Source organism: Erpetoichthys calabaricus, chromosome 5, assembly GCF_900747795.2.
Source record: "Erpetoichthys calabaricus chromosome 5, fErpCal1.3, whole genome shotgun sequence".
NCBI lineage: Eukaryota > Metazoa > Chordata > Cladistia > Polypteriformes > Polypteridae > Erpetoichthys > Erpetoichthys calabaricus.
This window is the reverse complement of record NC_041398.2, coordinates 199787203-200075560: the sequence shown is the minus strand read 5'-3', so window position 1 is coordinate 200075560 and position 288358 is coordinate 199787203. Positions and strand designations below refer to the sequence as shown.

At 38.8% G+C, this 288358-nt stretch overlaps 3 protein-coding genes across 4 annotated transcripts; 2 read left to right on the top strand and 1 right to left on the bottom strand.

Moving 5' to 3' along the window:
- Positions 1 to 20081: 20081 nt before the first annotated feature.
- prkaa1 (protein kinase, AMP-activated, alpha 1 catalytic subunit) lies at positions 20082 to 85462 on the top strand. 2 transcript variants are annotated; one of them, XM_028802396.2, is made up of 9 exons: positions 20082 to 20234; positions 52377 to 52518; positions 60610 to 60703; positions 60804 to 60948; positions 65066 to 65153; positions 66564 to 66788; positions 70268 to 70763; positions 73588 to 73714; positions 83000 to 85462. In XM_028802396.2, exons 1-9 carry the CDS (start codon positions 20138 to 20140, stop codon positions 83245 to 83247), a joined length of 1662 nt encoding a protein of 553 aa, XP_028658229.1. In that variant the 5' UTR covers positions 20082 to 20137; the 3' UTR covers positions 83248 to 85462. The 2 variants fall into 2 exon arrangements, with proteins under 2 accessions (XP_028658229.1, XP_051784451.1); XM_051928491.1 differs by lacking the exon at positions 20082 to 20234 and adding an exon at positions 31404 to 31422.
- Positions 85463 to 91441: 5979 nt separating this feature from the next.
- ttc33 (tetratricopeptide repeat domain 33) lies at positions 91442 to 225434 on the top strand. The gene is made up of 5 exons (XM_028802395.2): positions 91442 to 91574; positions 110484 to 110705; positions 165423 to 165504; positions 188699 to 188830; positions 224431 to 225434. Exons 2-5 carry the CDS (start codon positions 110485 to 110487, stop codon positions 224815 to 224817), a joined length of 822 nt encoding a protein of 273 aa, XP_028658228.1. The 5' UTR covers positions 91442 to 91574; position 110484; the 3' UTR covers positions 224818 to 225434.
- Positions 225435 to 262068: 36634 nt separating this feature from the next.
- On the bottom strand, positions 262069 to 270263 carry ptger4a (prostaglandin E receptor 4 (subtype EP4) a). Its single transcript, XM_028802394.2, has 2 exons — positions 268940 to 270263; positions 262069 to 264109 (listed from the first exon to the last, which is right to left on the bottom strand). Exons 1-2 carry the CDS (start codon positions 269729 to 269731, stop codon positions 263513 to 263515), a joined length of 1389 nt encoding a protein of 462 aa, XP_028658227.1. The 5' UTR covers positions 269732 to 270263; the 3' UTR covers positions 262069 to 263512.
- Between the last annotated feature and the right edge of the window lie 18095 nt (positions 270264 to 288358).

Genomic DNA, 288358 nt, shown 5'->3' with positions numbered 1-288358 from the left:
CCCCAGTGTAACCCTATCAGCTAGTTTTTGAGATGTAGAACATATGCCATATACCACTCTTCACTTGGCTCGCCCATAAGAAAATCAGGATATTTTAATGTAGTGTTGAAGTTAATATCTTTTAAGCGTTAAATATTAAGATTTTCATGTAGTATACTTTTCTTTCATTTCATATCAAAAGTATAGATTTATGATACAACCTTTACAGTCATTCGACACGCAAGAAGCTTCTTTTGTAAGACTTCAGAGAGTGGAATATGCCAGAACAATCCCACATAAGATTACAACAATAGTCTGCCATTGTGTGCATCCCATCTTCCTAGGTGTCTGTCTTCCATTGTTTTTATGTCTTGGTAAAATCTTTCACCTTTCTCTTTGCTTAAGTCACCAAGGTTCTCTGGAAAACAATCTAAGTGACTGTGCAGATAATGGACTTTTAACACTCATGTTACAGCCAAGCCTAGTTGAAATTAAAGAGCATACAGTCATGAAAAAATTCTTAATTCTTTGGATTTTTGTTTATCAGTGGCTGAGCGTTCAAAGTAGCAACTTCCTTTTAATATTGACATGCCTTATGGGAACAGTAGTTTTTCAGCAGTGACATTAAGTTTATTGGATTAACAGAAAATATGCATCATAACAAAATTAACGTGAAAAAAGTTTATTTGAGATTTTTGCAAATTTATTAAAAATAAAAAAATTGAGAAAGCACATGTACATAAGTATTCACAGCCTTTGCCATGAAGCTCAAAATTGAGCTCAGGTGCATCCTGTTTCCCCTGATCATCCTTGAGATGTTTCTGCAGCTTAATTGGAGTCCATTCAGTTGATTGGACATGATTTGAAAAGGCACACACCTGTCTATATAAGGTCCTGCAGTTGACAGTTCATGTCAGAGCACAAACCAAGCATGAAGTCAAAGGAAATGTCTGTAGACCTCCGAGACAGAATTGCCTCGAGGCACAAATCTGGGGAAGGTTACAGAAAAATTTCTGCTGCTTTGGAGGTCCCAATGAGCACAGTGGCCTCCATCATCCGTAAGTGGAAGAAGTTCGAAACCACCAGGACTCTTCCTAGAGCTGGCCGGCCAGAGCCCAGACTTGAATCCGATTGAACATCTCTGGAGAGATCTTAAAATGGCTGTGCACCGACGCTCCCCATCCAACCTGACAGAGCTTGAGAGGTGCTGCAAAGAGGAATGGGCGAAACTGGCCAAGGATAGGTGTGCCAAGCTTGTGGCATCATATTCAAAAAGACTTGAGGCTGTAATTGCTGCCAAAGGTGTATCGACAAAGTATTGAGCAAAGGCTGTGAATACTTACGTACATGTGATTTCTCAGTTTTTTTATTTTTAATAAATTTGCAAAAACCTCAAGTAAACTTTTTTCACATTGTCATTATGGGGTGTTGCGTGTAGAATTCTGAGGAAAAAAATGAATTTAATCCATTTTGGAATAAGGCTGTAACATAACAAAATGTGGGAAAAGTGATGCGCTGTGAATACTTTCCGGATGCACTGTATAACAGCCTCTAGACGCCTCCTATAGCCTTTGATGAGTTTCTGTATGGAGGTATTTTTGACCATTCTTCCATACAAAATCTCAAGTTCAGTTAAAATTGATGGCTGCCGAGCATGGACAGCCTGCTTCAAATCATCCCATAGATTTTCAATGATACTCAAGTCAGGGGACTGTGACGGCCATTCCAGAACATTGTACTTCTCCCTCTGCATGAATGCCTTTGTAGATTTCGAACTGTCTTTTGGGTCATTGTCTTGTTGGAATATCCAACCCCTGCGTAACTTCAACTTTGTGACTGATACTTGAACATCATCCTGAAGAATTGGTTGAGAGAACGTGCAAATTGGGGAGAACATGCAAACTCCACGCAGGGAGGACCCGGGAAGCGAACCCGTGTCTCCTAGCTGCGAGGCAGCAGTTCTACCACAGCGCCACCATGCCGCCCTTTTTGTTATTACCAAATAACTCAATTTTTGTCTCATCAGTCCAAAGTAATTTGTTCCACAATGAGTCTGGCTTGTCTAAATGAGCCTCTGCATACAACAAGCGACTCTTTGTGGCATGAGTGCAGAAAGTGCATCTTTCTCATCACCCTGCCATACAGATGTTCTTTGTGCAAATTGCGCTGAACTGTAGAACGATATATAGATACACCATCTGCAGCAAGATGTTCTTGCAGGTCTTTGGAGGTGATCTGTGGGTTGTCTGTAACCATTCTCACAATCTTGTGCATATACCACTCCTGTATTTTTCTTGGCCTACCAGACCTGGGTATAACAGCAACTGTGCCTGTGGCCTTCCAGTTCCTGATTACATTCCTTACAGTTGAAACTGACAGTTATATACCTCTGAGATAGATTTTTGTAGCCTTCCCCTAAACCATGATACTGAACAATCTTTTGAGAGTTGCTTTGAGGATCCCTTGTTGTCACTCTTCAGAGGAGAGTCAAGGGAAGCACAACTTGCAATTGATTAATCCAATGCCCGGCCTCACCAAGTGTCCGCAATACCGCTTTTACTTGCTGTACTGTAGGTGTCTCATCCATGTGATGGAATAGATGACTACGTCATCCAGGTAGGCAGCACTGCATGAGTTATTAGGCCTGAGCACTTTGTCCACCAGACACTGGAAGGGTTGTCGGGGCCCTGTGTAACCCAAATGGAAGGACATGATACTGCCAGTGTCCGCTAGGGGTGCTAAATGCGGTCTTCACCTTTGTGGAGTCCGTTAAAGGAACCTGCCACTACCCCTTTGTCACGTCCAGCGTGGTCAAATATTGAGCTTGTCCAAGCCTCTTGAGGAGGTCGTCCACTTGTGGCATTGGATAAGCATCAAATTGGGAGACTTGATTAAGTCGACGGAAGTCATTGCAAAACCTCCAACTCCCGTCAGGCTTAGCGACCAACACAATGGGACTGGACCAGGGAGAATGACTTCCTTGATTAATCCTAGTTCCAACATGTGCTTGATCTCAAGCTCCACTTCAGCTCTTTTTGCCTCGGGAAGATGGTATGGACGTTCTCGGATTATAGCCCCAGGCTCTGTCACAATGTTGTGCTCAATCAGAGAGGTCCTTCCGGGGTTTTCACTCACTACCTCCGGGACAGACAGGATAACTGTTTCCAGCTCCTGTCACTTTGTGGGACTTAAATCCGCACCGAAGTTAAGGCTAGCCGTGTGAGCAAAGAGCGAGCGGGGCTGACCGGAGGAGGGATCGGGATCCCTGTTCTTCCACAGTTTCAGCAGATTTACATGATTAACCCGCTCCCTCGGCCGACGATTAGGTTGACTCACCAAAAAGTCGAAGAGTCCTTTCCTCTCCTTAACTTCATAGGGACCTTGCCAATGGGCAAATAACTTGGAGTGGAAAGTAGGTACTAGGACCATGATGCAATCTCCTGGGTGTAACTTCTGGAGAGACGTGCCACGGTCGTAATATTGGACCTGTGCTGCTTGTGCCTCTTCCATGTGACTTTTAAGGAGGGGCTGAATTTTTACAAATCTATTGCGTAATTGCACAATATATTTGTAGAGAGAAGAGCCGCTTCTTCCCATCCTTCTTTTAAGATATCTAATATGCCCCAGGGTTGTCACCCATACAATAATTCAAAAGGGGAGAACCCCGTGGAGGCTTGTGGGACTTCCCTATAGGCAAAAAGGACGAGGGGGAGGAGCTGATCCCAGTTTCTTCCATCCTCGTTGACCATCTTATGAAGCATTTGTTTGAGAGTCTGATTGAATCTCTCTACCAAACCGTCGGTTTGAGGATGATATACTGCGGTCTTTATATGCTTTATTTTAAGTAACTTGTTAGTCTCCTTGAACGTCTCCAAGGTAAAAGGCGTTCCTTAGTTCGTCAGGACTTCCTTAGGGAATCCGACATGCACAAAGACCCCTACTAATTATCGTGCGATGGCTTTAGAAGTAGCTGAGCGCAACGGAACAACTTTGCGGTATTTGGTAGTATAATCCATGAGGACTAAAATGTACTTGTGACCTCGGGCTGAGGGTTCTAGGGGTCCGACTAAATCGACCCTAATTCTGTGAAAGGGGACATCAATTAGGAGAATAGGAACGAGAGGAGCAAGGTCCTTCCTAGGAATTTGTCACAATTGACACTCCGGGCAGGAAGTGCGAAAGCGACAAACCTCCTCATTGACTCCTGGCCAATAAAAGAGGAGCTTGATCCGCTCCAGGGTTTTCTCAGTGCCCATATGGCCACCTAGGAGATGGGAGTGTGCTAACTCACAGACCTGCTACCGGAAGGTTTGCGGGATTAGCAGTAGCCTTTTCTCCTGACCGTCACGCTCTGCTACGCGATACAGAAGGTCATTTTCCAACACAAATTGAAGACCCTGTGGCATCGACTGGTGAGTGCGCTGGCCGTTGACCAGGACCACTGCATTTTTGGCAAACTTAAGGGAATCGTCATTCCACTGCTTCCTTTTAAAAGAGGTCGGCGTTTCTCTAATTTGAAACTGCAACAGGGAGAGAGGGTCTGGGCTGACCTCAAGGGGCATGGTTTCCTCCCGTTCCATCTTGGCGCTGGTGGATGATGTATTGGCATGCGATAGTCCGGGAGTTGCCACTTCACTCAGGGTGGCCGCTTCGTCTCTCTCCCCCAGCTGGTTACATGGCGTGGATGCAACTTGAGATGGCTCATACCTGTCTACAACTAGGGCTAAATTAAAACCAGGAATGGTATGTGTCTCGCCGCTTTTAATTTTAGACCAGTCCCGCCCCAGTATCACCAGATGTGGTGGATTTGGGAGGACCACCACAGTTAAGTTCTGTACCGATCCTCCGCAACTAATGACACAGGTGGCGGACCTGTACCAGCAGATTTCTCCGTGGACACAGGTTATACTGGTCTTAATTTTTAACCACTGTTGCGGCAGCACAAAGCGGTGGGCAATAATGGTAATGTTGCTGCCGGAATCGAATAAGGCTGTGGTCTTGTGCCCGTTTACGATCACTACGCCTGTGTGTGGGACCGCCAACGGGTTAATCAGAGGACACCAACCCCACCTCACCCTCCACCTGCATTCCTCCTCGTTCCCAAACTGTTTGCGCGCCCGCAGCTCTGGGGACATTGGCACAAGCTCTGGGTTGTATGGGGGGGTGGCTAGGTCTTGGGACCTACTCTGGCTGAATTTGACCAAGGGACGGTTCTGCTCCCTCAGACTGTGAGGCCGTCCTATGTGTCTCCAGGAGGTCTATGAGCTCTGCCATGTTCTTAAACTGTTTACCCCAGACCAGCTGGGTGAAGCCACAGGGTAGTGCTTTCAGGAGCAGGTAACAGGCCACCTGCTCTATTATTTGGTAGGGCTTGTTCTTATGTGGCCGTAACCACTGCCCTACCGTTGCCCATAAGGACCAGGCTTGTTTGTGGGTCGGCTGCTCTAGGTCGAACCTCCACTTTTTGTACTTTAGACACATGCCAGTCTTCGGCATCCCTAGGTGGAAATCGGGGCTCTGTTTTCACAGGGAGGCAGGCACTCTCCTCTGAGAGGGCATAATAAGCCCCTTTTGCCTCCTGCAACCGGAGCAGCCCAATCCTGTGAGCCCCTTCTGCACACTCCCTGGCCTGCCTAGGTCGCCCAGCTAAGTGTGCCACAGGTCACCCTCCCCGCCTGAAAACTCAGCCACGGTACGTTCCCACATGGGTACATTGCAGGTCCTGTCCCCTTCTCTTCCAGGACCTTTCCATCCTGCCGGCTACGCCAATGTCGCAAAAACCAGACATAAGAGTCATAAAAAGGTTGGGGGCAGCCACCCGTATATTGGTATCCTGGCTGCAAAGTTGCAAAATGTATAACAGCACTGATGTGCACAAAACCAAGTCCAAAACAGAACTGAGGGAATAGGGAAAAGGTGGAGGCTTTTAAAGGGGAAGACAGGAAGTGAGGTCAAAGGGGTCGGGCTCATAAGGGTCTTCAACCATAGGCTTGAGCCCGGACTTGACATCACAGGGGCCAGAGCTGGCAAGGTCTTCTTCCATAGGCTCAGACCCGCACGTGACATCAAGAGAGCCAGGTGGAATCTCCCGTGAATGGTCTGCAGGAAAGGGAGAAAAAGAGTCAATGCACTCTGTCACATCCCGGTTTGATTCGGAATTGCCCATACTCAAGCCCTTTAGCTGCCTCCCATGCGCACATATGTGACAATGAGCAGACTTCCCTAATGTTAGCATTAACTTACCTAACTAATAATATCTGTCCCTCTTCTGTCAATGACTAGTGAGACCTCAAACTTCACAGACCATTGGTATCACAAAACAAAATGAATGAAACTGAAATCTTGGTGACTGATTGGTTTTGATTGACATAACTGTCACACCCTCTAACACTGTCATCCTCTGCCAAAATACACAGCCATAAAGATTTAAATGTTAAGTAAACTGAAAACCACCTGCTGCCTAGGAAGTATGTTGTCTGTGAATTGCCTACATTGAAACAGCAATATATGGAATCAGATGACTTTGATGTGAAATACGACAGTCCACAATGACACAGACAACATCTTGGGGCTGTCCAGTGCAGCGCTAACAACCGTGCAGCTAGGTGCTTTCTGGACCACAAGAGGCTGGGAAATGAATAAAAATAAAGAAATTCTTCATATGTTTTTTTTTCTGCACTAGGACTGTAAGCTTCTTTAAATCAGTACCATCCCACTGCTGGCTTCTTTTGCATGATGTGGAAAGAGCACACATGAGGCTTCTTGGTGGCTTAGTGCTATTAGATGGTCCTTTTCAGTGGTGGGTGAAGATCAAGATACCACCCTACTGTATTCTGAGCAGCGTTATTTCTTTGCTGGAAGAATTCCTGATTTTGATCTGCTTTTTTCACATTATTGTGGCTACCTTTAAAGGAGGAAACAACAAAAAAGGCAGTTGTTACTTATTCTTTTAACACTTAAATTACCAAAACCTACGAAACAACTCGTAAATCCGGCCCACCTTAAGTCCTTTCGCACCTCTTCTAAACGTGCTGATCAAGACAAGCAGCCTACTATTCCATTCCCCCACCGCCGCAAAACGGGCACAAAGTTCTCCCAGTTCCAACCTTGATTAATTATCTGGGAGTGAAGTACAGGAGTTTTAGAAGGTAAATAGATTGTTATTTGGAACACATGCACATACAAGACAAAAGACACTGACAGAGAGGTGCAAAGGAATTTAAGGTTTTTTCGTAGGGTCTGGTAATTCTAGTGTTAATACAAAAGTTCAGGTTGCACATGTGCCCACATACGCAAGGTTAAACCGTGAACACTACAAGGCCAAATAAAGTGAGCACTGTGAGTTGGAAAGAGGCTTGCAGTACCAGGCATAAAACCATTTCATGTACTAGAAATAGTGATACTTTTCTAGATTAAGAAATTACACTAAGCATATGATGAAGCACTAGAAAAGGAAACTTGGTTTAGAAAGACAACGTTTAAGGTGGATCATTTGTAAACACTGCAGTAAAATTAGTGATTGAAGCTTATTACTTATTTTGTACATATGGTGTAGCTGTGCCCCAATGGCTCCTAAAGCAGAAATGCCACTGGTGGTACTAAATCTGATACAGACATATGCAACTTAAATGTGACCTACATTTGAAAACTTGAATTGGAATTGTCTGGAAATTTACAGTCCCCAGCTACTTTTGCATTAATATTTACGTGACCTTCGTCACATCCCTGTGTCAAAAATCAAGATTGATTACAATACCTCCTCAGTGTGCCAATGGAAGGAAAGTGAGGTGGCAGACTTAACAACCATTTGGGGTGACTGTTGCCTGTCAATGCAGCATAATTACTGCTAATGTTAGATGTGGTACATTTATTTTTCCAAGTTAGTTTTGTGGAGGGTGGCATGGTGGCGCAGTGGGCAGCGCTGCTGCCTTGCAGTTAGGAGACCCGGGTTCTCTTCCCGGGTCATCCCTGCGTGGAGTTTGCATGTTCTCCCCGAGTCTGCATGGGTTTCCTCTGGGTACTCCGGTTTTCTCCCACAGTCCAAAGGCATGCAGGTTAGGTGCATTGGCGATCCTAAATTGTCCTGTGTGTGCGTCCTGCGGTGGGCTGGTGCCCTGCCAGGGGTTTGTTTCCTGCCTTGCACCCTGTGTTGGCTGGGATTGGCTCCAGCAGACCCCCGTGACCCTGTAGTTAGGATATAGTGGGTTGGATGGATGGATGGTTTTGTGGACAGACGTTTACATAATGTAAGCAATCAAATTCCTCCCTTGAAATTATGAAGGTGTCAAATCAGTGTTTTCCCTTAAAACCCTCCTCATTTCTTTGGCAGTGAATATTCTTTGAGCTAGACCTCAACAACATCACGTGTAATGAAGGAACTCGCACTGGAGGGGATACCAGTTCATTATGAAGGACACCGACCAATTTTAAAACAGCATTTCAACTATCATGCACATCTTTAGGATGAGAAATACACTTCCTGAAGAGAGCCCCATATGAACATGGGACAAATGTATAGTACCCTCCATAATGTTTGGGACAAAGACACATTTTCCTTGATTTACCCCCCTGCTCCTCAGTTTAAAATTACAAATTGTGTATGTGTCAGAGACTACTTCATGGAGAAGAGTTCATGGACAGAAATACAGAGGCCACACTGCAAGATGCAAACCACAAGTTAGCCACAAAAACTGGATGATCAGATTATATGAGGGGCTTTCAAATATAAACAGGAATTTATGAGCTATGTTTTATTTATTGAATACAATGAAACAACGTACACACTATTTTTCTATATAGTCTCCTGCCACTGTAATTCACTTGTTCCAGTGCTCGGGAAACTTCTTAATCCCAGAAGAGATTAAGTCTTGTGACTGCGTGTTGACCCATTCTTGCACAGAGTCAAAAACCTCCTCATTCAATTTGAATTTCTTCCCTCCTAAAAATTCCTTAAGTGGACCAACAAGATGGTAGTACCTCTCTGAATGACTTGCACCAATCAAACACTCTAGCCTGAGAGAGAGAGGGACACGCTCATCAATAAATCTGAGAGTGAATGAGTCCTTCATTTGTTAAAAGAAATGAAAAGGCGGAGTAGTGGCTCTGAGGCTAGGGATCTGCACTGGCAACTGGAAGGTTGCCGGTTCAAATCCCGTAAATGCCAATAGGGACTCTGCTCTGTTGGGCCCTTGAGCAAGGCCCTTAACCTGCAATTGCCGAGTGCTTTGAGTAGTGAGAAAAGTGCTATATAAATGCAAAGAATTATTATTATTAAAAATTTAATAATAATACGCTGCGCAACACTACTGTGTACTCCTACTCCGACATGTTGATTACAACTGACAGGAAGGGGGAAAAGAGCAGCTAGCACTACTAACGACAAGTTCATATATTCATGTGTTTGTCCAATGAGTCAGGTCTACCTTGCACTATTTATAAGAACAGAGCATGAAAATTCCTGTTTATAATTGAACACCCCTCGTAGTTTGTGAAAAGTATCTACAGAATTCTGGGAAATGTTCTTGTGGACAGACAAAGATAAACCTGTATTAGCGTAATGGTGAGAGCAAAGTGTGGAGAAGAAAACAACAACATTTATTTATACAGCACATTTTCATAGAAATGGTGTAGCTCATATTGTTTTACAAGATGAAGAAAGAAAGGTTTATATGAAAGAATAATAAGATTAGGCAATACTAATTAACAAAGAATAAAAGTAAGGTCAGATGGCCAGGAGGACAGAAAAAACAAAAAAAAAACTCCATATGGACTGGAGAAAAAAACAATTGCCAAGATCCAAAGCATACCACCTGGTGTGGGTACTACGGCTTGGGCTGGTATGGCTGCTACAGGTGCTGGCACACTTATCTTCATTGATGATGGAACTGCTGACGGCAGATGTGCGATGTGTGTGCAGCTCCTTCAACCCTGCTCCGGTAGCCCCCCAATCCCCGGCTACGTCCGAGACTTGGGTTCCTTCCCCAGCGGCCAGGGCGCTCACGCTGGGGCTCAACACGCCCAAAGCCTCCACGACTTTGCTCCTTTAGACGGCCAGTTGTTTCCACTGCCAGTCACTCCAGCTCCTCCCAATTACTCAGCTGGAGGACCGCTTCAATCTGTCCCCTCCGAGAGTTGGCCACACTCCTCCAGGGCTCTCCTACCAGCTGCCTGCCTTTGCTCATGCGAGCCTGCTGTCACTTGCGCGCACCGCCTCCACACTTCTCCAGCCTCCTTCTTCTTCTTCTTCTCTCTCTCTTTCTCTTTCTTTTCTCCTTCCTTTTTTCTCACCGCCTCGCGCTTCTATTTATTACGGGGACGTGGATCCGGTGTGGCAATCAGCAGCTCCCGGCAACAATTATGGATGTGGACAACTCCTCACCTGTGCACTTAAGTGAGGACCATCTGCATCACGCATCACCCCGGGAACCGCTCCCACCACACTACCACGCCCCCTCTCTAAGCAACGTGTGCGGCAGCTATTTATTTAAAAAGTGGACCTGTTGACTTGAGCAACACCACAAGATGTACAAGAATTCTGAGGAGTACAGAAACATTTTATCTGCTCAAGTTCCAGTACGTGCCTTCAAACTCATTGGATGGTTTTCATCCTACTATAAGATAATGATCTCAAACATACTGCTAAGGGAACACAGGAGTTTTTCAAAGCTAAAAAACTGAAAATTCTCGAATGGATAAGTAGGTCACTTGATTTAAATCCAATTGAGCAGGCCTTCCATATGCTGAAGAGAATACTTAAGGGGACAAACCCCTGAAACAAGCAAGACCTGAAGTTGGCTGCATCTGCATTAGAGGCTTTACAGAGCATCACCAGAAAAAAAACTCAGCACCTGTTGATGTCTAAGAACCACAGACTTCATGCAGTCATTGCATCCAAGGCATACACAACAAAGTAGTAAATATTACTGCTTTAATATGCGGACCACTGCTATGTGCCAAGTGTTAAGGTGCCCTGAAAATGGGGGGGGGGAGGGGGGTGTGTGTGTACAAAAAGTGTTGTCATTTCTACATGGTGTAGCCAAAATGTGTGCAAATACCCTTAAATTAAAGTCTGCAATGTGCACTTTAATTATGTCTGAATTCTTTAATTTGTAATTTTAAACTGTTAATGGAGGGCACTATATTAACTTGGCGCAGTGACCAGGCTGAGAACGTACAGTAATCAAAGTCCTTATCATTGGATCAAAGAGACTCCATCATTAACAATTGGGTGACCATATATGTGACTATTACATCACTTATGTTTTTTTTTACTCTTGCAACAGTGAAATATCAAATAAAATCATAACAAAGTAATAACTATAAAAGCAATTCAATTAATCAACCACCATAGTATTCTTATTCATTCATGATATAATATGACCAGCTATAGATGTTCTCTGGGTACAGTAAGGATGGCTCGTCAATATTTTGTGAGTGCCCGAATGTGGCATAACCCCGGTAGTATATTCTCTCTGAGCTACTGGGGGCTAATAGCTCTAAATTACATGATTTGTTACTCCTGTTACACAAGTCAATGTTTCTCCTTAAGTTACAAAGGCAGCCTTTATAGTGCTCTGGGTTTTTTTCTTTAGGCATGAGGTGTACACTTCTTCACATATGCATTCCTGCTGCTTTTCTAAACCATTCATGTTTATTTGTGTGTGTCAATGTGAACAAGTCTACATAGACACAAAAATCTGGAGGTGGGCAGACAGCTCTCTGGATGAGTGTGGGTGTCTGCATTGACATCAAGTGACATTATTTTATTCATGCTGATGAGTGTATTATCTGTGCACATGTTAAAAAATGAATGGGCCCTTTATGTAATTGGTAAATCCATATTATAGTGTTGACAAAATTTTGTTTCTCTTCATATGCCTAATGCAAGTTATGTATTCTTAGAAAAATGAAAAGACAGGAAGCAGCTCAAACTAAAAGGAGGAAACATTGAGCTCAGAATTATGGAGGGCCTAGTTAGCAAATTAACAATGTACAAATCAAGAATCCTGCTTGTAACCTTACTACAGTATTTTGACCTGAGGTTCATCATTTTCTGTTACATATTCCATCCATAAAATGTAAGTGTTATAGAATATTAGATTAGATAAAGTGTATTGATCCCAAGGGGAACTTTAAATACATACAGCAAAGGAAGCATAAAAAAAGATACAGAATCACTGAAATCATACAATCAATCAATCAATCAATCAATCAATCAATCAATCAATCACTGCATAGACTGAATGAATAAATAAATAATACATTATATTGTGCAGAAATTTTAAAATGAGTTCAGAGTATAAGCATTTACTTCAGGACGTTGGGAGGAAGCATCAGATTGCTTTATAGCAGTAGGCAAAAATGATTCCCAAAAGCTCTTCTTAGCACACCATGGCAGAATGAGCCTGTGGCTCAAAGTGTTTTAAGAGAGCACCTTCTAGAAGGGATGGAGGGGATTTCTCATGATGGTATCCAATTTTGCCACCCTCCTCTTTTCCATGACGGTTTGCAGTATGTCCAGGGTAAACCCTTTTTTTTTTTAATTTTATTTATTAATTTTACAAATAGATCAATTTATAACAAAAAAAAAATTGAAGACAAATCAAACCCCACCCCTGAGAAGGAGAGCTTAGCCAAAGGAGAATTGCTTAGGGCTTTTTAATAAGGCAACAATAAACAAAAGAAAGGAAGAAATATATACAGGTAAATAAAAAAATGGAGAAGGGAAATAAATGCGGTAATAGTTATTTCTCTTATTCTAAAATAATATTGATTAGATCCTGCCAGGTTTTAAAAAATTCTGTACAGATCCTCTAACTGAGAATTAGATTTTTTCCAATTTCAAATAATATAAAACATCGGTTTCCCACTGACTTATCAGAGGAGAGTTAGGATTCTTCCAATTTAACAAAATAAGTCTGCGTGCCAGAAGTGTAGTGAATGCAATCACCGTTTGCTTGTCCTTTTCCACTTCAAGTCCATCTGGAAGAACACCAAACACAGCTGTTAATGGGTTAGGAGGGATTGTGACCCCAAGGCTGTCTGAAAGGCACTTAAAAATTTTGGTCCAAAATGATGTTAGTTTGGTGCAGGCCCAAAACATGTGACCCAGTGAGGCAGGAGCTTGGTTGCAGTGTTCGCAGGTTGGATCTTGCCCTGGAAACATTTTGGACAGTTTTAAGCGAGACAGATGAGCTCGATACATAATTTTTAGTTGAATAATTCTATGCTTTGCGCATATGGAGCTCGAGTGAATTCTCTGCTTTGCTACCTTCCACTCCTTTTCTGATATATTGATTAAGAGATCTTCTTCCCAATGTCCTCTTGGGTCTTTGAAAGGTAGGGACTCTAGTAAGATTTTATATAATGTGGAAATGGTGTTTAATTCCTCGAAATTGAGCAGTATTTTTTCCAGCATGGTGGAGGGTACGAGGTGAGGAAAATTGGGCAGTTTCTGTTTAACAAAATTTCTAATTTGAAGATAGTGAAAGAAATGTGTAGCTGGGAGGTTGAATTTGGAACGTAATTATTCAAAAGATGCAAATATGTTGTCTATATAAAGATCTCTGAGCACTTTAATCCCAAAACTTTTCCAGGTATTAAAAACTGGATATGTTTGCGAGGGTTGAAAGAGGTGATTCTCTTGCAGTGGTGCCACAGATAAAAGATTTTCCATCTTAAAATGCTTTCTAAGTTGGTTCCATATTCTGAGTGAGTAAAGCACAACAGGGTTATTAGTATATTTGCGATAACTTGCATTTATTGGAGCGCAGAGCAGGGAGTATAAAGAAGTACTACAGGATTTTACTTCTATTGCGAACCAAGCCTGTGTATGTTCATTTTTTTGTGTCCAGGTTTTTATGGCTTGTATGTTTGCTGCCCAGTAATAAAACTGAAAATTAGTGCAGGCTTTCTTGACAGGTTTGTTCAGGCATTAAGTGTCTTTGAACTCAAGTGGCTTACCCATGATACCATAGGGTATAACAATACACTGGCTACAGCAGACTGGTGGAACATTTCCAGTAGCTTGCTGCATACATTAAAAAATCTGAGTCTCCTCAGGAAGCACAGTCTGCTCTGGCCTTTCTTGTTCAGTGCCACTGTGTTGTCAGATAAGCCCAGTTTGCTGTTTATGTGAACCCCCAGGTACTTACAGCTCTGCCCCTTTTCCACTTCCTGCCCCTGAATAGTGAATGGCTGTTGTGGCACGTTTGAAGTCTGTGTGTTTTATATGTATTAAACGTAAAATTAAATGATGGAATGTAATTTACTTTGATTCTCTACTACCTAATAAATACCATTCATGTATTATTAATGTTGTAAAACTTTTCTTTTTCATTTAGTAGAATTTAGTCAGTTTGTAAATGCTGCCTAGGCATCACCAAAATAATCACAGTAGCCACAGATTTAGTGGCAACACTTTGCAGGATTAATGCTTGTGCCTACTGTGTAGCATTTTTGTATTTTTTAATTTATTTTTATTTTTTTTGCAGTTTTCTTACACTCCAAACATGTACTGCTGGGTTGAATGGAGACTTAAGACAAGTTCAGTCAAACTTTATTTGTCACATAACTTATACATACAGTACAATATCTTAGTGAACTGGCATCCTAACCACGACTTGTTCTAGGTTAGTACTGGCTCCACTGACCCTGACCAGAAAAAAAAGATGTTTAGGAAATTGATGAATAGATACTCATGAAATGTAATGGATTCAAAAAGTATTCAGACCCCGTTCACTTCATTCACATTTTGTTATTTTGCAGACTTGTGCTAAAATCATTTAAATTAATTTTTTCCCCACATCAAACAACACTCAATATCCTAGAACGACAAAGCAAAATAAGGATTTTAGAATTTTTTTGCAAATTTATTCAACATAAAAAGCTGAAATATCACATTGACACCAGTATTCAGATCCTTTTCTGTGACACGTTGGCTCAAGTGCATCCCATTCTACTGATCATTGTTGAGATGTTTCTGCACATTGTTTGGAGTCCACCTATTGTCAGACATGATTAGGAAAGGCACACGTCTGTCTATATGAGGTCCCACAGTTGATGATGTAGATCAGAACAAAAACCAAGCCGTGAGGTTGAAGTAATTGTATTTTTTTTTGTTGCTAATGCTTACAACTTTTCCTTAAAAGAGAAAGTGTATTTATACTTAGACTGAGTAACATCAACTTTGGTGACAAGCTTTTTTGTCTGCATCAACATTCTCACTGCAGCTGACTATAAATGCTTAGCTAGGTTTAGAACCGGAGTTGTGCTGTGTCTCTGGCTGATGACAAGCATGTAGCTTAACCGATTAACTTAAAGGAACATTATTTTTGCCTAAGCAGTCACTAATGCTTATGATGTAACAAGGAGTAGCTTAAGGCTGTGAACAAATTTAGAAGAACATGCTAACTCCATACAAAGGGCATCCAAGTAAGTAACTAAATTTGAATCTAAACACTATGAGGCCACAGAACTATTTATTGAACTAATACAATACCTTAATTTATTTGTATGTATCTAAACTCTTGCATGCATTAACCTGTCATTTTCCTTCAATATGAGGAGGTTTATAATTACTCATCATCTGATCATTTCTGTTATATTTGGTAGGTAAAGTGGTCTTATTATTTTATATCAGGTAGCCTCAAATATAGATATCCTGGCTATATGTTACTTTCAGTTATTTTTTAAATACCTGCTTATGCTCTTAACTGAGCTCATTAACTAAAGGACAAACAACTTCTTTATATCTAAACAGCCTAAAACACCTGACAGCAGGATTAAAATTTTTGGAAATTTGACTTGCAAAATAGTTAATAAGAAGTGATTATTATATTTTTATTACAATTTTAGCAAATTTTAGTGTAAAAAAGTGAATTACCTGTTTCCTTATGAGATTCAAATGTATTTTATCCATAAATATCATAACAAGGGAGATACTTCTTTTTTATCTAATTTATTTTATCTGGAAGCAAAACATTACAACAGAAACAAAACAACATACCAAGTACAATAGTATGCTTTGAAAGCAATCCATGAAACTCAGCATTCAGCCCACACCTAATAAGAGAGCATTACAACTAGGCAGCCCTGTCCTTTGTATAGGATGAAATGCCAAATAACATAAAAAAGATTAACACAGGACCAGAATGTTGACTTAGGATTAATGGGCTTTTGCAAAATGCTAAACAGATCCTCAAAAAGAGAAATAGCTTTTTCCCCAATTTGAGATAATACAGAACACTGATTTCCCACAGAGGGTTCAGCATGTGGCAAGTCAGCATCTTGTCCTAAAACAGAAAACACTCCAAGCAACTTTGTGAAAAGGTGAGGGGATTGAAAAGCACAAGTAAGGGAATGACAGATACAAAAAATAATCAAGTCACAGATGATCTCTTGAAATCAATCATTAATCATTTGTCTAAGGTTTGGCTCGAGTCTGCCGGAGTCACATAGGAGACTCTAAAGTCAGGTGGAAGAAGGCTCTATAGTCTGATTAAATCAAAATGTAACTTTTCAGCCATCAGACTAAATGCTATGTTTTGAGTAACCCAAATACTGCACATTATGAAAAACACACCATCCCAAAGTTAAGTGGGGTAGTGGCAGCATCATGTTGTGGGGATGGATGCAGCAGGTCATGGGAGGCTTGCGATTGTAGAAAATAGGATGAATGCAGCAAAATACAGGTAAATCCTGGAGGAAAACCTGATTAACAATGTTATTGTCCTGGAGTGGCCAAGTGAGAGTCCAGATTTCACTCTGATTAAGAATTTGTGGATGGACTTGAAAAAGGCCATTCACTCATGAGTCCTGTGATAACCTGACAGAGCTTGAACTGTTGTGCCAAAGAAAAATGGAGAAAAAATGTAGTGTCCAAATTGTGCAAAGCTGATAATGATCTGTCCACATAAACTCAAGGATTAAACTGCTGCCAAAGGTACATCTAAAAAATACTGACTTGAAGGGCATGAATACTTACAGTATGTGATCAATTTTCTTGTAATTAACATTTAATAATTCATTTAGACCACTTTACAGGGATCTGTTTTCACTTTGACATTAACAGTCTCTTTCCTTTGAGACAATTTACATTCACAGTGATTCAGTGTGGTAGAATGTTGTCTCAAACACAGGGAGCAAAGTGTAACAGTGAGGGGAACTTTTTCAGAATAAGGTAACGTTACAAGTGGTGTCACTCAGGGATCAGTGCTGGGGATGCTTTTTAATGTACATAATCAATTTGGACAAGAATATTACCAGTAAGCTGATTAAGTTTGCATATGATACCAATCTACTACAGTACAGCACTGTAGAAGGGCAGAATTGACTAAATTGCATACAGGCTTAGGAAGATTAAATTTAATCATGTCAATGTAAGGTATTACATGTAGGAAGTAAAAATATTAGATCTAAATACCAGGGACATGCGGTCAGGGGAGGCATCATGGAAATTAAAAAAACTAATAATGATAACATAAAATAAATATGTCCACTGGTCTGTGCTATAAATTTGTTTCCTGTATGATTCCAATAATTTTGATCATTTTTATAGTCAAAATCGCTGAATTGGCACATTTTCTGTTCAAATACAGGGGAGAAATGCGAGGTGCAGCAGCAACAAGTGGAGCCTCACCTCGGACTGCATTCTCCCTCACACACTGGGTTGATGCATAAAATACGTGCCTGTTGCTATCTCTCTGTATGTTGCCAATATAATGTTTTCAGACACATTTATTATTTACCCTGACTTTACGCAGTCTGGCTAATATATTTAATGAATGTGTGTGACATATTTAGTCTTGCTGATCGGACACAAAACCGCAGTGAAAAGGCACAAGGTGAGGCAGACAGTACCGTGCCACGCCAGAGGGGGCGCATGTGAGCTAAACAGGTGCTTGTTGCTGCTGTTCTTCTATGCAGAGGTGCCAATAACTTAGCGATATCAGACAGTCAAGTGCACTGCAGCGGTCCGTTTATTTTTTGTTCCGTCTGACTGCCAAAATGGAAGATTAAGATTTTTAAAACTAAAGGAAAATAAGGAGGACTTTTAAAAGAAAGTGACAGAGATTTTCGTGGAGAAGGATAGGCACATGGACTTCATTCACAAATAAAGGTAAAACCATAAACGGTTTTCAATTTTATAAAAAAAAAAAATGGGATGAGACTAAGAAAAAAATATTGTATTTATAAATGAAATTTTTACGTTAAATAAAATATTCTTTTGTTTTTCTTGTTATCCTTTTGTTGGACAAACTAAAATTGGTTAAAGCATCAGAATTAAAAGCTTTTAAATACAATTAAATATTTCATTTATGGTCAAAATTGAAATCCGTTTTTCTGGACACCACTCAATACTTTCGGTATTGTGAATTGTGGAATTGCAACGGCAAATTTAGAACACATAGAGGGTGCAGAGCAAATGCGCTCTTGCCGCTATAAACGTAAAGTTCTTTCTTACCCAATATGCTCCTTACCTATGTGTGTGTAAAGAATGCTGAAGAGATATGAAACATAACCAGTAGTCAATGCATACTGCCAACTAGTGAATGAGCTACTCGTTTGGGTTCATATATTTGTAAATCTGACTCTGAAAGGGTCAGTGCCTCACCAGCCTTGAACCTCAACGCACTTCACTGCTAAACACAGAGCGGGAGGTCTGAAACTTGAAAGTATACTCATCACTGTCTACAGCCAGACAGTGTACAGAAGTGGTCAAGAAATCTAATAGGGTTATATATGTTATATATCATGAGGTGTGGAGTATACATCAAGGGAGGTTATGGTTAAATTTTATAACACATTAGTGAGTCCATGCCTGGAGTATTGTGTGCTGATTTAGTCTCCATATTACAAAAAAGACTTGGAAGAACTAGAGAGAGATCAGAGAAGAATAACTAGACTGATTCTGGGACTAAAAGGCATGGGCAACAAGGAGAAATTGAAGAAGTCGAACCTTTTCGGTTTAAGCAAATGGAGATTAACAGGGGACATGACTGAAGCTTTCAAAATTATAAACAAAATCTTTACAGTAGATCTCAGTTGTTACTTTAAAATAAATTCTGCAACAAGAACACGGGACACAACTGGAAATTTGTTAAGGGCAGTTTTCACACAAATGTTAACGTTTTTCTTCACACAAAGACTCATAGACACGTGGAATAAATTACCAAAGTAGTGTGGTTGTTAATAAGACTTTAGGGCCCATCAAACCTCGACTTTATGTTATTTTGGAAAATCTAGACTACTAGGATGGACACATTCAATGGTCATCACAACTTTTCTAATGTTCTAATAATAACGTGAAATTTGTTGGGTGAATACTTTTTGTAGGTACTGTATAGGTGAATTAGGCACATATTGATTCAGTTTTCAACATTCACTTTGATTCTTAAGGGATAGTTTCTTATTTTTTTAGACTCTGGAGCTGTCTGAACCTTCATTTACACTTGCCAGTATCACCTCGGAGATTCAAGGTTGCTTTTAACGATGCTACTAATTTGTATATAAAAGAAAAAGTATGCCGCTGGAAGATTAATTTAGAACGTAACAGTTCAAAAGATGCAAATGCATTACTGTACTATCTGGCGTCTTCTATTCATTGCATCCTGCAGACGTTAAAGAGTGCTGAAACACATAATGTAAGATATTTTGTTACAAATATCTAAGACTTGAATAAACACGACTAACACATAACTCTGCAAATATGTTCGTAAGACAACACACTTGCATATAGCGCCAAACTTAAAAAAGAAGAAACGAGTTCAAAAATAGGCAGGAATTAAGTCTGAAATCTACAGACAACTGTCACGACATTATATTTACATTCCACGTCTTTCCTACCGATGACTGATGCAGGACACAGAAGGCGGCAATCTCTTCTCAGTTTCACACTTTTCCCCTTCTATAAGGCCCTCCTAGCCATTCGCGAGAATAGCGCGACTGTCGATTGGTGAACAAGATTGAGTGACAAAGTGATTCCTACAATGCCACGCCCACCGGCCCAAGGTTTCCAAGGTGTGTGTACTGTGTATGTCTAGTGATAGCTCGGCACATGCCTATAGACTCTGCCGGTGTTTTTCAGCTTCCTGTTTATATAGCGTCATTTCCGTTATTCCGTAGCAGCCGCCGCTGCGGGTAGGGCTGTTGCGGGAAGATGGCGACGGATAAACAGAAACATGAAGGCAGGGTGAAAATTGGACACTACATTCTAGGAGACACGCTTGGAGTTGGCACTTTCGGGAAAGTGAAAGGTAATAATCGCATGAGGATTCTGGCCTCAATCAGTGGGTTAGCGCAACCCAGGCGTGCGTGTTGACCCCATCTGTCATTGTGGTAGCTCAGGGGCTTGATGGACCACTTCCCGGGTATAGCATTTCTTGTATTCCACTAGCTAGTTGTGAAGGAGTATGCTTGCACTATGCGCATTGTATACATAAAGTGTTTAGTTGTGCTTGCTGGGATAACTAATTTCTAGTACCAGACCCTCTTGCTGCATGCTGCGTTTTTAGTGACAGAGCAGTCTAGATAGTTGCAATCTGAAGATTTTATCACCTGAAGGCGAAATATTAGGAATACCAGTAATGTTGAGTGTTCTGAAGTGACCACCGCTTCTGACTTTAGGAATCCATTGTGTCTCCCTCTGCGAGGTAGCGGAAAAAGCGGCTCCGCTAGGCAGGAGCGATCTGAGACTTCGGGCTGGCTTCAAAAGCATTAGCCACCGAGATGTCACCCGGGTGAATAAGTATAACACTTGATATGATTGGGAACGTTTTAGCTCTTTTCCGAACGTGTACGCTTTTTTAACGCCTTGAGGTCTTTGGAAGCACGAGGTAATGCAAGTTGTATTTCCAGTTTCATAGACGGATAATATCTAGTGATTGAGGAAGGAAATGCTAACCTCAGCTGATATGGCTACCTTTTACCTTAGGATGACTGGTCGATCGAGCCATTTTTGGAAAACAGCAAAAGCGTACATTTTTAATAGCTTACATGGATAGGAGTGTTAAAATGTGCTGGCCGCTTGATTACCCACCGTCATTTATAACCCATTAAAGGCTTAAAGCTAACCAGAAGCAGGAAGTACGGCTGACATCAGTCATTATTGGGGAATGGGGCAGAATATCTTGTGAAACTAACAGTCGTAATGACGATTGAAAAGTTAAACTAATGGCAAATTGTAATTAGTAATGTGTCAGTGTACACGTGGTCAGAGCAGAGGAATAACGTGTACTCTTTCCACATGGGGACAAATAAAGTGCTACCTACTGTATCTGTCAATACTAAGCTGGCTAGTGAATATTAGAACTGAACACAGTGGCTGTTAGTAAATAGCAAACTGCCTTTGGGGAGGGCTGACAGAAACCACATAACAAGTTTTATTATTTCTGAGAAGTAATTGGACACCATTGATGGTATCTGGTTACTGATGGATGTGAGGACTGAAGGGAAGTAGTCCATGGACTTTAGGATCTGTGCTAAATGTTAAATAATGTTAACCAAAATGAATATTATAGTAATACGTTTTATGATTATAATAGAATTAGGCATGAGCAATACACCAAATTTGCTGCCTACAGTACAGAGGTTTCTAGACTTATTTGTTACAAATAATTTCGTCCAGAGGCCAGGTCTTATTTGTAACCAACATAATAGGATGTCTTATTCCTGTTTCTCATGTATAGAGATAGAGAGCTCAATGGGTAACCAATTGCCTTTTCTAAGATATTTAGCACTGTTGCTAGATTGCCCTAGATTTGAATTTTGCCCTGGTCACTATTTAAAATGAGCATTTTTTTCCCCTTTGTAATTTTTTTTTTCTCTGGGTACTATGTTTTTCCGCTAATTTTGTGTATTGTCTTGAAGTACATTTTGGGTGAATGGGCATCTTGGCTGGAATGCTTGGAGTACCCTCAGCCAGCCTGGTGGCCACTATAATGGATGAACAGCGAGAAACTTCCTCCCAGAACAATGTTTTCACCCATAATGAGTTGCAGTATCCCTCTGGTGGAGCTCCCATTTGGGTACCCATAGGGCCGCATGGGAGTTGTTGGGCCGGTGGGCAGCTCTTTTTGGGTCTTTGGGTGCTGCTGGATGAGCTGCTGGGAGGAGGCAAACCCAGTCATATGTAGGTTGCACCTGATTCAGAAGTGCTTCCTAAATGCTGACTGTAGTGCTGATTTACTAGCAAGTTTTCCTAGTCAGGTAAGTTAGAGCTGGGGGAAGAGGACAGTGCTGACCTAGAGAAGAGGAAAAGTAAAAATGGAAGGAATAATGTATATTACTGGTTTTGTGTGCATATAATAACATCAGTTGGAGGTGTGGAATATCTTGGACTGTAGTCTGTGTCCTGGTCAGTTGTGTCTGGAGTTTGAGGTGAAAGACTCCCCCTACAATCCAGAGAGATTAAATCGATGGTTTTAAATTGGACCTGTATCAGTGAGTAAAACTGTGTATCGTTTACCTTGGAATTTGGATGTTGGAGCTGGGAATGATGTTACACCCGAGTTGACCATGTTTCAATAAAACATTCGGAAAGCTGATACACCAGAGTTGACCGAGTTCCAATAAAACATTTGGAAAACCAATATGGATATGTCCAGGAAATCCTTTGTTGTGCTTGCTGCATCTGAATAAATAGCAGTTAATAAAAAAAAAACGATTAGGCAGTATTTTGCATATCCAAACACCGTAGCAACGTCCACAGGTAGAGGTTGGACAGTACTGTATGTATGACTGATGTAATGAGACACAAACAGACAGAAGTGCTAATAAACAGTATAATGCTGCAGCTTTCATTAAAGTTCATGGTGTATGTTGCCATTTTGGATTAACATCACGATCTGAAATCCAACTTAAAAGGGTATTTCAGCTGAAAATTCTGACTAGGAACTCGGAAATTCTGAGTTTCCACTTTAAATGGAACTCGGCATTCATGTGAGTGTGCATATCTAGGGTTGTTTCTTGACTTGTGTTTCATTCTAATGTGATAGGCTTTGGCCTACTGCGACACTGAATTCAGTTAAGCTGGTTTGAAAATGGATGGAGCAATATGAGTGCTTTTATCTATCCTACCTTCTTGAACAGGTATAGAAAAGACATCCATCCATTTTCCAACCCGCTGAATCCGAACACAGGGTCACGGGGGTCTGCTGGAGCCAATCCCAGCCAACACAGGGCACAAGGCAGGAACCAATCCCGGGCAGGGTGCCAACCCACCGCAGGACACACACAAACACACCCACACAAGTATCACAGTTTTGTCATGTAATTTATCACAAAGGACTTTTGCTGTCTGTGGTGGCACAGTATTGGTATGGTGGTCTTATGTCACCATCCTTTTCTTCCCACTCTTGTCTATTTGGGGGACTTGGCCTGTTCTTTCTGTTTGTGGGTTTTCTTAAGGTACTTTAGGTACCTCTTACATCAGAAACCTATGCATATTGTTTTAACTGTCTTGTCTAAACTGCCATGATCTATCTATCTATCTATCTATCTATCTATCTATCTATCTATCTATCTATCTATCTATCTATCTATCTATCTATCTATCTATCTATCTATGATCTGATCTGATTGAACATGAATTTGTGAGTGAATGTGCCCAGCAGTGGCTTGGGATCCCATCCATGGTTCATCCCTGGTCTCTTGCTGACACATTAAACTGTTTGCTCTTTTTTGTGAGGGCTGAAATAGACTGTGAGCAGTTTTTATTTATTAGTATAAAAGAGTAACAATTTTTGCCACTAGTGTTAGTGAGCTGAAGAAGTATTAAGTTAACGTGCTGTTTATGTTTAAGTCCAGGGTTTATGATCATTTTGGGTTCAGTGTTATAGGGAAGAAAGATCTTAATGTAAAATATTTATTTTGCAAAACTTTGAAAGAAATTAGGAGCATTTGCACACTACCAAGGAAATTTATCACATTCATATTTGAATTTTTGTGTACACTGAAATGTACATTACAGTATAAATATTAGCAATAAAGAAGAAAGCCTGCAGTTCAATAAGAAAGAAAATGCTTTTCATTTTCCAATTAAAGGCTCATTACAACTTGTGTCTATTCCTCCTTTTAACTAGAGAAGTCTGCACATATAAGACTCCCCACCTCCACTGACAGAAATGCTTGAAGGGTAATTTATATTTTATGCTGAGGTGAATTTTGCATTCTGTGTGTACACAAAGTAATTATAACCAGAACAAAAGCAGAAAAGCACAGATATTGCTGTATGGGTCTTTTTTGTTTTTAGTTACAAAACACAGTTTTACCATTACCTTGATGATTAATGTCCAATTTGGAGATTATGGAATTGACAAGTGTGGGGGAGAGGTGAGATTTCTGTTGATAATTCTACTTCATAATCATGACAGATGTGTCCTTTTTTTGTAAAATAACACCTAGGATTTGTACACCCAACATCATCATAAAAAACTCCACCATTTGTTGTCTTATTCTTTTACTTTTTTAATGTGCAGTGAGAAAGCATGCCTATCAAAAACAATGTGCTATAATCTTTAAACATACTGTTTAAAGGTGCTTGCTGTTTGTTTAGTAAAACTGATAACTAATAAGGCTTGAATCAAAGTCCATAGCAATTGCATGTCAACACAAGTACATGCTGCCTTGCTTGTATGTAACCAACTTAAACTGACAAACTTCAAGACATAGGAATAGCTCTTAATATATTTATTTAGTGGATGAAATTGCAGAAAGTATTCAGACCCCTTCACTTTCCTCACATTTTTGCAGCATTATGCTAAAATTGTTTAAATTAATTTCTTCCCACATCAAGCACCACTTAGTAATTCAGAACGATTTAGTGAAAACAGGATTTTAAAAACGTTTGTGTGTGTGTGTGTGTGTGTGTGTATATTTTAAAAATAAAAAACTGAAATGTCATATTAACAGTTATTCTGACCCTTTACCCAGCGTTTACTTGAGGCTGCGTTGGCAGCAATCACAACCTGGAGTCTTCTTGGGTATGATGTGACAAGCTTCACACACCTGAATTTGGGGATTTTTTGTCATTCATTTCTTCAGCTCCTCCCAAGCCTTGTGAGGTTGGATGGAGCCTGTTGACGGACAATTATTTTAAGGTTTCTCCAGAGAATGCTGGATTGGGTTAAAATCAGGGCATGGTGGGTTACTCAAAGACATTAACAGAGTTGTCCCTAAGCCACTCCTGCGTTGTGTTTTATTTTTTGCTTAGGGTCATTGTCCTGTTGAAAGGTGAACCTTTGGCCCAGTCTCAGGTCCAGGGCACTTAGAGTAGGTTTTCATTTATCACTGTACTTTGCTGTATTAAGCTTTCCTCCAATCCTGACTAGTCTTGCAGTCCTTGTCTCTGATAGACATCCCCACAGCATGATGCTTCCACCCTCATTGTTTGCCATTGGAATGGTATTGTGCAAATGATGAGCCCTGGTTTACTCAAGACATGACACATAAAATTGAGCCAAAATTACCCAATCTTGGCGTAATCAGACTAGAGACTGGTATTGTACAGTCTGTGAGTACTTTAGGTGTTTTTGTGCAGATTACAAGGTAAATTCCATATGTCTTTTACTAAAAATAGGCTTCTGGCCACCGTTCCGTAAAGCCCAGTGATGGTTGTTCTTCTGGAAGTTTCTCCCATGTCCACCATCAGGTTCTTGATTTCCTCTCTTACCAAGGCCCTTCTCGCCTAATTGCTACATTTGTCAAGATAGCTAGCTCTTAGAAGAGTTGTTGTTGTTCCAAATGGAGCCTGCTGTGGTCTTGAGAACCTTCAATGTAGCATAAATGTTTTTATAAAGTCCACATATCTGTATCCGCACAATCCGCTACAGGCAGTTCTTTTGACCTTGTGGCTTTTTCCTTGTGTGCCTTTCCTAATCATGTCCAATCTACGAAATTTACCACAGGAGGATACTCGGAGCATCTCTACAATGATCAGTAGAATGGGATGCACCTGAGCCAAATGTCCTAGCAAAGGATCCAAATACATGTGTCAATGTGATAGTTCAGCTTTTTATTTGTAATAAATTTGCATAAAATTCTAATGTCATATTTTTGCTTTGTCATTCTGGGCTATTGAGAGTTACTTGATAAGGGGCATAGATTCATTTAAACAATTTTAGAATAAGACTGCAACATAACAAATTGTGAAAAAAGTGAAAGGGTCTTTCTGAATGCACTTTATTTGTTCATTGACAAGTCCACTGCAGAAGCTGTGTGAGCGGTAGTGTTTTCTTGAATTATTTGTAAACCTTTGCAAAACAGGTGTGTGTAAAACTAGTTTAGTTTAATTAGTTCTTTTCACAATAAAAACAGAATAACTGAAATTCACTTGTTAGTTCCTAAGGGAGTAATTAATTTCAGTAGTGTTTTTAGCATGATTATTGTGATGGGGCCATACCAGAATCTTCCTGTATGTGTGTATAGTTCTCGAACATTTACTTAAACTTACCTAACTAATAGTACACCTTTCATATCACAAAAAAATCAGTCAAATGATGCGATGCTGTTTCCTGGTCTGTCTTGATGGGCATCAAATCAGGGGTTGGCGAGCGAAGCGAGCAGGGGGCAAAGCCCCCTAGAGCTATTTAAAAAAAAAAAGTTAAGAGTCTCACATCCACCTGCTGCTCAGGACATTATATTTGCTATGACCTGCTTAAATTGAAATGGCAACACCTCAGGTTTAGTATCGAAAGTCATTGAGGTGAAAAAGTACAAGGAGCAAATGTAGGTTTGGAAAATTTGAAATAAAATTGCTTAAGAAGACAAATATAAGGGTTGTTATAGTATATTTTAATAGTTAAATTACAGAGAGAAGTTGATTGCTTATTTTGCACAACATCCGATGGTACTGTGCCCCACTAACCTTTGTCTTAAGTATGCAGGTTTTAGCAGATTATAAAATTAAAAGTTAATTTAGGGAACTTATTTTAAATGAATAAAGTGGAATGTACAGTATTTGAGCAAATGTTAATTCATAATTAAACTTCAGCAATGTGTTACTTGCATGTTCTTTTGGAAATATTTATAGTATATCACTCGCTGAAATGCAGAGAATAAATTATTGCCCCTTTTGCAAGTTTAAACTTCAAGGCTAAGGTCCTCAAGTGCTAGACATTTGTTAGCATAGTTTATCCCTTCCTTAGGCTGATGCAATCTTATGCCCTTAGTTGGCAGTGACTCTGCAAATGAGTGCAGGAATGCCTTACAGAGCAAGGTATTTCATGCCTTTCTTGCAAAGATATTAAAATGTTAAAGGTTTGAGCAGCGTAGGAAATAACTATGTTTAATTGGCAATCTCCACATTAAAAGACCAAAATGCAACACAGAAACTAAAAAATATAATTTTATCTAATCAGAACAATAAAATTGGTTTATTTCTTCTAAATAAATAGTCAAAAAGTTACAAATTAAGCGGTGTGTATTTTCTGATTCCTTTCTTGTTATGCTTTGCTTAAAGATAAGCAATATATTAATCTAATAATAAAAATTAATATGAAATAAATGAACATTTCAATATTAATTCTATACAGAAATAAGGAAAATATTGCAAAGGGAAACTTTATTGCATCATAATTGGGCATCTTTAGGATATTCCACAAAGACAAGCTCATCATCTTCATCATTGTAAAACAATACTAATTTAACATTTTACCTAAGAGCTACTTTGTTAATCTAGCTTAATTTAAACCATTTGTAAGCCATCATCTTCAAAACAATTGACCATCTCTCAATGTAACCAGACGTGATACTTGCCTGATCCATATTACTAAACAAGAATGGTAAACCGGAAGGCACGGACGCAGGTACACGGTGATGGACGCAGGAGACATAGTGCGCAGGCGCCTACAGCGCGCGTCTCATAAACCGCAAGCAAAGTCTGATCCACCGCGAACGAAGGAGTCACGGCTCAAAAACGAAAGAGCTCTTCTAACGAAGGAGTCACGGCTCAAAAACGAAAGAGCTCAACTAACGCCACACAGAAAAGAGGATTCTGCACTGCACCCCAGAGTCAAACGGAAGACACTACGGAGTCCGCAAAGGTCCACAAAGATAGTACGAAAGGCGCAGGCGCCTACAATGCGCTTCTGAACTAAACGTCCACACTACACAGCATGGTCCAGGTAATAAGAACAAACAAATTCTCTGTATTAAACATTCGGCATCCTCACACGTCCAAACCATATAGCATATGTGAATCACATTACAGTGATGCATTATTAACAAATAGATAAAATCAATGAACGCAGGCGCCTACAACGCGCGTCTGAAATGCCGCAAGCAAAGCAGGCACGGCTCCATGACGGACATACAGAAACGAGCCCGCCTGAATACAATTAATGAACGCAGGCGCCTACAAGGCGCCTCTCAAACAGTAGAGGCAATAGATAAACGGCAAAGAAAGGAACGACAAACAGCCACTAAACAATTCCACCAATTAGCTGACAACGCATTCTGTAATGAGTCCACTATTAATGAACATTCATTCATTCATCCATCCATCCATTTTCCAACCCGCTGAATCTGAACACAGGGTCACGGGGGTCTGCTGGAGCCAATCCCAGCCAACACAGGGCACAAGGCAGGAACCAATCCCGGGCAGGGTGCCAACCCACCGTAGTCATTCATTAGGATTAATGAATATCATTTGCTGTCATTGTTATTTACTTAACTTCCCTGAAGAAACAACTGGCAATACAACTAATGAGTTTACACGTTGTTGTCAAAAGGGTCAGGTTAGACTGCCTCCTTTAGATGACTTTCCTGAATATCTACGGAAGCTTCTATCTAACAATGTACCCGAAAGTAAAAACTTTATGGACTGCATTGGATCCTACAATAGTTCATTTGCTTTTGCATCTACCGGGTTGAATATCAGGCCACCAGCTGGCAATGGCCCATACTGCTTTCGCGTATGTGGACAAATATTACATCGGATTTGAACAGTGCACCCTGAACCAAATCATGAACGCAAATATGCACAAATCTACGTGTTAGATCCAGATGTCGCAATCTATCAACGAATGACCCTTCCTGAAAACAAGCAATACACAGAGCTGATAATGAGAAACGTCACTGAAGTCATAAACAGTCACCCATTAGCTTAGTCTACAAAAGTACTTACAGGATCAAATTCTAACAATACTGTTTTGATTCCTAAAGTTGACCTTACAAGTTCTGACCTGGAATTACCTTTTACACTTTAATGACGCCAATTTCCCATTAAACCTGCATTTGCCATGACAATCAAGAAATCCCAAGGACAACCCATGGACAGAGTTGGCATATACCTCTCTGAGCCTGTACTTGGACATGGACAACTTTATGTAGCCTTCTCAAGAGTTCGGCGTTCATCTGACATTAAAGTTAAAGTTGTAGATACTCCATACCAAGGAAAACTCATTCAAGGACAACACCCCATCTTTACTACAAATGTTGTGTATAAAGAAATATTCCAATAAATCTTTCTAATGTGCCATGCTATGGGTTTCTAATGTGCCATGCTATGGGTTCTGTACTTCCTTTGTTCGTCATCTACACCTTTACACTCCAATATATCTCATACATACATCAATGTATTTTGGGTTACCCAACACCAGGGGTTGGCGAGCGAAGCGAGCAGGGGGCGGAGCCCCCTAGTTAGTGCCGGAAAGCAACAAAATCACTGGCAGCAGTGGTAGTTATAACTCTATTTTGTGGTAAATCTTGGCAAGCTTTGTAGTACATCCACGGTGTCTTTATCATCACATTTTTAGTTAAAAGCCAATAAAACCTAGAAGGCTGACTTTTTTAAATAAAAAGGCTTGTTTTCTAAGAATAAGTTCATTTTTTGTATGGTACGTTTTAAATTGGAACTTTTTCTTCTCTAGTATATATCTTTTTGCCTAAAATTCATGACATTTGAAGAAATGGCTTGACAGTGTATGTGTTTGCTACTCACAATCTGGCCAACCAGTCAGCTGCAAAGATTTTCAGCCTGTTCCTTTGGTTACATGTGTAACTTTATCGTTTGATTCAGCAGTTTCCATGACTACACTGTGTCTCTGAAAACTAAAGCTGCTGTTGGACTGAAAAGGTGTGATTCACACAGGATCAGAAACAAAGTTACAAAGTTGGTGAAAGCAAGCTGTGCAAAATTATGGACAAGAACAGAAAGACAGATTAAAATAAACTAAACAGATTAAAATAAACTAAAGTGTTGAATAATCAAATTATCTGTAAGGAAAGCAATTAGGTTTTATAATAGAACTGTCTGATGAACATTATAGTTTGCAGTATATGTAAGGTAAAAACAGAATTTTTTGTTTTTACCGTACATATACTGCAAACTATAATGTTCATCAGACAGTTCTATTATAAATTAATTGTTATTTTAATACGACATGTCTTATTTGTACTTAATCCAAAATAATTAAACAAATTAGCCAAATGCTGAATATTATTTTGTACTTAAGTCTAGAAAGAGTGAAAATGATAAAGAAAGCCAGTTAGCAGACACCAATGTGTGTGTGTATTTTCCTAATCACTTACAGATTTTTAAGGAAAAAATGATTAGATAAGATTTGTTGCCTTACATTTCTTTCTTTTTTTTTTTGTATGTCGGCTTAATTTCTTTTTCACTCCATGAATTGATTGCTATTTGTCCCATTTTAGATGAATTTGACATTTGAAAGTTGAATGACTAGTTTGGTATTTTTGAAGGTGAATATACATTTTCTACCGGAAGTCCAGCTTCCATTCTTTCCAAACCCTTTTATTTTATTAAGTGAAGCAAAATTTAGTTAATTTTTCAAAAAAGGAAAAAGGGTAATCTAGGGTAGTGTGAAACTCAAGCCAGTAGGGCTCCAGACCAAAGTTAACCGTGCTGAATAGCTCACTGCAAATAAACATAGCTCCCAGTTTTACAAAACATGTAGTCTGCATTTGAGGCATTTTTTTTTTTTGACAAGAAATTACATTTTACTTGTGTCGTATAATCCAAGTCTTTTGTCTAATCACTAGCTAAAAATGTGCAAAACAAACAATCTTATTGAGTCAAAGACAGTCAAAAGTATGCTCCTGTGAAACCAGTTACCTAATGCGATATACTCAGTGATTTACTCCAAATGGTTTGTGACTCGCTCTGATAAAATCAAGCAGGTTTGCTTTTTTCTTTATTCCTAGAGGTGGGATCTGTGTGCATGAGAGTGGACCATCAATGAATGCTCATCCAGAAGTACAATGCATAGAAGATAGCGAAGATTAATAAAGAACACAGGGGCTTTGGACCTCACAAACAGAGGCTTGTCTGTCTGATGTCTCCTGTTTTACATACCATGACAGAATAGAAGGAGAAACAAAACAGCAAAAATCATGGATGAACTCACAACAGCTTGTTAACCCTTCATACGGTGCCAGTCATCAGAAAATGGGGCAAGCACGACTGTTCTTGGATGTCAACACATGGTTAGTAAATGTGCCATGGACGTCATTTTACGTTGTGTAAATTGACATGATCTGGCAACAAGATCAGCAACTGTAGTGGGTATAAAATGTCAAAACAAAATAGGAACAAAAATCATGGCCCTGAACTTTCAGGTGACCTCCTCTTCAAAACTTCCAGTACTTTTAAACTATGGCTTATAGTATTCGGACATACTTCCCCCTCAAATGAATAAATTCTGGTAGCACATCGATGAGTTTGTGGGACCTTCTTTTACAAGGATCGCTGTTCACTGCCTAAGTGTAAATAAGATGCTACTGAGTCGCCCTTTTCTGAGGTCTGCTGTTATTCCAGATGTTATCCAAATGAACTAGTGCTAGGAATGGAAATACATCTATATAGTTTGTTTACTGTCTCTGTTGTTTTGCTAGAAAAGTAAATAGAAGCATTTGACTGGCATATAGCCTTTATGCACTGGTATGAAAAATGTGGGTGATTGTCTTCCAAATTGTATGCCAGCTTATATGTGCTTGCTTACTCTAGCGGAGATATATTTTTTGAAAAGTAATGCCTATTTAGATCTTCTGATTCAGCTGAATCGGTCAAAGCAATGTGTAATTATTTTGCTTTATTTTATTTGGACATTTGTGAAAATACAAATTAGTGTAAAAAGTATTTACAGCATTTGAGTTGATAGGAGTACCACAGTGTGAATTGAAATGTCAGACAGAAAAGGACATCTTGTAGAGGTGACGGCTTGTTTACATAAGCCTATTCTCTCCAGTCCAAAAAAAGAGCATTATTTTGAAAATATGATTGTGTTATGTCTCAAAACTATTTGTTGCATACAAGACATTAGCTTCTCTTGTGTGTGCCCTGCCCTTAAATTTAGTTTGAAGGAGTTAGTTTAAGTAATCTTGTAATAACTAGGTAACAAGGCAATATTGTAGTAAATTCTCCTGGTTTGCAGCGCCAGGGGCATGGGTTTTATTCGATTTTGGTCACAGTCTTTATGGATTTTAAACATTATTTTCTTTGTGTGTTGGTTCATATGTATGCATGTTAATAAGTGTACCTTGTGATCTACTGGAACCAAGTGCTTCATACATGTCTAGATTTCAGCTGCAGTAGTGCTTAATCTTATTTCTACATGCTCCTTGATATCAAAAGAGAACATGCTATCAGTTCTGTCAACTTCATGTAAGAAACCCATGTGCAGACTAGCACAACAAACAGTTTTGAATTGGTGGGAATAAGCATTTGTCTAAGTGTTTAGAAAAAAAAATGTCACCAGCAAAAATGCATAGCCTCAGTGCTCAAACCATTATTAAATTACTGTACATTTTCAGCTTAAGTTATTTTTCAGTAACCATGCTCCTGAGGATATATTTACTGTAAGAAACAAGTGAAGCAGAGTGCTGAAATTATTTTTGTGAGACGGCATCACTTTTGAAGGAAGTTATATTTTATTGAAAACAATTTTAGTATGAACTTTCATACATATCTTGTGTGAAACAATATGCAGAAACCTTCTTTACTTTGAAGTGAATATATTTGGCATTTTGTTTTTGTGTTTTGCTTTTGTTACACATTTATTTTTGAGGCATATTGGCTGGAAATCTATAGGCAGCTTAGTGAGGAGCATTTTTTTATATATATTATCACTAATTACAGCTTCACTCAACAAATATTCACACAAGTCATGGTTGTGAAAAAATAAGTTTGGCTTCCAAAATGCCAACTATAGAAGCCAGGCCATTTTATTTTGGTTGTTCCAATAACACAGTTGAAATGTTGCTGGAGCTTGTTAAAGTTTTGACCCTTGTCTTATTCTTTCTGCCAAATGAAAACAATAACTTAGAATTACGTTTTCATGGTTTTATGTTGTAAAACCTCTTTTGACAAAAATCCATCATTCTTCTATATTTTTATTACATTGGCAGAAAAGATATAGTAAGGTTTCTATTTTTTTGCATAAAGTGAATTAATATTTTTAAATTGAATATGCAAATTAAACTAGTTGATAATTTAAAACTGGCATGATCTGAGGGAGTGCACTATTAGTAGTTGTAGTATCACATGTATAGAACTCACTGTTCAATTATTACCATGCAAGCATAATTCACTTTCTGGTAATAATAATAATAATAATAATACTACATTTTGTTAATGTAGTGCATTTCCCATTCTCAAAGCACTTCATAGAAATTCAGAAGGAACGGGGCATATATAATATTGGATACAACTAATATCTGCATAAAACACCAAATAAAGATAAGCACAGGATATATAAAGCATTGAAAAAGAATAGAAGACAATAAACTAGAATAAAATACAAAATAATGCAAGAAAACATTGAACAAATAACATAATTTGTGATACAAACACAAATCATCTGGATAGTGAGGGTAAACTGAAGGAAGAGTCGGAATGTCAAGGAAAGCTAAATGCCTTCCTGAACAAAGAATTAATTGAGTCAAATGATCTAATTAGTTTCGGATGGTCATTCCAAAGTCTGGGCACTATAGAGCTGAGGGCTCTGTCACCCATAGAGTACAGGTTAGTGTGGGGCATGATGAAAGTGCTAGAATCAGTGGTCCTAAATGGATGGGCAGGAGCATTGTGATGGAGGAGGTTACTGATCTAGTCCAAAGCAAGGTCCATTAAAGATTTATAAGTTGTTAATAGAATAAATCCTGTAAAACACAGGGAGACAGTGAAGGCAAAGCAGGATGAGTGTTATGTGCTTGCAGTTGTGGGTCTGTGTATAGACTCTTTCAGCAGAGTTTTGAATTACCTGGAACTGTGATTACAAATTAGAAGGGGTGACTGCCAGTAGGAAGTAGAAGATGCAGGATGTAATACAAGCATAGACAAGTTTCTCAGCATTAGAAAAGGAGAGGAATGAGTGAACACAGGAATGAGTGTTATGGAGGTGAAAGTAATAATGTTTCTTAATGTGGTTTATGTGGGTAGAATAAGTAAGGGAGGAATCAAAAATGATATCAAGGTTCCTAGCAGAAGATGAAGGTCTGGGTGACATCAGCACCATGAGTAACTGAAGTGGAGCTGAGCTTTAGTGCCAATTAGCACATATTTTGTTTTGTTGCAGTTTAATTTCAAACTGTTATATTCCATCCAGGTTTTAATTTCACAGAGTAAAGTTGTGAGCTGAGCAACTCTGGTGAGCTTTCACTTTTAACGCTGAAATAGATCAGAGAATCAACATCATAAAAATATTAATCCAGTCCAAAGCTACAAATAATATGGTCAAGTGATATCATGCAGATACAGAAGAGCAGAGGGCCAAGGACAGAGCCTTGAGGGACTCCTTGAGTGACTGGTGCTGAGTTGGACCTGCTGTTGCCAAGACTAACAAACACTTTCCTATCAGTTAGATAGGACTTAAACTAAAGGAGGGCAATGCCCTGACTGTTTTCAAATCTGAACAGTATAATATTGTGCTTAACACTATCAAATGCTACTGTAAGGTCTAACTGAATTTAAATGCCAATCTGCTCAGTGTCTGCTTCCATAAGCCAATCATTAGTTAATTGAAACAGAGCAGTTTCACAGCTGTGCTTTGCCATGAAATGAGTGGATTCCATTTGGTTATTACAGATTAAGTAACTCATGAGTTAGGAGGCCACAACACGACTGAAAACTTTTGACAGAAAAGAAAAAGTACCGGACTTTTTTAATGCTGGGTTTACAGAAGAGATTTTCAAAGTAACTGTCACAGAGCTGGTTTTAGGAGATGTGTTTGTTGTTGTTGTTAACAGTCAGGACTATGGAATGAAGGCAGGATTTGAGAAATGTTGTGGTGATGGGGTCGAGTGCACAAGTATTGGGCTTTATCATATAGAGCAGGCTATATACAGTAGATGTTTCAGGTAAAAATTTGGGAAAGGAGTTGAATGTTGAGGGAAAACATAAAAGTTATAAATGAAGGATGGATTTGTGTTAGTTGAATTATTTAGGTTTTTAATTTTATCACATAAAAAAGTAAAGGGATATTTCACAGTCTTCAGTGGAAGAGGAAATTAGGCCAGATGCAGGTTGAAGTTGTTTATCAACTACAGAGAATATAACCCTTGGGTTATGAAGTCCACTGTCTTTTATTCTGTCATAATGCACATTGTTGGCTGCAATAAATTTATCTTTGTAAGCTCTTTGAACATTGGAGAAAGTCTTCGGGTGTACAGTGAGGCCAGTCTTATGTGACATTCTCTCTAGGTGCCAGCCAGCTGCTTTCATAGACCTTAATTCTAAATCATACCATGGAGCTGGATGCTCAAAGGAAACCTCCTCGTGTTTTAAAGGGGCTATTTTATCTAGTGCTGAATGAAGCGTTGATCAACAAGACTGTTAATGTGGATTGAATAGGGTAAGATTGAAAAAAGATCAGAGGTGGATCCAGAAAACTTGATGTTTACAGTTAAGAGAAGGAAGAGGCGCAGAGTAAGAGAGGCCCAAATCAGTGCTGTAAGTGTTGACAACAGATAATCCAGATGTGAGGATCAGGTCTAATATGTGATCGACTAGTGTGGATTGCTCCAAGTCAAAACAGTCCAGTATGGATAGAATTCATTTGTCAGCATACATGTAGGAATGTCGATGTGGATATTAAAGTCACCTATAAGAATGATGGTCAAGGAAAGAGATCTTAAATGAGTTACTAATTCAGTCAGTTCAAATAAAAAAGACCCATTGTGTTTTGATAGATAATGGACAACAACAAGTAAGATAGTACTAGATTTTGTTGGACATTTAATTGGTATTTTTGTGATGTTTAGCTTAAATCTAACAATTACTGCGACCCCTTCCCCTTGTCTTGCACCACGAGCTTCTGTAAAGTAAATAAATATATTTGAGACATGAACTCATTTGGTTTTTGCCAAGTTTCAGTTAAGCAAAACATATCAAGGTTGCAGTCTGTAATGAATTCTGACCGTACTAGTGTTTTGCTATTTGTAGACCTTGTGTTAGTGGCTGAGAGATTGTTGAGTGCAGATCCACCTCCAGAGTTTGTTTCAGTATTTCACAGATCTGGTACATTGACACCCCTATACCCAGAACCCTAAGTAGGACAACATATTCCAGTTGCTGCCTGGTGATGGTGGCATCCCGATCCACAGTGTAAATATTTTGGGTGCCACACAATATTAATGTCTTTTAGGAAATTCTAGTCCAACTATTTGCTCTGGACAAACTGTTTAATATGTAGAAGTTTATCGTGAGAGTATTCCAGCATAGTAGAAAGTCAGTACATAACTGAGAAATAGCAAGTTGACTGAAGAGCAGCTCAGCAGAGTGGGAAAGGTAAGTGGGGAGGGAGTGCAAAGGTGAGCAGTGACAACAGAGGAGCCAAGAGTCCAGAAAAACAGCAGATCCAGCCCAATGCCAGTCACACAAGGTGTTCCCCTGGACTCTGTTCTCAGCCCTATGCTCTTCTGTATCTATATGCTTCTCCTTGGCCATATGGTTCATAGCTATGGACTGGGTTATCATTTTTATGCCGATGATACTCCACTCTATTTCAGTGTTAAAAGTGAAACTTCATTAGGCTCACAACTTCCCTCAGTGAAATTAAAACATGGATGAAGCAGAACTCTTGAAAGTTAAATTGCAACAAAACTGAAATGCAAAATGCCACTAAAGTGCAACTTAAGAAAATGAGCTCCTTCTCAGTCACTCTTGATGGTGATATCATCAGACCTTCTTCTAATGCAAGGAATCTTGGTGTCATTTTTTATTCCTCCTTTTCTTATTCTGCCCACATAAACCAAATTAAGAAACTTTCTTGCTTTCACCTCCATAACATATCCCATATTCACTCATTCCTCTCCTTTTCTAATGCTGAGAAACAAGCGAGCACATAATGCCCATCTTGCTTCGCCTCAACTAGTTCCCTGTGTCTAACAGGCTTGAATATAAAATTCTATTACTAACCTACAAAGCTTTGAATGGCCTTGTCCTGGACTACATCAGTGACCTTCTCCATCACTATGCTTCTGTTTGCCCACTAAGGTCTTCTGATTCTGCTCAGCATGATGTGCCCCACACTAACCTGCACTCTAAGGGTGACGGGGCCTTCAGCTGTATAGCCCAGACTCTGGAACCACCTCCCTAAATTAATTAGATCAGCTGACTCCATTCATTCTCTTAAAAAACTAGGGGGCTTTGCGCTTCGCTCGCCAACCCCCCGGCTGGCGCTATGCTCCAGCTACTTCGCATCTCAGCCAGTTGCTTATGTGGATTTCACTTTCACCAAACAACAAATCTTTTAATTCTCATGGAAACGCCTCTTCATTGGGAAGAAACACTACTTTTCCATGATAGCAACGCAAATTAGACAATCTACATTCTCTGACTTAAAAGTTGAAATCTGAACAATATCTACCTACTTCTGTCATATCATCTACGTCCATATATTCAATGTCTTTCAGTTATTTCACAGAGTAATAATTTCCGTTTGTTTGTGCTAATGCGATCTTGTTTTGAGACTTTCAAATTTTAGTACTTTCGTTATCGCTAACCTGCTCTGCATGTGTATTGCGCCAAGGTTTTTGAATTCTTTACAACATTCCCCTTTGTCATCTGCTGTTTGTCTTTTATTTCTGGCCCCGGGCGTGGTTAAATCTCTTGGCACAAAGTCTCGTCTCACGGGACATAAAATTATCTCTCTGAAAAAGTCTCGTCTTGTCTTGTCCCAGGCTGAAAAGTCTCGTCTTATCCCAGGATTTTTTTATATAATAGAGAGAAAACTTAAAAATCTGTTCAGGAAGGCTATAACTTAACTTGACATTTTGCCCCTCTTTCAGTCTTCCTCTCTGCTGAGATACTCAGTATAATTTGTGTGTGTGTTATATCACAAATTATGTTATTTGGGTGATGTTTCCTGTGTCTGTTTTAGTGTTCAGGAAACATTTGTATCCAATGTTACATATTCCTGCTATTTCTTTCTGAGACACTGTGAAGGGCCTTGAGCATGGGAAAGGCACTATATAAATAAAGCGTATTATTATTATTATTAATAATAATAATAATATTATTTTTAGAAGAAACACAAACCTGTGCCGCTGGAGGTTAGATCCATTAACAACACAAGAGTATCATAAGATGCACATGAAGATCACTACCAGCAATTGGAGGTTCCAACACACAGCCCTGGGCAATCACAAGTGCGATCGCCTTAGTGCGAAAACCCTGATGGCAAAGAGGCAACGATCCACACAGATGTCACGAAACACAACATACAGTACACAAAAAGGCAAAAGAGTCAGGCAGACAATGGAATTACTGGAAGTTTCACTGTTGAGCGCGAGTATTGTTTCATTTATCCAGTTGAAGCACGTAGAGACAGGAAAGATGTTTTCTGCCTTAACCCCAGGAACTGAATTACTTGTCTAAATTTAATTAGTTACTTGTAATTTTTCTCATTTTGCTTCCTATGTTTATCCTTTAAATTTTTCTGAGCCGTGAATCTCAAAAATTGCAGTTAAATGGTGAAAGAATAATATTAGTCAATCTTTCATTTGCTTTGCTTCGGTGACGGTTGATATTTACCCTACACACATGTATATGCTACTGGTCAAAAGTATTACACCACCTCACTTTCCGTTTTTTCTTCAAATTGAATCAGTTGAACTGCAATGAATGGCCTAAAATTGGTAAAAGGTAAGCAGTAAACTGCCAGAGGTTTCAGTTTAAAGTTTAGAATAGCAAAAACTGGATATAAGGAAATATCAGAGAATTACAAATGGGCCTTCTTCAGGGAACAACTAATAACTAACAATCTACAGATGTTCTTCAGCATTTAAAGTAAATTAAGCCTTGCAAATTGAAGCAAACAATTTGCACAGGTGTCCCAACTGTTGATTACTTTAATCTCTGTCTTAAAGCAGAGTTGGAAAAGGCCGTGTTCTGAGGGTCACCATCTTGCGTGATAGGCACCTCACACCACAATAGCTTCAGATTGTGTGTTTGTGTGTCTGTGTGTGTGTGTGTGTGTGTGTGTATGTATATATATATATATATATATATATATACAGTGGTGTGAAAAACTATTTGCCCCCTTCCTGATTTCTTATTCTTTTGCATGTTTGTCACACAAAATGTTTCTGATCATCAAACACATTTAACCATTAGTCAAATATAACACAAGTAAACACAAAATGCAGTTTGTAAATGGTGGTTTTTATTATTTAGGGAGAAAAAAAAATCCAAACACCCTGTGTGAAAAAGTAATTGCCCCCTGAACCTAATAACTGGGTGGGCCACCCTTAGCAGCAATAACTGCAATCAAGCGTTTGCGATAACTTGCAATGAGTCTTTTACAGCGCTCTGGAGGAATTTTGGCCCACTCATCTTTGCAAAATTGTTGTAATTCAGCTTTATTTGAGGGTTTTCTAGCATGAACCGCCTTTTTAAGGTCATGCCATAGCATCTCAATTGGATTCAGGTCAGGACTTTGACTAGGCCACTCCAAAGTCTTCATTTTGTTTTTCTTCAGCCATTCAGAGGTGGATTTGCTGGTGTGTTTTGGGTCATTGTCCTGTTGCAGCACCCAAGATCGCTTCAGCTTGAGTTGACGAACAGATGGCCGGACATTCTCCTTCAGGATTTTTTGGTAGACAGTAGAATTCATGGTTCCATCTATCACAGCAAGCCTTCCAGGTCCTGAAGCAGCAAAACAACCCCAGACCATCACACTACCACCACCATATTTTACTGTTGGTATGATGTTCTTTTTCTGAAATGCTGTGTTCCTTTTACGCCAGATGTAACGGGACATTTGCCTTCCAAAAAGTTCAACTTTTGTCTCATCAGTCCACAAGGTATTTTCCCAAAAGTCTTGGCAATCATTGAGATGTTTCTTAGCAAAATTGAGACGAGCCCTAATGTTCTTTTTGCTTAACAGTGGTTTGCGTCTTGGAAATCTGCCATACAGGCCGTTTTTGCCCAGTCTCTTTCTTATGGTGGAGTCGTGAACACTGACCTTAATTGAGGCAAGTGAGGCCTGCAGTTCTTTAGACGTTGTCCTGGGGTCTTTTGTGACCTCTCGGATGAGTCGTCTCTGCGCTCTTGGGGTAATTTTGGTTGGCCGGCCACTCCTGGGAAGGTTCACCACTGTTCCATGTTTTTGCCATTTGTGGATAATGGCTCTCACTGTGGTTCGCTGGAGTCCCAAAGCTTTAGAAATGGCTTTATAACCTTTACCAGACTGATAGATCTCAATTACTTCTGTTCTCATTTGTTCCTGAATTTCTTTGGATCTTGGCATGATGTCTAGCTTTTGAGGTGCTTTTGGTCTACTTCTCTGTGTCAGGCAGCTCCTATTTAAGTGATTTCTTGATTGAAACAGGTGTGGCAGTAATCAGGCCTGGGGGTGGCTACGGAAATTGAACTCGGGTGTGATACACCACAGTTAGGTTATTTTTTAACAAGGGGGCAATTACTTTTTCACACAGGGCCATGTAGGTTTGGATTTTTTTTCTCCCTAAATAATAAAAACCATCATTTAAAAACTGCATTTTGTGTTCACTTGTGTTATATTTGACTAATGGTTAAATGTGATTGATGATCAGAAACATTTTGTGTGACACACATGCAAAAGAATAAGAAATCAGGAAGGGGGCAAATAGTTTTTCACACCACTGTATGTATGTATGTATATATATATATATATATATATATATATATATATAGAGAGATATATATAGAGATATATATATATATATATATATATATAGAGATATATATAGAGATATATATATATATATATAGAGATATAGAGATATCTATCTATATATATATATATATATATATATATATATATATATATATATAGAGATAGATAGACAGACACATACATACATATGTGTATATATATATATATATATATATATATATATATATATATACACACATATGTATGTATGTGTCTGTCTATCTATCTGTCTGTCTGTCTGTCTATTTTTTTTTAATCAGTATTAATGGTTATTTTTGAATATTTTGGCTATTGTTACTACAGTATACGGATATTAATATGCATTTTGATTGGCTAAGTTTTAATCATATAATAAATAGTAACATCCAAAAGGGTAACTTAATTCACTAAAATGTTTTGTATTACCAATTTATTTCTATACAAATGAATGCCGTTTTGCTAACACAACACATTGTGAGCTTCCTCCTCAAAATGTAGTCTTGTTCTGCTGGTAACCTGCATTGCATATTTCATATGGTTTTAATTTTGCATTCTTATTTTGCCTTTCTTTGGTGCTAGCTGCTCTACTTTTGCTGGAACTTGCTACAATTCTGATTCTTTCTTGTCTTCCAGATGGTTTTGCATAATAAATACACATTTTCATGAATTTGATCATTTCTGGATCTTTATAATGATTTTTTTTAGTTGATGCCAATTGCAAAATCAACATGTTTATAATTGGCATTTCTCCTTTATGTTGTTAAACTGGGTGCCTCTGTGTTTAAAGGATAACTTTCTTATTTTTCAAGCCAAGGTTATTTCTGCACAATCAAGGTATATATTAATTTGCTTCTTGAAATTTGTTTTCTAAATTTACACGTTTTTTATAAATGGAGCTATAGGATACCAGGGTCCAGAGGTGAAAGAAAAAACCTTGAAACCTACCAAATACATACATTTTGAAGCAACAGAAGTTGCGATTTAAGAAAACATGTCTTTGTGTTTGAGGCACCCTTGAGGCACACAAGAAAGCTAGAAATAATTATTTTATCACAGATTCTTGGTACTGTTTTCTCAAGGTCAGGATATGTTGCTTACTTGTTTGTATGCAGTGGCTGTAGAGTTATGACTATGCCAACCCATAAACCAGGTGGGCTTGGGTTGCTAAAGCGACTGTATAGTGTGTGTTCATCCTTCAATGGACTGTCACCCTGTCCAGGGATTGTTCCTGCCTTGCATCTGATGCTTTTTGGGATTGCCTCCAGCTGTACTATGACGATGCCCTGGATAAGGAATAGGGAATAAGGGATAGGAAGATGGATGAATGTATAGTATGCCTGATAATGTCTGTTGTTGTCACTTGATTGCATGCCACATGCAGTCCTTGGTGTGGAAACAAATAATTGCTGGTACTTTCTGTTTTTGCAGACTGTGTGGTTTCTTCCTTCATGTGGTAAAGTTCTGTTCTTGGGGTTCGGGGGTTCAGTTCCCCCATGGAGTTTTGAGTGTCCTGTTATGTTATATTGAAAAGCTTCTCAGTGCGAGGTTCACAACCATTTCCAGCTGGTATTCCACCAGTATTGTCTGCTCAATATTCTCTCTCACTGAAGCAGACGTGTGCATTATCAGTCCAGAGTCAGTAGGCAGTATCTTTGCAAAGTAAAGAAAAAAACTTCTTTATAGTAAAAGAATATAAAAGGTCATATGGATGCCATTTTTATTTTTTAATGTCTAGTTGTCTACAGAACTGAGTCAGCAATTCACATCTGGGCATCAGCATTTAATGTTAATAATGGCTGTTGGCTCCTGGCCTTGAAGGAGTCTGCAGAGGAAGGCAAAATTGGTAATCAGAGGTACATAACCGGTCTTCTTTTAAAATGGCTGAATTTCACAACAATGGTTGGCTTCTTGCTTTTTTCCCTTCTTAAAATGACATAGTTGTGCTGTTTTGCAGTATGTATATAATCACAGGATGGGATCAATACTTTACAATATTTTGGTCTTTAAAAAAATTGATGTATTCTTTACCTTTTAAGTATTCTCATCACTTTGGGATCCCGGTACCTATAAGCTCCAATATAAAACAAAAGAGCAGGCCAGTTAGCTTTTAAAATGTATAAAATTGCTTTGGTTTTGAATGCAGTTTCATGTGGGAAAACGAATATACTGTTTACCATGATTTGAGAAAAAATAACTTGATCAATACCAAACTTACCCTTTAAGGTTATTCTTTTCTATAATTGAAAGTTTCTCTTGTGGAATTGGAGTGAATCTGCTGCTTCAAGATCTGTGATTTGTCCTGTTTCATGTATTGGTTTGTAGATAATAAAAATTATATTAAGATTTTGTTGGCATTTATCCTTTCAAGTGTTTATTTTATTACTAGGTCTATATTCATCCTCTTAGCAAATAATGAAAGCATAAGGTGTGGTGAAAGTAGTAATTTTGACAAATTATGAGAACTGTGACTAAGGGTCAAGTTATTAAGAACTGTAGATGATGACCATGCATAAGCGGTTTTTATTACCTTACCTTTAACTACAATAAGAGTCAGACTGTTAGTTCCTAACTTCTTTCCAATTTCCTGACAAATTATCAGGGTACAGCAGAGTATAGAATCATACAAACTTTTAAATCATTTTTTTACAGTGGTCTTTAAATTTTAGCTAATATAATATTTATCATGAGAAGAAGGAAACATCTTTTTCATATACACATAGGCTACAAGCAGATCTCCCAGTACTCGAATATTCTTTAACTCTGGATTTTTTTCTAGAATTTGAAATGCGGTGTTTAATGGTTATTTAGGGCATTTCTTGGTTTTAGTTTCTGAACAGTTCTTCAGTCTTCATTTTGTTTAAAGCCCAATGATTCTGAAAGGCAGAAACACAAAGGAAAAGCAAAGGCCAAATCCAGTTCTACACATTTACAGCTTTTTCATATGTACACAGTCATAGTGGTAAAAAGTACTAATAAGAAAGTACTCACAGCCAGTTTCCCCAATTCTTAGGTTTACGTAAGGGGACCGAATGGGGTGTCAGAACACAGATAACTGAACTGTACAGCAGTACTCACATATAAAATATGGTATTCTCAATTTTGAAGTGCTTCTGTATATGATTTACGATACCTATTCCTTTTGAGAATAAACATGCATTAGTCGGGTCCTGGCATTTTCCACTATATGTTTGTCACAACTTATTTTTAGTTTAGTGCAGTGAATTAAGTGAGTGTGCAGGTGCTATAGAAATAAATGTTGTTGTTTTCCATTCAGGGTATGACGGCTTTAAGAGGTGACCTAAAAATTGCAGAATTATGAAATAATGCACATAAAATGAAGAAGTAGTGTGAAAGTGTAAGTAGTGCTAGTATTAACTGAGGTTGCGTTCAGAATTCGAAGGATGACTACGTGAAGGAATGTGGACCTAATAATTCTGGGGTGACATCAGATAATGTGTATGAAAAGAGTGGGTATCAGTGTAAGTGCCACACGTGTTCGATGGGCACCCCGAACAGGAGAGGGGATGGTTCTTTATCTGGACAGGAGACTGCAGCAGGCAGACAAGCATCCTGCTCAAGGGATAGAAAGGTGCCAGACCAAAAAGAAACTGCCAAAGTGGATGGACGGACAACCCAACGGAAGGAGAAGGTTCCTTACCTGGACGGGAAGCCCCAGGAAGATGGACAGCCATCCCAGCCAGATATATTTGGAATGCCTTTCCTGACCAGGATAAAAGAGAAGGACAGCGAAGGATTGTCTCTGAGGGGTGTTTATTTCCCTCAGGTGCTAGGTAGCAGCAGCCCTCCATATTGGCACCCATTTGGGAACCAGCTGGGAGTTGTAGTCCAGCAGCACAGCCCTGCTGGAGTCCATGGGTGCCACAAGAGGGCGCTGCAGGGAGATATACTCCATTCTGTGTGGGACTTCTGTATGGCCCGTAAATGCTTCCAATGGGCTGCGGCCATGACACTAGAAGTACTCACAGGTCTTCAATGAAAGGGATTGCACTCCCTTGTCCAAGCAAGTCAGAGCTGGGAGGACGGAGAACAATACTCAGCTGGAGTTGGGCAGTGTGGTGGTGAAAGGAGTGGTATTGAGGAGAGGAAACTTGTGCTTTTGTGCTTATACTGAGGTATTTTTAGTAATAAAACACTCATTTATTTGAACCCAGGATTGTATTTTTTTTTTAATTTTATTGATTTTATTGTAATCATTCCATACAAATACAGTACACCCCCAAAATTCGCAGGGGTTACGTTCCTAGAGCACCCGCGAATTGTGAAAAACCGCGACTTTTGGATATGGTTAAAAAATGCCTTTTAAATGCCTATTTTTATAGTTTAAACCCTAAATACAGTATGCCCCCAAAGCACTTTAATTTCGTTGCAACCTCAGCTTAATACATTAATACATTACCTAAAAAATAACCTTAATACATTACCTAAAAACAGAAAGTCAAGGTAAACCCGTCTACTGTACAGTACTGTACTGCTATGTCTCCTACGGTGCTACAGTACAATGTAAAATACCGATGTTACCGCTATACATATTGTAATTCATGCAAGCACGTTTTCTTTGGTATGTGCTGTTGTTTTCTTTGTTATAAGTAGAGAAAATACATAATCATTTCATTTAATTAAAATGTACAGGTACTCACCAATGATGAATAATATTGATGATGATGAAGTAGCTGTGCAGTACGATGCAGAGGACTTAAAACTCCTCAGGTGGCACCTCTTCTTCAGGCACTTCAGAAGGAGTCGTATCTTTGGACGGGTCTTCATCTGGTGGAGTTTCGTGCTGGCTTTTCTTTATTGGTTTCATGAACATTGTGATGGGAAGTTGCTACATTGTCTCCTGTAGTGAACTGCTGCTACAATTTCCGTGCTTTGATGTTAACGTCCAAGGGGATGTTCTTCTTCCTGCAGTCGGTGATCTACAATGCCAAGGCAGATTTCATCCTGACGATATTTTTATTCCTTACGATCGTTACCTTTTTGCCACTATCACATAAACTTACAGATACGGTACTCCAGATCGCAGCTTCGTTCTTCTTTATGTAGCGTGCGGTGCTTTCATTAATGCCATAGTGGCACGCTACTGCAGTACAACTTTTTAGTTCCCGGAGCAAATCCAGTAGTTCAACCTTCTCCTGGAGTGTTTTAAACTTCTTCTGGCACTTAGGCTCAGTGCCAGAAGCCTTAGAAGGTGCAGGGCATTTCGGCAACATCTTGTGCGTTTAAGAATAACAAAATGAATACAATAGCAAAATGGAAAACACAAGGACACTCAGCTGGAGACGCGTCACAGGGCAGCAGTCAATCAGCAGCAAGGAGAAATGAATAACGCTCTCGGATTGGCTACTTTCACCATCCCAAATCGCGTTTCCCTCAGCAGTGGTAAACCCACTCAGCTGGAGAAGTGTCACAGGGCAGTAGTCAGTCAGCAGCAAGGAGATATGAATAACACTCTCGTATTGGCTACTTTCACCATCCCAAACCGCATTTCCCTCAGTGGTTGCTTCCTGTTCTCTCTGCAACACAGTATTGCCATGAAAAAAGCCGTAAAAAATTGCGGAGGATATTTGCGCTTTCCGCTAACAATTAATAGTTAGGTTCTAAGGAAAAATCCGCGAACAACTGAGTCTGCGAACCCTGAACCGCAACTTCAAAAATAGGATTGAAAACAAATCATCCACCACCCCTGAGAAAGAGAGCATGGCCAACTGACTAGAAAAGGACTGTATTTTTGTCTTTGTGTTTCGGGCTCACTAGCACCCCTGACGATCACAACAGTTATATGTAAAAAGTTTGATTCTACTTGTAGTGTATGAGAAGGGTAATTTTAGATTTGTTGTATTCTTTTCTTAATATCATACTCTTTGAATAATTGTTTTTTTACATGTTTCAGTGTTAAGTGCATTAACTGGTTTTTGTGACTAATTGATTTGATTTTTAACATAGGCAGTGCGTTGACATGAGGCTTTCTTAAGCTTATATTCCATATGTCTAATGCTGCTGAAGTATTTAAAGAAATAATAAACCTCTGAATATTGAGTGCAGATACACCAGAAGAGGCTCTTGCTCCCTCGGGCAGTGTGCATAACAACACTTCATAAGAAGGGCATTGATCTTTTTATCCATTCAAACTCCTTTTTTAAGATTCAGGACAGTCAAAAGTGGATACCGTAATGGAAACAATATGCCAATTCAGCTTGAAAATTTTCACACTGTGGAGAACAATGGAGTAATCAAGACATCTTTCCACCAGTAATCACTGTTTGTTTTGCATTTATGTCAATTCTTTTGATACCCATTGATTTAATGGTGCCTCTTGTTTTTTGTATGTTACCTGTTATTCCTGCAACCTCTGTCTATTTTGAGTTTGGGAACTGTTGGTTTCAAAATATACAGTATATGTTAAGAATTTTGTAGACAGGTTACCATATTTTAGGTGTATATGCATCTAGTGCAAAAAGCATCTTCTGCAAGCACCATGTCAGTCTGTCTTTTTACATTAAACAACTTGATTGCCAGTGGACTGATCTTGTTGAAATTCAGCATGTTTATTCATCACGAAAGTTTAGTTTTTGTTGAGATATCTAAAACACAGCATGCTCTGTACAAATATTAAAAAATCATTGGTGTATTTCTGAACTTGTCTGTCGTAAAATGGGGAAATATTCTGTGTGACTCCAATTACAGATTAGTTTACTCTTTCAAATTTACCTTGAATGGTCACTTCAGCTTGTATAGTTTTCTTCATTTATGCATCCAACAGCCACTTCTGACAGCAGAACAAATCCCTATTACAAGTTAGTCAAATGCTGCAGAGAAGTCCATATGTGTGAATCACTTGTACACCAGCTTACCACTGACAACCTTACCAAATATCACTAATCTAGAAATGAATGTAAGAGGAAAGGAATTAGGTTAGCTTTGCATAGTGAGCACAGAGTGATCAAAAATATACACAGTACATTACACTAAAAACAACTTCACAGTTTCATTATCTGCACATTATTATGGTTGAGGCATTTCTCTGATTCTATAGTTTAGTTTATCAGCAAAACTCCAGGTCTGCTCTACATCATGGTCCAAAGCAGCCAACAGTTTTGCCTTGAGACTTAAACACAATTTATCTCTTCGAGGATGTGAAGATCCTCCACAACTATCAATGGGGTTTCAGTTGATGCCATTTTTACATCACTTGAATTCTAATCTGCTGTCTATGAAAGCTATTGAGCCACCACAAGCCTATTTGGGTTTTGTTTTTTAACTACACCATATTGTAAACTTACTGACTAAAAATCATGTATTTAATGTAGATTAGTAATAAATGCAGATGTATTCTGTTATCACTGTTTTTTGGAACATGACTCACTGAATGCATTTACATGTGCTTTAATAATCCTGTTATTCACAGAAACCTGGTTTCTAAAATTCCATTTAAACCCTTATTCCGTTTAGAGAAACCAGGTTAATAGACATAGTTTTAACTGTGAGTAACCTGTTTACTTAGGCATGTAAACCCATAACGGGGTCACAGTTAAGGTTTTTGTTGTCTGTGTATGTTTGCCTACTTCACACACACACACACACACACCCACACACACACACACACACACACACATACACTTTCAACAGCTACAGGTAGAAGTGTCCACATAGATATATTTCTTGAGGCAAATAATCAGTCAGTCGCATTATTCCTTCTGGTTTAAATGTTCTGCCTCAGTAGTTCAGAAATCAATAAATTTATCTTGATGAGCATGAATGTACAGTGCCCAATCTTGTGAGCACTGCTGGGGGTAAGGGTAACATGTATAATGTAGTCTGATTTACTTTTTTAAAGTAATGAGTAACCTAATGCAATACTTATTTTATTGAAGTAAAAATACCTGTGTTATTATTATCTTAGTAGTACTGGGTGTAAGGCAAGAAACACACGTTCCAATACGATGCTCCTTAGCAGGGTTTAATTGCACAGCCAAGCAGAAAAGAGTGTGCTGCATTCAATCTGATAACAGAAACATATAAATAAAGTGCTGGTTTATTTTTAATCCAGTTATTTGATATGGAGATGTTGAAACAGTGTGATTGGGTAATGCAGTGGCCAGTGTTCATAATGCAAATAATTGGTGGCTCATGTTGAGAATGTAAAAAGGAGATGAATGTTATTTACTTCACTGCACATGATGGACTAACAAAAAAAATATCTCCAGCTTTTATGTTTGTTTTCATATTCACAGAGGTCAGTGGTGATGGCTTTTTTTTTTTTTTAAATAACATCTGAGTGTAATTCCAGAAGCGTGTTTATGGATGTACACAAAAGTTTTTAAGAAAACAGGTTTCTGCCTTAGCCAGGTTACTCACCTTATCCTGGTTTTGTGCGTGCATGTAAACTCACTTACTGTTACAGAAATATTTTACAAAAATGTGATACTTGACTCTTTGAAGTGACAAAAAATGTAAAATGCTCCAAATTTCAAATCAGTTAACTAGGTCTCCATATGCACCTAAATGTTACACCACTTATACTTTTTCCAAGTACAGGATTCATGGGTCAATTTCAAATGCTTTCCTACAATTGTTTTTTGTTCTCTGCGTTGAAAAGTGTGGTCACCCATGGGGATTAATACTGCTACTGCACAGATGCAATGTCCTATGGTTCTGCTCCCAGATGCTGTCTATGTAAAGTTTTTTCTCTGGGTAATTCAGATGCAAGTCAGAGTATATGCAGAAGTTGTGATGAACTGGCGCCTTGTGCTGAGTTAGTTCCTACATTGCACATGATGCTGCTGAGATAAACTTCAAACCTCTGCCCCCACGAGATTAGATTGGTTAAGTATATTGTTAATTTGATCTTTCGTAACACTGAATTAAAAGTATGTCACTGTTTTGAACTTTTTTTAAAATGAACATTTTTTATAATGATTCATTGAATTGGCATTAAATTAAATTTTCTGATGTTTTTCAGTCATTTCTATCTGAAGTTCCTCACTGAGACTTGCTTTAGGCTATAAAGTTAAAATCCCTTTTTCTTTAATAGAGAGAAGTACTTGTGTGTACTGAGTTGAAAAAAGGTACCAAAAGTTTATGCAAAACAGACATTAAACTACATTATCCTTTAGGCAACTAATTTAAGGAGTGGCTGTTCCTTAAGCATGTGCTTTTGTTCTGTAAGACTCAATTTCAAGGTCATTTAATCTTCAAGTAAAATTGTATTTCTTAAGAAGTGGGAAATTGAACATTTCTGAAGTAATGAACGATTAATTTTATTTTATTTTATGTAATGAATTACTAATTCCGTTTCTTTTATCTCATCTTTCATAGCATGAGTTTAATAATTAAATCTCTCTCTACTGACCGTTTAGAACTGAAGAATCATTCAGTTCATTTTTACATAGGCTAAGAAAACCAGTATGGCAACAACAAAATAAATAACTGCAGCATTTATATTCTTCATTATATTCTCAAATGTATTTTTTGCACTCATTTGTTAACAAGTTTATAAAGTCCAAAAGTTGGTACATTCAAGTAGCCTGTTCATGACACCCTTTTATTTTGTAATGGTTTTATTTTTCTTTGACTTCAGATGTGTATTAAGCATAGTCAAGCTTTTCAGTTGTATTCTTCAAATTTATGGATTAATTTGTTTCATGTGTGATGTTCATTTTAATAGATTTATAGTAGTTGGTAAAATATATTTGCTGCCATTTATGCCTGCATAACATTGGTTTCTAATCAGATGTATTTCAGCAATCTCCCCAACTTCACATTATTTGATGCTTGCTTTCATTTAAACCTTAACTAGAACAGCCATGCAATGTATATTTGCAGGTGATTGTATGGATTGCCATTGGGGCCCTGGATTGCCATTGGGGCCCTTCACAATATAGCTGATTTTGCAGTACATGGACTATATTTTCACACTTGATGTTTTATGATCCTCAGTTTCAGCAAAGAAATTGAAATGTGCTTTGATCAATGGACCATTGAACAGAATGGATTGTCGTATCTGCAGTCTCCTGATCTGTAACTGTGAAAACACAAACGCTGTAATCCTTACCTTTGATGAAACAGTATTTGCAACTAAAATGAGCATAACTTATTTTCTGGGCTATATTATTATGTGTATATGTTTTTGTTCGTCCATAATATAAGGGCTTTCTTCAGTACAGGACTTCAGGAATCATGACTTTTATTCTAAAATTCTTCATGGTGTAATTTAAAAAGTTTGGAAGACCCACTGATCTTACAGTATAAAAGCCCATTGTTTACTTAGTAGTAGTGCTTTGTTGTGGCAGATGTGGCTAAAACACCTGAACCCAGTAGTACGGAGGGGTGTCCACATTGTTTTTGTATATATAGTGTTTAAAAGAGCCAAAGAGAATGAATAGGAGGATAAAATTACTTCCCTTTTTAAATTTGTTAATCTACACTGTTCTACTTTAGAAATGCAAACTGCATTTGTTCAGTAAATGTTTATTTAGTCTTTTATCAGTGTTTTAATGCGTCTTACATGTGGCAGTACAATTTTTGATTATTCATGGATTTTGTTTTCATTTGGTTTATTATGCCAGTGTTATTTCGATGATGAGATGAATGTGTGGAGCTAGAAAGGAGGACAGAATAAGAAATAAGACGGAGGTACAGTGAAAGCAGGTGTGATGTGTTTAAAAAAAAAAAAGTACAGGAAAATAGGTTGAAGTGGTATTGACATGTGAAGAAGAGACACAAAGATAATGCGGGTAACAGAGTAATGGAAATGCAAGTACACAGAAAGAGAAACTGGGGAGGCCAAATCAGATCTTCTTTTACTTTATCGTCCTCCGAAGGAAAAAGGTCTGACTGGGGAGGAGGTACAGGACTGGCTGTGTGGAGAGGGTTGATCAGGCACATTGACCCAGTATAGAAGTGGCAAGAAATGAAAAGGAAGTAGAAAAGAGTTTCTATCTTTTCCTGTCACTGATTATAAGATGTTTACTCTTCTCTGCACTTAATGCATCCTCATATTCATCCAACTAAGGGGCTGTAGTTTAAGGTAAAATGAAATTGCTGAAAGATAATCTTACTCGGTTGTGAATTATAATGTCTCAAAAAGATTTGTTCTAATTACTTTTGAATTTGTGCTTCGCTGGGGATCATTATTTGGAGGGTTATCATTCTATTGCTGAGTAATAACTATTCCTTTAGTGTTGCTTTTGGATGTACAGTATATTCCCAAAGGCAGTTTCTAACTCCTTAATTTCTCTTTTTCAGTTGGAAGGCATGAGCTGACAAAGCATCAGGTTGCTGTCAAGATACTTAACCGCCAGAAAATCCGCAGCCTTGATGTAGTTGGGAAAATCCGCAGGGAGATCCAGAACCTAAAGCTTTTCAGGCATCCTCATATTATTAAGCTGTGAGTGCTGCTTCAATCTCAGTTTTGCTTCGTATTTGGTATTCTAATAATTTTAATGTGGTTTATTATTTGATAAAGTAACACTTAATATTCTGGAAATCTTAAATCTGTCCTGTATTAAAACCAAATGAGTTGTATGGTTAGCTCTTTATTTATTATATAGGGGTTATTTTATATGAGTTGTTAACACATTAGGTCTGTACATGTAATGTCCTTGCATCCCTGGCAACTGCATGGTTGCTTCTTCTCTAGCGTTATATGACAGATTATATGCTTTCTCTCTGGCCACCTCTTTCCCATGCTTATGCTAATGACTGCCTTTTGTCCTTCTGTGGTACGTAGCACACGGCATACCACCCTCTAGCCATACGCACTGGTTGAACTCAATTTTTGGTAATTTAGCATGTCTTTTAGGTACAGAAAAATTGGCTGATGGGAGTGGGTAGGGGTATTTTTCATTTGAGTAATATTTTTTAGTAATCTGTATGACAAAATCCAAGTACATAAGAGCTGTCTTTTGATTCAGCATAATTTACTTTGAGCAGTTATAAAATGGGCTGTTAGTGGATAAGAGTTTTTAATATTTGGAAGATACACAATAACCTTGAACATATTTTTGGTGGAACTATGCACCATGTGACTATAGCACAGTTCAGTTTAAGAGATTACATTTGGTAATTTCTTGGCAGCTAGCTCTTGAGTAAAATTGATTGATACTGACCATTTCTGTATTAATTTTCTTCTTGAAAAGATGAAAGCAATAAAAGAAAATTGATAAAGGTCACAATGGGTAAATGTAGCTTTATTTTTTTGTTTTTACTGCCATTTTGGCTTTCACAATTGAATTAAAGAAGTTAAGCTTCAACAGCATATCTATATTAATTGTACGTAAGCATAATCATATTTCTAATTGTATATTTTAATACAAATAATTTTGAATCTTCTATGCAGTATAATTCAGCGCTTTCATAATTTTTTTCCCCATCTTGAATATTACATTAATCGCTGAATTAGCTGAAATTGTCATTCATAAAAGTATATTTTGTTCCTCTGTTCACCCAGCATGCTCAAATTCAATTTAAAAATATTTTATTTGTAACAAAAAATTTGAAAATCAAATATCTGCATTTTTTTGTTTAAATATTTGACTCCATACCTGATTCCAGTAGTGAATCTTTTTGAATGTGTTTATACATGATTTGCACATTAGAATTTGGCAGTTTATGGCCATTTGTCCTTAAGGATTTGCTTGAGCGCAGTCAAACTGGACTGAGTGTACCAGACCAAGCTTTGGCTGTATCATTCACTGACATTCGCCTTTTCCTGACTCCAGTGTTGCTTTTGCTATATGCTTGAGGTAGTTGGATTTCTACAATACAAATCTTTCTCTCAATCTCTAACCATTTGTAAATACTGTACATGCAGGTTCTGCAAAGTATTTGTCTCTTTGGCTCCATTTGTTGTCCTCTTTATCTACTTCCATCTTTTTTGTGGTAAGATAATGCTAGACTATTAAGTTTTGTTCAGTTTGTGTGAAACAACATTCGGCATTTACCTCAAGCAGTTTAGATTTTACTTAATTTAAATCAGACTAATTGTAGTCTTTTGCTATATGGTCTCATAGGAGCAGGCATATATGTTATACATCTGTCGAAAGTGAAAAGATTTAGCTTAAATCTAGGTGGAAACAATTACACAGTTCACAGAGAGTGATATTTATAAACCAACCCAAGCCATCATGAAACAGGGCAGTGATTTTAACAGTAAAGAGTAATGGCACTCTCTTCAATGTCATCCTGCTGATAGCAAGGGTGTGGTAACAATGATTAAACTGTTTATTGCTGAAAGCCTTTGATGAAACACCCATGTTAAATATATAAATTTGTTTTGTGTGCAGTGGAGAAGAGATAACAGATGTGAATGACAAACATTCTGTAAAACCAGATTATACTTTGGGATTTAAAGACATTGCTGGGCTAGTGATAAAAATGAACAATTCCTTGCTGCTGACTGTATGTGGTCTCTTTTGCTCAGTGTTACTACAATACATTTGGAGCAAATGTGAGGTTCAGTACATTGGCAGGTGAATATGCTGAACAATGTGCTGTCACATCTTGTTAAAAGGAGATGGAATTAACTCTTGTTCTTTTGCTGTTTATGACGAAAAACTACAGGAGATAAGATTACTTTAGTCAATACACCCAAAACGGTAAATGTGCCTAACCACAGGAGAGGCTGCATAGCATCCAAGTTACAAACTGTATACCTACAGTAAAGTACTTACCTAAAGTAAGTCAGAACTACTGTCCAATTGTAAATGCCAAACATGCCATACCATTTTATATATAATATAAGGAAGGAAGTTGGAGGATGGTTTTTAGAACAAACCCCACTATCACTGCTAAGATTTTTGCGAGTCCCCAGATGTGTATTCTCGTTCTGAGAATCATGTCTAGCCCCGCGAGGCTAGTTGTTGTATGTCAGAGTGTTCTCCATGCCTTTTTCCAGCTCCATAGTTACCATCATGTTATTGTTATGTGTCCATTTTTGAGGAGTGTTTGTCATTTTTCTCTCTCCCTTGCAGATGACATTTGTTATGTACAGCAGACATGTTTGCATTTTACATAGTTTCTTTAATGTCTACCATGAAACTTGTCAAGGTGATCAGTGGGTCTTTATCACTTTTTTGAATAGTGTCCATCTTGCATGGCTATCAAGCCTGGGAAGATGGCTCGAGCGAAGTAGAATTTGGGTAGTACATTTTCTTTTCCAGTTCTCAATGATGGACTTAACTGTGTTTCTGGGCACTTTCAATAACATGATATTTTATTATAAATCTCCCCCAGGTCTTACTTGACAGTTCCAATATGTAGTTTTAGGGATTGTTTCTTTTACCAAGCTATGGGCTGTCTTGTTCCAGTAATGTACCTGTATATGTTTTCATCACGCATGGGTTTAAGGTCTTGTTCCTGTCCCTAGTGTTTGTGCTTATTTGCATTTCAGGTTTTATTTTAATTTTAATCACACAATTTTCTAAGTTTAATATTTACATTATAATTTATATGTTTAACTGATTAGGCAACAGTAAGTTAACACTAAAAGCAAATCCCAGAAATTCTGTAGATACTTTTTCCTACCAGTTTTTGGATGTTCTCAAAAAAGTAATGTGAAATTTCAGTTTAGTGAGTGGTGCAAGATTCCTGTGGTTTGAGAAGAGAGTTTACACAAAGTACATATCCAGGTTTGAAAACAAGCTGTGGTTTGTTTTTCACATAATGCATTTGTGCTTCACCATTGTTTTGAGCTGATAGACCATTTAAGTATTATATCGCATACATAATGAATAAAAGATTTCATTTGGAGTTACTGTGTTGCAAAAGTATTCAGTAAATGTTGATGTTGTTCCCATATTTTAAAGTAAAACTGTACAGTAGCATAGTGATAAATGCTACTGCCTAACTGATTTAGGAGCATAGACTTGATTCCCACAGATTTCTTGCTTTCTATTTGTGTGTGAGTATATGTGTGTGTGTGCGCCGGTCTTCTTTGGTTACACTAGTTGTTTATTCTCCCTTTAAGAGGATATAATAGTGATTTACCCTTCTAGGGGTGCAGAAGTGTACAAATTTCACCATCCAACACATGCTTTAGTTTTATGCGCACAATTTAAATTTCTTGATGTTGTTATCAAGTAAACCATAGTGTCCTCAAACATGATGATTGGGTGGTGGTAGCTCACCATAAATCTTTCCATTTGTGAATTCTGATGATTTTTTTATCAACTGCAGCTATCTACCGTAGCCATCCAGAAGTCCTGTGGTTCATTTAAGTTTTCAGACTTTTGATTGTGATTGCAAATCTTGCAACAGGCCCGGTTTACTTGAGCACTGTAAAAGCTTTTTTATACCTTAATGTATTTGCATTGCATCCTAGGAAAAGATGAAAGTTTGTGCAGACAGAGATGGAAATATCAGCGAGATTGATATTTAAAGTCAAAGATAAAACTTTCGGGGGGAAAAGCTGGGGGTTTCTGCAGTGTCACACAGTAAACACTTGACTTATAAACAGACCAGGGTAGGCATCCAGTGTGTGGGAGAACATCTGCTGCTACCTGTTCCCGAGTATAAACAGGAGTGATCAATAATTTCTTTCACATATGTGTTTTTCTATTAAGCATTTGAAATTACACGTTGATTTGCTGCCACTGCATATAGTTTACGTGTTGTCATTTCTTACATTTGGCTGCCACTAATATGTATTAACTAGCCAACCTGCGGCGTAGCATACGCCGCATAATTATATATTGATGGGTGAACACTTCCTGAACGACACAGTTGTCCAAATGGGGTGGGTTTGTGGATACCACTGTGAGTGAATGAAAAGATGGACCTCTGGAGAGAGCAACATACAATTGTCCGTGACTGAAAGCGGGATTGTCTGTGACGATGGAGGCCACGCTGGTGAAAGTTACTTCGTCGGTGGGGATAAGTTTCAGCACTTGTTCATTAAGGTGTAGCGAGTCTTCGTTGTTGACGCTTAATATAGCTTGCGTACTGAGTTGTTCCGGAGTCACAGTTGAGAAACACTTTTTTAATGTCTTTTAAGCACAGGGGAAAAAAATTAACATGTGAAACATCCGTAATGTAATAAGCCACCAAGAAAAGTAACATTGCAATAATGCACGCTATGATCTGATCGCTGTAAACAGAAGTGAAAACAAAATCGAGCCTGGTGCATTCTTTAACTGCCTTGTATCGCAGTGGTAGTGTTGCTGCTTTGCAGTAAGGAGACTGTGGAAGATTTTGGGTTCGCTTCCCGGTTTCTCCCTGTGTGGATAGCGCTTTGAATACTGAAAACACCGGTATATCAATGTAATGAAGTATTCTTATTCTTATGCGTCCAGCGCTCGCTCTCTCGCGCGCGCCTGTATGCATGTGTGTGTGTGTCATTCGCTCTCGCTCGCTGCACATGTTCCTGCAGGCATACCAGTAAGTGAATGAAAAGATGGAACTCTGGAGAGAGCAACATACAACTGTCCATGACTGAAAACTGGTTTTGGCAGATACATTCACATCTTTTTGAAAGTTTGGCCCTGTGCCTTATTAATTGTCATCGCAAAGGCAAATCTAACAGGAAATTGTCTTCGTGTTAAAGTAAAAGGCAAATTATCTGCGACAAACTGTTTTACACGCTGCATACCAACCCGCGGCATAGTATACGCCACATAATCACGCCGCTTTTTAAATGTTTTTTAAGCAGAGGGAAAAAAATGAACATTTGCAAAATCCGTAACGCTGCTTTCAGTAAGTACAATGCACACGCGTTTAATTTGTCGGTCACTTTTTGCCAGCCGTCTTTTCTGGTTTGGGCTGCTTTTGCAGTGTTACCGCTTGTGCATATTAAATCTTGAAATCCTTCGAGTAACTAATTAACTAACACCCACTCACCCAGCTTGTGAGAAAAAAATGCGCCCGTTCTTTCATCATTTTGTTGCAGCCTATCAAAGACTTGCTGATCATATTTTCTAGACTCAATATACATTGGCTTTTCACTCAGCGCGGGGGCGTGCATTCATCTCAGATTATTACATCCTGCTAGACTAATCTGGTACACGGCTGCGTTTGAAAAACCGACTTGTCCCTGATGAGTTTCACCGGCATTAATGATTCGGAATCTGGTTGGAACAAAACCCTGCATCCACAGGGGTTCACCAGGACCGAGTTTGGGAAACACTGCTGAACACAGACAAAACCGACTCAGGTGAGGAGTTGGGGCGGGCAAAGTGGTTGCAGCTATTGATTATTCAGTGTTGTTTGCCTGGGTGTCTGATCTGCTTGACGGGATCATAAATAAAAGGAAAACAATGTGAAGGCAATGTCACAGGTGATCCTGTGGTATAGCGGGTCCACAGCTCCCCTTCAAAAGGACATTTTTAAATAAATAATCATCGCACTCACAGCGTAGCGAGGGGCGTGGAAGTGTGGCTGAAACAGTTTCCGGGTAGAGTCGTGCTGCGGGTGGTTCTCCCCTGTGCAGTGTGCGAGCGAGTGAGGAGAGAGAGAAAGCCGGTATGTTAGAGTGAGCGAGAGCAGGCTCGAAGGCAATGTGTTCCTGTGGTATAGCGGGTCCATAGCTCCCTTTCAAAAGGCCATTTTTAATCAGGCAACTGACAGTAGTGGAGTCAGGCACAGAGATGGTCAGCTGCTGAGAGAGCGTCTCGACTGTTGCAGGGCCTGCATCGGTGAAGCAGGTGAGACGCTAATGAAAAAGAGGCACAGGGCTTATTGGTTTTTAAAGACTGCTTCCTTCATTGTGTTTTAACCTCAGTTTTAAAGGATTGTGCGGCTGTCTCTCTCGCGCTGCCTGTGTGTGTGCGTCTGTCTCTCTGTGGCGCTGCCTGTGTGTGTACGCGGCTCTCTCTTTCCAGCTGCCTGTGTGTGCCTCTGTCAATCTCTGGTGCTGCCTGTGTGTGTGCGCGGCTCTCGCTCTGGCGCTGCCTGTGCGTTTGCGCCTCTGTCTCCCTCTGGCGCTGCCTGTGTGTGTGCGTCTGTCTCTCTCTGGCGCTGCCTGTGTGTGCGTCTGTCTCTCTCTGGCGCTGCCTGTGTGTGCGTCTGTCTCTCTCTCGTGCTGCCTGTGTGTGCGCGCGGCTCTCTCTCGTGCTGCCTGTGTGTGCGCGCGGCTCTCTCTCTCGGGCTGCCTGTGTGTGCGCACGGCTCTCTCTCTCGGGCTGTCTCTGTGTGAACCAAGGTTCCACTGAGGTTGACTAATGAAAATTCAACGTGGCTCAGAGCTGCATGTGGACTGCATGTTTTCCGAGGCATCGTGTCCGAGTTGATGGGTGTGGCTGTGCGAGTTTTCGTCGTATCCAATGGTCTTAGAGTTGGTGGGCGTGGCTCCTTCCTGCGTGCTTTCATAGGTGTCTTGCCCGCTCTGGCAGCAGCTTAGAGAATCTATATATGGCTCCTTCCTGCGTGCTTTCATGGGTGACGTGCTGCTGTGGCGGCGGCTTAGAGAATTATATATATAGATACATGGCTTAACCAAACTTTCATAAAAATGTGACTTTTTCCCCACACCTAAATTCAAGAATGAATTGGGCCTGTTGATTTTTGTTGTGAAGATGATGATGTTTTCCATTACTGTTGAGGTAGAATACATTATCTTGCAGTGCTGTAACTGAAAAATCTTGTTTAGTTTAAAGATTAATTAAACTTATGGATCTCAGGAAGTAAAGTTGATGAGTAGAGGAATTAGCATTTGCAGATAAGACAACTTTATAGAGCTCCTATTATCCTGCTTGGAGAGATGGTTCAATAATGTTCAGATATTTTGTGTAAAACACTTCCACTTTAAAAAATGTTTAATGTGTTTTGCTTGTAATTATACACTTTGATTAAAGATGCATAATCTATGAGAATTATCTTATTCAAGGTAAAAACAACAATAAGCATACAGTGACTAGTCAGCAGACAAAAGTTTGTAATGTTTTATATACCCAGAGCTGTTTAGACTAATCTTTCTTGGCATCTAGCACTTGCCATGTTGCCTGTTACTCAGGCCACTGAACTTTCCGTTCTGGTTCATAGAAAGGTGCATTGTATTCATGTATTAGTGGAAAAGACATGGACAAATATTTAAAGTCAGTTGTATACTTTAAGTTGTGAGAATGATACTCAAAATTGTAGAGACCTAGATGGAAGACTTGCTAATATGAAAAACGGAGGGCATATATAGTGTAAGCTTTAAAATTATTTGCTTCCATTATAATGAACTTCAGTGATGCATTATTGCAAAAGGCAGCCAGAGAAGGAAAATGTCTGGAATAGTCTGAAAGTATCCCTAATAAAGAGGAAAAGGGAGGTAACAGTAGTGGGGGAGTTAAGATATTAGTAATGTAGATATTTTGGTCTGTAGATTAGGATTTTATGTTGTTTATAGTTTTTTGTCTAAATTACATATTTAAGAAAGAAAATAGTTTCACTGCATCTGCCAAATACCATTTGAAAAAGCGTATAAAGAAATAATACAGCTTTTAATTATAGGGTTGTATAATAGAGATGCTTTAATTATGTTTTTCTTTCTTTCTTTCAGGTACCAAGTGATCAGCACCCCAACAGATATTTTTATGGTAATGGAATATGTTTCAGGTGGAGAACTGTTTGATTATATATGCAAAAATGGAAAGGTAAAAGGAAAGGAAACTTGGATAATCTTTTGGCAAACTTTTTATATAAGCAGAACAGGCAATTAACAGCATTAACCACTGCATTTATGTGTCTTGACAGCTTGATGAAAAAGAGAGCCGTAGGCTTTTCCAGCAGATAATTTCAGCTGTGGACTACTGTCATCGACACATGGTTGTGCACAGAGATCTGAAACCTGAAAATGTACTCCTAGATGCACACATGAATGCAAAAATTGCAGATTTTGGTAAAGAATGTTGCATTTCTCTTTTAAGTGCAATTAGAATATTAAGTGCTCCATTAGAACTAGTAGATACTGTGTGTAATTGTGTTACTATAATTTTAGGGCTTTGTCCTTTTTCAATTTTGAATACGATTTGCAGTTTCCTGTTTACTTTCTGTTTCAAGTTAGTGTTATCAATGTCAAATATCACATATACAGTGTATCCGGAAAGTATTCACAGCGCATCACTCTTTCCACATTTTGTTATGTTACAGCCTTATTCCAAAATGGATTAAATTCATTTTTTTCCTTAGAATTCTACGCACAGCACCCCATAATGACAATGTGAAAAAAGTTTACTTAAGGTTTTTGCAAATTTATTAAAAATAAAAAAACTGAGAAATCGCATGTACATAAGTATTCACAGCCTTTGCTCAATACTTTATCGATGCACCTGCAGCAATTACAGCCTCAAGTCTTTTTGAATATGATGCCACAAGCTTGGCACACCTATCCTTGGCCAGTTTCGCCCATTCCTCTTTGCAGCACCTCTCAGGCTCCATCAGGTTGGATGGGAAGCGTCGGTGCACAGCCATTTTAAGATCTCTCCAGAGATGTTCAATCAGATTCAAGTCTGGGCTCTGGCTGGGCCACTCAAGGACATTCACAGAGTTGTCCTGAAGCCACTCATTTGATATCTTGGCTGTGTGCTTAGGGTCATTGTTCTGCTGAAAGATGAACTGTCACCCCAGTCTGAGGTCAAGAGCGCTCTGGAGCAGGTTTTCATCTAGGATGTCTCTGTACATTGCTTCAGTCATCTTTCCCTTTATCCTGACTAATCTCCCAGTCCCTGCCGCTGAAAAACATCCCCACAGCATGATGCTGCCACCACCATACTTCACTGTAGGGATGGTATTGGCCTGGTGATGAGCGGTGCCTGGTTTCCTCCAAACATGACGCCTGGCACTCACACCAAAGAGATCAATCTTTGTCTCATCAGACCAGAGAATTTTCTTTCTCATGGTCTGAGAGTCCTTCAGGTGCCTTTTGGCAAACTCCAGGCGGGCTGCCATGTGCCTTTTACTAAGGAGTGGCTTCCATCTGACCACTCTACCATACAGGCCTGATTGGTGGATTGCTGCAGAGATGGATGTCCTTCTGGAAGGACATCCATAGGACTTCTGGAGCTCTGACAGAGTGACCATCAAAGTGACCATCAAATTCTTGGTCACCTCCCTGACTAAGGCCCTTCTCCCCCAGTCGCTCAGTTTAGATGGCCGGCCAGCTCTAGGAAGAGTCCTGGTGGTTTCGAACTTCTTCCACTTACGGATGATGGAGGCCACTGTGCTCATTGGGACCTTCAAAGGAGCAGAAATTTTCCTGTAACCTTCCCCAGATTTGTGCCTCGAGACAATCCTGTCTCGGAGGTCTACAGACAATTCCTTTGACTTCATGCTTGGTTTGTGCTCTGACATGAACTGTCAACTGTGGGACCTTATATAAACAGCATTATGCCTTTCCAGATCATGTCCAATCAACTGAATTTACCACAGGTGGACTCCAATTAAGCTGCAGAAACATCTCAAGGATGATCAGGGGAAACAGGATGCACCTGAGCTCAATTTTGAGCTTCATGGCAAAGGCTGTGAATACTTATGTACATGTGCTTTCTCAATTTTTTTATTTTTAATAAATTTGCAAAAACCTCAAGTAAACTTTTTTCACGTTGTCATTATGGGTGTTGTGTGTAAATTCTGAGGAAAAAATAAATTTAATCCATTTTGGAATAAGGCTGTAACATAACAAAATGTGGAAAAAGTGATGCGCTGTGAATACTTTCCGGATGCACTATATAAGGTTTTCACGGAGTAAATGAGAGAACTTAATTGAGAATGCTCCTGCAGCACGATAAAGATATCTTTATAATATAAGCAGTTCTATGAGTAAAACTGTACAGGTTCTATTTTTTAGTGCAAGGTGGTGTAGGTGATTGTGCAGTTTATAACTTGGTAGGATCCATTTAGGAATAATTACAACACATACTGTTTTGCTTTTTGATTCTGTTGATGCTGTCCCAGATGAGTAAATTAATTCTATTTTGTGAATACTAAGAATTTTCCCTTAACATGGTGTCAAAACTTTAGAAATGGCGTTTGTAAATGCAATTGTTGAACAGTTTTTTTTTTTTTTATTCAATTTTTTAGGTTTATCCTAAAATGAAACAAAGATTAACGCTTTAAATAAAGTCCAGTTTATTTAAACATAAATGTTTTTGGCACCTGTATTACAATATTTTTGTATAGAATTAATGTCTGAATTTAAGGAGGTTGAAAGAAGAACATAGTCTCTGCTTTCCAAAGGAATATCTCACTTCATTCTAGTTTGCTATAGTTTTGCTGCTAAATATGTGAGATTCCCTTTTCTCTCCTACTCCCATGCTCCATGATTCTATAGTCCTTTAAATCAGCATCACCTAATTTTAAATTGAAGGTCACAAGCCAAAATATATTTAGAATTCTAACAAATACAAAAGTCTTGTTAGAATTTATCTAAGAAAATAACACACAAACACATACATTCTGAAATCTGCTAAACTCAGTTTGGGACACACATTGGAGAGCACCACTCCATAATAAGGAAACAAACATGCGTGTCTGCACTACTCACACTGGGTACCTTCACATCAATGGGGATATAGATAGGAAAAGGAGAGCGCACAAAGAACAACCCATCTGAAATTCATAGACAAGACAGTCAGTGATTGGGAGTGGGATTTGCACCTAGAATATAGGGTCCTAAAAGTACTGCACTAATCAAATATTATTTTTATTAAAGGAGAAAAGTGTTTGATAGTTAATCTGCAGTGGAGAATATTCTCTCATATAGGAAATAAAGAGGCTGGTGTGCAGACAATACAGCTTTTGTTAGGTGCAGTAATTCAGATGACAATACAGAGGAATCTGAATCAGTGAGATGTTCATGTCTTGTGTGTGTGTACTGTATGGCCACACTTAACTCATTAGCAGGCTTTGTGTACGAAGTTCTTAAGAAAACTAGTTGTTAATGTGCTATCAGAGCAAGGATGTTTTTCTAGAGGCCTGTTTCAGTGTCCTAGCTCCTCATCCTCCCAACAGGATGTGCATGCATTACTCCATCAACACACATTTTACATCATCTGATATGAACTTCATGTTTTGGTGCCTTGAGGCTAAAACTAAGACTTATGAATATTTGCTTAAACATGACATACCCTGAATTCTCTCTTGTGTAGTAATACAGAGTCGGTTAGTGTTAAATCATATTCTACAGTTACTGGTTTAAGATGAGAGGTTGTGATTCTATCTTGCCATTTCTTAAATGTATAATGTGATGGTTGACTATACAAATAATAATAATAATCAGAAATATTTGCCCATTTTATGTCAGTAAACCATTGCTCAATGATTTTGATGTCAGATTACAATTAGGCTACTTTATTTTACATTTGCCTGATTCATTTATACGTATTCAGTAGATAATTAATATGGTTATGAAAAGATAGAGATTTTTGGATTATATCATGGTGCTCTAATAAACAATCTAGAACGGAGTTTTTCTACTTTGTTTTTATAAACTTAATTAAAAGATTATTTATCAATCTATGTAGAGTGGAGCTGTAGACAAGAACAGACTTTTTTACTTTGTTTCTATAAACTGAAGCAAAATATTCCGTCATTAACCATACCTTGCAGATGGAAAAAAACAGAGAATATCAAGAATAATATACAGTATGTATGTAGATTATGTCCTTTGTTCTGCTCTATTCTGTGACACTGAAATATGAATGCCTAACATTGAAATATAAACATATAAAAGACATACTAAAATCTAATATTGTAAGAGTTACCCAATCTTATTACAGGTCATAGTTTTCCTAGTTAACCCAGCAGGGTTGCTGTATCCTATTCACTCTATTAAACAGTATATATTAACCTAAATTTATAAACAGATGAATAATTACACATTTCTAGTGTATTTGGTTTCTTTAAACCAGCAAAACATTTTAGTAAGTATTATAATTAGCTTTATTGATGTTGCCTGAAACACAGTACATTTGAAAATGTATGGGTATGGCATCCTTTCTTCCTCTACTCTTACTTAGGATTGTCAAACATGATGTCTGATGGGGAATTCTTAAGAACAAGTTGTGGTTCTCCTAACTACGCAGCTCCAGAAGTAATTTCAGGAAGGTAAGTTCTGATCATTTTTATGTATTTGGAGCATTGACAAACTCTTCAGTAGCTGTTTTCATTTTTTAGTAGATAATAGTCTTGTAAGCTGATCATCTTCTATTTTACAAATCACTTCTAAGGTCTTTTTTTTTTTTTTTTTAAACACATACTACATTTTAAAACAATTTTTGAAGTTAACAGGCAGGCCTCCCAGAAGTCCATAAGTTCTCCACCCAGGGGAAAAGGCATTGTGTCATTCATTTGTAAAGCAAATTAAATTAATTTATTAAGTCATTGTGAATTTTTTGAAGGGGGCATACTGCAGATGTGTTGTCTATGATGTTTGTTTGTTTTGCAAAATGTTCTTATTCATATTCCAGTATTCTTTATGTCGCATGGCTGCTAAATCCACATTCGCCTTGTACTACGTGAGTGACATAATTCACGTTTTATCGTAGTGAAAAATTTGAATCAATCTTATAATTTGCAATACACTGCGATTCAGTGGAAATTTGAGTGGCACGATTTTGCAACTGCAGTTCTTAAATGTGAAGTGCCTTTTGTTTAAAATCCATTGTGAGTTGTTTTGAGATGTAAATCTGACATTACCTGTAGGCAATAACGTGATTTACTTTGTGCTCCCAGTGCAAAAATGTTGCTTCAGTCTTACCCTCTTTCACTGATTTAATTTGTAGTCCAAAGCAAATAACAGTGTTTGGTTGTGTTAATTTTTATGAAAAAAATTAGAGAATATAATTCAGTTAAAAATGTGTTTTATTGTGAATATGCATTTTGTGAATGTGATTTAATTAAAAAAAATGTATGCCTTCTTTGTGAGGATACTTTTATTATAATTCAATATCAATTTTTTATTTTCTTGTTGTAAAAAAATGTTTTAGCATTAATTATTTATTATTACTAGAAATATTTAATTATTTATTGATGCTATATTTTAAATAGGGGACTCCCCCCTAAAAGGTCAGCAATAAATGTCACCCACTAATAAAACTTTTCTAGGAGAAATACCAACATCATACACCATGAAACATTTTTATAAACAACTCACTACAGACCAAGTTAGTTCCCAGCAATTTTTTTCTACCAAGTACTGTATGATAAAATGCAAGATCAAATGTAGATAATCTGTATGACTCTTAAAAGCTGTAGCTAGAATCTATTTTGATTGAGGCACAGTGTGGGAATGATAAAAGCAATTCAGATCAATCTAAGATTTTTCACTAAAGAAGTGACATTAAACACTATCTTGTAGTTTGATTTATTAGATTTTCAGAAAAGAAAATGGAAACCTATGTAGAATAAGCTAATATGTTTTCACAATTTTTAAATGCTAAATGTGTTGCTGAGTCTACTATTTAGTAGATTTTCATCAGGATTAAATAAAACAATATCTTTGTTAAACACTTTCAGATTATATGCTGGTCCGGAGGTGGATATTTGGAGCAGTGGTGTAATCCTATATGCTTTGCTCTGTGGGACTTTACCTTTTGATGATGATCATGTGCCAACATTATTCAAAAAGATCTGTGATGGTATTTTTTATACACCTCAGTATCTCAATCCCTCTGTTATTGCACTTCTAAAACACATGCTGCAAGTTGATCCCATGAAAAGGGCTACCATAAAGGATATCAGGTAAGTTTTTAAGTTCTGGAAAGTAATGTTGCTTATTTCAGAGATTCTAATTGAATAACTAATGCTTTTTGAAAATCTTTTTTTTTTTTAAAGTATATTTACTGTTTCCGGGCTTGTCTAATTTGCTGTATGTGTTATACTTGTACTGCAAAGAAGAATATAATCATGAATACTAATAAATAGAACTCTTCATGCTTGTTTTAGCTTATTATACCAAGATAATACAAGTTTGAGCCCAATTAAGTAAATTAAACTGTGCAAAGAGAGAAAAGTCATCTATGCATATTTAACCTCTCTACAGTATGCATAAAATGTTTAACAGTAAAAGCTCCATGGATGATGCCTATAGACATTTAGTTTTTAAATCTAATTATTTCATCATTCATTGTGTCATGCTCCTGTCCTTTCTTGATTTTTTCCAAAATACAACACATGCCCATATTGTTAAAACTCTGTTGTATCCAGAAAACTTGAGTATTTTTTTTTTCTTTTTTATATGAAAGGCATTTTGGTAGTGTCACAAGCAATGCCATTGAACACAGGTGTGAATGGCTGTCTCTCTCCCCTGACTCACATGTGACTGCATTTACATATCTTTTTTTTTCCATGACATTATTGAATGTGGTTCCTTAAATGTAAATTGCTGTCTGTCTACTGTAGACAGCAAGAAAAAAAATCACCAAAAACCTGTCACACTTATTATAACTACTGACATTGTTTCACTTTGAGTTTTAAGAAAACAAAAATCTGAAAATCTGTCTGTGCCCCCATTACTACACTTAGTTTAAAAACAAATAACTATAAGTTTATACAGCCAGCATCAATATAATTAGGGAAAGAAGAACTTGCAAAATGTCATTTTGTGGATGTGGATGACTGCAACTGAAAAGAACAGTGCAGCATGGCAGCTCACTCACCATATTTACACAGACATGGCAGACCTAACAATGTATGAAAGAATAAGCCATTGGCTTTCTTTAGTTGTACTACATGAAGATGCTGATACACATCCAAGATTTTATGTGACTGAAGCTGGAATGATGCGTAGCGTATGGGACACGACTATGAATGAGCAAAAAAAAAAAAAAAAAAGAATATTCATACAACCTGAGTATAGCTATAATGATATTCCGCTGCAAGCACTGAGTCACATGCACATATGGGAGAATGTGCTGTAAGACATGAAGAAAACTCTTTAAAGTTCCACCATTGTGGGCGCTGCTCACAAAAGATGTTAAGAATCTGTGCTGGCTGCTAATGCGGACTGTTTTGCAATAAGCCTACGTCCTGCTTGCTGTTTACAAATGTTTACATATCCACAGAAATATGATGGTAAATTTGAAATTATTTCCAGAATAAAATCATTTCTATTTGTTATTTTATGTTCCCAGCTGGATGAAATGTGTTATTTGCTTTTTACTAATAAATAATGAAGATGAAAATGTATGTTAAAATTGTAACTAAAAGTATGTGAAAACACTATACTTGGCACTATTTGCCAAGAAATTTATTTATTTTTCCTCTCAAGTTCTTTTAAATATCTGTGGTTTTTGGGGGTTATGGTAGTAGGCATGTGCCATTAGGATGCACAGCTGATGTGTTTTTAGAGAGAATAAAAGGGTTGAGATACCAGTTAGTGTAGCTTTGACACTTTGAGTATTGAAAAAAAGCATAAATGTGGCACTTAAATTTAGGTAAATGTGTGTTTATACCTACATTGGTACTGTTTTTTTACTTTTTAATTAGAACTTAATTGACGTTTAAGATTCCATTTTCTTTGTGAGTGCTACCACTAATTTACTAATTAAGAAGCAGTATTTGCTAGAGCCCATCTCCTCAACTTGGATAGGTGAAAATGACCGTTTTCATTTCAAGACATATTTCAATGTTATGTGCAGTGCTACTGAAATAAACAAATGAAGAAATACTGTAGTTAAATAAATATATAGTGAAATAAGCAACAAAAACATTTTGAGGATACATTTATTTATGTTCCCATATCATTGTGTTTTTACTTATATACCAGTGAAACATGCAAACTGATTGTATTAAAATAAAATGCAAATAAAAAGTAAATTAAAAGGAAGGAGTTGCTGATACTTAGGTTTTCTAAATACAGTAGAGTCTCGCTTATCCGACATAAACGGGTCGGCAGAACGTCGGATAAGTGAAAATGTCGGATAATGGGAGGTGTTAAGAAAAAGCCTATTAAACGTCTGTTATAATTTTACACATTACGAGCCAAATACAGTGGAACCTCAGTTCACGAACATCTCTGAACACGTACAAATCGGGTTATGACCAAAAAGTTCGCCAAACTTTTGCCTCTGTGCACGACCACACACTCGGTATAGGAACAAGCCAGTTTCCCTTTCGGTTTGTGCGCGCCGATGATTTCAGCACATGTTCAGTCTCTCCCTGTGCATTCCCTGTGCAGCGAGAGAGAGACACAGACAGACACATGCACGCGCAAGAGAGAGAGAGACACATGTACACACACACACACGCAAGAGAGACGCACGCGCACGAGAGAGACGCACACACACACACAGACAGTTCCTGCTATATTCAAATGTTAATGCCTTTAAGTGTAAACTTGTGGTTCACTTGGACAGGTCTCACCCTCTTACTGCCACTTACAGCCCTTTTATTGATAGTAGCAACAGCTGTTCATTATCCAAGCCACACACACGTACATTTTTTATTTTTATATATATATATATATATATATATATATATATATATATATATATATATATATATATATATATATATATATATAAAAAATCCAACATCTGTATGTCTGTCCGCATTTTACGAGACAACTACTTAACGGATTTAGAATGTTTTTTTTCTATAATTTGCTTGAACATTCCGGTTGATTTTGTGACTTCTCACATTGCGCTAAGAATCATGGTTTGCTTGCAGGAGCGATATTTTCAAACAAATCCAAGACAGGCTGTGGGCTGAGGGGACAGGGAAGCGTGACGTCAGGAGTGGGAGCCGGGCAGGGCCCTCTCACTGTCCTTTTTCACTAATACTCAGACAAGAGTCTCATGGCAGGGCTAGTGTATACCCCATGGTCATGCTCTGTATTCTCCAACCTTATAAAAGGTTACAAGAGAAGACTCTGTGCTGTTATATTGGCAAAGGGAGGTTGTACAAAGTATTACATGAAGGGCTGCCAACAATTGTGGCACATATTTTTTTGTTAAAAATATTTATTTGTTGATGGGGGGCTTTGTTTTTCTTTGAATGAACTCTTTTAAATTAAAAATCAGATGATTCTCATTTTTTCAGTGCAAGAAGACTGTTCTTGAGCAAACAGTGATTTTTTTTTTCTAACCCTTCTGACTAATTTTTACAAGGGGTGCCAATAATATAATAATGCATTTTTTAACATTTGAGTGCTTTTCTACATTTGTGAACATGTGTGATTTTTTACTACATTTAAAAAAATGTTTGTTTTTTTCTTTCAGAGATGATGAATGGTTCAAACATGACCTTCCTAAATACTTGTTTCCAGAGGATCCCTCATATAGCAACACCATGATTGATGATGAAGCTCTTAAGGAAGTTTGTGAAAAATTTGAATGCACAGAAGATGAGGTACTGAGCTGTTTGTATAACAGAAACCATCAAGATCCCCTAGCTGTAGCTTACCATCTCATTATTGACAATCGAAGAATAATGAATGAAGCCAAGGACTTTTATTTAGCAAGCAGCCCCCCTGACTCTTTCCTGGATGATCATCAGCTTGCAGCATCTAAACCACATCCTGAGCGAGTGCCGTTCCTTGTAGCAGAGGCCACTCCAAGGTCAAGGCATACCTTGGATGAGTTAAATCCACAAAAGTCAAAGCACCAGGGAGTACGTAGAGCTAAATGGCACCTGGGAATCAGGAGTCAAAGTCGCCCTAATGACATCATGGCTGAAGTGTGTAGAGCAATGAAGCAGTTGGACTATGAATGGAAGGTGAGTAATTCTGTTAGTAGATTTCTGTATTTATAATCTTTACGCAGAGACCAGCACAGCACAATCATGTATATTAAAGTGGAGCACTGTGTATTTGCTTGCTAAAGGGTATGTGTGAAAACATGTCATGGTGCCTATTAATTCCTTTATGTTCCAGACACCCCAACTGCTTATATTGTAAATTTAGACATCTTCTAATAACAGCATTGGCTAATTTCATGGTCATGTATGGTGATAATCTAAGGTCTTGGCTTGTTTTAGCTTAATAATAACATGATACTTTTACAGTACCTTGTTGCATACAAGATGACATGACAGGATGGCCTTTTTCCTTGGACTCTTAGGCCAAGGATAACAATGTAGAACCCTACAGTACACCCTGGATAATCCGATTCTTTCAACCTGAATTTGAGCTTAGAATTAAAGTTAATATGCAATCTATCTTTTTTTAAGGGACTATAGCTTCACTGCAATAAACCACCATATTTGAAAATATTACTTAGCCTGGCACAATGCCAAGTGAATGGGTCAGTTACAATGACACAGGTTGAAAATGTTGTATTTAGATACACACTTTTTGCATAACTGCGTTGGGCTGGCGCCCTGCCCGGGGATGTGTTCCTGCCTTGTGCCCTGTGTTGGCTGGGTGGCTCCAGCAGACCCCCATGACCCTGTAGTTAGGATATAGCGGGTTGGATAATGACTGACTGACTTTTTACATAATAATAATAAACGAAAACGTGAATGGTGTGGTGGCTCAGTGGTTAGAACTTTACAACTGTGTGACAATAGAACTGGGTTTAAATCCCAACCTGGGGATCTGTGGAGTGCTTATTGTTCTGTGAAAGGGTGCTCCCGGACACAGACAGGCAGACACATTACTAGCCTTCACCACACGTTTATTATACATTATTCACACTATTTACAAAGTCACTCAGTGCACCACCAACAACCCCCACCGACTCCCAAAGTCCTGGCTCTCACTAGCCGTCTCTTCTCTCTTCCAAACACAACACTCAGGGCCTCTCCTGCCACCTCCTCTGACCTTGTCCACCTCCTCACCCGACTCCAGCCTTGATTGCAGGGAGGCGGCTCCTTAAATAGGCAGGTGGCTGCGGACCACACCCGGCCACCTGCCACAATACTCCCCTCCACGCTGAAACCCGGCGGGGGCCAGCGGACAGTCCCGTGAGGGCGGATGTTCCCCTGTAGCAGGTCCATCGGAGTTAGCCCGGGGCCCAATCCCCTACAAAAAAAGGAAAAACAAGGGGCAGAAACGTTGCCCTGACGCAGTGCCTCTGCGTCTTTTCTCTGCTTGGGCCAACGCTCTCCGCTCCGTCCGGTGCCCTGAAACTTTTACTCTCAGGCTCCCGGCCTGAGAGTTCCGTGACCCCCGCCACTGGACCGTCAACTGGGGCACTTGTTTGTCTCGCCTCCCAGCCTGCGGGGTTTTCCTCTGCCTCGGCAGAGGATGGCCCCCTGAGGAACGCGCGCACCCAGCAGTGCGTCCTCCCCTGTCGGAGGAACTGGCTTCCCCAAGCCGCTTCCTCCTCTTATTTTGGGACGCCATGACGGTTCGAGTCTGCCCACGGTAAAAGGGCAGATCCAGCCCCGCTGGCGTCCGGAGCTTCACGGGGTCGGTTCCACGTACCATCCCCGCTGTGCCTCTCTGGCCAGAAGCTCCTGCAGCGCGTCGATCCTCCTGCCTCTGCGGCTCTCGCTCCACGCCACTGCCATCCCTCCTGAGTCCTGCGTCTCCGCCCGGAGGGCACATCGCTCGGCCGGCAGCGATAGTACGAGCTGGATCTCGTGCTGCAGCTCCTGCAGTATCGCTGCCAAAGAGGGAGAGACAGTCGGCAGTGTGCTTACATTCCGGGCGGCGCCATTCGCCGACTGCTCTCCGTGGGCTCTTCCCTGCAGCCCACTCGGGTTTCTTCTCGGCACGAGATGGACATTCCCTGCTCCCACCTCTGACCAATCGTTGGCGGGAGGACAGGACACGCTACCCAATCCCGTGCCTGTTACGAGGAGGGACCGTTGGTCTGGGCAGCTCCGCGGCTGCTGCGGTTGTTGTGTGTGCAGCATCTCCTTCCCGGCAGCTCTCCTAGCTGCCGCCGCGCTCCCGAGCTGCCCCTGAAACAACAAAAAGTCCAACAGCAGACCTCCCGTGGTCCGCGACACTCCCGGTACGTGCGGGGTTGGGTGCACGCCACCCCTGCGGCACGTGGGTGAGTTTGCCTGCTGTGCCAGGCCTTTCACAAAACTTTCCAACAATACAGGTCCCCACCTCGACCCAGGTGGAGCATCCTGCCAACTACGCCACTGTGAAAGGGTGCTCCCGGACACAGACAGGCAGATACATTACTAGCCTTCACCACACGTTTATTATACATTATTCACACTATTTACAAAGTCACTCAGTGCACCACCAAAAACCCCCACTGTCTCCCAAAGTCCTGGCTCTCACTAGCCGTCCCTTCTCTCTTCCAAACACAACACTCAGGGCCTCTCCTGCCGCCTCCTCTGACCTTGTCCACCTCCTCACCCGACTCCAGCCTTGACTGCAGGGAGGCGGCTCCTTAAATAGGCAGGCGGCTGCGGACCACACCCATCCACCTGCCACAGTTCATTTTTCTTTTTCTCGGGTATTCAGGTTTTCAACCATATCATATAAACATGCAGGTTAGGCTGATTGGTAATTTTAATTGTCCCAGTGAGAGAGTGATCATTTCTATACAATGATGACAAATGTGTTTTGCATTAAACTGATGTTTTGTGACATACTAATTAAGATTTTCTTAACTGTGCTTTAATTTCTGTTCAGGTTGTAAACCCATACTATTTACGTGTTCGGAGGAAGAATCCTGTGACTAGCATGTATACAAAAATGAGTCTACAGCTATACCAGGTGGATAGTAGGACATACCTCCTAGACTTCAGGAGCATTGATGGTTTGTATTTCACTAGTTAAAAAACATATATTTAAAAGTCAAGCATATAGTTTAATGCAAAGCAACTTCCAAATTCTCAGTGTGTGAATACATATGTAATGTGTTAAAGTTCCTCTGTTTTTTAACCATCAGAGTGTATTTAGGAGTTCAAATGTCAGAGGAGAAAGTACTTTGCTTAAGCATGCTGGAAGAAATAATGCCATTTTTGCTAAAATCCACATAGCCACATACACACAGTTTAAAACAGTTCAATCAAATTGAAGGTTAAAAGTGTACCATTGCATTTTCTTTCTGTATGGCATATTAAGTCTGCAGTAGGCAATCAAATTTAGCTGACGACTTATTCACATATTGTAGGCATCTGTTGATTTTTAAGAGCAGTAACTGACAATTAGAGAAGAGATTGGTGTTTGTTTTTGGACTGCTTTCAGATTTTAGTTATGTTTACTTTGTGATTCCTAATTTTAAGAAAGTATTACCCACTTGCAACGCTTCATGCACTTGAACAGTACTTTTTTATTTTGTTAATAAAGGTAAAAAAAGGTATTTCATTAATATTCAATTGCTACTGAACTAGATTTCCTTTGGATATCAGGAAATCTGTTTACAGCAGTGAGAACAATATGTCCTGGCTAACAAGACATGGCCTGTCCTGCTTTTCAAACAACTTTGTGTAGATGATATTGGAGCTTTAATTCAGTGCACAAATTGTTTTAGATTTTATGGCTTTGAATCCATAAACCATATTATTAAAAATAGGTGATTCAGTATAGCATAGTAAATAATTAAATAAATGCTCAACCACAACATTGAAGGTTCGGTTCTCCTTGCTTAGTCCCTAAGTAAGTTAACATACCTGTACTCTAACTAGATAACAATATTTGTAAACTGTTGTACCATGTGGTAATACTTGTTAAGTGCATTTGGAAGGTGTTTCCTATAGAGAAATGAATATAAAATGAATGTTGACTGCTTAGTTAGCATTGCAGGAAACTGGGTTCAAATCCCAGCACAATCAATATGTGTGGGTAATTGGCATATCATCACAATGTCTGTGTTGGTTTTTCTCTAGGCTTTCAAGTTTTCATCTCAAAGATGTGCTTGTGTTTTAAGTTAATTGTCAATGCTAAATTGTCAAGATCAGAATGAGTAGAGTGTGCGAGTGTACCATCTAATGATGTAGTACCCGGGCCAGGGTCATTTCCTGCATTATATCTGATGCTTCCAAAATAGGCTCTGCTCCTACCCCCCCCCCCCCCCCCCCCCCAACTCTGCAACTGGAATATGCAGTTACAGTAAATAGGTGGATGGACTATAAAAACTAAAAGGAAGAACAATAACTGGAATTCTCACACTTTTATGAAAATGAATAGTTGAAAGCTGAAAGGTTGAATGGCTTGAATGTGCAATGTGTGGCTGCATGGGACTTGTTGCATCTGGTGAAAACTAAACACTGCACTAAACAGTCATGGGAGTGAAACTAACTTGGTTAAGGGGCATTTCTTAGTTTGTAGTTAACCCATACAGTGAGTGAGAACTGTCCGACTTTTAATGCTGCCTGAAACACAATGGCACCCAGAAAAAAATCAATGTTTTGAATTCGTTATATGAAGGCCTGTTAATTCCACAGACGTATTATGTCAGAATCAGAAATTAGTAATCTATTCCAGAAAAAAAGAAACACAGATTTAGCCAAATGAGCTTCAAGCAGCTGACTCTAGAGGATTGAGGCAATCTGAGAAACATATCAGTAGTTTAGGAATATTTGGATGCATTTGATTACAGTTAAAAATGGGACAACCATCCATTGTACTGCTGCGAGTGTGACTACTTTTCTCTGAAGTATCTACTGTTTCACAGTCTGTTGGTTTAGGTAAGGATAATGCATTTTTTATCTAAAAGAATATATACAGACACAGGTGCATCTCAATAAATTAGAATATCATTGAAAAGTTAATTTATTTCAGTAATTCAATTCAAAAAGTGAAACTCATATATTATATAGATTCATTACACACAGAGTGAAATATTTCAAGCGTTTATTTCTTTTCATTTGCTGATTATGGCCTACAGGTAATGAAAACTCAAAATTCAGTATCTCAGAAAATTAGAATATTATATAAGACCAATAAAAAAAATGATTTTTAATACAGAAATGTTGGCCTACTGAAAAGTATGTCCATGTACACACACAATACTTAGTCAGGGCTCCTTTTGCATGAATTACTGCATCAGTGGGGCGCGGCATGGAGGAGGTCAGCCTGTGGCACTGCTGAGGTGTTATGGAAGCCCAGGATGCTTTGGTAGCGGCCTTCAGCTCATCTGCATTATTGGTTCTGGTGTCTCTCATCTTCCTCGTGACAAACCCCATAAGTCAGGCGAGTTTGCTAGCCAATCAAACACAGTGATGCCATGATCATTAAACAAGGTATTGGTACTTTTGGCAGTGTGGGCAGGTTCCAAGTGCTGCTGGAAAATGAAATCAGATTCTCCATAAAGCTTGTCAGCAGAGGGAAGCATAAAGTGCTCTACAATTTCCTGGTAGATGGCTGCGCTGACTTTGGACTTGATTAAAAAAAAACAGTGGACCAACACCAGCAGATGACATGGCTCCCCAAATCATCACTGACTGTGGAAAGTTCACACTGGACCTCAAGCAACTTGGATTCTGTGTCTCTCCACTCTTCCTCCAGACTCTGGGACCTTGATTTCCAAAGTAAATGCAAAATTTACTTTCATCTGAAAAGTGGACTTTGGACTACTGAGCAACAGTCCTGTCCATTTTCTCCTTAGCCCGGATAAGAGACTTCTGATGTTGTCTCTGGTTCAGGAGTGGCTTGATACAAGGAATGCGACAGTTGTAGCCCATGTCCTAAATACGTCTGTGTGTGGTGGCCCTTGAAGCACAAGGCTGCGGTTATCCCTGTTGCATGTGCACCTTTTTCTGCCACATTTTTTCCTTCCACTCAACTTTCCATTAATATGCTTGGATACAGTACTCTATGAACAGCCAGCTTGTTTAGCAATGACCTTTTGTGGTTTACTCTCCTTGTGGAGGGTGTCAATGACTGTCTTCTGGACAACAACTGTCAAGTCAGCAGTCTTCCCCATGATTGTGTGGCCTACTGAACCAGACTGAGAGACCATTTAAAGACTCAGGACACCTTTGCAGTTGTTTTGGGTTAATTAGCTGAGTGGAGTATGATACCATGAGTCTACAATATTGAACTGTTTCACAATATTCTAATTTTCTGAGATACTGAATTTTGGGTTTACAATAGCTATAAGCCTTAATCAGCAAAATGAAAGGAAATCTTCTTGTTCTTTTGGCTGCTCCCATTAGGGTTTGCCACAAGCAAAATGAAAAGAAATAAACGCTTAAAAATATATCACTCTGTGTGTAATGAATCTATATAATATATGAGTTGAATTACTGAAATAAATGAACTATTCTATGATATTCTAATTTATTGAGATGCACCTGTATATAGGCATCTGTTGATATACATATAAAATGTAAAGTTTAGTTACTCACTCCTAGAAATTTGATTCTGTTCATCTGGACAAAGTTTTTAAGTGGGAGAAATATTTCGAGACTTATCCAAGTCTCTTCCTCAGTCTCAATTGACTGCAGGTTTCCCCCAACCTTATAAACAGTACCTTTGCTTAATCACAGAGACTAGCACCATTGACAAAGGGCCAGTTGATCAGTGATATGCAAATTGTCCACTGATTAGTAGACGTGTGAACCATTCATAGAGGGTTGAGGAATGGCTGCAATCACAGCATTGTAAGATGGCGACAGATGTACCCTTAGGCCCCCTCCTCTGTTCAGAGATGGTCGTTCCTTTTTCACGTAAATGGCCTCCTTGATTCCTCTCTCAAACCAGCGCTCCTCCCTGTCCAGGATGTGCACCTCTTCATCTTTAAAGGAGTGACCACTATCCTGTAGATGTAAATAGACTGCGGAGTCCTGGCCTGACGAGGAAGCTCTTCTGTGTTGTGACATGCGCTTAGCCAGTGGCTGCTTGGTTTCCCCGATGTACAATTCACGGCACTCCTCCTGGCACTTAACTGCGTAAACTATGTTACTCTGTTTGTGCCGTGGGACCCGATCCTTGGGATGGACCAATCTTTGGCGTAGCGTGTTTTGGGGTTTGAAAGCCACTGAGACCTGGTGTTTCGAGAAAATGCGCCTCAGCTGTTCCGATACTCCTGACACATACGGGATCACTAAGGGTTTTCGCTTAGGCAGTGGATGTCCTTCCTCTCTCATGAATCACTTGGAGCGTTCTTTAGGTGTCCTCCCTGCTTTGACAAAGGACCAGCTGGGATATCCACATTTACTCAGGGCCTTTTTGACGTGGTGTTCTTCTGCTTCCCTGGCCTCTGAGTCTGTGGGAATGGTGTTAGCTCTGTGTTGTAGAGTCCTAATGACACCTAGTTTGTGCTCTAGTGGATGGTGAGAGTCAAACCTTAGATACTGGTCCGTATGTGTGGGTTTACGGTACACATCCACTTTCAAATGTCCCCCGTTGACGATGGAAATTTCACAGTCTAAGAAGGCTAGCTTGTTATTTTTCATATCCTCTCTGGTGAACTTGATGTGTTTGTCCACCCCGTTGATGTGGTCTGTGAACTGTGGTACCTCCTGAGATCTGATTTTCACCCAGGTGTCATCCACATATCTGAACCAATGGCTCGGTGGTGTTCCAGGATAGGATGATAGAGCCCTCTTTTCCACTTCTTCCATATATAGATTGGCTACTATAGGTGAAACAGGGGAACCCATGGCACACCCGTGCTTCTGCCTGTAGTACTGGCTTTTGTATATGAAATATGTTGATTGAAGACACAGTTCCAAAAGCAGGCACACTTGGTCTGCATTGAGAGAGGTTCTTTTACTGAGCGTGGGGGTCATTCTGTAATCTCTTACGTACTACCTCCACTGCTTCAGTCACTGGGACACAAGTGAATAGAGATGTAACATCAAATGAGACCAAGGTTTCTTCTGCCTCCATAATGACCTCTCTCACTTTCTCCACGAAATCCAATGTGTTCTGAATGTGGTGTTTTGAGCTGCCTACCACCGGGTTAAGAACAGCGGCCAGGAACTTGGAGATGTTATACGTGACTGAATTGATCATGCAGACAATGGGTCTTAAATGAGCACCCTGTTTGTGTATTTTTGGTAGACCATACAGACTTGGTGTAGATTCCCCTGGGTATAATCTGTGGTATGTGGTCCGGTCAATAGCATTGTCCTGAACTAGCTGCTTAAGACAATCTATCACCTTTTTCTTGTAACCACTACCTGGATCTCGCTTTAAGGGCTCATAAGTATTTTTGTCACTGAGCAGAGATAAATTTTCTCATGGTAGTCTGTCTGGTTTAGCACAACTGTGCATCTCCCCTTGTCCGCTGGAAGGATGATGATGTTGTTGTCCTTGCTGAGTGCCGTGAGGGCCTTCCTCTCCTCAAAGCTGATATTGGATGCAGGGGTTTTGCATTGCTGAGACATGCCAAAACTTTTATCCGCAGTTGTTCTGCTTCCAATTCAGCAATGTTGTTGTTTCTGATAGCAGATTCTGTGGCTGTAATCAGTTCCACTAGCGGGATTTGTTTCGGTGTGACCGCAAAATTTAACCCTTTAGAAAGGACATTTTTCTCTGCTTGGGTGAGTTGTTTGTCAGACAAGTTCTTCACCCATTTGTCCACATCTTTAGTTTCTGTCTGGCATCCTTCTCTATGCTGGTTGTGGAGGACACTCCCCATAGTGTGCTGGTGTTTGTGGCACACAGCAAGTAGATCAAACTTCCTCTTTTGCCTGGTTTTAGACTTTTCATGCTGTGCTAGACAAGCCTTCTCGGTGAACTCAAGTACCTGCTGAAGTGTGTTCTCATCTAAAAGTGAAGAAAGTCTTTGGTGGATCTGCTCCTCTTTCGATTTTAAGACATCAATAGTGAAGTTAGTTTGTCTCACCCATTCATTTAGCAGCTGACTCTGTGCCTTCTGGAGGATTTTGTTAGCTCGCAGGCCTTTTACTGACGATTTCATCTGTAGACTTTTAGGAGTGATCCCGCTCTGTCTACATCTGAGGCTGAATCTCAGATGGTTCCTGTAGTCTGCCATCTTGCGTGCTGTTTGCTCATACTCACGTACAAGCTTTAGGCCGTCCTTGCCAAAGTGGCTCTCGATGTCTCGATGCATGCTCAATAATCCAGGTAAGGAAATCCTAGAAATTTGATTCTGTTCATCTAAGATGAACATCTAGATGAACAGAATCAAATTTCTAGGATTTCCTTACCTGGATTATTGAGCATGCATCGAGACATTTAGTTACTCACTCACTCTGCAAAAACACCCATTTTCCATTTAGTTAAAAAGCTGAAATTTGGCAGGATGGTACACCTAGGCCTGTAGGTATCAGCTAAAAAAGGAGATATATATATATATTAGTTATATTAATATTTAAGGGTTAACCCCCAACCCCACACACAATAGAATAACTGAATACCCCCAAAATCTCAAAAAGTCTCTGATGGATTTGATTGAAATTTAGTGATATTATTGGAAAAAAATAGCCAACACATTTTTTATTTGTTGCTAAATTTTTTATTTTTCAGTATTTATTAATATGCTACATACATGCACTTTGCTGCGCTGATAATGGGATTTATGCAAATGAAGCACAAGGTAGAACCGATTGATGGGCATGTGAAAAACACTGATAGCCAGAAGTGTGGATGGATGACTGAAGATGGAGGGGGTGAGCCAGAGAAGAAAAAAAGATACACAATCATTTCTTGAAATGGAAAGAAAATTTTTTGAGAAGCCCCAAAGAAGATGCAAAGCTCAATGGTTTGCAGGCGCTGTTTTTTTGCTGTTGACCAGCAGTTCTCATCTTAGTTATCTGTTCTGCTCTTAGAACCTCCAGCCCCACCTCCACTCTTCGATTGCACTTCTGCACACTCCAAGGGAAAAATGTTGATCTTAGATAGAATTTCTAATGGGGGAATGCACCGTGGTCCTTGCTCTTCACGTTAAAAACACATAGGAGTAACAGAACTTATGTATATCCACTTCAGGCACTACTTTGCAAATGCTGTACATTCACATCTGTAAACTTTGATGGGGAACTACAGTACATACAACTGATGAAAAACACGAAAATTAATACTAGAGTGAATGGCAATTAAAATGAAAATTGTAAAGATCTATTAATGATAACAGGTGAACCTACACTACTGAATATTACGACATTATTATAAGACGCCGGTCAGCTGTGTGGGATTAGGGGTGGTGTTGAGAGGGTTGGCTGGTGGGCATGACATATGCAAATATTGACATCCAGAAACTTTAAGGGTTGGAAACCATTAGGGGAGATTGCACAGACAGACTTCAAAAGGGGGTGAGCGATGCAGAGCAGGTTATCAGCAAGGAAAAAAAGGAGCAGTGGAGAATGGACTGGAAGATGAGGATCATTATGGAATGAGATTCTCAGGTGGAACATTCTCCGAGACATAGGCTTGCTCCAAGGCCAGAAAATCAGGGCTTGGGGAATTAATGTTATTGTGATCATGGGTTTGAACCACAGAATTGGATGCAGTGACATTAGTGGCATACTCTGGAGCCAGGGCAATGGAATGGGTTGCGGAGAAGCCTGTGGTGTGCTCCGGGATCAAAAGAGCACAATGGGGTGCAGAGGTATTTCAGGCATGCTCCTAGCCCAGAACACTGGAGTGGGTTACAGAAACATTTATGGCATGCTCCGAGGCCGAAACATCAAACATTCTGTGTGATAACCTTCCTCCCACTAATGGAAGGTTATGACTTGGTGTACTGTAAATTGTTCTTGGCCCATTACTTTTTCCCACTGTTTTGATTTATAATGCACAGGACATTGGCTCAGACACCAATAAATCTTTATAGCATGTTTATTTCCTTTAACCCACTATGCTGGTTCATTACAATATATACTGAAATTTCAAATAACTCCTACTGATGACCTGTTTTGAATCAAAAGAATACACATTCCTTTAAAGTTGAGTCTTGCAATATTCATCAACAAAAGCCAAATAACCACAAAAATCATAAAATGCAGGAACTGATTGAATGCAGGATTGTTTTCGTTATGTGCAATTGTGTATAACATGTTCAAGAATAAGCAGCCTCAGTGACTAACATCTTTACCCACGGTGACTTAAAACATTTGAGATATAATTGCTTACATTTTTTTCCCCAATTGGAATACAGGCAGGTGAATGGACTTTCTCATGGCTCACATTGTCACTAACTTGATTATTTATATAGTATAAGAAAAGAACTTTGTTGATACAGCTGTTTAACTGATGCCTGTTGTCTTACAAAATTTCCTGGAAGAAACCAGGTAACACAGCTTGTGTCTGATAATATTGTAACACAGCTTGTGTCTGAAAATATTTAATCTCAAATGTATCGTACATCCACAGGGTCAGAGAAGAGTGCCATGTTTCCTAGGAATCTAAACAAAATGAAGATTGTAGGCAAATGCAATCATTCAATAAAAATGTGTGGTTTATGAGAAGTTGGGCATCTGTATGTTTCAATTTTGACTCACTGTTGTATTGGAAGCTGAGGCTCCTCAGTAGGATTTTGCACAATTTACTCTTCCTGAAACTTAGAAGTTTCATGTAACAAATTGTTTTTCCGGTAATTTAAAAGAATGAAATAAGTAAATATTGATTTTATACAGTTTTATAATGTATTAGCTATGTCTCTTTGAAAATATCTGAAGATAATGTTTTAGTGATTTTGTCCTTTTAAAATTAAATTTGCGGTCTACTCCACTTTGTCAGTGGTACAAGTATCATCTTATGAAGTAATTTAAAAAAATGATTAATTGCACCGAATCATTCTGATAAATGTGGTAGTAACTGTTTACATTTATTTGAATACAGTGGTTCATTTAAGTATATGTTATTTATCAATATCATTCATCTTAATGTAGCTGTTTTTGTGTACTGATTGCTATTAAAGCATTGTCATCATTGACACAATTTTGCTCGTAAGTAAGTAAGTAAGTAAGTAAGTAAGTAAGTAATTTTGCTCTTAAGTCTGAGTTAAGTCGGAATTTTTTGTACGAAAATAATACCATACCATATTTAACTGAAGATAATATGTTGTAATAATTAAGTTAGTGAGTATATTACCAGCTTTCTAACCCATTGGCACATATATCTATAAGAAATTGATAACAGAAATGCAAATAAAATACATTGCACTTTGTGTCTTTTCTCTTATTAGATGAAGTATCAGAAGCAAAGTCTGGAACAGCAACCCCTCATCGATCAGGTTCTATAGGAAATTATCGAACTGCATCAAAGAATGAAACAGAAGGAGACACGACGGCCAAAGGTTCAGATGGGTCTTTGGCATCATCATTGACATCATCAGTCGACTCATCCAGTGGTGACAATCCACCGAGACCTGGCAGCCACACAATTGAGTTTTTTGAAATTTGTGCTAATCTTATTAAAATTCTTGCACGGTAAATACAGCATAGCCTACAGAATCTTTATAGCAATAAGCATGCAACAGATTCTTGGCATAATGTTTTAGACATGGGCAGAAATTGTTTTGTGGCACTAAAATAGCTAGAGCCAGTATAGTTGACTGGATTGGGGCAAGGAGGTTATGAAAAGTAATAGCTAAGCCAGTTTATAGTGCTATAGTAATTTTAGATTCATTTTCTTTGACTACTTGCAGAGCTGCAAAACGTCTTAACAAGACATTTTGCCTTTTTCAAACGGGTCATTGACCTATGTATAGAACTTTTTTTTTTTTCTTTCTGGTTTTTTCATTTTTCTTTCCTCCATTGCCCCTGTTAAAATGAATATTATTTTGCCTGCTAATAACAATTGCAGGGAGACTGTTTTGCACAGTGACCTATGTGCTGCTCTGTTGTATCCTAATTAGGGCTTGATGATAATCTGCGAAATGCACAGACAATTGGTAAGTAAGTTTTTGTTTGAAAGGTCTACTGAAGAGTTGGTTAAATGGTTTTAGACTTGCATTTTCCCTTTATGTACAAAACATGACAAAACATTTTTTTTTCTTTTAAATTGGACTGAAGTGTTGGGATCCCAGTTATTTTGAGAAAAAAATTCTGAATACATTTATCTGTGCTTTAATTGGGAATATATGACTTACTGTATATGGACTTTTGGACTGTGACTTTTTTAATTTTTCATTTTGTAATTATATAGCTAGTGAATGCCATTTTAATCATTGTATGAAATATATTTAAAGATATTTCAGTCACAATTGAAAGGATGTTTTTTTAAACCATATATACATGCCTATTTTTGATAAAAAATAAAAAAAAAAGTTTCATCTGTAAGGAAATTTGTAAAGAGAACAACTCATCTTTTAAAAGTAAATACAGAAAGGCTTCAGTATACACAGGTACAATAGAAAGTTCTTCCATTGTTTAAATAATGCTGTCATCCCACTAATTTCTTTTCAAGGATCAGTTGTCACTTATAGTTGTCTCTTTTTTAGTTTTAGTACATTGGAAATATCTGCTAAGTACCTAAAAGCAGTGACATATTTGGTGCCTAAAATGTTACAGATGTTGACATATGCCTTGCTGTTAAGTTTTACAGTGTTTATTTTACATTTGGTGTTTTCTTACAAAAAATAAATACACTTCCTTTTTTCTGTTTATAAGGTTTTAATGTAGATGGTTGGTTTAACGTTAAAATGTCTTTTTTTGAATGCCCTTAGTGTGTCAAAATTGTTTTATAACTACCAAAGTTCTTCAGTTATATTAATAAATTAGTAGATTAATGAGGTTTATCTGCATTCCATTTGAGACCTACTGTATATTTCTTTTAATCTCTGGTTTGTGTTTGAATTTAGGATGTTTCGAAACAGTGTGCCAGTTATAGGATGTAAATGAGCTACATTTAGAATTCTATCTTTTGCATTTTTTCATTTTTGCATTTATATATACAGTATAAAATTGCTTATTCATTATATTGATATCACACCACTTAAATTACACACATATATACATATATGTCAATTAAAAACTGCACAAAATGAGTTTTTAAGCTACACAATTACAGACTTAATATGTTTTATGACAAGTTTTTAATTTCAAAAAACAAAAGTTATAAAACAAATGTAACTTGGTGGAATGTACTTTAGATGGGAACAGTTTACTTGGTCTCTTTAAATTGGAGAAAACAAAATCTATGGCTTGCTTTTTAACCCTGATATTGTCCATTTTAAATGACTTAGGCCTAAGAGAATGTTGTGCTGAGAAAGCCAGTGCAGTCTCTTTTGGAGACTTTTTCCATTTAAAATAAATTGAATTCCTGATAGAATTTCAATGACTGAATACATAGCACCATAAACTATATTTTATGAAAAGGATATTTTTTTGTTTTCATAACAGCGCACATTGTGTTACTGTCTGTTTCATTTGGAAGTACAGTATTCTATTTCAGATTTATTTACATTTGTCTGTGGTTATGAATTCCCTATTTAGTTTATGAGGATGACAGTATTATACAACAAAATAAAAGAAAAAAGAAGACCTACAAATTGGGACCACTAACAAGTGCTTTATTTTGACATTGTGAATGGTTTGAGTAAATGTCAATTGAGTCTTAAATGCTGAATGATTGACAAATGTAAATTTTATTTTAGTGTTTGAAATCATATGTGCATATAAAGCATAAATAAATAAATCTGCACCGAAACTTGGCCTGTTGTTTTTTTTCATTCTTCACTGCGAATTGTTTGCAAAAGTTTTAATGAAAAAGATGCATTATTGTTTTGTCTGATAAGAGAATGGGAAATCTTTCTGACAAAGATACATCAAAAGGTTTGTTATTTTGGGGGCACCCTCATGAAGTAGGACTGAATATTCGAAGATACAGTTCCTCGTCTTTTTTATGTTTTTCATATTTTAGCACTTTAAAGTCTTTCTTGGATAAACTAGCAGCAAGAAGCTTGTTTTAAAAGGTGTAATATATGAGGGTAAATCAAAAAGCAAAGGCAATTTAAACATTGCACAGTAACTACAATGCCAGCGCAATATAACAACACGTTTGCAGTGGTTTCTGGGTAATTTGAACAAGCATAGTGCAGCGCTCCCGTTAGTCTAGTGCAGTGGTCGGCAAACCGCGGCTCGCGAGCCGTATGCGGCTCTTTAGCCACTTGAGTGCAGCTCTGCCATGAATTGATTTCGACTACGTGCGGGCGAGCGGGGTGTCAGTCGGGTTGACGTAACGCAAGCGGGCGCGGGGTATGCGGCGCGGAGGAGGCACACGCGACAAACGCACGAGTTGAGCGAGAGTGAGCCAGTCACAGCTTGCCAGTAAGTGTGTACAGTGGTCAGTGCCTGGCGTACCGAAAAGTCTCACGCGAGCGACAAGAGTACCTTAAGTGCATTAAGCTACTTGTATCTTTCAACCAGCTGCAGATCTCACAGGTATTTTTGGCATCAATTTAATAAGTTGTTCTAACTTTGTGTTGCTGCTTTTATTGTTATAAAACAAAACATGTTTTTAGGTGTCACCCATTTGACATGGCTACAAAGAAGAAGCAAAGAAAAAACGGAAGATGAAAACCGTGAATTTAAAGTTGAATGGACGGAATTGTTCGCGTTTATACAAAACTCAAATGGCCTTCCGACCTGCCTTATTTGTCAAGAAAAATTGGCGCATAACAAGAAATCAAATTTGGAGAGACACTTTACAACTAAACACGCATCATTTGGCAGTAAATATCCCGCCGGAGATGCGAGGAAGAAAGCTGTTGAGGAACTTTCAGACGAGTCAACAAAAATCAAGTTCTGTATTTAATTATTGGGTGCAATCTTCCAACAATGTTAATATTGCAAGCTTTATTGTTAGTCAAGAGATTGCTAAGAGAGGCAAACCATACACAGACGGGTGAGTACATTAAAAGTTGTTTTATAAATGCATCCGAAGAGCTATTCCGGGATTTTAAGAACAAGGCAGAAATTCTTAACAAAATTAAAGAGTTACCACTGTCTGCTAAAACAGTAAAAGATAGGACAGTCAAAATGTCTTCGAATATAACCAATCAGCAAATCGAAGATCTTAAATTGGTTTCAGCTTTATCAATAGCTGTTGACGAGTCTTGTGACATAAATGGACACAGCACAAGTTTCACTTTTTGTTCGATTTATTTCGTCTACGGGTCCTAAAGAAGAACTTTTAGGACTATTGCCACTGAAAGGTCAAACACGTGGCGAGGATATTGCAAATGCTGTCATTGAATGCATGGAGAAACATCATATTCCACTCGATAAAATTGTTTCAATTTCAACAGATGGGGCAAAAAGTATGACCGGAGTGAGAAAAAGGTTTTGTTCTATTTTGAACGGAAAAAATTAATCACGAGATACTTGTTTACCATTGCATCGTTCATCAAGAAGCGCTTTGTGCTCAGACATTTCCAGAAGAAATTTGCAATGTTATGGAATTGGTGATCAAGATTGTCAACACAATTGTAGCTAAAGGCTCTTTATCATCGCCAATTTAAAGAATTTTTAGTTGAAATGGAGAGTGAATACGCAGATCTTCTGCTGCATAATAAGGTGCGTTGGCTTTCAAGAGGAAACGTTTTAAAACGTTTCACTTCCTTATTATTAGAAATTAAGGCATTTCTCCTTGAGAAGGGTGTTGACTATCCTGAACTAACGGACGATCAATGGATCCAAAAAATTTTATTTCATGGTAGACGTTACGTCTCATCTAAATAATCTTAATCGTAAACTACAGGAGAAAGGAAACACAATTTTTTCGATGTTGGAAGAAGTCATTTCATTCAAAAACAAATTATCCCTTTTTGCTCAAGATTTTGAAAGAGAAACATTAATTCATTTTCCAAGCCTGCTGAAACATCGCCAAGAAAATAACTCGGTAATTGACATTTACTATTTCAAAACAGCAATTTTAAATATGAGGGAAGCTTTTCTACGGAGGTTTCAGGAATTCAGAAATAGCATGGCTACATTAGCCTTTGTTAAAAAACCTCTCAGTGCTGATGTAACAGAATTGAATTTTTCTCTTTTTAATATTGACATTGGCGCTTTTGAAATGCAATTACTGGAGTTAAAAAACAAAGAATTATGGAGCTCGAAATTTGAACGCCTTAATGCTGATCTGGAAAAATTGGAGAAAAATAAATGTGATTTTAGTTCACAGCACAAGTGGTCTGCTTTGAAAGACCTGGAGAAGGAAGACATGATAATTTTCAACACCTGGAATAGTATTCCTGACTCATATGATCAGTTAAAAAAGCTAGCATTTGCTGTTCTTTCACTCTTTGGCTCTACATATTCATGCGAACAATCTTTTTCAAGCATGAACCTTATCAAAAGTACATTGAGAAATCGTCTTATTGATGAGAACCTGGAATCCTGCTTGAAATTAAAAACAACGACATACAAGCCTGACTTATCCAAACTTTCCAAGGAAATGCAAGGTCATTGTTCACATTAAATGCGTGTTTTTGTCATATTTTTATTTTAATGTAAAAAATATTTTTTTGTCAATAAATAAGATTATTATTATTATGATATCTGGTTTTATTTAATGTTAGTAGCTAGTTTAAACCGACTCCTAAAAACATGGTTCTTGAAAAGAAATTTGGCTCTCAAAAGAAATCGTAATCGTTGTACTGCTGATCTTTGGCTCTTTTGACTAATGAGTTTGCCGACCACTGGTCTAGTGGATGCCAGGGTCAGATGAACATGAACACTCCACTGTGGGATTCCACTGTTGTTAAACAGCATGCCATAGTGAGAATTTTTTAGGCAGTTTCACCTTTTCTTTTGATATAATCTGACCTAATGGAACCATGTAGATTGAAAAGAGTAGTGGGCCCTATATAGATTCTTGTGCTACACTGTATACAATATAAAGTACTTCCACACACTACAACTATAAAAGAATTTTCTGCCTGTTAAATAAGACCGAATCCAGCATAAGACATTACCAGAGATGCCCACCCATTGTCTAAGGCGATTTATAACAATACTGTGGTCTGTGGTGTCAAATGCTGCACTCAGGTCTAGGAGAACAAAAACGGATATGTGGCCTTTGTCTGCATTAACTAGCAATTCATTCACTATTTTAAGCAGTGCAGTTTCTATACTAGGATTTGTTTTAATACCTGACTAAAACTTACCAGGGATAAGATTTTTGTTCAAGTAATCATTTAATTGCTGAAAAATGCTTTTTCTAGGATTTTACTTAAGAAAGGCAGGTTAGAAATGGGTCTAAAGTTGTCAAAGACAGGGGAGTCTAAATTATTTTTTGTTGAGCAGGAGTTTTAACAGCTACAGTCTTCAGACCAGGGGTTCCCAACCTAAGGTGCCCACAACCCCAATGGTGTGGGATGGCTTTTCAGAGGCGAAACAAAAATGAAGACTGTTGCAATTTGCCAAACCTGAGTAAGGTCTGTTGTCTGAATTCATCGTGGTGCAATCAGTGTCTTGCAGAGTGCTGTCATTTGTAGGTTGCTTATTAGTTAGTGCTCCGGTTCTTCGCTATGAAAATAATTGAGCATTACGTGCAAAATTGTTACCTGTGAATGAGTCACAGAAATGCATGTACTTAAGGGTTCTTTGCTGTGGGGGCAACATTCATAAAGGTGAATTACTTCCATCATCCAACCCACTATAGCCTAACTACAGGGTCACGGGGGTCTGCTGGAGCCAATCCCAGCCAACACCAGGCACAAGGCAAGAAACAAACCCCGGGCAGGGCGCCAGCCCACCACATGGCGCGCACACACACACACACCAAGCACACACTACGGACAATTTACAATCGCCAATGCACCTAACCTGCATGTCTTTGGACTGTGGGAGGAAACCCACGCAGACACGGGAAGAACATGCAAACTCCACACAGGGAGGACTCAGGAAGTGAACCTGGGTCTCCTAAATGCAAAGCAGCAGCGCTACCCCACTGCACCATCGTGCCGCCCAGTGAATAACTTTTTTTAAGAAAATGGAATTTGGGTCTTGCAATGATCTGTGGAGAAGGGTGAGCTCTAGTACTGATTTCTGTACAAGCCCTGTTTGTGAAATGTCACTAATTTTGAGGTTTAGTTTACATTTTTGCAAGGGGGACCGAATTGGGTACCACACTGGTAGTCGACATCATGAAACAGTATTTGCAAACCAAAGAACTACATATTTTCCTTAGGCTTCATAGAACATTTTCTTCCCATTTCACAACATGATAATGTGTCTTTTTTCCTGTCCAGCCCACTGCCCTGTCTTCAGGCCAGAGGTGCTATTTGCATGGCCCATCAATTGCTTCTGCTGTGTGCTTCATTTGCATTACAGTGCAGCACGTAGCGTATTAATAATATAAAATTAATAAGTTGGCATTTAAAAAGCGGCAGCTAATTTTTTTTTCTTTTTTTCCTTTTCCTCTGTACCTTCACCAGATTCCAGTCAAATCTGACAAAGATTTTTTTAAATTTTAGGATTTTCTTTTTTTTTATTGTAGAATGGGTTGTTTTACTGCTTTTGATTATGATGCCTGTCACTTATATAGATTTGTTTCCCAGTTCGGGTCTTGACCGGCCCCTTGTCCCTACTAACTCATGTAGCAATGTTATTGGTAATCAAAGAATACTCATCTGAGTCTGAATTCAGCCACCCCACTCTGTTAATTTCTCATCAGCCACTGCCCTTAGTATTTAGAGATATGCAATAACATACTGAAAGCTTATAAATAAACCATTTTTATTTAGATTTGTTTCTAGAGTGGAATGGATTATTAAGTCACTTTGTATGTTAAAAAAAATAAAAATAAAATTGTTGGCCATTTAGTTGTTTTGCACTATTAAAAGGAAAGAAGAATGACAATAAAAGATTCTGAAAAACAAAATGTTCATTGGAAAGTCCACAAGCCCAGCACACAATTTTGGCAGAGACCTGTCACTCCATGCTGTAATTGGGCTAACATTTGTGAGCCTTAGATTGGAAAAAAAAAAAAAATCAAACGCTATCAGCCATCATAAATAACTGAATTCTTGGATCTCTGCGCAGTCGTGACATGTTCCATGAAGATACAAACCAAGTTTAAGGAATTTTAGAGAAGGGAGATTCTCGAAACTGCTGTGCTTATTATCAGTGTTTTTGGTGTTTTAGAAGCAATTTATTGCAATTATATTTATTATACACTATTGTCCATTTTAGATACTTCTTTTACATTCCATTCGAACTAATGTGGAGCTGAGGTGTCACCCGTTGCACGGCTGCGCTCGGGTCTTAATTTGGGATCCTGAGGTGGTTCGTGGGTGCGGCACCGCGCTGCTGTTTCAGTGCTGCTCCTAACCTCTCCTCTCTACTCCTCCTTTCTTCGTTGAAGACAGTAAAAAAAAACAATATCCGAATAAGATTGCTTCTAAAGTCATGATAAAATGGGGGTAAGCGTAGGATCTATCCATCTATCCATTTATTCTTGATCCTAACCTAATATAATTCTAGGTTTTTGGAGCCACAGTCTAATCCGGCAGTATCGGGGGTGGAATAGGAACGCACTGTCTCCCAAACTAGGTTTATTTAGATTTCCGGATTGAACTAAAATGCATGTCTTTGGAATTCGGTAGGAAATATAATTTCACCGAGCCTAAAAGGTTAAATTTATAATTTAAAACATAAAGGTAGACCCTAAATAGTATTAACATGCAAATTCGACGCCGATTCTTAGAACTACAACTCCCATACTGCATCTTTAAGGGTTTCTCATGAAGAGGCGGGGCGAAGTGAGGTGAGAGTGCAAAGGTGAACGTTCAATTTTGTAACAACAGCACAGTAAGTATTAGAAACCCTACTAGTTTACGTTTGCCTGTAATCTTTATTGTAACGGTTATAAAATAAGTGATAGGTGACGCTGATCAGTACTTACTTGCATATCTGATGTATAAAATGACACTTGCCTTGCGTATATAGAGGAATGCCGAGAGGCCTTGAGATATGACATGGTTTGGTCAACATACGTTGTTGTTGTTGTTTCCTTTAGAGCAAAGTAATAATCATAATAATGGTAATAATAATAGGTGAATGCAGCTTTCTTTTATCCGGTGCAAAGCAGTGGGCAGTTGGGGGTGATGTTCCGTTGCTTGTTGGTGGAGGGTACTTTTCGAACTCTGTTTCGATGTGGATCATTTTAAATGAAAACACTTTTGTCTGATAAGTGTCCTCTTCGTGCACTCGCACCAATTTTTATTTCATACCCAAAACGGAGATTATAATTAGCATACAGTCCGAGCAGTAAACCCCTCCTTCGTCACTTGGCACAAAAACGGGTGTTTAGAATTTGAAGACATTAACACTTTCGGAGTTGTAGTATTAGAGCCCCGTTGACATAGTCGTTGTGAAGTGATGTTATACCATAACTGCTGCCTGTTCTCTGATTTTGTGTTATACACATGCGTGATTACTTTTAGGAGACTTCTTTAGGAGTGGCCTGTTCAGGATTATTTCCTTTTCACCTAGTGCTGCAACCATGTAATGAAAGAATATCATGGATTAGAACACTGTTGACGAGAACAGGTCATTCAGCTCAGCAAAGCTCGGCAGACATACTTTGTCCAAAATAACATCAAGTCGAGTTTTGAAGGCCTCCAAAGACATACTCTCAAACATACCTCTTATTCAACTTGTAGTTCCCATCTTGAAGAAAAATTTTCTGAAGGTTTTGTTAAATTTTTACTTAGGTTTCTGCCTGTGTTCCCAAATGTTTTTGTCCAGACCTCTTCCACCCACTACAGATATACTGTACTGATATACATGAAACAATTTGCTATGACATCTGAAAGATGCCTTTTTTGTTTTGTACCATACAGCAAACAGGCTACCTCAAACTCAATACAAACCAGTAAATCTTCAGTTTATATGCTATCTGTTTCATTATATAGATAATCTCTAATTTGCTGAATATTTAAACAGGTAAGAGTGCTTAGCTTTTCCAGAGTCTCTTGGTTATAGAAAGAACGTTTCCTACAGATTCTTTGTATTACACTAGCAAAGTAATAAAAAGAATTATGGTCCTAAAATAAAGGTAGTTCATATAGATCAAGCTGACCTTTTCCATTTTAGCAACAAATACTTTTGTTTTCACCATGAAAAAATTCCATTTCGCAGTGATCACATTGGTGAAGTAACTTTTCCAAGTACAGTAGTGCTGGTTTGTCGGTATATATTTCTCATTCTTGCATCCTGTATTTCAGATTTTGCCTTGCCTGCCTATGAGCTTGTGTCTGCTTGCTGCTCAGCTTCTGTATCTTAAGTGTTTTCTGTGATGTCCTTGACGCTCAGCAGATGGTGCTGGTCTTTATTTTCTTCATCACATTCGATGATCGACAAGCACAACACTTAGACTTGATTATGAATTTTGAACATGCATGTACCATGTCCTGTGGGATTATCAATTGATGGACTTTAGGGACCATGCTTTTTCACAATATACTTTTCTGCCCACCAAGAAAGTTACCATGAGGTTGCTGCAACCTACTTTTTTTTAATTTCTAGAATATATCTGGTTGTATTCAGGATTACGTCTTGCTTGTGTGAGTGTGTCAATGTCTTTTTTGCTTATTGAATCATATTGCCCATCTTTGTTGTTCTTGCATTCTGTATCCCACACGTGACACTCAGCAGATGCCGCTGCTCTTATTCCTCTTCCATCATTTTATTGACCTGTGTGATTTGCTTCACACTCAGCAGATGCTTCTGGTGTTCTTTTTCTTTCTGCCATGTCACTTCCATCACTTTGATATAAGAAACCAACAAGCGCAGGCCAGTTTTTTGTGAGTGTCAGGACAACAAAAGGCTAGATATGAGCAACAATAAACTCTTCACCAGTTGTTTACACACATATGAACTCAGTTCCATCTGGATTCTGAATACTTATTTGACCATTGCATGCATTTCTCAGTTGTTGTTGCATTCTGTATCCCACACTTTATTTTAAGCAGATGGCGTTGCTTCTTCGTTTTGTTATGGTGTTCCTTGTCACTTCATTGGTTTCCATGCTCTGCCTGATGCTCAGCAGATGTTGCTTGTGTTTTTTTTTTTTCCTGGGATGTCACTTTATCTGCCATAATAAACCCACAAGCAGAGGTCAATTTCTGAGATTGCCCCTTCCTCACATTTTTTGAATTACCAGTACATTTTGGGTCATAAGCATTCAATCAAGATGAAGGTCAAGGTTGTAGGCCTAGTAAGCTCGCAAGTAATTGTGCAACAGATGGGAAGCCTGTAGTATTTCATATATGTAAAAAGATCATTTAAAGGGTATGTTATAAATGGTTAGCACAGTCTCACAAAGCTTACACTGGTTTACAAATTCAAAACAGAGAAAGAAATATAAAAAACTATGTTGCTTTTGCATTACTTGACCATCGTGTCATAACTACATTAGTTGTGTATAATTTGTTTTGATTAAGCTCATACAAATAAAACATCAATACAAAATGCATCATAACGACAGCTGTTTAATAATCTTTCCCAATTGCCAGTTTTGAGTTACAAGCTAACGTGTCTTAGCCATTTTTGTGATGTAGAGGACATATGTGAATCACTAACTATTGAAAATCTTTAAAAAATATTTTTAAAAGTAAAAGGCTATCTTTCAACTCTTCTGGGTACACCTGTAGTTAGAAATTTAACTAGATAGATAGGTAGATAGACAGGTAAATATTCAGACACTCTTTGGTTTGAACACACACTAGAATAACTATAAAGCAAGAAAATTAAAAAAAAAAAAAAAAAAAATTTGTGACTTACCTGTCACAGTCCCAGTGGGGGGAGATGCAGGCATGTTGCTGTTGGTATAAAGGAGCCCCAGTAGTGTTTCTTGAGTGATTAGTTGGCAGAAAGTACTCGGTGTGTCAGAGAGAGGATGTGCAGAATTGTTCATAATGGCATTCAGTTTTTTTTTCTATTTTATTGAATTTATTAAAAGCAAGTAACATTCCATACAAGCAAGTCAAACTTAACAAAACTAAATTCAAATCAGCCCCCTCTCAGGAGAAAGAGAGGAAGGCCAACAGCCAGAGTAAAACTTTTAAGAGAAGAAACAAGGGGAGAGAATCCTTTTCCCCAATATGAATGGGTTATTCTATAATGTTATTGATTAGATCTGCCAGGTTTTTAAAAAGTTTTGAACAGATCCTCTAAGTGAGAATTTGATATTTTCCAAATTCAAATAGTAAATAACATCAGTTATCCACTGACTAAAAAGAGATGGGTTAGGATTCTTCTAGTTGAGCAAGATAAGTCTACATGCCAATAGTGAAGTAAAGGCAATAACAGTTTGTTTGTCCTTCACTTTAAACCCATCTGGGAGTCCACCAAACAGAGCTGTTAATGGATTAGGAGGGATTGTGACACCAAGGCTGTCTGTTAGGCATTTAAAGGTTTTCGTCCAGAATGATGTTTAACTTAATAATAATAATAATTCATTACATTTATATAGCGCTTTTCTCAGTACTCAAAGCGCTATCCACACAGGGAGGAACCGGGAAGCGAACCCACAATCTTCCACAGTCTCCTTACTGCAAAGCAGCAGCACTACCACTGCACCACCTGAATTTGGTCAGTTAATTTGGTGCACATCCAAAACATGTGGCCCAATGAGGCTGGAGCTCAATTGCAACGTTCACAGGTTGGGTCTTGCCCTGGAAACATTTAGGACAATTTTAAACAAGAGAGATGTGCTCGATAAAATTTGTGTTGATGGGAAGCTAAATTTGGAGTGTAATTGTTCGAATGATGCAAAGACATTTTCTATGTACAAATCTCTAAATGATTTAATCCTGTATGTTTTCCAAACATTAAAAACTCTAAGTTTGAGAGGGTGGTAAAAGGTGGTTGTTGAGCAGAGATTCCACAGATAAAATGTTCTCTTTCTTGAAGTACTACATTGGTTCCATATTCTGAGTAAATGAAAGACAATTGGGTTGTTAGTATATTGACGATAACTTGTATTTACTGTTTTAATTCCCTGCATCACTAACACCAGAGTGCATTCAATAATTGAGCATCCCCTTTTTAAATAACAAGTTGTTTCGGTGGATCTCTGTTGAAGTGATGTTACCAGCCTAGCACAACACAGTGTAGAAAACCACACTGGCCATCACAGAGTTATAGAAGATGTAAAGGATGTCACTTCTTGCATTAAAGGAATGCAGTCTCCTAAGGAAAAAGAGCCTACTTTGACCTTTCTTCTATAGTTCTTCTGTGTTTTGAGACCAGTCCAAACCTGTCATTGATGTGGACCCCAAGCACTTATAGGAGTGCACCAACTCCACTTGGTGTCCACTTGTTGAATAGTGACCGGACATAGAGGCTATTTGGTGTGGTGAAAGTCAATAACCAGTCCTGGGTTTTGCTGATGTTAAAATGCAGAGAATTCGTTTTGCACCAAGAAACAAACTTCTCCACCTGACTCCTATAATCTGTCTCATCCCCTTTATCAATACACCTGAAAGTGTAGAATTATTAGAGAATTTCTGCAAGTGACATGACCTGGTGTTATGTTTGTAGTCAGAGGTGTACAGAGTGAAGAAAAAAGGAGACAGGACTGTTCTTTGTGGTTCTTCAGTTCATATGTATATTCACAGGCCTCTTATACAGTGGAACCTCTGTTCACGAACGTCTGTGAACACATACAGTGGTGTGAAAAACTATTTGCCCCCTTCCTGATTTCTTATTCTTTTGCATGTTTGTCACACAAAAATGTTTCTGATCATCAAACACATTTAACCATTAGTCAAATATAACACAAGTAAACACAAAATGCAGTTTGTAAATGGTGGTTTTTATTATTTAGGGAGAAAAAAAAATCCAAACCTACATGGCCCTGTGTGAAAAAGTAATTGCCCCCTGAACCTAATAACTGCAATCAAGCGTTTGCGATAACTTGCAATGAGTCTTTTATAGCGCTCTGGAGGAATTTTGGCCCACTCATCTTTGCAAAATTGTTGTAATTCAGCTTTATTTGAGGGTTTTCTAGCATGAACCGCCTTTTTAAGGTCATGCCATAGCATCTCAATTGGATTGAGGTCAGGACTTTGACTAGGCCACTCCAAAGTCTTCATTTTGTTTTTCTTCAGCCATTCAGAGGTGGATTTGCTGGTGTGTTTTGGGTCATTGTCCTGTTGCAGCACCCAAGATCGCTTCAGCTTGAGTTGACGAACAGATGGCCGGACATTCTCCTTCAGGATTTTTTGGTAGACAGTAGAATTCATGGTTCCATCTATCACAGCAAGCCTTCCAGGTCCTGAAGCAGCAAAACAACCCCAGACCATCACATTACCACCACCATATTTTACTGTTGGTATGATGTTCTTTTTCTGAAATGCTGTGTTCCTTTTACGCCAGATGTAACGGGACATTTGCCTTCCAAAAATTTCAACTTTTGTCTCATCAGTCCACAAGGTATTTTCCCAAAAGTCTTGGCAATCATTGAGATGTTTCTTAGCAAACCTGAGACGAGCCCTAATGTTCTTTTTTCTTAACAGTGGTTTGCGTCTTGGAAATCTGCCATGCAGGCCGTTTTTGCCCAGTCTCTTTCTTATGGTGGAGTCGTGAACACTGACCTTAATTGAGGCAAGTGAGGCCTGCAGTTCTTTAGATGTTGTCCTGGGGTCTTTTGTGACCTCTCGGATGAGTCATCTCTGCGCTCTTGGGGTTATTTTGGTCGGCCGGCCACTCCTGGGAAGGTTCACCACTGTTCCATGTTTTTGCCATTTGTGGATAATGGCTCTCACTGTGGTTCGCTGGAGTCCCAAAGCTTTAGAAATGGCTTTATAACCTTTACCAGACTGATAGATCTCAATTACTTCTGTTCTCATTTGTTCCTGAATTTCTTTGGATCTTGGCATGATGTCTAGCTTTTGTAGTGCTTTTGGTCTACTTCTCTGTGTCAGGCAGCTCCTATTTAAGTGATTTCTTGATTGAAACAGGTGTGGCAGTAATCAGGCCTGGGGGTGGCTACGGAAATTGAACTCAGGTGTGATACACCACAGTTAGGTTATTTTTTAACAAGGGGGCAATTACTTTTTCACACAGGGCCATGTAGGTTTGGATTTTTTTTCTCCCTAAATAATAAAAACCATCATTTAAAAACTGCATTTTGTGTTTACTTGTGTTATATTTGACTAATGGTTAAATGTGTTTGATGATCAGAAACATTTTGTGTGACAAACACGCAAAAGAATAAGAAATCAGGAAGGGGGCAAATACTTTTTCACACTACTGTATAAATCGGGTTACGACCAAAAAGTTCGCCAAACTTTTGCATCTGTTCACGACCACACACTCGGTATACGAACAAGCCAGTTTCCCTTTCGGTTTGTGCGCGCCGATGATTTCCGCATGTGTTCAGTCTCTCCCTGGGGAGTGAGAGAGAGAGAGAGAGAGAGAGAGGGCTGGCCGCATAAGGCCAAGAAGGCAGTTAAAGAATGCACCGGGCTTGTTTTTAAAGAGACTGATTCGAGCACTGCTTTAACCTCGCTGTATTTGATGAAGACTTTTTTCTATTGGATTTTAACTTCCACTTCACTTCTGTTTACAGGGATTGGTTCGTAGCGTGCATTGTTGCAATGTTACTTTTCTTGGTTGTTTATTAAATTACGGATTTTTCAAATGTTCATGTTTTTCCCTGTGTTTAAAACTCATTAAAAAAAAGTGTTTTTAGCGAGCGGTTCGTAGCGCTATAGTGCGAACTCTTGCAATGTTAGTTTTCTCTGTTGTTCAAGGTTTTCTCAGTGTTATTCAATGTTTTTACATTTAGTTTACTATTACGCAGTGCATTCTATGGTATAATTAACTATATTTGTGCTTAAAAATCTTTAAAAAAATATATTTACATACAGTTAGTACGGTCTGGAACGGATTAATTGTATTTACATACAATCCTATGGGGGAAATTACTTCGGGTCATGACCAAATCGGGTTACAACCAGAGTTTTGGAACGAATTACAGTCGTGAACCAAGGTTCCACTGTACTGGGGTATCAAGCAGAATTTGAAATTCCTTGGGGCCATGGAAAAAGTTTGAAAAGTAGTGACTTACAGTACAGTATATACAGGGCTTTACAGCCTAACATCATCCAACTTTCCATTTTTATAACTCAGTTTACAGAGTCAGAGGGAACAAGATCCTATCCTAACATTTCTTGATGCCAGTCTTTTGCAAATCACTCTCACAGTGAGATTCACAGTCACTTCTACTGAGCCAATTTAGAGTTGCAGGTGAAATGAACTTGTAGCGGGGCTACATAGTTAGTGTTGTCAAATGTTAGTACTGAGTGCGTCTTGTTTCCATTGTCCCGTTTGCTGTCTGTGTGTATCAGTAAATGCCGTCCCCGTAAAGGGGGATGGATGAAGGAAGAAGACCACAGCCTCAAACCTGGAAAACACCTGTTCACAATTAATCAATTACAGCCGTCACAGGACTATTTAAGCCATCAGGAGGGAAGAGAGAAGAGAAGGAGACTTTTTCATTTTCACTTTCACGACCACGAGCCATCTTTACCTGCTGTATTCTACATCGCGCATTTTCATCCAGTTTGGTTTTCAATCCGCCAGACTTACTTCAATACCCTCATCACGAGAGACCCCGGGGTCAGACTTTATCATCCACCACGCACCGAGGATTCACGGTGAGGCTGCTCCATTTTGTTCTGGGAAATTCAAACAATTCATTTATCATTAGTTCAGTCAGCCATATTCAGGACAGTTTTTATAACCGGACTCAAGTTCACGATCATTTCCGTATCTCATTCATTTTTTGTTATTCGTGTTGTTTGTTATTTTACAGGGGCAAGGGAGGGTTTTGTTGTATTTATATATGGTGGTGTCTCGTTGTTGATGTGGTGGAGGGATATTTATATTTATATATATTTCTTTCTATTTTTGCATTTGTCTTGTTTCATTTAATACATTTAATCAGTATAATTTTACATATCTGCTTTTGTGAGTTTATATTTACACCGTCGATTGTGGGGAAAAGTGTACTTTGTTAGAGGTACGGCTTGATAGTTAGATTCATCTCAGTAAATTATCCAGGCCACAGGTCTTGGAGGTGTAGCTGCCGGCTGGGTAAGGGGTCGGCCGTTACAAACTCATCTTTAGGATGTGAAAGAAAACAAGAAAAATCCATCCAGTCACAAAGAGGATGTATCTTCCAGTGTGCCACCATTTTGTCTGTTTCATATCAGTGATTTTTCTTAGATGGTAATCACGATGTAATATTCTTAAATAACCAAACAAAACGTGAACATAGGGGGAGAACATTCTAACTCCATTTAGATTGTTAAAAAAAGGAGGGAATAGAACCAAAGTCTCTATACCTGTGATGCAGCAGTGCAAACTGCAATGCCCTCAGCTGTCAAGTTCAATTGTTATGGAACAGTTTACGAAAAAATATGCAGGCAAAATAAAATTGCAATCCATACTGAATGCACTTTGGTCTATCATGTTTAATATTAGTCATGTTTTATTGAAATGTGGCTTTTTGAATTACTAAATTTCTTAATTCTGAATATGATACATCACATACCAATAATTATACATTTTTCAAACAGTTATTAACAATACTTCTAAATTCAGTTTCAAATTGACTACTTCTTAAAGGGCATTAATACATTTCCAGTGACCTTTATTAATGTTGTCTATCTCTTAAGTTGTTAACTGATAAGTATGTACTGTAACTTTTATAGTTAGTGTGGGCTGATGGTTTAATAAGTATCTTTAATAACAGATGCTATAATATATCATATATTAATTACAGATTAGGTCTAGATTGGCATGGCACATTATCACTAGGGCCAAAGCTAAATAGACTTGGTTTATGTGTTGCCAAACTGTAAACTGGTAAGCAAACAACAAGGTGACTGGATGCCAATAGAAAAAGATGCCATCAATCAAAAGTAAAATAACTTTTTATTTTTTCTTGAGGTTATAGGATTTGTAAGGTGCTCTCACTTGGCTTTGTCATGGGTTGGTGGTATAACTTAATCCAGTTTTACACGCACCTGGTCTTGCAAGCCTGATTTTTGACAGGAGTTTTGAGCTTGTGATGGAAATCATTAACTCATTATACTCTGTCTAATTTGGCATAGTAGAAGTAGCCCTCTTCTAAAACATCACTACTGAATTTTATTCTTTTATTTATTCTACTAGGTTTCAGCCAGATTATACATTTATATGACAGCTAGGAGCGTCTGACAGCCAAATGTCAATGTAAATAGCAGGTACTAGTTTACATTTAATCATTCTAATTGGTGTGCCTATTCATTATAAAATAGTTGTTTTAAAAGAACATACTGTTTTTCTAAATCAAAAATTCCATTATACAAACAAGTAGGGCATTTTTTTATGGGTATAATATATGTTCAGGGACTATATTTGTCAAGCATCTCATAATTACTCCTAGGAATTGCACTAAAAGGGACTGGAATAAGAATTTGTCCAACCTCAGAGCAGGCCACAAGAAGTAGTTATGAAGTGTTCTACTCCCAGTCCCAGTGACGTGTAGAAAGCCATATCTAAAAAAATCAATGATCTTGTGATTTTATGGCATCCCTTTGCCGCAGATTGCCATTCATGATGACATTTTGTAGTTTTCTAAAACTAACACTAAAGTTTCACCACAATGATAAATATAAATAATTATACATAGTGATAAAACATCCAGAGTCCGTGCTAGCGCGTTATTTTGCCAGTCTCCTTCAAGAGGAGTGACCAATGAACAGAGGAAACAAGAAGCACAAAGAAAGTCAGATGTAAGGGTTGGAATGTTTGATGAAGAAGGACAACAAGAACCACAAAGACAAATGGCTGCATGGGCTAGAATATCTGATGAACAAAAGCAACAAGATGCACAAAGAAAGGGTGATGTAAGGGCTAGCCTATCCGGTGGACAGTGGTCCTTAAATGCATGACTCGATCAAAGCAGACAAACTTACCATTGTGCTATTAAGCCATTTTAATTAAACAGGTGTTTCACTGTACTAGCAGTAATAATAAAAAAATAATAATATTCAAAGTATCAGTAGAAGAAGGAAAACATAAGATAAAATACTATGCTAAGCTGCACGTAATTGTTGCCACTTAATTGCAACAACATCAAGAATAATACTGCAGCAAGAACCAAGATGGAAAGACAGAGACACAGAATGAGAGTTAAGCCCAAAAAATGAATGATCCACAGCAGTACTTTTCAGAAGAATCACCTTTCCACTGTTACAGTCATGAGACGTTCCACATAAAATAGCAGTTACTGAATAGCCATGACTGTAAGTCATTTTTGTTCTTTCAGTGTTCCCAATTGTCTTCCAGAGTCATATAACGTGTTCCTGTCTGTGATCCCCCTTTTCTTCTGCAAGGCTGTGTCTATCAAATGCCCTGGGACTCTCCACCTGCCTTTTTGAACCTTGCCATGCTTGTGAAGTACAACACAAATGTTCCTGAGGTTTGTGGAATGCAGAACTCAGTGTACCTGCGTGACATTTTGTGGTCATTTGCCCATTCATCCCCGTCTGTTTTTATGGTAATATGCTGGCTACCACAATACAGTTTGCATTCATGTCCCATCTGTGGGTTCATACTGTGATGTCACTTGCGATTGATATATGTTTGCTCATTTACACTTGGGCAGTTATCTTTATGTGAATGGTGATTAGCATGAATATGGCTTGCTTTAATATCAACTCATTGAGTTGTGTAGAATTGTATGAATCTGCATATTACTTTACACATTGTAAGAACTTTCAAAGTTTGGTACAAAATTCAAGAAATAGTTTGTTGTGACATGCACAAGTCATCACTGTTGAGCGTAGGAAAAATTCAGCTTTGCAAAAAAGCTTTACAAACAATTCATTTTGGCTAATGGCGTCTTCATGTAGGGAGATCAGTTATGTAACATATAAGATTTGTTACAAATATTTTTCTGTCTCTGTCAAATATATATAATTTTACGAGTTCACTGTTGTCAAATGTTTCCAAAACTTTCTGCCTCTTCCAGGATGTGTGTGCCAGTCTCTTCTTGAATGGCATCTTCTGGTAGCTCTTAACAAGCACACAAGCTGTCCTAAATGCAGATGAAATTAGGAGTAGTGTCCTAAATTAGACAAATTGATAATACACCTACTCCTAAAAGCAGGACCAAATTTGCATCATCCTGAGATTTTTGAGCCAGTTAGGACCATTTTCCTCCCTCCATCCATCCATTATCCAACCCGCTATATCGTAACTACAGGGTCACGGGGATCTGCTGGAGCCAATCCCAGCCAACACAGGGCGCAAGGCAGGAAACAAACCCCGGGCAGGTGCACACACCCACACACAGAGCACACACTAGGCACAATTTAGGATCGCCAATGCACCTAGCCTGCATGTATTTGGACTGTGGGAGGAAACCGGAGCACCCGGAGGAGACCCACGCAGACACGGGGAGAACATGCAAACTACACACAGGGAGGACCCGAGGAGCGAACCCAGGTCTCCTTACTGCACGGCAGCAGCGCTACCACTGTGCCACCGTGATGCCCAACCCTTTTCTTATACTTAATAAATAGAGGCATAGGTTTCTAGGCCAATATTGTGTGACTATAATGGTTACACACCAGGAGTCAGATTTTTGAAAGTTGTATGTGTACAAAAAGAGTCCCAAAATACGCATATGTATCAATGAAAACGTCAGGATTTATAAAAGAAAATTTGACACGAGAACTTGCATATATTTATGGCAACTGTGACTCATCCACATGCAACATTTCAGTGAATGTGGGAAATGATGACATGCTTGATAATTGTGAATTTTCCCTTGGGATTAATAAAGTTTATATAATCTAATCTAAAGTAGAAAAATGCAACCAAACCAGCTAAATGACAGTTCATATGCGTAACAATTCATATCACTGAGTTGTTATTATAATGTGTGTTGACAAGACAAATGCATTAAACTTAAAAGTGATGAATATGACATATAATAACAGTTGTTGCCTTTTAAGATGGCCATCGCTACCTGTTGTCACTTCTCAAAATTAGAAACCAAAGTTCACTTAAAACAACTGTGCGATTCACTCCATGTGCACAGAAAGGTAGCCTATAAATGTCATGCCTTATGTATGGCCTGTTCATATCCTAATGGTTTAAAAAAGCAAAGTTTTATTAGGTGCTGCTCAAAGACAATGCAAATGGAATAAGCTTTTAGGGATCACCAGAATACTTTTTTGTCCATGACGATGACTGGCTTATGAACTGATTCAGGCTTCAAAGAGCCTTAATCTTAGAACTATGTGCTGAATTAAGCCTGACAATAGAAACCCAGGACCACATCTTAATAGGGCTATACCTGTTCATATCCAGGTTTTAACAATGGTTGGCTTTTGACAACAGGCACCTACCAGAGGGAACTGGGCAAAAGATCAGGAATATTTCAGCCAAGGTGCACTAGAAGCTATAAACTGACTAATGAGGTGCTATATTCAGCTTCAATATGGTGTGGGTGTACAATCCAGCATAAAAAGTCAATTTCCAACAGTTTTTGGTTTTCCTAATGTAATCATAGCAATTGGCTGCACTCATAGTGCAGAAAGGTCACCTAGCGAGAAAGGTGTGCTTTTGTTAACTGTAAGCAGTTGCTTTTCATTAATGTACAAGTTATATTTAATGCCAAGATGATCCTGAAAAGCATTATGGCTTGGTGGTCGGGATCATCTCGTAATTCGTTTATTCTGGTGGTGCTGTACCTAATGGCTGGATGCGTCAGGTGGGTGGCTGCTCTAACTGCTAATGAAGGTGTGCAGCATACTGTATATACTGTATGAGGATAATGCCTGATGTATGTACTGCAAACTAAACTTTACAATATACAGTGCTTTCAGAAATATTCAGACCCTTTGCAGCCTTATGCTAAAATCATTTATGTTTTTTCACTCATCAAATAACACTCAATAACCCAGAATAACAAAGTAAAAACAAGATTTTAGAAAGTTTTGAGAATTTGTTATAGTTGGTGCAGGTGCATCCTATTCTATTAAACATCATTGAGGTGTTTCTACACCTTGTTTGGAATCCACCTCTGCTCAATTCAAATGATTGGACACAATTAGGAAAGACACACACTGGTCTGTAAAAGGTACCACAGTTGACAATGTGTATCAGAGCAAAAACCAAGCCATGTGGTTGAAGGAATTATCTGCAGAGTTTAGAAACAGGATAGCTTCAAGACACAGATCTAGGGAAGGTTACAAAAATTCCTGCAGCTTTAAAGGTTCCCAAGAGCACAGTGGCCTCCATGATTATTAAATGGAGTAAGTCTGCAACAACCACAACTCCTCCTAAAGTTAGCTGCCTGGGCAAGATCAACAAATGGGGTAGAAGAGACTCGGCAAGAGTGTTGATGTAGGAACCCATAGAACTGTGCGGAAACAGGAGAAGCATTAAGAAGGACAACTGTTATTACAACACTCCACTAATATGGGATTTATGGCAGAGTGGCCAGGCAACACAAGAAAGCCTGCTTAGTGTTAGCAAAAAGGCAACCTAAAGGACTCTTGGCCTGTTTGGAAAAAAGACTCTTTGGTCTGATGAAACCAAGATTAAGAACTGCTTGGTCCTCAAATCAAAGCGTCCTGTCTAGAGGAAACCAGGGACACCTCATCACCTGTGTGGCTAAATACCATTCCAACAACAAAGCATGGTGGTGGCAGCATCATACTATGGGGTTGTTTCTCAGTGCTGGAGGCTGGGAGATAAATCAGAGATGAAAGAAAGTTGAATGGAGCCATGTACATAGATACCCTTAATGAAAATCTACTCCACGGTGCTCTAGACCTCAAACTGGGCTAAAGGTTTACCTTCCAACAGGGTAGTGACTGTACTGTAAGCACAAAGTAAAGACAACACAAGATTGTCTACCCAAGAAGACTTCAAGTAGTGCTGGGCGGTATGACCAAAATTCTATATCACGGTATTTTTCAAAATTATGCCGGTTTCATGGTATTCGATTGCATTTTTTTTCCCCATACACGAGTGGATGTTAACCACATTTTCCACTGCAATTACTGCAGTAGGCTGGCTAAGAATAACCTATTCCACTGACATGAGCATTGTACATTGTACAAAAAAACATTATAATGTGCACACAAGTATTAATACAGGTTTGCATGGCCCCATAAAGTGATACTTTTCAAGGGGGTGGCACTAATGAAGAGAAGGAATCACATTGCATGACAGTTGCAGTCAAAATATAGAACCTTTTTATTGAACAAATTTTGCAAACAAACTAAAATTTTGACAATATATTTTCAACCATCCAAAGAGGCATTTAGACTTAGTAAAATATCCAGAGGTGCTTGTCAAAAGTTGTATTGCATTGAACCCATCTTAGAAAAGGAATAAATAGTCAATATTTTTTGTAAACCAACTACACTTTCTGTTATTGTTAACAATCTCTGTCCACTGACATGTTAAAGTGACTTTTTAAACAACTTTACCATCAATAAACTGCATAATATTTAATAAATAATAACAATAAAATAAATAATAGTGCAACTTCCAGTAATAATACTATTACTTCAAGGGTTCAAGCCCAGGTACATTACACAGTATTTATCAAATAAAATAAAACAAGTGCAACTTGGTGATAACATCTTTACCAACTGATCCATCATATTGCAAATTGCATTAATATGGACCTTGCTTCAAGCTAAGCTATATACATAAATAATAAAACTGCAACTTGCATTTATAATGCTATTTGTGGAATAGCTTGTCCGCGGCTTCAAAAAAAAAAATTTGGCCAGTTTTTAAATCAAGTTGGTAGTGTCGATCTCCCTGGACGCAATTGCACGACTGCAGGGAGTTGAAGAGGTAATTGGGGCGAGTCACACCTGCACATGCGGGTGCGATTGTTCTCAATGGCTTCATTGGCTTCCCAAGGCATGTGATTAAGGTGCTGCGTCCACGGAGATGTATATTTATGGGCCAGTAGGATAGGGGGAAGGAAAAAAAGATAGAACAGAAGGAGGTTAAAGAAGGGAAAAGGGAGACGAACCAGACACCAGGAAGGAGAAGGCAGCACAAGCTGGGACTATGAGAGGGAGCGCAGGCTGGGGCGAGCAAGATCTAAGGCAATAATAATAATAATTTTATTTACAAGGTACTTTACATTAGTAGTAAATGTCAAAGTGCTGCATAAAAATATTTAAGAAAGACGAAACAAGATAAAAATGCATTCTTATTAATATGCTTTCCTAAATAAAAAAAAAAGTCTTTAGCTGTTTTTTTAAAACAGCCCACAATCTGCTGTGTTCTCAAGTTCTCTGGTAGGGCATTCCAGAGCCGTGGAGCAGCAACTGCAAAGGCCTCCCAATGGATCCGAGGAGTGACTGAGTGAGCGCGAAGGAAGACAGGAGGTGTGCCGACCTCAGATGGTCTGGCTGCGCAGTGTGACGTCAGCTAAGCCAGGGGTCAGCAGAAAGCAGTTCGTGCTGCAGCGGCTCTGCCGGCAACACCAGTAATGGGTGAGGAGAGAGACTGCATTTTAACATCTATTTTAAAGGATTTATTTATTATGGATTTTATCCCCACATTTCACTGGTTTTATGGATTTGCTATTTATTTGGGTACTGTATTTTTTTTTAACACTGCACAATGGACACATGGTTTTACTTTTGACTGTTTTTAATAAAAGCACTTGAGCACTTTCCACCATCCTTTGGCTTCAGTGAGATTTATCAGCTCATCTCGGTCATAACTATCTATGGTGCTGGTTCAACAGACTCCCATGTGGGAAGATGGAGTCTGTAGGGGACTGGCATCGTCACAGTATTACACAGTATTCGTGAAAAAAAACAAAAAAAAAAAAAAAGTGCTACTTGGTTTGCAGTATTATCCAGTACTATAGAAACAGCAGTCATACATTTTAAAATAATAATGGTCTACATCCGACCTTTTAAAACCAAAGTATCTCCAGACAACAGACAATGTCATCATGTTCAATATTATCGTCTGATACAGCTTCAGTTTCGGAATGTTCTCTCTCCATTTTCACCGCGCAATACCTCCACTAACGCATGTACTCCGTTGCACGCATGTTTAGCAGTGTAGCAGTGAAAAAGGTCCCCCCTTAAACAGTTTCCCGCTGCGCCACATTCCGAACATTGTTTAGGCTATTTAAACCGGTGTTGCGGTATTAAGAAAAATCCATCTCATAACAAAAATAAAAATACGGTTTTCAGTATGAACCGGTATACCGCCCAGCACTAACTTCAAGGCTGTAATCACTGCCAAAGGTGCTTCAATGTACATAATATTGAGTAAACATATATCCTGATAGCAGGCTCCTATCAATTATGGAGAATCCACTGCATCCACTGAACAGTGTCATCTCCAGACAGAAGAGCAGCTTCAGCGACAGACTGCTGTCACTGTCCTGCTCCACTGACAGACTGAGAAGATCATTCCTCCCCCAAACTATGCGACTCTTCAATTCCACTCGGGGGGGGGGGTTAAACGTTAACATTATACAAAGTTATTGTCTGTTTTTACCTGCATTGTTATCAATCTTTAATATTGTTTTTTGTATCAGTATGCTGCTGCTGGAGTATGTGAATTTCCCATTGGGATTAATAAAGTATCTATCTATCTATCTATCTATCTATCTATCTATCTATCTATCTATCTATCTATCTATCTATCTATCTATCTATCTATCTATCTATCTATCTATCTATAATAATCTATAAAGTAGATTCATCAGTTAATATGGTCATTTTTCGGATGTTGCTGTAAAGCTAATGCACTTGGACAAAAAAAAAATTACATACAGTATACTTAGAGAGAATGTGCAAGCTTTGCAGATGGGGACCATGCTGAGATGCACACCCACTCTCTCGGAGCTCTAAAGCAGCAATACTGTTTGTGTGCTTTCTTGGATTGATCTTAGTAGAGTACATTTTAGTTTTTCCAATTTCACGTAGTATAGCGCATTCCTAAGCATTTGTAAAATGGAAGATAATACAGGAAAATAGATAAACGAAATAAGCTCAAATTAAAGTGTTTTGTTTTGCTATCAGTGATAGTTCAAAGGACATTTAATAGTAAAATAGAATAGATTTTGGGTTGAGGGCAAAACCAGAATGTGTGGCCAAGTAAGTGACTGGCTACAAGTGCTGCAAGTGGGCTGTAGTTCTTTGCAGGTTTTAAGCTTTTTGTTTTGGAAAGTGTGTACAATATTCAATGTTAAATTGTATTAACCAATGTCTAGCACAGACTTTGTATAGTTGCTTTTCAGCATTGTTTTATAAGTTGTCATTTTAGTCAATAATATGATTTTGACCATAATCTTGTATATGTGGAGTTGCTTAATGGAAGGATTTCTGTTTAACACAAAGGCGGCACTGTAATTTACAGTATAAGTAACAGCACATTTCTTTTCTAAGAGAGTTGTTTAAATGACATAACATTATCTGTTTTATATTGGTCTCTGAGGCTGTCTCTGGCATGATTGTACCAGAAAGTAAATGTTGTACAAATGCCCCAAGGTACGAGTTTTTTGAAATACGAGCCGTCACTAGGTCGATTTTTTGCCTTGAGTTACGAGCCAAAATTCGAAATATGAGCCATCAAAGAGCATTCCGAGGAACTGACGACGGAGGAGTTGACGGAACCACAGACACGGCAACATATGGAGGTTCTTCAGGAGATCGGTATGGTGGAGGAAGTTATCTCTTAAAGTGAGATAAAGGAAGTGTTTGCAATGTGGGATAAAGTTTCGAACTTTAAAGAAAAGAAACACCCTGAAAAAGTTACAACTGATCATGCAGCGGCGCTATTTAATGACACTTGTCTAACGCTTGACTTTATTGAAAAGAAACACCAGTTACAACTGATTGTGCAGCGGCGCTATTTAATGACACTTGCCTAACTCATAAAGGGGAGGACTAAACAAAGCTCCTTGGACAGGTTTCTGTTGAAACGCATTGAGAATGAAAGTGACGAAAGCATGGCAATATGAAAATTAAGTTAAGCAAAAGTGAAGTGAAAGAAAAAAACATTACAATACGCTAATCGGCCAACATCTGTTTATTTCTTTAGATGCTCTTTTATGTATTAGGTTTAATTTTGTTTATATACAATATTTCTTCATTATAAATACATTTTTCTTATGTTGAAAACATTTAACAAAAATTTGGGATGGTTTTTTGGTGGCTGGCATGAATTAATCTCATTTCAGTTAATTTCAATAGGGAAAATTGATTTGAGATACAAGCATTTTGACTTACGAGCTTGGTCACAGAACGAATTAAACTCGTATCTCAAGGCATCACTGTATATGTAAGCAGAATCTGCATTTTCACATTGTTTTCAAGTGAGTTTCTTCCCACAGTCCAAAGGCTTGTTTTCAGATTCATCAGCAACTGTAACTTGGCCCACTGTAAGTTTATATCGGTATTGACTTTGTTTTCCTGTCTGACTGTCCTTGACTGTGACCAGAATAGATTAATAACTTATCATAATAATAATAATAATTAAAATCATAAACATCTGTGTTATTCCAAGGTGAAAGCTGTTAGATGGCAGGACATACAGTATATGTGCTTTATTGTTTTGAAAGAAGTATTTACCATACTAGTACAGTATTACTACTACCATTTTATTTTTATGTTTCCAATACTTTTGTTTCTATTTTATTTGTAGTATGGCATCATTTGGATGGAAGAGGAAAGCTGGAGAGAAGGTGTCTAAATTGGCAGTTCAGCAATTTGAGGCCAATGAGACTGATAATGCACAGCTGTCTGATGGTGGAGAGGTAGACTGGCTACATGGCATAAAGCGCCGCAGAGAAGTTTTACTGGAGGACTGTGCTGCAAAGAGCAAAAGGCTAAAGGAGGAAGGTGCATTCTTGGTGCAGAATGGCAGGTAAGGTCCCTAAAGGCATGGAAAGTTTTTGTTTTTTTAATGATAAACTTGTTTAAGGTATTCTAGTTGTTTTCTATAGGACATCCATCAATAAATATTGAGATCATTTCAGGGTTGTGGTGAGACTGAGACTATACTGGCATTGCAGGGTGCCAGAAAGGGGTCAACCCTGGACACGGTAAAATCCACATTAGAAATGGAGCATTTGAATGCTGAGTTAATGGTTTGTTTTTGAAGAATATTATTATACTTGCTATGTTAATTACATTTGATTGATCGACTTGTATTGTATTAATATGTTTGATTGATCAGAAAGTGTTTTATTACTTTACTGCTAAATAGTTTTTTGTGGGAGAAAATGTTTATTCATAAATTGTTTATATTTAATTCAAATATTAACTTTTAGCAGAGTAAGTGTAGGAATATGCAAGCTTACATCCATAGTTTTTGCATTTTGTACAATTAACTCGGTAATGCAAAGGTGAAAAAAGACATTCAAAAATGTCTAAAATCTACATTCTGCTGCTGTTTTTTTTTATTTGAACTTGTATGTATCCTGTGTAACAGATGAAAGTTAAAAATCCTAAATGATAGCAAAAACTTTTTCTGTATTATGACAGGAGTACAAAGATAGTTAATGTTTACACCTATAAAAAACTATTATATTGTATTGCCTATTGAGCAGTATGTACTGTAATTATATTTTGCATCCTTATTTTAAAATGTTTCTCCTTGTTGGCTTTTTTAACTGTAAAAAATTGTATGTACTACTTTCTAGAAAATATATTTGCTTAAATTGGTCTTTCATCATATTAGACAAGTATCATTTAGGTAACACAAATATTCACTCTAACTTAATGTGAAAGCTTAATAAGATGCACAGTTTTTCGCCTATATTGTGTATGTTGCTTTGCATTCTGCTGGATTTTGCAGAGGATATCATGCTGTCTTTGTCTTGCTTCTGCTGTTATTTAAAATTAATAATTTAGAGAATATATCTTTGACCAATATGTTTGAAGAAATATTATTTGATTTAGTGGTTTTTTTTTATGGAATGCCTGAAGAGAGACTGTCTGTGTGGAGAGCTCTAAAGATTCATGAAATGGTAACCTCTGATGGCCACATTATGTAATCTACCCAAACGAGATTTTCTGCAGGTGGTGTCTAGCTCTCCACTAAGTGAAATTGTTTAGAGGACAACAGATTCACAATATTTTTTTAATTCATATTTAATAATATATAATTAATAATGGCAAAATAATTATCAGAGAAATCTGCTTTGTTAAAATGTATATAGTAATAACTGACAAATAAACAAAAAAAACAGCTTCAGCTGTCTTTGGCACAGATTTGCATAGAAAGAGTCTAAAATAGTATTGATAGAATGTGATATCAGTCTTGTCAAATGATTAATGTCTTTTATGCTGTGTTGTTGAGGGTGAGTAATGCTGCCTTGGGAAGCACTTCTGCTTTGTTCAGGATATATAAAATACAGTACTTGCTGCCTTAGAAAAACATTATTATTAAAGACCTCAGCTGTCGCTTTTCTCAATACTTCTTTCTAGCAAATGGTACAGGACCAGTGGCACTTGGACCAGTAGATTAAGGGACAGTTTCTATCTACAGATCAGCCAATTTTACTAAAACATATCGTAACATAAAAAACACACACATATATAAACAAGTACTAAAATATACTGTGTATATATTGTATATACATTTAGTTTGTTGCATGCTATACTTTTTTGTTTGTGTGTGTATATCTTTGTTGATTTTGTATTATGGTCACTGTTTTTAAGAGATATGCAAGTCAGAGTTTCATTTTACTATGTACATTTTGTACAGTGTACACATGACAAAAAACTTTAATTTCCCCTAAGAGTTCAATTTAGTTAAATCAGATCTAACATCTAAAATAGCCTTGGTGTATGGCTTACATTATTGTCATGGTCTTCAATCCATTTAATAACCACTGTTGTGCTGAGCATTTGAGCAGTATTATCCTAGAGGATGCTGCTGCCATCACGGTAGAAATACTTCACTGTAGGACTGATGTTATTTTTCAGAATTTACATTAACCTTGCCCCATGGGGAAACCAATCAATTTAAACCATATCTTGAAAATGTACCCCGCACCATTACAACATTTTCCTCCACTTCTTAGTAGACCATTGTTTCTGTTATATGCAGAAGTTCATTTTTAGGTTTAGCAGTGGGTGTATGTACAGTATATTAAACTGACCATATTATCACTTTCTCTGAACTTCCTGACTTCTTGTTCTGCTTGAAATTTGCTGCTCCTGCCTCAGACTTGTATCTGCTGTGAAATAATACATATCTGGTTGTCTGTTGTTATTTGAATTTTGAATAATTACATGGTTTCAGTCAAAGAGTTTGTGCTTTCATACAGTTGTGCCTTGCTGATGTTGTCCTCTCCATCAACGTCCAAACCAACATCACATTAGTCACTGTTCCTTATAAAGCATTTGGAAGTTGTGCTAAATGCTTGTCAAACATGCTTTAACAATAACTCTTAACTCGCTGTTACTTAGATTTCTATCTTTGAGCGACAGTAGCCAAGATGATGACCAGTTAAGTCTGCCTTGACATTTTTATATTCATGTAATGATTCCTTGACTTATTTTTATTTGCCATTGTTTATTTGTTCTATGCCACCCTTCAGAGGGTGTAGTAACACAGTCTGTTCCAACTCTGCTTTAGGATGCACAGAGGGTTTTTAAGTAAACAGGAGAAGTTGGAACACCTCTGCAAATTATTTGCTTCAACTTGCAAGACTTAATTTATTTCAATTGCTGCAGAACATCTGTAGGCTGTAACTTATTAGTTGTTCCCTGAAGAAGGCCCATTTGTAATATTTGTAATATTTCCTTTTTTTCCAGTTTTTGCTAACCTAAACTTTAAGTTGAAACCTCTGGCAGTTTACTGCTTACCTTTTCACCATTTTAGGTCATTCATTGCATTTCAGCTAATTAAATTTGAAGAAAAACTGGAAAAACTTGGGTGTTCTAAAACATTTGACCGGTAGTGTATGCCCTTAAACCCGATGAGATAATAATTTCTTAATTGTCTGCATGACCACACCTGCATAGAATTTTTTCTTTTAGTATTACTAGCATCTGTTATCTACTGAAATGTTTCCTTCATTTTGGCAAATACTTTATTGCAGCAATGTATGTATTTTCTATGATATCCTCAATTTTGTCTGTTTATCACTATAAATGGCTTCAGTGCTCCCTGATATCCTGAAATTTGTATATGTATAACAGAGGCTTGAGATCACTAAACAAAAGCAGCATTAGGTAAAGGAAACCAGAAAGAATATATAACACTATTTCTACATTGCTGTTTAATATATTTAAGCAATAAAATTATCCAACACTTGTATTGACCTTGTGAAAAGAGATTTTATATATTAATTAGACTTAGCTGACTGAGCACAGCCAGATCTGATTGCAGCCAGCTCTATTGAATCTAAACCTTAGCATATATTTACACTTAAAATGTGTGCAAAGTAGTCACCACAAGTTTTCCAGGAGATCACTATGCATTGATCGAAGGCTCCAGAAGACTTGTTGAAATTAACTAATCGGTAAAGGGTTACAAAGGCATTTCAGTGGCTCTGGAACTCCACCACACCACAGTGAGACCTGCAGTATTAATTCAAACTAGAGAACATCTGGAACAGTGGTGAATCTTCCCAAGAAAGTCCAGCCTGCTAAAATTAATCACAAGGCACAGAGAGAACTTGTTTAAGAAATCCCAGAGAATCCCAGAAAAGCATCCAAAGAACTGTAGGCCTCTCTACCCTCAGTCATTGTTCACAATAAGAAAGAGTAAAAGTGGGATTCATGTGAGAGTAGCAAAATAGAAATCTCTGTTATCCATGATTAACATCAGTGCTCATCTCACATTTACAAAGAAACACCTAGATGATCCCTACAGATTTTGGAATAATGTTTCATGGACAGACAAGTCAAAAGTAGTATTCTTGGGATGACACATGACACTATGTCTAGCATAAAGCTAATACAGCATTAGATGGTAAGAACATCATACCTACAGTAAGACATGGTGGTGATTGTGTGATGTTGTGGTGGTACTTTGCTACCTCAGAGTCTGAAACACTTGCCATTGTTGAAGGAACCATGAATTTTGCATTTTACCAATTTATTATTAAGCAGAATGTCCATTTATCTGTCAGTGATCTAAGATAAAGTATAACTGGGTTATGTAACAGAAGAGCAACCAAAAACAGAAATGCTAGTCTACAACTGAATGGCTCAGAAGAAGCAAAAGTCCTGATTCAATTTTGGCAGGATCATGAAATGAGCAGTTCATGCTTGCAAACCTACCAATGTGTCTGAGTTAAAGTAGCTCTGCAAAGAAGAGTGGGGTAATATTCTTTAACAGAAATGTGAACGACTGATATTAAATTATAGGGCAATAGAGGTGTGAGATTACTTTGCCCATTGAATAAAGAAAGTAACAATTTAAAAACTGCATTGTATGCTAACTTGGGTTCCCTTTCTGTAATATTATATTTTATCTAAAGGGGTGAGGCCATTCATTTGTAACAAATACAAAAAGAAAGGATACTAGGAAGGAGCAGGTGCTTTTACATGCTTTTTGAAATACTAAATATAAATGTATATAATTTATTATGTACATTTTTGATAGTTCTATATGAAGGAGACATAAACTGAAGTTGATTAAACTACCTTTTAATATTAAGGTTGCAATGTACTTTGTTGGATGACATTTTCCCTTAAAACAGGTTGTTTCCAAACTGCTTGTTTTGTTCACTTTTAACTTGAAAAAAATCTTAAAATAATGATCTCCCAGGGAAACTCAAGATACTGTGGAGCTGTTTTGTTTATTGATAACATACCGTATCCTTTCATCCACTTAATCCATTTGAGGGACCTGGAGAATATTATGATTAATACACTTTATATATAAATATATAGTGCTGATTGTGTTCGACACAGGGCAGAAACTACTCACAGATGGTGCACCCAGTTCATTACAGAGCTGGTTAGTATTAGTTTATTATTTTCAGCTTGTATGAATATAAGTATAGCACCTGGCTGAATCAACATTACGCATTTCTTTAAAGTTGTCCTTCTGTCTGCCAAGCAGACTAAACAATACTTGTTAAAAATGAAGGCAGAATGAGACACATCCTTTTAGGGCAGATAAGAGACCTTAGCAAACATCTTAAACATCTGAAGCCCAGGGTTTAATGAGTTCTGCTGACATTTTTATGGGATGAGGCACAAGTATGAAAATCAATGGTCAGCCAGGCACCATTTCATTCCTGTAAAAACATAATCACTGCCTTTAAATGACACAGTAACAGTTTGTATTGTAAGTTTTTGGGATGCAAACTGTGATTTGCCTACAAAATGCAAACATTTTTTATCTATGCTATCAGCTCATGGAGTTCATTCCTATTTCAAAATCTTTTTTTTTTTTTTTTTTGTGCAGATGCTAGTTAAGTATGTTAAAAAAAGTACTAATTTTTACCCTACTTTCACATAAAATATAATAAGATAAAATATACTACTGTTTCTTAATTTGTCTGCTATAATATTTAAATTTGCTCCCAAGTTAATTTCTCTCTCTATAAAGCTCAGTAGTTTATTGATAAAAGGAGTAGAATAATAATGAAGCTCTTTGTTTATTAAACTGTTTTAACATTTGCAGAAAGGGTTATATTTTTAAGCTTTCTTATTAGATTTGCCTTTATTAAATTATATTGTTGTTTGTTTATATGTCTGTCTGTAGTCTCAGTTGTATGACATTTGCTGTAGGAACCACTGCAACAGTGGACAAGTTGCAAAGTAAAATGTAGTTCATGATTTTGATACATGCATCACAAAATGCATCCCAACACGTGCTGCATTCCAAATCTTAGCACTGGTGCAACAATTATACTTATCCTCATTATTCCCAGTCTCATATAATCTGAGAAGTTGAGCAGGGTGGGTTACTTTGCTAGTATTTTTATGGGAAACTAGCTGAGAATACAAGCGCCAGCAGGAGGAGACATTACTCTATTATCCTTACAAAATCAACTTCATAAGCAAGCTGATAATATACTGTACCATAAAGTTCTGCTTCAGAGATCTAAAATTTTACATTGGACATCAATATCTTTATTCAAATGCTCAAATATTATTTTCGGTTTATTTTCAATTTTTTTATTGTGCTAAAGGCAAATCTTTATTTAAAAGAAAGAAACTTGTTTTTTTGGTTATATAACATTTAGATAGCTGTCTTATTTAATTTATTTTATAAACTGTTTACATGCTATACCCTTTTATAACATCAGTATTCATTTTTGGGCATTAATTGTTGGATTTTTTATTTTTCTGTGTTTGTGAATTATATAGCTAGAAACAAAAATGTCTGGATGTGACTGCATAATGTTACTGGCAAATTTTTCAATGGAATTAGCAGCCCACAAATCGTTTCCTTCCTCTGTCAGCTTTCCAACAACCCTGATGACAAACTTGTTGCTGCTTCTTTTTTCAGTACATTTTGGATATGTAGACCAAGTTATTGAAATTAGTATTACTATAGATTTTATTTAGGTTTATATAATGGAGTATGACTTCTAATAGTTCTTTCTCTTGTTTAATAGAAATGAAACACACTTGGTTAAGGGCACTATGAAGGTGCAGTGATCAACAATGTTGCCTCACAGCTCTAGAGTTCCAGAATTGAATTTTGAAATGGGCAATGTTTGAAGTGTGCATGTTCTTCTCGTGTCTGCAGGTTTTTTTTATTATATATATTTTTGCTTCCATTCACAGAAGATGTGTATGGTTGGTCAATTTATACTAAAAGCTGGCCCCTTTATAAGTGAGTGAAACCATGAGTGTAAGTATGCTGTATCCTGGACACTCTCTAGCCTACTGTTGAGTCCACAGCAAGCATGCACACTAAATTTTCATTTGAGCATAATATGCTATTTTATTTTAATCATATGGTGTAACAGTTTTAAGGGTTCAAATGAAGCACATTGCTTACTTTATTGAGGTGGTGTTTTCATTTATTTATTTATTTAGTTGTTTAGTTTCCTTTTTTTTTTAATGAATTTCCAATAATGTCATCCATTGTACAGCACCACTGGAGCAATTACAGGTTAAAGGTTTTGCTCAAGGGCCCAGCAGAGTAGGATCTCTTTTGCCAGTGATGGGGATTCGAACTGGCAACCTTCTAGATACCAGCGCAGATCCTTAGCCAAGTGCCGTTGTAGTATGATTTCTTTCTCATATTTGAGGCTCAAATACCTGAAACTCCGGGCAAGAATCCTGGTATTTTTACTTTACGGCAGCAGCACTACCACTATGCCCTTGTGCTGCCCCTTGTGCATATGCATATGTGTTTATATGCATTCACATTTTAGTTCTGTATTTACTGCTCTTTTCTGATATTTTTGCAACTAATACATATATACCTGCTTTTCTCATCAAGATGTGATGTTTTCATTTTTAATTTTTCCCAAAGAGGGAGCCATATTCCGTGCTAATCTGATAAAGTAACCAGATATGAATAGCTTAATTGTCATATTTTTAGGAGTATTAATTTCAGCTCTTTTGGCTCCTGTAAATATTTTTTTTTTCAAAAAAGCTTTCCTGTTTTTGTAGTACTCAGTCATTTAAACTTAATAGCAAATGGCTGTAACTATTGCTGCTACATTTCTTCATAGTTTAACGAGTTAGAATTGAAGCTTTTCTTCTCAATATATTCCCGGCACATTCAGCATTCTGCCTGACACTACTTTCATTTAAAGTAATGTTGGCTTTACATATGACTGTGAAGCTATTTCAAGATGTTTACCCTCTCTAAAGGCTGTGAAGTTTTCTGACGACATTGCCCGTCTATGCATTATATTGTGTTCATAGTTGATCTTAACTTGACCTGAATCTGACAAGAAATTCAGACTGATTAGAAAGGTTTTTTCGTTCGTTATTTTCTTGAAATGCACATTTTTACAATGTATAGTAATAATTAATAAGTATATTTATCATTGGTATTTGAATTGCAATGTGTAATTAATATAGAATGAAGTAGGTAAATTAAGAATGAGTAAGTATCAGTAAACCTTATTATTATTTTCATACTAAGATCTATTTTAAAAGCTATTTACTAGGCAATTAGTTGTAATATTACAAAGGATAATGTAAAATGTCATTGAATATTCACAAAATGTAAGTAAAGGCAAGTGAAGCAAAAAATCCGAAAGAAAACATTGCAGGGATTTAATAGCCAGCATTTTTGTGTAATGTTTCTAGGTAATTAAAGTGACTATGTGTAAATCCATTTTCTTTTTTAGTTTTTACTTAGTAGTAAGTTTATCGTATACCCCCTGTTTTAAAAACCTTATTCTAAGTAGCTGCTTTTATTTTAAATTTCCATTATGAGAATTTTTAGATGTTTATTTTCTGTGACTAAAATTTATGTCCTTGATGTTTCTGGGTTTAATATGACCAGTTGGAACTCCCATACTGATTTATGGTATAGATATGTTCTTTTATAAGTTTCTGTAAAGCAGTTTTATAAAAGTGCAACATATTTATTTGGGGACAGAGAATGCTTCACACAATACTTATCCCATTATAATACTATTTATATGTATTATTCTTTCTAGCAGCAGACAGCAGTGCCGTCTTCCTGGTTATAAACTATTTTCCCTCCTGTCATTTTAAAATATCCTTGTAATTCTGAGTATTCATTTGATTTCTAGTAGCCCTGCCTGAACGAAAAAATACTGAGAATGTTACAGAATTTTAACCTGAACAAACGGACTCCGAGGCCATTATCTACCTTTATAAAAGGATAAGTGTCTGTCTGTGATGCGCCACCTGTCAGAATGACAGAGACACAGCAACCAAACATTACTTTTAATGCGTTTCATTACAACAAATGGTTATGATGTGCAATCTGTTGGAATGACGCAATTCCAATGAGTAGTGTACCGCAAACATTAACGCAGAGGTCTATGTTGATTACTTAGATTTCAATCAGTCTTAGACGGGAAGTACAGCTAGTGTAGAATAAACCTCTGGGGAACTTTTTCTCTGCTTGTGGTTTGTTTTCAGGGTCAAAGTCATAGCTGCTGAAATTTTCCAGGCCTTAGGTATTTTACTAACCTCTTACTAATTCTTCTTGTTTCACTATCTGGTGAACTGTTAGACACCCTTGTAGTAGGAACTACTGGCTTCTTCCCAGGATGTGAAAATCTCTTACTCACTGTAGTGCTCTCAAAAAAATATCCTTGTGTTGGCCCCTGACTAACCAACTGGAAGATGGACTGCTTTACAGTTTCACTCAGGCCTTTACCCTTTGTTTGTGCCACAATATTCAAAAGATTAAAAGAGCCACACACCATATAGGTAAGGTTCTATCCATCCATCCATCCATTCTCCAACCCGCTGAATCCGAACACTGGGTCACGGGGGTCTGCTGGAGCCAATCCCAGCCAACACAGGGCACAAGGCAGGAACCAATCCCGGGCAGGGTGCCAACCCACTGCAGGACACACACAAACACACCCACACACCAAGCAAACACTAGGGCCAATTTAGGATCGCCAATCCACCTAACCTGCATGTCTTTGGACTGTGGGAGGAAACCGGAGCGCCCAGAGGAAACCCACGCAGACATGGGGAGAACATGCAAACTCCAAGCAGGGAGGACCCGGGAAGCGGACCCAGGTCCCCAGGTCTCCCAACTGCGAGACAGCAGCGCTACCCACTGCACCACCGTGCCTCCCCGGGAAGGTTCTAGCAGAAGCTATTCTGTATATTCTTAATTTGTTACAGACATTTATTAAGTTAAAATAAAGCTTTATATTTGAATTAAGGACCTATTGTTGGACATTTTCCTCTGGGTTTTTGGCATCCTGTAGGGTTCTCTTTGTCTGTCTGTCCGAAATCCATAAGAAATCCCTAATGAGCATTAGCATTGTTAGCTCCTTTACTTGTCTATTGGTATTCCAAATTCTGTAAGTGAAGTCCAATCAATATTTTTTCAAACTAACATCTATTTTTGTGTTACTGTTGTTATTATTAATTTCATCATATAAAATTATGCATAGGAATTCTATGGCAACCTGTTCTTGTGTACTGAATAAGTTGTACAGTGCCAGCAAAGTGCCATTCTGAAAAGTACTACAGATTGTGTTTTTAGGTTTCATGCCAAAGTCTTTTCTCATGGGTGGCTAGAGATATTATGTTATACCTGAATTAACAAATCAGTAAATTGGTTGTAATTTGCATTTGTGAGCTGTCTCAACAACAGAAAATGGAAATGTGTGTAGTAGTTTTCAAAGTCAAAGGCCTTTTAAACTTTACGATACATTTTCATTGATTTATAAAATAAAAAATTATAGAATAAGCATTAATAATATAATCATTTAAACCAGCCAGCCGTGGTGTTAAAAGTCTGTGAGCCTGAATTGGTTGTCCCCCTAACACAAACAATTCAGGCAACATCATGAATTTTAACAAATGTATGAATTAAAAATGTATGGGACATGCCAAACCCATGATGGAGATTTCACGTTAAGTACAAAAGAACGGTTGCACTGGAAAGATAAAATATTCTGTGTGGCATAAGAATCTTTGTCAGTTCTAGAACGATATATTCTCAGGGCTTGTCTTTTTTTTGATTTTCTGGTGTTTCTCTTAATAGATCAGGATTAAAACATTTTGATCACCCCACATATATGTGTGCATTTCTTTTATGTGGACCATTTTGAAAGCTTGCTTGAATTCAGTTATAAAACAAGGATAAAATAAGATAAATTCTATTTTGTAGAATAAAGTTCAGTTATTAGATGTAAAGTTTTTAATTTGTAGTGGCTGTTTTTCCTAACCATGGAAGTGCAATGTAATAGCCTTCTTACTCTATAATAAGGTTTCTTGAAAATGGTGGTGATTTGTAATCAGTTACATACAGCCAGAAAAAAAGGTGGCACTGCCTTGCATATACTCTTGCACCTTTTGTAGTGCTTTACAAATGAATAAAAGTTGTTTAATTTCAAAGCAATCATTCCATTTAGGGTATGAATTTTTCTTTGTTAGTGTTTTTCCAAAGAAGCCTAAAATGGCTACCCAAACCCGACACAGACAGACTCAGAGGCACAAGTGCAAGCACATATTTTTCATTTTCTTTTTCCTCATGGGAAACACCTTCCCCTGTTTCCCATAAGCACAACACAGTCAATAAGCACATCACAAAACAACTCTCTTCTTTCTCTTCTCCTTCCTCCACTCCTCCTGTCAAGCTTCGTCTACACCCACCCGACTCAGGCTCCCGGAGTACTGGCTGCTGGCTCCTTTTATAGGGCACCCAGAAGTGCTCCAGGTTCTTGTTGACCCACTTCCAGCAGCACTTCTGGATATGGTGGAAGAGCTGTCCACAAGGGCCCCCCAGCAGCTGCAGCACATCCTGGCAGCAACCACGGATCCCAGCAGGGCTGTACCAAAATCCAGCTCCCACGGAGCCCTGCAAAAGTCTGAGGCACCGCTGCAACCCAGGGGGGCTGCCACCTAATGCTCCAGGGGAGGTAATACTCTGGAAATGCTCCCTACACCAGTCCGTGCAGCATAGCGGCATCTTGGCCCCGGCCGTTTGCCACATTATATACTAATTATATTTGCAGATAAAATGCCAAGGAGAGATCATAAAGGCAGGAATTCTGCTTTGATAAGAGGACACTTTCAAGAGTTGCATGAGTGGCAAAGGACCAGTTAAAGTTTATTGGCACTGCTAAATGCATTGAAGCCACTTGTCAGCCCTTTCATTTAGGGAAGTAATCAGAAGACCTGGCATTGCACTACAGTATATTTCCTGACTGTTGACCCAGAGGTTTACGTCATCATAAGAACAAGCCAGACAGCTATTATAAATAATAGTATTAATATTATAATATAAATACAGTAATGATTACCTTAAAGGAGGAAGCAATGTGTAGTACATTGCAAACTGCCATTGTTCATTAAGTGGAAAAGAGTAGATTCAAAAGAGTCCATGACGCTGACCATAGAAGCAAATGAGCACTGTCTGTTTTCGGACAGATAACAGGGTCTGCTTGGTAAAGGTAGACCTTTGTGGGGTGATTTTGTAGCTTTATTTATTCACAGCAATGAGACACACTTGGAAACTTAAGAGAACTGAACTGTTTTGTATTTTTGCAATTTGGCCTTATTAAACATGAACTAATATATTGACAATTACACCAACCATTTATTAAACATTGCTGTACACACATTTGTGTGCAATTCTTGTGACTGATCCTTGCAGGTTATTTTTGCAGGATTTTTTTATTTTTAAAAATAACGCCTCAGATAAATTTAAATGTATCCTAAGTATCTTAATCTATGATTTAAACTACTTTGCACTTTTTGAGAAGCTGTTTAGCTTTCTCTTTATAATTTTTGTATTTGAAAATGAAAAAAATACCTTCAAAGTAAAATTATTTGCTATATAGTGTAGCTGTATTTTAACAGTAATTGCTCTAACTAGCTATAAAACTAGCAAAGTGAGATGTCAACTACAACAAAAATATTTGCTGTACTATCCCCTACCTAAGAAGGTCATCTGCTGTTCACATTTAGCTGCGTGCTTGTTGGCTTTTCCTGTGTGGTCAGGCCTTAATGCCTTTACGTCAATTGAGGTCCGTCTAATCTAATGATTGTTGAGTGCTGCTGTTCAAAGTTGTTAGGAAATTCTGTTTATCACTTTGGTCATATAGTCAACATTTGTGTTTTTTTCACTGCTGTCAACAGTAGTTTTCATAGAGCTATTGATTAACCTGATTTCTAATGTCCTTTATATTTGCATTAGGGCAACAATTATTGCTGCCATAATTTTTGTATACAGTAAGTAGTATATCGACCTATTTCCTCAGATTATTTTCTAATGAAAATGCTTTGTATGTGCAGAGTACAAACAGCTGTCACTTGTAGAAGATTTTCCTTATATAACTTTAAACAAATAAATGTATCATGGTATATAGGCTTATCCAACTGTTCCTTTATTTTGAAAATTGTTACCTGCATTCAGGGAGTGTGCACAATGAAGTTTCCATGATTATTGTATATGGAGGAATATTTCGGACAAAATTAAATAAAAAAATGTACAAATAAATAAAAGTACTGTGAAATGTGAGCATAAATGTGTCACAAGATGTAAGCATAAATAAATAAATGTGTCATGAAATGTGAGCATAAATAAATGTATCATGAAAATATTTTTTGTTAGTTAATTAATTGATTGATTGATTTTTGTCCATAATATTCCTATAAACACATCATGAAATATGGCTTGTAATAAAACAGACATTTTCACTAGTCAAAGTTGAGAGGGTCAGTTCTAGAGAGGGCGGGTTCTAGCATATACTGTGTTTTGATTGGTGAGTTGACTTCTGTAGATTGCTCATGGCTAATTTAGTATGTCAGTACAAAAGATAGAGGTTAATGAAATAGTACAAGAATTGATTAGAAAAATGCCTACTTCTGCCAATGAAATGTATTCTGCCAAAGTTATCACATATTTCAGAGAGAAAACTGAAGATTTATCAGAAGAAATTACATTGTTGCCAGCACTTTTAGACTACAATACAGATGAAGCTGTTTTTTTTGAGAACATCGAAGAACTGGTGCAACGGACTAGGCTACGTGCCAATTCAGGTGACAAAGTTACCTGCCGTGGATGCCCATCCTTTAACATTCCAGCTGAGTCAATAGAACACATTCTTTTATGTGATTTAAAAGTACAACAGATTGCAGATCTATATGGTGTATCAGAGAAGACGATGACAAGGCGAATGAGCCAGCATGAGATACGGTGAGTAGCACCGTATATATTAGTGTGGGTTTATGTGTGTGCGTGTGCGTGTGTGTGTGTACATATAGTGTGTGTGTGTATATATATATATATATATATATATATATATATGTGTGTGTGTGTGTATATATACAGTGCATCCAGAAAATATTCACAGCGCATCACTTTTTCCACATTTTGTTATGTTACAGCCTTATTCCAAAATGGATTAAATTCATTTTTTTCCTCAGAATTCTACACACAACACCCCATAATGACAACGTGAAAAAAGTTTACTTGAGGTTTTTGCAAATTTATTAAAAATAAAAAAAATGAGAAAGCACATGTACATAAGTTTTCACAGCCTTTGCCATGAAGCTCAAAATTAAGCTCAGGTGCATCCTGTTTCCCCTGATCATCCTTGAGATGTTTCTGCAGCTTAATTGGAGTCCACCTGTGGTAAATTCAGTTGATTGGACATGATTTGCAAAGACACACACCTGTCTATATAAGGGTCCAGAGTTGACAGTTCATGTCAGAGCACAAACCAAGCATGAAGTCAAAGGAATTGTCTGTAGACCTCCAAGACAGGATTGTCTCGAGGCACAAATCTGGGGAAGGGTTACAGAAAAATTTCTGCTGCTTTGAAGGTCCCAGTGAGCACAGTGGCCTCCATCATTCGTAAGTGGAAGAAGTTCGAAACCACCAGGACTCTTCCTAGAGCTGGCTGGCCATCTAAATTGATCGATCAGGGGAGAATGGCCTTAGTGAGGGAGGTGACCAAGAACCCGATGGTCATTCTGTCAGAGCTCCAGAGGTCCTCTGTGGAGAGAGGACAACCTTCCGGAAGGACAACCATCTCTGCAGCAATCCACCAATCAGGCCTGTATGGTAGAGTGGCCAGACGGAAGCCACTCCTTAGTAAAAGGCACATGGCAGCCCACCTGGAGTTTGCCAAAAGGCACCTGAAGGGCTCTCAGACCATGAGAAAGAAAATTCTCTGGTCTGATGAGACAAAGATTGAACGCTTTGGTGTGAATGCCAGGCGTCCCGTTTGGAGGAAACCAGGCACCGCTCATCACCAGGCCAATACCATCCCTACAGTGAAGTATGGTGGTGGCAGCATCATGCTGTGGGGATGTTTTTCAGCGGCAGGGACTGGGAGACTAGTCTGGACAAAGCAAAAGATGATTGCAGTAATGTACAGAGACATCCTGGATGAAAACCTGCTCCAGAGCGCTCTTGACCTCAGACTGGGGCGACGGTTCATCTTTCAGCAGGACAACAACCCTAAGCACACAGCCAAGATATCAAAGGAGTGGCTTCAGGACAACTCTGTGAATGTCCTTGAGTGGCCCAGCCAGAGCCCAGACTTGAATCCGATTGAACATCTCTGAAGAGATCTTAAAATGGCTGTGCACTGACGCTTCCCATCCAACCTGAGGGAGCTTGAGAGGTGCTGCAAAGAGGAATGGGCGAAACTGGCCAAGGATAGGTGTGCCAAGCTTGTGGCATCATATTCAAAAAGACTTGAGGCAGTAATTGCTGCCAAAGGTGCATCAACAAAGTATTGAGCAAAGGCTGTGAATACTTATGTACATGTGATTTCTCAGTTTTTTTATTTTTAATAAATTTGCAAAAACCTCAAGTAAACTTTTATCACGTTGTCATTATAGGATGTTGTGTGTAGAATTCTGAGGAAAAAAATGAATTTAATCCATTTTGGAATAAGGCTGTAACATAACAAAATGTGGAAAAAGTGATGCGCTGTGAATACTTTCTGGATGCACTGTGTGTGTGTGTATATATATATATATATATATATATATATATATATATATATATAGTACTGGGGTGGAATGAAGAGGCAGAGCAAGGCCAAATGCTTGAGGTGCCAACCAGGCAAAACCCAGTTTAACCTGAACAAAAAGATATGAAAATTAACGAAAAATGTGCACCTCAGTGCGCCTTTTAGAAGATACAGTTTTTCAGTCTGAAATGACTAGGTAACAGGTTTTGGCTTAGGTTGGCACAAAAGCAAGGTCAGCATCTAAATGAGTCACTACTTTCCAGGAGCATTCTTCCTTTATATCGGGCTGACAGAAGGAGATAGAGCTTCCTTTGCTTCAATGCCCTTTGTAAGGTTGTGAGGGAAAAAGGAGACAAGACTTAGTAACAATGATAACTCTCGGCCTGGGGTAGTACTGCTTACTTTAGGCAAATCTGGAGGATGACTCTCTGGCATACATGTGTGACTATATACAGTATATAATGCAAAGCTGACTGACTCACTCACTTGTCAACAAAAACACTCACATTTAGTTAAAGGCTGAAATTTGGCAGGCTGGAACATATAGGGCAATATGTATATTCTAAAAAGGACATTTTGATATATCAATATTTAGGGGTAAGCCTGTTACAATAGAAAAATGAAATACCCCAAAAGCTCAAAATGCTTTGATGGATTGGATTGAAATTTGATGACATTATTGAATGATTACCTGTTTCATTTCAAAAGAATACACTTTCGTGTATTACAGATATTATGTACAGAAAAGCAGTGACCGTATTTCTGATACACCCAATTAACCAAAGGCACTATAACAGAGGCCTACTGTCTTATGATATTTCCCAGGTGATGCTGGGTAAAACAGCTAGTGTAAAGATTTGTATTCCTGTTGCAGGGTGAGATTTGATAAATTTGTTAAGTTTAGGTAATGGAAATCAAAAAGCTGACATGTCACAATTTCAACTTGTCATTCTGTTGGTGAATCAAGACGATTGTTTAGTTGTATGTGGAAAGCAGCTGTTGGCATATATCTTTATTTTAATATCTTACTAATTGCAGACTTTTAAAACAGTGAAGTCCAGTGGTTCAGGAGTGAGGTCATTTTGTTATGTTTTCAGTTTCTTTCAGGTACACTTTAAATCTACAGTGCACCCATCCACCATAGTGTCCTTCATTGTATTGTGTTTTAAACCTACTGTATATTATGGAGACATGCCTGGTTGCCAGCTTTTTTATTTAGTATCTAAATGTACATCTGAATCTGCTGCTGGCAATTTGATCTCATTTACTGAGTGATGGTAGAACTGACTACTGAATACTGTCTTCATTAGTGTATTCAATGCAGTAATTTATTTTTTATTAGTAAAAAAAGTGCATGCACTGTAGTTAGGTTTTACATTTTAACACTATTATGCAGCTGATGACATTTTCTCCTCTGTATGGTCTTCAGATTGCATGATTGCCAGCTATTTTTTTTTTACCATATACTAAATGTCTTCATGTTTAAAATTAACACTTTGACTGTGATAAGATATAGTTATTTTCTACAAATAAAAACAATCTGGTGACATCTACATTTGTTGTAAACTTGTCACAATTAATTTTCCAGTCTTAAGACATTTAATAACAAGAGTGAAGGCTTGCCAATCAGGGATACTACTTTAAGTTTTCTAATGACATCTCCTATCAATGAGCTATTTTTATGCAGGAGCTGGAAATAATAATTGTTCTGCACATTGTCAAGGAAGCAGGTGCCTGAGCTTCATTCTTCATCCTGTGATGAGACAATTAACTTCCTTACAGTTAACATGTTGAAATGAAAATTGCACACAGAAGTAAACAAGTAGGCTTAATGTTATCACTGGTACATTTTATTTTTTCCTACATATTTCACTGTTTCTCTTTAAACAAAGTGACATTAATTTTTGTATAAAATGTAATGCATACAAATACATATATAGGGCAGATTATTTTTATTTAAGATTAAAGATTCACATATGCAGTTTAGAATAAGTGCACATGTTCAGGAACAAAGAAAACTTCTTCAATGTGCAGGCCTCTACTTTATTGATTGTATAATCTTGTAATGTTATATGCCAATCACAATGTTCATGTTACATTTATCGTTTTGTTCATATTTCATTAATTTACAAAAATAGTCTCAATTAATCGTCACCTAAACCAGCTCCAACAAACAAGACTGGAATTTGTATAACTTTATATTTTTAGTATTGTATACTGTGAACAAGTCTCATGTGCTTGCAACACAGCGGTCTGAAAAGTGTCTGAACAACATTGGTTAAGGTGTATGTGTGGTACATGTGACTAGCTGTCGGGTTCTGTCCAGGGATTTTTCCTGTCCTGAGCCCAGGGGTTCCAGCAAAGACATTGTCCTAACCCCTGTAACCCATAAATGGAAAAAGCTGGTGTGAAAATGTATGCATGTACTTTATTTTTTCCAGAAGTTAAATGGAATAAAAAAAGGAACAACAACAAATAAATAAATGAAAAAATACTAAACTTCTGTGGGGCAACTGCAACATGCAAAGATTCTTTGTGCCTAGTGAGAAACAGAAAATGTTTCAAGGACTGGCCTGAAAAATCATTTTAAAATTGAAGGTTTGGATTAGTACATAATTATTTTACTTTTTGCTTCAGAGTGATATATAGGGTACAGTAATCCCTCCTCCATCACGGGGGTTGCATTCCAGAGCCACCCGCGAAATAAGAAAATCCGCGAAGTAGAAACCATATGTTTATATGGTTATTTTTATATTGTCATGCTTGGGTCACAGATTTGCGCAGAAACACAGGAGGTTGTAGAGAGACAGGAACGTTATTCAAACACTGCAAACAAACATTTGTCTCTTTTTCAAAAGTTTAAACTGTGCTCCATGACAAGACAGAGATGACAGTTCTGTCTCACAATTAAAAGAATGCAAACATATCTTCCTCTTCAAAGGAGTGTGCGTCAGGAGCAGAGACTGTCATAAAGACATAGAAAGCAAACAAATCAATAGGGCTGTTTGGCTTCCGCGGCACAAAGCTGTTGAAGGCGGCAGCTCACACCCCCTCCGTCAGGAGCAGGGAGAGAGAGAGATATAGAGAGAGACAGAGAAAAACAAACATGCAAAAATCAATATGTGCCCTTCGAGCTTTTAAGTATGTGAAGCACCGTGCAGCATGTCGCTTCACTAAGCAGCTGCACAGAAGGTAGCAACGTGAAGATAATCTTTCAGCATTTTTAGACGAGCGTCCGTATCGTCTAGGTGTGCGAACAGCCCCCCTGCTCACACCAAACAGCCCCAACACCCTCCACCCCCCAACCCCCGCCTTTTGCGGCTTCACTCTATCGCGGATTTTATATGTAACCATATTTAAATATATATTGCGGATTTTTTGCTGGTTCGCGGATTTCTGAGGACAATGGGTCTTTTAATTTCTGGTACATGCTTCCTCAGTTGGTTTGCCCAGTTGATTTCATACAAGGGACGCTATTGGCAGATGGCTGAGAAGCTACCCAACTTACTTTTCTCTTTCTCTCTCTTGCACTTTCTCTGATCCTGACGTAGGGGGTGTGAGCAGGGGGGCTGTTCGCACACCTAGACGATACGGACGCTCGTCTAAAAATGCTGAAAGATTATCTTCACGTTGCTACCTTCTGTGTGCAGCTGCTTCCTGAAGCGCCATGCTGCACGGTGCTTCGCATACTTAAAAGCTCAAAGGGCACATATTGATTTTTCAGTTTGTTTTTCTCTGTCTCTCTCTCTCTCTTTCTCTCTCTCTCCCTGCTCCTGACGAAGGGGGTCTGAGCTACCGCCTACAACATCTTTGTACCGGCGGTGCTTCGCATATTTAAAAACAAACAGCCCTATTGATTTGTTTGCTTTCCTCTCTGTTTCCTTTGAAGAGGAAGATATGTTTGCATTCTTTTAATTGTGAGACAGAACTGTCATCTCTGTCTTGTCATGGAGCACAGTTTAAACTTTTAAAAAAGAGACAAATGTTTGTTTGCAGTGTTTGAATAATGTTCCTGTCTCTCTACAACCTCCTGTGTTTCTGCGCAAATCTGTGACCCAAGCATGACAATATAAAAGTAACCATATAAACATATGGTTTCTACTTCGTGGATTTTCTTATTTCGCGGGTGGCTCTGGAACGCAACCCCCGCGATGGAGGAGGGATTACTGTATACTTTTTTTTTTTAATTAAAAAAAAAATTTTAATAAGAAAAAAACACCAACTGCAATACTTGTATTGAGAGTGTCACAAAAAGAGACTCCAGACATCGCAAGAAGGTTTGGGGCAGCCACCCGTATATTGTAATCCAGGCTGCAAAAGGGTAGTTTGTCAGAATAGCACAGGGTGTACACTACTGAGTCCAAGACAGAACTGATGACCAGAGGAAAGGGAGCAACATTTATGGAGAGTTGACTAGAATTGATGTCACCCTCAGGGCGGGGACTAGAAGTGATGTCACCCTCGGGCCGGGGACTGGAAGTGTCTTCTTCTGGGCATCGGCACCTGGCGGGATATCCTGGGAGAGGTCTGTAGGGAACTGAGAAAGAGAGTCAGTGCACCCCTTCGCCCCCTGGCCGGATAAGTTGTTACGACTATATAAGCCCTTCAGCTGCCTCCCACTCACATGTGTGTGACAAGGTCCCCCCCCACCCAGACCCATCGGGTTGGGAGGCCTGCACTGAGAGGTCGTGTGGCCGAGAGAGGGCTTCAGCGTTGGCATGAAGAGAACCTTTACAATGAACGTGCAAAAACTTGCATTGTTGTAGGTCAAGAAACCATCTTGTGACCCGCGGATTTGACTCCTTGTGAAGGGCCATCCACTGCAAAGGTGCATGGTCCGTCACCAGAGTGAACTCGTGGCCCAAGAGGTAGTACCTCAACTGCGTAATCGCACATTTGATCGCCAAGGCTTCCCTTTCCACTGCAGCATACCTTGTCTCTCGGTCCAGCAGTTTCCAGCTCAGGTACGTGACGGGGTGTTCAGCACCATTGACGCTTTGGCTCAACACGGCCCACAGGCCAGGGTCCGGAGCGTCTGTTTGGAGAACAAATGGAAGAGAGAAGTCGGGGGACATTAATACTGGTGCTGAAGTAAGGGCCTGTTTTAAGTCGCCAAATGCAGCTCCCGTTTTTTCGGACCATACCACATTGTTGGGACCCATTTTCTTCGTCAAATCAGACAAAGGCGCCGCTCTCTCAGAAAACCGAGGTACGAACCGGCGGTAGTAACTGGCCAACCCAAGAAATGCTTGAACGTGCCGCTTGGTTCGCGGATGGAGCCATTTCAAAATGTCGTCTATTTTGGGCCACAGTGGTCTTACAGCACCCCGACCCACCAGGTAGCCCAAATAGTTAGCTTCCCTCAGTTCAAAGAAACATTTCTTGGGATTGATTCGCAGCCAGGCTTCTCCTAGTGTCCACAATATTGCTTTGACCTGCTGTAAGTGTTCCTTCCATGTGCTGGAATGGATGACAACGTCTTCCAGATAGGCAGCATTATATGCATTATGGGGCCAGAGCACTTTGTCCACCAGACGCTGGAAAGTCACAGGAGCCCTGTGTAACCTGAATGGAAGGACACGATACTGCCAGTGTCCGCTAGGGGTGCTAAATGCGGTCTTGACCTTCGGGGAATCCGTTAAAGGAATCTGCCAGTACCCCTTGGTCATGTCAAGTGTGGTCAGAAACTTTGCTTGGCCCAGCCTCTTGAGGAGGTCGTCCGCACGTGGCATGTGATAAGCATCGAACTGGGAAACCTGGTTAAGCAGACGGAAGTCATTACAAAACCTCCAGCTGCCATCCGGTTTAGAGACCAAGATGATGGGGCTGGACCAGGGACTAACGCTCTCCTTGATCACGCCTAGTTCCAGCATTCGCTATATTTCCAGTTCAGCTTTCTTTGCCTCCGGGAGTCTATAGGGGCGCTCTCTGACTACAGTCCCCAGCTCAGTCAGTATGTCGTGCTCAATCAGAGAGGTTCGACCCGGTTTTATACTCACCACCTTCCGGGACAGACCGGATAGCTGTTTCCAGCTCCTGTCTCTGTCCGACAGTTAATTCCTCGCCGAAATTAAGGGTGTCTGACTGAGCAAAGAATGAGCAGAGCTGACCGGAGGAGGGGTCGGGGTCAGGGTCCTTTCCTTCCACGGTTTCAGCAAGTTTACATGATAGACCCGCTCGCTTGGTGGACGATTAGGTTGTTTCACCAAATAGTCAACCAATCCTTTCCTCTCCTTGATTTCATAAGGTCCTAGCCAATGGGTGAGCAATTTAGAATGAGAGGTGGGGACCAATACCATGACGCAATCCCCTGGATGGAACTCTCGGAGAGTCGTGCCATGGTCATAATAGCGGGCCTTTACTGCTTGCGCTTCCTCCATATGACTTTTTAGAATGGGTCTAATCTTTCCAAATATATTGCGTAACTGTGCGATATACTGTATTACATTTGTCGAGGGAAGGGCCTCTCCTTCCCAGCCTTCCTTTAAAATGTCCAAAATACCCCGGGGTTGTCGTCCGTACAACAATTCAAATGGTGACAACTCCGTAGAGGCTTGTGGTACTTCCCAATAGGCAAAGAGAACGAGGGTGAGGAGTTGGTCCCAATTTCTCCCGTCCCCGCTGACCACCTTGCGGGCCATCTGTTTGAGAGTCTGATTAAACCTCTCCACTAACCTGTTGGTTTGAGGATGGTACATGCGGTCTTTAAATGCTATATTTCAAGTAACTTGGCTTCTTCCTTGAACATTTCCGAAGTGAACGGCGTCCCTTGGTCCGTAAGGACTTCTTTTGGGGTGCCACCCCGTGCAAAGACCCCTACTAGTTCCCATGCGACTGCTTTAGTTGTAGCTGAGTGCAAAGGAACAGTTTCTGGATATCGAGTCGTAAAATCGGAGCTTGATAAGCTCCAAAGTCTTTTCGGAGCCTAAATGGCCTCCAAGGAGGTGGGCATGCGCTAACTCACAAACCTGCCGCCAGTAAGTTCGTTGGATTAACAGCAACTTCCGGACCTCCCCTCCATGTTCCGCGACCCGATATAACAGATCGTTCTTGATAGCGAAGTGGGGTCCCTGTGGCATGGGCGGGTGTGTGCGTTGGCCACTTACAAGAACCACTGCATTCTTAACATGCTTCAGAGCGTCGTCATTCCACTGCTCTCTCTTGAAAGAAGCCTGCGTCATTTTAAATTGAACCTGCATTTCAGAAAGAGGATCTGGTCTGACCTCAAGGGGCGGAGATTCCTCCCAACCCGCCAGGGCGCGGGTGGATGACTTAGCTGCCTGCAACGTGCCGGGAGTTTCTCCGTCCCAATCTTGGCCCTGTGTCTCGCTCTCGACCGACATACTACACGGTGTGGAGGCAGCTTGAGACGAGTCACCCTCCTCTACAATTAGGCCTAATGTTTGACCGGGAGCAGTCAGCAGTCTACCGCTTTTAATTTCAGACCAGTCCCGCCCTAGAACTACAGGAAAAGGTGGGTTGGGGTGGACCGCCATGGGGAGCTTTCTCAGTGATCCATCCAGGAAGATGTAGCATAGGGCGGTTTTATAATTACGGACTTCTCCGTGTATGCATTTAACACTGGTCTTTTGCTTAGTTAGCTGTCGCAGTAAGACATACTGGCGAGCAACGACGGTAACGTTACTGCCAGAGTCAAACAGTGCAATAAGTTTATGTCCGTTTAGAAGCACTACTCCTGTATTCGTAACCGACGGGGTTAGAAAGGGCACACCAACGCTCTCCTCCCGTCCACCTCCATCCCGCCTCATTCTCAGACAGGTTGCACGCCAAGCGGACCAGGGACTTCGGGACAGGCTCCAGTTTATGCAGAAGAGGCTTAGCATGTGGGACGTACTCTCTAGGGAATCCACTAGAGGACCGTTCCGCTCTCTCAGACTTTGAGGCTGGCGTCGGTCTTTTTATGAGCTGTAGAAGTTCGTCCATGGAGTGGAAGTCTCTCCAGTCCGGCTGGGTGAAGTTGTCAGAAGTTGTTGGTAGGTGGTTAGTTCACATGGCCGCAGCCACAACGCCACCTGCATCCAGAGAGCCATAGCCTGCTCCAGGATCTGCCCGTCTGGATTGTATTTCCAGTATTTTATTTTCCTCACCTGCGAGACTGGGGTTAGCCCACTCCTAACTGGGACCTTGGTCCCGGTGGGCGGCTCAGCTGTCTCGTCTGAGAGAACATAGTAAGCCCTTTTTCGCTTCAACCGCAGAGACCAGCCCACGTCCGTGAGCTCCCTCTGCATTCTCCCTTTGGGAAGTACTAAGCCCAGAACTGTACTTTAGGAGCGGAGCCTGCACCGAGTCTTCCCTGACCATCGAACGCACTTCCTGTCCAGAAACTCTGCCCCGGTACTTTCCTACCTGGCTGGTTTTTAGTCCCTGTCCCTGTTTCTTCTGGGACCGTATCCTGCCGACTACGCAACTGTCACAAAAAGAGACTCCAGACATCGCAAGAAGGTTTGGGGCAGCCAACCGTATATTGTAATCCAGGCTGCAAAAGGGTAGTTTGTCAGAATAGCTAAGGATAGTTTACGCTACTGAGTCCAAGAAAGAACTGATGACCAGAGGAAGGGGAACAGCTTTTATGGAGAGTTGACCGGAAGTGATGTCACCCTCGGGGTGGGGACCAGAAGTGATGTCGCCCTCAGGGCGGGGACCAGAAGTGATGTCGCCCTTGGGGCGGGGACAAGAAGTGATGTTGCCCTCGGGGCAGGGACCGGAAGTGTCTTCTTCTGGTCTTCGGCACCTGGCAGGATTTCCCGGGAGCGGTCTGTAAGGAACTGAGAAAGAGAGTCAGTGCACCCCTCCACTCCCTGTTCGGATAACTTGTTAGGATTATATAAGCCCTTCAGCTGCCTCCCACTCACATGTGTGTGACAAGAGTTTGTTTAGGTATAAGAGATTAAATGTTTTTTCAAAAAGGGACACTTTGTGCCAAACAATATGACTTTGTAATGCTATGGAAGATGACATTTAAAGTTGGTTCAATGATAGCTTACATTTTGGGGCATGAAAGAAAATTGATTTCAGGGTTGTACTTCATAAAATGTCTTGGTTATGTATTATATCCATTTTTTTGTAAAGAAATCCCAAACCCACAACATTTTTTGTGTTTTATTTAGTTGATATTGGTGTATACCAAGGTTTTAAAAATTTACTGTGTTGTACTCGCTACTGTGCAGTCATTTGCAGCTCCTTTATTACATAAGCAGAATAATAGCCATTTATTTTTGGGTATGTAATTTAGGTGCAATAATGCCAAAACTTAGTACATAAGTTAATAATGATCATTTGCATCCCTTTCAAGTTATTCCTGTTTAAGCAGATCTACACATTCAGGAAATGATCCCTATAATTGGAAAACAAATGTACTAATGGCTCCATAATCAAGAAGTGAAAGCTGTGTCAGCGTGTCAATTTTAAAACCACTGAGAACTAGTGTATTGATTAGACAGTGGTGGTCCAGTAGTCCTGCCCTAGAAATATGAAATCAGCTAAGAGGAGTAGCAAAAAATCATTCCTAAAAGATAACATTTTTCTATTGCAGAGGAATGAGGCATGTAATCTAGTTGTTTCAGTGCTACGGTATATAGTGTAATATGCGGCATTTTTTTAATCCAGGAGAGTTTGTATTGTAGCTGTTTTAAGTATGGTTCTATCTATAAAGCCCTGTATTTATTTTGGCAAGGAATATGTTGATTATTGCACCATATCATTTCATTTTCCATATGAAGTACACTTAGTGTTTTCAGATCATTCAGACCCCTTTGCCTTACACACCTTGTTATGCTGCAGCCTTATGCGAAAATAATTTAAATTATTTTTTTCCCACATGAAGCAGCACACAGTAACCTAGAGTAACAAAGCGAAAGCAAAATTTTAGATTTTTTTGTAAATTAATCACTTTGACACAAGTATCTAGACCATTTAGTCAGTACTTAATTGAAGCTGCTTTGGCAGCGATTACAGCCTGGAATGATCTTGGGTTTGACTGAACCGATAAGATTCACACCTGGGTTCAGGGATTTTCTGACATTCTTCACTACAAATCCTATCAAGCTATTTGAGGTTGGATGGAAATGTTGGTGGACAGCTGTTTTTAAGTCTCTCCACAGATGATCAATTGGGTTCAAGTACAGACTTTGGCAGGGCAACTTAGGGACATTCCCAGAGTTGTCACTATGCCTTTCCTGTATTGTCTTTGCTTTGTTGTTGCGGTCATTGTTTTGTTGAATGCTCACCCTTATGCCCATTCAGAGCACTCTAGAGCAGGTTTTCAATAAGATAAGCTCTGTGTATTGTACCATTCAACTTTACTTCAAGCCAGATTAGTCTTCCAGTCCCTGCCACTGAAAAAGAACCCCACAGCATGATGCTTCCACCACACTGCTTTACTGTTGGATTGGTATTGAATAGGTGATGAATTGTGCCTAGACATGAAGCTTAGAATTTAGGCAATTCAGTCTTGGTTTCAACAGACCAGAAAATCTTGTTTCTTGTAGTGTGAGAGTCCTTTAGGAGCCTTTTTGCAAACTCTAAGTGGGCTTTTATCTGTTGTTTGGTCACTGTGCCATAAAGCCCAAATTAGTCGTGTTTTGCAGTGGTGGTTATCCTTGTGGAAGTCTATCCTTTCTCCACACTGATTCTCTGAAGCTCAGCCAAAGTGACCTTCAATTTTTTTGGTTACTTCTCATTCTAAAACTCTTCTCCCGTGATTGCTCAGCTTAGCAGAGCAGCCAGTTCTAGGAAGAGTCATGATTATTCCAAAAGTATTCCATTTAAGAATTACGGAGGCCATTGTGCTCCTGGGAGCCTTCAGTGCTGCAGAAATTTTTGTAGCCTTCCCCAGATCTGTGTTTCAACACAATCCTGTCTGTGAGCTCTGCCAGCAATTTCTTCGATCTCGTGGCTTGTTTTTTGCTCTGATACACATTGTCATCTGTGAGGCGTTGTATAGACCTGTCTGTCTTTTCTAATCATGTACAATCAATTGCATATGCTACAAGTGGACTCCAAACAAGATGTAGAAACATCTCAGTAATGATCAATAGAATGTAATGCACCTGAACCATATTTCAAGTGTCATAGCAAAAGTTCTGAATATTTGAATCAATGTGATATTTCAGTTTTTTATTTTTAATAAATTTGCAAAAAATCCTAAAATCCCTGTTTTGTTTTGTCAGACTTGTGCAGAGTAATAGACTAAGCAGCGGCCCTTGTGAGTTTAATTAAGTAAGCTTAATAATGTTTTATAAGTAATATGTTTTGAGTGTTACTTTTAATGTACATTAATGGTGAATATGGTAACCAAGTTTCTTTTTCTTTTTATTTATTTTTCATTTAACTTAAAAATTTCTTTTATAAGTTTATAATTCTCTCCTCACCTCATCTTTACATTCCATCCATGATTTAACTCTTACTTGAGACCTAGAGAGTGCTATGAACTCTGTAAATCTATGAACAGCTGCCTGCTTAAATAGCAAATATGGGTACTTTTCCGGCAGGTTATGCAGGTAAGAGGTAGAAGCATAAGAGAGATGTGCAGAAGCAGATACATTGAAAAGGAAAAAGTAAGATGATATGAACTGATAAAATGCAGAGCAAGTGGCAGAAAAGAATGTAAAAATTCAATAATCAGGCAGTGGTCAGGGCGGCACGGGTGGCGCAGTGGGTAGCGCTGCTGCCTCGCAGTTGGGAGACCTGGGGACCTGGGTTTGCTTCCCGGGTCTTCCCTGCGTGGAGTTTGCATGTTCTCCCTGTGTCTGCGTGGGTTTCCTCCGGGCGCTCCGGTTTCCTCGCACAGTCCAAAGACATGCAGGTTAGGTGGATTGGTGATTCTAAATTGGCCCTAGTGTGTGCTTGGTGTGTGGGTGTGTTTGTGTGTGTCCTGCGGTGGGTTGGCACCCTGCCCAGGATTGTTTCCTGCCTTGTGCCCTGTGTTGGCTGGGATTGGCTCCAGCAGACCCCCGTGACCCTGTGTTCGGATTCAGCGGGTTGGAAAATGGATGGATGGCAGTGGTCAGCTTGCACAATCTGCCTAAATAATAAATAATGGTTAGAGTAACTTAGGTTTAGCAGTAACTAAATGCACATGTAATGGATGTCAGAGATGTACTGTCATCTCAGCTGGGATGAACTTAGTTCCCTTTCCTGGCCAGGATGCTGGCATGGTATGTCAGCACGAATGGATTGGTAGGTATCCTGGCAGGGTTGGACAGAAGACTAATTCCCAGCTATGAGGCCATTGTAGCATATGGACACAGGGAGACAGTCTTCTAAATCTGTATGCTCTCCCGATATGCTATGTAGTAGTATTCCTGTGCCAGTGTACCCATACACACAACCACAGGGTGTACTGGGAACTGGAGTCCTCTGGAGCATCCCTGTTTGGTTCTGTGGGTGCAACCATGGGGAGCTGCAGGAAATGGCTGTCCCTACTTTGTGAGGCTTCCACATGACCCAGAAGTGCTTACTCCTTGCATTGTCCCGACTCTGGACTCCTAAGTCCTGCATAAATGGGACAGCCTCATCTCATTCGGGGAGTTGAGGTCAGGTAGAAGAGGACAGTGCTTGCTTAGAGGACTGAAGAAAGGAGTGAGGATAGGGAAGGAAAGGAACGGAAAGCAAAAGAGAAGAAAAGAATCAGATTTGGTTCTTGTGAGACCTTTAGAAAAGTATTGTGTTAATAAAAAGTATTTGTTGGGACCTGGGAGTGAAATTGGTACTGTTGTATCTGGGGTTTGAGGTTCGGCAATGCCCCCTAGTGACCACATTAATGTTGCAGAAGATGCATCTGGTGCGCAGTTAGTGCGGCTTTAAAAAAACATTATGCAATAAATACAAGATATTATGTATTGATTTCAATTTGCCTGAAGAAGTGGCCTGAGCTCCCTCGAAAGCTTGCATATTGTAATCTGTTCAGATAGCCAATAAAAGGTGTCATTTTTCTGCACTTCTCATTGCATCCATAAAGGCTAACACAGTACATCACCCTAGTATTATTAAATATGTTTGCTTGAAACAAAAAATATGACCAATAATACTTGTTTGAAATGTAACAATTTCAGCAAATGTTGACCAGTAACAGCATATGTACTGGATATTGTACTGCAAACTGAAAAATGGCTATTAGCTCAAAAAAGCAAACCTTTACTATGTATACAGTAAGTTAATCAGATGAATAAAAGAGAGAGCCTACAAAAACACCTTTCTTTAATGCCTTAATGAAAAAAAGATTAACATTTTAACTACGAAATACATTGTTTATGAAGCTATGTATTAATGTGTTGGTATAATTTTTAAATTACATTTTTATTGTCCTCCATTGAATTTGCTGAGTAGCTAAATTAGTTTGGAGTAATGCCCATCTGATTTATTCATATGAGCCTGTTACAATCTACCTAATGTACGTAGCATTTACGTCATATTAAAGTCATTGTAAACATTCCTACCTTGTTATAGAGTTACTAGCTGTGTTACCAAGCTTCATCTGGGAAATTTCATAGGATAATAGACCTCAGTTATAGTTCTATCAATTAATCAGGAGTATCAGAAGTACTATATAGCAAGGTGCTTTTCTGTACACAATATTTGTAGGATTTTTGTTTGCTTTTTAACCAAAGGTTACCCAACGTGTCCTGGCCTGGCTAATATTATCGGCAGGCAGTGTGGTGTAGTGCAGTGTTTCTTAACTTCTAAATGGGTCTGCCACTGGTTGATTGAGAGTTGCCATTGATTATAATAGACACACACCTTTATGGGTTGTGAAAATGTGGGTCGTAACACCAGAAGGTTTGAGAAACACTGATGTAGTGGTTAAGGCTTTGGACTTAGAACTTACCCTGAGGTAGTGGGTTCAAATCCCGCTAATGACACTGTGTGACCTTGAGCAGGACAGTTCAATTGTAATCAATTGTGTCTCAAAGGTTCTATGTCACCTTGGATAAAAGGACCAGTCAAAACATAAGTGCTAATAATATTATTAGGTCATTCGAGCTGGTTACTCTTGAACATGCTATACACAATTTTCCAGAAGTAAAACATTCCTCCATTAGATCAATTCCTAATTTTTCCTGATTTTCCTAGTGATCTAGCTTTTGTTGATGGCCATTGCCAAACACAATTTTGGAAAGTAGATTCTTTAGAATTGTAACAAGCAGGAAAATATGAAATTTGGGTATATATTATTATTGTTATTAAATGTTTGTGATTTTCTTTTGTTTATGTTGTTCACTCAAGTACAGTATTTCTTTTCGTGTTTTTCATCAGTTGTATGTAGTCTTTCATTAAAGTGCACAGATGCAAGTGTATATGCAAAGCAGTGCTTGAAGTGGATATACATACATAAGTCTAAAGCCTAAAGAGAGAGGAGCACAGAGGAGTAGTTTCGAGCATTGAGACATAATTTCTTTGGCTTCCTCATTAGATATTCAGTCACTGCTATCTAATCACACTCGGGATATTGTGCGATTTAAGTGCCATGATTAAAGAGGGGGTTTGGGGGTTGGTCCCCTTGTAGTTTTCAGTGCTGCGACTGGGCGATAATAGAACAGAGTGGATAATCAAAATGATAGCTGAAACGCATCTAAGAGTGCTGGTAGTCAACAAAACAGGGCTTGCTAACCATTGAGGTTTGCATCTTCTTTGAGCTTTTCGAAATGTTTTCTTTCCATTTCACAGCGTGATCGTGTCTCTTTATTCCTATCCATCCACCATCCTTTGTTTTTCATAAAGCGCGGTATTAGTGCAAAACAGAGCATGTAAGTTAGCATAATAATAAGAAATATCAACAAAATAAAAAAAAATATTGACAAATAAAAAAAATTGTCAATGTGTTTTTGAGATATTAGGGTGTTTATTTTTTTCTGTTGAAGGTTTCTTTTTTTTTTTATCCCTAAATCCTGATATATCGAAATGTCATTTCTTAGCGGATTTCTACTGAACTAGATGTTTCATCCTACCAAATTTTAGCTTTTTAACAAAATAGGAAATAGTGTTTTTGTTGTAGGTGAGTGAGTGAGTCAGTCAGTCAGTCAGCTTTGCATTATATACAGGTGCTGGTCATAAAATTAGAATATCATGACAAAGTTGATTTATTTCAGTAATTCCATTCAAAAAGTGAAACTTGTATATTAGATTCATTCATTACACACAGACTGATTTATTTCAAATGTTTATTTCTTTTAATGTTGATGATTATAACTGACAACTAATCAAAGTCCCAAATTCAGTATCTCGGAAAATTAGAATATTGTGAACAGGTTCAATATTGAAAACACCTGGTGCCACACTGTAATCAGCTAATTAACTCAAAACACCTGCAAAAGCCTTTAAATGGTCTCTCAGTCAAGTTCTGTAGGCTACACAATCATGGGGAAGACTGCTGACTTGACAGTTGTCCAAAAGACGACCATTAACACCTTGCATAAGGAGGGCAAGACACAAAAGGTCTCTGTGTCCAAGCACGTTAATAGAGAGGCGAAGGGAAGGACAAGATGTGGTAGAAAAAAGTGTACAAGCAATAGGGATAACCGCACCCTGGAGAGGATTATGAAACAAAACCCATTCAAAAATATGGGGGAGATTCACAAAGAGTGGACTGCAGCTGGAGTCAGTGCTTCAAGAACCACCACACACAGACGTATGCAAGACATGGGTTTCAGCTGTCACATTCCTTGTGTCAAGCCACTTTTGAACAAGAGACAGCGTCAGAAGCGTCTCGCCTTTGGACTGCTGCAGAGTGGTCCAAAGTTATGTTCTCTGATGAAAGTAAATTTTGCATTTCCTTTGGAAATCAAGGTCCCAGAGTCTGGAGGAAGAGAGGAGAGGCACAGAATCCATGTTGCGTGAGGTCCAGTGTAAAGTTTCCACAGTCAGTGATGGTTTGGGGTGCCATGTCATCTGCTGGTGTTGGTCCATTGTGTTTTCTGAGGTCCAAGGTCAACGCAGCCGTCTACCAGGAAGTTTTAGAGCACTTCATGCTTCCTGCTGCTGACGAACTTTATGGAAATGCAGATTTCATTTTCCAACAGGACCTGGCACCTGCACACAGTGCCAAAGCTACCAGTACCTGGTTTAAGGACCATGGTATCCCTGTTCTTGATTGGCCAGCAAACTCGCCTGACCTTAACCCCATAGAAAATCTATGGGGTATTGTGAAGAGGAAGATGCAATACGCCAGACCCAACAATTCAGAAGAGCTGAAGGCCACTATCAGAGCAACATGGGCTCTCATAACACCTGAGCAGTGCCACAGACTGATCAACTCCATACCACGCCGCATTGCTGCAGTAATCCAGGCCAAAGGAGCCCCAACTAAATATTGAATGCTGTACATGCTCATATTTTTCATGTTCATACCTTTCAGTTGGACAACATTTCTAAAAATCCTTTTTTTGCATTTGTCTTAATTGATATTCTAATTTTCCAAGATACTGAATTTGGGACTTTCATTAGTTGTCAGTTATAATCATCAACATTAAAAGAAATAAACATTTGAAATACATCAGTCTGTGTGTAATGAATGAATCTAATATGCAAGTTTCACTTTTTGAATGGAACTACTGAAATAAATCAACTTTGTCATGATATTCTAATTTTATGACCAGCACCTGTACAGTACATACATGCATACGTACCTATATGGCATGCAGAGTGTGGCATCCCTGCTAGGATAGACTCCCTTACCTTACCTGGCCGGAAAGCCCTGTTGGCAAATAGCCAGGAGGATAGCAGAAAATGCCAGTGCAGAAATGGGCACGCTGGCGTCCTGGCAGGGTTGGAATGAAGAACAATACAAGGCAGGGAGTGCCTGAGTTTTAGCCTGTAGTCCTAACAGGGTACCCTGATATGCTGGATGGCATTTCCCTGGGTCAGGATTCCCATATGAACATGCAGAGGGAATGCTGCATCCTGTAATCCCTTGGGGCAGCCCTGTCAGATTCTGTGGAGGCCGCCATGGGAAGCTGCTGGGGCTGATTATCCCTACTTTTTGGGGCTTCTGTTTGTCAAAGTTAAAAGAAGCCACTCTGCCTTATCCAGATGAGTTGGTGTTGGGTATGGAGGATGAATAGTGCTTACCTAGAATGAGTGGAAGGAAAGAATCTGTCATAGCCTTTGTTTATAAGGTATATGGTATAATAAAAGTTGTATTTGAACCCAGGACTTATATCTATGCAGTTGTGTTTGGTAATTGGGATGTTGCAATGTCCCCCTAGTGGTCACATGAAATATGTATGTATATGTGTGTGTATATAGTAAACGAACCACATGCCGTGGCGCAACGTCCGAGGTTCGATTCCCGAGAGGGGGTGCAGTGAGTGTGTACGCCTGATGAGCCCAGAATTAGGGCAAAACACGTGTCATGTACTCTTTGCATTATTTGACAGTAAACTATGCAGCATATATACTATATATATATATATATATATATATATATATATATATATATATATATATATATATATATATACACACATATATATTGTGAAAGCTTGAGGCACGGTCGTCCTCTTGAACCCTCAGATCAGACGTCAGACACCAGACAAAAATCCAATTATTTATTTTATAATAATAATGTGCACCAAGCACCCTTCTCTCCACAATACTCATAAACAAATCAATATCCAATACAATAATCAATCCTCCACTCCCAGACGCGTTGCCACCCTTCCTCCCAGCTCAGCTCGACGTCCGGGATTTCCCGTAGTCCTTTTATAGTCCTTGACCCGTAAGTGTTTCGCCCTCTCTGTCCACGTGAGTAGGAACACTTCTGGGTCATATAAAAACTCTTCTTCACCCCGGAGGCACGTCGTTTCTTCCTGTCATGTGATCATGACGCACCTCCGGGTTATAGGGCACGTAAGAGTCCGACAGCCTCCCTACAGCGACTCCTGGTGGCCCCATGGTATCCAGCAGGGCTGTGCATATAAACTACAAAGTCCATGAGGCCCTGCTGGAATTTGGGGAACGTCCATGCTGTCGGGAGAGCTCCACCTGGCGGCCTGGGGGTGAGGGACGGAATATTTAGCCGGCCATCCACCACAGTTCCCCACCCTTAGCGAAGCCAACTGGGGCGGAGCGTCCAGCCCCGCGAGGGACGTCCTCCTCCAGGAGGACGCGTCAGTCGGGCCTTGGCCGTGTTGTCTAGATCCCCCAGAGAACCTAGGGGGAACGGTGTATCGGCTGTTCCTCCGCTCCCCTGTCCTCTGAGGACAACTTCGCCAAATGTGGCCCAGCCGATGACAGTCGTAACAGATCCGTCGTCCTCCCGGTTGTCTTTCTCCACGAGACCGGAAACACCTCGGGAATTCTGTCAGTTCCATCTCCGCCCCCTTCTCCGCCAAGGAAGGTTTACGGCTGCTCTCTGCCCGTTTCTCCATCTTGTCAGGAGACCCGCGTTTTATTTTGGGGATCTCCTGTTTGCTCTGGGGCTTGTGCACAGCTTGGGTCTCTCTATTGGAAAAAATGAGCCCCTTTGCTGTCTGCACACCCTTTGATTTAATTTGTACCAGCTTCGGTGTCTTCAGGATCAGACCGTTCCCGGAGACAGCACCATCCAGCTGTTCCGGTTCGACCGACCCTTCCATTAAGCCAACGGTCATCGTTTCTGCCTCTCTTGTAGGGCTTGCAGTGGTTTGGCACCCGCTACTTATCAAACGCGGGCCCATTTCACACTGCGTCCCTATTTCATTATATACGGTACTGGCATTTCCTACCTGTACCGCCAAATTATATAACACGGGACGCTCACGACCCAGCCGCCGCAGGTATTCCTCCACCTTCTTTATCGGGGCTTCGGCCGACGCTCCCAAGTCTCCGACAATCCTCTTGATCTCAGTCAGCAACTGAAAAATACTTTGTACGGGCTCGATCAGTTTTTCGAGCTCCCGCACGTCTAGAAAGTTATTTAATTTGGCCGGAGGCAAGGTTATTTCCTCATTCTCCTTACCTGCCAGCCGGGAGCCAATGAGCACGTCCGCTGTCGGCATGTGCTCTGACGGGCTTCGCGGAGGCTTCTGGGAATTGGAGTCTTTAGAGGGATGGGTGGCCGCTCGTGGCCAACTGAGATCTGCCTTTTCTAATTTAATGGCAGACCCTTCAGTCACATCCCGCCCCTCTTTACCTTGTTTTAACTCCGGCGCTGCTTCGTTCACCTCCCCCTTCCCCTCCATGGAGTCTGATTCCATCTGGGAACACACAACCTCACTAACGGACTGCCGTTGACCTTCCTCCCGACATCCTTCGGGTGAAAGCATGAAGCACGTGTCTGCCAATGAGCAGGTGTCTTCCTGGTCAGGTGACTCGTTGTTTTGGTGACGATATACCCAGCCTGCACCAGGATAGTCCACGTGATCGTCGTCGGCAAATAGACTTCTCCCTTTCAGACTCCTAGATAGGCTCGCCATCTCTCTGTCACAGCCATCTTGCCTGAGTAGAAGAGATGTGTCCGTCTTATAGTCTGTTTTGTGTCGCTCGGCCTCTGCAAAATAAGAACGTACAGCTCCCGGTGCATCGGGCGTTGTCCTGGCATGTACCTTGGAACATAGACAATCCAGTCTCAGTTCATTTAGGTAGTCCTCTGGAGTCTCAATCCGACAGCGTTCCGGCTGTTGCCCTGCTCGGGCTTGCTCGGCTTTAATCAGCTCTCGGTCTTCTGCACTCCCAGTCAGGTAGGTCCACACCTTCTCTGCCTCTGTAAGGTTCTGCACCCAGTTGGTATTGCCCTTTTTTCCGGACTTCTTTCCCATCTCGAACCGATGTTGAATGAGGCTTTCTATTAAGCAGCGCAGCCCACAGAGTATGGTGGTTTTTCTTGAGTGTCCTGACGCTGTCTTGTTGGGGTTCTCAGTTCACAGAAATATTTTAAATTTAGGTCCTCTGCCAAACCGACGGCCAGAGAATCCTGCCGAGACTACGCCACTGTGAAAGCTTGAGGCCACTGTGAAAGCTTGAGGCACGGTCGTCCTGTTGAACCCTCAGATCAGACGTCAGACACCAGATAAAAATCCAATTATTATTTATTTTATAATAATAATGTGCACCAAGCACCCTTCTCTCCACAATACTCATAAACAAATCAATAACCAATACAATAATCAATCCTCCACTCCCAGACACGTTGCCACCCTTCCTCCTAGCTCAGCTGGACGTCCGAGATTTCCCATAGTCCTTTTATAGTCCTTGACCCGGAAGTGTTTCGCCCTCTCTGTCCACGTGACTAGGAACACTTCCGGGTCATATAAAAACTCTTCTTCACCCCGGAGGCATGTCGTTTCTTCCTGTCATGTGATCATAACACACCTCCGGGTTATAGGGCACGTAAGAGTCCGACAGCCTCCCTACAGCGACTCCTGGTGGCCCCCATGGTATCCAGCAGGGCTGTGCATATAATCAACAAAGTCCATGAGGCCCTGCTGGAATTCGGGGAACGTCCATGCTGTCGGGAGAGCTCCACCTGGCGGCCTGGGGGTGAGGGACGGAATATTTAGCCGGCCATCCACCACAATATATATATATATATATATATATATATATATATATATATATAATATGTTAAGTTGATTTCAGGTATTGGCTCCCTATGACCCTGAAATGGATAAGTGGGTTAGAAAATGGGTAAAAGGAAATGCATTATTATACCTGTTGTTTATATTCAAGATTTTACAATTTGACCAAAGCATGTGAGTTGTTTGAGCTTTATTTTTTAAGAGAGTAAAATTTCAAATGTACTGTAGTTCAAAAAAGAACAATTACATTAGATAACAATGTACTTTAATTTTATTAAAAAAAGAATGAAAGTCAGCTGTGCAACAAAAAAAAAAACTGGCACATAGACCATGTAAATATTCATTATTGGAACTTGGCAGGCACAGTGTCTTCCCTTTTCACCCTCAGCTCTTCCTTTCTTTTCCTTATAAAAACATATCAATTAATTTTAATTGAATATGATCTAAAACTTGGCTTTTTAAAATCTTTTTTGTATATTTTTTTTCAGTAGCACATTGGTGATAAACTAAGGAAATATGTTAATTAGTTAGACAGACATTGAGACTAGCCAACTTTACTAGAAGTTTTAAACTTTAATGTAGGTTTTCTGCTGCCTGTAATTGATTTCCCAGGCAGTGCTGTAAGAACTGTGAGAAAAACATACTGAAGAAACATTTGCTACAAAAAAATTCTGTAAATTAAATCATATTGCTTCACAGAGTCCTGGTTTGATATCTTTTTTGACTAAAACAAGACCTATTTTTGACTAAAACTTGACATTTTTGGCAGCACAGTGACACAATCATTAGTACTACAGCGTCAAAACTTCAGGTAACTGGTTCACAATCCAGGCTTGATCAGTTTATGCATATAGTTTGCAGGTTATATCTTTTGGCCAGATGTGTATAGATACATATTTGACTGCCCAGGATAGATTTCACACTACAGATTCAGAAAACTGACATTGTTGGATGTTTTGGAAATAATAGTTCTAAACATTGCATTGCGACCATTATAACACTGAACTAACAATTTTTTATATTTTAGGTTGACTCTCAGACTTTAACTTGGTACATAATTATTTAAATTATGGTTGCTTTTGGCTTATTGACTGAGCTAATGAGCCTTGTGGTACATCGAAGAATTCCTGTAAGCAATTTGTAGGATTTGTATTCCCGTAGAATATTCAGGACTGATTTAATGTCATAACACGCTCACCTTCTTTTTCATCTCCAGTGAAAGACTGAAGTAAGGCCTTTAGAACAGACATGAGTTCATCATATATGCTGCTAGCTGCATATTGTTGAAAAATTGAGAGAGTATGTATTTTAGTACAGACAATTTTACATATGCAATATTATAGATTTTTTATTTTATTTGGATTCATTTTAAGTTTTCTTTTTTATTAGAGAAATAATGTTTCTGCCTTGTGTCTTAAAGATGTCATAGTATTACATTAAATGTTGTTCACTGAATGGTTTTAAATGAAAGGGTTAGATATAACAGTAAATATTTCTAAACATAGAGAAATTATACAAAATATTTCATTACATAACACTGTATACTGTTTTAAGAAGCTTTGAGACTTTCAGTTACCAGTGTCAAGTATCTTTCCCAAGTACTGCATAGGTCTGAGGTGCTTAAATACACAGCACACAAAGTTTAAATGTTTTTTTGTCAACTCAAGTATCAACTTTGAAAATGAAAATTAATTATAAATCAAATTAACAACACTAATTTTAATAAATGGCTACCCTTAATGTAAATGTATTATGTATAGTGCCTTTTTCCAGCAGTATACAGTATACACTACAAAAATTTTGGCTCTTTAATTGCACATTACTGGGATTTGTAATTCTTTGTTGATCCATTGCTTGAAAAAGAGCAATTTTATTCTGGGAAGTTGCTTCTTTGGGCTTAGAAAATGTTCCTAATATGTTAACAGTCTTTAATGTCTAGTAGAAGACCTAGCAGGATATGAATAGATCAAGAAAACTTAAAGTTGAACTTGTTCTTGTATGCTGCAGATTTTAAAATGATAAACCTATTTGTGTTGAACAAATCTGTGTTCAGCTGTTTGTAGTTATTTATGGCACCTAATACGGATCTTAATAAAGGTTCTTTCTGGAACCTACATATGGATGTCTCTTTTGGGAATCAATAATTGTTCCTCAATTGCATCATTCTGAAAAACCACTTTGGCACCTTTTTTAAGAGTTTAGATGAGGCACAAGTCTATCCCAATGCACTCACACAAATATGCACACACTCTGATCCTGGGTCATTTTATAGCTCCCAATTAGCGTAATAGGAAGGGAAACTACAGTATTTAGATATACACAATCCCCAGAAGATTGCCCAATAACTGTAAAAGTGTAAAAATGTCAATCATAGTTGCCACTAAAATAACAGGTTGTAACTGAATTACCTTTTTAATACAGTTTGTTTTGTTTTCTTGCCAAATTATTTAGCCACTGCGGTGGGCTGGCGCCCTGCTTTGGGTTTGTCTCCTGCCTTGCGCCCTGTGTTGGCTGGGATTGGCTCCAGCACACTCCCGTGACCCTGTAGTTAGGATATAGCAGGTTGGATAATGGATGGATGGATGGATTATTTAGCCATTCTCAAGAAATCGAGTGCAAAAGTTTCCATCCAGATGAAGAACATGCCCCATAAAATTATCTATAATGAAGCAATGAAGGAGATGATAGCTTTAATAATTGTAAATAAACTGTGCTAGTGGAGTGGTCAGGCACTGCTGCATCACAGCCTCAATATACTGGCTTTAAATCATGGACCTGTCTGTCTCTGTCTAGATTTCATGTCCTCCCAGTGTCTGCATGTTTTTTTTCCTGGCTGTCCGTTTTTCCTTTTGCATCCCCAAGAAATACAATTCAGATTAGAATATTGAAATTGCCTGGTCTGAATGTGTATCTTATGTTAAGGCCAGTGTGACTGTGATAGATTCTCACAGCCAAGACCCTCCAATTGAATGAGAAGAGAGTTGCTTTGATATTTATATGTATATTGTCATATGCCTGTTAGCTGTCTGGAGATTGTGCTTGAAAATTAAGTATGTTTTGGTATGAAGAGATAAGGTTTTAAAGCACAACTAAGTAACCAGAAAATGAAAGGGAAGAAGAAAGGTAGACAGAACATAGCTAGACATTTTTCATCAGTTATTTTGTTATGACATAGTTTTCCATTCCATTTTTAGTTATACAAGATGTAGCGACCCTGGCTGAATGATGGTCAACTCTCAGGCTGATGGTTTATGAATGCTTATTACCGTTTCCGTGACCTTGTTTCATAAACACACCGTAAGAGCTATAAAGGCAAAGTACAAAATAAAAAGCATGTAAATAACTTAACATAAACATTCGTAACTTTTGTTTTACATATAACACAGAGAAATTAATACCTTGTTCACTTTTCAGTGAGGTGCTTGTTTGTTAACCCCATATATCGCCATTTTCCTTTCCTATTCCCGGCAAAACTGTACAATTAATTATGCAAACCAAAGACACCCAATAACATATCAAAATAAAAGTGACGCAAACGCTGTGATTCAAGCCCTGCTGAAGTGTCCTTTACACTAGATTGGAAAACAGTTCTCATTCCATCTCATTCTAGTATTCAAAAAGAAAGATGATTCATCCAAGTTTGGCTCATATAATCAAGCTTTTGGAGCAGATAATGGTGGTTGTTGAGAGAGTTCTAGAGAAAAAAGTTAAGACTGAAATTAAAGTTTGATTCATACTTGGAAAGGGAACAACAGATGTAATCTTTGTTGGTGAGCAAATGCAGAAAAGGCAGTGAAGGGGAAAAAATTTGCATTATGCATTTACGGATTTGACAGAGTGCCATGATAGGTGGTGAGGCTGGTGTTGGTAAAGCTAGGTGAGGATGAATGGGCTAGTGTTTGTGATGATAATGCATGAGGAAACTTAGAGTATGGACCACAGTGTCCTCCTCAATTCTTAAATGGAAGAAGTTAGGAATAAGTACAACTTTTCCTAGAGCTGGCTGCCCAGCCTCACAGATCAATTGGGGGAGAAGGGCATTGGTAAAAGAGGTGAACAAGAACTCAGTGGCAGTTCTAGCAGAGCTCCAGAGAACCTGTATGAAGATGGGAGAAGCTTCCAGAAAGACAACCCTCATTACAACACTCTACTGATCTGGTCTTTATGGCAGAGTAAAAGACACATAAGAGCCCACTTGAAACTTGCAAAAAGGCACCTAAAGGATCATGTAAGAAACAAGATTCTGTGGTCTAATGAAACCAATATTAAACTGTCTGCTCTATCTTATAAATGTCATGTCAGGAGAAAACCTCTCATCACCTGCAAAATACCATTCTAGTAGTTAAATATGGTGGGGTTATTTTTTAGTAGCAGCGACTGGGAGACTAGTTAGGGTCAAGGTAAAGCTAAATGACCTGAAGTACAGAGATATCCTTATTAAAAATTTGCCCCAGAGTGCCCTGGGACAAAGGTGTCACACTGCATCAAAGGTTCACTTTCCGACAGGACAATGACCCTAAGCACAAAGCAAAGACAACACAGGAGTAGCTTAAGGACAACATTGTAAATCGTACTTGAGTGACTCATTGAGTCTGGACTTGAACTCCATCAAATAACTGTCCACCAATGGTCTCCTTCCAGCCTCACAGAGCTTGAGGGTATCTGAAGAGAAGAATGGCAGAAAATCTCTAAATCCAAGTTTACATAGCTTGTTGCATCACTCCAAAGAAGACTTCAGGCTATAATCACTGCCAAATGTGCTTCAACTAATTGCTGAGTAAAGGGTCTGAATACTTAAGCCAATGTGATATTTTAGTTTTCTATTTTAATATATTTGTAAAAATGTCTAAACTCATGTTTTTGCTTTTTTTTGGGTTATTGAGTGTTTCTTGATGTGGGAAGAAAAGGATTTAAATTATTTTAGCGTAAGGCTGCAACATAACAAAATGTGAAAAGTGAAGGGTCTGAATACTTTATGAATACATTGTATATGGGACTAAATTTAACCAGTTATCCTTTTCCCTAATCCCTCTTTGTCCAGTTCAGTGTTGAGAGAAGGCAGAGAAAAAGCTAACTCAGAACAGACTAGTCTTCACTGAGTTCTCAGGGGCACATGTACTAAATGATTTCATTTTAATTTTACTTTTCTTTTCCCCTGCTCGCTTCGCTCACCCACCCACTTTCAATCCCCACCAATACCCCCCCAAGGGGGATGCACAATGCTCCAACCTGTTCGCATTTCTGCCGCTCGCATTGTGAAAGGGAGGGGGTGGCTGAACGGCACGCTACAGAGATGCGGTCTGATCAGCTGCTGTCTTTCTGCTGCTGTTGCCAAGCTGTGTGTTCTGCTTGTCGCACTGCGTGTCGATCATTTAAAAGCCTGTACAGCCGCTGTCCTTTTGTCTCACTGCCTTGTGTTGTATGACGTTAAAGTGTCTCTCGCGGGATGTCAGATTGTCTTCAGAGAAGATCACGTGTCGTATCCTTCCAAGCCTTCCAAGATTTTTTTTTTATAATAGAGAGAAATGTCATATTGTCACTTAGATTTATTTTAAAATATAAATATATTTATTTGCTTCATAATTTTATTGTATTTTGTTGTTTGCTTTATAGTATTAGGCTTACATTGAGCGCAGTGTTTCTGTATTTACTACTTTAAGTAAAACTAAATTTTATAATTATGCTTAAACATAATCTCTTAGATGTTCTCTTTCTGATACATAATATTTTATACACAATAAGTTGTTTCTTAGCTCACAGTTATTTCAACAAATGATTAATCTTATTTCAGCATGATACATTCCAATCATTCAGTAGTCTGTAGTAATGACTTTTTAAAGTCAATTGCATTTTTACAGATTTGGGTAGGCAATTTTTATTCAAGTGATGCCACTTCAAACAATAAGCATGTTTGTCAGGAACTCATGTTAAAGGAATATTTTGTTTAATTGACATTTGTTTGACAGTGAATTAACTGAATAAATCACATCTCTTCTTTTCCACAAATTGCACATCTGCAAATTATGGTATCCATGCTATTAATGTGCTTTGGAGACATAATCAGAATTATTTCAATTTACTACTTGTTATTTTAGTGTATAATATAAAGTTACCTTAGGTCTTCAGTGGGCACAGGCTTGCCAGTGCATTTAAATGACACTGGCACTATTGGATTGCTAGCACTAATCTTTAAATAATGGTTCGCTCTGAGAATATTTTAATTGAAGAAAGGCCAAGAGAAGTAGTGATCAGTCTAGTTCATCCCTAAATTAATGAAATTCATTCCATGATACTTCACTCCTATGCCCGGATTCTGATAGACTTTTGGGCAAGCAGTAATAAATCTGAGAGTTTTCTTTTTAAAGTGGCTGCCATTGAGACCCCATTTCCTCACAGGATTCATTATTGCTGTTTTTGCTTATATTGCTTCTTGCTGCACACTCTTCTTTCTGATTTTCCTCTATCGAAAACATAACTTCATTCTCAAATCTGCTTAATCCAATTCAGTGTCACATTGGGCTAGAACCTGTCACGGCAGCACTGGTACAAGAGAGGAAACAGCCCTGAACAGTGCACTTGCACAAGCACATACACACCACCACACTTGCACAGGGATAAAAGGGAATTATCAAGTAATGTGGGATATGGGAGGAAAACCTGGAGCACTGGGAGGAAGTTACACATAGACATGGTGAGAATGTGCCATCTTTACTAAGTTGATGATCTTGGGTACCTGCAGCCTACTGCTGACTGCGATCTCACTTCTTTTAAGTCTGGTCTAGCAAATATGCTTACAAAAAAGGTGTTGGCCAATGCTAATGAAACCCTTTTATTACCATCTCAGATTTGAAGTCCAAGTTTCTCCTTTACGCATGCTAATACTATGGTGGGACTTGTTTTATGTCCAACCCTCAAAAGGGCTAAAGTCAGAACAGAGAACTAATTGGACTTACAATTCTGCTAACTACACTCCCTTGGCTATAATGAGTTCAGTGAAAAAAAATTACATGGTTGGTACTGTATGCAAATCTGACAACAGTGAAACCTGGGATACTGACCAGAAATAAATGGAAAAATGATGTACAGTGGCACATACAAAGGTGTGTAAGCTGAGAATGAGTCAATTGTAACGGTTGTCACATATTATGTTTTGTGTACTTTTTAGCTGGATCCGCCTCTTGCTTCTTTTTAGAGGGGTCCTAGAGAATAACTTACTGGGGATATCTCTTTAAGGGGAGTTGGGGGCCAAGCTACACCTGTGGGTCCTTGCCAAACGGTACGTTGGTGTGACGTAAAGGTTAACTGACTTTAAAAAGGCAAGGAGGCGCGTGTAAAAAAAAAAATTAAAAAAAAAAAAAACAAGAAAGGAGAAGGAGAGGAAGGTATACAAGAGAGAAGGAGCTGGAAAGGCATATAACAAGGAGCTGCAAGCAGTAAAGCAAGCAAGTAAGACTCTGGAATAAGGACTGCTGGGTGCACAGATAGGGTTTCCTTTCAACCTAAAAGGACCTTCGGAGTTCACGTCTTGTCTTGGCTGTTATGGAGCGGGCGTCGGCCATGGACGAACGCTAGCGTGGAGACCCCCGGGTGAGACGGATTTTCATCCCTCCTCAAAAGAACTGACACTAACCCGGTGAGATCGCTTCTTGTTATCTATAAGTTCAGTAAAAGTATCAGCAGCATCACCTCAGGATTGGTCGCTAGAGTTACTGCAGTTTTCCCTGGCCGAGTGAGGATAAACTTTTTAAACAAAGTTAATATAAAAGGGACTGGGGTACATGGCTGGGATTGTATGTATGCGTCCGCTTGTTATTTATATATATATATATAAATGTAATATAGATCTAAGTAAATGTGAAGATATGTGGGTTGTTTAGAAATAGGATGTTTATTTTTTCATTTCTTTCTTTGTTTCCTTCTGGCTTTCTTTGCTGTTGCGCCAAATGCTGGATAATATATTACAGTGTTCAAGGGGTTTGTATAGGTATAGTGTTTATAGGAATTGTTTAAAGGGGGTTTATTGTTGTTTGAGTTATAATATATATTGTTTTTGTGATTGATGAAAAGATTGATTGGGTGATTATTTCACAAACATAAATTTACAAAAGTTCATTTCATCTGGGGACTCCAAATTGAGGCTTAGGTTCTGAAGGTTGCCGTTCCTAATAGAATTATTTTTTTCCTAAGAGTAGGAGATATTTTGTGTGTGACGGGCTCTTTATCCATCAAAAGGGGAGCTCGCTACACAATATTTAAAAGTAGGTATTTATAGACGGTACCAATGTATATCTGAACTTATTCTTTGCAGTTTTAACAAATGTCTTGGTTGGCTTGGTAATGTATTGTTTTAACATGTGGCTAATGAAAACAAACATATTAGGTAGGATAAATCAATGTGGAATTATTTTAAGATGACTTGGCTGGCTTGATGACTTTCTTATAAAGAGGCAGTTATTTTTAATTTTTTGGTGAGTCGAGTGATATTTGTTTAAAGTTGTTGTCATGGGAATCCAAAGGAAATTTTCCAAGGTGGTGTTTTGTCTTGGTAGAGTAATATATTGCTCTACTTTCCCCTATTGTATTATTAAGATGTAACCTCTGTCAGAACGTCTCAAATCCCACAGACTTACCACTGTTTATATAACTTATCCCCACCTTCCCTTCTATATCTATAGGCAATTAGGTGTAGTAAAAAGACAAGCAGCAGTTAAGTTACACATAAAATAATGTATTATTGATAATATTCATAAATAATAACAATATGCAAAGTACATTTGAATATTGGCAACCATACAACCTAATTAAATGGTGATGTGTAGTTCAGGCGGCACACAGACTTGTAGTTATTTAAAATGTCTCTAGTTAAGGCATCATTGGTGCTCAGCTTTCTTCAGAACAGGCCGCAAGCCTGTTCAATATGGCTGCCGAGCTGTGCTCTCCATTGTGTTGTCTTCTTCAGTTCATGGTGTGATGGTCTTCATCAGTTTGGTAAGAGAGATATGCTTCTTCATCATATGTTGTTTAGTAAGAGAGAGAGAATGTGGTTGAGCAAGCAGATTTATAGATTCTCTGTCCAACCCCTAGAGCCGATAGGATGTCATGGTAGTTAAAAGCTTCTGATTCAAGCCAATTCCAAACGGCCATACTTCAGACCAATGGGGGAATACAACATCTTAAAACCTGCCACCCCCAAGACCATATGTTAAGGTAACCTACCTTCCTTGCGGGGATTGAAAGACTTTAGCAGAGAAATACTCGCCAAACTGGTTTAAGGCACATCCCCCCTCCCCATCTCTGTCGTAAAATTCAAAGAGACCCATTCCTAAAGGGGGGTAAACATGAATACTTCTCACTAATGTAACACTAAATTACATTGCTTTGCCTAAATTACAAATAAAGGCATACAAAATATTTATCAACTTATATGCAAAATCTTACATCACAACAGGTGGCAAATATTTTCTCTGAACTGCAAACTTAGGGGACGTTAATAGAGATAGCTTAACAGTATGAATAGGAAAAATAATTAAACAGTATATGTTGTTAACATAAAGGAGCAATAATAGAAATGAAATCCCAAACTACACTCAATTTCTTTATTATAAAACTAATCATTTAGCCCGTTACAATAACGGGCGCTAGAACAGTAGTGCATAAACATTAGTAGGAACAGTCTATATTAAATGGCAAGGGATCTTGACCTCATTCTTTTTGTTGGTTGTATTTTTTTTTCTTTCAGCCTTCCTTTTGTTGATGTTTAGTTGCTGTGCTGACCGTTCTTCGTGGGCCGCCGCCGTGTATTGTGTGTCTTTAATTTTCTGTGACAGTAATACTGTCTTGTACGTCCGCTGGCTTGTACGTCCGTAATATACCTTTAATTTTCTCTCGCCGTAATCCAGGCATGCGCATCGGTAATATTCCTTTAATCTCCTCTGACAGTAATACTAGCTTATATGTGGCTGTAATATGAGTCACTGTATTGTGTACCTTTAGTTTCCTCTCGCAGTAATACTGGTTTGTATTTCCGTAAAACGCCTATAACTTTCTCTGACAGTAATATCGTGCATCGCACCATGCCCCGCGCATGCGCAGTTCACCAGGAGACACACACACACACACACACACACGGACACCTGGACGCACACAGGGATTTTATTAAAGAGGATGCAGAAGCTCGTACATAGCTTGCTGTTTAAACTCTGGATCAATGCATAGTTTACCTTCCCATCAGTGCTTGCACATTCTCACTTTCACAATTGTAGCCTATTACACTGTTGGATGAACTTTCCTGCTATTTCAACTTAAATTATTTATGATTACAACTGCATGTGTAAAGAGGATTTTTCAGGCACAAATGTTACATTCACTAATTTAACTAAATTGCTAGGATCTTACAGCATTTAAAACTTAACATACCGTATATGCTCACGTATAAGTCGGGTTCATGAAACCCAAAAAATTGATCATAAAATCAGACCCCGACTTATACGGCCGTTCAAAAATGTGACACTTTTTTTTTTTTTTTTTTTTTTACATCTTCTTTCCTCCTCCAATCTCGCATCAGTTTCTCAGATGCATCAAATTTTGTTGTAGCAGCTCAGTTACCAATTTCTTTCACTTCTTCAGCGATGTTTAATTTAAAGCCAGCTTCATATTTTCTTCTTATCGAACGCTCCATCATAGATGAGGGATGCTCTTATGATAAAGGTGTATGAGTGTGTGAGATACAAAAAACACAAATCAGTGCAAACGTTGCTTCGGAATAGTTCGGGTATTAGCATGTGGTCACATAGGCATAATAGAGAGAGAGAGAGAGAGAGAGAGAGAGGTTAGGAGCACACTCTGATACAGCGCATTGCTGCACCCACATAGAAAAAAGGGCAGTGTGCTCCGTGGTTACTCTCTCAGGTGGGAGTTAACATACAGTATCATAATCCCTTGTACCAATAACTTGAGTTTTACGCATTCGTCTTATACAACCAAGATAATAAAATACCTGAAATTATACTGTAAAATCAAGTCCCGACTTATCCATGGGAGAATTTATCTGTAAGCTTACTAATGCCACATTCAGAAATGTTGGTTGCAAAGTTACATTAGCTTTTCTGTTACTGTTATAGCTTAAATAAATTGTTTGAAGAAAAACTTTAACCCCTTTAATGTAGAGTTCTGCTTCAGTAATTGATCATGTTGTCTTAGCTAAATTTAGACAGAGTTAAATGTTTTAGATGTTGTGATAACACTGCTTCAGTGACAACTTCCAGCGGTCTATTGGAAAGTGTGATGAAGTACTGATATGGAGTCATACCATCCCTCATCACCTGTCATTCATAGGTTTATAATCTTATAATCTGACTGGCATCTTTAGGGCCACCCTCAGATTCAGGACCTGACATACTTTTCAACTCACCGTCTTGTATTATGATGCTATACTAATACAGCTAAGTAGTAAAACCCAGCAGTGCCACTGGTTTATGAATGCAAATAGAGGTATATACTGAAACTTGATTTTTCAGGATTGTGCATGAGGCCAATCCACTTCTGATACCCACTGCTGCTGGGAACATTCCAAGTACTTACTTGTATTAATATTGTTCAAGCTATGTATGTTGCTTGTTTGCCTGCCTGTTGAGATAAAACCTTTTTTATATGTAAAGTAAAGCATTTAATTATGGGCTATAGTTATAAAAACAAAACAGAGGTGCCTACTATGCTTAATAGCTCATTTTAGGCACTAGTAATTATATACTCCACCATTATCACGTGGTATTGTGGTGGGAAGCAGAAACCAAAGAGAACATTTTATTTACTCTACAAAATATTTAAAATCAGTAACATACAGTACTTCAGCTTGGAATTTTAACTGTTTTTAACTGCTGCAAAGCATGAATGTGGGAATATACACTGTGGTTATGGCTGTTGCTTAACTTAAAAATCTTGTTCAATAAAGTAACTCAATCCCTAAAAATTTCTCAGTAACACTTTCTTCAGAATTCGTTTAAGAAATTATGGTATCCAGTATGTATTTCCACCTGCAAAGCAAACAATTCAAATTAAGTAAATGCTGAGGTTAAATCAATGTTCAATTCTTACTACAAGTACCCAAGGCAGTTTATTGTACATTTGATTTTAGAAAATATTCATACTGTGCACTGTAGTATGCCATGTCTTGTAGGAAACAGAAATCATCTGCTACATTAAAAAAGCTTTCTTTTTTTTAAATTGAATTATTTCTTCACAATCATGGTACAGTGGAACCTCGGTTCACGAACGTCACGGAACATGTACAAATCGGTTTACGACCAAAAAGTTCGCCAGACTTTTGCATCTGTTCACGACCACACACACAGTATACGAACAAGCCAGTTTCCCTTTCGGTTTGTATGTGTTCAGTCTCTCCCTGTGCATTTCCTGTGCAGATAGCAAGAGAGAGAGAGCGAGAGAACGCCACACACACGAGAGAGAGAGACAGACACACACACACACAGGCGCGCGAGAGAGAGAGAGACAGACACACACACACACAGGTGCGCAAGAGAGAGACACACACACAGGCGCACAAGAGAGAGAGACACACACACACACACATGAGAGAGAGAGAGACACGCACACAGGCGCGAGAGACACACACACACAGGCACGCGAGAGAGAGACACACACACACAGGCGCGCGAGAGAGAGAGACGCACAGGCAGCGCGAGAGAGAGGGCTGGACACATAAGGTAGGAAGGCAGTTAAAGAATGCACTGGGCTTGTTTTTGTTTTCACTTCTGTTTACAGCAATCGGTTCATAGCATGCATTGTTGCAATGTTACTTTTCTTGGTGGTTTATTAAATTACGGATTTTTTCAAATGTTCATTTTTTTCCCTGTGCTTAAAACTCATTAAAAAAAAGTGTTTTTAGCCAGTGGTTGGTAGCGCTATAGCGCAAACTATTGCAGTGTTAGTTTTCTCTGTTGTTCAAGGTTTTTTCAGTGTTATTCAATGTTTTTACATTTAGTTTACTATTACGCTGTGCATTCTATGGTTTAATTAACTATATTTGTGCTTAAAAACTTAAAAAATATATATATTTTCATACAGTTCATATTGTCTGAAACGGATTAATTGTATTTACATACAATCCTATGGGGGAAATTGCTTCGGTTCACGACCAAATCGGATTACGACCAGAGTTTTGGAACGAATTATGGTTGTGAACCGAGGTTCCACTGTATATATTAATTTGCCACATGAAATTGTGTTCTAATGTGAAGCATTATTTTTATAATTTCATAGCCTCCCCTTGCTTTTATATATGTTGGGTACCAATGTTCCAGGGAGGAAAAACAATATTAAAACTTAATGTGCTAATACTCTAGTGATTCAGCATTTTTAAAAGGAAACTGGCCGTGTACTTTACCTCACCGCTTGTCTTGTTCTGCTGTACCCTCCAGGGCCAGGAACATGGCTTCACCTCGAAGAGTCGTCTCCAAGTGCTTTCATTAACATGTAGGACAAAATGGACATTGCCAGTTCTGATACGCTTTGGTGGCATCCAAGGTTTATTAAAACAGCAAGTGTATCAGGGATACAGACATCCATCTTCACCAAATCTCTACTTACATTCCACACTAGGTGGCTAAAACTGTAGATTGCACCAATCTAGGCCCTAAACTCCAATTGATAAAAAGGTGTAAATCACAATTGAACTGACATCCGTATAGAGGGCCCCTTCAGACACGAAGGTGCCATATAGTCACCCAAGTCTGAACAAAGAGCTATAATTCAGTGACTGACAACTATAAAGGATAAAACAATGAACCAGTAAGCAGGCACTGATTTTGGGACTGGAAGTGACTTTAATGCAATCATGAGAGTTTACCTTCCTTAAAAGAACTAGCTGCACTCATCTCTCAGGGGAACTCTCTTGGGCACTCTTCAAAATGACCTCTTGTACCCTCTGAAATTACTGCTATCCAAAAACTAAAAGCTGATGAACCTCCCAGAAATTACTTCAAAGAGGGAACTTTAGCATCTGAATGTGCCAGAAAAAGTAATACTTTTCCTTATGAAGTTGCAGATGACATAGTAAAGGGCCTAACTGAGTAAAGCACAGAACATTATAAACAAAGGAGAACATCGCAAAGAGAAAGAGTGTACTCCAATGCAGGAAGAATCCTTCACTTGAACCCAAAGCAACAACTCTACACAACATCAAACATCATCCTTAATGACTTGGTATTGTAAAACTGTTTATCTGTGTGAAGAAAAATGAGAACACTAAATAGTCTGGCTCTTCTGTGTTACATGCTAGTCTGTCTTGTCTACCTTATATCCTGCCTTATTTGTCATATTGTAGTGTGCTGTCAAGTGACAAGAATTGAACAGACACTGTACACCTACACTTAGTTTTAAAATGGTTGAATTCTAGTAACTTTAGTACAGGTACTTTAGTGTAGGCGGAGTGTATGTGCAGAGTTGTCATTCCTGCCTCACAGCCCTTGAGTCTGCATGTAGTTTGCACTATTCTCCCTGTGTGTTTATGAATTGATTGACATCAGTCCATCATCTGAAGCTTGATAGAAGTTGGGGATGCAACAAAATAACCTGAAACACAATAGTAAATAAACAACTGACTAGCATAAACAGAATAAAATTTCTGTTTGTGAATGGCCAAGCCAAAATTCATTTCTTGACCTAATTGAAATATCTATGAATTGAAACAGTATTATAAGGAGTAATGAGTAATAATAATATTATAAGGAGTGAATAAAATTTCGCCTTAATGCCATGTAAGTCTCATAAGCAGCTAAAGGAATTATTTGGTAGAGATTTTTGCTGCTCAAAATTCTGCCAGATTTATGTCATTTCAAATGATTCCAATGCTTTTTTATTTGTATGAGTGAGAGATGGTGTGTTTGTGAATATGCCCAGTGATTAACTGATGCTGTATTCAGGATTTGCTCCTGTTTAGCACTTAACACTAGAATTACCAGAGCCTACGAAAACACTCGTAGATCCAGCCCATCTTAAATCGCTTCTTAAATCCATTCGCACCTCTCCGCCAACGTCTTTTGTCATCTGAACGTGCTGATAAACATAAGCTGCAAGCAGCCGGCTATTCCATCCCCCCACCGATTTAGAACGTGCACGAACTTCTCCCAGCTCATGCCTTGATTGATTATCTGGGAGTGAAGTGGAGTTTTAGAGTGGAAATAATAGATCGTTATTTGGAACACACGCATTTCATGTGTGTTCTGTTTCTACAGTAATCTGTGTAAACACATTGTTAAAACAGAAACTTTTTCACATTTTAGTAATAAATGTTACAAAATGTAGGCATAAACTATAAAATGTGTGAAGCCTGAAGCCCAAAGATCAAATAAACACTTTCATTAAAGGTTCAAGAATGATATGATAGCTTCCGTGGCGTAACGCTAAGATTTGCTGACTAAGAGGGATAGATATATAGATAGATAGGAAGGAAAGGCACTATAAGATAGGCAGACAGGGAAGCTGCTATTTTATAATAAAATTATTGTTATTACTGTATAGATAGACAGGGAGGTCAGGCAGGCAGAGCGGCGAAGATTAAAAAGAAAAGAAAAAAAAAAACATTTTCTCCCCCAGCGGGGAAACGAACTCGGATCTCTGAGACACGGCAAGCCTGTTGTGGTCTGAGTCAGCAAATCTTAGTGTTACGCCACGTAATGTGTTTACACAGATTACTGTAGAAACAACACACATGAAATGCGTGTGTTCCAAATAACGTTCTATTATTTCCACTCTAAAACTCCACTTCACTCCCAGATAATCAATCAAGGCATGAGCTGGGAGAAGTTTGTGCACACTCTAAGTCGGTGGGGGGATGGAATAGCTGGCTGCTTGCAGCTTATGTTTATCAGCACATTTAGATGACAAAAGACACTGGCGGAGAGGTGCGAATGGATTTAAGAAGCGATTTAAGATGGGCCGGATCTACGAGTGTTTTCGTAGGCTCTGGTAATTGTAGTGTTAAGTGTTAAAGGGATAAGCATCAACCAATGTTGACAATGTATTTGAATAAATTCATTAAAAAAATTGAATTAATAATAAAAGGGTAAATATATTTATTTCACTGCTTCCCCTGAAAAATATTTTCACTTCAACTTTAACTATTATTGTTATTAAAACCTTCTCATTATAAAGATTAATGTGCAAATACTGTAATTGAGCAGTTGTACACAGTAAAATAGAAGGAACTAGTGTTTGCATTTTCATGATCAGATCCCATTGGGTATTGAACCTAGTTAATCCTGTTCAGGTCAGATTTATTTAACCCTTCTTATTGAATTTTAAGAAACCATAGGATAGTTTAGTTTTTGAACAACATTTGCAATTGTAAAGATTATTTGTATAAGAGCAGCATTGTTATTGCATAGTAATTTAATTCAGCTATATATATTTTTTTTTTCTTTTCTTTGCTGTTGACAAAAACAGGTGCCTGTCAAAATTTATTGTTGTGTACAGGTATGCACATGTAGCTCTTCCTTTAAATTATCCACAATTATGGGAGGGGAATTGAACTGCATCCAGTAGTGCTGGGAAATTCTGTGATTAATTTTGCTAGTTTCAGCATGCTGTAGATATTTTTAACTTGAAAAATATGCTTTAAGCAACACACACTTGAGATGTATCAGGCCTTCTTGAAACAGTTACTTAAAGGTGTCTTTTTCCTCATTGCTTAATAATCCAGAATATACTTTACTTGTAACAAAAGGCAGTATGGTTTATTTACAGGTCTGTGTGTGAAATAGAAAAGAATGAACATAACATAATGAAATTGGAAAGGATTTTGAAGTATTTTCTGGTCTGTAGTAAATTTCTAAGTCCATGAGTCACATTTTAACCAAGTTGATGTAATAAAGATACTGTAAGTCTTCTGGGCTTGGAGCAGATATCTGCTCAAAGTCACAAAGTAAACAAGTGAGAAAGGATAAAAGATACAGTTTTCCAATGTAATGGACTGCTTATATATTGACACCATCATAGGTTCAAATAATATTATTTAAAGTGTGTAAGAAGGTACAAATGTATTGTGTCCAGTATTTTGCAGTTCAGATGAAGGTAGTGAGTACCAGATATTCCATAATGATTGTAAAAGAAACAGTAACATGTCTAGAGTTTTCACATACTGTAGTGTCATAGGTATATCAAGAGTGCAATAACACTCAAAAGAAATGTATCCAGTGCTTGTCCTCGGAAATGATTAGTTGATGAAAATTGCTGATGAATACAATAAAGGAACTAAGTTATGAGTGCAGCTGTGATCCTAAATAGAGAGGTGAAACTAAGCATCACTAGCGAAATATAACAAAGTATTATTGCAGTAGGCTAAAAGCACAAAGATGTGGGAAAGCATTGCGTCCTTAACATTAATCCTGCTGATTTATGCTCATGGGAGAACAAGTGTTCCATGTTTAAAAACATCATGAGCAACAATGATGTAATGGTGTAGAGGGTATTTTTGCAGCACTCTTTGGGTTTCTTTATATACATAAAGCAGTGCTGTAATAGATAGATAGATAGTTTATTAATCCCAAGGGGAAATTCACACGATATTATATTATATATATAATATCACAGGATATCTAAATTTTGTTGCCAATCAGATGTATTCCTTCATGCAAATGGGCTTTTTTGCTCAATACCATAGACTTACAAAAAAACCTTGAATGGTTCTATATTATTCCTAATGCTGTGGCTTCTACAGTCACCAAATCTTATTTCAAAAAGAACAATTTTGGTGTGATTGTTACTGCAAATTGTAAAAGAAAGCCTATGTACTTAGCAGACCACTCCATTATAAGTAGCTTAACAGTGATTCCTGCAAAACAAAAATATTACATAATACCTTGTGAGTGTTAATTCAAGACTTGTTTGGAGTGACACTAGGTCTTCAGTCGACAAAACAAACAAAAACAGGATTAACCATATATACATTGAGATGTCTTTTGTTCTTCTTCTTGTTTTTAACCAGTTTCTTGAAGGAATATATCTAACAGATTTCAGATGTACTAGACTGATTTAATGGTTGTACATGTAGGATGTTGAACTTAGTAATAATCTCTGGTAATAATTTCAAAGTTAGATAATTTTAGCACAACTTAAATGCAATACGATCAATATATTGTACATGTTGACTTTTGTAAGACATTTAAACTTTTTGGAATTTTCACAGTATTGGTGCTGTTACCTGCTGTGTGTTGTATTCTAGCTAAGAGATGATGCCAAGTCTTTTAAAACTTTGTAAACTACAATGACAATTCGGGCTATTAAGAAAATCAATATATCTCCATGATTAAATATCCAGTTAATGTTTTGCTTACTAGCAATGAATATAATGTTCTTAAATGGTATTTGAACAATGTTATTTGTATATAATACTACTCTTTAAAAGCAGATCATATTTGGTACTTAGTTAAGGAAATGTTTAGTTTACAGTGTAATAAACTTCACAATGACTTTACGGTAAAACTGAAGGGAATTAACACTTGTATCTAATTTTAGGCACCGGGAAGCAATTGGAAGGTTTGATGAAGCAATCCAGTTAACTCCAGCAGATGCTACTCTGTATGAGATGAAATCACAGGTAAGAAAATCAAAAAAGCTAATTATAGTTGTCATTTGTTTATATGATCTTACTGTGATACAGTTGTGAAATTTATGTTGGATTAGTAATAAGATATTGGATTACAAAATGAATGCCCTTTTCAAATCATCATTCATCCTTTATCTCACTGAAACTCCTTTTGTACCTCTGTTAGGGAAAAAAAAAACATGTCTCTGGAACATTACAGATGCACCAACTCTCATCAGGCTTTGGTATGAGTAGAATGGGGATAGACCAGAGACCAATGACACCAAGGTCTTGCATTCATTTGATTTCAAGTTACACTTCTGATTTTTGTGCCTACACATGGGGGTACGGTTATTCTCTGACAACCACTCCAGGGTCTGCAATTATGTTATGTGCAAACAGGGAGGTATGGCCATGCTTTTAATCCATGACTCCTTTAATGGACAAGATAGCTGCTTCCAGTTCTTGTTGCTTCCAATTATCTCCAAAATGAATTTCCAATTGTGAGAATAATGTAAACGCGGTTGGCCAGGGAGAATTCTGGCTCCTGTTCCTTCCATGGTGTCAACAGATTCATACTAAATACTCTTTCAGAAGGACAATGATTTCGTTGTTTTACCAAATAGTCCACCAAGCCTTTCCTGTCTTTGATCTCTTTGGCTCCCTAGCAATGAGCTAATAATTTGGAATGAGAAGTCAGGATCACAACCATGACGCAGTCTTCAGGATTAAACTCACGGAGAGGTGTGTCATAATTGCATAGGTGGATCTTTTGTGCTTGCACACATTTGAAATGTTCTTTTAACAAAGACCATATTTTATCAAGTCTATTGCATAATTGCACAATATACTTAAGATATTGGTGGAGGAAAAGTGTCTCTTACTCCCATTCTTCCTTTACAATGTCCAGTAACCCACCGGGTTGTCATCCATTTTGTAGCTCAAAAAGTGAGAACCCCTTTGAGGCCTGAGGAACCTCTCACTATTCCAAGAGGACACGGGTGAGCAACTGGTCCTTTTCTCCTATCCTCACTGACTACCTTATGAAGCATTTGTTTGAGCGTCTCATTGAACGGCTCCACTAAACCATCAGTTTAAGGATGGTGTGCTCATGGATGGTTTTTGGATGCTTAATCTACGTACAGTAACTTGACAACATCCCTGAAGTATTTAAAGTAAAAGGCATTCTTTGTCCACTAAGACTTATTTAGGGATGCCATCATGCTTAAAGACCCTGACTGATTCCTGTGCAGTAGTTTTAGTATTTGCTTGCTGCAAAAGGATAGCCTCTGGGTATTAAGTTGCTTAATCCACAAAGACCAGAATTTTTTCATGTCCTTGAACCAAGGCAAATTATATCAACCTCAATCAACTTGAATGTCATCTTTTAAAGGCAAGGAAACGAGAGGAGAATAGTACCTCCTAGGAATCTGTCGAAATTGACATTCAGGACACAAAGTGCTAAAATAGTGGACCTCCTCATTAATTCTCTGCCAATAAAATCCGAGTTTCATCCTCTCTAATGTTTTGTTGGAGATGAGATGGACTTGTAACTGGTGGGAGTGTGCTAGTAGGCTTTTGTTACTAGCAACAGTGTCCACACCTCACCCTCATGCATGCTGTGAAACTCATGGCATAGGTGAACAGTTCTTTGACTGCATTCCAGAATGACTACAATCTTGGCAGACTTTAGGGAATCATTGTTTCACTGTTCTCCTTAAAATAAAGTCAGCAAATGTGTAAATTAAATTATATGTACAAGTCAATGAGGGGATCCGGCATGATGTCTCTGGATGGAATCTCCATAGAGGCATTGTGTAAAGATCTTGTTATGTTGCTCACATCATACTGGGTGGCCACCATTGTACCCAGGGAAGCAAACACAACATGGAGACAAACCTAGGAAAGGGTTTCCCCGTCTATAGCCAGGTCTATGGATTTTACAGGTGGATTATGTGCAGATCAAGGTTATTATAGTTTTGCCTATTTATATTAGTTTTTTTTTCTATATTTTTTCTGACCTTACTTGGAAATTCAGTTTAGTTTTAGTTTTCCTTAATCGTGTATTTTTAGTTTTAGTTTAGTTTTTATCTTACAAAGACATTTCTATTTTATTTATATATATATTAGTTTCAGTTTTAGTTTTAGTAATTATAGTATAGTTAGAGAGCTACAGTACTATGGAGTTTAGTTTTTGCGTCACAATAAGACAGAACTGTACACTTAATGGGTCTGGATATAATATGAGTTTAATGTTAGTGGAAGCTTACTATGCTACATGACACAATTTACTATTTGGTTTTGTTTTTGTCTGATAAAAAGTATAATCAAAACCAGGTACTGAATATAAACAATTTTATAATTTTTAAAATATTTTCTATGTCATTTGTGCTGAACAAATCTGTGCTGACTGTTGGCATTTTTTTTCTTTTCCTTTTATTGCCCAGAATGGGCCAATTTATAATGAACTTTAGGTTAATTTTAAGGTGTGAGTGTTTTTTATTCTAAATGTCTACAGCACACCACATATCCTGATCCATTAACAATGTGCTTATGATGAATGCCTTCAATATTTCATTCAAAAATCTCAAACACTGTGCTTTGTTATTTTCTACCATCCATATTGGTCTCTGATTCCATCTTAGACACACACAATTTATAGACAGAATTTTGCGCCTGCAGGCCTGGAAAGATATAAAAAAATAAGAAAAGAGATTCTATTGTGCTCTGACAGGTGTGACCATGAAAATGACAGGGGCTTAGGAAGAACAGGACTCTTAGGCTTGAATAAGTGTGCAGACCCCACCTAGCTGTATTGAGGGAAACAAAGAAAAACAAGCATGTAGTGTGAAGGTTAGGGGCAGTGAAACTTGAATAGCCCACCATAAGAACAGTAAACCCTTAATGAGCAGAGCAAGAGTAGGTGATAGGTGTATGGAGGGGCACAAAATGACAGAGACAGCATCTGAGATTAAGAACAATATATACATTATCTAAACCTGTTTATCCAAAGAAGGATCACAGGGAACTGGAGCCTACCCAAGCAGGTTTGGATGCAAGGCAGGAAAAATCCCTGGTATGCAATATGTATGGTATGGCTGATGTTAAGAACAAAAAGAATAGGATATTTCAACTATCTGATTTGAGAGAGAGAGAAACATTGAAAAAATGGGGACATATATTTTAAAACATAATTCTGCTACTGGATTATTTTCACAATATCAGGTATTTTGAGCTGTGAATATGAACTAAAAAAGATAAATGAATAAATATAGAATAAATACAAAAACACATTAGTATGTTTAGCTTTTCATCACTTGGCAGACTCTCTTCGCCTACCTACCTGTAGTTCAGTAGAGACTTTGCCAACTCAGGAATTTTACAAGATTTGTATCGCTTTGTTGTTAAACGATGTTTTTAAAGCAAAAGTGATTGGTCAACAACAATATGCTCATCTTGTATGTTGACATTGTCGGTCACTCGATCAGTGCCATTTTATTTTCAAAAATCGGGAGTAGTCTCCCCTAGACTTTCTCATGTACTCCGATATGGGGATGGATATTTGAGGAGTAAACCACAAGACGAGGATTATATTATGTACATTAAAGAACCTCAATAACAAATTAAATTAATAATATATTGAACAATTATTATAAAAGTAACCCTGAAGAAATCGGACTCTGCAGCTGCACAAATAAAAAAAAATCGAGTATGTGTTCAGGTAAGGACCACTTCTGGTTAATGGATTTGGCCCAAAAGTTAATACAGATCTACAATTCTGGTGTAACAACCACATGCTGAATTTCATCCATCTATCTAGTTGCGTTTTTGAGATATCGTGTTTATACACACACACACACACACACACACACACACAAACATAATTCCAAATAATGGTATTTTCGGACTCGAGGAGTTCTAAAACTTCAAGATTCATCAAAATGTCGAGGTCGAATTTTTTTATGATTAGTATACTTTCTCTATACTTTGTATACTTCGAGTGCAAAGTGGCAGGTGAATTACTGTCAACAAAAAGCAGGCACCTGAGAAATAAACTGAAACGTTACTCACTCGTGATTTTTCTATCCATACGATAAAGTTTTTGTTGAGCAGTGCATTCTGATTTCAGGCGTTTGAATTACATCTTGATATGCAACAAGTGCAAAGAAAGGTGGCGTGTAAATCGCTTTCTATTCCACAGGCTTTACATGTGTATTCAGCTCGCTGTGTCACTGCAAATGCTGTGTGAACAATCGGCCTCCTTCACCAGCTGCCGTTCACTGGATGAATACGTGTGGGCAGCTCGTGAGGAATGACTTTCAGTTTTAGAGTTACAAGTTATAAGGGTTAAAAACTAACAGCAAGAAAATTAATTCAAAAATGAAAAGTAAAATTATGTTTAGTAAATTATTATTTTATTTCAGTTACTCTTTCCAGCTACTTTAACAGTTTCGTTTAGTTTTAGTTTTTAATTTCAGTTTTGTAAATTATTTTATTTCAGTTTACGAATATGTTTTTTTAATAATAGTTTCAGTTTTGATTATAGTTTTCATTAACTATAATAACCTTGGTGCAGATCTAGACTTATTGTTAGACCAGTCCCTTCCGAGAATCACTGGATAAGGTGGGTGGCACAGGACAGCCATACTCAAGGCACGGATTTCCCCACTGATAGGTGACCACACTTGCCAAAAGACGTATGCTTACAGCTTTCTCAGTTTATACAGGTAAGACTGGTCTTAACGGTTGTCCACTGTTTTGGAAGTACGTGTCAATGAGCAACAATGGAAATATTGCTGCTGGAGTCTATGAGTGCTATAATTTTATAGCCATTGATATACTACCACACCTGTATATGGCAGAGAGACAGAGAATGTTAGCAACAGTCATTCAGTGCCCATCCATCAGCTAATCTAGGCATGAGCAGTTTCAAACACTGTAGTAATAATGATAATAATTCATTACATTTATATAGCGCTTTTCTCAGTACTCAAAGCGCTATCCACACAGGAAGGAACCGGGAAGCGAACCCACAATCTTCCACAGTCTCCTTACTGCAAAGCAGCAGCACTACCACTGCGCCACCTGTGATGACAAATAGAAGGGGTCCTTTGGACAAGCTCCTGAGCCCATCTCTCTGCAGCCTTGTTCCCCTTGGTTTCATTGTCCTTATTGGGGTTTTCTTGGTGAGCATAACTGTCCTGTGTCGCTTGAGGTTCTCAATCAGGGTATCCATATTCTTCCATGACTGTCGTGGAACCTGGCAGACAAGATTCTCGGACAGGAAGTTAAATGAGATAATTGCATGCTATGATTTCTACAACCATTTTGATGTTGTTCTCGCTGGGTTTCAGACACCGGCCGAACTTGACCCACAGATTAAATGTCTGTGCCCTGCCATCTACCTCAAGCGCCCTGCCTGAGTTGACAGCCAGATAAATTCCTTTCCAATTACCACACAGACAAGAGTTTCCGGTTTGCTGAAGCCAGTTGGAATACGGTAAAACTACAAGCAAATCATAAGCACATAATGATATGAGAAATCCTTTGTAAAAGCCATCCCTGACACAGACTGGTGTAGGACTAGGACACAAGTTCAAACACACATGAGTTTTTATTTTTCTTTTCCCTTGTGGGAAATGCCTTTCCTGTTCTCCACAAGTCTAACACACAGTCCCAGCGCACAATACACTTCTTTCTTTTTCTTTCTCTTTCTTCTTCACTCTCCCCTGGCAAGCATCATCCTCCTCCTCCCGACTGGCTTCCAGAGTAGTGGCTGCTGGCTCCTTTTATAACACACCCGGAAGTGCTCCAGGTGCTTGATGACTTATTTCCGGCCGCATGTCGGGGTGTGGCAGAAGAGCTGCTCTGTAGGGCTCAGCAGCAGCTACAGCACCCCCTGGCGGCACCCATGGATCTCAACAGGGCTGCTCAAACTCAAACTCCCATGAAGCCCTGTGGGAGTCCTAGGCACCGCTGCAACCTGGGGGGCGGGTTTGGTCTTGGCATCTAGCTCACCCAGTCCTCCCAGCGTCCCTGGCCATCCACCACACCTTGTATACAAACTCACAGGAAAAACTTAATTGCTGAATTACTTATTCCTTACAAATATAAATAAATAACATTCAAGTAAATTACAAATTTTCAAATATTCTGGCAAAGCTAGTAAGATAAAGGAATGCTCAGAAGTACACTTTTAAATGCAGTAAAATTACTAAACAATATCTCAAATATACATCAATATGAAGAAATAAACATTTCTAAAACATTTTTGTATACAGACAATGCCTTCAAAAGCCAAACTGACCTAAACATTTAAAGCAAAAGAAGTAAGACAAACATGTGCTCTCTGTTTGTTTCTAATCTCTCTCACTCTGAGACTCAGCTTGATGACATCATTAACCAAAGACAGGCTCTCTTCTAAGTAGAGAAAAGGCTGAACATCAAAACTAGATGGTGCTAATGTTAATCTTTACTTAATTCAAATATTTAATCAGAACAGCACAGTCTGCAAGGGTTTTGTTTGGTAGTCTGTGGTTACCCCATACCGTAATAGTATTTCGGCCTTGAGGCTATCATAGTTTCGGGCAGCTTGTCCATCCAGGCCATAATAGGCCCATTGAGCCTTCCCTGCCAGGAGTAGCATGTTCATGGAGACCCAGGCCTGTCATTTCCAAAAGCGTCATACCAGGGTACCTTTAAATATGAAGAGATAGGCTTCTATGTCTTCTTTCAGACAGAGGGGTACAAGTACCTGTGATGATCCTGCTGCTCTAGCCACATACCAAGCTACCGAATCAGCATGGTGCGTTTCTTGATTGGCGACTGGAATGCACAAAGCTTGCACTTCTTATGTCAGGACTACCACCAATATCGAAAGGACCACTGGTTCAGTGATTTTCCCAGTGAATCCTGCTGACTACGCTACTTTAAATATAAAAAGCAGCAGATAAAGATGAAATTTTGAAGCACCAAAGGTGGACTCCATATAACTGAAAAAAGAAGAATTGAAAATAAACAGCCAACCTAACTGGTAGCGTCTTTTCAGATGTGAGTCAAAAAGTAGACTGTCAAATTCTGGTGGCAACAGCCCTTTTGAGTAGTCCTGGCAGGAAGAGACAGGTCCAATTTCTCTTGAACCGGAAATGAGCTCATGCCATCAATCTTCCGGTTTGCAAAGGAAAGAAGTTGAGGGAGAGCACCAGCTATTGACTCAGGGTGGTACCGTATAATAAGCCCTGAGGTTGTTCTATTCGTGTGTGTGTTTGTGTGTGTGTGTGACAGTATTATTTATTTAAATAGGAATTAAATTTTAGTTGTTTAGATTTTGCTTTGATAAGTTAATATTGTACCAGGTAACTATTTTGTTTGTAACAGTACTTTTTTATACTGGATTTTACTTTTTCATTTGATTATCATCCAATGTCTATACATGTCTATACATACAAGTGCATGTTCTGACTGCAAAATGTCATGTCTTGTGTTTCGGTAGTTTAATATAAATTTGACAAAAAACATTAAGTGTTTTCTTCCTCTTAAAACAACCGTTTGTTATATTGATATATGTTATTCATCCGTTTCTGGCATGTTCATGAGATTAACAATCACATATTTCTTGAGTGTAGACAGTTTATTAACCATCCATACCTTATCCTGAAAAATAAGTAAAGAGAAATATAGTTCTTTTTGGTGCAAACCTTTCAAATAATGGTTTAATTTAAACTTCATTCTACTGTAAACATTTTAATAAGACTTATTTAAAATGTATATAAGATGCAAACTAATATTATTAGTGAGTGGGGCAATTGAAACCTAAAGAACATGTCTTTGTAATTAAGGACCAGCCTAATAAATAAGAAAGGGGTAATTCATTACATCCATTATATATCACTGATGTAAAGTAAAACATTTTGTATATCATTAACGTAATTCTTTTCATATGCATTGTTTTCATTTCACTATATAAAAAGAGTAATACCTTTAACAGAATACACTTATAAGGTACAGAATCTCTATATATAATCTTCATTTGGATCTTGATCTTTGTTTGTCCGTGAATGAATTAGAAGAAGAAGCACTAGATGGCAATAGAGAGACAGCTAAAACATACGCATTGCATTAAGAATCTCCTCCAGGCTTATACTACTGAAGACTGTAGTACTCCAGTCACACCTCAAAACACAGACATTCAAACTAAACAAATTATTGTGCTTTAAATTAACTAATCTCTATATATAATCTTCATTTGGATCAAGAAGAACCTAGTATCCCAACATGGGAAGACTATGATTTTGAAGGTCTTGAAGACGTTGCGGAAGACGCCGCTTATGATTAACCATCCATAAGTCGTGCGAAGAGAACCAGAAATGCTACTCTACCGCCACATAATTACTGTTCAGACAGTGATTCCGAGTAGGCCGTTCCTATCGAATCAATGTCCAAGGGTTTTGTTTTGTAATTTTGTTTCCCTTATAAAAAATCATAATGCTGTGCGATGAAGGGCCCAGTTCATGACTGACAGCCGCGTTTAAACAGGGAGCCCTTCACAGACAACTTTAACACGCGCAACGTAGTTAGGCGCACATGGCTAGTAAAAATATATATTTCCATTTATTTTCAGTCCTGTTTTACCATTTCATGGTCAAGAGAGCAATGCTAGGATCAAAATAGGAACTTTACCTAGATGGGTTGTCAATCTTATTGTAGTATGCACACACATAATTGCTTGTATCATACCAGTTTAGAATCTTCTAAGAATCTAACTTCTACATCTTTGGTATTTGGGAGGAGACCCACATGGAAAATATAGAAAATCTACTCAGAGATTCCAGGATTAAATTGTGGATCCCTAGAACCACGAGACAGTGCCATTGTAAAATATATATGCTACAGATTTTTTTTTTTCAAAGTTGTATTATTTCCTTCAATAACATTTATTGAATAGAGTACAGAGATCCTTTCAATTAAGATTATACTGTTTGGTAGTAGACTAAATGGCATGTCTAGAGGTACTGTTAACTTTGGACATAATTTAAAAAAGGTCTATGATAATATATCTAATGCCATAGAAATTGTTTGATTTTGTCACATCCAAAGATCAATTTACAGCAATTATGGTAGTTGTAGAATAAAAACTCAGTTTATTCTATGCATAATGTTAAATGTTGTATCTTATTGTAATCTTGTATATTTTGTAAAACATATTATGGTATTATTGTTAATGGCTCTGATTAATTGACAACCTCCTAGTCAAGGTTAGGCTTTAAATATAAAAAAAAATTTAACTGGCATGCATTTTTCAATTCCCCTAAATTGAAGAAATGTTTTATCTACTGTTTAATTCCTTGACTTGTATGATAAAACTAAAATAATGCTCATAGTGAGTGCACCATGACATGCACCAGCCTACTTTTAATACTATTTATCCATGAGTACTGTATATTGCAGATAATCTGAAATTCTTCAGCCCTTAACTTAGTACTAGGGTTTTGTACCGTGTTAGCCATTATGAATGTAGAGAAAAGCCAAGCAAAATGACACCTTTTATTGGCTGACTAAAAAGATTACAATATGCAAGCTTTCGAGGGAACTCAGGCCCCTTCTTCATTACATCTTCTTGATTACATCTTGCCTGAAGAAGGGGCCTGAGTTGCCTCGAAAGCTTGCATATTGTAATCTTTTTAGTTAGCCAATAAAAGGTGTCATTTTGCTTGGCTTTTCTCTACGCCCTTAACTTAGAAAATATATTTCTCAGTGTCCCAGATCCTTGCAAGTTTTGAGCATATCATAGACAAAAAATGGTAAGATGTTCTGTTTAAAGGAACCAGAGATGACAATCACACCATATGTCGGTAAATGCTAGAAGCAGGACAGTCCACGTACTTAAAGTATATGCATTTCAAAGAAAACAGCAGTAGGTGCTAATGAATGGTTATATATACAGCATTTCTCCAAAGGCAAATTTTCGATGTATATGAATGAAGTGTGAAAATAACAACAGATGCATTTTTGCTAGGCAGAGGTACACACTCCTCTTGATTCTATAAAAGGAACCTTGAAGTCATAATAAAATAGGTGCAAATAAACTATTTGAAATATATAATATGTAAGTCATTTTAGCAAGTGATCAGATGGGAAAGCCACCACTGTAGCATCATACATCAAGCAAGATTTTTGAGCCATCTTTGGATATCAGGATATCTGGCATGTGCAGTAGTTTGGCATGCCCTTCTGTCACACTCATAGTGGCCAGGCTGTGTCATTCGTGATATATTCTTTTGAAAATATTTGATTTGTAGATATTTCATGATAATAGTCAATAGTCTACCGGTAATTTTATCACAATGAACTAAGCACATGTGCTTTTTGCCATGTGCAAAATATAACAAAAATGGCAAGTTTGAATTGCAAAGCTTGATAGACAATAAGAAAATAATAAATAACCATAGGAGGGGTCTAACTCTTACAGTGAGTGGCCCTATAATTATACTGTAGTCAGCCATGGGCAGTGACTGCATCTCCTATGGGAATGCAAGGGGAGGGATCACAGATAGTTACTTTATAAATTAGATTATTTAGAACTAGGGGGCTCCGCCCCCTGCTCGCTTCGCTTGCCAACCCCTGGTGTTGGGAATGACAAAGAGCGTGATGTATGAATGAGATATAGAATAGTGTGAAGGTGTAGATGATGCAAATAGAAAGCAAACAATAAAGTGTGTGGCACAGTGTAAAGGTTTATTGGAAAATTTCTTTGTACACGCCGTTTAAGTGTAAAAGGTAATTCCAGGTCAGAACTTGTAATGTCAATGAAGATGGTTATTGTTGTGATCAGAGTCAAGTTTGTCAGAGCTTAGAAAGAGTTGTGTCTCTCCAGGAAGTAATGGAATGACTTGGGTATTTATGTTTTCCACATTAATATTTTTTGGACATAATATAGTGCGTTTTGTTAAAAGGGGCATTTGGTCTAATGAGATTGCTGTTCCAAATCTGTCTGTAACTAAGTCGTCGCAGATAAAGGCTTGAGGAATTGTAATAATATGTGGGTGAAGTCCATCTGTATTGGTGAGTTTACCATCTCCCAGTTGTAATAAGCAATTGTTATGATCTGGTTCTGGACATCGTATCTTTTTTACTAACTGTATCTTTTGAAAGCAATGCCAATTGTCTGCGTATTTTAAGGTGCACTGAACAATAGCTGAGCGCATGGCATGTGGAAGAATAGCTAAGCACTGTCTAAAATCTCCTCCTAATAAAAGTACCTTTCCTCCAAAGCGAATATTATTATTCATAAACGTTTGTAGAAGTTTATGAATGGTGTTGATTAAGTGACTGGATGTCATTGTACATTCATCAATAATTAACATTTTTGCAAGACGGATGTCACGTGCAAAGCCACCGTTAATGTTCATAGTGGATACCGATTTGTAGGATCTAATTCAGTTGATAAAGATTTCACTTTCAGGTACATCGTTAGTTAGAAGCTTCTGTAGATATTCAGGATATGAATGTAAAGGAGGCAGTCTAATTTGAACCTTTTGACAACAACGTGTAAATGTATTACTTGTATTGCCAGTTGTTTCTTCAGGGAAGTGAACTGAATGACAATGATTGCAAATGACATTCATGACATTCATTAATCCGAATGAATTTTCCTGGTGTATGTTTTGCTTGTGCTGTTTGAGAGGCGCGTTGTTGCATGTGTAGTATTTGGGACGTGTTGTTTTGGAGCTGTAATTGATTTGCCTGTGCTGTGTGAGAAGCCCGTTGTAGCCTTCCTTGCCGTTAACGTATGTCTGAGACGGGAGGTGTTTCGTTTTGAATCCGTGCCTGTTGCGATGCAGCACTTTAAATGATAGATTGCGTCATGTGGATCTAGGATGTAGATTTGTGCATATTTGCGTTGTTGATTTGTTTCAGGGTGCACTGTTCCAATGCGATGCAGTATTTGTGCACATATGCGAAAGCAGTATGGGCCATTGCCTTTTGGTGGCCTGATATTTACTCCGGTAGATGCAAAAGCAAATGAACTATTGTAGGATCTAATGCAGTTTATAAAGTTTTTACTTTTAGGTACATCGTTAGTTAGAAGCTTTAGTTGAGCTTTGCGTTTTTGGAGCCGAGACATTTTTTCTTCTATAAATATGGATAAGTAATAAGGAGTATTGCACTCACTGTTAATATGGAGCCTTTTCTGCGGTTGAACGGTTAATAGTGCCTTATTGTAATGAGATCCACCTATGCTGCATAGTGTGAATTGTGTTTGGTCCCGTTATCCGAGCGGTATCGTTTTGTACCTGTGATCGTGAATTCATGACTTGTTTGTTCTTGAGCGTGAGAAATATGGATAAGTAATAAGGAGGATCGCACTCACTGTTAATATGGAGCCTTTTCTGCGGTTGAACGGTTAATAGTGCCTCATTGTAATGAGATCTACCTATGCTGCATATTGTGAACGTGTTGAGATGACGTATGTTTAATACGGATGGTTCATTTAGAAATGGGGCTTTGTGTGCCATTTGTTATTTATGTTACTGTGGTCGTGGGTCTGAATCGTCGTTTTTGTGTACGTTCCGTTTGCTATGTCGTTGCATGTGTAGTATTTGGGACGTGTTGTTTTGGAGCTGTAATCGATTTGCCTGTGCTGTGTGAGAAGCCCATTGTAGCCTTTCTTGCCGTTAACGTATGTCTGAGACGGGAGGTGTTTCGTTTTGAATCCGTGCCTGTTGCGATGCAGCATTTTGATTGATAGATTGCGTCATGTGGATCTAGGATGTAGATTTGTGCATATTTGCGTTGTTGATTTGTTTCAGGGTGCACTGTTCCAATGCGATGCAGTATTTGTGCACATATGCGAAAGCAGTATGGGCCATTGCCTTTTGTTGGCCTGATATTTACTCCGGTAGATGCAAAAGCAAATGAACTATTGTAGGATCTAATGCAGTTCATAAAGTTTTTACTTTTAGGTACATCATTAGTTAGAAGCTTTAGTTGAGCTTTGCGTTTTTGGAGCCGAGACATTTTTTCTTCAAGAATTATGGATAAGTAATAAGGAGTATTGCACTCACTGTTAATATGGAGCCTTTTCTGCGGTTGAACGGTTAATAGTGCCTTATTTTAATGAGATCCACCTATGCTGCATAGTGTGAATTGTGTTTGGTCCCGTTATCCGAGCGGTATCGTTTTGTACCTGTGATCGTGAATTCATGACTTGTTTGTTCTTGAGCGTGAGAAATATGGATAAGTAATAAGGAGGATCGCACTCACTGTTAATATGGAGCTTTTTCTGCGGTTGAACGGTTAATAGTGCCTCATTGTAATGAGATCTACCTATGCTGCATATTGTGAACGTGTTGAGATGACGTATGTTTAATACGGACGGTTCATTTAGAAATGGGGCTTTGTGTGTCATTTGTTATTTATGTTACTGTGGTCGTAGGTCTGAATCGTCGTTTTTGTGTACGTTTCGTTTGCTATGTCCGTAGTCTGTCCCGTTTCGTGTCCAATGGGCTTTGTGTGGTGCTCGTGGCTTCTTTTTTTTTGTGTGCTTGTGGCTTGTTGAATCCTCCTCTTTGTGTGCGTCCCGTTTCGTGTGCAATGGGATTAAATCCTCCTCTTTGTGTGTGTCCCATCCGTTGCTTGTGTGTGTGTGTGTTTGGGGGGTTTGCGGGCTCTTTTTTTTGTGTGCCAGGGGCTTGTTGAATCGTCCTCTTTGTGTGTGTCCCGTCCGTTGCTTGTGTGTGTGTGTGTGGGGGGGGGGGATTAGGGGTGTTTTGCTCGTGCGGCGCTGTGTGCGTCGCCTGCGTTTGACTCCTTTTTTCTGTGCTCACTCCTTTTTTCTGTGGTCTTGTCCGCCTCTCGCGGCGCCTCATTTCTTGGTGCGCCTGCGCAGTACGTCTTTTTGCGGCTACGGCCCATGGCCGGATGTCCCTGCGTCCATCCGGTTTAGCATTCTCGGTTAGTAATATGGATCTACAACAGCAACTTGTAAAAATGCTTTTAGTTGTTTTATGTACATAAAAAGAAAGCAGTTAGATGCATGATAAAAAAATAAAATGATTACAGCATTGGTATAATCATATACTCCCCTAAAAATCTTCTCCAGTTGATGGTGGTGTAGTCTTATTTTACTTGTTAATTACCAATATGTGTCTTTTAATTGGGCCATTTAATGTAGTCCTGAATGGATATTTTTATTTATACATTGTTAAATCTCAAATGTAGGTGTACTGTATCTAACATAATGTCAAACAGGGTCTGTTAGCCTAAACTGCTTTAACACCTAATGAGTGATTGCAATCCATGTTCATCTTAACATTAATAAATAACAGATGGCACTGTTACAGTAAATGCTTCGTAACCGATCCACTTAATGCCATTCTTGTTTGTTCCTGGTTCGAGGCAGCTGTGAGAAGTGACTTAATGGCAATTCAAAATATCCATATTACTAACCAAGAATTGTAAACCGGATATGGACGCAGGTACATTGCATGCCCATGGACGCAGGAGACATAGTGCGCAGGCGCCGACAGCGAGCGAAGTCTGATCCACCGAGAACGAAGGAGTCACAGCTCAAAAACGAAGGAGCTCAACTAACGTAAATAAGAAATGAGGCAACGCGCCCATAGGTAACAACACAGCCACACAATAAAGAGGATTCAGCCCACTGCCCCAGAGTGAAACGGGAAATACTACAGAATCCACAAAGTTCCACAACACACAGCATAATCAAACCCGAGATAGTACGGAAAGCGCAGGCGCCTACAACGTGCTTCTGAACCATAGCTAACCACCGCAAGAGAATTCTGATACACCACCAAAACCGAAAGAGCTCAACTAACGGAAATACGAAATAAAGCAACAACCACAGACAATACGGAACCCTAACCGTCCACACTACACAGCATAGTCAAACCCGACATAGTACGGAAGGGGCGGGCGCCTACAACGCGCGTCTAACAAACCGCAGGCAAACCCCCGAGATGGTACAGTAGCCCCAGAGATGCGGACTCCACAGCATATGTGAATCACATTACAGTAATACAATAATATGAGTACTCACAGACAAAACAAACACAAGACGCTTCGGCGTCCCGCACCACAATCAAACCAGAGAGAGTACGGAGGCGCCCAAACGTCCACAAAACACAGCATAGTCAAACCCGAGATAGTACGAAGGGCGCATGCGCCTACAACGACAACCACATAAAACACACACACGGCACCGGAGGTATAATATTAATAAACGAACACTCCGTATTACACGGACAGAATCACCAAACGTCCAGAGTACACAGCATATGTGAAGCACATTACAGTGATCCATTACTAACAGTACAACCACAGAACACACAGACGCGAGACCTGAAGGAGGAATACAGAACCGTACACGTCCACACTACACGGCATAGTCAGACCCGACATAGTACGGAAGGTGCAGGCACCTACAACGCACTTCTAAAACACCGCAAGCAAAAACCCAGGATAGTACAGACGCCCCAAAGATCCGGACTCCACAGCATATGTGAATCACATTACAGTAATACAATATTATAAGTACTCACGGACGTAACACACACAAGAGGCCTTGGCGTCCCGCCCCACAGTCAAACCAGAGAAAGTACGGAAGCCCCAAATGGCCACAAACCACAGCATAGTCAAACCCGACATAATACGGAGGGCGCATGCGCCTACAACGACAACCACAGAGAACACGCACACAACACCACACGTCCACACTACACAGCATAGTCAGACCCGACATAGTACGGAAGATGCAGGCGCCTACAACGCACTTCTAAAACACGGCAAGCAAAAACCCAGGATAGTACAGACGCCCCAAAGATCCAGACTTAACAGCATATGTGAATCACATTACAGTAATACAATATTATAAGTACTCATGGAAGTAACACACACAAGAGGCCTCGGCGTCCCGTCCCACAGTCAAACCAGAGACAGTACGGAAGCCCCAAATGGCCACAAACCACAGCATAATCAAACCCGACATAATACGGAGGGCGCATGCGCCTACAACGACAACCACAGAAAACACACACATGACACCACAGGTATAATATGAATAAACGAACACTCCGTATTATACGGATGGAATCCCCAAACGTCCAAACTACACAGCATATGTTAAGCACATTACAGTGATACATTATTAATGGTTGCTAACAATACTGTTCACTTAAACGACGCCAATCTCCCATTACAGCTGCATTTGCCATGACAATCAGCAAATCCCAAAGACAGACCATGGACAGAGTCAGCCTTTACCTCTCTGAGCCTGTATTTAGACATGGACAACTTTATGTTGTCATCTCAAGAGTTCGGCATTCATGTAACGTTAACGTTAAGATTATAATAACCACTCCAATATATATCATGCATAGATCTGCGCATCTACACCTACATAACATAACAATTACACTGCTATTGTCATTTACATATCTTACATAGACCTACAGATATCGTGGCACTGAACATAATACATATGTAACAATTACCAAGACAGACAATGATCTCTATTGGATGTGTTTCGTGTTACCCAAGACCAGGGGTTGGCGAGCGAAGCGAGCAGGGGGCGGAGCCCCCTAGTATTTAAATAATTAGTAATAAAAAGTCAAGTTTAGTTACATTAAATGGATGGGTACAAAATAATAATGATAATTTTTTTTGATAAACTGTAAACAAGGCCAATATTTTCTGATGTGAAAGAACATGGGTGATCTTTTTTTTACCTCCGTATACTCTACCTGTAATCAGGATTTAGCCTTACTCTATCTCTCATTTCTATTGCCCCAGCATAAAAAGCCTTTCTCACCAAATGTATGTACTTTATTTTATTCAAAACTTCCTAAATGCAGTACAGCATGTTGTGTGTCTGCTCACACAAGTAATATTTTTTTACGTCTAATATATGTTTTTATTTCTTACAAATCTAAAGTGGAAATTTTACACCAGAGTTTCTGTTATCCTGTGAATTTAATTTTTTATAGGTTGGGTATTTTAAAATTACTTCAGTAACTGACTTACTACAGTATATGCAGTTCATTAATGTTATGTCAATTTTTTAGATAGGATAGGTTAGAAGTTAGTAAAGTTACATTCGTTTATTTTGGAACAGAATAAAGTGTTATTGTATATACTTGTAGCTTATTATAGCCTTTGATATGGTGCTCCGTTAGATTTCGGTTATTTTCCATAGATTTTGATTGTTTCCCATTTTTGTTTCTTTTTAAGCTAAGTTTTACATCTCCTGTATTAATTATTACATACATTTATTAAGAATTTTGCCAAATGTTATTAAATGTCTAGTAGCTATGTTTTTGTTGTCAGTCTGTTCTTGCCAAACAATAAATGCATCTTTTAAATAAGTTTAGAATGCTAGTGATTACTATAAAATTATGAAACATTTCCCAAAATGCAGGTTGACAGATTATAGATGCTGCAAGTGAGAAGTCATTTGACACTGTACAGTGCTAAACCTCTAGATATTTCTAGTAAAAACAAATGCCTCTTCAGTTTAATTAAGCTTACCATCACAAATGGTGTTAGAGGAAAACTGCATGTACTTTCATCAGTAGGAATGTTTTACTCATGGGCAATTGTGTATAGCATATTCAAGAGTAAGCAGCTCCAGTGACCTAATAATATTATGATTACTTATTATTTCACTGATGGTTTTGTCCAAGCTGACTTACAACATTTGAGGTACGATTGGTATCGTTTTTTTCATTTTTCCAGTTGGATGCACAGACCTTCCTGTTGTCACACAGTGTCAGTAGCAGGATTTAAAACCACAAACACAGGTTTTGAATCCTAGGTACAAAGCCTTAAACACTATACCACATTGCCTTCCCATAACATTAGATGTTGGGAGCAAGCACCCACCACATGACGAACCACTTCAGGATCCCAAATTAGGACTAGAGTGCAGCCGTGCAACTGGTGAGAACCTCACCACCACACTAGTTCAAATGGAACTGTGTGAGTTTTTTTTTTTTTTTTTAAACAGTGGCTGGAGTGTCAATCCTACAGCCAATCACCAAGTATTTCCCTGCAAGTTAGTATACCTGCTTGCAGGGTAGGATGCAGGTTAACGTCATACTCAGAATAGAGCAATTGCAGATTAAGGGCCTTGCTGAAGGATCCGTACCCTCAGAGCCTTAGCCCTTCTGTAAAAGAAAACGTACAAATATTGTATACTGAAAAGAGCTTTTTTAGTTACAGTACATTGTACTACTGATACACCTGATTATTTGAAGGCACTATAACCAAGGCCCTTTGTCTTAAAACATTTCCCGGGTGAAGCCTGGTAACAAAGCCAGCTTTTTTTTATATTTGGCTGAGGCTGTTACTTAACGCATCTTTACAAAATTAGAAAAATAAAATTGTAAAAGTAATAGACTTTGTAAATTTTTGTAGTCTGCTACCTAGTAATTATTAAGCTGTTATGACAAGATCAGACTAAACAGTGGAAGAGGCTGAGGCTCAACAGATAGCAACTGACAGACATTTATTAAGTAGTTCAGTGTCTATTCAGGTTAGAATCAGAACATCATTGATTTACATTTGGAGAATTTTAATTTCCTTGTATTTACAACTTGGTCTAACAAATCATCAGATTCTAACAGTGAAGTTTACAGCAATTTACAGACACATTTCCTCACCTCACCAGTTCATTCGAATTGGCTTCTTAGCTCAGTTATCAGAGATAATGCATTTAGAACAAGAATTATATTGTTCTTTCAATTAAAAAGCAGGTCAAGTTCCAACCAAAAGTTCTTGGCAGTAGATTTGCTTTCCTGTTGGTCACTGTGTCAACAAAGTATGCCTGATTACAAACAAAAATGACAGTTAGGAACTACGAACAGTGATTAATGTAAATTGTAATTGATTCTCTTTGTATACTGTACTTTAAATCTACTTACAGGTTGAACTGTAAACAGTGAACGTGTACAGTTTCTTCCCTATACGTCTGTTTTCAAGGCCTCCTTAAATGTTAATTTAATATTGTTTTCTTTCTACCACAGTTTGAGTCTTTTACTAGTGTGCAGTCCCAGAGAAAGCAGACTTGGTCTGGGTGCTGCTGTTTCATTTTCATTAGGATACGTAATATTTAGCAGAATTAATAGGTCTTTGCTGTCTGACACCATAGCAGAGTGAAGAAAAATAAGTCATTGTCTCATTGGTGCCATACCTCTAAAATCTGTAGAAGCCTGAAGATATTTAATTAAAGAAAACTAGAAAATGCTTTTATTTTTCCTTGCAAATAATACTTTGTAGCAAGCTCATTTTGTTACTAGTGCTGCAAATGGTTTTCTCATACATATAGTGTATTCTTCATGCGGAAGGAAATTGTCAACTGTTTTTCCATAAGGTTTAACACAAATTAGTTTATATACTTTACAGAGGACTGTATTATAATTAAAGTTGTTTAGTCTTAAAAATTAAAGACTGTGTGAAGACCTAATCCAGGTCCTTAAAATTCTCAAAGTTGTTGTGTTGATGTAGCAGAATTAGTTCATGTAGAGAATTACATATTAAAAATAAAAACAGTAGAATTTAGGGGAAAGCTGTTCAAGACTGAAAAAAAGACTTCTTTATAAAACTGTGGTTAATAATACTTAATGAAAAGTAATATGTAATGGACAAAAATAAATAAATATTCAAACTTTAAACATACCTTTGTGAAATCAACGTTGTCAATTTAAAATATTATTTTTAAGAATTCATTAGCTTTTTTTTCCCCTCACATGAGAGATCATTCTTAGCTATTGCTTATGCCTGTGCACTAATCCAGAATTGGCCACTGAATTGGACTATAAGTGCAGTAATTACACTCTATCACACTTAGTAGAACAGGAGAGACTTTCCTCCTGCTCTAAACCATTACAATCTATCTGAGCCACACACATTTCTATCCAATGTGGAAGTTTTTAAACAGTAACTAAATATGTTTTATTTTGTAATGAACACATGGAGCACCTCATTTTGTCACCAGTGTTGATGGATGTGAATGTATGCCGTCTTGGCACCCCGTCAAAGATTGGATTATGTCTTGCGTCCAATGCAGCCAGGATAGGCACCAACTCCCAGTAACCATGAACTGGATAAGCTGGTTACAGAATTGATGGAGGGTTGGTCAGACAACTATAGCCTTGTTCATAAAATTCTGAGGATAAATGCAAAACCTTTGTTTCTGTATCAGAGCTATCTATGTATGGCACTTCATCCATCCATCCATCCATTTTCCAACCCGCTGAATCCGAACACAGGGTCACGGGGGAGCTAATAGTGTCACAATCATTGCTGCTCACTCAAAGGCGTAACACTACAAAGTAAAATGATTGTACTTGACAGCTGATTAGTTATATCATGCACAGATTGTGCATGTTTATTTCTTAACTAATTATGTAATGGGGTAAAATGAGAGTAATGAAGAGCTTTTTTGCCTTGAGCACCCAGCAGGATTTTCCTGATGTATTAAGGTAAACCATGTGAGATTTGTAAATAATAGACATGATACCCACAATCCCATAACCAAATTCAAGCCTTGCTAAAAAGGCAATTAATTGATAACAAAATTCACTGGCAACTATTTTCATCATTGATTTTTGAGGACATAAGTTAATTTTTGCAGCCCTAGTTAGAAATAAATTTTACACAAATATTTCAAAATATTTGATCTTTGTATGAGATCAAACTGTTAATAAATCAGTGAGTATTTCATGTTGTCCACCTACAGTTTTAAATACAAAATATAAAAAACATAAATGTAGAGTATGGCTTTGTGGTCATTTGTTTTATATGATAAAACATAATCTGCTGCAGTTTATACCGCTGTATTGCGGTTCAGCTATTGCGCCCCCGCTACATCACGGATTTATTATTATAAATTATTATATATTATAATATCGCCCACCCCCGGGTTTGGTTTACTGGATAAACAATTTAAAGAGATTGTTATTTTCATGGGAATTGTTACATATGCATTATTTTCATTTTTACTTTATTTCCTGCCCCAGACATGGTTAAATCTCTTTCTCGCAGGACTTATAACGCTGCTTACGTTGTGAAGGAGGGGTCTGAACACACGCTAAAGAGATACGATCAGTTCAGCCAGTGTCTTGCTGGTGCTGCTGGACACCTGTGTGTTGTGCTTGTTGCGCTTTGTGTCAATCACTTAAAAGCCTGTACAGTAGCTGTCCTTTTGCCACTTCGTGTCCCTGCCGCTAGCGTTCTCACCATCTCACGGGTTTTGCTTCCTAAGGTTGTACTGTCTAGTCTTGCGTGTCATCAAAGTGTTCTTTCCGAGATCTCTCTGAGATGATCTGGTCTCAAACGCTTCGCTCAACCCCCCCGAAGGTGCGCTATGCTCCTGCCACTTTGCGTCTCTCCCGCTCGGGTTGTGAAGGGAGAGAGCTTAATGCAGTCTAAACAGAAGTGGACGGATCAGCTACTGCCTTTGTGCTGCTTCTGCCAAGATGCCTGTTCTGCTTGTTGCTCTGCGTGTTAATCATTTAAAAGCCTCTACAGCAGCTGTCCTTCTGTCTCACTGCCTTGTCTTGCGTGGCGTTAAAATGTCCCTCGCGGGATGTCAGATTTTCTTCTGAGAAGATCACGCCTCGTCTCCTTGTCAAGATTTTTTTTTTTATAATAGATAGAGATGTTACTCATATCCTTAGCCCGACATCCACTTATCGTATGTGTTTACAAAGTGTGTTTTAATAAGTTTACATGTTGTTTAAAGCATGTGGGAGGGGTATTTTAAGGCTTAAACTATAAAAAAAAATGTTTATTTATATGGTCTTTCTATATCGCGGATTTTTACCTATCGCTGATGGGTCTGGAATGTAACTTCAGCGATAGGAGGGAGGAATCACTGTATACTGAAAGGCACTTGGCAGCTGTTTTTCTATTTTTTCACAAAAATCTTTATTTTGTGCAGAGTTTAGAGTTTATAGTTCTTTTCCTTAAATGTGTATCAAAAAAAATTGCTATATAGAACCGAATATGTAATTAATATAACACTTACAATCTCCTGTCCAAATGATTAGATTTTTTCAAGTGAAAAATTGTTTTTTGACATGTCTAAGAACAATACTTTTTCTGAAACAAAAATGTAATGCCTTTAATTTGTATTGCTTGATTACCACATTAATGATTTACTAGAAAGCCAGAAAACTGTTTTTGCTTGTAAATAATTTATATTTTATCACTACATGACAGTTTGTCATTGTTCATTTTTAATATTGATTAGCCATGATAAAGTCCAATGATAAGACTTTTTTTAACTGCTTTAGTATTTCAAGTGCTTTAAATGATTTCTAGTTTATACTGTATCTTAATTATCAGTAAGCTTTGAACTCATCCACCACATAGACAACATAGCCTATGTATTGTATAGGTGTAATAAAAATATGATTACATGCAGTTTTTTTTTTGTTTTGTTTTTTTTATAAAGACCATTCCATGGAATAAATAACTATACATGGTATTTATTTCACTTTTGATAATATATTGCCTGTATTTTGTTTCTTAATACTAACAAGATTGATGGAGAAAATTATAATAGATTCTTTTCCAGCTAAAAACTGCCACTTTGTAAGAGAATTAGTTTACATGGACTTGTTAAAATTGTTAATTATCACCTAGAAGAACATAGTATTAACTAACATGCTACTGGATATTTACATTTTTTTAACCTTTAAACGGAGTACAGTACATACAAGTTAGAGTTCTATTTTTATGCTGCTCTCTCTGTTTCTCTCTCTGTACTGTATATAGATAAAAGTCTAGCAAATATTAAAGCAATGGTTAGATGAAAGACAGAAAAATTCTCCAGATCCTAGAATGTTGACATTACACAAGACAGATGAAACATTTAGGCCAGTAAACTGCAATAAATTTAAGCCTTTTTCATAAATGTTCTCACTTGTAATGGGAAACCATTCCTAACTCCTGTCCTTTACCGTATATTACAGCATTTGAGTACATTTGGGCACAGAAGGTACAAAACTAATAGCACTTGCGTGTCTACTTCAGTAGTTTAATGAGGTGAAAACAAACCAGGTATAAAAAGTAATTACTCATCAGTGGCTTAAAAAAATCACGTATATTAAACACCTAGATTGCATTATTTTCTGTTAATTGGTCATTTTATCGTGCTGCCTTCTGTCTTTGCTTTTGGCTACAGGTTTTAATGATCCTGCACAAAGTGTTTCCTGCAGTCCAGGCTGCAGAGACAGCAGTACGACTTAACCCTCGGTGGTGGGAGGCCTGGCAAACCCTTGGACGTGCTCAGTTGAACTTAGGAGAGATAAACTTGGTATGTATTCATTTTGGGAGCTTTTCCATGCCACTTTTCCATTCCTAATAACAATACCAAACTAAAATGTGATAATTTTATGTTTATGTATGTTTTAGTAATTACAATTTGAATGTTTTTGAAAATAACTAGTCAGAACTGGAAGCAAACAGGGCATACTAATGATAAAACTCGAATGACATAAATTCTAAGCAGTGCATAGTTATTTATTCTTTAATGAACTTTTGAGCCATCCATCCATTTTCCAACCCGCTGAATCCGAACACAGGGTCATGGGGGTCTGCTGGAATCAATCCCAGTCAACACAGGGCGCAAGGCAGGGAACCAATCCCAGGCAGGGCACCAACCCACCGTAGTACTTTTGAGCCAGTCAGTCATTATTAAAAATGAATACTTTTTATACATTGTGGCAAGCGGCTGGGGCTGGTACCCAGCAGGGTCGCCTGGAAGGAATTGAAGAGGGACTACACCTCCTCCAGATCACGAGAGGGCAGCTGCCCTAGTTGGTATGGGGACCACGGGAACAGAGCATGGAAGCTCAAACCTGTAGTGGCCCGTGGTCACCGCCAGGGGGCGCCCGGATGCCTGAAAAGCCTTGGACGTCAGCACTTCTGCCACACCAGGAAGTGCTGCCGGAAGCTCGTCAAGAGGCACCTGGAGCATGTCCAGGTGGATTGAAAAGGGGCCGCCTCCCTCCATTCGTCAGCTGGAGTCGGGTGGAAGAGGACAGAGCTCGGAGGAGAGGAGTGGAGGCGGTCAGCAAGAGAGGCATTATTGGAAGAGGCCTGGACTGAGGGAGATTGGTGCAGGGGCACTGGGTTGTGCGGTGTTGTAAACAATAGTAATGTACAATAAATGTGTGTATGGTTTGAAGCCATCGGTGTCTGCCTGTCTGTCTCCAGGCTATTTACCACAACATCTAATATTTAATATTTTATAGGACAGACAATTAAACACTTATTGTTTTTTAATATATGCAGCATTAATTTCTTTTATGGTAGTCCTTTCCCACGTTGCAATATTTTTCCATTCACAAGTATAGAGTTAAACATCAACTATCATTATCAGCATGGACCGCATTCTAATTAGGGAACTAGTTGGAATAAAAACCTGCAGCCACAGCGGCCCTCCAGGACCGTCATTGAGGACCTCTGTCTTAAAGCAATCTTAATTTCATATCCGACCCAATTTGGAGAGCTATGTGAACAAAGACGCATATTAAATGTATACTTAAACATCAAAAAGGTCAACAGAGGCACAACTTTTTATTTTGTATCAGCATGAGAAAATCTGTGCCACGTTCTGAAAAAGATTTGGAGTATTCCATTTAAAGAAAAATTGATGTTTTTAAGTAAAATAGGACACCCTTTTCCATTTAGTTACAAATGGTAGATTAAAATTCTTCTCAATATGTACTGTAAAACAAAATGATGGCATGAGCACTATATTGTAAGGTATCGCAATTGACCTTTCATGACATAATGTCCTGCTGCTGGTGTAAGAGTATGCATGTTGTCCCAGTGTTTACATGGGTTTTCCTCCCACCTTCTCAAAGATGTGCTGATTAGTTTGATTAATGGTCCCAGATTAGCTTTGAATGAGTGTTATTTTGAGTCTGTGTGTGAACTGGCCCAGTGATGGACTCTGCCCAGGGTTTTTTCTTGTCTATTGTGAAAAGCTACAGCCCCACTGCAACCCTGAATTGGATTAAGTGAGCATAAGAGTGAAATGTTTTATTATGACACAATTCATATCTTCCTCGATATATTGTTAACTAGCAAAATACCCGCGCTTCGCAGCGGAGAAGTAGTGTGTTAAAGAGGTTATGAAAAAGTAAAGGAAACATTTTAAAAATAACGTAACATGATTGTCAATGTAATTGTGTTGTCATTGTTATGAGTGTTGCTGTCATATATATATACATATACACATATACACACACATATACAGATATATTATATATACATATACACATATATTTTTAATATATATATTTTTTATATATATATATATATATATACACATACATACATACATATACACACATAGATGCACTTACAATAACATAGAAATCAATATAAACAACATTAACATCATTATCATATGAGAATATGAAGTAATATATAAGAAGCACATTTCACATAAATATAAATTATTAAACAGTAAAATCTTCTTCTATAATTTGCTACCGTGGCTTTTCGTTGGTCTGTCCAGGATTTTAAATCACCTGTAGCTTGCAAACCGTTTCACGTATTGACTTGAAATCTGGTACACATATAATACGTCACGTCTGCTATCCGCTTTATGGGTGATGATTGTATTACTCTTTTTATGTTTATTTTATTTTAGAATCAACTCCTATCTGCGCACACCAGGGCGGCTGTGGGCAGATGCGTATGGTGTATTCACTCCATGTTATCGTGCATTGCGCTGTCACTGGTATTTTGATAAAAGAATTTGAACAATATATAAGAAGCGTATAAATTATTAAACAGTAAAACATTAACATTTAAGAAGTAAAGTTACATTGAGTACTACTGCAGTGCCTTTGGGTATACCTCATTTTTTCTTTGCCCATTACATGCTTAAATGTATACATTTTTTGGTGTACCTACCCGAGAACACGCGACATATAACCGACCGTGGGAGAAGCATGGATTTTAAACACGCGTTGAGTTCATCTGCTGGTCTCCCTCGTGGAATAACTGGTAATGTTTGACTAAAATCTACAGCGAGTAAAACGACATTACCTCCTTTTTTTTTTTTACGATCTCTGAGATCTTGCTTTTTTCGGTTCAAGGCTTCATAAGCTCTTTTATGTTCCATGGTGTACTTAATAAGTACTAATTATCCCAAACCATCATCTTTGAATGTTGCAAGACTTTCGCCTTGTATGTAGATCGGGGTAATTACATTCATTGCATTCCTAGTCTGAATCACAATCTGATTGTATGGGTGATTACCTGGCACTGTAGGGTTGCCACCCGTCCTTTAAAATACGGAATCGTGCCGCGTTTGACAATGAAATTGCGCGTCCCGTTTTAAATCAATACTGGACGGGATTTATCCCGTATTTTTTTTATCATTTTTTTTTTAAAGCAGCGTGTCATGCAAATCATCCCACACGCATTTTATGAAGATGCCTCCTTTCCTACTTTTGATTGGGTAATACTTGATGTCATCATTAGTTTGATTGGTCTTTTTAACTGTCCAGTGAGGAGGGCGTGTCTTTTAAGTAGAGTCTGCAAAGTGTTGGCACTGAGATGTGGCGTCAGCACCATAGTTGAAGCCCCTAACGTTGCGGTCAGCAAGTCGGCTAACATCCGCCATGTGCCGTCTTTCAGTTGCGAGAAGCAGATCATAGAATGGTTGAAAGTGTTGCCCCTAACGTTGCGCCACGGCGTGTGGTTCGTTTATACCTCGTGTCTTCTCATTAAACTTTTATCTCGCGAATATGTTATTGCAATCCGCAGCGGGAGCGTTTCTATAAACTTAATTTAAACTTACGTTTTACACCGTGCTTTGTTTCCCTTATGAACATGCTTGTATGCTTCACTCGCTCCGTTCTCAATTGTTTAATTAATTTTTTGCTCTTCGCTGTTTGCGGCTGTTCCTCCATTTCCCCCTACTTCGTTCTTTTATCTCGCGAATATGTTATTGCAATCCTTAACGGGAGCGTTTCAATAAACTGATTGAAAATAGTTTTGCATTTTCCTTTTTAGTAAAAGGCGAGCTTTTAAGCCTGAGAAATCACCCCGTAAATGCACACGTTTAATTGCACATGTGTTAATATGTATGGTTACACAGTATTAAAAGACAGTGAACAACGTCAGTTACCTTTGTTCCCACGTTTGATAAAAGGTGAGCTTTTAAGCCTGAGAAATCACCCCGTAAATGCACACGTTTAATTGCACATGTGTTAATATGTATGCTTACACAGTATTAAAAGACAGTCAAAAATTAACGTCATTTACCTTCGTTCCCGCGTGTGACTCGTGCTGTAAATCTCTTCCTTGTTTTTAGTTCACGTGATTACGTAGGAGGCGTGATGACGCGATACGTGACTCCGCCTCCTCCATTACAGTGTATGGACAAAAAATATGTTCCAGTTATGACCATTACGCTTTGAATTTCGAAATGAAACCTGCCTAACTTTTGTAAGTAAGCTGTAAGGAATGAGCCTGCCAAATTTCAGCCTTCCACCTACACGGGAAGTTGGAGAATTAGTGATGAGTCAGTCAGTGAGTGAGTGAGTCAGTCAGTCAGTCAGTAAGGGCTTTGCCTTTTATTATTATAGATAAACTTAGTCAATAAAGACATATGTTTTTGTTGTTGTTTTATTTTTAAATTAATCATTCTGTGCTCTGCACAAATTGATCAAAAGTGTATTTTTTTGACAGTTGAGCTCCATTTATTATCAGGTCCTGTTCCAAACATTATCTTAGATCATCTAGCAATACAGTCTTTGAAATAAGTTGGTAGAGTTCCAAAATGCAGTCAGTATGTTCATCATTATTAGATAGTATATGTGCTCCAGGTGGCTGATGACGACCTTCCAGCAGCACTTCCTGGTGGGGTGGAAGTGCTGCCCTTTGCCCCGGAAGCATTCTGGACGTCCCTGGAAGGCTCTTCCTCCATCTTAAAGAGTGTGGCGAAAGTAAAGGTCTCCCGGGTTCTAGGAGGCTTAAGGCACCCCCTGGCGGTGGCCACGGGTCCCAACGAGTTGGAAAGTCTCTCCTCCTCTCCTGTGGTCCTGTCCTGCTCCAGGGCGGTAGCCTGCTCATGACCCGGAAGGCATAACAGTCATCTTCCGGTCCTTCTATGCGTCCTGGCCGGGTAAGAACCCCAGGCGATCTGCCACACTATGAATATCAATGAAAGATTAAGTGAGTTGGGCAGGTTTCTTTTAACAAAATTAGTATTTTTGTAAAAGTAAAGGGTTGGCTGAAAAGTGTTTGAAATATAGTTGTACAAAGAATACCTTCCTATTGTCAATAGAGAAGTCTTTAAAATCTGAATAAAAGTACTGTATATTCCATAAGCTAAACACTATTAAACAATGTGCACCTTAACTTTAAAGTGTCTGTTACATTATTACTTTTTTTGAGTGAGTGCTGAGCCACCAGACTACTGAGAAACTGGTGGTAATTGGTAATGACAGGAACAAAGAGCAAACATATAAAAAGTGTTTGAGTAGGATTTTCCTTCCTTGGCTAACCAAGCTGTGTCAGTTTCGGTTTTCCCTTATTCCTTCCAGAGCTGCAAAGTTATATTTGCAACCCTATAATAAAACTGAAAATTAGTTAGTATCCTGCTCCCACCACTGCCTTAAGCTTTTGCTAGAATCTGTACTATGAATGGCTTTTTGCCATTCCTACAGAAAGAAGTTACAATGTTATCTGTTTTTATTTTTTCCAGTTTCCTCAGCTTCACAGTATAGCACTATTCCGAGTCTCAGTAGCTAAAATGTGTTTACTTTATGAATTAAAACTCTCGCTCCTTAAGTTTTCAATAAACCAGAGTATGCAACAGTGATCAACATTCAACTAATACCTTTTCCTGAATTCAACAGAAAAGGATAGGAAAACACAGAAACATAAAGAAAGGAATAGATGCAATTGTAATAACTATTATTTAGTATTAAATATTATGTTAAACAGAACATTGATAGCATAGTGCAGAAATGTTGCATTAATAAATGTTAAGTCTAGAATATGGAAACAAAAGTACAAAAAATACTAATAATAAAGTATTAAAGAAAGCTATGGAGAGTAATAGGAAAAGGAGCAAAAATAGAAATGGCAAGCAAAAATAAAACATGAATAGGTTTAAGGCAAATATAAAGATAAACAGATATAATAACATTGGGCAGATTGCAAAATAAAATAATTGTTTTGCTTTTATTTAGCAAAAAATATGCTGATGGGGTAAGCAATATTTATTTAACAAGATTTCTTAAAATAAGCTAAATAATCTTAAATACAAATTTCTCGATAAGTCAATTTATCCTGTAATAAGGAAAAGAAGATTTAATGACTTGATACAAAAACTTTTCACTTGGTTAGATTTCATTTTCAGCAGTAAAGAAATTTAAAGCTTCTAACTCTTTCAACAGCATCACCTCCAATACAGGTATCAGTGTGATCTGGCTTCTGCTTTTTGAAGTCTATGTCCAGCGCCTTGGTTTTGCTGACATTAAGGGCAAGATTGTTGTCCCGACATCACTGATTCAGCAGTAAGACCCTTCCTCTGTCATATCATTGTTTGTTATCAGGTGTATGATGGTGGCACCATCAGAAAATTATAGATTTAATTTAATTGAATTTAATGATTTAATTGTTGGTGATTAGACTTATGGTGGTGTTTTTTAATATATACAGCATTAATTTCTTTTATGGTGGTCCTTTCCCATGTTACAATATTTTTCCATTCACAAGTATAGAGTTAAACAAATTTGTTGGTGGTGTCATCAACAAATTATACAATGATATATTCAATTGTGAAACATACAATAAGCCTTACCTCTGTGGGTTATGTTGCCCTAGTGAAAAATATCATCTGTAGATTAAGGAGAGAACAAAGAGGAGTGTAACTGTTAAAACAAGTAATGGAACATTTATAGTGTTTAGCCATTGTGAGGTAATACTTAGGTAAACTGGTCATGCAATGTCCAATAATGCCACTAAGAACAAGTGCATGTGGTGTGATTATTGGGACTTGCTACCAACATACCCAGTCATGTGACCACTTTTTCCCATGGGGTCACAATTTTGTGTTAATAGTGAGTTTCCCACCAATATTAAGCAAGCAGTTCTCGAGACCTTTTCCAATTTCTGAAAATAAGGAAGGGCCAAATAGACATCTTCAGGTAGAATAAGTTTGATACATGTAATAGCATTTAGCTGTGTCTAGTGTAATGACTAGGCTAACTACTTGTTATAGTGTGGCCTGAAAAACTGAGATTCACTTGCTTCACAAAGCATTATTTTAAACATTCTGCTGCACTGTTACTTACATTATTGGAGTATTGTGAGATGTCCATTCCATGTGCTTCCAGCCAGAACTTCAAATTTTTTTCAAGTTTGTTGAAGGGGTTTATCGGAAATCAGTGTCATTATCATATTGAGAATTACATGAATAAACATTTGTGTGTTCATGTGTTTATATGTATTTTTTATATTGTCTGACATTGTACTTGATGTTTGATGTCATATTCAGGGTCTGTTTGTATAATACTACTGTCACTAGTTTGTGGAAGACATGCCAGTAAGAATCTGTATAGAAATGACAGTAACTGAACTTGAAATTTTGGAATACAGTTTTTTTTAGTTTTTTTCTCACAAAACAAATTTATGCATTTACACAACATTTTTGTGATAACTCTGTTTCATCATAAATGATTAAGGCTTATGTTTTATGCTCTGATTTTTTAAATGTAATTTTTATTTTTGTAACGGCATACCGTGGAATTCTTTTACCTGTTTCCATTGTATCCATCACATGTGTAATTTGTTACACAAAAACTCCCCCCACTCTAGTGGTGAAGAGAAACAACAATTTGTTTCCTTCCTTTGAATAAAAAAGTGACAAAATACTTCAGATGAATTATTTTCATATGTTTTATTTTTTTAAACATGATCTAAACTTCAGAAGTCAAATTTTAGGGAATTGGGATTTATGTTTCAAACTGAAAAAATTCAGTAAGATTTAAGGCCTGATGTTCAGATTAGTGCTCATTTATCCTCAGCTATAAGTCAGTCAGAGAGAGGCTGATTTCATATTATAAATTGCTAAATAAAACTTTTCAAGGCACATTTTCGGGTAGCATGCCTTAAGCAACATGATAAAATTCATTAATGTATACTGTAGTTTGCCATTTTTATAGCACCTTTATTTGTTCAAAACAGCTGAAGGTGTTGCATAAAACCTAAAATGTATACAATATGATCTTTAAAGAGAATGTTTAGTCAGAGACAGTTGAAACTAATTGTATTTGAGAGTGATTTTTTTTTTTTTTTATAAGCTGAAAATGTTTTTAATGAGAAAATAAATGTGCATTTATTTGGGCGCTGAGGTCACTTTTAGTTCAGTTCTTGTTTTTAACAGTTGGTGCTTCTGGAAGAATTTTCACAAAATAATTTAGAAATGCATCTAAATTATTTTTTATCTGTCAGAAGACATTGATCCAAAAGTGACATCAGATGATGACAGCACTTGTATTTTCCCCTTGTTCAGTGACAACTCATTATACTTCTCACTTGAGTCATTCCCTTTTATAATCTGTTAAAAGATATTAGTGTTACTATGTACTGTATATTCTATTAGGTTTTAAACTACTGCTTATTTTGTGCTCTCTGTGAGTTTAAATATCACTTCACCAGGAATTCTGTAAGCAATTTATATAGTTTTTGTTTAGATGTTCAGTCATTTCCAACACTTCATAACCTCATGGACTTTTTGCAGCAGGCCTGTCTGTCATCCACTGCTTTTTTGAGTTTCCTCTAGCTCATGTACATTGATACAGTTATTTCTTCTCATCCTCCGACATTCCATTTTCCTCTTGTCTTTGATCTTTCCTGGCATTAGTTTTCTGTATTGAATGTTGTTTTCTCATTATATTGGTTAATTGAATTTATTAAAAGAAAACAGCATTTTGTACAATCAAGTCAAACTTAACAAACCAGAGTTCAAACTTCACCTGAGAGAAAGAGTGGACAGCCAATAGAATTAGCAAATTTGTCATCTACTGTATGTCCTGGTCTTTATAGTTTGTATATTTGCCACCCAGTCATAAAATTGAAAGTTAGGTAGTGCCATGTCTCCCTCATCTTTAGGTTATTGTAGAGTCACTCTTTGGATGTATGGATGTTTTGAATTCCAAATAAATCATGTTATAATTGAATCTAATTTCTTAAGAAACAATTTGTTTAATGTATATGGGGATGCTCTGAAATAGAAAAAGAAGCTGTTGGAGGATGTTCGTCTTGATACTGTTATTTCTCCCTGCTAATGTGAAGGTAGACCATCTGTTCACATCTTGTTTAATTTTTACCATGCAGATAGCAACATTTTGTTGAAAAAGATCTTTATATTGTGATCATTTTCCCCTAGGTATTTAAACTGATCTGCTGAAATAAAAAGGGAAGGTGTCCAGTCCAATATTGCGTGCTAGAGAGTTCGCTGTAAAAAGCACACTTTCATCGAGTCCACATATCTTTTGAAATTCTACTAGTGTGTTGTGGACTGCTGGTACTGACATTTTTGGGTCTGATATATACAGTACCATATCATGTGCATATAATGATATTTTCTGTTCAAGTCCTTCTCTAGTAATCCCCTTTATCTCTGATACATTTCAAAAGTGAATTGCCAATGGTGACTGCAAAGAGCAATGGTGACAGGGGGCATCCTTGTCAAGTACCACATACTGCTCTGAAGTAGTTTGAAATAATGTTGCTAATATATGTTTGGGCTGAACACAAATTTGTGCAATGTGGTGAATAAGTAGTCCCATTCAACCATGTCCAATGATTTTTCTGCATCCAAAAATAATAAGATCTCTGGTGTGTTAAATTTTATAGGTGAGTATATTACAGTAAACAAACATCAAAGATTAAAAGCTAAGTGTTTGTCTTTAATTATTCCAGTTTGGTCTTGTGATATTACAGAAGGAAGAACTTTCTCAGTCCTTCCAGCTAGAACTTTGGAAAGTATCTTAATATCATTATTCAGAAGTGAAATTGATCTGTATGATGCGTATTGTAATAAGTCCTTATTTTTCTTTGGTAAGATGGTAATTAATGCTTGGCAAAAAGTTTGAGGTAGAATTCCCATGTCTCTAGCCTCTATAAATGTTGCTAATAGCAGTGGAGCCAAGTTGTTTGAAAATTTTTTATATAATTCTACTGGGTAGCCATCACGGTTTGCTGCTTTCCCACATTGGAATGAGTTTATAGCGTCTCTTATGTACTAAGAGCATCTAGCTGTGATATTTGTAATGCATCAAAAAATTAATTAGATTGTGTCTTATCTTCTTTAAACTGAGTAGAATATAAAAACTAAATAAAGGTAGTACTCTCTAAATGTGTGGGCTATATTTTTATGGTCACTAGTAAAGAGTCTGGTGTTATTTCTTTTAGTATAGAATAATTTGATCATCATTTGTTTCCTGCACCACAATTCAAAATCAATTATTTTCTGGCACTCAACCCTCCCTATGGTCTAACTCTCACAACCATACATTACCACTGAAAAGAGTATAGCTTTACAGTACCTATACAGACTTGTGTCAGTAATGTGACATGTTTCCTCTTTAGTATCTTGTACAAATTTGTCATAGTCTTCCTACAAAAAGGCAACCTTCTTTAATTTCACAGCTATAATCATCATCTGTTGAGATTTTTGACCCCAGAAAAATAAAATCTTGGACTACCTCCATTTGTTCCCCAACTATCTACCAGGAACTGGTAAGAATAGTTGCTATGATCTTAGTGTTTTTGATATTTACCAGCAAACCAGCTTTGGTACTCTTGATCTTAGGTTTTCCATTAACTGACACAAATGTGTTCTGATTATTATTATTCTTGTTTAAACAAAGTGTCTTGCAAATTCAAACAATAATAAATACAGTATTAGAGATTATAATGTGAAAACTTAATATAACACGGAACAAACTTCAAAGGTGAGCATAGTGCTAGATGGCAAATTTAGAATTTAAACAATAAAACAAGGTAATTAAAACTAGTTGCTTGATGATTAATTAAGTTGGTATAATTACTGGATTTCCAGAACAAGAGTAGAGAGGGTAACAAAGCCTATGAGGTCATGAGATGCATTGTAAAGAGATGTTTCTTTAAGTGATGCCTGAACATCAGGTGATTCAGATCAGGTAACTTGATAATGGGATGTGCATTTTACAGTATGAATACAAGAATTGAGAACCATCTTCTGGTTGTCGTATAAATATCTGTTGAGAAGCGGGAAAGGCAGCAGACAGAATAAAGACTTTTTTGGGAAATATAGAGAAAAGTTAAAGCATAAAAATGAATACTAAACTAATACCTTATTCAGCTGCTTAGTATATGTAGAGCAAATCAGGCGCCTTACTGAAATGATGCTCACTCCTACAGTGTAAGTTAGAACATTCTGAAAAGAACCTCTGCAGCTAATGACAGTCTTGGCACTTCTGTGCACAAAGCATTATGCAGTCTATTTTACAAGTTTAGGTGGAGGAAGACTAAACTGAAAAATTGTATGAAACATTAATGTATCCATTTTTTTTTTCAACCAGCCTTATTTAGTACATGTCCAAGGAAGTGAAACAACATTTGATGAGAAGTAGGACTGAACTCTGCACAGTTTCCAACATTTCACTCTGCATTTTGTGTTCCTCTTTTACATTGGCTTGGTTTCATGAATTTAATAGACAGATTGATGGGTGGAGTTCTATGTACCTGTACTATATAGGTCTTTATGGTTAGGGGTTAAATGTCATTGTCCAAAAAGATGCAGTTAAATGTTATGTGAAAAATGTATGTACATGGGTATTAGGAAAGAGAATAAGAGATGGAACCTCAACTCTCTATTGGGTGTTGTTTTCAGGTTTGGTACTGCATTATAGAATAATACAGAAATGGAAAGTTGTTATACTGTAAATGCATACTTTCTGAAGGTGGATGCAGAAAAAACAAGATGATGCCTGGAGATAATGAGGCAGGAAGTGGTCTGCGCATGTCTGTGTGCAGGGGCAAGGTAAAGCGATTACAAGGAATTTCCTTCACTTCAGAAGCAATTACAGGTGGATTAATAAAAAGCATTGGTATGAAAAGTATCCACAGTCCTGAACAGTCTTGCATTTATTGCATTGTTGTCATACTGTAAAAAAATAAATAATTTGTTCTTTGAATAGTGCAAAAAGTGGTTTAGAAGTATTCACTTTGAATACGTAAAAGAAACACTGTGAATCTTCTTTGCAATTATACACGTCACATCCATATAAAATTTGTTCAACAATTTTAAAATGTCCCAAAATATGCTAACAAAAGTATTACTGTATGTAGGTTTAGGTTTTCATTTGGTACAGATTCATTAAAAATGCACATTTTTACCTATGCTTCCTTTGCTTACTGCTTTTAAAAAGCGTTATCAACTGTAAAAGTAGGCCACACAAGTATTTATTGTATGTATCCTGTTTTACAGCTTTCAGTTAGTCCTGCCTTGCTCTTATCTGATATTGTATCATTTCATTTGTGGTAGTGCCAACTTTTACTGTATATCTGCCCCCACAGTACAGAGTACACAGTTGTTTTTTTTCTTTACATTACTTTATTTGCCATGCTTGTAAGAGCACAAAGGAATTTAGAGTACTGTATACTGGTGATAATTTCCTGGTTTATTGCTTAACTTTCTACACCATTGTCTCATATTTAAAAGATACTACAAGAAGTACATTAAATAAGGAGTTGCTGACAGTAATACACTTTTAAATTTTTGAATTAGTATGAACTCTCTTTTGTGTGTACTGTCCTGTATATATAAACAAATTGGTATAGACATTTGTATATATGCCATATTTATTGTGTACATAATTATGAAAACGTTCATTATGATTTTCTTGACGACTTTCTAGTGAAAACCTACCAAATATGGCAGACGAATAAATTTATCTCTTGTTCATAGAACCCACTGTCATTGTTACTCAGTAACTGTTTCATCTGTCATCTGTATACATTATACTTTGTTAATATACAGTAGCTTCAGAAAAAAGATAGACCATTTCTTTTTTTTTAAATAACCTTAAATTTGCATTTTCATATGTGTTTTCTGTTATCCTATGATTATCTTCATGTATACGTATGTGCATCTCAGGCTCTTTTCTGAATATGCAGTAATCATCCTGCATATACGTAACATTAAAGGGGTTGTATAGTTGCAACATAATGTATGTTGTACTTTTGAATTTATTTGAACTTTACAGCAAAGCATTATTATTATTTTTCTCACAATTAAACAATAATGTGCCAGGTTTACAAGGTCTGACACAATAACTCACTTTTATTTATATAACAATTCTAATGCTTGTCCCTTTCAATATTCTCCGCAATTATACACCAATGCAGTCTTGGTTTCCACTGGTCGAAGTTGTGGAGCAGATCAGTTTCTGTCAGCTGTCTCAAGATATATGATGTTTTCTTTTTTACTTCTTTACTACATCCATTGACTCGAAATGTGTTCCTTTAAGTACCAATTTCTATTTAGAAAAAACACACACACGAAACATTGTCTTTTTTTTTTTTTGAAAAAAATTTCAAATTGACACGTTGCTCAACTTTTAAATTTAGCATCATTCCAGCGCACAAGGGGAAACACAACTGCATTAAGCGGTGGCTGACAATCAACTAAACGGCAGAGAATGTTGTCATTTGTTGTGCAGGTTTGGACAGGTTTAACCCTGCATAGCAAGTGCTCATAATCAGTTCACACTGCTTTTTTTAAGAGATAGAAACACGGCCTTGTTATTTAATAGACAGAAACATAAAAATGCACTTGTAAGTGCTAATGACTTTGGAGCAAAATGTCTGGTTTTGGATAAGCAGTGGCTTTCTTTGTAAAGTGTAGTACTAGGGTGTTGTACCGTGTTAGGCCATTATGAATGTAGAGAAAAGCCAAGCAAAATGACACCTTTTATTGGCTAACTAAAAAGATTACTATTATGTAAGTGTACTATTATTTGCAAGACTTATAGAGTCCCTGAGCCTAGAAAAATGGAAGGCCCAGAGGTTCAGAAATACAAGGTTTAAAGTAAGAAACAAATCAACAAAAAGGGTGAAAACAATGGGAGCAATTTAAATGTGAAAGAACAAAGTAATCATCAAATTCTGGGGTCTTGTTCACACTGCCTTTCCAACTCTTCAATCAATGTGACACCCACCTATGCATGGCTTTAAACCTTAGAAAAGGCTTACCTTCAGTCAAGCTCCATGTTTATTTCAAGGTGTATAAATGGATCTATGTTTTCAATAGACACACTCGACCAGAACTCTCTGTCAGCCCTTACTGTCCTTGTATTCTTGAGCCTTAATGGCACAGTTTTCCAAGGCAGCTCCCAAGTTTTCTTTATCATTTTAGAAATAATATGGTTGCATATATTACATTCAATTACTTTGTACTCTCTAACAACTAGAATGTGTTGCCACTTCAAAATTTGCTTTACAGCTGATTTAATTCTCATAAAGTGTTTTCTTAATTACAATTTCAATTATTAACTAAATTGTTTTGCTACTGTTTAAAATCTTGGCATTCTAATTTTAAAAAGATTGATGACAATAATAATTATTAAAGTACAACTGAAATAGAATGTTATTATTTCTCAAAGTTGTGGAAACAGTTCAGAAGTTTGCAAAATTCAGACAGTACTGTACTCAATATTTTATGGTAGAAAAAAAAATCCAGAGTAATCTAATGTATACCACAAGATTAAAATCCCTTAGATGATCATACTTTCAGGAAATTAAATTCACTATGGGTCAAAAGAATACACAGTAAATTAGAGGGAAAATTTATTTAAAAGACACATTTAATCACAAAATAAGCCCAAAAACAGATAAACAAAGGGAGAGCAAATTAGTTTAATTAGTTTAAATCAAAAATAACAGCACCAGCTACCACTTAGTTTACCTGGGTTAGTGTCCTGCCTGCATACTCGCCTCTTCTATGTACAATATTTTTTTCCTCTTACACTCTCTTTGCTGTAGTTTACCTTTTGCTCATCATTTAAATATTCACAGCTAATTCACTTCAGGTGTCCTCAGTAGGGCTGGGCGATTTGGCCTAAAATCAAAATCTCGATTAATTGAACATTTTAACTCGATTACGATTAATGAACGATTATTTTATTTATTTATTTTTTTTTGCCCTCATAGTTCACTGACAAGTTTTGTACAGTAAATATGCTCACATATTACAAGTGAGAAGGGTTCATTACTTGATTTTAAAATAATTGAAGGAAACGCACTATCTACTTATCTGTGATTATTTATTGAACATCAGTGTTGAACAACTGAAATTAAAGCACACATTGCCTAAAACGAACAGTCACTTTGTTCTTATAAAAAAAGTAAAAATAAATAACTTGCACTTTTGGAAACAAAATAAATTATTTTCAATGTTTTTCTTATTAAAAGTAGAAAATAATCAGTATCTCTTCTAAATAAAATAACTCTTATATATCCTGTAAATAATATTTTAAACAGTGCATTTCTTGCATATTCTATAAACAAATATTTTAATGTGCAATGTATCGATGTAAACAACAGATTGTTGTAATGAAAATAGAACTCTCTAAACACTGTTGCATGAGGTGATCTTAGCAATCTTGTCATGTCACTATATGAACATGAATTTACTCTTAAGTTCTTACTAAGAAACACGAGCATGTTAACCTTTTCAGGTTTCAGGCAGGACCTGAGGCATGTAACAATGTTTCCGCCCGAACTGAAAACCTGCTCTGATGGGGAGCTAGTAGCTGGTATGCAGAGATACTTTTTTGCCACCTTACTTAGAGTGGGAAAGTGTACATGATGCTTCCTCCACCAGTCCAGTGGATTTGCCTCACTATCTAGCATGGGGGACACCAAATAGCTGCTCATCTCTGCTTCTAGCGATTGCTGAAGTGACAGAGTGGGTGTAGCTGAACTTGCTGAAGGTGTTGCCTCACTCCCTTTAAAAAAGCTTCCTAATGACCTCTTTTGCTTTTTTGCTACTGCTGATGAAGTTGTTGGTTCTGCAGTCTCTGTAATCTGACTTTCTCTGCAGACTTCAGCTTCTGACATCTTCTCCATCTCTGTTTTCACTTTCTCCTGAATGGTGGGGACATTATGAGCAGAAATGTAGGTAGCTTTAAATCTAGGATCAACAAAACTGTCTGTGTCCAGTACTTCTCCTTAAGGTACCTGAGGATGCTGGTTTTGATAGTTTTAGTCAGCTCCACATCATCTTCCTTCTCGGCAAGCACTCGTGAATTGAGGATGTGCAGTACAGGCTTTACAAATGAAATGGTCACATACTCTTCCCCTGATAGGGCGTCTGTGAACTCCATCAAGGGGGAAAGAGCCTTGCTGACAGCCTCTAAGACATCCAGGTCAGCCCACGATGGAACAAGGTGCCTGGATTTTTTGTCTTCAGAAAGGACCTGTGTAATAGCTTTCCTTTGTTCGAGGACTCTTGCAATCATCATTTGCATCGATCCCCATCTGGTAACGCATGCTGTTTTTAGCTTGTGTTGTGGCAGGTTCAGTTCTTGTTGCACCTTCATTAATGCCTTCTTTTTTTTCCAGCTATAGGAAAAAGCACTGACTATGTTTTTGCACACCCTCACTGCACGTGTCACACGTTGATCTTTCAATCCATTTTCTGAAACACACAAAATTAATAATTTTTTTATTATTATTGACAATATTTTATTTATACCTGAAGCTTTAACAGTACCAAAATTAATGAGCCTCTTATATTTCTTAAATAATATCAGATTAACAACACATTTTTACAACACAATGATTTTTACTTTAATGATGTAGTGTTCTGTTACATTGTAATGTGAACTTAACATTGTAACACTGCAATATCAAGCATATTGTAACATTTATAAAGGTCCTTTGTGAACAAATTTAGCGTAGCCAGAATATAGTAAACGCCAGATATGCCCAATTTGATAACATCCCAATGCTATTATATTTAATTAAGCTGACGTGTACTTACCAATTGCAAGGTGTAGTCAGTGTCCAAAACACTGCTGCCGTAACCATCCATTAAGCGCAGCAGCTTTGACAACATTAGCACCATTGTCTGTTGTAATGGCTGAAAGTTTTCTTCCGCGAGGTCCCATTCAGAAAGCATATCTTTCAGACCTTGCGCAATCATATCTGCCGTGTGATCGGCTGGAAAATATGCCATCTCAAGGCATCTCTGGCGCAGCTTCCAATTGTCGTCAATGTAGTGCAAAGTAAGGCTCAAGAATGGGTCCATCGTCCTACTTGACCAGAGATCAGATGTGGCTGCAAAGTGTTGAACATTTTTCAGTTCAGCAGCTACATTTTTACAACATGTCTTGTACATGTCTGGCAGCGCACTTTTAGAAAAATGTGATCGCGATGGCACAGTGTATCTTCTGTCGAGAGTTTTAACGAGGTGTTTAAACCCGCTTCGCTCCACTGTAGCCAAGGGAGTCATATCCTTTGCGATGTAATAATAAATAGCGTCAGTTATTTCTTTCCATCTTCTTGAACTCTTCTCATACTGTGTGGCATTTGTGAACGCTTGTGTTATCGACATCTGCTTTGCGGAGGCACTTGTTGCTGGGCGCTTGTCAGTCTCTTTTTGTTTTTTTTTGAGCCATGCACTGTTCATATTCAGTAACGTGATTGTGCTTCAAGTGTGGTGGTGTTACCTTTGGGCGTTGAAACTGTTTTTCTACAGTGTCTACATCTGACTTCATTTTGTTCGATGTCATCCTTACTGAAGCCAAAATGTGTCCAAATGACGGAGACTGCGTTTTTCTTTGGTACAAGCTGCTCTTGTTGTTCAGTTGTGTCAGTGTTTAAGCTCTCCATGCTCGACATGTCGGCGGAATAACGTAATGTAACGGAGCGGGGTCACGTGACTCCACACGCGGTAGTGTTTTTAAAGGGAAAGTAATTGAAATAATCGACCTGGAAAAATTTGATCGATTATAGGTTCTGAATGTCGATTTCGATTACTTTTCGATTAAACACCCAGCCCTAGTCCTCAGTCAGCTTTGAGGCGATTTGAAAGTCTGTCTTGGGATCCCTTCCAGGATCATCCTTAGTTTTGTAAATACTTGGGGCCAACAAAAACCAGTGCCCTGTGGCTTTTGAACACCTTTCTCTTTCTATACACCTTAAAGGACTTAATCTCTTAGATAGCCTTACTTAAATATGTCAAATTATCCCTCTCCTTCCTCTTGAGTCCTGGAAAGAGTGGAGCAGAAACAAGTACCCTTGTTTAAAATGGCAGGTTGTTACTCTCCCTTCCCCCTTAGTCTCCATGGGCCATCTCTGTCTAACTGAAAAGGTTAGACATCCATTTTGTCTCTCATGATTAGGGCATTGCTGTGTCTTGTTACTGTTCCTTGCCTTGCTTTCCAAGTTGGTTTCCATTATTAGCTGGATCCATCTAAATTAACTGTTGCTCCTTCAGTCTAGTGTTGATTCCCAAATTTGTGCCCAAGATTGGTTATAACACCCAGTGACCCTCAATTGAATAATGCAGATTTATAGCAGAGGTTTGGGAACCAAATCTGTTTTGTTCTAGCCATCATACAGTATATCAGTATATTTTTTAATACTTTCTTAATGTGCTTACCTCTTAACTTCAGTTGTTTTATAGTGTTCTTACAAGCAAATAAACAACCTTTTGCCAAGATACAGTAACTAGCATTAAAAGTAATTTTCTGACATGGCTTAAGAGTTTTGCAGAGAAATTCATAAAACATTATACTGATTCTAATACTTGACATGAATGTTCATCTATCATATAACAGAAGTATTCTGGTTTTTTTTAATTAAGATTTTGATTGACTTTTTTATGGGCATTTTGGATAGGCTTATCTTTATTGTTGTGTTTATTTAATTTTTTCTTAAACTTTCACATACAGTTTCTGGAAATGCTGACGTATTTTTGACGTGTTTTTGACGATAGTTGTAAATTACAGATTTTACAGTATGCTTTTCAAGGTCTATTGTGTCATTTTAGTGCTTTTTACATTTTCATATATTACAGCTTAATGGATATAAATGTAATTTCCCAGGCTTGTAATAAGAAGTATATAGTATTATTTCTAAACATAAGGTATACTGTTTATGGTACACGTTATCCTTTGTTTAATACTGAAGTTAAACAAATATACACTTGAGGACATAGATAAGATAAATATATTTCCAGTGGAAGGACTTTTAGCAAATGTGTCTGGAATTTGTACCACAGAATGTCAATAATTTTTTCAAACATTGACTAAAGGCTTTACTTTTCTTGCTTTGTGCATGCAATATGTACAGACATAAAGTAAAATATACACAGTTATGAAAACAACGAAAAGCCATCTTGTTTCTTGCAGAATTTTAAGTGAGAGTTTCTTACCTTTGCCTTTAATTCACAATAACTTTAATCAAGAGAATGATTTTTTTAAAATTGAGTGTCTGCCAACCAGAATGCAATTATACAGACCAGACAGTAATTTAAACATTCAAGTTATACTGTAGAGCATTACAAATTTTAAGCATAGAACAACAAGAAAAATCCTGCCTTAACATTGTATATTGAATAGATATTTCCATCAAATATTAATATAGTATGCTTTCATTTTGTTTCCTTTCTGTTGATCTCCTTCCCACAAATTACTTCCATTTTTCACTTGTCCATCCATTTATTTATCCATAAATCTATTTTAACCCTCTTCTCTAATGAGAAACCAGTGCCTTTCTGAAGGCAAAAATCAGTCACGGATGTTGTACTAGTAAATTGCTCAGCAAATCTCATACACATCCACACACAACATATTTTTTTTAATAGGTACCTTTTTGCAATCAGTCAGTTAATAGACATACAGTAAATGTCTTTGTTTAACAATAAATTGCTTATTTTATGTTAACATTGTAATCAAGGAGCTTAGAGCTATAGTTAACACTACAAGAAAAGAAGAGTTAGCTGAAAGTTGATTGGGTCAGAGTGGACTGTAGCTGTTCACAGGGGTATAAAGCTAAAATAGTTATGAGGGGCTTTGTAAAGAAGTTCAGGTGTCTCTCACAAGCACAGTTGACAGTTCAGATAGTATTAGCAAGATCAGTCTAAAGCTTTTAAACAAATTCAGAGAACCAACATATATTACTTATGTGGACTATTGAGATGAGGTACAGATAATGGACATTCAAGATAAGCAAGCAAAACATAGTTTTATTATGCTTTGTAGGAAGGTGAGAGAACATTGTTTGAAGAGAAAAATAGTGGAGTGAATGAGAAGAGAAATCTTTTCCCCAGTGGATAATTCTGAAAGATGTTTAAGCAAATTGAGAACAGTTATGTATGTATGCTTTTTTTTTGCTAATTATATTGCTGTTTACTACATATTCTAACTTTCAAACTTTAAATTCGTTATTCTTTTGTGAACTGATTGCTGAGTACACTTTAATTGTATTAAAGTCATGTGGTTGATATGGTAGCTATAAAATGTTTAGAAACGAGAATACAAACTGAAGGTAATACAGTGCATCAAGAAAGTATTCACAGCGCATCACTTTTTCCACATTTTGTTATGTTACAGCCTTATTCCAAAATGGATTAAATTCATTTTTTTCGTCAGAATTCTATACACAACACCCCATAATGACAATGTGAAAAAAGTTTACTTGAGGTTTTTGCAAATTTATTAAAAATAAAAAAACTGAGAAATCACATGTACATAAGTATTCATAGCCTTTGCTCAATACTTTGTCGATGCACCTTTGGCAGCAATTACAGCCTCAAGTCTTTTTGAATATGATGCCACAAGCTTGGCACACCTATCCTTAGCCAGTTTCGCCCATTCCTCTTTGCAGCACCTCTCAAGCTCCATCAGGTTGGATGGGAAGCGTCGGTGCGCAGCCATTTTAAGATCTCTCCAGAGATGTTCAATCGGATTCAAGTCTGGGCTCTGCCTGGGCCACTCAAGGACATTCACAGAGTTGTCCTGAAGCCACTCCTTTGATATCTTGGCTGTGTGCTTAGGGTCGTTGTCCTGCTGAAAGATGAACCGTCGCCCCAGTCTGAGGTGAAGAGCGCTCTGGAGCAGGCTTTCATCCAGGATGTCTCTGTACATTGCTGCAGTCATCTTTCCCTTTACCCTGACTAGTCTCCCAGTCCCTGCCGCTGAAAAACATCCCCACAGCATGATGCTGCCACCACCATGCTTCACTGTAGGGATGGTATTGGCCTGGTGATGAGCGGTGCCTGGTTTCCTCCAAACGTGAGTTCAATCTTTGTCTCATCAGACCAGAGAATTTTCTTTCTCGTGGTCTGAGAGTCCTTCAGGTGCCTTTTGGCAAACTCCAGGCGGGCTGCCATGTGCCTTTTACTAAGGAGTGGCTTCCGTCTGGCCACTCTACCATACAGGCCTGATTGGTGGATTGCTGCAGAGATGGTTGTCCTTCTGGAAGATTCTCCTCTCTCCACAGAGGACCTCTGGAGCTCTGATAGAGTGACCATCGGGTTCTTGGTCACCTCCCTGACTAAGGCCCTTCTCCCCCGATCACTCAGTTTAGATGGCCAGCCAGCTCTAGGAAGAGTCCTGGTGGTTTCGAACTTCTTCCACTTACGGATGATGGAGGTCACTGTGCTCATTGGGACCTTCAAAGCAGCAGAAATTTTTCTGTAACCTTCCCCAGATTTGTGTCTCGAGACAATCCTGTCTCGGAGGTCTACAGACAATTCCTTTGACTTCATGCTTGGTTTGTGCTCTGACATGAACTGTCAACTGTGGGACCTTATATAGACAGGTGTGTGCCTTTCCAAATCATGTCCAGTCAACTGAATTTACCACAGGTGGACTCCAGTTAAGCTGCAGAAATATCTCAAGGATGATCAGGGGAAACAGGATGCACCTGAGCTCGATTTTCAGCTTCATGGCAAAGGCTATGAATACTTATGTACATGTGCTTTCTCAATTTGTTTATTTTTAATAAATTTGCAAAAACCTCAAGTAAACTTTTTTCATGTTGTCATTATGGGGTGTTGTGTGTGGAATTCTGAGGAAAAAAATGAATTTAATCCATTTTGGAATAAGGCTGTAACATAACAAAATGTGGAAAAAGTGATGCGCTGTGAATACTTTCTGGATGCACTATATTTGCAAGTTATAGTTTAACTGTATGTTTGTTGATACTCATGTCTGCTCTTTGTAGTGATGATCCATATTATTAATGTAGGGAAATTTACATTCATTAAACAAAGTTGCGTAGTCCACTTTTTAAATTAAATGTCATATTAGCCAGTTGTTGTATGTTGCCAACTACATGGGGGGAATGGTGGTCCATAATTCTATGCACAGTCATCACATGAGTCTCATTAATTTGGATAGTTGCTCTGAATGGTTGCATAACAGCCAAAGGAGATCCCCATCCCTAGATCTAGAAATTACTGAACCTTTATGGGAAGTTCTGGAGTGCACAGTGCAAATCAGATGTCTACCGCCTTCGTCCCTTAAATAATTGGAGGCTTTTCATCTACAAGAACAATACAATATACAGGTGTGCACTGTTCAGGACTTGAAAGACAGCATTATAAGAATGACTGAAGCTGTTTTCATGGCAAAGGATCAGTCTATTCCTTATTAGGTCCATGAAATTAATGTATTGCTTGTTTTATTTATATTGTCCACACTCTATCACTCTACCCTGTTTTCTGAATACTGTATGCATTTTCCGTTACAGGGTTGAGGGAGTGCTGGGCTGTCACACCTAATGCTTTCTTTTCCTAGGGTTGAGTTCTTAGGCTCCAGGATGCCGCAGCACTACTCAATTTTAATAAGAAATTTATAAAATGGAAGGATAGGTGCATGAAAGGATTGTCATAAGTTGCGGGGTGGGGGGCAACAGCTATCCAGTTAAAAAGAGTCAAAAGGCAGAAACTTATTCTTCCACATAAAACCACAGATAGTGAATAGGCTGGTAGTGAGACTTTAGATCACTGTATCCCTGTCTAACTACTCCACCACAGTGCCAACTACTCATAACCACTCTACCACTGTGCCAACCACTATCAAATGTGTTGTGTAATGGCAAAGGCACTAGACTTAAAACCACAGGTCTGCCCATTCATTTCCCATTGCTGACTCACCATTTGACTCTGTACAACTCACATAAACTGGTTTTGCTGCAACTTTTAGAAATATACTATGTATGATAACAGTTGTACTATATACCTGGGGTGGTGTTTACTATAGAAGAAATGTACTTTTATAAAATAAAATTTGATTCTTTTGCTTTTTTAATGTAAATTAAATAAAGATTAAATCCTTGCATTTTATCAAAATATATAAGATTAACTGTACCATTTGGTAATTAATTGCCTCTTTTTAGGGCAGGTTTTGTTCAGATTTTGAAAAATAACATTGAGACTTTTATGCTGAACTGTATGGAATGAAGAAGGACATAAAGGAAAGCAATATTTTGTTCAGAAAAGTGCAAAATATATTAAGTTAGATGTTTGTTTAATTTGAAATTAGATTTACCATACATTACAGTAGGTAAATTAGCAAAATATTTCATTCTCAACCAATAATGGTTATAGTGTGAGCAAAAACCACTGAGGCCCTTAGGTGGATAAATATGCCTCCGACACTTGGACACAATACATTTAACATAAACATTTTTGCAAATTGGCATGTAAAAAGCAAAGGTATATTAAATTAACATTTTTAGCACCAATGCTTGCTCCAAGATTCCCTTGGAGTGCATAGAAGCATTTATAAAAGGGAATATGACAGTTGTAACCATCAGGATCCTGTAAAAGATTACTTTTAAAGAATAAAATTTGGATTAGAGTTTTCTTTGTTCATTGGAAAAATGATTGTAGTTTACAAATATAAACTTGCACATTTCCTTCTTTTTATGTCTTAAGAAATATTGATAGATTTAGTATGTTTTGGTTATGTGTTTAGAACATTAGAACAATCTAGATGAGAACAGGCCATTCAGCCCAACAAAGCTCGCCAGTCCTATCCACTTATTACTTTTAAAAATACATCAAGTCGAGTTTTGAAAGTCCCTAAAGTCTTATTGTCTACCACACTACTTGGTAGCTTATTCCAAGTGTCTATCATTCTTTGTGTAAAGAAAAACTTCCTAAAGTTTCCAACTGTGTCCCCGTGTTCTTGATGAACTCATTATACTTATTGATGAACTAACAGTCTCAATCTACTTTACTAATTCCCTTCATAATTTTAAACACTTCAGTCATGTCAATTCTTAATCTTCTTTTGTTTAAACTGTATAGGCTCAGCTCTTTTAATCTTTCCTCATAATTCAACCCCTGTAGTCCTGAAATCAGCCTAGTCGCTCTTCTTGGGACCTTTTCTAGAACTGCTATATCCTTTTTGTAGCCTGGAGACCAAAACTGCACACGGTACTCCAGATGAGGCCTCACCAGTGCATTATAAAGCTTAAGCATAACCTCCTTGGACTTGTACTCCACACAAATTATGCTATATAACCTAACATTCTGCCTGCCTTCTTAATGGCTTCTGAACACTGTCATTCTGTGTAGTATTTTATTTCAAAACTTATTTTAGGCCTCACAAATGCAGGAAATAAAAATCACTAAAGAACTTATTGTATAATTATGTAAGTATGTTAAGTTAGCAGCAGATTTGCTTGACCTAAGTTTTCAGTTTTATGCACACATTTAATCCAGATAATGTTTTGTTATGAACCAATGTGAAAATGTAGAATCAACTTTAAACAGTCTGATGATAAATGTTTTAAATATTTTTGATCATTTTAGTATCACAAAGTAAAAAAACCTGAAAGCCAAATACTGACTCACAAACCTTAGATCAAAGTAACTATATTGACTTGTAGGAACTTTAGATATGCTATCAATTTATCCACCAGTTGTCTGTCTAGTTGTAGAGTGGTGAGGAGGCATTGGAACAACCGTGAATATGATGTCAGTCATTTGTGGGACATACTCACGCAGTGATGTGCATCTATGGGATTTGAGACGAAAACTGGAGAACCTGCTGAAAAATCCACAGTTCCACTGTTCTTCAGATGTTAAAATAGTGGTTTACTTTACAGATCGGCACTCAAGGGAACAAACTGTAAAGGTAGTAAATCAAAGCACAGATAACATACCTTGCTAAAACCTTGCTGTCATGTACTGTAAGTGCACAGATGTGTGTCTCTGCCTCACGAGTAGGGTTACTTGTTCAACTGACCACAATACTTTACAATCCAACATCCTGTTCTGTCTCCTTCGATGCAATTTTTTCTACTAGTGAGTCTTTCTTTAACTCACCTCCTGACTGTTAAATTAAAGTGTAATTAGCAAGGAATAATCATTTAAATGCCACCTTGGTATTTGGTGCTGAGGTGTCACTGCTGTACTCTGGTCCCAGTCCAGGTGGTTCATTTTCTGGTGGGTGTGGCAACGCACTGTCAACACATGCTCCCAGCCTCCCTCTCTTGGTATTTCTTCCAGGGCAATATACTTGATCATTGAAGGGGTAATCCTGAAATCAGTACCAAACTTCTGTTCCTCAAAAGTCTGTACTTATGGAACCTTAAAGGACATTCCACCCTAATGGGTTTTTCATGTACCTCATTTTCTATAGTTTGTCAACAGTGGAGAAACTGAAACATTCACAGTCCAACAGCAATGCTTTAGCAAGAAGCAACTAGTAAAGTGATGGTATCGATAATGGAAAACTACAATAATAAACAGAAAAACATTATCAGGATACACTGCCCTTGACAGGATAGCAGAAACGATAATTTACACTGATTGTAATACTGTATATCAACAGAAACATGAGTTTAGTGCGTCAGTCTACACAGAAAGCCAAACACTGGACAAATTAATGCTGAAAAACATTATCCTAGTTCTGTTTGTCTTGGATTAACTTGGTGCATATTGATCCAAATTAAGTGTGATGACAATTGCATATTTTAATACATCTCATATTGCAGTTTGGTGGAAGTGGGCAGACGGTTTAGAAGGTTTGACTGAAAAAATGGATTCTGTCAGTATGAGCAGACAGCATCACATTGTCATTTAAATCTTGTTAATGACTAAGTGTTTTCCTTCACATTCTGGCAATGGCTAGTATCCTACTGGCAGGAAGGTATGGTAAAAAGCAGTCACTATATCTAAACACAAATGAGCTTCTGTAAAATGGGCTATAGTGTGTTGGAGTGGTCGGTATGTGTGCTATATAACCCGAACCTCCTTCTAAGTAGGTGGCCTATTCTAAAACTACATTACACTAGTAAAAGAAGCAATTATGTGTTAAAAGACCCATAAATTCACATTTTTTGCACAGTACTAATCAGAATCATGTTGTTCTGCTGACTCCATTACTAAACTTTATTAGGTAGGTTTTTTTGGTAAATTTGATACTAAAACAATAATAGTATGTGCACCACACATACAGTAAGAATAATATACTGAACAATAACCTTATTAGGCTTACATAATAATACGGAGTTGGTCCCCTGGTTGCCCTCTAAAGAGTCTGAAGTTGGCAAAGTAAGTACCCCTGAACTTATTGAAAGTACAACTGCTGCAAAATAGCTGATGGTGGGCCTGTGTTGCAGATAATGCAGTTCATCCAATCATAGCTGCTTGACTGAACTAAGAGCACTGAATTAAACTTAGTTTACACACATATATTATTAGAACTACCCCAGAACAGAAATCACACCCACATACCATATAACTGCCTGAATTGATAACAATGTTGCTGGATGGATTTCTGGGATTTTCTGTAAATTGTGGTTCTCCAATCAACATGAGTTAGCTGGCACCATAATTCATTTGACTAGGTTCAGTTTTTACATTGTTTCAGTGGCCAGGGTTGCATTCCAAGATAGATAGATACTTTACTTTACTTGACTGACTGACTGACTTACTCAATCCCAAGGGGAAATTCACATACTCCAGCAGCATATTGATAAAAAACAATATTAAATTAAAGAGTGATAAAAATGCAGGTATAACAGACAATAACTTTGTATAATGTTAACGTTTACCAAAGTGGAATTGAAGAGTCATATAGTGTGGGGGAGGAACGATCTCCTCAATCTGTCAGTGGAGCAGGACAGTGACAGCAGTCTATCGCTGAAGCTGCTGCTCTATTTGGAGATGATACTGTTTATTGGATGCAGTGGATTCTCCATAATTGACTTATGGCTCTTTTAGCACTTCTATTAAAATCACCTGTCTGGTTGTAACCCATTTGTACTTTATACAAGTCATGTCAATCTTCATCTTCCAAATTCAAAGAGGATGTATTGTGCTGTTAGGTTTTCACCGGCCAATGGCCCACACTCACAGGACACTGACCTGCTTAAAAAGCCAGTGGCCTGCTTTGCATTACAAGCCTGTAATTTAAGAAACCTACAACTGCAACACGTCATTACCTTTTTATTATAAGAAATGTTTTTAGTTTTGTGTATTATTAATTAGTATTAAGTGTTTGAAAAAAGATAAACAAAAAAAGTTACAAATCTCATTAATGTTTTTAAGAATAAAAAGTGTAAGGGTTCCACAACTGGCACAATAGGCAGTTAGAGCACTGAGTGTACTGTACTATTTTCACAGGACAGTAACCCAGCCTGACAGGCTAATGATCCCCTTTGAAATACAGGCCAGTAGCTTGCTTTCACACACTGCACAGCCAGCTAAGCACAATATTGGCTTGCTTGTAGAACAGAATGTTTGTTAATATAGGCTTAGGAAACTACTATGCTATAGTATATTTGCAGATTATGTAGTACAGCTGATACATTTGTATTGTTTTCCTTAATTCAAGGTGCATTACAACATAAAACGTAATGTTTGCAATCAGGCCACACACAAAGCAGAAGCAAAGAAAAATATTTGGACAAAATATGAAACTGACTTTTTTTCTGATTACATTAAGAAATACTGCCTTCTCAGAACCATTACGCAGAAGCTTATTACTGCAAATAAAAAAATAAAACCTTCAGAGGAGAAATAAATGTCAAAAGTAGAATCAGGGTCCTTGGTAGTGGGACCTGTTTGTCTTTTACCAGTCATATTGAAAGAAATGAAAGACATCATCTGTTAACCATTATTAGGCATATTTGAGCAGTCACCTCAGAAAGGAGAAGTACCTGAGCCCAAATGGATTCTGGTAATTACAGACCAATAAGTCTTACTTCTATCCCATGCAAAATTATGGAAACTATAATAAATAAGGTAGAAGTAAAAATAATATACTAAATAACAGCAATTATGGATTTATGAGAAGAAGGTCCTACCAAACCAATCTTTTTAGATTTTTTTGAAGAAGCACCCAGAATATTCGACAAAAACAAACATACCACTTAATTAATTTAGTCTCTCGAAAAGCATTTGATATAGTCCCATACCAGAAATTAAGTCTGAAACTAGAAGCTGTAGGCATCAGAGGTAACCTTCAAAACTGGATCTCCAGTTGGTTAACCGACAGAATATAGATGAAAGGAAATTGCTTCACATGGAGCAAGGTCATCCAGTTTAGTCCCTCAGGGTTTGTCCTTGGACCGTCACTTTTTCTAATTTATATTAATGACATTGATTCTGGTATAGTCAATAAACTTGTGAAATTCGCACATGACACTAAAATTGTAGGAATGGCAGACATTAAGGAGGCAGCAAAAATAATTCAAAAAGACCCATACAAGCTTCAGAACTGGGCATACGCTTGGAAAATACAGTTTAGTATAGAAAAGGAATGAATGGAACTTCACATCACATGAAGGACTAAGTGTATTTTGATAATTGAGAAGTATTACTGTGACATTTCCAGTGCCAGTAATAAAAAAGATAACCTTCCACAGTTAAACACACTCACTAGTACCAATCAATCCTCAAATACACTGTGAGAATGTGCAAATTTAATGCACACTATCACCAACTAACATTCAAACCTGTGTTATGAGGCAGGAATGCCAGCTGTGCACCATCACTCTGCCAGTGTTAAAATATCTAGAACAACTATTTAAACTGTGGTGGGTGCAGCAATGTGCTATCAGCATATGCTCCCAACTGATTAGAACTATGCGTACATTTGTAATGTCTGTTTGGTTCTTGTGACTTTGTTGTGGCAGAACCACGTGCATGCATAAGGATACTAGCAAGCAAGTAGGCAATATATTTATAAAATAACATAATGAAAATATTTTTTGAGTACTGGGAATGCCCTTTCATACTATCACTTTTTCAACCATACTGAGTGTAAAATATACTTTTAAAAACATTGAATAACACAACTCAATCAAGCAATAATTTCATATTCCTCTGTCTTTGATGTGAGGAGCACTTCCAGTGGAGTTGGGCCCATGAATGATATACACTCTGTGTTTTAACTGCTGACACAAATTCATATCTGATCCATTTGTGACTGCAGGGTCACTTTTGTGTAGATATGTTTTTGTAAATGGCCCATTCTTGACACACTTATGACACTGTTCTGAATTGAAACCTCAAGGTGATTCCACATGCCCTCTGCATTGAAAGGTCACTTAAAAGGCACTGTATAAATGTATTAAATTCAAAAGCCTCTAGTTATCTGTGCATTTCCTTTAAATATGCTGGTGTCACTGATTAAGGAATCGCTTATATGGGAATTGAGGGTGCGCCCTTCCTTATGAACACTGAGACATAATGCCTGTATGAGTGTGTCCTAGAGATCTAAAAGTAGTAATTTAGAAGCTCATACTGTAGACAATCATACTGTTCAAGCATGACCTTATGCATTTTATTAGCAGGATGGTTAAGCAGAAAATCCTTAAACTCAGCTTTACATTTATTTAATTCAAATCTTAACACTAAACACTATTAAACAGAATTTTAAATATTATGACAACTGCTCAACAGAACATAGGTGTATTAGAAATAAAACTTCCATAAAGCATACATTTTTCATTTTTTAATGATTGCATCGGGCTGCCTCACTGCTCCAGATCCCTGTGATTCATTCTAGTATGAGTAAATGTGGCCTGAAATGTACTGACAATCCATCAAGAGGTAGTTTCTACCTTCTGACCAATGTTGAGGGGATGGACACTGATTGCTAAAGAGTCTGACGTTTGATTGGGTAGGTTTATTGAATAGATGGACGTGTTTTGGATTAGTATGTGCATCAAGCTTTTGGGCATGTTGAGTTGTTTGTTGACAGTAAATCTTCCATATAACGGTAAATATGTTGTGGTGGATTGCCGGCTTCTTTCTCCGGCCTTCACCCCCAGGCCGCCAGGAGGAGCTCTCCCAGCAGCGTGGATATGCCCCGAGTTCCAGCAGGACCTCATGGACTATGTAGTTTTTATACACAGCCCTGCTGGATACCTTGGGGGCCACCAGGCGTCGCTGTAGGGGGGCTCGTAAGCTCGCATGTGCCCTATAACCCGGGAGTACATCACGGTCACGTGACAGGAAGAAACGACGTGCTCCCGGGGTGAAGAAAAGGACTGTTTGCCCTGACCCGGAAGGAAAACGGACTTGTGGGTTTTGCCAGGAACCATTTCCGGGTCAGGGGATATAAAAGGATTGTGGGAAGCCCAGAACACTGAGCTGAGCTGGGAGGAAGGGTGGCGAAGTGTCTGGGAGTGTGGAGGATTATTGATTTTTGTGTTTATTGTTGATTAATTATATGAGTATTGTGGAGTGGAGGGTGCTTGGTGCACATTATTATTATATAATAAATAATAATTGGACTTTTATCTGGTGTCTGACGTCTGATCCAAGGGTTCAAGGGGTCACGGAGACCTCAAGCTTTTACAATGTATAATATGGGTAGGTTTCTGTTTGGGGTAGGTTCTTACCTTCTTCCTGTGGATCGTTAAGAAAAAAAACATATGTAACAAAGCTTACATCAATGGAAATTATATGATTTTGCAAATTGATTAATATATTTAGGTAACCAATAGTATAGGCTAATTAAGTTATCAGATAAAGTAATTTTGTTAACATGAGTTTTGAATAATTAATTATTTCCTACTAATTATTTTCCTGGGAAAAATGATACTTATTAAGGTAAGTAGGAAAATATGACATATAATTATATTAATGGAGTGATGCTTCTAGTTGAGTTTAACAAAGATACTTTTCATTTTCTGTAAAACAGCAGGCAAAAGAAAACTGAGTAAGAAATCTTTGCAGAATATTACACTGTCATTCGCATGACTTAAAACTTTGGTGATGTTTTGGGCTTGGAGTACATATATTTTACATCAGGTTTTACCAGATGATTTCTAAATGTAATGTGAGGCTCACAAAACTCTTTGACCATGTATAGTAACAATTTTTTTTATTGAACTTAAGATGTTTGTTCAACTTCCTGTTATTACCTAGACAAATATATGTAAGTATAGAAAAATCTGGGAAGGCAATAATTAAAAAAAACACATACTTGTTAAAGTTCTTTAATTTTATCAGTCCTCTCTGTTGGGGAAACGCTGACACAAGCTGTGGTTTACCATTGTGTTTTTTATATTGCTGTTTAGTGATATGACTTTATAGTTCAGTATCTCCAGACTCATCTGTTTCTCAAGATAGTGTCCAAATATAATGGTAGACAATGTTATACCATCTTAATGGTTCTGTTTATTATAACCACATTAGAACATTAGAACACTCTAGACAAGAACAGGCCATTCAGCCCAACAAAGCACGCCAGTCCTATCTACTTATTTCTTCCAAAAAAACATCAAGTCGAGTTTTGAAAGTCCCCAACATCTTACTGTCTACCACACTACTTGGTCGCATATTCCAAGTGTCTATCATTCCTTGTGTAAAGAAAAATTTCCTAATGTTTGTGCGAAATTTACCCTTAACAAGTTTCCAACTGTGTCCCCATGTTCTTGGTGAACCCATTTTAAAATAACAGTCTCGATCCACTGTACTAATTCCCTTCATAATTTTAAACACTTCAATCATGTCACCTCTTAATCTCCTTTTGCTTAAACTGTATAGGCTCAGCTCTTTGAATCTTTCCTCATAATTCAACCCCTCTAGCCCTGGAATCAGCCTAGTCGCTCTTCTCTGGACCTTTTCTAGTGCTGCTATGTCCTTTTTGTTTCCCCCTTGTAGTCTGTTCTTTTCTTTTTATTGGTGCTTTTGTCACCTACATTGGCTTTTGACATGATTACCTATTGTTATCTTTGCTCTTCCAGTCCTTTTATTTGTTTGTTTCCATTTGCACCCAACACCTGAAGATGTCACCAGTGACAAAATATTTTACAGCTTGCTTTCTTCGTTCTTGCTTTTCCTTAAGATAATACCATTCACTTTTTCATACTACTTTGATACTTTTTGCGTTATTCCCATGAGATTTTATTAACGTGTCAGCTTTATTTGCATAGAGCAATTTACATGCAATTTGTCAGTAAAGGTACTGTACTTGAAGAAAAATTATTCAGACTTATCAGATGGTACAGCTTACACTGGATCACATTATGGCCTGCAGCTTGCAAATTTCTCAAGACGAAATGTTATCAAAAAAAGTTTTATCAGGAGCAATTACACTTTTCCCATCTGGTATTTTCTCTTGCTACACAAGGCCAAAATGCAGACCTGATTTTCTGTTTTAACTGCAATAGTGTTCTACCTATTTTGCCCTTCTAAAGAATAATGGAAGTCATGTTTATATGGACTTTCTTTTTATCCCAAATCTTCACATTAAAGGGTCCAGATTTGCATGTGCTGAAATTGCTCCTGATCTTTTAATTACAGGTTTAACATGCTGTCTCGGCAGATAAAAATTGAAGCCACCATGGTCATATGCAGAATAAATATGCAGCATATATGCAGCATATATAACAGGAAAAAGCTTTTTATTTAGCATCATAAATAAGAGAATTTGATGCTTCCTGAATGAATCCTTCCATTAATGTGCTATTCCATTAATATGCTATTCAGTATATCTTAGCATTCTAGGCAAAAGTAAACTGTATGTAGGAAAGTTTTATTTGCTTCCAAATCTGTGTAATTGGACTTGAGTAAATTTAGATAAGTAGTTTAGAAGGATTCTTTGTTTATCAATACTACCAGGAAAAGACTTAAGCCTTCATGACAGTAAATAAAAATACACGGTGCAAGTATTGGATGCATGTAGTTGGAAACATAAATTTAAATAATGGGTGTGAAGGGATGCCTTGTTATCCATACTACCAGGTAAAACACTCATGATCCTAAATAACAAAGAGGGTACAAATAATGGATGAATGGAGTTGGAAACACAGTGGTATTTAGATCAGATTTGGAAACTTCCAAAATACCCTAAATTCTGCAGTGATGACACAAACTGATGAGACTTCATTTGTCACAGGATTTGATTCAATTAACCAACAAAAATGTATGATAAAAAAAGTTTTAGTAGTAAAGGGGATTTTTTAAATGCTGTTGAATAGTGCCATCTTATTCAGTGGTTTCAAAGTCACTGATAACATCACCTACTTTTTCTTGATGCTTTAGAAATATGGCCTTATTCAGAAAATGCAGCAAAAATTTCTTAAAGGAACTTAGCCAATGTTTATTCATGAAATTTTGAATATTTGTTATTGACCTGTTTAATGGGTGTAAAATAGCACCTAAGTGTCTGTTTGTATTCCACAACTGAACAATATGCAGGAATACTGAAATCTGTCAAAAACAACAACAAAAAAATTAAAACTGCTAAACTGAGGAGGACTTCAATGAGTTTACTTCCTTTCTACAATGAAATGATCAAACAAAATTGCAATTATGTGATAGCTTTATAATGTACAATTAAATCAGTCAGTCAGTCATTTTCCAACCTGCTATATCCTAACACAGGGTCACGGGTGTCTGCTAGAGACAATCCCAGCCAGCAGAGGGCGCAAGGCAGGAACAAATCCCGAGCAGGGTGCCAGCCCACCGCAGGGCACACAAACACCCACACACCAAGCAGACACTAAGGACAATTTAGGATCGCCAATGCACCTAACCTGCATGTCTTTGGACTGTGGGAGGAAACCGGAGCACCCGGAGGAAACACACGCAGACACAGGGAGAACATGCAAACTCCACGCAGGGAGGACCCTGGAAGCGAACCAAGGTCTCCTTACTGCGAGGCAACAGCACTACCACTGCACCACCATGCTGCCGTACAAAATTTAGTTGCTTTTGTCTGCAGAGACAAATAATGAAGTAAAGTAAACTGCCTCCTAGTATTTTTGCTTCACCAACATTATCTTCATCAAGTCTGAGGGCATGGTTCTCTTTCAGAAAGGAGTGGATTGTTCTTTCCAGGTGAGAGGGGAGACAACTGCTCTTGGTGCAATTCAGGTATCTTTGGATCTTGTTCGCAAGTGATGGTAAAAGGGAACGTGAAAATAATAAGTGGATTGGAGTGGCATTGGCTTTTCTGTCTGCATTGTACTGAACCATTGTGGTCAAGTGGAAGCTATGTCTTAAGATAAAATTACCAGTCAATCTATGACCCTGCCCTGACTGAAAGAATCTGATTGTGAATACAACTGGCAGAAATTAGATTTCTTTGCAGAATGGCTGGACTGACACTTTGCAATGGGGTGAGAAGCTCAGTAATTCAGATCAGGTGGTTTGGACATGTCATAAGGATGTTTCATAGATGCTTCATAGAATGCTCCCCCTAGGACATGCTGGAGGGATCGTATCTGTCAACTGGCTTGAGAACACCTGGGAATATCCCAGGAAGAACTGGAATCACCAGCTGGAGACAGGGAATTCTGAGTTGACCTGTTTGTCCTTCTTCCACTATGACTCCCACCAGGAAAAGCAGCTTCAGAAAATGAATTAATGCTTAATTAGCAATTACTGCATAGTGTCAAAGTTAATGTGTCTCTAATATCCATCCGCATTGTGTCCGACATGAGATCGCATTGAAAGGACACTCGTCAACTCGCATTACTTGTGTGTGCAGGTTAAAGGATTTAATCATCAGTCATACTGGGCATTCATTTCTTGCTAACTTCAAGTGTGGTTTGTTCTACCTTGATCACAATCTGATTAAAACTTTTTTTTTTTTTTTAAATGGTCAACTGTTATCTGACTGTGAGGCTGAATCAGGTGCTAGGATTGATCTGATTGACTGGTACTTGAGCAAGCTGTTTTATGTAAATTTTTATGTATGTGTGGATTTATTTTTATGCTGAGATTAACTAATTATCAGCAGAAGTGTATTTATTCCATACTCTGCAATATTTCCTGTAGTTTGGTTGGTCCTGTGTCGCATCATATTCATACCTTACACTCCAGGGTTTGCATGGTACCACACAGACACCACCAATTTCAAAGGGTCTTGGTTCGGTTGTTTTGTTATGCACTAGAGTGTAATTGGCGTTTTCATATCTATGTTAACAAACTGGACTACAGGAGAATTCGCTCTAGAGTTTGAAAAAACAGTTCCGGGAATGCTAGGTGTTGATAACCTCAGCAAAGCTACATACCTGTATCTCTTTTAGTCAGTCTTGATGTAGAAAATTCATGGTCCAGAAGGAGCAAGTAACTTTGTTTTTATCCATCCATTTATAATTTTTTGTCACTATTCTTGCACATCACAACTCCCAATTTTAGTAGAAAGCAAAAGTGTCCACCTGAAGGTAACCAACATATCTGAAAGTGAATTGTGGATCAGGTGCACAAGTGCACATGAATAAAGACACTGAAGTGCAGTGCCCAGATCATCATTTGCATTGCATGGTTAGCTAGATGGACAAACAACATGTGTGTATGCTGGAAAGTAGGAGTATGGAAGAAATGTACAGTAAATTGTGTTAATTCAGTGAAAAAATATAAAATGTTAAGCATTGTCTTCCTGTTTTCTTTAGGCACTAAAGAGTTTTCAGATTGCAATCCACATCTTCCCTGGTGATCGTTCCCTATGGGAAGATGATCTATCTTGGGCTCAACATCTCAAAGAGGAAAAGAGAGCAGTGGAACAACGAGGGAGCCTTAAGGAACAAGACAAAAAAGAGATAACAGTTTCACCTGCACTCATTCCAGACTATGACTTTGAAAGTGATGAGGTGGTTGCTGCCTGCGTTGCTATAGCTGAAAAGCAAAATGAAACTTTGCAAAACAAGTCAACTGCTGTCTTTGTAGCCGTGAATGGCTCTGTAGAAGTGATGAGCAATGAAACTCAAAGCGGCGAGACAGTTGTTGACAGACAGTTTGTCAGTGCAAGGATGCTGCACCATCAACTACCACATTCGTGAGAATGATAGGTTCATTATTTTTTCAGTATATATAAACTGATCATAATATGAGAACTACATTGAAAGGGAAAAATATATGTTTCTTGAAGAGATGCTTCATAAAGTTGACTTTAAAGGCGCTTAGGGCAATCAAAAGATGTTTTTCTTGTTTTACCAAGTGTTAATTTGTGTTTGTTATTGTAAAACAGTGTTTTAAAAAATGAGTGCAACTGAATTTTTTAAAAATACATTTTTAGGTATATATTTCACCTGATCATAGTGAATGCTTATAGTGAGTGACACTTTCACTCCTTTCACCTGGTAGTATTTTTTGGCAAGATTTGGATTTTTGTTGTGTGTTTCTAATACTTTTTTGGCGCAGGAAGAATGCGAAATTGGTGTACTAGAAAACTGTGTTCCATAATATACGCTAATAGTTTCTCCCATTTTACTTCTTGTTTAAGACTTGATCACAAAAAGCAAGTTTGTGTCCTGTAAGTCAGTTGAAATATGTATATTAAAAAATACCAAAGTAGTTGAAATAAGTAGCAACAGTCAATTAAGGTAAGTAAATACATTTTTGACCCAACTGAAGAACAAAATTATTAAAATACAGTGAATTTAATTTACAATTTAAACCTAATCTCTGCTCTTTTATATACTTTTGGCTAACAGTAGCTATACTTCAAAAATGATACACTAGGTTTTTTCTTATACAGTAAGTCATGCTTGGATGCCATTTACCGTGATGTCACCCAGTTTATTGGTCTTTAAACCTGCAGAAGGATGAGCCAACTCTCAGAAGTTGATTTACTCCTTTTCTGTGCCTGAGATTGTATTTGACTGGGACTTGACTGGTCAGTGCTGGGTGTGCCTGAAGCCACTCTCTTATCAGTGTTTGTTATGTGTAAAGCAGAGCATAGATCTGAGATAGCAAACTGATGAGAGGAACCAGAACACAGTTTTTTGAAAAAGGACAAATGGTAGGGTGCAATATTTCTTTGCAAATTATTATGACTGTTTTACTTTTTTAATAAGGTGCCAATAAAATGTGACAACACTTCTTATTGAGGAAGAACTTTTGATAATTTAAAACCATCAGCCATAAATTCTGTCAATATACTGTATTCAGTCAGCATACAAAATGATTGGGTGTAGTCTATTTCGAAATTGCAGTACGTTTTTAGTATTTTGAGCAAGACAAGTGGTACATTTGTTCACATTTGGCTTTTAATTCCAGAGTACGAAATGATTTAAGGGTGTCAGTACTTTGAATGAAAACCAAGAAACAGGCAAGAAATTGGTACATTTTCCACTGAAACTGTTTCATTGATTTTTGGAGAAATCAACAAAATATTTAACTATTTCTTCACCTAAACATATCATGGATGCTGGTGCAGAAATAAAGTGTACTCTAGGATATACTGTATGTAATTTGAGAATCTTGCTTTACATTATCTTTAATGTATTTAAAATAGTGTTATCCATTATTGTCATGCTGTTTTAGAAATTAAGTGCTGAATCAGACAGTGATAAATGCTAATTCTTGTGTTCTCAGTGCAGATATTTTAATCTCTGTATGAATAAGTGTGACAAGCAAACCACCCATTTATTTGATTATTTTGGAACATTAGACAAGTGTTTATGAGGATAGGCTATTCAGCCCAACAAGGCGCACCAATACTATTAAACCAATTTCTCAAAAATTGCATAAAGTTGAGTTTTGAATGTCCCTAAAATCCTGCTCTCTACTGCACTAGTTAGTATTTTATTTAAAGTATCTACTGTTCGCTATGTGTAGAAAAGTTTCCTAACATTTGTGTGATATTTACCAATAGCAAGTTTCTACATGTTGTCACCATGTTAGAACTTGTTAAGGGTTTGACTTTACCTGACAAAGGAATCTAAAACATGGCTGCAGGTAACTAGAGTCTATGCTAACAACAAACCTACGACTGAACACAATACAAAAGGCCAAAGTGAACTTTTTGTAGTTTTATTAACCCAAAATTAGGGAAGAGTAAGTATAAGGTGAACACAAAGAAAAATGAAGATCCTGCTCCTCCAATGGGATGTTAGCATGTTAAATTCAGCAGGGAGTACTCATTTATTAGGAAATTAACTTTTATTTTACATTGCAGCTTCTACTGAACTCTTAAAATTTTCCCCCAACACACACTGATGAAGGAGTATACTACCAGAGAAAGGAACATGCATGTTGGTTATCTATAAAGCTGTCTGTCTTCCATTCCATGATACAAGCAGCTGAAGGAAGCCTGTGCATTAGCATATCATAAAGAGGGAAATTTCAATAGTTTTAGTTTCTGTCAAGAGCCAGAACAGCAGGATTATCATGTCTACTCTTGATAAGCTTTTCAGGATGTGGTTGTGAATTTATAATATTTGCAGTTTTTTTTGCTTATAAACATCCACCCATCCAAATACAATTTCCTAAAAATGATATACTAATTTTAGCAAACATCTTTTCTCCCTCGCCCTCTCTATTTACCTGTTGGTTAAGAGCAGGCAAGTATCCGGCTTGTCTCTTCCTGTTTTCAGCAATTTCTTAATCTAAAATAAATTGTGACCATGCTGAAGTGTTCCATAAGTACAGTGTTTCTGGAAAATCTCCTACAATCGTATGTATCTGGAGCTAATTAAAGTGTGTCTGTACAGAAATATATAAAATGTGCACAGCTGAAGTCAGAGGTATACATATATTTAGAGTGAATTCTTTAAAACTCACTTAACCCCTCCCCCAAACCAAACATATTTTATACTAACAAAGTAGAAATTTGGCATATCGTTTAGGACATCTCCTTTGTGTAGGCAAAAGTAATTTTTTTACAACAATATTCACAGACGGCGTATTTCATTTTTTATTGATTATATCACAATTCCAGTGAGCCACAAGCTTACATAAACTTCGATAATGTTTAGTAGCATTGCCTTTAAATTGTTTAACTTGAGCCAAACATTGATAGGAAGTGATCTGGCATACCCAAAGTCACAACTCAATCAGAAGACAAGTTTCTGAGGGTCACAAGCATGCGTGATAGGCACCTCACAGCACAACAGCTTCAAGCTCGGCTTAACAGTGGTCAAACAAATCAAGTCTCGGCTTCTACTCTGAAGAGGAGACTTTGTCCAGTCCACAGCTTGTATTTCAAGGTCCTACTTTGTCCTTTAAGGAATGGCATTCTTACTGCCATTTGCCCAAAGACTTGCTTTTTTTGACCACTGTTAAGCTGTGCTTGAATCTGTAGTGCTGTGAGGCGCCTATCGCACAAGCGAGTGACCCTCAGAAACTTGTTTTCTGATTGGGTTGTGACTTTTGGTCTGCCAGAGCTCTTCCAGTTTCCAATTTCCTTTGGATTGTGCAGGACACCATACTTATTGACACTTTGATTTTGTTTGCAGTTACTCTAAATGAAAGGCCTACACTTCCAGGGTAATAATGCTCCTTCTCATTTCATTTGTTAATTTCTTTTTTCTTGCCATTATCACTGGAATATTGTCCAAGTGGTACTTCAGAGGGCATAGTAAAACAGTCTGTTACAACTCTGCTTTAAGACAGACAGCAGGTTTTTAAGTAATCAACAGAAGTTGGGACACCTGTGCAAATTGTTTGCTTCAGCTTGCGAGGCTTAATTAACTTTAATTGCTGCAGGACATCTGTAGGCTGTAACCTATTAGTCGTTCTCTAAAGAAGGCCCATTTGTAATACTGAAATTTCCATTTTCTCATTTTTTGCTAATCTGAACTTTAAATTTAAACCTCTGGCAGTTTACTGCTAGAAAACTGAGGTGTTCTAAAACTTGACCAGTAGTGTACATTTTTAGAATGATGCCCCACACACCTTTGACTTTAAGTACCTGACCAAGGCCTTTCAAAAATAAAAGTAGTGCTTTTAATAAAGAGATGGTGTAGGATGCATCTGCAAAAAAAGAGAAATCAGATTCTACACTTGAGCAATGAGATGACAGCATAGAGACAAAACAACTGACGTTTATGGCACTAAGAACATGTGTTTTAAAATAGCAGAAGACTTTAATAACTTGATTGTGTCCTTTATACTGGCAAACGTGTTAATGGCAGTAAAAAGTTAAAGAACATTATGTAAGAGTACTTTAGCTTTCAAATTAGATGTTGGAACAAGCTGCTTATGTCTTGTCTAATAAAATCTCCAAAGTATTTGTGACATTCCAAATGAGCTAAATCTGCATTTTTCCAAGACTTGGAGAGCTATAGTGTATGCTTCTTATAATGAATAATAATACTGCAGGAATTGAAACCAGTCTGGCAAATTTGAATACTTTCTTACATGAGGGCTATTGAAAAAAGCCACATCTACTATTTCAATAGACTTTTACCGTAAACGGAATAATGTAATGCCAGTAATATCGATAACAAGGTGAAAAGAATCTTTATGTTACAAAAGAAACTCATTTGTGCATTTGAAGCCCTTTATTACCATCACAGCTAACTTGCAAAAGCTGCTGTTGTATTGGTTGTTGCTTTTGTTAATGATCTGAAGTCAGTAAAATCTCCTTTTTACTTTTGTGAATTATGGTATATATGGTATATATTATGGAACAGTATCAAAATAAATCTAATGAAATGAAGAAAGTAGCCAATGAATACATTGCAAACCTTTTTCATGTCTGGCATCAGTTACTTAAGAACACTTCTAAGCACCCATTGTACCTTTGGTGCTTATGTCATGTGATAGTGGTGTGGGAGTATAAATCAAGTTCACCATGCACCACTTAGCACCAGCTAGTTTTCATTTGAGCATTGTGGAAGGCATAAAAAGTGACCTTAGTGGCTTTGAGCATGACATGTTAGTTGGTGCTAGGCAAGTTGGTTTTGGCATCTCCAAAATGGCGATCATCGTGGATTTTACAGGTAGTACCTTTTCAAGGGTTTTCTTGGAGTGGTACAAAATGCAAAAAAAAAAAAAACAATCCTATGGTCAAACATAGCTTGTGGATAGGAAGAACTGTACAAGCAACCAGGCAACTCACATCCATATTCAACACTGAATGTTGTCTCAGGATGCACCACTTACTGAACTTTATTGTGAATAGGCTATAACAGCTGATGGCTATGTAGTTGGTGATAAACAAGAAATTTCATCTCCAGTGAAAACAGAAGCATCAAAACTGGACAATTGAGAATAGTAAAATGTTTCTTGTTTGGATGATTTCTTTTTAATTTTGCATCATGCTAGCGGAAGGATCAGGATTTTGCACACGCTTACACAAGTCCATGGAGCCATCTTGTTTGCTGCTGGTTTATAAAGACTGGTGGTGGTAGTGTGATGGTGTTGCACACATTAAGCCCTTATACCCACTGAAGTGTGTCTGAAGGGCTAGACAAATCTGAACATTGTTTGCTGAAGTTAACTTCTTCATGGCCACAGGTCACCCACCCTTAGATGGACATTTCTAGCATTATAACAAGGCGGATATAATCACAGAATGTTTCTGGGAATATGACAGTGAGTTTCCATTGTGTCTACATAGTCCTAGGATCTCAGCTGTGCTGAGCATCTTTGGGATGAAGTGTAAATTGTGGTTAGTTGCAAGACTATGCTGTTGTCCAACTTGGAACAACTGCACAATGCAGTAATCTTTACATGTAAAATTCATGTAGTATCTTGTGAAATCATTCAGGTGTTGGCCTCAAATGGAGTTGTAAAAAAGGACTGTGGTAACATACTCGTAGTTGGTGTAGTCAGTAGTTTAAGAAGAATGGTAAATTAGCAGTAGATCTCCATCCAAATATTGGTTGTCTTTGCACACATGGCCTTGTGAAAGATTTGATTTTATACACAACTCCTAGCTTTTGACTCTGCTCCTTCTCACTCAGATACAATGGTGGCTCACATATACAGTGGTGTGAAAAACTATTTGCCCCCTTCCTGATTTCTTATTCTTTTGCATGTTTGTCACACAAAATGTTTCTGATCACCAAACACATTTAACCATTAGTCAAATATAACACAAGTAAACACAAAATGCAGTTTGTAAATGGTGGTTTTTATTATTTAGGGCGAAAAAAAAATCCAAACCTACATGGCCCTGTGTGAAAAAGTAATTGCCCCCTGAACCTAATAACTGGTTGGGCCACCCTTAGCAGCAATAACTGCAATCAAGCGTTTGCGATAACTTGCAATGAGTCTTTTACAGCGCTCTGGAGGAATTTTGGCCCACTCATCTTTGCAAAATTGTTGTAATTCAGCTTTATTTGAGGGTTTCTAGCATGAACCGCCTTTTTAAGTTCATGCCATAGCATCTCAATTGGATTCAGGTCAGGACTTTGACTAGGCCACTCCAAAGTCTTCATTTTGTTTTTCTTCAGCCATTCAGAGGTGGATTTGCTGGTGTGTTTTGGGTCATTGTCCTGTTGCAGCACCCAAGATCGCTTCAGCTTGAGTTGACGAACAGATGGCCGGACATTCTCCTTCAGGATTTTTTGGTAGACAGTAGAATTCATGGTTCCATCTATCACAGCAAGCCTTCCAGGTCCTGAAGCAGCAAAACAACCCCAGACCATCACACTACCACCACCATATTTTACTGTTGGTATGATGTTCTTTTTCTGAAATGCTGTGTTCCTTTTACGCCAGATGTAACGGGACATTTGCCTTCCAAAAAGTTCAACTTTTGACTGATCAGTCCACAAGGTATTTTCCCAAAAGTCTTGGCAATCATTGAGATTTTTCTTAGCAAAATTGAGACGAGCCCTAATGTTCTTTTTGCTTAACAGTGGTTTGCGTCTTGGACATCTGCCATGCAGGCCGTTTTTGCCCAGTCTCTTTCTTATGGTGGAGTCGTGAACACTGACCTTAATTGAGGCAAGTGAGGCCTGCAGTTCTTTAGACGTTGTCCTGGGGTCTTTTGTGACCTCTCGGATGAGTCGTCTCTGCGCTCTTGGGGTAATTTTGGTCGGCCGGCCACTCCTGGGAAGGTTCACCACTGTTCCATGTTTTTGCCATTTGTGGATAATGGCTCTCACTGTGGTTCGCTGGAGTCCCAAAGCTTTAGAAATGGCTTTATAACCTTTACCAGACTGATAGATCTCAATTACTTCTGTTCTCATTTGTTCCTGAATTTCTTTGGATCTTGGCATGATGTCTAGCTTTTGAGGTGCTTTTGGTCTACTTCTCTGTGTCAGGCAGCTCCTATTTAAGTGATTTCTTGATTGAAACAGGTGTGGCAGTAATCAGGCCTGGGGGTGGCTACGGAAATTGAACTCAGGTGTGATACACCACAGTTAGGTTATTTTTTAACAAGGGGGCAATTACTTTTTCACACAGGGCCATGTAGGTTTGGATTTTTTTTCTCCGTAAATAATAAAAACCATCATTTAAAAACTGCATTTTGTGTTTACTTGTGTTATATTTGACTAATGGTTAAATGTGTTTGATGATCAGAAACATTTTGTGTGACAAACATGCAAAAGAATAAGAAATCAGGAAGGGGGCAAATAGTTTTTCACACCACTGTATTTAAGGATGTAGAGTATTATAGTATTAACTTTGAATCTGTCAATTCTGGTCACCCAATACTGCGTAAAATCTTTAAAACGTCTACTAGGCACTGAGTTGTGTAGTTGAATATCCTAATTTGTAATTAGATTTGTTTAGGTCACTTGTGACTTTTGTATTTGTGCATATCAGCTTTGCTTATCTTTTGACAGTGGTGCACGAGTAATTAGAACATTACAAAATTTTCAACAAGAACGGGACATTCAGCCCAAAACAACTTAGCAATGCTATCCACTACAATTCCCCCAAAATACCATCAAGTCGAATATTAAAAGACCCTAAACTCCTAATCTCAAACCTCACTATTTGATGTCTTAGACCTGAAATGCCTGACGTAAGCCAACGTCATTAGCCACATTACGTGACTTTTAGTAGTTTTCTGATCTTGTTGCCAGACCATTACAGTTTAAACAGCTGAAAATGTCTAAGCATGTGACGATTGTGCTTGTCCCTTTTTGTGGCAGCCAATAACCTGCTGCGCTTCAGAGATGGCACAATACAAAGGGTGAACAGGTATGGTGAGTTTTCGTTTTGTACATTAAAACATAAGACAGCAGACAGACAACCTTCTTTTCTCAATGTAAAGTCTAAAGCTTCGCTTCCCGGGCCCTCCCTTCCTGGAGTTTGCATGTTCCCCCCGTGTCTGCGTGGGTTTCCTCCGGGTGCTCCGGTTTCCTCCCACAGTCCAAAGACATGCAGGTTAGGTGGATTGGCGATTCTAAATTGGCCCTAGTGTGTGCTTGGTGTGTGGGTGTGTTTGTGTGTGTCCTGCGGTGGGTTGGCACCCTGCCCGGGATTGGTTCCTGCCTTGTGCCCTCTGTTGGCTGGGGTTGGCTCCAGCAGACCCCCATGACCCTGTGTTCGGATTCAGCGGGTTGGAAAATGGATGGATGGATGGATGAAGTCTAAAGCAGCTGCACTCCTTGTTCCCCATTGCTGCATTTTACCATTGTATCAATTATATTTCATGTTGAGCATTCATTGGTTGTCCTCTGTCATGCAAACAGGCTCACCCCAATGATTAAAGACAAAATCAAACCTGTTTGATATTAGCGGAGTGAGTTGCTGGGAATATCTCATTACGTGACTGCCTTCACAGAAGCTAAAGATAAAGAAGATAAAGTAAATGAAGGCTACAAATGAAAATCGCTGAAAATTTGTATAATGGCACATAGGCTTTATGTATCTTTTATGTTAAAATATTAAATATGTATGTATTGCAGCAAACAATGGCAGGTGGTCTCCTTTCTCATCAATCACGATAACTCTGATTTTATTCATTTTAATGGCTTTAAAATCATCTCTTTCAGTATTGGTGATATTCATTTTAGCTGCCTCTGTCAACTTGCTGCTTTCTCACTAATCAAAGTATAGTGTTGGCTATGACAACAACGTTTACTGACTCTGAGTTTAAACTGAAAGTTTGGGTTTGGCAACTGCCATTAAGTAAAACAGTGAGATGTCAGTTAAAATGATGATTTAGGTCACCTCCTTGACATTTTTGGAACCACTGGCATGATTTATTTGATTTTTTTGTGTATTCTCCCTATTAACATTATTTCATTTTATTTTTATGAGTGTCTTTTGTTATTGTAGTAATGGAGTGTAGACACATCCATCATGGCTGACGTCGTGTTGCATGTGACGTCATGACTGTCAACAGTATTCAAGACTTATGGCACATGCTCACACATATTTTTGGGATAATTTCAAAACTACTGTTAATTAACTCTGTGATTGATTTTGCTGTTTGATTGATAGTTTGTGTTTTTAGCCTCCTGGCTTTGAACTTTCGACTTTGTTTTCTAGTTTTGGCACTTCTGGTTTTCACCCCAGTTTTGCCTTTAAAAAACACTTCTGTCCTAATCTTTAAATAATTTTGTCCTTTGGACACACCATTCTCTCCACCTGGCACTTACCTTTTAAAAGGCTAAATATATTGAAGTCCCGCTTTTTTATTCTTTTGACTATTTCCTCTCACCTTTCACACCATACTGCAAAGAATTAAGCCCGATCCTGTGTGAATGCAGAGCTCCGCCTCAGATAAGAAAGACAAATTCTGGTAAACCAGTTTGGATCAAATGGTGTCCACTCACTTTACATAAACTTGCCCTGCCAGTTTCTGGTAATTGGTGCACAGAGCTGTCCCCCCATGATAAGTGCATTCATGTTGCCTTCCGTTTGTTGGATGGCTCAGAATATTCAGACAGCACCTGGCATTTAATAAATAGTTCAAGTTTGACAACATTGAGGGTATCCTTCATTTTTCCAGTTTGACGCTTTGCCTTATGGGTTTTCTGTCTGTGATTTGCACAGTCGTCCTGTCATTTCAAATTTGACTCACATGAAAGCCTATAATTTAGCCCCATCTTCTTCAATTACAAGCACTTTTGGACAACTGGCTTTAAGCACTGCTGCAGATTGGCCATTAGAGGAAATTAAAACACATTTGTCTTCTGGTTTAGTGTAGACTTGAATAACACTTAGAAGACAGAAGTCTCAGGATTTTGTGAAGTTGGCTGGCAGTGCTGCTGATATGTGATCCGTCAGTCGCAAGACCGCAGCCTGGGATGAGTGAAAAAAGGTGCTGTCTGAGTGCCATGGAACACAGATGGTGTTGATTGTGATGGCTGTTGTGCCCATTTTAAAAGAATGTTAATGTCAGAGTTATCCCCTAGTCTTCATGCTCGGTTTAGAAGAATGTTGCAAGACAGAATGATTTTTCTTTTAAAAGTACCACCATAATTCACATTAATATTATGCATTCAGCAGTAAATCTAAAGCCCTGTATCTCCTCACACACTAGTCAAGATCTGGATGAAGTTATGTTTAAGAGTATATATATTATTTTTTATGTATGTTATTAAGATTTTAATATGTAATTAATTATACTTATTTTGTTCCTTTTCTTACACATCAGTAACATAAACAGCCTTCCTTTGTCATTTCAGTGAGTGTCCATTGACGTCAGACTCCATGGTGGCCATCTAAACAAAGTGCGACGTATGCAGTAATACTCATCTGCACTTTGTGTACGATAAAGAACAGACCTCCCTGCTGAGAATTAATTTAAAATCAATAAAAATATGAAAAGGTTGCAAGATTTTGACATTGGAAAACTCTTTGTCCCTGTCATTAATCCTAATCTATTTGGTCTCAGAGAATCACTTGCACTTTTTTCTTACGGTGACCTGCCAGACACCTAGAAATAACCGTCTCTGCCACTCTGTAAAATGTTTCCACCTTATTTAGTGGAAAGATCTAAATATTTATGACAGGTTAATATTTATGATCTTCACTAAGCCTTCTTTCACCTTTCGTTTATAAGACGATCAGCTGTGTCTGTGTGACAAGACCTAAGGGCAGCATCAGCAGTCAGAAGAGAGAGGGCAGAAGTAGTGGCACAATAGGCCTTCCGTGTATTTAACATACACACCTGTCAGGCTGGGAGACCGGGGGCATTCTCATGTCTCCGCAGGCAGTGCGTTTCTCGTTATCTAACCTAAAATGAAATGTTAATTAAAAAAAATGCTATGAATTGAAACTAAAATAAAAAAAACAAAACTAGTTTTTGTAATTTTGATGTTCGCCACACTTTCAGCATAACATACATGCAAGAGTGCATAGTTGCCTGTATATTTTGCGATCATAATGTTAGCTTTAGCAAGACAATTGATTCAAACTTGCTTGCAATTTCCTCTCAGTGTAACCTTCAGCCTCTCACCATCAGCTGGCGTAGTCCATGGAATCGGCTCTCAGAGAGTGAAAACCAAAGCCTCGATACTATGCAATGACTTAATCTGTGTATTTCATTTGCCATTACTGACTGTTGTCTTTGACTAAGAGGAATACACAAGTACAAATGAAATTTTGGGGTGCCCAGTGGATCACCCCATTTAAACAGAACAAAAATGGCACCTACTTTTGGCTAAAGGAATAAGGCTTCAGTTTGGAGCTCCAACCGGCAGGTTGCTCGTCCCCAAATAAGTAACCTCCTTCCTGTTCTTATTGTCCTTGAACTGGAAGTGGAGGAGTCAGTTGCACCCATTGGACATCTTCTAGCCCAGTGTTTCCCAACCTCGGTCCTGGGGGCACAGTGTGGCTGCAGGTTTTTGTTCCAACCAGCTTCTGTTTTTAATTGAACTCCTGGGCTAATTAAGTGATGTGTTATTTACCAAGTTCTGTGTTTTGGGAACAATATAGAAATTAGAAAACTAAGTTTATATATATATATATATATTAAAATGTACCAAGCAGTTATATGGGAATAATGATTTATTTTCTTTTTAACAATGTTTTCATCTTGATTTTCATTCTACTTTTCTAGGTGTTCTAATTGTTTAATTATTCCTTTATTTACTAATTAGTCGGTCTGATGCTAAAGTAGTTGCAGCCTTTAATTATTTAGTGTTGTTTACCAGCATGTCTGCTCTGCTCAGCTCATTTTAAATTGTCATTAATAAGATACAACTAAGGGGAAAATCTGCACAGAGAAAGGGCAAAATATAATAAAATCAACAAAAGAGAGTTAAGCATTTAAATCTATAGAAAAAGCAGCAATATTTCTAAATGTCTTATAAATGTAAAAGTCATGCTGTTGTGCTTTTCTGAGTGTAGAATAAGAGAAAAAATAATCCCAGCTAAATAAATAAGATCAGTGCTATCAGGTGTTGTCACTGATTAGGAATCTGGTAGGAACAAAAACCTGCAGCCATAGTGTGGCCCCAGGACCGAGTTTGGGAAACACTGGTCTAGGAGCTGTGGATTGGAAAAGAGACAAGGTGGTCAGCAGTAGCACCCCTCATGTCCTGGGATGGTAGTGCTTACTTCTGACGAGCCTAGAAGATGACCCCCTGATGTGTATGTGTGTCACTGTCAATCACGCTTCAAGGTAAAGGTGCTTAAAAACATGCCACATGTTACTTTGGAAGATCCAGTTATGTAGTTTGAAAACTAGAACTATGGAGGCTTCGAATTCAGTCAGTAAACAAACAGACTGAAAACAAAACAGTGTTGTTATCTGTGTACACAAAAGAAGGTAGGAATTCAGCAACCAGCATCTCCAGTTCATGAAAGCATGTGCATATTGTGGAAGCTGTCCCGGACACAGACAGGCAGACATGTTTAAATCACTCACAACACATTTATTATACATACTATTATTTACAAAGGTGCACACACAATCCCCAAAACTCTCCCAAAGTCCAGGCCTTCACAGTAATGTCTCTCTCTCAAGTCCGCTTCCACTCCTCTCCTCCCGAGCTGTCTCTCGTCCTCCCTACTCCAGCCATCGAATGGAGGGAGTCGGCCCGTTTTATCCACACCCAGATGTGCTCCAGGAGCCTCCCGAATAGCTTCCACCGGCACTCCCCAGTGTGGAGGAAGTACCGGCTGCGCACCCGGAAGCACTCCGGGTGTCCCTTGTCTTCTTCCCCCCCCAGCACTTCCAGGTGTGGCGGAAGTGCTGAGGGCCAGGGCTCTTCAGGCATCGGGGCGCCCCGTGGCGGTGACCATGGGCCCCTATAGGGTTGAGCTTCAAAGCTCTGTTCCCGTGGTCCCCAAAGCCACCAGGGCGGTCGCCCCCACGTGGTCAGGAGGAGGCTTAAGCCCTCCTCCGGTCCTTCTGGGCGTCCTGGCTGGGTACCACCCCCAGCCACTCGCCACAATGTATTTGTTCAGTAGCTTTGCTGTTTACAGAAAAAAATCTGATTTTGATATTCTAAATTTATTATTATTATTATGACTAGCTATTAAATTGGAGTAAAAAGATAGAATAAGAGGACCGCTGAGTCATTTGTGTGTCTTAGTGTGGATCAGAGCATAGTGACTACCAACGGATGCTTATTCCCTGCTGACAAATGAAATCACACAAAAATTAAGGTGTTTTTAAAATTAAATTATCATGTTTTTAAACTTATTGGAGGTTAAAATAACAAATGACAACAGAGTACACAAGCTATTTGATTTTTGCATTTTCTTTATTAAAATGGGAGTCTTGAGTTGTCATCTTATCACGAGAAACTTGAGTTCTGTCACAGATAGTCAAATTGTATGTTTTATGTATTCACGTATTGAGCTGGCAGGTTTGCAGCATGAATGATATACAGTTTGACAATTCTAAAGAAGACTGTTTTTAGTGTCAGTCTGGACATTTCTGTTGAGTAAAACTGATAAAATGTGACAAAAGCTAAAAGTGAATTGCTGAAGAAGTAAAACTAAAAAAAAAAGAGGTAGAACAAAAAAGTAAATAAAAACTAGAAAATGGTGAAAAAATAAATCTAATTTAAAACTAAAAAATAGAATGAAAAGCAAAATTAAATCTAAAACTAAAAAATATCTTAAATCTAGAATAACACCGTCCACAGACTGGCCAGGTAGGTGGGCAGTGATAGACACCAATAGCTTTTCAGTCAGAAGAAAACTCTGCACCTGAATTTGGTTTTTCTTTTTTTTTTTTTTTTTACTTCATTAATGTTACACCGGGCGGCACGGTGGCGCAGTGGGTAGCGCTGCTGCCTCGCAGTTGGGAGACCTGGGGACCTGGGTTCGCTTCCCGGGTCCTCCCTGCGTGGAGTTTGCATGTTTTCCCCGTGTCTGCGTGGGTTTCCTCCGGGCGCTCCGGTTTCCTCCCACAGTCCAAAGACATGCAGGTTAGGTGGATTGGCGATTCTAAATTGGCCCTAGTGTGTGTTTGTGTGTGTGGGTGTGTTTGTGTGTGTGTCCTGCGGTCGGTTGGCACCCTGCCCGGGATTGGTTCCTGCCTTGTGCCCTGTGTTGGCTAGGATTGGCTCCAGCAGTCCCCCGTGACCCTGTGTTCGGATTCAACAGGTTGGAAAATGAATGGATAATGTTACACAAGTGTAGATACCACATGGGCTGGACCAACATTGCAGCCAGAACAGGGGATGGTTTCTAACCTGGACAGGAGACTCCTAGAGGTAGACAGGCATCCCAACAAGGGAAGAGTGAGGGACCAGACCTGGAAGAGATGGACAGACAGCCCACCGGAAGTGGAAGAGGTCGCTGGGGACTTTCTTTTTCCCCCAGGCACTAGATGGCAGCAACCCTTTATATCGGTGACCATTCAGAAACCAGCAGGGAATGGCAGGAGTTGTAGTTTGGCAGCACAGCCTTGCTAGGGTCCGTGGGTGCTGCAGGGAGATGCATTCTTTAATAAGTAGTGGGACTTCTGTATAACCCGGAAGTAATGTCCCCGGCACCGGAAGTACTCCCTGGTCCATAATAAAAGGAACCGCACTCCCTTATCCAGGCAAGTCGGAGCTGGGAGGACATAGAGCAACAATCGACTGGAGGAGGGCAGTCTGGTGAAAAGAAGAGAGAAATTGTGGAAGAAACAGAGACAACTTTATGTTTTTGCCAACTTTTGAGGTACTTAGTATAATAACACCATTATTTGAATCTGGGACATTTGGTGTAATCATGTTTGGGGCTAACTGACCGCTCTGGTTCTATAACTCTAGGCAAACTAGCAAAAAGTATTGAGTGACAGTGACAAAATGTAATCAGAAGCCAAAATAAATGTCTAAACCATGGAGGGCAATTGACAGCATAACGGAAGCCAAAACAAGAGAAAAAAATCATGGCCAAAAAACTATGTGCAAGACAAAGCCAGGAACTACTGATGAAAAGAGTTTTGAAAATGACAAAAATAAATTTGGAAAGGGTCTCATTATGCGCAAATTCAGATGACGAGGTGTTGTAAATGACAATCTTTCAGCCAGGAGATCATGACCTCTCAAGAAATGCTCCTAACAAAGGGACACACAAAATGGTGGTACCTGTAAACCACCAAAACGGTCATGGAGTCAGTCCAAAAAATATTACAACAATTAAAGTATGCTTCGATTTAAAAAAACTGATTTTGGAAACAGATTCCTGGCTTACAAATGTGCTAACAAGAGATGTAGGATTTACTGAAAAAGCAGATTCCTTACAGTTTACGTAATACTGCTGTGATGAAAAAATAAATGTCAATAATGGTGGATTTGTCAAAAGTGCTGGTTAAAAAAATATGCACTCTGATATCCTTGAAGCCTTTTAATCCAAGAATGTAAGGATTTTGCCTTCTTATTAGGCATCACACAAACCTCAACCGCCATGTCCTAAGGGGGTAGGCGGCCAGTTGGCTGAGGTAATATGCAGATTCACACTTTTCCCCACCACTCCACATGACTCAATGTTAAAGCAGATCGACAGAGTTTCTTTGCAGCCTTTGCCAGAAATGATAAAGATCATTTCCTCAAAGCGTGGATGAGCACACATACGTGAACTGCTAGTGATATCACAGTTATCAACACACAGGTGATCATGGGTAGAATGGGCATCATATAGCCAGCATATTACCTTGAAGATACACAGGGCCGGAAGCGTAATTAACAGTGATGTGTCTAGTAGGTACTCTGAGCTCTGCGTTCCTCAAACCCCTAGACCAGGGGTCTCCAACTCAAGTCCTGGAGAGCTACTGTGGCTGCAAGTTTTCATTCTAACTCTTTTCTTAATTAGTGACCAGTTTTTGCTGCTAATTAACTATTTCCCTTTATTTTAATTGACTTTTCTTGAGACTCTGACCGCTGAATTGATTCTTTTTTTCTTAAACGGCACCTAAACATAAATTTGATATGAAGTGAGCCAACAGATGACCAACTAAATTGGGGCCTCAAACTCAAACCTTCATTCAGTTTCTTAATTTGAAGCCAGTTCTCGTTGCTAATTAAACCCGTTATTTAATTCCATGGCGCTCATTCTGCCATGGCAGACATTTCCAAAAATGTTGATTTTCTTTTTTAAGAGCGCTGTCAAAATGTTTTGTGGACCTGAGCAGATCAACATTACTGAGGCCTTCTCCTTTTTTTATTTTCAGTTATTGTGTGATGGACGTAGGTTGTTGTTTATGTGTTGGTACATTTTGTGTCTTAATATTGTTTGGTTGCTAATTAAGGAAAAAAAGAAACAATTAAAGGGCCCGAGTCTTAAGTTGTGCATCAATTAAAATTAAGGCAAAGAGTTAATTAGCAGCAAAATATGGTCACTAATTAAGAAAAGGGTTAGAATGAAAACCAGCAGCCACAGTAGCTCTCCAGGACTGGAACATTAGAATGTTCACGTTACAGTGTTTGATCCCTGGAAGGTTCAAGAAGGTATAGGCGGAGACTCCTGGAGCAGCATTGGATAAATAGAGCATGGCAGAAGATAAGGGGGAATCGTGAGGAGAGGCATGGCACGGCAAAGTGGAAGACAACTGGGAACACAGGAAGACTCAGTGCGACTTCAGAAACAGCGCTGTGGCTACTTTCAGTATAATAGATATCTTACAAGGTGTTTCCCTGTGGCCATAACAGCAACAAGGTGATTTTTCTCAAAGTACGGCTGTGGGAATTCATTATTAAATAAAGATGCCTACAATTGGGCTTTACTGTCGTTTGGTTTGAGTGTCTTTGCCTTTCCATATCAGTGTTCACTACTGTATTACTTTTGACATTGTTGCAAAGCGGCAACAATTATGTGCAGCTTAGCACAACATCCTACCTCATAATGTGTTTCTTCTTCTTCTTCTTCTCTGAATATCATTATTATTTTTATTGTCTTTGTGGTGAAGCCTTAGCATTAGCATCAGAAAACTACAAAGCATCATCACGATTCTCAAGGAAACTACAAAACATCATCATGAGTACCACTTTTGGACCTGAGTGCCTTAAAATTGCGATGTTGTTCATTCTCAAACATGAACTCCTACTCCTAGCTGGGAATAAGAGTAGGGCTCTACATAGATACTTCTCATGACCTACTCTTATCCTACTCAGACTTTCAGTGCGATTCGTAGGAATAATTCTGAGACACTTCATAAATATAGGCACTCGATTCTGACTCGGCTGCTCCAGGGCATTAACATTATTGTTTTTCAGGCATTTCTCTGTGCTGTTTTGATGTTATGCTTGGAGTCGTCATCTTGCTGGAAAACAAATCGTCCAAGGTGTAAGTAAGCTTCTTATAGACTACATCATATTTTCTCCTGGGAGTTCCCCTGTACTTTGCTACATTCATTTTATTTCCTAGCCTGCTGCGGAGAAATACTTACACAATTAACTTATTAAAATTTGTTTGTGCCTGGCGAAGTTTAGACCCCTTGTTCAGTGCTCTGCGGAAGCGCTGGCTGTTCTCTCCTGAGACCTGCTGTCATAGTCCAAGTCATACTGTGTGACTCATGAATGGCTCTGATTTTCCTGTGAGTGTGAGGGTGTCCCCCGGGGCTTTTTCCTGGCTTGTGCTCATTGCTCCAAAGAGGGCTTTCATCTCTAGGACTGTGTGACTCACATCCGATCGGAGAAAAGCAGGTAAAGGAAATGAAAGAGTGAGTGGCTGGCTGTAGTATTACCTTACTTGGTATGGTGTGAAAACTCTTTTGGACCCTGTCAAGTCTCTCCTACCTTTTTGGTGTACTTTTCAATTGACTTTACTAAATGATCCTGTATTTATACAGCACCCCACATACTGTATGTTCAGTTCATTTCAGAAGTGCTTAAAGATGAAGATCATATGGGGGATTTCCCACATCCTTGACAAAGTGAACTGAGATGGTTTACGTATTCTCGTTATGTCTCCAAGAAGCCAATCATGTTATTGTGTTTTAGGTAGCTAGGTTCTGGCCTAAAATGCTTTCAGTGAAGTTGCTACCAGTGGCCATGCCAGACTATTCTTAAATGTCTGTAGTGTTGCTTGAGAAAATGCCATTCTCAACTTGAGTGAGCCTAGTAATCCAATTTCTCCCATGACCCATTCTCTGTGTCACAACCAGCAGGCATACAAAAAAATATTTTCTGGAAGCACAAAATATGCCACAGAATTGCCTGAATTAAAACATTAACAGGGAATCCAAAACAAAAGAATACAGGCTATGGTGCTAGAAAATATAGCTGGTCGTAACTCTACCCTAACCGTTTTTCCATTAGTCACCTTAATGTGCATTTTGAAATTACAAAATTGGTAATGGAAATGTGAAATAAAAAAAAAAAAAAAAACTGAAAATACACAAAATAGTGGGTGGTGGTTTTTCGAGCCATTAGACAAGACAATAATTCACAAAACTGCAATGGAAACACTTTTTCCACATTTAGGTCACATGACATGACATATATTTTCAAATACCTGTGCAAGTGTGATGTGGCGAATACAGCAGTATCATCAGCACATCCAACACAAATATCCCTGATCATTAATCTGTCGTCAACGACCGCCTGCAAAACTATAGATGTCCAGCCTTTCCTGTTAACATAATCCCGATACCCAGCCATCGTTGCACAAATAGGGATATGTGAGCCGTCGATTGCACCATACACCTGAGGCGTTTTGTGTGCCTCGTAATTGTGCTGCGAAAAATGCTGCACCTCTTCCACATCAGGTAAAGTGATGCATTGCCTCATTAGTTTGGAGTATATGGCCTGACAACACACCTGCGAATGGTGGCTTTGCTCACACCAAAAGTCTCGGCAACAACCCTGTACTCCACACAGGTAGCCAGATTGTAAAATGCAATGGCTATGCATTTCTTGGTTGGGACTGGCTCCCTCATGAATGCTAAGGTGGGGGACACAAGAGGGCCTATTGCGCTGCATAATTCCATGAATGTGGAGCTGCTCATCCTAAAATCTTGAACCCACAGCTCCTCAGTAAAATCACTGTGGACAATTTCAAAGAAATCCCTAATGCATGGCCTCTACCACCTATAGGGAGTTTGCCTTCCCTTATTGTTTTCGTTCACTCTCATCGCATCTGATTAAAAACGAACTTGACGGTTGTAAACACATTTGAAATAACAACCAACACCCATCATATTGGCCATCATTTTTAATTTCCGGTAATAAAACATAAAATCACTCAGTGGGGACACAGACAATTTGCATTTGTGTTTTGCCGACTTTACCAGAAGTATCACTTCTATTTTGCGTATATCTGCAATGGAAACGTGGCTACTGAAAAGGAAACTAAACTTCAGCTGAAGGTTTCAGTTACCTGCCACTGTGTACCCCTCCTGGTCACTTACCCACCTGCCATCTTTGGGTTTAGGTGCTGCTGCCAGCCCCTTCTGTCACTGACACTTAATTTCATTTGAAGTGCCAGTTCTCCTCACAAGGCCTCTCTTTGGAATGTGATTTCTGGGTCACATCTTGTAAGACTGGTCAACCTTAAGCTAATGACAGAGATGTCTCACTGTGCCACCGATTGCCACACTTAGCCATAACTCATCCACTGGAAGCCTTGATGGACAAAACTTTATATAGATTAAAATGTTGGGCTTGAATGCATGAAAGACGTCAATGGCAAATTGTCCACACTTTCTGTTATTAACTATTGCAAACACAAGACATGCACTCTCTACCCACTATCTGCTTGGTTTCTTTCCTCTGTTCTGCATGCTCATCCTCTTGACAACATATCTTCCTCTTTCTTTCATCTAAGCATCCAGTCTCCTCTCTCTATACTGTATTGTGCAACTCCACTTATAAACCTCTCTTTTTAATTTCAATTTAGCTCAGAGACTTCTCTCCTCCCTCTACTTCTCCTGCCTGGGTGACCATATTTCAGGCTGTAAAATGTTGCTGCTAATATCCTAATTATCAACAAACCCAATTAAAGTTTGTTCATAGACTTTACGCTACTCTGTGTAAATGCTACTGTATCTGATGGGTCTTGCACCTGGTCTTCTCCGTCACTTTTGTACATTGGGTGTCCCAGGCACTTTTCTCGACATGTTCTGCCCTCCTCTCTTTTTCTTATGGACTTTTGTGTCTTGTTTCTTGTCTTCTTTACTCTTTGATGATGTCCCACTGTTGCTTGAAACACTAATCCGTATAGATCTGTCCTCTCAGCATCTCATCGCTTACCAGAACTTTATCTGTTTTGGCACTCTTCCTGCTAAAGTTCTCTTTGCTTCGTGTTTGAAATCCCCTGAGACTGTTACTAATGAGAATTGGGTATGTATATTGTACATTTTTCTACATATGGAGTTTTCCGCTTCTCAGCTGAGCATCCATGAATACTCTTGAGGGATGGTCTTCCGTTGTTTAGTCCTTTACATCCTGGATGTCTGCCGCTCACTAATGCTACTGTTGGTTCAGTGCTTCTTGACTCATAATGATGGTTGGGGTTTCTTATTAGGATATGGGTTCTACTATAAATGTAGCACACAATACTCTGCCCCCTGCATTGCTGCACCCACTACACGACGAAACAACTCGGGATCCCGGTTTGCAACCCCCCAGGCAGACATACAGTCCAGTCCCTCCCTCTGGAAATCTGCCACAGCCATGTGTTACATGGGCGACCACTTGGCCTGGTCCAGCCACTCGGGTCCCCAACAATGAGGATCTTACAAGCTGGATCACCCTCAGGGAAACGCACCACATGGCCGTAGTGTCGTAACTGACGCTCCCTCACAATGCAGGTAATGTGCCTCATTCGGGACTTCATGAGCAACCGCTCATTCAACACAAAGTCAAACCAACGGTACCCAAGGATTCTCCGAAGAGACACAGTACCAAAGGAGTCCAGTCTTCGTCTCAGGTCACTGGATAGTGTCCATGTCTCACAACCACATAGCAAGACAGGAAGCACCAGGACTCTAAAGACTTGGACCTTTGTCTTTTTGCATAGATAGCAGGAGCGCCACACACCCCCATTCCAGTGACCTCATGACCCCCCCATGCTGTCCCAATCCGTCTACTTACTTCATAGGAAGAATCACCGGAGACATGAATGTCACTGTCCAGGTAAGTAAACCTCTCAACAAGGTTGACACTCTCTCCGCAAACAGACACACTGCTGATGGCTGTGCCCAAGAGGTCATTTAAGGCCTGGATCTTGGTTTTTATCCAGGATACTCGCAAGCCCAGACATTCACACTCTTCACCCAGTCTCTTGAGCGCCCTGCTCAGAGCCTCCATTGACTCCGCGAAGATCACAGCATCATCAGCAAAGTCAAGATCCGTGAATCTTGCTTCACCAACAGATGCCCCACAGCTGCTGGACCCCACGACCTTGCCCAACACCCAGTCCATACAAGTATTGAACAGAGTAGGAGCAAGAACACACCCCTGACGAACCCCAGAATCAACTGGGAAAAACACAAGAGGTTCTGCCTCCACTCTGCACAGCACTCACAGTACCAGTGTACAGGCCAGCCATGATATCCAGCAACCTCGAGAGGATCCTGCGAACCCTTAAGATGTCCAACAGGGCAGCTCGATCAACTGAGCTAAACACTTTGCAAAAATCGACAAAGGCTGCAAAGAAACTTTACCGATAATCGCATTTGCACTCCATGAGAACCCTAGGTGCCAGGATGTGGCCGATGGTAGACTTCTTAGGTGTAAAACCGGACTGTTCCGGTCGCTGGCAGGTGAGCAAGTGATCATGGATCTTATTGAGGACGACCCTAGCAAGGACCTTACCCAGCATACAGAGCAGTGTTATCCATGAAGTCATCCATGACCAGAAGAGTGTCACCTCGTGGGCACCCATCAACCACCGAGCGAAGCTGCGAATAAAATGACGTAATCTGTGTCTCATAATACGCTCATTGAAAGGAGTGACATCGGACACCATCAGAAGAAGCCAATCCGCTACAGCAGCAGCTATTCCCTGAGTATGACAGCCATCAGACCAACCAGACCAATAAAAGGTGTATCCACCTACAGAGATCTGGCCAGTCCCCGGTCTGCGCACCTCAGAGAGTGCCACCACTGAAATGCGGAGTTTACGCAGCTCCTCCGACAGCAGAGGAAGATGATCATCTTGCCAAAGAGACAAGACATTCCATGCGCCCACCTATATGGGCCACCTTAAATTGGGACCCGAGTGCTGCTGTGCAGCGGGCGACTCCTCAGCACTACACCAGTTCCGATCTCCAACAGACCTTACCCTATTGACTCTCCAATGGTTTCAACTCTTCCGGGGATGGGGCTCCCGAGGGCTTTCCCCCATCCCCTTCATGATGTAAACAGCCTTCCTATGGGTGGCTGCAGCAGAGCTACTCCCGCGGAGAGCAAAATGGAGTCTTTTCTGTAGTCTCTGAGCTTTGTGAAGTTTTTTTACGGTGGCTGGAGAGCCAATCCTGCCACCAACCCCCATGATTTCCCTGCAAGTTGGAGGACCGCTTGCAGGGCCGGATGCAGTTTAACATCATACCCAGGACGAGCATGCTCCCCAACTTGACTTGACTCTGCCCCTTGCTCGCTTCGCTTGCCAACCCTATGTGCCAGCCTGTTCGCGTCTCTGCCGCTTGCATATGGGTAAGCGGATGTACAATTTAAACAGATTATTATTTTCATGGGAACTGTTACATATGCATAATAGAACTAACTATTTTACATTGCAGTGAGTAATTAACCATAGTTAAAAATAGTAAAATGTAATAAATTGAAATAAAATTATGTTTCATGTTGTGTTAGAGGTATGCATTAAGTTATACGTTTTCGTTCTGTTTGGCTTTGAAATTAACATGAAAATACTTTTTAAACGTCTGTCTTTCATATCTCCGTCTTTCCTAACTATTATCACTGACAATTCATGACATGTTGGTTTATTATAAATGCAACTTCTTTGTCCGTGTTTTGCAGATATATTTTGCGTAAAGTGCGATTCTTTTGGACGTATGGATTTGTATCCATTATTGCTTCTCCATGATCATAAATATACATTGACCGAATTGTGGTTTCTTCGAAATTCAACTTGTCGTATCTTTAATTGTTGCAGGACCACAGATTCTCATAGCGTATGGTCCTGAATTGTGTAAATCTACGTTTTGAGCATTGAATGTTGCGATCACGAACAGATTATTGTAGATTCGGATATTTTGCCTGTAGTGTTTGTGGATTTCACTTTCACCAAACAACAAATCTTTTAATTCTCACGGTTACACCTCTTCATTGGGAAGAAACACTATATTTCCCTAATGACAACACGAATTAAACAATCTACAAGTCTCCTAATTAAACTTTAAAGCCTTACAATATCTACATACTCCTGTCACATAACCTATGTCCATATATTCAATCTCTCTTCGCTGTTCCGTTATTTCACTGAGTAATAATTTCCATTTGTTAGCGCTAATACAATCTTTGCTATCAGTTTTTTGAGACTTTCGAATTTTAGTACTTTCATAATCTCTAATCTGCTCTGCATGTGCATCGCGCCAACGTTGACTATAAATGAGGAAAACATAAAAATTTCTAAGAGCTGAGAGAGCAGGAACTGTATCTGATGAAAGCATTCACACAAATAAGAGCTGAGTGGACCATAGGCGTGTTTGAAAATGGTTGAGAGGAGGGCGGGACTTGAAAAAATCTCTTGGCAAAAAAATCTCGTTTTATGACTTTTTCTTTTATAATAGAGAGAGTACTAGCCACAGTTAATAGACAGGACTTTATTTGTCCCCAGGGGGAAATTTGGCACTTAACAGAAGCTCTTTAAAGAAAATTTGACATATATAAATGAAAGATCTGTGTGTGTGTGTATGGAGCAATCAGCTCTGCTCATGCTCAGCCACAGCCACTAGATGGTGCATGCATGCACTTTTACATTTTTTCGATGCTTGCTACAAAAGACCTGTGTGCAGTAAATGCTGCAGCGCAACAACAACGTCATGCTAATGAAACAGATGAAGAGAGACAATGTCGAAACAAAGCAGTTGCTGTGACTCAAAAATGTGCAAGTGAAACACCTCAGCAACGGAGGGCAAGGCTTGAAGTTTTCACTAAAAACATTGTCTATCCGGAAGTATTTTCTCAAGACAAATATTAATAGGATTCATATGCAAACTTTACAGGAACGTGGTTGAGAGAAGTTGTTAAGTGATGTTCATACACACAAATACAAAGGAAAGACTCTGAAAGTACATGTACGGCAAGGAATAGCATAAGTATTTTTTAATCATTCTATAACCTGTCCTTGTTAGGTACCGTGGCTAGTTTATTATAACTTTCAAACATGAATATCAGTATTTTAAAAAGAATTGACTTCCTGTTTAGAGTTTGCATGTTTACTGTATGTCTGCTTGGGTTCTTCTCTGGTTACTCCACTTTTCCTCCCATATCCTAAAAATGTGTTCACTAGATCGATGCATTACTATAAATTGTTCTGTCAGTGAATGTGCCCTGCAGTGGACTGGTGCTCTCTTTAGTATTGATACTCACCTTGCACCCATTACTGCCAAGACAAGCACTGACCCACTATAACCCTGAACCTGATAAATGCTTAGCTAAAAGATATTATATATTTAAAATTATTCAACAATAAATTATTTAAGAGATACAGTAGATTGTTTGTCTTTAAAATGATATGGAACACAACTTGAGCAGTGTTTCTAAGTCAGCCATTTAGCAATCCAAACAACAGATCATGAAATGGGCTCACTTCCTGATTTTGCTCCTGTATATCTGGCTAGCAAAAAAGTCTTTCAAAATGAGCAGTAGTCACCAGGTTAATGTACTTCCCCTTAAGATTAAAAAAGAGATGCTGAAAGTGTAAATTAATTGTTGAGAAAAGTGTGCACAGTATGTGAGGCAAGCAGAGTTTGAATAATAATAATAAAAATAATAGAAATAATATTTTGTGGACACCAGGGGGTGCTCCAGCTACCCAAACACCCAACTCAAGCAGGCTTGGACACAAGTATAAAAGGCAAAGAGTCTTTTACTGGGGGAAACTCTTGCCCAAGCGTTTCCCACCACAGCTAAAAGTACAAATATGCTCAAGCACAACACAGCCCAACTTTTTTCTTCCTTGTCTCTCTGTCATTGGACACTGCCTCCTCCACTCCTCCTCGCAAGCTTTGTCCACCTTCCACCCGACTCTGTCTCCTTGATGTGAGGTAGTCAGTTCCTTTCATCTCATCCAGGGAGTGCTTCTGGTAATATGATAATGCAACTCCGAAGAAGTTCTGGGTGAGGTTGGAGCAGGGTAAGGACTCCCAAATCGAGCAGCCCATGTGAGCTCCATGGGACACAACAAATCTGTCCCCCGGGACTACAATACCCGGCATGCCTTGTGGGCACCCATGTGGGGATCCAAGCCTGGGCTTGCTGTCATCTAGCATCCTGAGGGAGACAAAGCCTTGCATAAGATATCTCCCCTTGTCCTTCCATCCTGAGTGCATCCCAAGGATGATGACTGTCCCTCACAATATCAAACTTGCTTAATCCACTTCAGGATCACTGGTGCAAGATGTTGTATTTAGTTTGCATTTTAGCTGACTTGTTTTGGGGAGCCACTGCCTAATTCAGAGATGTACACTGCATGCCTAGAAATCCATACATGCAATATAAGATAAGGAAAAAAGGAGAAATCAGGCTACGTAATGTGCTAAATTATGCATAATCAACACTACTCCAAAATAAGCAATGCAGAATGGAGAAATGATCATTTGTGACAACTTAAAAAAGAAATTGATATGTCACAATCAAAAAGAGAATCAAGTTCCAAATACTGTTAAGCATGTAAACGTGATGGTAAGTGCAACTACACAAACTCATCAAAGGAACAAAAATTAACACTACAATAGGAAATATGAAACAAAATAAAATATAAGCAAATTGAGATGGCAAAGGATGCAAGATAGATAGATAGATAGATAGATAGATAGATAGATAGATACTTTATTAATCCCAATGGGAAATTCACATTCTTCAGCAGCAGCATACTGATACAATAAATAATATTAAATTAAAGAATGATAATAATACAGGTGAAAAAAAAAAAAAAAAAAAAAAAAAAAAAAAAAAAAAAAAAAGACAATAACTTTGTATAATGTTAAATGTTAACGTTTACCCCCCCTGGTGGAATTAAAGAGTCGCATAGTTTGGGGGAGGAACGATCTCCTCAATCAGTCAGTGGAGCAGGACAGTGACAGCAGTCTGTCGCTGAAGCTGCTCTTCTGTCTGGAGATGACATTATTTAGTGGATGCAGTGGATTCTCCATAATTGATAGGAGCCTGCTGAGCGCCCTTCGCTCTGCCACAGATGTTAAACTGTCCAGCTCCATGCCAACAATAGAGCCTGCCTTCCTCACCAGTTTGTCCAGGCGTGAGGCATCTTTCCTCTTAATGCTGCCTCCCCAGCACACCACTGCGTAGAAGAGGGCGCTCGCCACAACTGTTTGATAGAACATCTGCAGCATCTTATTGCAGATGTTGAAGGAAGCCAGCCTTCTAAGGAAGTATAACCGGCTTTGTGCTTTCTTGCACAGCGCATCAGTATTGGCAGTCCAGTCTAATTTATCATCCAGCTGCACTCCCAGATATTTATAGGTCTGCACCATCTGCACACAGTCACCTTTGATGATCACTGGGTCTATGAGGGGTCTGGGCCTCCTAAAATCCACCACCAGCTCCTTGGTTTTGCTGGTGTTCAGGTGTAGGTGGTTTGAGTCGGACCATTTAACAAAGTCATTGATTAGGTCCCTATACTCCTCCTCCAGCCCATTCCTGATACAGCCCACGATAGCAGTGTCATCAGCGAACTTTTGCACATGGCAGGACTCCGAGTTGTATTGGAAGTCCGATGTATATAGGCTGAACAGGACCGGAGAAAGTACATAAAGATCTGGGGACCAACTGGGAACCTGTTTAATAAAGGAAATCAAAAACTAAAGAAAGCAATAATAAAGATGTCTTGGGTCTTTTTGAGTTTCAGTTGCTGATGGTTTCTCTGTTGCGGAGTTCGTTACACTATGTAAGCATGATCCAAATGGTTGCAGCCTTCCTATGCTTCCGTAGTTTAAGTAGCTCCCAAGGCAGAGGGCTGGGATCTTTGTAATTGTACCTGAAGTAATGATATGGTCCGTCTTCTGGTTTGCAGGGAAGAGAGATTCGGTGGTTAGCGACTGCTTTCTCCTCGACCTATTGTCGACTGTCTTGCCTTGAAAGATCCAGTTAGATGCTTCCCAAGTGCTGTCATGCGACACTAGATTTTCCGGAATTACGTAACTCAAGTATATTGAGACATCTAGCACATACTGTGTGATAAAGGCGCTATATAGCACCCGACCTGGCACAGACTGACACAGAGGCACGTGTAAAAACACAAGAAGACTTTATTTTTCTTCAGCTGGAGGGCACGTCTTCCCCGTGAACCTTCCAGTCACAACACAGTCCCAAAAGCACTTTCAAATCATAACAATACTCCCGTTTTGCACCACCACTCCCCCTTGGCAACCTCGTCCTCTTCCTCCTGATTCTGGCTCCTGAGTGGTGGATGTTGCCCTTTTTATAGCCCACCCGGAAGTGCTCCAGTTGCTTGATCACCTGTTTCTAATTGCACTTCCAGGCGTGGCTGTATAGTTGTCCGGGCTACCTCAGGGACCCATGCAGCACCCCCTGGCGGCCTCCCCAGATCCTAACAGGGCTGTGGAGAACTCCATCTCCCATGGAGCCCTGCAGGGAACTGAGGCACCAACGTCAGCCAGGGAGGCTGCCACCAAGCATCCCGGGGGAGGTACTGAGGAGCCCATGGCTGCTCCCCTGGAACATAAGTAGAAGGGGCGTCCCGGCCGGGCATGGGACCCAGTCGCCCGCCACAACTGCTATTTACATGAAGTTAAAGGAAAAGTGATCGACAGCTGAATGGAAAGTGGCATTTTTAGGACTAGTTGATTTCTCTTTTGGAAATAGGAAATTAGAACCAATTATTCCACAATTTTAATTGAAATTATTATAGAACTGAACTGATTCAGGTGGAGGGCTGTTCAAGTCAACCTTGTTGTACTGCAATCATAATATCATAACCACACTAATGTATACATTTCAGGTAAATAAACACAACATCCACACTTTCTTAATTCTAATGTAAAATATGGGTAACCAAGAGCTAAAACCAGTAACATTGTAATTAAAAAAGGATCCCGCATTCATCCATCCTTTTACTTAATGAGCTGGCTTTTGGGTTATATGGGGGCTGATTGTCCAGGAGAACTTTGTGTCAGACAGGAATATATGCAAACAAATACACGTACCTGATCAATTCGCCATCACTAGTTGACTTTGCAATATGTGTTTGATGGTAGAAAGGAGCAAAAAGAGGAACATGGATGAAATTAGTAGATTCACAACCAGCTCAAATTGGAACATGGCAATCAGTAAATGGAAAGTTAAGACCGGCGCCCCAATTGTGCATCTTGATTAGGAAAAAGAAATTATTTACCCATCATTCTCTATTAATTGTCCATTCACATTTGAATGTTATATATAGTAATGGTAGCACAGTGATTGGTCAGATTAACTTCCTTTCTTATCTTTAGAGCTCACTGATTTTGTACAGCATGTGACAAGAATTCAGTTCTTGTCTTGACCCACAAATCTCATCATGGCTCTGCTCCATATTACCTGCAGCTTCTGGTCCATTCTTACTTTCCTTCAGAATGTTTCTGTGCCATTTCCTTTCACAAAATGCACTAAAAATCAGCAAGGTTTCTTAGTTCTTCACAAAAGCTTCACACAGTTACATAAATTGCTCCAAATCTGGTCTCCATTCATGGGGCCCTTCAAGGCACATCTCTTTACAGTACATTTTGGGAGAGCTTTGCCTTTTCAGTTAACTGCTCTCTTTCTAGATATCCACAGCTTTAATGACATATCAACAGCCTTTTGTTAGACCGGGAGCTTTCATTGAAGCTTAGGACTAACTGGTATTGTAAGCTTCTTCTGGTCTACTTTCAAAATTATCCACCTATTAACTTTGTAATTAATTAATTTGACAGTTTGGATAAAAGGATCTTCTAAATTATCAAGGAATGAAAACTACAAAGAGCTAATGAAGGATCAGGATTGGAGTTGTTCCTTACCAGTGTTGTAAGCATTAGGGTAGCCAGGAGCCTTCAGAAATTTTGAGCAAGTTACTCTCTTGAAGAATTTCACCCTGTGTTGTGCTTATTATACTAGAGATGTTCATGTTAGGTTATCAATGACTGTTAGGGATATACTGTCTGACCATGAAGAATACACTTTGGCTCCTTATGATTTGGTAATACAAAAACAGATGGATGTTTTCTGGTGCAAAGACAAAAAAGAGATTGCCTCTCAGAGCCATGTATTCCCCCAATACTTGGAGTGGTAGCGTCCCTCTGGTATGGCTCCCGTTTTCACATCCGCAGGACTGCATGTGAGATATAGTTCTGGTTGGTGGTCCTGTTGGGGTCTTCAGGTGCCACTAAATGTGGCTGCTGAGGCCAGGCTCACCTTTCAGCGGGAGGTTCGGCTTGACCCGGTAGTACTTCATGATGGTAATTAGGTTACACAAGAAGTACTTCTGGGTCTGGGTTGAAAAGTAGTGACTATCTTCACTAGGTTGGTGATGGCATTTCGATTCAATTTACTAAATTAAATTACTCATTTAAGTGAATTGATTATTTTCATTCATTATTAGGGATAGTTTATACTGTAGTTCCTGCCCACTCTGATCTCTTCACAAATATATCATTTTAATAATTTGTACATTAGTTTCATATATATATACTAATGTGTGTATAAAAATACATAATATAATTGCTTGTTAGTTTATATTTAATTCATTATCTATCTGTAAAATGACTGGCAATGGTGTCTGCTATGTTGAATAAGAACCTCTCATTTCCAAACAGTTCTACTGATTGCAGTGCTTTTTCCAATTTTTCTGGAGGCAATTATATAACGGAGATTTCCATTCACTTGTTGAGTGGTCTCCATGGCTGTCACTTCAATTCTTTTTTTAATGTTACATTACCAGTCCCAACATCTTCCTTTTCTTGCTGGACAGACTAGCTCAAGGCAGCCATGTTGTTTCTTTTAACCTACTCGAATGGTGAATCACCTTTTCTGCTAAGCCAGACTATCCAATCCACTGCCAAATGGGTACCTTCCAAATATAACTTCACTTACTGATCATTCCTCATTATGTTCATCATGCTCTAGTCACCTTTCTTTAAAACAGTAGTAGAAAATTTCTTGAAATGATCAGTTTACAACGCTCATTAGAAAAGGTCCATTATCTATTTCTCCAGGAACCTGGCTGACAAAGAAAGCATCAAGGGACTCCCCACATGCTGTTCATGGCTGGCACAAAATCGCCTTACTAAAAGCCAGTTCTTTTGCCCTTGACCTGTTAAACCTACTTTCACTCCTCACTCTCGTCATGTGTTTCACAGAGGAATAACAGGAAAATAATGATTTTTTTTTACAGTTCCTTTCTGCAAGTTGCTGCTGACAGATTAGTCTTTAATTGGCCCCTTTTTTTTCCACCAGAACGTTTATCAACTCTGTTCAGCACTTTGAAAAAAATCCTAAATTTGTTCTTGGCGTTTTTTTGTAATGCAGGATGTTTGTTTTGCTGCAGAAAAAAATGATGTTAGTGAATCTAAAAATATGTAAAATTTTTGATGCGTTGCACGTGTTCAATTGATGAGCCACATTTAAAAACCTTAAATAGCATACTCACAAGCAGTACTCAAATGTCTTAATTTAGTCGTATAAAATTACCAGAAACATAAGTTATCAGTGTGTTTGGAGCTTTATCAGCAGTAGAATATGTCTGTAGTATACACAAGATGTGCTTCAATCTCCCTGTACAGACATATACATGATGACATGTAAAGAAGAATTGTGTTCAGACTTTGCCCTCAGAAATGGTGGACCAATTGACATCAGAGTCAGAATAAGTAATTCCCATATGTAAGAAACAAATCCAAATCTCCAGCAAATGAACAGCCTTTTGGTCCACAATGGGTTAAGGTTAGTTTAGTTTACTTTTATTGTCCACAAATAAACATTTGCTTGATCCAGTCAGCAACATACAAGAGCACATTGCATACAAGGCATGCAATAAAATAGAAATTCATGACATATTTACATACATAAAAAAACAGAATTCTAAAATAGTTACATATCCATCCATTATCCCACCCACTATATCCTAACTACAGGGTCACAGGGGTCTGCTGGAGCCAATCCAAGCCAACACAGGGCGCAAGGCAGAAACAAACCCTGGGCAGAGCGCCAGCCCACTGCAGGGCACACACACACACCAAGCACACACTAGGGACAATTTAGAATCGCCAATGCACCTAACCTGCATGTCTTTGGACTGTGGGAGGAAACCGGAGCGCCCGGAGGAAACCCACGCAGACACGGGGAGAACATGCAAACTCCACGCAGGGAGGACCCAGGAAGCGAACCTGGGTCTCCTAACTGTGAGGCAGCAGATAAGATCCCCACCACTACTAAAGCAAGCATCAAGTTATGGTGTCAAACAGATGCTTAATGGTGTCCCATACCATCTCCAACCAAATATTACGTGACTGCTTGGGAACAGATAAAGTAATAAGTATATGGTGGTCTCATATTTGTTTCACTTAAGCCCAACATGGCTTTCCAGAGAAGCATGCTCGTGTCGCATTGGCATTCACTAAAGAGCACACCCATTCACATCATGGCACCTTTTGAAAAATGACACCAGACAGGCCAGGGTAGCAGGTTCTCCTTTTTGTATCATTATGTGCTCAAGCTGACCGTAAGTGTTGTAGGGGATGAGGCCCCACATTATGACGCTCACTGTTGGCCTCACGTGCCATTGTGTTGTTTGTTATGTTGTAATGTGGAGTCAGTGGACATCAGCCCAAAAGGAGCATCTGGTTATCATAAAAAAACAATTACAAAAAATCCTAAAGCAATAAACAATTGTCCTTGAAATATTCAAGTATGTATCTCATCCAGGCAGTTATTGAGTGGTTATTGTCCAGGACACCGTATCATAGTGCAATGCCTATAAAAAGTATTAAACCTTTGAAGGTTTTCACATTTATTGTGATACAACATTGAATCACAGTAGATTTGATTTGGCTTTTTTTGACACTGACCAAAAAAATACTTTTTAATGTTAAAATAAAAATAGATTAATGCAACATGGTCCAAATTAATTACAATCATAAACGACCAAATAATGGATACTCATTAAGTATTCACCTCCTTTAGTATTACACACGTAAATCATCACTGGTCCAGCCAGTTGGTCTGAGAAGTCACATAAGTAGTTCAATGGAGATCATCTGTGCGGCCTTTCAATTGACTGTTGAATAAATGCATCTTATCTGGAAGGTCCAACTTGTGGTAAATCAGTTTGATGGCCTGACCTACACAATGAAGACAAAAATATCACAACCAGCAACTCAGTGAAAAAGGTCACTGAAGTCCTTTTCGTATGATGGGGAAGAGTTACTAACATTTGGCAGACAAGTCAAACTGTTCTTGTCACTGAAAGACTCAATGTCTGAGGCCAGACCTTCTGAAGATCCTGATCCCTTCAAAGTCCAGAAAAAAGCACTGTCCCTGGAGCTGCCCAGATCCCCTCTCCCACTGTCTGACCAGCAGCTATCAACTAGATTCTCACTTTTCTGTGGACCTCCCTGGACTCCCAGGATACAAAGGATGGAGATACCCAAGACAGGACTTGAGACCATTGGCTGTAAGTGCAGTTAAATTCATATTGCTGTTTTCCTACAATTCAACAGAAAACATTTGATTTTCTCGGTCAATTTGAACACTACAGCCTTCCTCAGGAGGATGCATGGGTGTCGTGGTGGGGGAAAAAGGATAAAGATTACCCAGGGTCCACTGGGTGGGAGGGCCTTCGAAGCCTTGAAGGAAATGTGTGTTTTCGAGAGGAAGGGGCCCACAGAGACTTCTTATGTATAGTTCCCAGAGTTCTGTGCTACACCCCTGGGAGGATGTACATCTATTGGCTCAAGATCAGATTAACCAATCAAGGGAGATCTGGGTTTTGGTAGACCTCTATGACCACTGGTGGCTGGTAGAGTTGGTTCATAATGAATCTTAACTAAAGAGAAGAGAAACTGAAACCAAATATTACTATATACAGTATGCCATCAAAGTGAGCATACCTTAGATTTTATTAGCTCTGACAGTAACAGAAAAGTACAAGTAAGGGAATGTGGACAAGAAAATCTCCAAGTCACTGAATATCCCTTGGAGTCCAGATAAATCAGTCATTAAGAAATTAAAAGAGTATGGTACAGCTGTAAATCTGCTAGAGCAGGTTGAGTGATCATGCGAGAAGACTTGTGAGGGAGGCCAACAAGACACCTACTCTTGTGGAGTTACAAGCGATAGTAAATTTGATTGATGAGGCTGGGAAGTGCTCTGGAAGTCTTGTGAAGGTTAAAGGACTGCAGCCATGTGAGAAGTTTTGTTTTTGTATCAAGACAACAGCCTCAAGCATAAATCCAAAGCTACCCTCTTAAAAGTTAGGGTACTTGAGTGGTTCTTCAGAGTGATACCATAGGGGAACCACTATTGGTTGCTTAAAAGGTCCATCTACATGAAGGTTTCAGAAACTAACTTTATTTATTTAGTTTAGCAGCAGGCTCCTTACAGTAAATGACCAGGAATAGATGGAAAGAAATTTGTGCAATACCAATGGGTTATGATTTTAAAAGGACTCTTGCTGCATATCACGCTGGCTAAATTGAAGTTTTCCTAATCTGTTAGTGTCCTGCTACTGTAGGTAGCCTAACATACGATAAAGATTTCAGTTTTTTTCTATATATTAGAACATTTTTCAAAGCACAAAGAGACAACTTCATATGCAATGAACCCTTCCCACAATGAAATGGTGCTTTGTCAAGCAATGGTCCTACGAAAAAAAACACACAACCTTGGAAAGAATCATAATAATAATAATAATAATAATAATTCTTCATAAAGTACCATTAAAGAACCGTTATTTCTTAGAGTGTATACTGGAATGTTAATGTCCTGTTGTAGGTCTCAATCCACAATTTGGATTTGTAAAAGGCTGTTCACTCACGATGACCATACAACCTGACAGAGCTTGAACACTTTTACTAAGGAGAATAAAGGAATAGTGCAGTGTCCAGATGTGCAAAGCTGACAGAGAGAAACCTGTGCACACAGAACTCAAGGCTGTCATGACTGCCTAAGGTTCATCTACTAAATACAAACTTGAAGGCCATGCATACTTGCATGATCAAATGTTTTATATTTGTAATTTATTTATTTAGACCATTTTGCAAAGATTTGTTTTCATTTTGACATTAAAGAGCTTTTTTTCCATTGACTGGAATCAAAAAAGTGAAATTAACCCCTTGTAGATGATTGTCGCAAAATCGCTTCAAACTGCTTCTGGCCTCAATGCAACCGAAGTGGCGTACTGTATCCTGCCAGTGCTGGTCCATACATATTTGATACGTACCAAAGATTGTATTGGAAGCACTTGTCATGCCGTCTGGCAGTCGTAGTGGAAACTACATCCGCCTGATGGAAGCGAAGTGTTGGTGTGGCCGTGCACGTGGATTTTGGCTGCTAATTTCGAGAAATTGTCCAAATTTGAGGAAAGTTGTGCTAAGATAAGAATACATACCAGCTTATTACAAAATATCACAAAATATCTAAAAGATTTAAAATGTAAGATCTAAGCTTGCTCTGGAGGTTTAAAATAGAAGGATCCCATGTACAACAGGGATGTCAAACTCAGTTTCTAGGGGGCTGCAGGTTTCTGCAGGTTTTTGTTTCACCCTCTTTATTTAGTAACCAATTAAAAATACAAATGGCGCAGCCTCTGTTGCCTTGATTTTAACTGCCTTGAATTTTAATTGTTTAATTGTTTGTTTAACAAGCATCCAAAGTAATAATGAGATTTTAAGTGAGCCAATAGGTGCACCCATCTTTTTCATATCTGCCTCAATAGATTGTTTGAAAAGAAAAGGTTAAGGTCTGAGAAATATTGATTTGCTGTTGTCCACAAAGCATTTGAATGGTGATCTTAGAAAAAATAAAATGAGTTGTGGAAATGACTGGTGTGGCAAAAAGAGAACACTAACTCTTGCTGGGTATCACTCCTGCTAAGTTGAGGTATACAAGACATTGAATTAAATAGTGGGTTTTGTTAACAGCTTAATAGCAAATTGGTTGGACAATTGAGTTAGGTGGTCATCTGTTGGATTACTTTGCATCTCTTTATGATTTTGTTGCTGATTAAAGAATGAAAAACAACAACTAAGTAAGGTAATGTTGATTAAGACAAAATAAGAATTTAAACCCACAGTCCCTTGCGGTTCATTGAATGCACTGGCATCAATGAGTTTCTATTGCAATTTTTCTGTGCTGTTGTGATTTACTGGATTTTGACTTTTGTTTTTTTTTTTTTTTTTTTTACCATTCTTTGGATTTGTTTATTGGGAACTTGTTTGCCTTGGATTCCCTTTATTTTTTCAGGTAAGTCCTTTGGCGTTTTCGTGTTGCTTGAAACTTATTTTTGTTAAAGTGCATTTTGTTAATAATAAATCTTTTATCTGCGGTGGGCTGGCGCCCTGCCCGGGGTTTGTTTCCTGCCTTGCGCCCTGTGTTGGCTGGGATTGGCACCAGCAGACCCCCGTGACCCTGTAGTTAGGATATAGCGGGTTGGATAATGAATGGATGGATGGATAAATTTTTTATTTATAAAGATTCAACATTTGCCTTTTTTGTGACTAACCAGGGTTTGATGGTTCCCTCCTTGGATTATTTTGGGGCTTTTGTGCTAAGAAACACCAAGGACAATTAATCAATGTGCTAATTTCATTTAAAGTACAGTCACGCCTTTTTTTGGTTTAAGAAAAGGTAAGACAGGGACTCCATTGGTGGAATCGTATTCATGGTATTGTTGCTGCTTTACCCTTCAACTTACCTGCATCTCTTCAAGACCAAGTGGATAATATTTGACCAGTCCGGTCTCCCAGTGAGGTCTTCAGCGTCTATGATGATGGCATCCACCCACCTTGGTTTTCTTTCTTAATTTATTACTTTCCAAGCATCACTTCCTCCTCTTCCTTCCTTTGTTTTCTCATCACTTATGTGAAACATTGAACTGCAGCTCAGATATTCAAATGTGCAATTATGTTTGATGGTTTGTAAATTTGAGGTTAGTGTTTGTTCTGGCAAAGCCATCAATTTATCTTTTGCACAACTTTCCTGATGGCAGCAATCTGGATTATATTACCCTGTATGAGTTTGTCACAATTCTTTGTTTCCAGCAGAAATCATCTTTTTTTATTTTGTGATGGCCATCTCCCCCCTTGTGGATCCTCGAGCTCCAACAAGGCACTGCTCTGTCACAGTGAGCAGTTGTTCTGCCAATGTTTTCATTCCTTTATGTTCCGTTTACTCGAGGACAGTGCCCAATCATTTCACTTCACCACCACCACCACTCTTACAACAGATATATGGGCCATAATGCACAGATCTCCAAAGTTTCCAATGCACCATCTACCATCTTTACTGCAGCAATCCTTTTAATGTAACATTAACTCTGAATAAAACCTATTTCTGATTCTTTTATTCATAAACATTTACCTTCAGTTTCTTTTCAAAGCACCATGCTGCTCTTATTAATAAACCTGCTTCACCCTACTGAGGAATATGGAGACTTAAGCATTAGCCAGGAGCCATTGTGAATGAGTTGCCAGTCCATTACAGGGCACACTCGCACAAAACCCATGCCATCCTCATGCTAATCTATGCCTATTGATGTCTTTTAGAGGCAGGCATCTCATTATTAAACACATCTTGTCTCTGACTAGTCTCCTAACCAGACAGTCAGCACATGGATGGCTATAATGAAAGCAGGCAGCGTTTTTTCCACATTAAATCCATTTGCAAATGGGATTTTACAATATTCTTTTTATTAACAATTGGAAAAATATTTCGAAATCACATCTGTATTACTATTATTGTCAGGCTCAGACAAAAAGTTACTTAATATAAGCAAATCAAACAGTCAGGCAGCGACATTTTAACACAAAAGGCTTCAATGCATGGACAGATATGTACAGGTTTCTTTGCAGAATGGATGGCGAAGCTGCAGTCAGTTAAAATCTGATAAATCAACTTTATTTTTCCAGAGCAGTACACTAAATTGAAACTGTTCCTTGATGAACTTTAAAATGTTTTATAGTAGCCATCCTCGATTAATTATTTTACAATGAGGCTGCAGCACTTTGAAGTTCCAATATAACAGCCATTATGTTTAGAGATTAGAAAAGCACGTCCTCTTTAAATCAATAAAATGCTCATTAAGTGTACTGCGATGTGGGCCTAATCTTTTGAGAGGCACACATGCTCCAACTTTCCTATATTTGGCCCTTTTTAGAAATGCTGATTTTAGGTTTACCTGTATAACTTTTTTCATTAATGAAGAGATTACTCTTAAAATTTTTTTTTCAAATTTATTTCATATTAAAAATGCAAATCAATTTCAGATCAGAAATGACAGTGAATTTATGTCTCTTTCAAATAACGCAAACTATTATTTTATTGCACCTCTTTCATTAACCTTCTCACGGAGAAGAAAATAAATACAATCTTGTATCTGTATAATAAACAATAAAAGAAATTTTTCACATTACATCATATTGTGACACTCCACAGTTTCTACTCATCATGCAAAGTGGTCTCGACAAAGAAGGAGAGGCATTCCGTAAACATCGACGATTCCGATGACGCTGTCAATCAGCCAAGACGTGCGGATTTTAATCGATGCCCTGGCTGTTTCAACCTGCTGATCTGGATCTTAGTTGCAAGGATGGCATTTCGTTCAATTAGCATGAAAAGTAAAACTCAAAAACGTCGACTGGACATTTACATAGGGACGCTTCTAAAAGCATTAGAGGATTAAAGGAAGTGAGTGCCAACATGACAAGGAGAACTGAAATCACACAGCTTAGAAATAAAAAAAACAACAACGTTTAGTGGTCTGAATGAAATGTGAGGTGTTGCCAATATTACTTTAAGGTGAGGCCCAATTGCATTGCAGACTCCGACTCTGGGACTATAACCGACCTTCTTCAGTCCCGTCAGTGCCTCAATTGAATTGGCCACTTTGATAATTGATTACATCAAATACTGTCAGAAGAGCTGCAAGAGCACCAGAAACAAAAACAAAAATCACATTTTAGCTTAAAGAAAAATTATGGGATTTCTCCTGCTGAAAAAACACAGATTGGTCAGTCTGTACCTTGCAAGCAATGTGTTGCTACAGCACTGATGGCAGAATTCACCTAAAACAGATCTTGGGTACTTGAATGTGAACATCATCATCATTCAAGTGCAGCTATATACTCCTTTCTGGCAAATTCAACATTTCATCGGTGAAGGTCACATGCAAGGAGCGATCCTTTTCAAAGGATGGGGAAGAGTTACTAACATTTGACAGACAAGTCAAACTGTTCTTGTCACTGAAAGACTCGACGTCTGAGGCCTGACCTTCTGAAGATCCTGAGCCCTTCAAAGTCCTGAAAGAGGCGCTGTCCATGGAGCTGCCCAGATCCCCTGTCCCACTGTCTGACCGGCAGCTGCCAACTAAATTCTCACTGTTCTCTGGAAGGTATAATAATGTCTGAGAGGTGCTGCTGACCTCCCTGAGCTCCCGGGATACAATGGACGGAGATTCCCGGGACAGCACAGAAGACCGCTGGCTGTCAATGCAGTTAAAGTCACTTCGGGAAGGTCGTCGTCCTCCTCCAATTCGACAGAAAAGACATTTGATTTTCTCAATGAGTTTTAGTACTACAGTCTTCCTCACGAGGATGTACACCCACGGGTCCAAGATCGGATTAACCGAGGCAATACGGATGGCCTGAAGATCTGGATTTTTGATCACCTCTTTGACCACTGGGGGCTGGTAGAGTTGGTTCACAAAGAGTCGTACCTGAAGGGAAGAGAAATTGAAACCAAATGTTATATGCCGTCAAAACGTCCACTATCTTAGATTTCATTAGTAAAAAAGGTCAGAGCTCTCCTAACAAAAACATTCTCACAGTTTACTTTTTAAATTTGGGAGCCGCTTGGTGGATGAAACGCTGACTTACTGCTTGACGCGGAGGAAGTCACTTCACTTGCCATAACTGCAATGTCACTACGCACATGAGATTTGTTAAGTCTTTTGTGTAAAGGCGCCAACTAAATGAACACACGTAGGAGTCAAGGTAGGAGTGCAATTAATGACCATGCTAAAATAGAAAAATGATAACAAATTAATCGCCCAAGTCTATATTAATGTTGGGCTGACTTGACATATCAAATGATCTGCTGATATTCATAATTATTTCAATGTCTTGATGTGTTTTTTTCCAAATTGAGATTGAGTAGTGTATGTGTGTGTGCGAGTGTGTTCACCATGTGATGGACTGGCGCTCTGTCCAGTGCCTTGTGTTTGCTGGGATACACTCCAGCTCCCTGCAACCCTAATATCTAAAAATTCACATAAGAACAATTACTAGTTATATAGTAGCTATGTCAGATTTGCATTTCTTTGGCTTTTCTGCATGCAGGTGTGATGGTAAGAACTAGGACTGATGGGTACAGATTCTCACGAAATTCACTGTGGGTTGCAATTATTGCAATGCCTTCAGAATCTTAACTGTAATGCCTATGATTTACACAACAATCTCATTATTTTCCATTGAAGTTAAATGAAAATTGAATGGCTAACAGTTAGATATTAAAATGTTATTTTTATACAACTACACATGTGGTCAGCACCGGGTTTGAATATCCCACTGTTTGAGTAGACCTGGCCCTTCCTCCCCATGTTCATGTGTTGTGTCTGAGTACTCCAGCATCCTTGTATCTCGGAGATGTGCATACTAATAAAAGAAATAGCAAAAGTTGCATAAAATAAATCTAGATACTTGTGTACTAAACGGACGGCATGACAAAGGAAAACAGAAGTTTTTTGACGAAATCATAACATAGTTAAAAAAAATATACAGAAATTGGAATATTGGAATATTATAGAAAATCATATGCTCAGTCGGAACTTATTGTTAAAATATTTATTGGGGTAAAAACAATATATACAAATTTACAGAAATTGGTCCCATTCTAGTGTTGGGCTCTGTGGGGGAGGTTTCACTGCCGTCCCCGTATCAACAACCAAACAAGGAGCAAACACTACGTAACATGAAATATGGCAAGAAGAAAAGAAAAAATACCAAGGTATCCCGGTACTCACACTGTGTGACTGTGAGCTAGTCATTTCACCTGCCTGTGCTCCAAATGGAAAAACAAAAGAAACTGAATCAATTGTATCTCAAATGTTGTAAGTCGACTTCCATAAAAATGTCACCCAAATGAGTAAAATGTAATGTAATGTTATGTTATGAGGTGGCAGGCCCAGTGCTGTGGTCGCCTCACAGCATTTGGACCACAGTTCACTTGCCAAGTGAGGTACCACCTGTGTGTTGCATGTTCTCCCTGTGTTGAAATTCGCTTTCTCTCATGTTCAAAAGATATGCTGATAGATGCATTGGTCCTTTATGAGGGAGTGTGAGTGTATGATCCTGTCCAGGCTCGTCTTATGCATGGTGCTGCTGGGGTTGGCTAAAGCTCATCAGGACTCTACAGGACAAACAAGTTTCATAAAATGAAGAATGGATATTGGTATAAAAATCAATATAATAAAACTTAAAGCATAATAAGCTCATAACGGAATTGAGCTAATAAGAATATGTGACCTTAAACCATCTGATTAAATCATAATCATTTAATTCCTTAAACATTAATAAAGCTATTGTAATAATCGTAACCTGCATTTCTCTTTCCAATATGAACAGCTGTAAACATATTTTTGCCCACCCTTGTGTGTATATATATATATATATATATATATATATATATATATATATATATATATATATATATATATATATATATATATAAAATAGAGAGACAGATAGACAGGATACACACACATACATCCACCTTAATAAAAGTACAAGTATGTGTGTATGTGTCCGACCGGTTGTTATGTCTCTGTCATTCCAATAGATGGCACATCACACATATTAACACTGTGCTTTTTATTAATCCCATACCAAATGGCATATAACAGAGACAGATCAATCTTATTTCAGTTAGCATACATACAGTAAACAACTTTTGAATAGTAATTTATCGCTTTCACTACAATTTGTTCCACTATATAAAGGAATTTCCTCGACAATAGCGCACTGTCTTCTATCCTATGACGCATTTATTTATCTTTCAGGGTTTTTTTTTTTTTGCTTTTATCTTGCAAATTACGTTTACGAGCCTTTTAACCCACAAACTGCCAGTAGGCGGCGGGTCGGATTTCGTCTACAATACGAAAATGTCCCGCGAGGAGGCGTCGCAGCCGACATGATCACTAAACTATCTCTGATCGTCCTTGGGATGCGGATGACCCTTCTGTGTGGTCTGCATTTTAAAAAATTTCGCTGTTGGCGCTGTAAAAAAAAAAAAAAAGTGTAAAAGTCAATCACGTTCGCCGCAAACTAATAGAAAAATAATCCCTCACGGTATTAAGAACCTAATGATATATGCATACAATCAGATAAACAAAGTAAAGTTAAAAAATTAGTTTAAAAGGCAGTGCAAACTGCTCATGTTCAGGATCTCTCTCTGTCTCTCTCTCTCTGTTTTGTATTTACTGTTTTTTGAGTTTTCATGCATTCCATTCCCTAACCCGCTTATTCAGTTTTTTTGTTCTCGGCAGGCTGTCACAGGGTGCGACACCTAATATGCGGCCATTCACGATACCCGTTGCTCTGGTAGTTCAGCGCACTGAAGCGCCGATTTACTTGGTAACGTTTCTATTTGTTTCATATTTATTTGCCTTGTATGTGTCAATAGGAATTTCCACTTGAGTTGTAAACAATAAATAATGAATGCGGCGTTGTAGCGCCTTACAGAAAACTGTGCGGCAGAAATAACAAGACGGGAATCGGGAGAGTTACAGTGAACTTCAAGTTCATTTCTACTTAAGGGAGCTGATAACACACCAGCACAATTGACGAAAAGTAGCACATAAACTTTAAATTAGACTTTAACGGGGTGAATACAGCTAATTTCTTGTGTAACCGAAAGTAGAGAGAATCCATGTGCTGAATGTAATGCTCAGTTCACCTCGATCTAGTGAAAACTGTAGAAGAAGCTACTGTAAAAATGCGTTACTCCGTATTACCTCATTTAAGGTCACGTCTTTGGTCTAAAACGTTTTGTAAAAATGGTGCATTTCGCGAATGGAAAGGGATCTTGTCGAATCGCGTGGCGCCCCACACTCTTAAAAATAATGATTCTTTAATGGCATGATATAGTTCTTTATATTGTGTAGTTCTTTGTTGAACCTTTCCTTAACAAAGCACCATTTCATTCTGGAAAGGGTTCTTTGCATATGACGTTGGATCTTTGTGTTTTGAAAAACTACCTTAAATGTTGAAAAAAAACGATATCCTTAATGCATGGTAGACTAACTAGCAGGGCATTAACAGATTAAGAAAACCTGAATTTAGTCTGTGTTACTGATGCAGGAAGGGGGAGATTAAGGTATGATTTATGGCTAATTTACAAATCTGTTACAATCTATTCATGGTTATTAACAGAATAGAGCCTGTTTCAAATCTAAATAAATAACATGTTCTTTCAGGAACCTTCATGTTAATGGGTCTTTTGGGAACCAAAAATGGCTACCGTATGCCATCGCTCTGAAGATCCACTCCGGCAAATTTATTTTTAAGAATGCGCTTACATATGTCTGACTGCTCGTCCGACTTCTGTCCCTGCATGTTAGTTTTGCTGGTGCCTAAATTGACCCTGTTTGGGCGACATGTTGTCTCTGAGATACGAGGTATTGCCTAAGAGCTCCCGAGGCTGGGCTCATAGTTCGGCTTCGGTGCCTGCTTATGTGGACTCGGCACATTCTCCCTGTGCCTCTGTGGGGTTTTGATTTGGTATTCCAGTTTACTGGTGACGTTTAATTGGAACGGCGCGAGTGCCGTGTGTTTAAGGCATGCACGCCCAAACTGTCCCCGAGTCCAGAAATAGTTCTTGCTTCGGTCCCGATGGGTCAGGATAGTCTTTAGCTCCCTGCAGTTAAATAAAAGGCATATAAATAGGAAAGATTGCACATATCTGAGATGTGATTGTTAAAGCAGCAACGATTTTCATGAAAATATTTCTGCGTGACGCATCTGACTTTTTAAACTTCCTATGCAGCTTACTGCACAAATTCGCACGTAGCAGATTCTCTGCTCGGTCACGGCATCACGAGCCCATACCACACTTGGAAGGAGTTTTATCTGAAAAGTCGGACGGTTAAGATGTATGTGCTAGAAAACTACATTTTAGGACAGCAACCCACTTCAACACTTCCGGGGTCTTGCTAAAAAGTTCAGTTCTCCCTGGTCGATTTTCAAAAATTGTGCTAACTCGGCAAAGCGCTGGAGTGTTCCTCTGCTACTGTCAAAAGCTTTCGCATCTTGACTGTCGATCCTTAATAAAGCGGTTAAACGCACGCGTCTTTGGCTCCTATTGTATTGAGCGTCAACCCTGTCTGTACAAATTGGATGTTTATAAACGGATAATTTTAAAATGCAATTAAATGACATTGAAGTCTTCAAATTTTAACAGCAATTCTGAACACCCTTCTGTGAAAATCACGTTACGCTCACTATTCAAAAGGTTATATTTACAACGCGGCAATGCACATTTAATCACTTACCACTAAAGGTATGGAGCAGATGAGCACAACCGCAGACGTCGCGATGAGGAGGATCACCATCTGGATTTCTGCCCCAGCCAGGCGACTAAAGCTTCTCCTTCTCCGAAACTCTGCGATTCTGCCGGGATCCGTTCCCAGGGATGTCCTGCGCACAAACTTCCTATGCATCCTAACCAGAGCCCCGCACACGAGGATGTTGCACACCACGGTGACCAGAATTAAAAAAGAGCTGAAGCCTGCGTACATGTAAGAGAAGGCGGCGTGGGTGCTCACGTTACTCCTCCAGTCCACAAAGCACCAAGTGTCCGGGTATTGCTTCACCGCTGTTCCGAATCCCATACTCGGTAGAGCGCAGAACAGCACATTGGAAACGTAGATCGCTATTAGCGTTAAAACTGCCAGCTTCTTGTCGACATAGTGGTTGTAGAAATAGGCGTGATTGATTGCCATGTACCTCTCTATGGACATGGCGCATATGATGCTGAATCCGGCAAGTCCAAAGAGGAGGAGAATGAACGCGCCGTACTGGCACAGCGCGTCTCCACCTGGCCAGGTGCCTTTCACGTAAGTGGCGATGGTGACCGGGCTTACCAGAATGGTGCCCAGTAAGTCAGTAACTGCCAGCCCGCACACCAACGTGTAAAAAGTGGTCTCCTTCTGCTCTTTCTTCGATTTGCAAAGGACGACTATGGCGATCATGTTGCCAACCACCCCCAAAATAAACATAATCACCGGGATGGTGGGATCCATGTTGGAACCGTGAGAGTAGCTTGTAGCGTTACTGCCGTCCATTGTTGCTTGCTGTACCTGGTGAACGTTCTATGAAGGATAACGAAGTAACATCAGAACATTGCACCACTGTTTGTTATTTGTTTCCTTTCTAAATATCCAGAGTTTCTGTAAATGTATTCGTAATAAATAATGATATCAATTAATGCAAAGGGACGCGGACACACGAGCTAAAGTTTGAGCACCTGGTCTTCGGGATTATCCCACGGTGAAACAGATTGCCCGTGTAATCCAACATGTCGAGACTGTGGGGGCTGTCAAAAAATCGATTGATATACAGTCCATCGTAGCAGCAGCAACAGAAGCATTCCTTCAGGGCGCTTTCTTTCAAGCTGAACTTCTTGGCACACTAGTTGAACAACCGTCTTCTTCCTCGTCGTCTTCTTCGTACATTCCCAGCAACTTGCTTACATTTCACAGATGGCGTATTCTAGCCCTTAGCTAGCCTCAGCGCTTCGGTGGGGAATAGCAAAAGTCAGATTAGCACACCCTCCGCATGTGTGACTCACTTTGGTTTGAAAAGTTGCACAAAAATCAGTTCCTCTTTAGAATGGCTCTTTCGGAGCCCCGCCCACTATACTTTTATTGGCTACCTATAATTTACAAAGGGATGTCCCGATAACGAAGGGCGCAGTTCAGTCAGGGAGCGCTGGGCACCTGGGCGATCGCAGGACTCCACTAAGTTGTTACGCTGCAGTCGAGTTGCTCCGAGTGCGACATTTTGGTCACCTAAATTTAGCAAGGACTAAAACAACAACGATGGGGCGACACGGGAGCGCGGCTCGGTAGTTGTTAGTGCGAAGTTGCCCACGGTGGTTTTCTTCCCACATCCACGAAAGGTCTCCTGGGGGGGGGGGGGGGTTGTAGACCTGCTTTAGTGTGCCCCCCTCGTTAAGACGCACACTGACACAAGGAGCAAAGTGGTCGTGCAAACACGCGGCAGAATGGTAATGTCTAAATTATGCTAACAATGTACAGTAGTATTTTTATATAGTGATATTTGCGACAGTAATATTATCGTAAAGAAAGGGCGTGTGGCTAAGCTATAAAACGAAGAAGGAGATACTTTTGTTGGGGTAGCGTTGTATGTGCGGCATTCAATAAACGTTCAGGTCTTCAAGATACTTAACTCCGACTGGACATTCGGTTATGACAGTATTAACTCAATGTCGCATTGTTGTTACTACAACAAAATAACGAATCGCCTAAATGCTAGAATTACGTAAATAAAAGCATTAAGGGCACCAGGAGCAATAGTACAGTGAGATATCAAAAATTTGACATTTCATAGTTGCACGGATTTGAAAGGAATCAGCCAGGCACATGCGCATACAGTCGAACAGGACGAGGCGCGCAATCTTCAGTTCTGTTTAGTTCGTTTTTGTATAGTGCTCTTCACCGAGTGCAAGCGCACAGCACTGTGATCATTTCTCAGGTAAATTGCAAGAATAGATTTTACAAATGACTAAATACAGAATTAGAATACATCAACACACATGTTTGTTAAAACCGGTCCTTGCCTTTCGCCCATTACTGCACCGGGATAAGGTACGCCCCCATTCGGTAATAGAGTCCGAGAATTTTATGTACAGCAATAATAATATTACTGAAATAACTTACGCACGATTCTCACCATATAAAAGCGCTATGGAAAATGAGTGCTGGATTTGAGACTAAAGTGCACTTCTCGGCTTACTCTCTTTGTTGATGCGCTATACTCTTCGCAGCCACAGCAATGCTCTCATTTAATTCATATGCTCATCTTAGCTTTGCGCTCATTGTGTTCTCTTCACTTATTCTCTACTACTTGGATGTTGCATATATACACATGCCTATTTTTTTCTACGCTACTTGGGCTGAGCAAATCAATTAAACAACCTAATTAATAAATACACGAGGCAGCACGGTGGCTCTCACCTTCAGGGTCCCTCGCGCTATGCCCACGTCTGCTTGTTTTTCTCGCCCGACTTTTCCCCTACAAAGCTATTTAAGTTATTTGACTAATAATTCGCCCAGTATGAGTGCGCACTGGCCCATGATTGACAGTGCCATGCATCTGAGTGAGGCTCAAACCCTGGATTTGTTCCTAACTTTGTATCCCGGGCTGCTGTTATAGCTTCTAGATCTCTGCAACCCTCAACTGGATGATGTGGGCTTGATAATGGATTGATGGATACTATGATTGCTGGGAATGACTCCAATTGCCCCATGACCCTGCTCTGGATTAAGCTGATTAGGAAGATGGATCAATGAATGGTTACATAATTCAGTATAAAATATGACAAAAAGAGCTGGAGAGAAAACAGGGCATGTTAATTTGAGTTACTTTTACTAAAGTTTATTTTATATATATATATACTTTTTCTAATCCAGATAAATTCAGACTAGGGTCACAGGGGTGCTGGAGCCTATCCCAGCTGGCATAGGGTACAAGGTAGGAACAAAGTCTGGACAGAATGCCAGTCCATCGCATGGTAAATACACACACACAACAAACACACACTAGGGCCAATTTAGTATTGCCAATTTACTCTTTGGACAGTAGGGGGAACACAGAGCATCCAGAAGAAACCCACACAGACATGGGAAGAACATGCAAACTCCACGCAGGGAGGACCCAGGATGCGAAATCTGGGCTTGTTACTGGGAGGCAGCAGTGCTATCACTGCATCACCATGCCACCCATAATATCTATCTATCTATCTATCTATCTATCTATCTATCTATCTATCTATCTATCTATCTATCTATCTATCTATCTATCTATCTATCTATCTATCTATCTATTGTGGAAGAATAATTGTGGGTAGCATAGCATTCATCTTAAAGAAATAGCATAAAGGGTTAATAAATGCCAGAAACCTGTTCAGGCACACCAGGAAACCAGATAAAAGTCAAGTGAACAGCAAAAAATGTACACTGAAATGTAAGAATTGGTTTAGGAAAAATACTGAGATGGTCAAATAAAGAATGTACCAGAAGAAAGGTTGTTGTAATATACAAAATGAAGTGAAGGATGACTAAGAGATGACTAAGAAATCAGCAGATGTCCTATAAACGAGAATGGACAATTATTATACGCACAGAAATTTCAAGGGTGGTAGCTGAACTCAAAAGGTATAAGAAGAACCAGAATATAATATAATAGACTTTTATTTTATATAAATCATTTGGGTGTAAACCAATGAACCAACCAGAGTAAAATGTACGCATTGATTGACAGTGTATGTAAATTCAGCAGTTTGTAAAATGAACGTTTATTCTTTGTTTCTCTGATTATTCTGACCATACTGTAACGGACTGCTTTTGAAGATGCTCCCTGTATGGCATTTTGCCGAGGAGTAAATAAAAGATACAATGAACAGCGTTTTTCCTGCCTGATAGCTGATTTGTCCTTTTAGGGGACATTTCTTTCTTTAATAGGATGTTATATTTCTACCACACTATCTATCTATCTATCTATCTATCTATCTATCTATCTATCTATCTATCTATCTATCTATCTATCTATCTATCTATCTATCTATCTATCTATCTATCTATCTATCTGTCACTAAAAGGTCTGTTACTAAAGAAATATAAGAAAATAGCAGTATGAAGATTGACATAGTGTTTATTATCGGAATATCAAATAACAAGAAATGAGCGGTGCCTGTTCTTTCAAATGGGTCTTATGAACTTGAAAAATTATTATAAAGAGAATTTAAAATATTGCATGTATGGGGTCCAGATTTATTACAGAAAAAGTTGGTTATGGTAACCCTTGATGATTGTGATTTTTAAAGTAAATAAAGTACAAAAAATGGGCACAGGTGTTAATACTTGACAAGGAATGTTCACACAGTGGAAACAATAGAAATATATTTCAGATTTTACATCCTTTTCTGAACCCTTTCATTCATCCGTTCTTGTAATGCTTTTATCATATTCAGGGTTTATAGAGCCGGTAGCACTGAGTGCACAGTAGGGTGCAGGAGTCTGACTGGTGCCAGTCCATAACTCATTCCACTGTGCCAATTTAGTTGGAAAACCTGGAACAAATACAGACGCAGGCAGAACATGCAGAGTCTGCCCACTTAGAGAGTCACCCAAGCTGGGGTTTTATGTTGGCCTGTTGAAGCTGCATGGCAGTATCTCTAACTGCTGTGCCACTGCACTACCTTTATTTGTACATGTAAATACTGTATTCTAGAAAAGTATGAAAGTGGTAAATGTAACATCTGCAAACTGAACATGAGGACGAGGTTTTCCAGGGTTTAATTCTTTTAATCTTTTTTTTTTAGCTTATACTTTATGTTTTGCATTGTGTTGTATTCATTCATGGTGTTTTGGAATGCCGCATATTAAATTAAACACATAAAGTAACCCCCTGCCCCCTTATTTTCATATTTATTTCATGCTCAGGTTACAGTCAGTGTCAAATTATGTAAGCAGCAGGGCTTGAGTCAGACTGTGGTTGGAATTCAACTTGACTACTGGTCTCATATGCTTATTTCCATCCAAATGTCCATTATCCATTATCAGACCTGCTTTATCCAGCTCCGGGCTGTGGTGCCTGTAGGCCATCCTGGGGCAGCGCTGGATCTGAGGTGTGGCGGCGTGACAGTTCTTCACAGGACGCACTCACGCACACACCCTCACTCACTTACGCAGAGCTGACATACGTTTGGAATGTGGGAGTAAAAACTCACAAGCACATGGGGAGAACATGCACACACCTCATGGGCAAGTGAGTAGGCCGGGACTGGAATACAAAACTCAGAGCTGTGAGGCATCAGCGCCACTAGTCACTGTGCCACCCTGCTGCCTTGTGTAAACGATACTTTTTAAATATTAGTCTTTTGGGTAGCAGTTTTATGTACTAGGGTGTAGTACCGTGTTAGCTATTATGGATGTGTTGAGAAGTCAAGTAAAATGACACTTTTTATTGGCTAACTAGAAAGATTACAATATGCAAGCTTTTGAGGCAACTCAGGCCCCTTCTTCAGGAAAGATCTAAGATGAGTTGCCTCAAAAGCTTGCATATTGCAATCTTTCTAGTTAGCCAATAAAAGGTGTCATTTTACTTGACTTCTCACCACATCCACTATTTTATGAAATTCAATTTTAAATTTGGTCATTCTGCAGCAATGTTAATAATATCCCTCTGCTCATGTACTGCACTGGCACCATTCTCATCAAAATGGCTGAAAAATTGTCCTGCCAGATCTAAAAGACGAGGAACCAAAATGTCCTGCAATCAGGGCTGGCACCACCATGAAGGCGAATTAGGCATTCACTTAGAGCGCAGATCATAGTGGGAATGGGGGTGGTCAGCTGCATGGGTTAGCTACAGAACTGTCAGTTGGCACAGTAGTGCCTTTCACATATCTATCTATCTATCTATCTATCTATCTATCTATCTATCTATCTATCTATCTATCTATCTATCTATCTATCTATCTATCTATCTATCTATCTATCTATCTATCATTGTATAGTGCCTTTCTATTATCTATCTATCTATCTATCTATCTATCTATCTATCTATCTATCTATCTATCTATCTATCTATCTATCTATCTATCTATCTATCTATCATTGTATAGTGCCTTTCATTATCTATCTATCTATCTATCTATCTATCTATCTATCTATCTATCTATCTATCTATCTATCTATCTATCTATCTATCTATCATTGTATAGTGCCTTTCATTATCTATCTATCTATCTATCTATCTACTATCTATCTATCTAGTCTATCTATCTATCTATCTATCTATCTATCTATCATTGTATAGTGCCTTTCGTTTATCTATCTATCTATCTATCTATCTATCTATCTATCTATCTAGTCTATCTATCTATCTATCTATCTATTATTGTATAGTGCCTTTCATTATCTTTCTATCTATCTATCTATCTATCTATCTATCTATCTATCTATCTATCTATCTATCTATCTATCTATCTATCTATCTATTATTGTATAGTGCCTTTCATTATCTATCTATCTATCTGATCTATCTATCTATCTATCTATCTACTATCTATCTATCTATCTATCTATCTATCTATCTATCTATCTATCATTGTATAGTGCCTTTCATTATCTATCTATCTATCTATCTATCTATCTATCTATCTATCTATCTATCTATCTATCTATCTATCTATCTATCTATCTATCTATCTATCTATCTATCTATCTATCTATCACTGCCACTGGCACTGCCTGCGGTATAATAACCACAGAGACTAGTGTCAGTAATTATATGTATAAAGTCAAATCCATCCGTCCATTTTCTTACCCAGTTAATAGTTAACTTGTTGTCTGTGAAAAAAAAAAATTGGAAATTCAGAGACGGATATCTTGTAAAATAACGGAATAGATTTTGTTTTGGAAGCAAACATTGTTTAGATAAAAAAGTAACTGGCAAAAGTTAAAACCTTCATGTTGTGTCTGCTACCATTCAGTTATTATAACTCTTCAAAGAAGAACTAAAACGTATACATTAACGTGCAGCACAGTTTGTTCTTTAGCTCTCTTGCTTTTATTAATGTCATTAACAATATATATATATATATTTACACCATTCTGCTGAGTATTAATCACATTATTGTCAGTACTGGGTGGCACAGTGGGTAGTAAGGATCCTGGGTTCAAATCCTGCGCCTGGATATTGTCTGGGCAGTCTGCACATTCGTCTTGCCATGGGTTTTTCTAAAACATGGTAAACTAAAACATAAACTAAAATAATCATACATCTAAAATTGTTGTAAACCAACTCTTTATTACCAGGGCTTGAAGGGGGCTGATAAGCACCAGCATTTCCCGGTGTGACCTTTAAGGAATAAACCCCCAATCTGCTCTACAATACAATGTTTGAATATCAGCCCAATGGAAACTCCAGAGGGACATCTCTCTGATCTGATGCGCGAATATCAGCCCCCCCAAGCTACCAGAAAAATAAGCAGAACCCCCCCTCCCCCCGTAGGACCACCAAAGCTCAAATCTGGAGAATAACTTAGAAGCCAATTGTGCACTGAATTGTGCTCTCTTGCTTTTATTATTTATATCATTACTAATATATAGTTTGTATTTACACCTACCATCTGTGTATTGAGGGGCGGCACGGTGGCGCAGTGGGTAGCGCTGCTGCCTCGCAGTTGGGAGATCTGGGGACCTGGGTTCGATTCCCGGGTCCTCCCTGCGTGGAGTTTGCATGTTCTCCCCGTGTGTGCGTGGGTTTCCTCCGGGCGCTCCGGTTTCCTCCCACATTCCAAAGACATGCAGGTTAGGTGGATTGCCGATTCTAAATTGGCCCTAGTGTGTGCTTGGTGTGTGGGTGTGTTTGTGTGTGTCCTGCGGTGGGTTGGCACCCTGCCCAGGATTGTGTCCTGCCTTGTGCCCTGTGTTGGCTGGGATTGGCTCCAGCAGACCCCCGTGACCCTGTGTTTGGATTCAGCGGGTTGGAAAATGGATGGATCTGTGTATTGATCACATTTTTTGTCAGAATTGGGTGGCACGGTGGTGCAGTGGGTAGTAAGTATCCAGGGTTCAAATCCTGCGTCCAGAAAACTTTTCCGTGTAGAGTTTGTACGGTTTCTTTGTGTTACCATTTATTTATTTATTAATCATAAACTAAACCAAAATAATCATACAACTAAAATAAACTAATCAATCCTAACCTAGGGCTTCAAGTGGGTCGATAAGCACCAGCACTTTACCATTTTTCGCCGCTGCGTACTGGTAGTAAATGGTTGCGTTCCGGCACTTCCCAGTGTGCCAAACTGCACTACAATGCAACGTTTGAATATCAACTCGATCGAAACTGCAATGGGACAGCTCTCTGATCTCATGTGTGAATATCATCCCCCTCCAAGCTACGAGGGAAACGTAGCGGACCCACCCCTCCACCCCGTAGGACCCCCAATGCTCGAGTAAAATCTGGACGATAAGTTACAAGCCGACAAAAACAGAGTGCATCGACAATGATTTGCTTTCACAAGCACTGATCAAAACTAAAACACTGACATTAATGTGCAGCACAGTTTGTGCTTCAGATCTCTTGCTTTTATTATTGATGTCATTACCAACATATAGTTTATACCGTCTTACTGTGTATTAATCATGTCAGTGTTGGGAAGCACAGTGATGCAGTGGGTAGTCGGTATCTTGCGTTCAAATCTGGGCGTTGCTGTCAGTTTTCCTGCCACATCCCCAAAGTCGTGCAGATGTCATCAATCGGAGATTCCACGTTGTCCCCTATTAGAGCGGATAGAGCCCGAGACGCACTGACGCCCCCTGTCCAGTGCTGTTTCGTTTCACTGACAAGTTTAATTATGCGGGGTTTGTTATACTATTATGATATGTTACTATCAAAGTTTTGTGTTTTGTGGCTTGAGGTAGTGGTAGAGTGTTCAACGCGGTTGATGCCTAGAGATCCACTGCGCTGATTCCAATTCTTTATTTCAGAATTTGGGCACTTTATACTTTTCTAGCGTCCTGTTTAAATAACATGCCACTTTGTCTTATCTCTGTGAGAGCTCCTACTTGTATTTGTTATGTACCTTTTGATCACCTGATATTATGTAAATGTAAATCCTTTAAAAGCAGCTGTATGCGCGAGAGGTATTTTGGTACGCTTAGTCACTTTTAATAGAGTGTACAGTACAATATTTATATTATGAATCACTAAATCACAACTTATGAATGGATTCCTTTCCACGTGATTCAGTTTCTGTTTGAAGATTTTTCCGTGGAACATACACTTCACGGGGTATACGAGGCTCCCCGTGCTGCAGATCCCCGTTTGTGCTTAACGCCGATGAGTCACGGGCTTCTCCTTCACCAGAATCGCCCGCCCCTGCTCAACACGCCTCTTCTCTTTTAGATACGACAGAAAAGGTAGGCGGTGCCCATCAATAAACCAGCCAATCAGATGAAACCTGCTGAGTTACGTATTCCACAGCCGCCCCAGAAGCTGCGGCAGTCCTGCACCGATTCTCTGCTTGAGAAATCGAAACGAATTATTATTAAGATAATTTGATCTGACAAAGGCTGCCCACTCTAATCTTTCTTCCAGACGTTTCCTGTGTTGGATGAGGCGTTCAGGTTTGCTTACTCTGGAGGAACTGAGATCAAATTCCCCCTCTTCAGGTCCTCAAAAAGCCAATTGATGCATGTCTGTGTTCTCGTTTACTAGGCTAATCTATGACCTAGATGGCAACAGAAGTGTCTGGAGAAGTTCTTAGGCTACTTTGATTGGACACAGTGGCGACAGAGATCAGTAACAAAACTGTTAAGGTGACTGAGGGCAAAAATAGTTGTCACTTTGGGATAGCAAAACATATTGTTACTCAGAAGTACTTTGTTTGGATCATCGACACATTAAACTTGATTCCGGCCCAGAAAACCTGCATGGACTGTGGTCATGGTGTTACTATTATTATTTTTTTCATGGGGCACCCACAAGTGTAGCCATTCTGCAGGTGGAAAGTGTTTCACAGGGCAGTAGAAATTAACTGCAGCACCTGCTGATATCCCATGAATACAATTACAGTTTACAGTGGAGCGTTTGAGTAAACCGCTGAACAGCATTCTTCCTGCCAGGTCTGTGTGCACAGGAAGGTTGGGTTGGCTGCTGATCATCTGTCATCACTTTAGCGCGCGCACACCACACTCACCCCTACAACGTGTTCAGGATGTTATGAAGAGAAGAATCCAAGGGTGTTGTCTGAACTCAGTCAACAGGTTTCTTGCCCTGAGGAAGAAGAGACATAAGTGCTACTGGAAGATGACGAAGGTGCCTAACAGTTCAGGGAAGGCATAAAGCCAGTAGTGACCTAAAGCAAATGTGACCAACAGCATATCAGGCCTGAGAGGGCAGACCCCAGAGACTAATAACATTGTAATATACCGTCAAGACCCTGCAAAGCCAGTTTTGGCTTGAAGCTATTATGGCTTCCAGGGTATCAGGCCAGAAATGTCGACTGCAGGGGGTAATAACATTGTAATATAGTGGCAAGGTCCTGCAACATCAAATGAGGGGGACTTAGGATTGGGGGCAAGCATAAGAGGACTAACCTGGGCTTGTAGGGGGACAGAGTGTAGTGTAGTTTAAGCAAGTGAAAATTTTAGAGTCTGCTCCACTTCTACCAGTTTTTCTCGTAAATTCATAGCAAATTCTCCATGGTTAAATTCGCTCTTATAATGTTAAATGAAGTCTTAAATGTGGATATAGTTGAAGTTCATGTGAAGTTTATTGTCATGTGTAATCTGTGCAGTGAAATTCATCTCCTCGGAGCAGTTGACACAAATACAATGTTAAAAAAATAAAAATTGCACTTAGCATGCAACATATCTAAACAATCATATACAATATATGCACAATGTACAATGTATTTGATATGTTACAATATTTAGATTCTTATGTTTGACTGCTCAACAGCATTATGACTTGTGGACAGAAATGTGACGATGCGAGTTTGCTGCATGCTCCCGTCTGCTGTCCGGGAGCCCTTAAACCCGACACCGTCGGTAATGCTACCGATGAGCTAAGCAGTGAGGCACAATGATGGAGCAAGGAGATGGTGTACTAAAATACCAAGTGCTTTTATTAAAACAGAACAAAAGAAACAGTGTTCAAATTAAATAAAGTGCAGTGCTTATCAAAGTCTTCATTAAATAAATAATCCATTAAAAGCAAGTGAAAAGTGGAGGTTAAAAATATAGAAAACCAATCCTTTAACAACTGAGGTTAAAACACAATGCAGGAAGCAATCCTTTAAAATACAATTCAAAGCCCGGTGTCTTCTACCTGGTGGCTCCCCTACTTCTCCCGTCTGGACTTCTCAATAGGGGAGTCGCCCTACATGCAGCTGACCTTCTCTTGTGCCTGCTTCAGCTGTTTGGATTGCCTCACCGATCCCTGGCTCTGGTAGGCTCCTCTAGACAGCAACTTGAGATTCCCCAATGACCAGGGCTCTCACGCTGGGGACACCATGTCCCAAGTCCCGACTCCCGCTGCCTTCCGCAGCCTTACGCGGAGAGTCATCCGCTCCTTCATCACTGGTCATTCCCGCTCCATGATCACTCAGTGGGAGCGACCACTACTACTACTCCCCGGGTGTCGGCCCAACACCCAGGCTCACAGTTCAGCTGCACGCGAGCCTGCACTCGCTCGCTCACTCTCCCGCACCGACTTTCTCCTCCTGCTGCTTCCTGCCTTCTCCGGCAACCTCCGTTCGTTATTTCCTTTTTTCTCTCCCCTAGCCGACTCGCGCTTCTGTTTTATTAAGAGGGCATGGCAGCTGTGGCAAATCAGCAGCCCCAGGAACAATCACAGATGCGGACTGTTTCTCACCTGTGCACTAAGGTGAAAAACACCAACATCGCGAATCGCCCTGAGAACCACTTCAGCCACACAACCACCATGCCCCTTCACCAAGCCGCGAGCACAGTGATTATTTATTTTAAAACTGGCCTTAGAACGGGAGCTGAGGACCCGCTATACCACAAGAAACTGTCCCAGAATCCACTGGTGTCAGTGCCCATGATCCTGTAGAGAGCAGTGAGAAGAGCAGCTGTGCAGGATGGCTGAGGTCTTTAATAATCCTGTTGGCCTCTCTAAGGCAGCGAGTGTTGCGTATGTCCTGAACAGAAGGTAGATAGGTTTCAATAACATTCCCTGCCTTCAGGGCTTAATGATCTTGAGCAGAGAAAGTGCCACATCAGGAACGTGATGAACCCAGTGATGATGGACTCCACTGTGCACCTGTAAAAGTTTATGAGAACAGATAGAGAAATAAATGCAAACCGCTCTCAGACGTTGGAGGAAGTGGAGGTGCCGGTTAGCCTTTTTGACAAGGCCCAAAATGTGTTGTGTCCACTTCATTTCATTAGTGATAGTCAATTCAGGAAATTTAAAGCAGGTCTCTCTTTTAACAAACTTTCTCTCTGATGTAGATGTCAGTGTGATCTGCCTCCTGCTTTCTGGTTTATGACCATCTCTATGGTTTTGCTGACATTGAGGGTGAGATTGTTGTTCTAGCGTCACTGAATCAGCAGGTGGACCTTTTCTCTGTAAGTTGTCTCATCATAGTTGGTGATCAGGCCTATGAGGGTGGTGTCATTTAAAAATTTAATGATGGAGCTGGAACGGTGTCAGTGCGACAGGGGATAGCAGATCAGACAACGCTGAAAAAAGGTTCGGGTACAAGCTGAGTTAATAAACCAAATGAAAATTACAGGCACTCAGGCACACAAACAGAAAATAAAGTGGAATCAGACCACGTTAAACACTTGTGTGCATCATCAGAGTTCTGCCCTTCACGATTTTTGGGTCAACATCTGACGCCACCTTCTGGGAGCTGACCAGTTTTATGGCATCTTTACTCGAAGTAGCAGAGCCTGGGACATGGCAGTTTCTTTATTTAAATAATTGCATTTACTGCATTAAACAGATATTTGGGATCAGTGGCCAGGACAGGTGGGGTTCGATCCACCGGGCCGAGGCATGATCCTGGTATTGCAGAACGTCTTGGAGTAGATCTCAACAAAGGTGGTGCTCCAGCCATTTAACTAAGGATTAGGTAGCTAGGTAGTTAGATATGTTAAAAAGCAACAGTGCCGAAGAATCACAGCTTATTATCTTTGGCCAATGGAAATGAGGTGTTAGCTTTAGTGAATGTTTAACACTCATTTCATTCTAGCGTCTTCCCTTTTTCTTATTTTTGTTTCTCATTTCAAGCACGTCTCCTGGCTTTCTAGCCATCTTGCTGCTTTCTCCCTAAGGTTACTCCAACCTGGTGAAGTCCCAAATGCAAGAAGTGATTTTCTCAGAGATACTCCACCATGCTGGCCACACCTAAGCAACTTTGCATCTTGGCATTTTCTTGGTTACATTAATGTCTCTGTTGGGTTCCTGACAGTTTCACATCTGATAGGCTTCTTCATTAAGGGTTGTCCATTTTATGTTAAGCAGTGTTTTGGAAACAGAAGGCATGATAGGTGGAGTTTGATCCCAGAAACAGAGCATTATTACCCTTAGAAATGTAGGCCTTTCATTTTCGGAAACTGCAAAAAACATCAAAGTGTCAGTGAGTACGATATTCTACCCAATCCAAAGGCAATTGGAAACTGGAAGAAACTCTAATAGGAAGAGATCTGGCAGACCGAAAGTCACGACCCAATCAGAAGACAAGTTGCTGACGGTCACCAGCTTACGTGATAGGCACCTCACAGAACAACAGCTTCAAGCTCAGATTAACACTGGTCAAAAAATGCAAGTCTCAGTTTCTACCGCGAAGAAGAGACTTTGTGCTGCAGGTTTGACAGGGTGAGTGGCAGTAAGAAAGCCATTCCCAGGTGGGAGACACCCCAAGGGAGAAAGCAGCAAGAAGGGCCAGAAAGAGAGGAGAGGTACTTGAAGTGAGAAAAAAAAAAAAAAATAAGGAAAAACATGAGAAATGAAGAGATGGTAAACATTCACTAAAGAAGACAACTCGTTTGCATTGGACACCTCCAGAAGTGGTTGACCTATCTGACAACCTAGTTACCTTTACCCTAGATAAGGGGCCAGTGGGACAGCTGATTTTGAAACTACTACCAGCTGTTCTACAATATTGGGACCAGGCCTCAGCTTTATTGAGTAAACCCCTGCCCCTCATCCCAATTTTGATCGCTGTTCCCAAACATCTGCTTAATATAAAAAGGACAACACTGAGATTGGTCTCATCTGTTATGGGAGATGGATGTCTGAAGCGGAACTCCATTAGCAGCGTTGTTATTTTTTCTCTTATTTTTTTATCATCCCTAGGCATTCTGTATTTACTCAACCCGATGGGGTCCTCATACAGTATTTGCAAGCATATATAAGCATGAGCTCAGAAAGAAACAGAAAAGAAAGCTAAAGTTTCTTCCAAGCCTAGACAGGCATCAAGTCCAAGTTCAATGTACGGCCTTTCAGAGGCTGACCTGGAGCAGACAAGTGAAAGCACAGATTCCCCGGGACCTGGCGCTGCTGCATCATCTCCAGCCAAGAGTGAAAGTGGGAGTGAATGTGCTAGTGAGTCAGGTCACGATACAGTAGCTCGTCAATTCCAGAATATTCATTGAAACTGAAAATGGGCTTGCCAAATGGGTGTTAAACATTCACTAACATTCACTAAAGCTAACACCTCATTTGCATTGGCCAACGAAAGTTAGCTATGATTGGCCAGCACCAACAGTGTTTAGCCTATCAAACTACCTAGCTACCTATTCCTTAATTAATGGGCTTGTGGGACGCCTTTGTTGAGAAGTACACCTAGAAGCTCTGCAATACCGGGATCAGACCTTGGCCCGGTGGAACGAACCCCACCTGTCCTGGCCACTGATCCCAAACATCCGTTTAATACACTACCGGTCAAAAGTTTTAGTACACTGCTGTTTTTCCAGTTTTTAAATCAGTTGAAATGCAAAGAATGACCTATAATGGTGAAATGGTAAGTGAGTAAACTACCAGAGGTGTAAATTTAAAGCTTAGGTTAGCAAAAAGGAAAAAAAAATTCAGAATATTACAAATGGGCCTTCTTCAGGGAACATCTGATAGGTTACAACCTACAGATATCCTGCAGCAATTAAAGTAAATGAAGCCTTGCAAGTTAAAGCACACAATTTGCACGGGTGTCCCAGCTTCTGTTGAGTACTTAAAAAACCTTTTGTCTGTCTTAACGCAGAGTTGGAAAAAACTGTGTTACTACACCCTCTGAAGTACGACTTGGGCAATATTACACTGTAGAGAGTTGAAGGTTCCAGTGATAATGGCCATAAATGGCAATTAATGGATGACATGAGACAGAGCATTATTACCTTTAGAAACGTAGGCCTTTCATTTAGGGAAACTGCAAAAACATCAAAGTGTTAGTGAGTGTAGTGTCCTACCCAATCCAAAGGCAATTGCAAACTGGAAGAAACTCTGATGGGACAATCTCTGGCAGACCGCCCTGTCAAACCTGCAACACAAAGTCTCTCCTTCACGGTAGAAACCAAGACTTGCATTTTCCCGCCAATGTTAAACTGAGCTTGAAGCTGTTGTGCTGTGAGGCGCATATCACATAAACTGTTGACTGTCAGAAACCTGTCTTCTGATTGGGTCGTGACTTTCAGTCTGCCAGATCTCTTCTTATTAGAGTTTCTTCCAGTTTCCAATTGCCTTTGGATTGGATAGGACACCGCACAGAACCCAACAGAAACACTAGTGTAACCAAGAAAATGCCCAAGATGCAAAGCTGCTTAGGTGTTCCAGGCTCGCGAGGAGTATATGACAACGCGTTTTCTTTTTTATCTCATTTCAAGCACTTATGCTGAGGCCACAGGTCCTCTGCTGGCTTTCTGTCCTGCTTGCTGCTTTCTCCCTGAGTGTGCCTCCAACCTGGTGAAGTCCCATGAGCGAGAAGCGACTTTCTCCAAGTTACCTGTCGGGCTGGCCACACCTAGGCAGTTGCATTTCCTTGATTATGACTGTGTGTGCGGTTGAGTTCCTGTCAGTTTTATGTTTTATAGGCTTCCTTGTTTGGGGTTGTCCTTTTTATGTTAAGCTGATGTTTGGGAAAAGTGATCAAGACTGGGATGAGGGGGGTTTTACTCAGTAAAGCTGTGGTCTGATCCCAGTATTGTAGAACAGCTGGTAGTAGTTTAAAAATCAGCTGTCCTACTGGCCCCTGTGATGGTCTCAACCAACACTACTCTCAAGAGCAAGTAAACCATAACTTTCATCTTTTTGCTGGTCTCCTTTCCAAGTACTGGCATGATTAGTTTCAGATTGGTTACTTGCTCTGGAGTGCAGTTGGTATGGCTGCTCTCAGGACTGCTTTATGATGCACAAACTGTAGATAATTATGTCTATTTGGAACATTCTGTTTAATGTGTCCCAGCACTTCATCACAAGTGGAGTGGGTGCCACGGGTCTGTTGTTTTCATAAGTACACTTTCTGGTGTTAAATTATCATGGGCAGTTTTATGTTATGTGTGTGTTAAATTAATTTCTGCTGGAAAAACTGGGATATAAAATCTATTAATAAATAGCTCAACAAAGAACAGAAATGACATAAAACAAGACTTTGAACCCCAGCCTGGTAAGGAACCTGTTTATATATTTAATATAATATATTTCAAAGCTATCTTACCTAGTATCGTGTATGGTTATCTATCTATCTATCTATCTATCTATCTATCTATCTATCTATCTATCTATCTATCTATCTATCTATCTATCTATCTATCTATCTATCTGCTGTAGATTATATTTATAGGTTAATGAATTTTTTATTTAAGCATATTTTAAATTTACTCTAGTAATTATAAAGCGATGTGAGTATGAGAATTCCAGAAGTCTAGCATTTCTTAATTCTTAAAGAAACTGAAGACCTGTTTTAGTCATTTAACTAACACAAGTATTCATTCCTGTCATTTTCAATGTACATCAAACAGCCATTTAAATCGGTATCCAATTTCAGTAAACATGTTATTGTATAAATTTTACTTCAAATATCTGTATATTTTGGCAGCTGGTCCAAATGACCCGGTAGGCTTTCCAGAATGACTAAATGCTGCAGGGGTACGGTATCTGTTTGACATGTGGCCTGTCTTGTACCTTTATATTTTGTTAAAGGTCTATATGCCTAAAAAAAGAATTAATAAAAAAAATAAATAAATCACACTTTATCCTGCTTCATGGTGTGTATACTCACATGATGCTGTATGTCACTTAGGTCTGCAGATTTTTAGATAGATAGATAGATAGATAGATAGATAGATAGATAGATAGATAGATAGATAGATAGATAGATAGATAGATAGATAGATAGATACTTTATTAATCCCAAGGGGAAATTCACATACTCCAGCAGCACCTTACTGATACAAAAAAACAATATTAAATTAAAGATTGATAATAATGCAGGTGAAAACAGACAATAACTTTATATAATGTTAACGTTTACCCCCCCGGGTGGAATTGAAGAATCGCATAGTTTGGGGGAGGAATGATCTTCTCAGTCTGTCAGTGGAGCAAGACAGTGACAGCAGTCTGTCGCTGAAGCTGCTCTTCTGTCTAGAGATGACACTGTTTAGTGGATGCAGTGGATTCTCCATAATTGATAGGAGCCTGCTGAGCGCCCGTCGCTCTGCCACAGATGTCAAACTGTCCAGCTCCATGCCAACAATAGAGCCTGCCTTCCTCACCAGTTTGTCCAGGCGTGAGGCGTCTTTCTTCTTAATGCTGCCTCCCCAGCACACCACCGCATAGAAGAGGGCGCTCGCCACAACCGTCTGATAGAACATCTGCAGCATCTTATTGCAGATGTTGAAGGACGCCAGCCTTCTAAGGAAGTATAACCGGCTCTGTCCTTTCTTACACAGAGCATCAGTATTGTCAGTCCAGTCTAATTTATCATCCAGCTGCACTCCCAAGTATTTATAGGTCTGCACCATCTGCACACAATCACCTCTGATGATCACGGGGTCCATGATGGGCCTGGGCCTTCTAAAATCCACCACCAGCTCCTTGGTTTTGCTGGTGTTCAGGTGTAGGTGGTTTAAGTCGCACCATTTAACAAAGTCATTGATTAGGTCCCTATACTCCTCCTCCTTTTATGCTATGAAGTTACTTCAGAACCTTTCCTTATTTGTGGAAATTACTGATTTGCAGCACTAGGTTTTTGAAAAATTGTTAATTTTAAATTTTTGAGGCATTTGTACTTATTGTTGTCATTGGTGGATGAATGGACATTTTCTTGTGAGTGATTGGTACATTGTTGTATTTGTATTTAAAAGAATCAATGAGAGATGACTGTGAATAGCAGTGTCCTCTAAGGACTTTCAAGCAGCTATTGTTGACCATGTCCTAAATCATGGCCTGTCCATGTGTGTGGTTGGCCTGAGGGTGTAGCCTAATACATGATGCATTAGTTATTCTGACATTCATGAATGAGAATTCATAAGTCACCATGCTGCAAATGTATACTTGTTTATATTTGTATATTATATTTATTGTCGTTTCCTCCCACAGTCCAAAGACATGCAGGTTAGGTGGATTGGCGATTCTAAATTGGCCCTAGTGTGTGCTTGGTGTGTGGGTGTGTTTGTGTGTGTCCTGCGGTGGGTTGGCACTCTGCCCGGGATTGGTTCCTGCCTTGTGCCCTGTGTTGGCTGGGATTGGCTCCAGCAGACCCCCGTGACCCTGTGTTTGGATTCAGCGGGTTGGAAAATGGATGGATGGATATTTATTGTCACGCCTGCATGTCTGAGTATCACTATCCGAAATCTTCTCAGGTATGTGATACTACTGTGGGCTGAGAGAGGGCGCTGCAACTAATAGTCATTTTCTTCCTCCAGATATTCAAGAAATCACCCAGTGAGGACAACTGACCCTGTCCATTCATGTCCTGGAACTTCAAATGACAGAAGGTGGCATCATTATCGCAGAGACAACTGATGGAAGTAGCTCCAAGTCAAATAACCCATCGGCAGAACCAAGTTAATTAGAAACCACTCCACTACGTGGTGATTACTTTTGTTGTTTTTCTCAAAGCATTGTGCATTATTTTTTTGTTGGACACTATCGGTTAACTGGGAGGGCTGTGGTGGCTGCTTTGTTGGCCT

Bases quoted from the DNA above. Each gene is read 5' to 3' on its own strand.
- prkaa1 (XM_028802396.2), top strand. From the start codon at position 20,138: ATGGCGACGGATAAACAGAAACATGAAGGCAGGGTGAAAATTGGACAC. The intron at 20,235-52,376 runs GTAATAATCGCA...TCTCTTTTTCAG, and splicing joins CACTTTCGGGAAAGTGAAAG to TTGGAAGGCATGAGCTGACA. The intron at 60,949-65,065 runs GTAAAGAATGTT...ACTCTTACTTAG, and splicing joins TGCAAAAATTGCAGATTTTG to GATTGTCAAACATGATGTCT.
- ttc33 (XM_028802395.2), top strand. From the start codon at position 110,485: ATGGCATCATTTGGATGGAAGAGGAAAGCTGGAGAGAAGGTGTCTAAA. The intron at 110,706-165,422 runs GTAAGGTCCCTA...ATCTAATTTTAG, and splicing joins TTCTTGGTGCAGAATGGCAG to GCACCGGGAAGCAATTGGAA. The intron at 165,505-188,698 runs GTAAGAAAATCA...TTTTGGCTACAG, and splicing joins TGTATGAGATGAAATCACAG to GTTTTAATGATCCTGCACAA.
- ptger4a (XM_028802394.2), bottom strand. From the start codon at position 269,731: ATGGACGGCAGTAACGCTACAAGCTACTCTCACGGTTCCAACATGGAT. The intron at 264,110-268,939 runs GTAAGTGATTAA...TCTTCCCTTCAG, and splicing joins TCTGCTCCATACCTTTAGTG to GTACGACTCTTTGTGAACCA.